The sequence below is a fragment of the Lithobates pipiens genome, unplaced genomic scaffold, assembly GCF_037356315.1.
Source record: "Lithobates pipiens isolate NorthernLeopardFrog02 unplaced genomic scaffold, aLitPip1_a1.2 Scaffold_8, whole genome shotgun sequence".
In the NCBI taxonomy this organism is placed as follows: domain Eukaryota; kingdom Metazoa; phylum Chordata; class Amphibia; order Anura; family Ranidae; genus Lithobates; species Lithobates pipiens.
The window spans coordinates 59182148-59442805 of record NW_027507903.1 but is presented as its reverse complement, the minus strand read 5'-3'; the positions used below and the strand labels follow the sequence as shown (position 1 = coordinate 59442805).

General features: G+C 44.6%; 2 protein-coding genes across 12 annotated transcripts; one reads left to right on the top strand and one right to left on the bottom strand.

Annotated features, from left to right (window-relative positions):
* Positions 1–33347: 33347 nt before the first annotated feature.
* On the bottom strand, positions 33348–111328 carry GABPB1 (GA binding protein transcription factor subunit beta 1). Of its 7 annotated transcripts, none has more exons than XM_077472447.1 (11): positions 111308–111328; positions 67297–67404; positions 65366–65533; positions 62097–62291; positions 61896–62007; positions 59453–59569; positions 49092–49142; positions 48209–48397; positions 47711–47826; positions 36758–36814; positions 33348–35061 (listed from the first exon to the last, which is right to left on the bottom strand). In XM_077472447.1, exons 2-11 carry the CDS (start codon positions 67402–67404, stop codon positions 34909–34911), a joined length of 1266 nt encoding a protein of 421 aa, XP_077328573.1. In that variant the 5' UTR covers positions 111308–111328; the 3' UTR covers positions 33348–34908. The 7 variants fall into 7 exon arrangements, with proteins under 7 accessions (XP_077328573.1, XP_077328572.1, XP_077328575.1 ...); XM_077472446.1 differs by lacking the exon at positions 111308–111328 and adding an exon at positions 110942–111276; XM_077472452.1 differs by lacking the exons at positions 33348–35061; positions 36758–36814; positions 111308–111328 and adding exons at positions 45104–45431; positions 47039–47123; positions 110942–111273.
* Positions 111329–137011: 25683 nt separating this feature from the next.
* USP8 (ubiquitin specific peptidase 8) lies at positions 137012–241718 on the top strand. Of its 5 annotated transcripts, none has more exons than XM_077470847.1 (20): positions 137012–137319; positions 170720–170896; positions 177639–177783; positions 185514–185599; positions 186102–186234; positions 192175–192226; positions 193170–193323; positions 198705–198867; positions 206323–206467; positions 210483–210748; positions 213713–214129; positions 217429–217506; positions 218725–218799; positions 218892–219139; positions 219234–219446; positions 223290–223500; positions 233631–233867; positions 238227–238369; positions 238467–238596; positions 241158–241718. In XM_077470847.1, the coding sequence occupies exons 2-20, from the start codon at positions 170793–170795 to the stop codon at positions 241341–241343; spliced, it is 3186 nt and encodes a 1061-aa protein (XP_077326973.1). In that variant the 5' UTR covers positions 137012–137319; positions 170720–170792; the 3' UTR covers positions 241344–241718. The 5 variants fall into 5 exon arrangements, with proteins under 5 accessions (XP_077326973.1, XP_077326972.1, XP_077326975.1 ...); XM_077470846.1 differs by lacking the exon at positions 137012–137319 and adding an exon at positions 154583–154746; XM_077470848.1 differs by lacking the exon at positions 137012–137319 and adding an exon at positions 154922–155038.
* Positions 241719–260658: the final 18940 nt, after the last annotated feature.

Here is a 260658-nt window from a genome sequence, read left to right as displayed (position 1 = left end):
ATCTGTTTGTAGTTCAGGGATTTGCTTTCACATTGGCTTGACTGAAAGAATGTATAACTGGAATTCAACTGTTTCAGTAAAGAGTTTCATAGTTAGGTTGAATAAAGACACCAGTCCATCCAGTTCAACCTGAGTCAGTGTCTACAATTGTCCCTATCCCTGTACATTGCACACTCACGTCGGTCCTTACCCTCAAGGAGCCCACAATCCAAGGTCCCCATTCATATACTAGGGCCAATTTTGGACAGAAGCCAATTAACCTACCTGGATGTCTTTGGAGTGTGGAAGGAAACCAGAGTACCCGGAGGAAACCCACGCAGGCACAGGGAGAACATGCAAACTCCAGGCAGGTAGTGTCGGTTGGGATTTGAACCAGTGACCTTCTTACTGCTAGGTGAGAGTGCTAACCACTACACCACTGTGCTGCCCTAAGTTAAACGACTTTTGTTGTGATGGGAACTAACAGGTGTCGAGTGAGACTGCTATTGGGGTCCTTTGCTGTAAGGCTTAAGAAATGTATGGAATGGGCTACTGGATGATGCAGGTCAGGCCAGGTTGGGCCCTCCCCAGGGTTTTTCGGTACTGGCCCTCGGGAAGAGCCTGTGTGCAAAGTACCTCAGTGAGCCTAAAGAGACCAACCTTTGCCAGGCAGGATGGGATTAAAGGCCTCACCATATGGTTGTGCACATTACTAGACCACAATACAACAATATAACCAATAATATACTGTGGTAGTGTGGTACCCCACCAGTGTATGGGTCCAGGATTCTCAACCAGGCAGGTTGAGGGGCTCCAGGGTATTTGCTTGCTTGAGAGGAAACTGACATTCAGTTTCCTAATTATTTAATAAAGTCTGTTTCGGGACCTGGAGCTCAGGGATTTCTTAGAGATCTGGGTGGGATGAAACTCCTAGTCCTGGTCTGGGGTTTGTGACTCACTGGCACACTGATTGTTCAGGTGTGTGTGGGCCTGATAGTAGAGTCAGGACCATGGTTCTGGGCTCCACCCTCCTAAGAAGTCAAGGCTTGCAAGGGAGAACCCAGTCAGGATATCCTTCAGAGGGAGAATAGAATCAGGCTGCAGTCATATGAGGATGTTACTGATTAAACTGACAAAAGGAAGTATGCAATGTATAGGAAACAAGTGACGACCAGTGTCTCCCCAATAACAGAGCCCCCACTTATCACTAAACCAGTGTTTAAAAATGTGGTTCCTTCTAAATTAAGAGAAAATGGGTGGTCCAGTGGAAACTGAGGGAGCACTTTATAACCTTAATGGTGTTGGACACTTAAAACTCAGAAATCAACCTCATGTGCAAAAAGGTACCAAGATTGGTAAAAGGACTGGTGCGGGCCCAAGAGAAGTGGGAAGACATCGTTTTTGGAAGTGCACTCGTAGAAAGGCATGGGAGTGTCTTTGTAGAGCCAGAGTAGATGTAGCAGGGGGACATGGAGAAAGTCACCTGATGGGACCAGATTTAACCCATGTGGTTGGTAGCGTGCATAATCATGCCAAGGTGAGGAGGTTGTATTGGTGTGCTCCGCCCTCTGGGTCGAAACGGGGGGGGGGGGATATGTGGTAGTGTGGTACCCCATCAGTGTATGGGTCCAGGATTCTCAACCAGGCAGATTGAGGGGCTCAAGAGTACTTGCTTGCTTGAGAGGAAACTGGCTTTTCAGTTTCCTAATTATTTAGTAAAGTCCGCTTTGGGACCTGGAGCCCAGTGATTTCTTAGAGATCCGGGTGGGATCAAATCCCTAGTCCTGGGTCCGGGTTTTGAGACTCAACAGCACACTGATTGTTCAGGTGTGTGTGGGCCTGACAGTAGAGTCAGGACCATGGTTCTGGGCTCCACCCTCCTGAGGAATCCAGGCTTGCAACGGAGAACCCAGAGATTGCAGGCTGCACTGTGAAAGCCAGAGACCCGAGTCCGAGGTCACTGACAGTAGGCAGGAGAGCTCCATGTGGGAGCCTGAGCAGTGGTGCATCTGCTGCTGAAGAGACCCAGGTGGCTCGGTATTTTTGTTTGCAATTCTGCATGTGTAAGCCAGGAGGCTGAATATCCTTTTAGTTAAAGCCCCTGTGAGGGAAACCACTTTTGTTTTCATTCCTGGAACTTTGTTTGTTTTTCTTTAATAAATGTTGGCCAACAAGCCCTGAAAAGGAAACATTTGTGTGGACTGTTCTCACTAGCGGGTGCTACACTTGAGCTACACTTGAGCTAAACAACCCCCCCAGTGGAGATCTACCTGAACAACATGGAAGAAGTCAAAGATCACCGGGCAAAGTGTCGCCTCCTCAGACCTGCCATACTACCGTGTCACAATTGCGTGCATTGCACGGCAATCATGGGTTTAAATCAGGTGGTGAGGAGGCAACATATCGCATCCTCACCACCTGTCAAATACACTGGGATCCCTTTTTTAAAGGAGCAGCAGTGAATGAGCCCTTTGTTGATTTCGGCAGCGGAACTCGTAGTGCTCATTCACATGTAGCAGCTAATAAAATATAAGATACCAGCCGATTGGTATTTTTAGGTATGCCTGGAATGGGGAGACCCAGCAAACAGTATAAGGGATCGATCGGGAGGGACACCCCCGTCACCTCCACCACCAACGCCCCCATCGCTATCCAGAAAGGCCTTATCAAAGGGCATTTCCAGAAAATATGAAACAGAGACCCAACGTCAAGTCCACATCGCCAACAGCATGGTGAGACTGAAGGATCGTATTTGTGGATGACATCGGGGGTCTTATACCAAAACATAAGGATTTTTATTGCCGTTTCCTTTTACGTGACACTCTTACAGGATTTAAAGGTAGAGGACTAAATCCTATCCCATGTCTGCAGGGAGATAGGTTTGTCCAACAACTGAGACCACCTACTCATATACAGATGTGCAAGTTCGTTTAGAGGAGTCGACTCATGGAGGATTCGGTGAACAGAGGAAATTAAATTAAAGCGGGAGTCCGCCGGGAGTGCGCGTTTTTTTTTTTTAAAAGCCAGCAGCTACAAATACTGCAGCTGCTGACTTTTAAAATAGTGACACTTACCTGTCCAGCGCGCCCGCGATGTCGGCACCCGAAGCCGATCTCTCGATCGTCTCTCGGGTGCTGCCGCCGCCATCTTGGGTATGGGAATCAGGAAGTGGAGCCTTTCGGCTTCATTTCCCGGTTCCCTACTGTGCATGCGCGAGTCGCGCTGCGCAATGAGGATGGACCCGCTGCCTCTGGGATCTGTGTGTTTCCCAGCAGGCAGCGGGGGACTTCCGGAAAGGGGCGTAATCTACGCCCCTTTCCGCAGAGAGCTATCCAGGAAGTGGGTGCAGATACCTGTACTGTACAGGTACCTGCACCCCCCTCCCCCCTGAAAGGTGCCAATTGTGGCGCTGGAGGGGGGGAGGATTCCAATGAGCGGAAGGTCCACTTTAGGGTGGACCTCCGCTTTAAGTTGATGGGGACCCTGTGCGCAGAGGTGCTCAAAGGCTGTAGGACTGTCAAGGATTAAAGTCGGAGATTTGGAGCTAAAGAAGTGTCTGACCTGTAGGTAGAAGTAAAACGAGTGTTTGGGAATGTCATATTTTTCCCGCAAGGTCTCAAAAGCATGAAGTCTGCGTGAAACAGGGTGTACCAGGTGTCTGAGTTGGAAAAGAGGGGGATCTAACCACGGGGAAATCCTACCCATAGACAAGCCATCAGGGATAGTAGGGTTAAATAGGACATTCGAGGGGTGGACAAGCCGAGGAGAGGGAGTACTTTTTGTTACACTTTTGCCACAAGTCTAAAGTGAAGGACATTGGGGCCGTACATTGCCGTCTAAGATTAGGGTGTAGTGGGGATGGAGCGCCCCAGATCAGGGAGCATGGGTGAACCGGATACAGGACCCCCTTCTCAATTGCAGCCCATCGATCCGTGGCATTAAGAGAGGACCAGGTAGCAATGATTCGTAAATGCGTAGCGTGATAATATTTCACAATATCCGGAGCTCCCAGTCCCCCCCGACCCCTAGGCGCAAACGCCACTGAGCTGGCAAAGCGATGGGACCTGTCAGCCCATATAAATTTTAGAAAACGTCGTCGGAGAAGTTTAAGCTGTGGGGTTGGGATGGCAACTGGCAGTGTCTCAAAATGGTAGAGCAGTCTGGGCAAGACTGATATTTTAAGGACGTTGATTCTGCCCAGTAGGGATAAAGGGTATTTAGACCAGGTCAGTAGTGAAGTATTTATATCCTGAAACAGGGCAGGAAAATTTGCACGGAACAGGTGGGAATAAGAAGGAGTCAGAGAAACCCCCAAGTATTTGAGTGAGTCACTGCACCATCTATAGGGATAAGATTCTTTTAGTCTAGAGAGATCTGTGGCGGGGATGTGTATGGGAAGGGCCTCAGTCTTGGAGGTGTTAACCTTGTACCCAGAAATACCCCCGAAGGATGTTAGTAGCTTGTGCAGTGAGGGGAGGGAAATCTGTGGGTTGGTAATAGTTAGCAAGATGTCGTCTGCAAAAAGTGATAATTTATACTCTCCCTGTCGCATCACCACCCCACGGATATCTGGATGAGAGCGTACGGCCTCGGCCAGGGGTTCCAGACATAAAATAAATAACAGCGGAGATAGAGGACACCCCTGCCGAGTACCATTTAATAGGGGGAAGCGAGGCGTATTTCTATTTTTAACATCAAGGTTACAACTTTGAAAAAAGATCCTCCCAAACCATATATTTTCTGAAAGCACAGGATTTATAGATAGAATTAAAAAAAACTGTTAATTATTATTCTATTTGTTTGGAATAAATAGTGCATGTTAGTTTTGGTCATGTGTACTGCTGTATGCACACTACAAATCCCATAGTCTATTGTCCCTAGTCCCCCTCAAGAGGCAGCATAGATTTTTTTTTTTTAAAGCAGATTTTGGTGTCACTTTAAAACAATATTGTTGATAAAAAACATTTTAAAAAAAATATATAATACATCCAAAGTTTCAAGGAGATTGGCAAACATAAGATTATTGTTCACTGATCTCCCACTCACCATTGTTAATTTACTAGATGCCAAGGAGACCAGCGATACATGCAGCTGGATGTGGTGCCAGAGCTCTTGTGAGTTGGGGAGCCTATTTTGAAAGTAATCAGGCAGCTTTGAGCTTGTTTTAACTCTTTCATTATCATTGCATGTAGCATTAGTCAATGGCTATGTATGTAGTACATACTTGGCGGTCAAAAGGGACTGAAATGACCGTAACAAGGACTGTAAACATTTGATTTTGATTTTTTAAGAATAATAAATATATTATATGTGTATGTCATACATACACATATCATACTTACCTGCTCTGTGGAATGGTTTTGCACAGAGCAGGTAAGTATGCTCTAGTCTACTGTCGGTGATCTTTGGCTCTGTTTTCCCTTTAAAAATAACAAACATGTTATACTTACCTGCTCTGTGTAGTGGTTTTGCTCAGAGCAGCCCAGACCCTCCTCTTCTCAAGTCCCTCACTGGCACTCCTGGCTCCTCCCTCCTGCCCAGTGCCCCCACAGCAGGCAGCTTGCTATGGGGCACTCAAGCAGGCATGCTTGCAAGCTTTTGCCCAATGCGTCTATTCAAACATGGCTTGGCCCCACCCCCTCTCCTCATTGGCTCACTGACTTTTACTGACAGCAACGAGTGCCAGTTGCGCTCGCTGCTGTCTCAGCCAATGAGGAGGGAGAGTCCCAGGACAGCCAAGGCTCTCGCGCACCTCGCTGGATCAAGATGGGGCAGGTAAGTATTACGGGGGCTGCTGCACACAGAAGGTTATTTATCTTAATGCATAGAATTAGAACCACTTTTGTTTACAAACTTTTTTATTAAAGTATATAAAATATACACTCTTGTGACTAGATACAACAAAGTAGATGTCACAAATATCATCTTGAATACAAAAACAAGGAACAATTCAGAAGCATACAGAAAAACCATTAGAAAATATGGATCAGTAACTGTAAAAAAAATATTTTAGGTGCATAAAGAATCAGAGATATACCTGAGAGCATTGATCTTACAGATCATGGCGACATAAACTGGTACTATATTAATTTAACAACTTAAGCCCCGGACCAATTTGCAGCCAAAGGACCAGGCCCCTTTTTGCGATTCAGCACTGCGTTGCTTTAACTGACAATTGTGCGGTCGTGCGATGTGGCTCCCAAACAAAATTGGCGTCCTTTTTTTCCCACAAATAGACCTTTCTTTTGGTGGTATTTGATCACCTCTGCGGCTTTTATTTTTTGTGCTATAAACAAAAATAGAGCGACAATTTTGAAAAAAATTGAATATTTTAAAATTTTTGCTATAATAAATATCCCCAAAAAATATATAAAAAACATTTTTTTCCTCAGTTTAGGCTGATACGTATTCTTCTACATATTTTTGTTAAAAAAAACACAATTGCCGATTATTGATTGATTTGCGCAAAAGTAATAGCGTTTACAAAATAGGGGATAGATTTATAGCATTTTTATTAATATTTTTTTTTTACTAGTAATGGCGGTGATCAGTGATTTTTATTGTGACTGTTACATTATGGCGGACACATTGGACATTTTTGACACATTTTTGGGATCATTGTCATTTATACAGCAATCAGTGCTATTTAACCACTTTCAGACGGACCATTTTGCTGGCTTAAGACCAGACCACTTTTTGCTATTCGGCTCTGCGTCACTTTAACTGACAATTACTCATGCATTTAGTCGTGCAACGTGGCTCCCAAACAAAATTGACGTCCTTTTTTTTCCCCACAAATAGGGCTTTCTTTTGGTGGTATTTGATCACCCCTGCAGTTTTTATTTTTCACGCTATAAATAAAAATAGAGCGACAATTTTGAAATAAACGCATTGTTTTTTACTTTTTGTTATAATAAATATCCCCCAAAAATATATATATAAAAAATGTTTCCTTCAGTTTAGGCCGAAACGTATTCTTCTACATATTTTTGGTAAAAAAATCGCAATAAGCGATTATTGATTGGTTTGCACAAAAGTTATAGCGTTTACAAAATAGGGGATAGTTTTATGGCATTTTTATTAATAGTTATTTTTTTCTAGTAATGGCGGTGATCAGCGATTTTTATTGTGACTGCGACATTATGGCAGACACATCGGACATTTTTGACAAATTTTTGGGACCATTGTCATTTATACAGCAATCAATGCTATACAAATGCATTGATTCCTGTGTAAATGACACTGGCAGTGAAGGGGTTAACCAGGGGGGGGGGGCAGTGTAGGGGTTAAGCGTTCCTAGGGGCGTGTTACTAACTGTGGGGGGCTGGGCTTTCTGTTAGTGAACACCGATCTCTGCTCCAATCACATGGAGCAGAGATCAGCATCACTTGTTGCTAGGCATCTCCCAGTTCAGCCGCCCCGTGAGACGATCGCGGTGGCGCGCGCACGTGATGGCAGGGCGGCATTTTAAAATGGACGTACCTTTACGCCAATATGCCTGCCCGTGCCATTCTGCCAATGTACATCGGCGTGCGACGGTCGGGAAGTGGTTAAATGCACTGATTCCTGTGTAAATAACACTGGCAGTGAAGGAGTTAACCACTAGGGGGCGGGGAGGGGTTAAGTGTGTGTGTTTTTTTTTATTTAACTGTAGGGGGGCGGGCTTGGTGTCTGATGTCACTGATCGTCTTTCCCTATAACAGGGAAGAGATGATCAGTGACAGGCTCAGTAGGAAGCATGTTCGTTCTTCAGCTCTGTGACCTGATCGCGGGACACCAGCGGCGATCGGGTCTGTTGGTCCCACGGCCACGGTCACAGAGCTCAGGACCGGGTCGGGAGCGTGCCACCAGCGGTGCGCTCGCGACCCACGGCTGGGCACTTAAAGAGCAATGTACAAGTACGTGCTTGAGCCCAGCCGTGCCATTCTGCCGACGTATATGTGCAGGAGGCGGTCCTTAAGCGGTTAAGATAGCAGAATATGTCTATGAGTTTTCCAAGGAATTAGAACCCCTTTAAATTCAGTCATTTTTTAATTTTTCATCTATTAAATCTTCTGCCCTTATTGTTTTAACTTTGGATAGTAACATTTTTTTTTTCTGACAGGAAATACCTTATACAGCCCACTTCCCATTTCTTATCCGGTTAAAAGCTCAGGCATATTACATCATGCACAACACTCTCTCTCACTCCTGTGAGAGTTTGCCAAGAAGGGAGGATGAGTCATAAGAGGACCAATGAGAGCTGCAGGGCTGGAGGTGTGCCTCTGTGTGTCTGTCTAAATACAGGAAGTGAACAGGCAGCAGCTTCAGCCGCCCACAGTTAAAATGGTTGCCGCCAGACTCAGTGGATGGAGATTTCTGCAGCATATTTGGCAAGTACAGAATCACAGTATATATAAAATAATATCCAAAAGTGTTTTTTATTACACATTATGTGAGCAGACTACAGTTCCTGAACCTTCAGCCTTTAGAACCACTTTAAAGGGTCATTACACCAAAACTTCAGGTTCAGGTTTTACAAGATGATACAGACTTATAACTCTAAAGATTTTTTTTTTTTTTTATCTTGGACTATCTCTAATTCATAAAATGAATGTTTTAGTGAAGTATTCCTTCGGAAGACCTGGTAAGTTTTGAATGGTCAGTTGAAAGAAAATGTATCAAATTGTTAAAGAAAACAACAAAAACAACAGTGTTAGCTCCTGGCAATTTGCATTATTCTTTTTAATTCAGTTATTTGCAATGTTTATAATGGTATAAAAGTTATTTAAATTGGGGACTGGGTCAGATCTAGTGACATTTGGAAAGCATGCTACAATTTCAACTGAATACAATTTACTGAAGCTTAGTGTTTACACAAAAAAACATGAATCTGTTTTTTGGCCATTTAGGTTGGTCATGGGAAAAAATCCAGATGACTTGGTATGTAATGAGCAGATAATGAAATCAAACAAAATACAGTGTTACTGCGAAATTTAAGTGTTTAAACATGTGTCACTTTGTACACAAAATAATATAAATTAGGTTTATGATCAGTCTCTGACGAAAATAAATGTCAAGCGTTTCTTTTGATTTGACGCCATCATCATCTTTTCATGACATTGGTCCCTGTTCAGCCTGGGGAGGACAATAGGGGCCATTTATTTCCTACTAGACCTTGACTAGAGAACCTAATTACTTCATATAACAGTCTCTTCCTCTTGTCCAGTCTTCCATCTTTCCCTTTCAGTGCACCTTTTCTTTCATGTGTAATCTGAACCTATTCAAGTCCTCAAGTTCCTCTGGCTTTCATACAATTTAGATACATCATATTCCTAAATCAAAAGCCATGCTACTGCCTAATATGTTTCAACCTAACATGGTATGAAACAACACAGAAGTACTGATTCACAAAGCTGCCTTGGTTACTTAAAAGTTTGTAACCCCCCCCCCCCCCCCCACCAAAAAAAGAAAAGAATCCTGTACCTTTAACCACTTCAGCCCTGGAAAAATTTACCCCCTTAACGACCAGGCCATTTTTTGTGATACAGCACTGCATTCGTTTAACTGACAATTGCACGGACATTGTACCCAAACAAAATTTATGTCCTTTTTTTCCCCACAAATAGAGCGTTCTTTTGGTGGTATTTGATCACCTCTGGGGTTTTTATTTTTTGTGGCAAAAAACAAAAAATAGAATATTTTTGAAAAAAAAATACAATATTTTTTACTTTGTGCTTTAATACATAGCCAATAAAAAAATGTAAAAAAACAAATGCCTTCAGTAGTTTAGGCCAATATGTATTCTTCTACATATTTTTGACTGACAGTCACTGCTCTATGCTCAGAGTAGACCTGAGAACTGAGCGTTCAGTAGGTTTAGATTGCTCAGATTTCAGATTGATTGCTTCGATTTCCTAGATCTAACTTCGATTCTCTCTCCTGTTGACAATGATTTATGACACAGCAAGTGAGGGTAACTCTCCAATAGCAACAAAGACAAGACATTAATATGCTTTTCTTTAGTAGAGTAAGGAAAGGCTAGAACCCTTGTTAAATTTTTATATATGTCTGTGTCCCTGTTGCAGATTTTCCCTCACTTCCTGTCTCACTTCTTGTCTGGTGAAATTGTTGCAGCAGGACAGAAAAAAAAATTGGCTCGGCATACACTTGCCGCCTGCCAGCCATCATATGACGAGAGAGAGAGAGGAGAACTCCCTAAGAGTGACCGGGCTGAAGATGATGGGAGTGACCAACAACTAGATGGAGCCTAGACCGGACAAAGAATCGCTATCTGCTGTATTTGAAACTGTGAAGCTCGCCCTCTTCAAGCTCCGGTTCCATTCTGCAACTCCGAAAAATAGCTCCACGAGGCATATCAATATCTGGAGGGCATTATTGGGAGATGGAAATCTGACCCACTTAAAAGGAGGATATCTTTTGACGGGATCCATCTATTATTCACAAACGCTCAAATTGCTTATTTTTCTGGTAAGCACATTCATTGTATGGTGACGGGCACTTTTAAGAGTTTTTGGATCGTGTTTAAATCACCGCGGTGTCACCGACTCTTATTTGGATTCACACATGAACTTTCTTTGAATGGACTTTGATTTATATTATTTTTTATATTGTTTTTTCACTTTACATATTGCTTTGTTTTTTATGCACTTAAGGTGTTTTTTTCATTGTGATAATTATTTAAAGTTAATATCTATTTATTTTGATATTACTTTTAGACATTTTTTATTATAGGGTTGGCGCAGTTTTTTATTTCTGCATCATATGACGGCCAGGTGGCGCGGCTCTCGTTCTGGGCAGGTGTCATATGATGTCTGCCCATTTAAACAGGGAATGCGTGTGATCGTGTGCGCGCATCCCTGTACCCTCGGTGACAGCGTGTCACAGAGACACGGCCCCCCCGAGGGGGGGTGAACAACCATTGGGCATGGCTGTTTACCACGTGATCAGCCGTGATGAAGTCACGGGCGATCACAGATGGTTCCACCCCACTATGCGCGGCGCATGTGTACGATCGCGCTACATGTGCACATCGGTGGCCACGTGTTCCTGGGAACATTGCTCGTCACTGACGCTGGCAAACAGTGACCGCCATCTGTCACCCATCAGTGACCGTCATCCGTCACCCATCAGTGACAGTCAGCTGTGCATCTGTCACCCATCAGTGACCGTGCCCTGTCACACATCACCCGTCACCCATCAGTGACCGTCAGCAGTGCACCCATGACCCATCAGTGACTGTCAGCCATCACTCATCACCCATCAGTGAAAGTCAGCCATCACCCGTCACCCATCAGTGACTGTCAGTGGTGCACCCATCAGTGACCGTGGCCTGTCACTCATCAATGACCATCACCCGTCACCGTCTGTGGTCTGTCAACTATCAGTGACAATTGCCTGTCACACCGTCATCACCTATCAGTGAACGTCACCTGCCACCCATCACATAGCCAATCATTGACCGCCACCTGTGAACTGTCACACAGCCATCAGCGTCATGTCCAAAAGATTTTATACTAGTGAGGAGGCATTCCAGATCCTCTCTATAACTGATGAGAGCAGTGGGGAGTTCTCATCATGTTCCAATTCGGATTCCGAAATCAAATTTGGCATTTGAACCGATTGAGAATAGTGAATCGGCAAATGATTCGGAGAAAGAATGGGTCCCTCCTAAAAGGGCAAGGCGCTCTGGAAACCAGACAGATGCCAGCAACCAGGATTATATTCTCAGGCCCAGAACCAGTGCTGTCACCAGCAATAGGCCCCAAGAACAAATTCCCAGGCCCAGTATCAGCGCTGCCACCAGCCATAGGCCTCAGGAACAAATGCCCAGTACCAGCACTGCCGCCAGTGATTGGCCCTAGGAACAAATTGCCCAGGCCCAGTACTAGTACTGCCACATCACGCCTGAGTACCACCACAGGAGATTCAAATCCCCCAACTACTGGAGCGCCACATCCCCCAGGAGCCAGGGCCTCTATATACATGCCAGATGGTCTTGCCAACCCAACATGGCTGCCTTCCGACTCAGGATCATCAATTATTCCCCTTTTCACAGCACAGCCAGGTGTGCAGGCCAATACCCAAAATTTCACAGCGATTGATTGTTTTTATCTGTTTGTGCCTGACACTTTGCTGCAATTCATTGTGGAACAGACAAAATTATAAGCCCAGCAGTATATTGCCAACAATTCCCAATCATCATATGCCCATCCGTTTTGAGTGGAGAGATCTGAATTTGGAGGCGTTCAAATTTTTTATGGGTCTCACCATAAACATGGGGATTACAAAAAAAAAAATTAAGGACATGCCTATTGGTCTACCAACCCCATTTATTCTGCCATAATGTCCAGATCCCGATACAAGATGATAATGCGCTTTCTTAATTTTAGTGACAACACCCAGTGCCCTCCCCACAATAATCCAAATTACGACAAGTTATATAAAATTCCCCCACTGATAAATTTCTTTTCCCAACAATTTGCAGAACTCTGTGTCCCCGAACAGAATATATGTGTCGATGAGTCCCTGGTACCCTTCAGGCCGGCTAGGAATAAAGCAATATATTCCTAGCAAAAGGGCCAGATATGGAGTAAAATTTTACAAGCTCTGTGAGAGAGCCACAGGATATCTGTATGTGCCTGGCCTACATGGGCACAACTGGAAAGATTGTATGGGACCTGGTATACCCACTTCTGAACAAAGGATATCACATATACCTTGACAACTTCTACACCAGCCTGCCCCTTTTCAAACACTTATACATCGCAAAAATACTGGCCTCTGGAACCTCCAGAAAGAATAGGAAGGGCTACATTTAGATGCAATGAAGTGCTGGCCTTGAGGTGGAAGGATAAATGGGACGTGCACATGATGTCCACCATTCATGAGAACACTACAAGAAGGTAGCAATTTATCTCATCCATTAGGCCATTTATAATTCATATGTAGTCTACACCAAAGCCACGGAAAGCCCTGCCCCTTCCTAAAATTCATAGAAGAGGTTGTCACGTCCCTCATCTATCAACAAGGACCCCCCCCCACAAGACCTTCTCTCTGATGCTGTTAGCCGACTTCATGAGCGCCACTTCCCCTTCAACATTCCACCATCTGAAGCAGGCCGAAGACAGCAAAAAAAATGTGTGTGGAGCAAAAGAGGATTTCAAAAAGATACCAGCTACTATTGTCCCCAGTGTCCCTCCCAACCTGGCCTTTACATTGGTGAATGCTTCCAACTTTATCATACATCCCTAAAATATTAGCCCATATTTTTAACCATTTCCCCATTTTCATCATCTGTGCTGACCATTTTTCATGCTTCCCCATATAACCATGCCACTGCCTTCCAGGTGAACTGACCCTGGCCTGTTTTTTGACTATGCCTCTGCCTACCGTTTGGACTGCTTCCACGTGAACTGACCCTGGCCGGTTTTATAAACTACGCTACTGCCTACCGCTTGGACTGCTTGCACGTGAACTGACTTTGCCCTGCTTTATGGACTATGCTTTTGCCTACCGCTTGGACTGATCTGTTGCCCTGTTACTGTAGTACACAGGGGTCTCACATGTGTGAGGGGCTCCAGAATTGTTTTCCCGGATGGAGAAGACAATTTTTTTTTCTCCGGGTTTTGGAATTTCCGGATTAGAGTCTGGAGTCCGGAGACTTCATAGAAAAATTGGGTGGGTCGAAGCCTCTACCCCTGTGCACAGGTCTTACCTGATTGCAGCCCCTCATGCCTTACTGCCATCATGCCTCTGCCTGCCGCATGAACGGACCACACCGCTACCTGGAATATGCAAATAATTAGCTGTAGCAAGAGGCAGTATGTTTATGAAGAGCCGGAGAGTGGTACAATAGTGTCCGCAGGTAACAGTGTACCAGGACTAATATTATGGCTGTGCTGGCTGTCTCTGCCTGGACAATTTCTGTGGATTGTGCTGTGCTGACAGTATCCTTGTGCGGACTATAGACAATATTCCTGCCTGCTGCCTGGATAATTACTATTGCTGTCGCTAAGCACATCCCTGCCTGCTGCCTAGACCAGGGCTCTTCTCTGTGGATACTACTAAAAGCACAGGTAATGCTTTTTTTTTTACCCTTTCCGCAATAGAATTTATTTTGGATTGTAATTCTTAGTATGTACATGCTATGTTAGAAATATGTAGGGCCTTCAAAAATGATAGGTTGCCAGGAAAATATATGTAATTTATGCTCTTAGAACACCTGATGGTGCTACTTGGATGTTGGACCTCTGTATGTGGCCAGGCTGTGTAAAAGGCTCACACATGTGGTGTTGCCATACTCAGGAGGAGTAGCAGAATGCATTTTGGGGTGTCATCTTTGCTATGTACATGCTATGTGTTGGAAATATCTGATAAATGGACAACTTTGTGTAAACAAAAAGGAGTTTTTATTTATACCACATTTTTCAAAAACTTCTGGAAACATTTAACCATTCAAAAGACTCATTATGCCTCATAGATTATACATTGTGGTGTTTGCTTTCCAAAATTGGGTCATTTTGGGGGCAATTTCCTTGTCCTGGTGCTCCAGGGCCTTCAAAAGTGTAATAGGTGGTTGAGAAATGAGATGTGACATTCATGCTCGTAGAACACCTGATGGTGCTACCTCAATGTTGGGCTGGTGTATGTGGCCAGGCTGTGTAAAAGTCTCACAGATGTGATATCGCCATACTCAGGAGGAGTAGCAGTCATATTTGCCATGTACATGCTATGTAAGGATGAGCCGAACATCTCCCTGTTCGGTTTGCACCAGAACCTGCGAACAGACCTAAACTTCGTGTGAACTTTAGAACCCTATTAAAGTCTATGTGACTCGACCGTTCACAATCTAAAGTGCTAATTTTAAAGGCTAATATGCAAGTTACTGTCCTAAAAAGTGTTCGAGGACCTGGGTCCTGCCCCAGGGGACATGGATCAATGCAAAAAAAAGTTTTAAAAATGGCAATTTTTTTCAGGAGCAGTGATTTTAATAATGATTAAAGTGAAACAATAAAAGTGTAATATTCCTTTAAATTTCGTACCTGGGGGGTGTCTATAGTATGCCTGTGATGGGGCGCATGTTTCCCGTGATTAGAACTGTCCCTGCACAAAGTGTCATTTCGCAAGCAAAAAAAGACTTTTAAAATAACTTTCAATTGTCGGCTCCCGTAACGAAGCACAATTCATTCATTGATTTAAAAAAAAAAAAAAGCGTGGGGGTTCCCCTAAATTTAATTACCAGGCCATTCAGGTCTGGTATGGATATTAAGGGGAACCCTGCATCAAATGTTAAAAAAAATTGACATGGGGGTCCCCCTAAATATCCATACCCTTTATCCGAGCATGCAACCTGGCAGGCCGCAGGATAAAGAGACGAGAGAGCGCCCCCTCCTGAACTGTACCAGGCCACCTGCCCTCAACATTGGGAGGATGCATTGGGGGTCTGTGATGGGGACAAGGGCCTCATCCCCACAACCCTGGCCGGTGGTTGTGGGGGTCTGCGGGCAGGGGGCTTATCAGAATCTGGAAGCCCCCTTTAACAAGGAGACCCCCAGATCTCGCCCCCCCCCCCCCGTTTGAAATGGTAAGGGGGTACAAAAGTACCCCTACCATTTCACAAAGAAAGTGTAAAAATGGTTAAATAAGACAAACACACGTTTGAAAAATTCCTGTTGAGGGCCTTTAGGTCCAGGACCGGACTGACCCCTTCCTTCTTTGGGACTACAAACAGATTGGAGTAGAATCCCTGAAACCTTTCCGGCATCAGTACAGGTACTATCACCCCGTGCAGCAGCAGGTCCTGTACTGCTCCAAACAGGGCCTCCCGATGAGCCGGAAGAAGATGTCGGTTGGAGGGAAAAAATCTGTTTGGCGGACAAGAAAGAAACTCCAGTGGGTTTGCAGACCCACTGGTCGGAAAGTAGGGAGGTCCACCGGGCTGCAAACTCCCAAAGATGATCCCCCACCCGAGAGTCAGGCAGGGGGCAAACCTTCATGCAGTAACAGATTTGCTCGCAGGCTTATTTGGCTTGCGAAACCAGGGACGCTTTTGTCCCTCAGCAGGCACCTTGTTGGACTGGGAACACTTACCTGCCAACACGGGCTCCTTCCCTTTTCTGGACTGTGGGAGTAACGCACTCTTACCCCCAGTAACATTCTTAATAATGTCATCCAACGAGGCTCCAAATAGCCTCTCTCCCTGGAAGGGCAAGTCCCCCAGTGCTTTCTTAGATGCCTGGTCTGCAGACCAGCATTTCAGCCAAATAAGGCGACATAGTACTACTGCTGATACTGAGGCTCTAGAGAGCAAGGGGCCGTATCTAAGGCTGCATCACAGACATACTTAAGGCCCTGCACCAACTGATCTGTCAGTTCCACACAGACTGGGGAAGCCTGTTGCTTCTCCAAGTCACGGTGCAACAATTTAGCCCATTCAGTAAGCTCCTGCAACACCAGGGCCGTGGCTAACACTGGCCACAACGCTGACCCCACCACGATAAAACATGGACCGGGCAACGAGCTCGGCCCTTCTGTCTGCAGGGTCCTTGAAAACAGGAGTCCCTTCCACCGGAATCGTGGTTACCTTATTTAACCTGGATAACGGGGGTAGTCAACAATCAGAGATGTCCATTTCTTCAGGAGACTCTCCTCAAAGAGGTAATGCACCACCATGCGTTTCGGGACTGAAAAGGCCCACTGCGGTTTTCCCCACTCCTTGTAAATAAACGTATCAAAATGAGTTGGGTAAGGAAACACCTTAGCCATGCAGGCCAGCTTGTGGGACCCAAAAGGCACCGACACCTGTGTAGATGCTCCCGCATTTTTAGGGTATCCCGCACTGCTGTAATAAGTGCTCCTACAAGCGCCTTTTCCTGAGCTGACCCAGACACGAAGTCATCCTCACTGTCCAAACAATCCTGGTCAGTGTCCTCTGATACATCAGAACAGGGGCCGCCTGTTACTGCGGGGCTAGAGTCTGGATCAGAGCTTTCCCCAGAAGATGGTGGGGGAGGGGGTGTTTTTTTCCCCCCCCTTGCACCCGCATGCCACTTCCACCCTGGCAACAAAGGCCTCCAGGACCACTAACAGAGCGTCCATAAGCAGCAAAGGTGCAGGGGAACCAGTTGCAATAACAGGGATGTCTGGGGAAGAAGCGCCAGCTTCTGATGCCATGCTGACCCACACTCGCCTGTCACCACTTAGTGACCTAAGGCAAGTCACACAAAAAGTCCACCCTCCTAGCTGCCACAGACTGAGGGGCCCCCCGCAGGACTCACCACCCTGACCCAGGTACTGCGCTGTGCTGCTGCTGTCCGCTCTCCCCTGTGCCATCCACAAGGTGTCTGTGGAATGCGCACTGTTCTAGAAGGAAACAAGCACCCTGCACTAGAGGCAAAACTATCTGAGGCTACTAGAAAATGGACGCCGGACGCCTCAGCAAAAGCGTCTGAGGGTGCCAAGATAAAGGCTGCTATTAGAAAATGGCTGAAAGGCAAAAAAAAAAAAAAAACTGTCCGCGGCCCCAGGAAAGTGGCCACAGAGCACGTGGCGGCCTCTCCGCATGTCTCACACAGCACAAACACCCCACCGTGGCCCAGAAACAGGGAAGAGGACGAGCGGACTCCCAAACACCCAGAGCCCCCTGCCAGGACCCAGGTACGTGCACCGCATCCCCATGTGACCAGTCAAACAGTGGCCCATAGCATGGGGAGGAGGGAAGGGACAGGGAGAGAAGAAAGGGAGAGTGAGAGACCCCCTAGTCGACCTCCCAGGGAATGCCCAGCTGCTCCATCTTGCCAAGAAACGTGAAACCATACTTACCCCTCCTACCGGGACTGCTGGACGCATTCCACAGACAGACCCATCACCCAAGCACGCCATGGCACACTGCGACACAGACAGCAGTAGCCCGGTCATATGTGTGCCCCGGAGCATATAGCTCACCAGCTGCCCCTGGATTAGACGGGGCATGTCGTGGCCGACCCAGCGTGTAGCTAGGGCCTGCTCACGCTTGATGGCCAGGTTGGGGAGACTACAAGGATCTATATTATCCAGCCTGTTACAAAGCCCGGCTGTTGATTGTAGATCACAGAATTCAAAAATGCAGAAAAAAGAAAATTCCCAGGACCAATGGTCCCACCGGGAGCCAGGTCCTTCTCCTACACACCTGAGCTGCTGGATGCAGTGTGAGGATTTTTAGCCAGTAGTGTGCAAGTGTTGCTGTTTTTAACACTTTCTGCCTAGTCCTCTCCTAAAGGGGCGATATAACCCTAAAGTCAAGAAGAACTGCTGTGTCAGTCAATGAACAAATAGAGGATTTATTGCATGCAGTGTACATACCAGAATTCAACTTGGTATTAGCCTTTTGCAGAGTTCTGACTAAGGCTAGGTTCACACTGCTGCGATGCGGGAACTCTGCGAATCTACTGCGGGTTCCCACGTCGCATGTCTCCCGGCGGCAGTTCACACTGCCCTATGCGAACTGCTGGGAGTGTCAGTTAAAAGTTAATAACACCCCAAAATCAGTTTGCATATCGCAGTGCGATCTGCAAACTCGGACAGGAATCGGATCGCATGGTGTGAACACCCATGCGATCAGATTCTGCTGCGGACCAAAAAAAAGGGTCCTGTACGAGTGTGGTCCAAATGCGATGCGAATTCAGCCATACTATCTGTGTGGCTGAAATCACATCGCACAGATATCGCATGTGATTTGCACTGCAGTGCTGTGCAAATCACATTCGATCCCGGACGTCGCAGCAGTGCGAACCTAGCCTTAGAGAGGGGCTATTTGCTATGTCCCATTGTGGAGATTCCTGTCCCATAGCCATTCCAGCAAATCTCTCAGATGTTAGAAAATCTATTTAGACAGTTGTCACTAGAACAGTTCCCATTGAAAGATTTCCCCTTTTTTCCTGTTCTGATGGCAACTCAATTTTATTTTTTTCACTTTCACAATAAAAAAATAGGATGGGATAATCTTTAGTATGTTCCCTGCTCCTGTCCCTGCCCATTACTTATGGATTTTTGCAGTGAAATGTGTCTTGCTATGTGTGGGGATCTACCAAACCCATATTTCTTAAACTAACTCTGATGGGTTTGAAACTGGTCTTAGGCTGGGGTTGCCAAATTTGCAGCAGTACTACCATGCAGTGCAGTTATCTCAGCTGACTGCATTTCACGCAGAACAGGAGATACATTTGTGGGTCAGATTACAAACTGCAGATTGTGCCCCCCCCGCTCCTCACCCTTGATATTTTATGGCTCAAGCCTTCAACTCACAGAGGGATAACAAATCCAATCACCCCTACAGTTGCTCATCCTATGGAATAAACTGAGACCTCACTATGAGTCGGCCTCTCCTCACTCCTCTGCCTCCTTAAAAATCCATCTATTTACCGGGTGTTTGTTGCACCTATGTCGGTTCATATTTGAACGAAATCATGGTTAACTCAGTCATAACTACATTCACTGCCCTGAAATCCTCCATTATCTTTAACTCAAACATTTCTTTGACTCAAAACCTAGCTAAATATGTACCAAACTACTATCCGTTGTGCTTTTACAGCTGTGCAGACCTAAGGACAGATCTGGTGAATGTTTCCCAAAGTCCAAAAATATTTGACTGAATTGTTTGTGATCTTATCCTCCCTCCTTAGTCACTATGACACCAGACCCACTGATAGCTTTATTAAATAAGAGCCCCGAAGCCATTACTTGTATTACTAACCATATGGCACTACTGTCCTTTGTGAGCTCTAGGTCTCTCTTTAATTACCCTTTCTCTTCTCTGCTCTAAGGTTTGTTCTCTTTCCCTATGGGGCAATTCTGTTAAAGAGGAAGTAAACCCTTCCAAACAACTTGGACCTATAGGTAAGCCTAGATTAAGGCTTACCTGTAGGTCCAAGCAATATCTCCTAAACCTATATGGTTTAGGAGATATTTGCCCGAAAATGGGCACCGCTGTCTACGGCGCAGGCGCCGTAGACAGCGGCGCGCAGGCGCACTAAATGCGGCAAATCCAAGAATGGATTTGCCTAATTTGTCGACTCCCGTGCACATGCGCGGGAGTGACGTCATCGCGGCTTCGCCGTATGGCAGCGGCGGAGCTGCGAGACGCGACTCCCGTGCGCATGCGCGGAAGTGACGTCATCGCGGTTGCGCCGCTGTGATTCGTCGGAGCTGCGAGACGCCACAAGCAACATGGATGCGGCGGACTACAGGGGACAGCGGCGACTTCGCTGGCTCCTGTGTCAGGTAAGTGACACATAATGAGCTACTATGCGATGCATAGTAGTCCATTATGCTTTACCTTTGCAGGGAAAAAAAGAGGAAGTAAACCCATCAGGGTTTACTTCCTCTTTAAGTAAGGCAATCCAACTTGTATATAACGGATCTCTCCTGAGAGCATCAGCTGTATTTTATAACCTCCTCTGACCCCTTAGAGCTGTAACCCTTTGTCATGTTCACTGTTTGTAACCTATTACGTGACTTTGCTAACCTGTACATTGGTTTGTTCGCTTTGTATTACATTTTGCTTCTTAAATCAATAAAAAATAATAATAATAATATTACACAAGGTGTGATGCATCATAAATGAGAGATTATGCTGCAATACAGTGTTTTGAAATACATAAAAAAAAAAAAAAAAAAAAGGCAACCTTGGGTCTCTCATTTTTCTCCCTCCAGCCTTTGACGCATATTTGCTTGAATTTTTATTGCAGATTAGTTATACCCAATGGAACCATGGTCCGTTTTTTTTCTCTGCTTTTGACCCCTGGGAATCCCTCTTAAGCCCCATACACACTATCAGATTATCTGCTGAGTTTTTCCTTCAGATTTACCAAAACCATGTAGTAGAAGGGCCTGCCTGATTGCATACACATTGAAACTCCTAAGGTTTGTCCTCATATTATACGGTTTTGGTAAATCTGAAGGAAAAACTCAGCAGATACTCTGATAGTGTGTATGGGGCTTTAGCTTCCCTTTTTCTCTACTCCTACCTTTTTTTTTTCCAACATAATCTTTATTCGACTCCAAACAGGGGGAGATGGTCCCCGGGATACAACATACAATGACAAAGTACAGAACAATCCAGAGAACCAAAACTCGGTACAGATAGAAAGTGCAACTTTAAAGACTGTCGTACATCAATCATACCCTGGCGAAATCTAGTGAGAATGCCGTGCCAGGGTTCGGGATCATATAAACCCAAGGTCCCCCCACCACCAGCCATCCCCATATATGGGAAGGGGGCCATCTATCCCACTTTTTCAAAAAGAACAAGTAACAGAGGGGAGGGGGAAAAAGAGAAAAGAAAAAAAAAAACAACAGGAAAAGAGAAAAGAAAGAAGAGAGAAGAAAAGAAAAGCCGTGATGGCAACCACTGCCCAAGGGGCCCCGTTAGGCCAATCCCGGACACTAAGGTGAGAGCAGGCGGCGTCCCTCCAGCGAGAATATAAAAACATTCCAGCCATCCCAAGTTTGTTTAAAGATCTCCTGTTTATCTTGTGCTGTAAGGATCAAGTCCTCCATCTTTTTAATTTCTTCTACTTTCCTGACCCAATGAATGATGGAGGGAGGGGAACTATTTGTTTCCAATAGAACGGAATACAGGACTTCGCAGAGTTTATCAAGCGTCTTAGAATGGATTTTCTATATTTTTTAATGGGGATCTGTGAGAGGTGTAGGAGAAAAAATGCCGCCTCTTCTGGAATTGGAATTTCCGTAAATTTCTGTGTTATGCGTCTGACCTCTCTCCAGAAGTCGATCAAACTGGGACAGGACCAGAATATGTGGAGCAACGTACCTTCTTCTCCGCAGCGCCAACATCTGTCAGAGTCGGAGGGGAAACATTTATGCAGTTTAGATGGTGTCAAGTACCACCTGGTGAGGAGTTTAAAGTTCGTCTCCTGCATCTTGGTGCACAGCGAGGACTTAAGAGCGAGAGTAATAATGCGTTGTTTTTGCTCCGGGGAAAACATGCAATTAAGGTCCCCTTCCCAACTGGTCAGACACGGTAAGTGGGGATGTTCCGGAGGTGTATTCAGAAGCGCATATGTCTGAGAAAGGATGTGGGCCAAAGGGCCTTCGCTCGTACATAGCCTCTCACAGTCCATCTGACGGCGGTCAAAGTCTTGGGGATTGGGAAGAGAATGGAGGAAGTGATGTAGTTGCACCGCTCTTCAAAAAGGCAGCTGGAAATTTTCCGATGGATCGGTCAGGGTTGAGATAGATGGCCATTTTCCGTCACTAACATATTTAGACGCATGGTCCAATTTAGCACATCTGACGGGTCATACTCTCGGGAGTAAATCTCCGGCGCAAAATTCAGGTGTCCAAGGATAGGGAATAGGGGGGAGGTCAGAGACGTAAGTACATTTTGGGTAGCAATCCGGTAATAGACTTTTAATGAAGCCCCTATGGTAGGGTGCGACTTCAAATCCTTAGGCAAATCTCTGTAGCACCACAGGGCGCTTTTCAATGGGATGTAGGAGTGAGACTGCTTTAATTGCACCCATAGCTTAGTAAGTTGATTACGGTTCCAGTCGAACACACGCCCCATGTGGTAGGCCTGGTAATAGCGTCGCAAGTCAGGAAGAGCCAACCCTCCCTGTTGTTTAGCTAGTGTCAGTTGTGATCGCTGAAGTCTGGGTTTTTGTGGGCCCATATAAATTGAGTAAGCAGGGACTGGACCTGTTTGAAAAATGAGACTGGGATCTGGATCGGGAGAGCCTGAAAAAGATATGTAAATTTAGGAAGGATATTCATTTTAATAAGATTGCATCTCCCGAACCATGAATGAAGACAGGAATGCAATTTTTTAAGGAGACAACGTGTCCTAGTAACAAGGGGGGGGAGGGGGGATTCAGCACAAACGTACTCGCTATGTCCGGCGGAATGTGTGTACCTAAATACTTTAGGGCCGTGCGAGTCCACTTAAATCGAAAATTAGACTGCAAATCTAGTAAGGTTTGTGGAGGGACAGCCACCCCCATGGCCTCTGACTTTGAGAAATTAATTTTTAGGTGAGAAAGCCCCCCGTAAATTTGGAACTCTCGAAGGAGGTTTGGCAGAGAAATTCTGGGGTTCGTTATCGAGAACAGCATATCGTCCGCATATGCAGAGATCTTACACTCAGTGCTGCCCATGTGAAGTCCCATTATATCTGGATTTTGTCGAATGGTAGAAAGGAAAGGTTCCAAGGACAGTGTGAATAGTAGGGGCGACAAGGGGCACCCCTGTCTGGTTCCATTCCCTATGTCGAGAGGGGCCGAAATCACCCCATTCGCTTTTACCTGAGCCAAGGGACGGGAGTATATTTTACTTATCCAAGACAACATAAACGTCCAATTAACCCGATCAAAGGCCTTTTCGGCATCTGTACTCACAAAAAGACAGGGAGTCCCAGATGATTTAGCTTTATGCACTAGGTTAAGTACTTTAATGGTGTTGTCCCGGGCTTCCCTGGAGGGGATGAAGCCTACTTGGTCAATATGAATGAGGGATTGCAGATGCTGCGCCAAACGCGTGGTGAGGATTTTGGAGAATAGCTTCAAATCCAAGTTTAAAAGAGAGATGGCTCTGTAGCTCCCACAAAGGCCCGGATCCTTGCCCTCCTTGAAAATCAAGGAAATATGGGCTCTAAGAGTATCCCTTGGAAAGTCCCCCCCTCCCCCAGAGCGTTAAAAAACTGCACCAAGCACGGGCCGAGGGCAGGGAGGAAGATCTTATAGTATTGCGCAGTGTATCCGTCTGGGCCCGGGGCCTTACCCACCTTCAAAGAGCCCACCACCGCTGTACCTCCTCCACCGTAATCGGGTTTTCCAGACATTCCCACGACTCCAACGAAAGAGTGGACAGTCCCGAACAGGCCACATAGCTATCTATTTCTTCCTGACTGGATCCAGAGGGGGGCAGATTGTAGAGATCATGGTAAAATTTCCCAAAAACATTGGCTGAGTTGGGGTAGAGGCCCATTGACGATTCCCATCCAACAACTGCGGTATATAGGAGGAAGACTTCAACTCCTTAACAGACCTTTACCTAATGATATTCTCTTTGCACTGTTCAACATGATTCTGAAAAATAAAAATATTGAACGAGACGGCATCTGTGTACCCGTTTGCCCAGAGTTCAACTTTAGGTTGACCACCAGCCAGGAAAAGCAGCAGCACCACCAGCACCAGCACCAACCAACCCCCCCCCCCCCCCCATGCTAAAATGCTAAATGCCCTACTAGGGAGAAAAAAAAAAAAAATAATAATCTAAATTTCCAAACAAATTACCCAAGTCTATGGTAACGTGCCCACCTTGGAGTTTTCTCACATCTAGACTGCAGAGTTTGAAGGTTGTTTTTTGCACATCCACATAACTGCCTGGCATGGATAATTCCCATTGGACCCATAGGCAGTATGGTGACATCAAGAAAAAGGGTGGCGACAAGACTGGCTGCATCAGGCATAGGCTGAAGCAGTGAATCACCACATTCTATTTGAATACGCCAGGTGTAAAATGGATCACAACGTATTTTAATGGAGTACAATGCACAGGCAATAGATGTGGAGGAAAGAAAATGTATGTATGTCGACGCCTGCTATGAAATCAAAACTCTACACATCATTTTTAGATTGTAAGCTCTAACGAGCAGGGCCCTCTGATTCCTCTTGTACCAAATTGTAATTCAAATGTAATGTCTACCCTCATGTTGTAAAGCGCTGAGCAAACTGTTGGCACTATATAAAACCATAATAATAATAATAATAAGCATTGGGAAAAATGCCCATCACTGTAAAATAATGTGTTAAAAGATGTTAACACTCATCACTCATGTTCACTTAGTGCATGCTAAATGCAACAAAAGTTGCTGTGAGTAGAGTCTGCACACAGTGTGAACCCAGCCTAAAGTGGTAATAAACCCCTAACCAAAAGTCACTGTCAGTGATAGTTTGTTGCACAACAGACGTAACGGGCAGATCACCAAGTTAAAAATAAAGGAATGAAAAAAAAAAAAAAAAAAAAATGCAGCCATCAATGCTTTGCTTTCGTGTTGCTTTTGTGTTTAATACCACATTAGATAGTAGGCATGCATGTCAGAGGCTTCCTGAGGGTCTTATGGTTTGAAACCATGCGATCAGCTTAACCTGTCTGAATACCGGGCACTTTCCCCTTTCCTGCCCAGGCCATTTTTCAGGTTTCAGCGCTTTCGCGGTCAGGCAACAATGTACCCAAACAAAATTTTTAACATTTTGTTCCCACAAATAGAGTTTTCTTTTGGTAGCATTTGATAATCACTGGGGTTTTTATTTTTTTGCTAAATAAAAAAATATACCAAAAATTCTGAAACAAATAAAAAAAATTGGATTTTTGTACCGTAAAATCCTTTTCTCTGAAGTTCATTGATGGACACAGCTCCTTTATTTCTTGACCTTAGGGTTATCACACCACTTCGGGAAACGACTAAGCAGAACATGTAAAAGCAGCAAGACTGCAGAGCAGTCCCTTTGGCTATAACCCCTCACCCTGCTTCTTGCAGCTCAGTTCGTCTAAAATCAGTACAAACAAATAGGAGGGGTGGGTGCTGTGTCCGTAAATGAACTTCAGAGAAAAGTATTTTAGGGCGAGTACAAAAATCCCATTTTCTCTTTCATTCATTGATGGATACAGCTCCTTTAATTCTTGACCTTAGGGATGTCCCCAAGCAGTGTCAAAAAACGAGGGGTGTAAACAGCAAAACATAACTTCACTCACAACAAAGGGAACACCTCAACAGTGCAGTCCCTCTTAAACGGCTGCCATCAAAACCAGTGGCCAACTTGTTTTACAACAAACTAGTAACTTAAAGTGTAATTGCAACCTTACACAGCAGCCTGCAAAACCTTGTGGCCTGAACAACAATCTGTCTGATCCACCGAGAAATGGTGGACAACGAGACCCCCAGACCTTTTTTCAGACCAGCCACCGAGACATACAGAGTCTGACTTCCGGAAGAGGGTCGTAGCAGACAGATACACCCATAAAACCCGCACCACATTCAGGGAATGTAAGGCAACCTCTTTTGGATGTGTTGGCTTAGGACATAAGGAAGGCAACATCTGATATCTGTCCCCTTGAGGCTGATATCTGTCCTAATTTAGATGGGATGCCAAAACCACCTTTGGAAGGAAAGCGCACTGCAGACATAGCACCATCCTTGTGGATGACCAGGTAGGGAGACTTGCATGGCAAGGCCACCAACTCAGAAACCCTCCTGGCAGATGTAATAGCCACTAGAAAAACTACTTTCTGAGAGAGTGTTAACAAGGGAATCCCTCTAATGTTCTCAAACGACGGTTTCTGACGCACCGATAGCACCAGATTCAGATCCCACGGAGGTAGCGGTAGCCGAACCGGAGGGACTACGTGCCAAACCCCTTGCACAAAAGGTACTCACTAATGAGCGAGTCGCCAAGGGGCGTTGGAAAAAGACAGCCAAGGCTGATATCTGTCCCTTGATGGTGCTTAAGATAAGTTTCTGATCCACTCCTTGCTGCAAAAACAGCAGGATCCTGGAAACTAAGTGCGGGGACGCCACCCCTTCTGCCCACACATGCAGATGTAAGCCTTCCATGTACGATGGTAAATATTCAGAGAAGAAGACTTCTGTGCCCTCAGCATAGTGGAAATTACAAAGTCTGACAGACCTCAGTCTTTTAGCACCTGGTTTTCAGCAGCCATGCCGTTAAAACCAGCGATGGTAAAGCTGACCGCTCTTCCTACATCAAGGGAATGTAGCAACCTCTCTTCCCTAGATTGTGGCTCTGGGAAGAATGAAGGAAGACCAATATCTTGGTTTAAGTGAAAACCTGTTACTACCTTTGGCAGGAATTCAGCATGAGGGCGTAAAACCACCTTATCCTTATGCATAATCCGATATGGCTCCTTACAAGATAGAGGCTCTAGTTCAGAAACTCTTCTAGCAGAAGAAAATGGCAACCAGAAAGACTATCTTTCTAGTCAACAGAACCAAGGGAAATTTCCCATAAGGGTTCAAAAGGTTGCATTTGCAAAGCTGACAGGACCAAATTCAAATCCCAAGGATTTAGGTGTGTCCTGATCGGAGGACTGATCCGTGTTATCCCCTGCACAAAGCTACGCACTAAAGAGTGAGAAGCTAAAGGCCACTGAAGGAACACTGACAAGGCCAAGATCTGGCCCTTGATGGTATTCAAGGCCAGATTCATCTCTAATCCCATCTGTAGGAAATCAAGGATTCTACCTATAACTTATTTCCTGGGGTGCCAACCTCTGGCTCTGCACCAGGCAACATATGCTTTCCAGACTTTATAGTAGATGATCCTGGAAGCTGGCTTCCTGGCATTAATCAAGGTGGATATAACTGAAGGAGACAACCCACGATCCCTTAGGATGCGGGTCTCAATAGACAGACCGTCAAATTTAGCGTCTGTAAGGTAGGATGGAATACCGGACCCTGCGAGAGAAGATCCGGCCGTAATGGCAGAGTCCAGCGAACTCCTACTGCCATCTTTATGATCTCAGTGAACCAAGGCCTTGTGGGCCACAAGAATCGCCTCTTTTTTGTTCCTGCCTGATCCTGCGAAGAAGATGTGGAAGTAGCAGAACTGGAGTAAATGCATAGATCAGAGAAAACTGATCCCATTGGAAGACTAATGCGTCTGTTCCGCAAGCTAGTGGATCCCATGTCCTTGACACAGAGTTGTCGACTTTGTTGTTTAATCTGGACGCGAACAGGTCCACGTCCGGAGTACCCCATCTCTGACATATCGCAAGAAAGATGTCAGGGTGAAGAGACCACTCTCCTGGAAACAATTGTTGGCGGCTCAAGTAATCCGCCTTCCGATTCTCTATCCCGGGAATGAAAATTGCCGAAAGGCAAGGGACGTTGTGTTCTGCCCAAGACAGAACGCAATTCACCTCTCTCTGGGCTGCACAACTCCTCTTGCCCCCCTGGTGATTGATGTAAGCCACTGCTGTGGCGTTGTCAGACTGAATCCTGACAGGACAGCCCTTCAGTCTGACCGTCCAGGCTCTTAGAGCCAGACAAATTGCCCAAATTACCAAAATATTGATAGGAAAGGTTCTTTCCAACCTAGACCACTTTCCCTGGACAGAATCCTCTTCCAGAACCACTCCTCAGCCTAAAAGACTGGCATCCGTAGTTACAACCTTCCAGGTGGCAGGTAGAAACGACCTTCCTTTTTGAAGGTTGCTGGAGATCATCCACCAATTTAGGCTCTGACATACGTCGGGAACAAGCCGAATTGGAAAATCCAAGGCCTGAACCCCCATGTTCCAGGCTGACAGGATTGCGCTTTGTAGCAATCTTGAATGAAACTGTGCGTAAGGGATGGCCTCGAAAGGAGGCCACCATCTTTCCCAACAGTCTCATGCACATCCGAATGGAAGGCTTTTTCTTTGCCTTGATGAGATGGATTAGTTCCACAATGGAACTGATTCTCTTTGGAGGTAGAAATAACTTTCCCTGCCTGGTATCTAGGATTAGTCCCAGGTACTGTACTCTCCTTGATGGCCTCAAGGAGGATTTTTCTAGGTTGAGAACCCAGCCTAGAGATTCCAGGTAGTTTACCATTGTTACCAGATCGTGATCTAACCCAGAAACCAAATGATCTACTAAGAGTAGATCGTCCAAGTAGGCTAGGACCATTATGCCCTGAGCCCTTAATCTGGCTAAAGCAGGAGCCAGAATCTTTGAGAACACTCGAGGAGCTGTGGCTAGACCGAATGGCAGAGCTACAAACTGAAAATGACGGTTTTCTACTTCGAAGCGCAGAAACCTCTGGTGAGCGGGAAATATTGGCACACGAAGATAGGCATCCTTGATATCGATTGAAGCCAAAAAATTCCCCTCCTTGGAGGATGGCTACAACCACGATTCAGCGTGTACAAATCCCTTGAGGCATGTGGAGCATTTTTAAGCTTGTATGACACATTTGCTGTATGGTATTTTGTGTCCACCATTTCTGGTAAGAGTACCTACCTTTTTCTGTGAAAAATGCTGGTTGATGGTTGTAGGCTTTCTACGGTTCGGGTCAACAGAACATCTCAATCTATTTTGTCTACTACTTTCACTGTTGGACATTCTAGAATCATTGGTTCAAAGACTGACTGCTACTTTATTTTTTTTTAATATAAAATAATTTCCTTTTTTCACTTATTTTTGATATTGGGCAGCATGACATATATTGTGCATGCCGTCATCGAGTAGTTCTCTTAATTACTAGCCTTATTGGGCTAACGAATCACTCAAACGAATCACTCATCATTAGTCACTTCACATTTATGTTTTTCTAGCGCTGCATTTTTGGTTATACATAGTTATTTGACTTGGTTTGTTTGTATGTCAGCTGCTGGTTTGTGTCATTCACTGATATTATTATACTGTAAGTTTGTTAGGTAGCGCGGTGTTCCCCCCCCCCCCCCCCCCTTTTCTATTCACTGACATTGCTCCTGCCATATCTTTGAAAATTGCAGAAGCCTTCCCCCCCACCCAAGCAAGCGGGGGTGCCTCTTCATGAGGAGGCTTTAGTACTCTGCTTGGTGGGCTTCTTTCCCTGAGATCTTTTCTGACCTTGGTGCTGTCCCTGGGGTTTTCCCCTTGAACCTGATGGCTGAGGCCGTTGAGGCTGATGTCCCTGATACAGGAGAAGAGGCCCGCTTAAAGCGGGGTTCCATCCTAAAGTGGAGCTTCCGCTCATTGGAACCCTCCCCCCCTCCGGCACCACAATTGGCACCTTTCAGGGGGGAGGGGGTGCAGGTACCTGTACAGTACAGGTATCTGCACCCACTTCCGGCATAGATATTCCCCATTCCTTGCAGATGAACTTATCACAATACATCAAATATGGAAAGACCTTAGGCGTATGGGCCAGTTTGCAGAACCCAAAAAGGTTCCTGCTGCATCCTGTATTTTCAAAGTATCCCGCACCGCAGTGATAAGTGCTCCCACTACTGCTTTTTCCTGTGCTAACCCGGACACAGAGTCATTCTCACTGTCCGAACAGTCTTGGTCCGGATCCTCTGACACGTCAGAACAGGGGCCACCAGTCACCACGGGACCCGAGTCTGAATCAGAGTTCTCCCCAGAAGAGGGGGGGGGCGGGGTTTGCGTTTTTACCCTCCTTGCGCCTGCGCGCCTTTTCCACCCCAGCAACAAAGGTCTCCAGGACCACGACAAAGCGTCCATAGGCACCACATTGTTTGCAGGCGAGGCAGTTGCAATTGCAGGGAGGTCTGGAGAAGAGGCCCCAGCTTCTAACGCCATGCTGACCCTCACTCACCTGCCACAACTTAGGGACTTAAGGCAAGTTGCACAAATCCCACCCTCCTAGCTGCTCACAGACTGAGGGGCCTCTCCGCAGGACTTACCACCCTGACCAAGTGCTGTGCTGTGCTGCCACTGACCTCTCTGCCCTGCTTCAGTCACAAAGTGCTCAGAGTGAAAACCACGCTGTTCTGAGGTACACAGACCCAGCACTAGAGGTAAAAAAAAAAAAAAAAACGTGCTGAGGCTACAAGAAAATGGCCACCGGCCATCCTTAGTACAAAAACCACCAAGAAAATGGCTAACAGCCATACACTGCATAAGACTACAGGAAAATGGCCACGGCCTCAGCAAAATGACGGCGGCCTCTGAGGTAAATTTATTCAGGCACCTCACAGCACAGTAAAAAAGGAGCAGAAAATCAAAAAAACGGACCCCAACAGCCAGAGCAGCCCTGCCAAAGCTCGGAGGCCCCCCCCCCCCCAGGTACATACACCACACCTCATGCCCATTCACACAGCAGCCCCAGCAGGGGGAGGAGGGAATGAGGCAGAGAGGAAAAGGAGAGTGGGAGACCCCCTAGTCGACCTCAGAGGGAATGCCCAGCTGCTCTATTCTGCCGAGGCAGGGAGAGCCATACTTACCCTTCCTGTTGGGATTGCTGGACACATTCCACCACAGACCCATCACCCGAGCAGTAGAGGGTGGCTGCTGGCCACTGCACACTGACACAGACAGCAGTAGCCCGGTCATATGTGTGCCCCAGAGCATATAGCTCCCCGGCCGTCCCTGGAGCAGAAGGAGCATGTCGTGGCCGACCCAGCGCATAGCTAGAGTCTGCTCACACTTGATGACCAGGCGGGGGAGACTACAAGGATCTATATTATCCAGCTTGTCACCAAGCCAGCTATTAGTAGATCACAGATCAAATTTTTTTTTTTTTTTTTTTTAGAAAAAAAAATGAAAAAAAAGTCCCAGGACCAATGGTCCCCTCAAGTCCTTCTCCTACACTAGGCAGAAAAAAAAACTGAGCTGCAGGAAGCAGGGTGAGGAGTTAAAGCCAGAGGGACCGACCGCCCCCCTGGGTGGTGCTGTGAAGTCTTGCTGTTTTTACATGTGTTATATGTTCTGCCTAGTCCACTCCTGAAGTGGCGTGATAACCCGAAGGTTAAGAATTAAAAGGAGCCGTGTCCATCAATGAACAAAAGAGAAAAAAAAAGTTGTTTCTGTTATAATATTTTGTAAATGGGTACATTTTCTCCTTCACTGATGAGGCTACACTGATGGGCACTGATGACATGGCACTAATGATGGATCACTAATATGCAGCACTGAAAGGCCGCAGCGATGGGCACTTAGAGGTGGCTCTAATAGGCTGCGCTGATGAGGCACTGGCAGGCATTACTGATGGGCACCTCTATTGGGCACCGATTGGCAACCCTGGTGGTCATGGGTGGGCATCCTTGGGGGCAGTGCTGCACTGAGAATCAATCAGCACAGATCCCTGATCAGGAGAGCAGCAGATCGGCACACCCTACTAGTACCTGTCAGTGGGAGTGGAGGAAAAGCCAATAAACGGCTCTTCCTGTTTGCGCTGTGATTTGACACATCTGATCACATGGTAAAGAGCCTACGTCAGAGGCTCTTTACCAAGATCGATGATGCAATGTCAGACTGACACACCACACCAACGATCGTGGCTTATATGACCTCCACTTAGGATAATTTAACCACTTTGCGCACGGCATTCTGCTATATGGCAGGCGAGAAGTGGTTAAAGTAGAACTCCAGGCAAGCAAAGTAACTAACATTTTGCTGACAACATATTTGTTTTTGTGATTTACACATCTCCAACACACTGTACACTCGCAATACTCACTATTCCGTTAACATTTTGGCTTGACTTCTTCCCTTATCAATTCCTGCTCTTTTAAAAAGAGGCGATGATGAAGACTAATGCTGGGTAGACACGGGAGTTATTTTTGTTCAAACCACCAGCTGAACAAAAAGAAACAGAGAGGTCACTGTACTAACGATGCAAAGTTAGTGCCGTGACCTCCCCCACTAAATTATGGTGTTCTAATAGGGCAACTTTGAGCTTTCAGAGTTTAAAAAGACCCACCAAACCATGCATTTTTCTAGAATTATAGGACAAATAGAAAGAAAAAAAAAAAAAAAAAAAAAGAATGTGCTCTATGATACTTGCACAAATGTTTGTAAAAATATTTTCACTGAAAATACACTAAAATGACTTGATTTAAAGCAAAACTTACAGTGTTTGTGGGGACTCTGTGCTGTGGGGGTCACACTATATTATATTGCAGTGCCATGGGGATGGGGGAGAATATTTTTGGAAATTCTGATATCCCCTGAGGCTCCCTTGCAGTAACCTGGGAAGTGTGTGGGCCGCTCAGGCTTGATAGGGAGGGGGTAGGTAGACAGTGCATCCGCAGCTGCTGCTAGAGTGTTGACAGGAGATGGAGCCCATCCTGGCTCTTGCAAAGGTTCAAGAAAGGAAGGATGAACTCCTGCTGTAGTGAATGGAAACCTCAGCTTGGATTCAGACCACTAGATTTGGGGGGGGGGGGGGGGTTAAAGCCAAAAAACACTGATAACTGCCTGTGTGTGCATGGACACAAAGGATAACATGATGGGGAGTTTGACTGTAGAAAAAAAAAAAAAAAAAAAAAACATCTGAAGCCAAATACAGCTGCTGAAAAAATATCCAGTGTGCATAAGGCCTAAAAAGGGGAAAAAGGCCTCAAAACAGTTGTACAGCAGTAAAAAGCAGTTTTTCATTTTTTTTTTTACTTATCTTAAATTGTTTCCTTAAAGGTAAATCTGTAAAAACAGAATGTGGGCTGCCACTGCTAACCTTTGCTTCCAAAAACACAAAATGCCCGACTGCCATACCAATCAATGGTTTCAGTACTACGAGTCTTAATTCTGACAAAGATCCAGTAATCTATTGCTTTCACTTTCTGCACAATTATTCATCATCTGTGACTGAAGGAACTGAAACCACAAACCGCCAGCCAACAAGCATTTTAAGAAAGAGGCCAGCTGAAATAAGCAGGTTTCCTTTATTGTAAAATGCACAGATCATCAAATCTGCTCTTGTTATAACCACCTGCTTCATTTTTAAGGTATTGGTGTAAAAACAATAACAAGCACACAACTAGCAATACGTGAGAATCCCTTATACTGGAGTTCTTTAATAATTCTCTTAGACTTAATGAAAACTGAGCTATAAACAATTGAATGGTGTATTTCTGTAAACAATTCTATATAAAAACATCTTGATTATTTAATGCAAAATAGCGGCAGATCTCTGAATTTCCTGAGAGATTACCTTTCTTTTTACATATTTGGTCTATTTAAGCATACAGACAGACACCCTGTACTCCATACATGAGTGTTCGCCTGCTCGAGACAGCCTGCTGCACCATGCAAGAATGATCTGTTCCAGGTTTGCCCATCAGCAAAATGTAAGGTCATGTTTTTCTGATGTTATGCAATCGCCATAGCAAAATAAGAATAGTAGAACAATCCAGAATATTGGGAAATAAGAGCAATGATTCAATGTTTAAGTTTAACAGAAAGATAATTATATTGTACGGTTACAGTTCACTTTCTATTAAACAATATATATCAGTTATTTGATTTGACACTCCAGTTCCTTGGAATGAAGTCTTGAAAATGTCGAAGGCTTGATAAAATTTGGTTTGTAGTTTGTGCATAGAACAGATGTGCTAGTAAATGGGGGGGGGGGGGGGGATACTAAAGAATGTATGACTAAGCAAACACAATAGCAAAGGTCCATTTTTTCCAAGGATTCCCTCTGTTATTCACAGAGTTAGGTATGGGAAAAAGGGAGTATGCCATCAACAGAAAAACCTATATAGCTGTCATTTTTCAAAATATAGGTTATCTATGTAAAGAGAATCATCCATTCTGAAAGAAACCAAAAAACATGATATGTGCAGGGGGGAATAAAAAAAAAAAAAAAGCCACATGCAGTATAATATGTACAAAAGTCTTTTAAAAAATATTTTAGCTTCATATACATGCAAGTCTACCTGCAGTTTCAAATTTTAACATATAAAACATTTTGCTTAGTAGAAAAAAAAAAAAAAAAAAAAGTTTAAAATAAAAAGGCAAAAAACAAAAGCTGTACAAACATTTCCACAAGGAAATGGTAACCTTAAAAAGGCCTCATTGATCTGTTTGTAGAACAATGCAGATCTGAGTATTTGTAGGCAATGTATGATGAAGACGGGGTGCTCTCCATGAACCCCTTATCTTACATACATCTTGCCATGTTTGCTCACAAGGGAATCTCTGCATACTTCCAGGAAAAAAAAAAAAAATCTGTATCAACTTCTTTGCAGTTAGGAAAAAAAAAAAAAAAACTATATACAGTATTTCATTTAAATACTTTTCATAAGGATTGACCTTTTAAGACCAGCACTTGTATGAAACAGGTCCTTGTTGAAGATCAGTTCTCTTGCAGAACATTTATTTGAAGGTCCAATTGTGGCAGGTTACAGTACACAGGTCTGTATTTTGGGGGCAAAAAAATAAAATAAAATTAAAAAAAAAAGAAGTTCGCTCAACAATGGCTTTTAAGCCACTTCTTTATTAGTCTGCAGCCTGGTCATAGCTTCCAGCTTTTGTCTGTATGCCTCTGCCTCCTGTTCTTTTCTAAGAAGCTGCTGGCGATATTTCTGGGCTTCTCGGTTGGCGTCATCAAGTTGCTTCTGAAGACATTCTCTTTCCTGCAAAGAAATAAAAAAAAAAAAAAAAAAAGAAGAAGAGTATGGTTTTACAGCAATACATCAAATGCTCAGCCCATAATTTCCCAACAACTACTAAAGTATTGGTAAAGTGGACCGGTCAACAGCACACAGAGCCTGAATAGGATTTTTTTATGTTAAAGAAAAATAAAATATATGAATGAATATCAAAAATTAACCATTTCAAAAGTTCTCCACAAATAAATGCCCTTTACAATATATTTCTGATGCCAGCAACTGCAAGAAAAGAAATAAAGCAGTTGCACAAAATGTGTGTGTGAAAAGTCTTAGGCTAGCGTTTTGGATACAAAGACAACAGATCCACTTTCCAATAAAGAAAAATATGCACCTAAATACACAGCACTGAGAGTTCTCTGGCAAACAGAAAAAATAAAAAATAAAATAAAAGAAAATGCAAAACAGGTAAAGAATATTTATGTAGAATTCTACAAAATGCAATCAGAGTGTTTATTGGAAGTATCTGCATGTCCCCCATGCCTCAGTGTACAGAAAGCACTGCTCCAATACTAAAAGAACAGCCAAAGAAAAGTATCTGAACATAGCTGCCAAGCAAAAAACTATTTAAAGTAGAACTATTAGGTAAAAAAAAAAAATTAAATTATATTATATTATATTATTATATATATTTAGGATAGAATGGAGGGTAATACCTTTTCACCATCTCCCATTGTGGAGATTTGTCTTTGCTCCGTGTCCCATATCCAAACAGGAAGGAAAAAGGAGATCCCTGCCAATTAAGGGATTTCATTGGGGACCCCCAGGTCACTAGAACTAGTGTCTTCATTGGAAGATTTCCCCTCTTACTTTTCCCGGGGACAGCCCAAAATGTTGGATTTTCACATTCAATGATAATGGTAAACAGGACAAAAAAGAGGGTGAATCTCCCTAGCGGGGCCAAAAGGAGGCAATAAAAATTGACAGGCTTACAAATCCCTCTCCACTCTGCATGATGAGATGTCCATCTGTAACTGCTATGCTGTGTACAAAACGAAGCATGAAATGCAGCAACCATTCCCTAGCCCACAGACCAAAATTGGAAACTATGACCAGGCTGCAGACTAATAAAGATGTGATTTGAATGTCATTGTTGAACAGACATTATATAATTTGCCCCAAAATGACATTTGGCTACAAAGTCACTGGAAAATATTTTCGCAGCATATTAAAATGTGGTCAAAAGACACCAGCTAATGACAGGTACTGGTCTGTGCGTTCAGTCATCTTACCACACAAACAAACCTTAAAGAGCCACAAGATCCCTCTGATCACCTGAGAAGTCAGCGAGATCTTTTCTAAATGTAGCCACGGGTAAGAAAAATAATGTGAGCATATTTATCATAAGTCGCACTATCATTGTTTACCAGTTTAGGAATTAGTAAAGAAAAAGTTTGCAGCCCAAATTATGTAACAGCAGATACATCCACCAACAATAGGAATACAGGAATTAAAAATAAAACAGGGTGTTTGTTAACAGGCCGATTAAAATAAATAAAGAAAAATACCACACGATTTTCATGCATGAAAAAAAATGTCAGGCAGTAGCAAAACATGGTTTTCACCAATAGGAAAATGAAAAAACAAAACCCACACAATGGAATAAAAACCATTTAGAGAGTCTCTCAGAAACCTATAATAAAGTCTTAATATATAGCAATACCTGAGAGAACTCTTGAGTATTCACAATATAGATTTCTGAACCAGAAGTTTCTGGAATCTATCAGATCAAAGAGAAGTTAAAAAGAAACAAAAAGCAGTGTTTAAAAAAAAAAAAAAGCCTATAGGAGGAAAAAGCAGGTAGCCAACATGAAAGTTAGATGAAAATGCCTCCATATTATTACAAGTGTATTATTGATAGAATATTTGACAAAACACAAGCACTAGCATACAAGGCAAATGTCATCTGAGGCTAAAGTCTGCATTGAAGATTAGGACATGTTATTTGAGGCATATGCCAACACTAATCTGTAATGTGCTAAATAATCCAAAAGATTTAAAGACTATGCAGAGGTCACCTTGCAAATATGCACCAAAAAAAGGAAAAAACCCTAGTCCCCATAAACCGCATTAAAACGTTTAACAACTCCTTTGTTCGCCAATGCCTTTATGATCTCACCAGATTTCAGTTTTGAATTTTGTATTTTTCACATAATTTATAAAATAACTTCACCTTAAATATGTTGGTTAGCAACTGTATTTTAGCACCCAACTGTGCCTAATTCTACCACTCTGTGGTGCTCCCTTGGGTCGTGGGCTGCATATGTGATCATAACTGCCATAATAGGGATTACACACCCCAGCCTAGAGTGATAGAAATTAAATACTACAGCCTCTACTGCCCACTGACAGGTATTTATAAGTGGCGATAATTAGCAATAGAAGGGTCTGGAGCTTAAATCTAAATTTAGGGTAACACTCGCATACAGCATAGGTATAATGGGGCTCCAGATAAAATTGATTTACAGACTAAAACTGGTACTTAAGAGGCAACACAAGGTCCCTGCACATCAGCACTTCTGCTACCTTAGGAACATTTAAAGTGTTAACTAAAGCTAAAAATATGTTGTTTTTTTTTTACCCCAATGCATTTCTTGCATTAAGGTAAAAAACTGTTTTCAGTGTCCCTGTGCCCCCCTTCCCCTGTGTGAAGGGGAAGAGAGGGGAGAAGAGATCTGCGCTGTACATGGCTGCATCTTTTCTACCCTCTTTTCCTCTTTACACTGCATTTGAGCAGAAGCCATTGGCTCTTGCTGCTGTCATTGAGGAGGAAGTGGAGGTGGGCCTAAGTCCCACTGTGCAGACACACAGGTCAGGAGCACTGGGAATACCTCTCCCCATAGCCAGCGGCTGCCTATGCCAGTTCCAAGAAGAGAAGAGGAGGAGCTGAGATAATTTTTATCATCATTTTACCCAACCAGTGCTACTCTATTATAAAGCTTATAAGGCATTATACTCATCACCTCCTAAACCAACCAAAAGAAACCGTAAGTAAAAACCTGAACCACATTTATGGTATCAAAGTTTTTTTTAAATGCAAGACGTTTTTAGTGGAAAATAAGACCACCTTGTGTTTAGCACATGAGAACACCTTGTATTTATTGAAAAAATTGAGTTTTCGTACTTACTGTAAAAACCTGTTCATTGACAGATACAGCACTTAAATCTTGACCTTAGGGTTATATCGCCATCTTCAGGAGAGGACTAGGTAGAACACAAAAAAAAAAAAAAAAAAAACAGCACCGCCTGGGGGTGGTCCTACTGGCTATAACCCCTAACTCTGCTTCCAGCAGCTCAGTTTGTCAAAAAGCAGTACAAAAACATAAATAGGAGGGGGTGAGTGCTGGGTATGTCAATGAACATCAGAGAAAAGGATTTTACGGTAAGTACAAAAATCCTATTTTCTTTGGTTCATTGACAGACACAGCACTTAAACTTTGACTTTAGGGACATCCCCAAGCAATGTCAGAAACGAGGGGTGGGAACAGAAAGAAAATAAACTCCACCCATAACAAAAAGAACTCCTCCTCAGAGGAGTTGCAACCTCAAACAGCCATCTGCAAAACCTTGCGGCCGAAACACGCATCCGAAGATGCGCCTACATCAACCTTGTAAAATTTGGTGAAGGTATGAACGGACGACCAGGTTGCCGCCTTACACACCTGGGAAAGGGACGCTTGATGTTGAAAGCCCAAGAGGCACTAAAATGCCCTCGTAGAATGTGCCATGACAGGAAAGGGTGGTGCCCGCCCCCTTATGGCACAAGTCTGAACCACGATCCGTCTGATCCGCCGAGAAGTGGCGGCCGATGAGACCGCCAGGCCCTCCTGTCTTCATGTCCTCATTTAGATGAAAAGCCGAACCAACCTTCGGAAGAAAAGAAGACTGCGGACACAGCACCACCTTATCCTTGTGAAGTACCAAGTAGGGAGATTTGCACAACAAGGCTGCCAACTCAGAAACCCACTTGAACATGTAATAGCCACTAGAAAGACTACTTTCTGAGAGAGTGTCAATAAGGGGATCTCCCTAATGTTTTCAAACGGCGGTTTCTGAAGCACCGAGAGCACCAGATTCAAATCCCATGGGGGCAGTGGTCATACTGAAGGAGCCACATGCCGAACCCCCTGAACAAATGTACGCACCAATGAGTGAGTTGCCAACGGTCGCTGAAAAAAGACAGCCAAAGCAATCCCAAAAACAAATCCCCTTGATGAAGTGCAGCAACCACAGAACAAACCGATTCTTTTCTGAACCTTCACAAAGCAATTGAGGGCCTTGAGATCCAGGGCCGGACAGACCCCTTCCTTCTTCAGGACTACAGATTGGAGTAGAATCCCTGAAATTTTCCGATGTCGGTACAGGTACTATCATTCCATGCACTAGTAAGTCCTGTACTGCCCCAAACAGGGCCTCCCGACGAGCCGGAAGATGAAGGTTGGAGGAAAAAAATAAATAATAATACTATCTTGTAGCCTGATGAAACCAGTTCACAGACCCACTGGTCGGAAAGCAGAGATGTCCACCGGACTGAAAATGCCCGAAGGTGACCCACCCCACCCGAGAGTCGGGCGGGGGCGAACCTTCACGTGGCAACAGATTTGCTTGCATGTTTTGCTCAGCTTGCGAAACCAGGGACACTTTTGTCCCTCAATGGGGCACCTTGTTGGAATGGGAACGCTTACCTGCCGACCCGGGTGAACAAAATGGCCGCTTCTGACGGAAAAAGGAGGGCCCCTGCCTACGCCGTGGCTCCTTACCCTTTCTGGACTGTGGAAGTAAAGTACCCTTTCCCCCAGTAACATTCTTAATGTCATCCAGCGAGGCCTTGGAAAGGCAAATCCACCAGCGCTTTCTTAGATGCCTGGTCCGCAGACCAGCATTTAGGCCAAATCAAGCGATGCAGCACCACCGCCGATACTGTGTCTCTAGAAAGCAAAGGGGCTGTATCCAGGGCTGCATCATAGACATAAAAGTGGTCAGCCTTCGCGCCGCTAAGTGGTAATAAGTGACTAAAGTGGAACAAAATCCAAAATCAGATATAATGAAACACAGATGCTGTGAAAAAGAGCCTGAGTGATATAAAGTGCAAATGCTAACTAAAAAATGCAGCAGGACAAAATAGTGAGCACAAACTATCAAATAATGAATATAAAGGGGTGGGTCCTGCGCAAATCGTGCCACTCAAATAAAATACACAAATTCAAAATAATATAAATATGTGCATACATACAATGCCGTGAAAAAAAATATAGTCCAAAAAACAGCACGCATAAAAATATATAAAAAATATATAAAAAAATGGAAAAAAGGTTTAATGATAGAACAATAATAAAATGTCCGCTACTCAAGGCTCCCAGAACTCTCACCTTTAAACGAAGTGAATAAGCAAATCAAACAAACTCCAGGATTCTCTTATTTCATTCATAAATAATAAATAATAGCCATCAGGAAATCCAAAGGAGGGATGCAATGATACAATTCCGCCACTAGAGGGCCAGTCCCAGCTTCCAGAACAGGTGAAATGGATCTTCACTTCTATTTCACAGTGTATGGCTCAAAATAAGAGAGAGGAGGGGGAGAGAGAGAAACAGGAGACTTCCATAGTGTAGTAGTTTAAAAAACGGCAGGTAGATTTATTAAAAAGCAGTAAAGACTCTCACATTTTAATTGCAAAAACAAGCACAATCAGGAAGAGGGTATAATGACAACTTCCTCCCGCCTTACTCTACTTCCGGTTCGTCCTCTGGCCAATCCCTACGCGTTACGTCATGTGACTTCTTCATGGGGCCATACACAATCCCCATGAAGAAGTCACATGACGTAACGCGTAGGGATTGGCCAGAGGACGAACCGGAAGTAGAGTAAGGCGGGAGGAAGTTGTCATTATACCCTCTTCCTGATTGTGCTTGTTTTTGCAATTAAAATGTGAGAGTCTTTACTGCTTTTTAATAAATCTACCTGCCGTTTTTTAAACTACTACACTATGGAAGTCTCCTGTTTCTCTCTCTCCCCCTCCTCTCTCTTATTTTGAGCCATACACTGTGAAATAGAAGTGAAGATCCATTTCACCTGTTCTGGAAGCTGGGACTGGCCCTCTAGTGGCGGAATTGTATCATTGCATCCCTCCTTTGGATTTCCTGATGGCTATTATTTATTATTTATGAATGAAATAAGAGAATCCTGGAGTTTGTTTGATTTGCTTATTCACTTCGTTTAAAGGTGAGAGTTCTGGGAGCCTTGAGTAGCGGACATTTTATTATTGTTCTATCATTAAACCTTTTTTCCATTTTTTTATATATTTTTTATATATTTTTATGCGTGCTGTTTTTTGGACTATATTTTTTTTCACGGCATTGTATGTATGCACATATTTATATTATTTTGAATTTGTGTATTTTATTTGAGTGGCACGATTTGCGCAGGACCCACCCCTTTATATGCATCATAGACATACTTAAGGCCGTGCACCAACTGGTCTGCCAGTTCCACGCAGACTGGGGAAACCTGTTCCTTCCCAAACTCGTGGTGCAACAACTTAGCCCATTCAGTAAGCGTTTGACACCAGGGCTGTGGCTAACCCCGGCCGCAATGCTGACCCCACCACCGTAAACATGGACCGGCAACCGCATCGGTCCTTCTGCTGGCAGGGTCCTTGAAAGCAGGGGACCCTTCCACCCAAATCATGGTTACCTTATTCAACCTAGATACCGGGGGTCAACAACCAGAGAAGATGTCCATTTTTTCAGGAAACTCTCCTCAAAAGGTTAATGCACCGCCATTCTTCTCGGGACTGAAAAGGCCCGCTGTGGGCTTCCCCGCTTCTTGTAAATAAGCTTATCAAAATGAGTTAAATACGGAAACACCTTAGCAGTGCGGGCCGGCTTGTGGGACCCAAAGAGGACTGACACCTCCACAGATGCCCCCGCCATATCCTCCATCTTTAAGGAATCCCACACCGCTGTGATAAGTGCTCCTACTAGCACTTTCTCCTGCGCTAAACCAGATGCGGAGTCTTCCCCACTGTCCGAATAGTTCTGGTCCGCGTCCTCTGAAAAATCAGAACAGGGGCCACCTGCCACAGCGGGACCCGAGTTTGAATCAGAGCTCTCCCCATAAGACGAGGGGGTGTTTACCCCCCTTGAACCTGCACGCCGCTTCCACCCTGGCAACAAATGATTCCAGGACTGCTGACAGAGCATCCATAGGCACCGCAGGTGCAGGGGAACCAGCTGCTAAAACAGGGGTGCCTGGAGAAGCGCAAGCTTCTGACGCCATACTGACCCACGCTCGCCTGTCACTCTTAGGCACCTAAGACAAGCAATAGCAAATGTCCACCCTTGTAGCTGCCACAGACTGAAGGGGCCCCCGCAGGACTCACTACCCTGACCCAGGTGCTGCGCTGTGCTGCTGCCATTCACTCTCCTCTCTGGCTGCCACGAGGTGTCCGGTGTACGTTTTTTGTGCTGTACCAGTCTAAACCAGCCACCCAGCGCTAGAGCACAACCCTGAGGCTACCAGAAAATGGCCGCCTCAGCAAAAAGCATCTGAAAACGCAGGGAAAATGGCCACGGTTTCCGCGGCGGCCAGTCCCTCCACATTCGGGCAGATATCCCAAAAAGGGGGGTGACGAGCGGACCACCAACCGCCCGGCGCAGCCCCCAGAGGACCCCCGCACCCCCTAAGCATGGGGGTGGGGGAGAGAGAGAGAGAGAGACCCTAATCAACCTCCCAGGGAATGCCCAGCTGCTCCATCCTGCCTAAACAGGTGGAGACATACTTATCCCTCCTGCAGGGACTGCTGGACGCACTCCACAGACAGACCCATCACCCAATCAGTATAGGGTGGCTGTCGGCCACGGCATACTGTGACTCGGACAACAAATAGCCCGGTCATATGTGAGCCCTGGAGAATATAGCTCACTGGCTGCCCCTGGACCAGAACGGGGCACGTCGCGCTCGACCCAGTGCATAGCTAAGGTCTGCACACCCTCGATGGTCAGGCTGGGGAGACTACCAGGATCTATATTATCCAGCTGGTCAATCAGCCAGGTTGTTGATTATAGATCACAGGAACCAAAAACAGCAAAAAAGAAAAAATTCCAAGGACCATTGGTCCCCATAGGGAGCCAGGCCCTTCTAGACTAGGCAGAAAAAAAACCTGAGCTGCTGGAAGCAGAGTGAGGGGTTATAGCCAGTAGGAGCGCCTCTGGGCGGTGCTGTGTTTGTAAGTTCTGCCTAGTCCTCTCGTGAAGGTGGCGATATAACCCAAAGTCAAGATTTAAGTGAGAGAAATACAAGGCTTTCTGTGAATGACAAGTGTGTCCAGTGAGCCGTGTGAAAGCGGACGTTACTGCCTGACAGCAACAAAGGCATAGTGCAGAATATTACATGGCATGTCAGTAATGAGGAAAAAGACCAGCTTCAGGAAGACCATGGGCAATACTGGTTACTAGTCCTTTCTCTTTTACCTGTTCTTTTTGGCATAGCTTTTTGAGTTAAATTTCTCTTTAAAGCTTGTCAAGCCAAAAAAATGTTTCTTCTAGTTTTGCATAAAATGGGGAAGGGTTAGCATCCTTGTCAGATTTTTACTTCTATACCTGGCACCATTTGAGAGATTTTCCCCAACTTCCTGTCCTGCAGACAATGCTGTACCAGAGAGGAAGGAAGGTCGGCCATACACAAAAATTAGGTAAAATGCTTACCCCAGTGTTGTCAAACAATTACGTTTTTTTTACCCATTCCACTACACCAGAAAACTAAATATCAAACATCTGTAAAACACTGAAGTGTTTTTTAGAGTGAACTCATTTTTGAGTAAACATTTTTTTTAGAACACCATGCACTGGCTCATAAACTATTGTCTCACATTCTGTTGAGAAAAGTAAAAGCTCAATACATTTTCTCCACATTGTTGTGAAAGAGGGGTGTTGTGACCAGTCACAACAAAGTGGGGTGGTATGTAGCTTAGTTTGAATGGGGTAGAAAAAAGCCAACACATAAAAATATCACCCAACATTGTGTAATCCACATTTTACTTGCAGGGCAGAGTCTAGCTTTGCTAGAACAGCTTCCAAAAAAGAAGCTACAGAGAAGTATAGTGATGCTGCCATGGATAATGTATTAGAAGACACAATGTTTTCATGGAAGAGGAGGGGGAAGGAGGAGAGGGGAGAAGGAGGAGGCAGGAGGGAGGAGTTCATCTAGGTACTCTAGGGTTATGGCACCTCAGGAACAAAAAAAACGAAATGACAAAGGGTTGTTCATGTTCAGCACATGAATATGAAGAAAGCCTGTAAAAGGCATTAATAATGTGTCACTGACAGAGAACATCTAGGCCAGGGGTGCCTAACTGCATGTGGCCTGCGGCACCCTCTGATGTGGCCCACTACGTCCTGCTCTGGGATGGCGGGTCGGCAAGCCCAGATCGCGGGTTCCCGACACACCATCCCCGAGCATCAGTGTGAAGAACAGAGCTGGCACAAGAAGAAGCAGAGGGCTTAACATGAATGGTCCCGATCGGGGTCTTTCTGTTTTTCAGGTGGACTCAGATAGACTCTCCATTCACCTCTATAGAGCGGCGGATGTAAACGGACTTGTGTCCGTTTACACCTGCCTATCTCCAATCCGATCACAAAAACAGAAGGAGATCTGTCTATCTGGGCAGATTGGAGGGCCCTTAGGGTAGAGCAGGCTGTGTCAGTGTCTGTTCTACATATGCAGGATGGACACAGAACTGACCTCTGCCTGCTATGCTCACTGTGGCCCGCGACTGGTTACCAAGTCGCTAAAGTGGCCCTCGCTCCTCAAAAAGGTTGGGCACAATAATTCACAATAATTTTCTTAAACATAAAAAAAAAAAAAAAAAAAAAAACATGGACAAGAAAATTAAACCCAGATGCTTTTGCCACTATATTAACACTAATGCCGCTTAAGATAATTCATAATTACATAAAAATAAAATCAAAAAGGTAGTGTAATATAGTAACTTCAAGGAAGGAATACCTGATGATTTCTACTGTAAAAAACGTTTATTTGTAATCAGATTTCATGTCTTAAAAAATAAAAAAATAGAACATCTGTGCAACTTTATTTACAGCATTCTGTAAACACTGACTTGTGTGACTAATAAACATAAAATGAATAGTCTATTCACATCATAGAAAAATAAACATATTTCAACATTTTTATAGACATAAATATCTTTAAGTATATCACCACTTTCACTCAATAAGGTTGAAATATCAGCACCCTCAGTGCAGAACCGCAAGTTATGAAGGCAAAATCATCCAGTATATACGCTTCTCCAATGGAACAGAACTCACATCCACATCACTCTATGAAAAACAAAATGAAAATACTAATTTCACCACCTCTGCCCAAAGCTCTTCGTCATCTCAAGGTAGTCAGCAGCTTTTGACAAAGGATGATGAAATGAAGGAGAGGGAGATATCACTACACTACAGTCATTTGATTTGTTTATGAATGCATGTTTTATAGTGACAAGGGCAATTTCATATATAGGGCGGTGACCAGCGTTTTTCCACGACTGCTGGGACACAGAGAAAACAATTGTTTTCTCCGTGTCCTATTCACACTGCAATGAGGCCCAGAGCTGTGGTGCAGTGGTCTGGGATAAAGTGCACCACTCTGCTGTACAGTGATATAAATGAAGTGTCAAGTTTAAGCAACAGCAAACAAAGTAGAGTAGAAAACATAAAGGGGGGGGTGGGGAGAATTAGGGGAAGTAATGCACCGAAACCAACATGACGCCACTGCCTACTGCTGGCTCGCCACAGCCAAAACAGGCAGCTGACACACAGTAAAGCCCTGCAGTTTTCTGTGCAGCAGCTGTTTGTTTATGTGTGGGCCCTAACAGTGTTTGCAGTTTCTAAAAAGGACTATTAGTTTTTTTTTTTTTTTTTTTTTTTAAATATGTCATACTTGCCCTACTCTGTGCAGTGGTTTTGCACCCCGATCCTCCTCTTTGTGTCCCCTGTTGGTGCTCCTGCCCCCACAGCAAGCAGTTTTCTATTGGGGGCATCCAAGCAGGCTTGCTCCTAAACAGCTGCCCTGTCTGCCTATTCAGACACAGAGCGTGGCTCTGCCCCACCTCATTGGCTCACTGGCTGTGATTGACAGTAGCGAGAGCTAATGGCTTCCGGTGCCGCCTCAGCCAATGAAGGACAGACCTCGGAAAGCCGCTGCTCTCGTGCACATTGCTGGATCCTGATGGGGCTCAGGCAAGCATTTGCTGTCTGCTGCACGAAGGTAAAAAACCTTGAGCCTGTACAACCACTCAAGGCCTTTTCATGCAATCTTGGTAATGGTAGCAATATTTTTCTATCTTTATAACTAGGTTTTGTACTGAGGGTTACTCCCACCATAACTGAGCTATTGTGATATTACACTTGAAGATTAAATATATATAATATATCTTTATCTTGGCTACTGGGGATCATTATTTACTAAATGCTTATCAAGGGGTCCAATAAGGAATCCAATGTAAGGAGCCTTGATTTTAATGATCATAAAATGTTTGATTTGGGCAATTGTATTTTAATATGATTTACAAAACATACAAAGTTTGAGATCTCCAGAGGCCTCTTAAAACGTGACATAATTTATGGAAACATTTTAGGAGTACAACACACTTGATTAAGAATAAAAGTACATTTAGATGACCTTGCCGAATGAACTACATACAAAATTTGACAGAATTGCACCATTTACTCCCAGAGTGGCATACAGAAGTCCTCAAAACAAAACACCAGGAAGCGAGTGTTCTAGCTTTCTTTAAAACTGCAATAAATTAGCAGCCACTATAGTAAGAAAATGGGAAGACTATAAGACAGGTAGGTGTAACAGAACAATCCAATAAAAGTTGGTGGAAGTACTGGAAAGTGACACCCATAAGTGCTCTTAATTTGTAGGAACCGCACACCTTTGACAGCTGAAGACACTTTCACATCGTGTATATGGTAAAATCAGAGATACTGTATATTCATAACGTATCTTCCTTCCACAGACTGCACAACAGAGAGGAACAAATTATCAAGCATTAAAATGGGTATCAAGAACATATAATGCACTAAACATGAGCATTCACTTACATGAAAGCCCACAAAACGGGCAGACTAATTTGCTTGATGTACAGCATCTATGCAGAAAATTATATATATATATATATATATATATATATATATATATATATATATATATATATATATATATATATATATATATATATATATATATATATTTTTTTTTTTTTTTTTTCCCCCGGGAAAAAAAAAAGTTCTCATAGTACAATTACTATAATTAGTGTATGCCAGACAACTTTAATTTGGGCAGAGAATGCACTAGGCCAATCAAGGATTTCCAATGCCATGTCATCCATATTATTTAGCAGTAAGCAAAAAGGTGAAAAATGATCACTAGAAAAAGATCAATTGAAGAGTGTATGTTGTCAAACCAATTTAGAGTGTGTACTTCTCTACATCAGGTCCACTGTATTATATTTTCATAGACCCCATTATAAAGTTCATAAATTAACATCTCAGCACAGCAAAAAGTTTTATGGTGCTTTGTACATGTATCAGACTGCTAATAATACCTCTATCTCTGCAGAGTCCACACGATTTTCAATGATTTCGATGCACTGTCTTTTAGAAGGCGGCTCTTCACTAATCACAGTTTCTTCTGCAATATCAGTTGCTGGTACTGTCAACACTACAAAAAGAATAAAAGGTTTAAACTATTTGTACACCCACCTCCACAGTTTAACAAAAGTGCTCTTACCATTGCAGAAGGTATTCCATATTCATATCATACATGCAGACAAACTAAAATCTAATGTATGGCTAGTTACAAAAATTGAATGGATTCTGGGAGGGGGGGGGGGGGGGGGGGGATTCTAAATGGCTAGTGAATAATTTGTGGAGTTGGAATCTGCACTCACTACATTTATGTTAACTTACAAAATGATGTGATGGGAATGTGATGTGGTGCTAAAACTTACCTTACTTATTTGCCCTTTGGGATGCTATAGGATTATACAGTAAACATAGCTTTCAAATACTATAACAAAAGCACTCTATATAGGATAACCTACCCTGTTGGCCATCTGGCATTGTGACAATAATTGGCTGATTTATGCCAGCGGATGAAAGGCCAGACTGGAGATTACCAAGGTGGATGCCATCCGTCACTATCGTAATGACTTGCTGTCCGCCAGAGCTAACAACCTGCTGAATAGCACCATCCACAGACTCGGCAGTTACCACTTCTTCTGTAGCCACCACTATAAAGAAAAACACATGTAGTTTACAATAACCACTTTAGTAAGTGCCAGCAATTTAAGTATTCCTATTTTTCCCCCCCCTTTACTTAAGGTGGAAGTCCAGTCAAAAATGTTTTTTCCCCTTATTAATAGCATTTTAAATATCATTATTTTTGATATTCATTTTCTGGCTAGCTGATTGTTTATCTTAGAAAGGCTTATCAAAGCCAGACAATCAGGTTCTTCCAGCTTTTCACCAATGCCATATCCCTTTATCTGTCTTGAGCTGTCTTTCACTTCCTGAAAACAGTGTTACATGTTAAATGGGTTGTAAACCCTCGTGTTTTTTCACCTTAATACATCCTATCCTACCCATTTTACTCACCTGAGCCCTCCGTTCCCTCAGCAGAGACTCACTCTAGCTCTTTGTCCAGGGTTCTCGGCTCCTGATTGGACAGATTGACAGCAGCCATTGGCTCCAAATCCAATGACGCGGCCGCCGGGGGGCAGAGTCCGGCATTCTGTGTCTAGACGGAAATGCTGGACTCGGGAGGTTTATGGATGCGAGGAGCCACAAGAGGGGGGACCCAAGAAGACGATGATTGGGTCCACACTGTGCAAAATTAACTGCACAGTGGAGGTAAGAAAGTATGATATGTTTGTGATGGAAAAAAAAAAAAAAAAATTATGAGGGTTTACAAACCCTTTAACTCACTTTTTCCAGGAATCTTCCAGTACGGCTTACAGAAAGATAGGCTCCTCCCACCTAGCACAGGAAACACATGATCCACATTATAAAAGTGCAACCATAGGCAGTAGCCCCTCAGTATTAAATTTACCAAAGGCTCAGAACAAGCAATATTAAACACTTTCATTAGCGTATCCTCATTTATGTCTACATAGTCGACATAAAATATGGAGGGAACGGACGCTCTCCTGGAAGATTCCTGGAAAAAGTGAGTTAACAGGTAATAACACTGTTTTTCCGAGTCATCTTCCAAGACGGCTTACAGAGGACAAAATAGGACTACCTGATCAGGGTGGGACCACAGTCTGCAGCACTTTTCGGCCAAAGGACTGGTCTTGAGTGGCAAGCAGATCCAGCCTGTAATGTTTTACAACTGTCTGGAACCTGGACCAGGTTGCAGCCTTGCATATCTGGAGGGGAGATGCTCCGGTCTTTTCAGCCCAAGATGTGGATAGCGCTCTTGTGAAATGAGCATTTATTTTTGAAGGTTGTGTCAAGGATGCGGTTTTGTATGCTTCTGTGATGGCTGACTTCATCCGCCTTGTGATGGTATTTTTAGATGCTTTTTTACCTTTGTTTGGACCTGCAAAACAGGCTTGCGGAGGATCGCCATTCCTTTGTGCGCGATCAAGCATCTCCTGACATCTATTTTATTGAATCCAGCCTCTATAGTTTTTAGGGTCTCCGCAAAATGAAGGAAGGGATTACTATTTCTTCCAATCTATGGAAGTTAGAAGGTACTTTGGGGAGACAGGCAGGGTCAACAGAGGGCAATTTTGTCTTGTGAAATGATGCAGAAGCCATTGAGAGGGCCTGGATTTCACTAACCCTTCTAGCAGAGACCACTGCCACAAATAGGTTAAAAGCTTTATGGGTAGATCCTCTAGTGGCTCGAACAGTACTTTACAAAGACTTTGCAACACCGTGGATAAGTACCAGGAAGGAAACCTTGACTTGGGGGCCCTTTTACTATTTATGTAAGGATTCTCTTCTACTAGCCTCCAATTTAGAAAGCTAGATAGTGCTGATACCTGTACCTTGAGGGTACTGACTGATAGATCCAAGTCTGCTCCAGCTTGGAGGAAATCTCAGACTGACGGGATCATAGCGCCTGAAACTCTATTAAGCATGCGCCAGGCCCTGAACGTCTTCCAGATTATATTGTATATAGTGCTAGTGGACGGTTTCCGGCTACTAAGAATAGTGTCGATTACTCTTGCCGACAGCCCTTTTTGTTCTAACAGCTCCCTCTCAGTAGCCAGGCTATCAGAGAAAGAGTTCACCTCCGGATGATTCACCGCCCCTTGATGTATGAGGTCTGTCCTGTAGGGCAGTCTCCAAGGATCCAAGATGCTGAGTTTTAGTAGACCTGAGAACGAAGACCTCCTTGGTTAGAAAGGAGTGATTAGGATATTCGGATTAGAACTTTTGCCCTCAAGGATTTTATCTTCCAAAGGATTTTCGGTCCAAGGGCAAACACTGGAAATGCGTACACCAGATTTGCTTCCCAGGGTTGGGATAGGGCATATAGGCCCAAACAGAAGTGGTCTCTGTGGAGGCCAAAAAATTGGTCTACTTGTCTGGTCTCTCGCATAGTGAAGAGACCTATCCGGGGGGGGGGCCTCCACTTCATGATCTGCTCTGTTCGATTTAAACACCATTCGGTTTGAGACAAAATCTCCCTGCTTAGGGCATCCGTCAGAGTTTAATACCCCTTTCAAGTGAATCAAAGATAGGGATAGCAAATTTGCTTCTGCTCACTGTAGGATTTCTTCTGATATACTCAGAAGGCCTGCCACTTTTGTACCTACCCGTTTGTTGATGTAGGTTACAGCAACAACATTGTCCGAAAAGACTTGTACTTGTCTTCCCCTCAGAGCCGGGCCAAAGGCTATTAAGGGCTTTTGAACTGCTTTCAGGTCTCTCGCATTGGAAGACAGGCAGGCTACCTGATAGTTCCAGACTCCCTAGGCTATCTAAAAAAATATATATATGCTGCTAACACATAAAAACACCCGTGCCACACCTCAGTGACTGAAGTAAATTAGTGCAATGAGAGCAGCTGCTGTTACACCTAGTGAATAGTAAGGTGACAGACAGCACTGGATAAATTCCGTGATTAACAGTGCTTGTTAAATAAAGTGACAACGTGCAGACAGTATGGAATACAGTACAATACAACTGGCCTTGCCTCCTATGCATCGGCGTCATCATTGGATGCCCTGCTCAGTGCAGTAACATGCCTGAGAATAGAGCAGATTCCCTCTTTCCATCTAGTTGGGGCTGGGGCTTGCTGGGTTCCGCAACAGATGTGCATGTCGCTGACGGAGCCAAAGCTTGTCGCCATTTACCGCCTCATTGGCAGAACTTGCGACATTGGTGAGGACCCCCCCCCCCCCCCCCTTACTGGGCATATTTAGCTGCTCGGGCTGGCCAGCTGACCATTTCACATGGGCCATTCACACAAACGGGATTTCAGGCATGCATACAGCCATAGAATCATACACAAGGTAATTGAGTTGCACTCATAACTACGCACAAACACTTTGGGTTCACTTCAGTTTCACAATTCACCACCATATGGTTTGTTTGGTTTTGGATTCATCTGTTGCTGTCATATGTATACACATTTTCCCTGGCTGTAGTCCCCTTGGCCAGTTCACTCCATATCACTGCAGTAATTACACACCATCCATCACTTCCACTCATTCACAGGCAGGAGGTTCATTCCATTAATAGTATATTCATTTCACATGGTTTCATCTCCATATCCTTGCAGAGCAGTTTCGACTGTTAAGCATACACCAGATTCACATGGTCACCGGGTCTTCACCCGGCTGCAGTATCTGGTCTGGATGGGATTGCTCATCTCACCCCCAGGGGAGATATCATCCCTGTCCCCTGCCTTCCCTTGGACATAGGCTGGGCGTCACTACTGGGCCACATTGTAAGTTAGACTTTTTTTGAGAGATTGTTCTCCATTTAAAGGGTATCCTATATTTATAGATATCACAGATTTACTTTCAGAGCATTTTACTCCTGAGTCGCATGAGCCATAAAACGTGCATCGAGCATACATCGAACTGATGCCCAGACAAGTTTGTCTCACTATGAGCAATTTCTTATGTTTATTGAACCATTGTGAATGGATGAGTGTTTCTATGTAACTGTACTGCCAATCATGTTGTATTTTATTTTGTATAATAACTGTATATTCATTCAAGTGTATCATAGTATATTGTGTTCTTTATCACAGATTGACACTTTCCATAACGTGATCTGTAATAAACAATTCAATGAATAATATGAATAAAGGTATCCATTCATGCCCCACACAAAGCCCCATTCCAAAGTCCCATTCCTTTATATTTTCCGTCATTCAACATATCAGGGATGGAGGCATGCCACTGTTATAACCAGGTTGTGTCAGGTCGCATTACTATAGTGGAAAAAACGGTTAATCCCTTATGCGTGATACAAACAGTAAAGCTGAAACAAAAGTGATTGTAATATAGTACATGTATCAAATAATGCAATCTGTATTCCTGCTGATCTAACAGGTACAGGTGTAAACTTGACTGCATACACCTCTCAATATTCAAAAGTTGCGTGGCACATTCCTTCCTACAGGTAAAGACAGACAAAGATGAGATATAGGTCCCTAGATGTCGTTGACCCTCTCTGTCTTACGACAGGAGTCAAAATGGGCTTATATGGTCATCATGACCAATTGTAGATTTCCAGCCGGGACTCCCGTCCACTCTAGCACTGTCGGACGGAGGGGACGGGAGTCCCGGCTGGAAATCTTTTTCCCCCCATCGGCCGATCTTTGTAGTACAGACTAAATCTTTACCAAAAGAGAAAATCTCCTGAGAAGGGGAGGGAGAAGAACTTGGTTTTTGACACTGTCTTCTCCCCAGGACTGCAGCCAGCTAGCCCTCCTGGCCTCATTAAGGCTGTAGACCTGGCCAAGAACCTTACTAATTTGGGGAAGCATCCGCTATATAAGCCACCACTTGAGTGTTGGTAGTGCCTCTACAATCTTCTTTGGGAGTGTCCGACTCCAGAAGAGTACTGAGCTGCTTCAGCCACAAATCAAGGGTACAAGCCACGCAAGTAGTGGCTAGGGCCGGTTTAAAGTTAATGGAGCAGGCTTACCACGCTTTCTTTAAGTATCCCTCAGCCTTCCTATCCATCAGCTTTTAGGGAACATGCATCTTCGAACGAAAGCTCTGATCTTTGAGACTTTTGAAAGGGAAGCGTAACCTGGCACACTTTTCCCACAGATTTGAATCTTCTTTCTTGAAGGGCAATTGTCTTGATTTTATTTATTTATTTTTAGGAAAGAAGACTTTTTTCTGTATCTTTCCAATCTTTGAGCACCGTTTCTTTAAAAGACGCAAGAACCGGAAAGGTTTTGGTCTGTTTCGATTGAAGGCCTGCGTATAAAAAAGGTCATGTACCGACAATTCTTTGTTTTCTGGCTCTTCTAGCTCCCGCATATCATATATAGCTTTCAAGAATTCCTCTGTCTCCTCTGAAGGAAACAGAAATCTCTGGATTTTGCTTGGCTTATCCACCTTGAGCTCCCCTTCCCTAGAAATCTGAGCTCTCTTCCAATTCCTCCAGTAGCCCCTGATCCTGGGTTACCCAATGCGTGAACAGGGGCTGTTGGCTTAGACTTTAAAGTCTGTTTCATTTCTATTTTCATTGAATACCGAAAGCTTTGAGAACAGGCCCCATTTCCCTGTTGATGAGATTATCAATACAATCTTGGCATACATTCTTCTTCCAACCAGAAGGCATTTTCTTGGTGCACACTGGGCACCTTTTTCTGGGTGTCTCTACCTTGCTGTCTTTCGGCTTAGGGACTTTGTCCTGAAATGAATCAGAGGACAGACCCCCCTCCACATTACTTCCACTTAAGCATGTACCATATATGCAACACTCGGTGGATAACACAATTCTAGTCTAAGAATTTTAAGTACCCACCACCAGAGCCTATCCTGTAATGCGAGACACTTGTCCACTAAGAAAAAAAAACAAAAAAAAACAAACACACACACACGCTACCACAGGCACCTGCTTCCATGCCCCTATTTTCTTACCTTAGGGCCAGATTCTAGTGATGGCCCCCGGTTCTTCCATGCTGCCACATACTGGAAGTCCTACACATGCCATCCTCTGTCCAGACCCCTTATTTAAGGTGGTGTGGAGGATCCGGGGCATGGATCTACACCACCATCCAGGATAGCGTGTATGCCATCCCCTCCTGACTGCAGTCCTGATCTTCAAACAGCTCTTTTCCCCCCACATTTGGGTGTACCAAGATGGCCGCCGGAAATGCATTTCCGGTGGCGGCATCACTTCCTGCCACAAGAGCATGAGTCCGACACCCAGGCGGCCACAAGCTTCACTGAATGAGGGAGAGGTTTCTCCCCCCTGTAGCGGTTTGATGAGATGAGGGGTGAACAAGCCAGCTGATGCCACACTACCTTCCTTGACGGGATCCAATGGGCCACCTCCACAACACCAGGGAGAAGTCCTTTACGTTTATCAAGACACCGGTTTTGAACTGGCTAAAGCCGTCGGCATTCGATGAGGATGAACGTGAATAGCACATCACTGAAGTTAGAGGAACTGCAGTCTGCTCACATAATTTGTCATAAAAACATCTTTGCCATTCTGAAGCTTCCATCCAACCACTTTGCATATTATTTTATATATACTGTGATTCTGTACTTGCCAAATATGCTGCAGAAAGCTCCCTCCAGAGAATACCTCTATTACTCCTTCTTAAGGTTTTTTTTTTTTTTTTTTTTTTTTAATACCCTCCTTCCACCCTGTAGTAACTACTGTAAAAAACTGCATGCATCAACTAAGACCAATATCTTGGAACACAGGGGTTCCCCATTTACTATACAACTGTAAGTTATGCACATTACTACCTCCCCTCCTGAGTCCATTTAGTGACTGCCTCCTTTCATCTATCCCCATTTTTTTTGTATTTTCAATTATTTTTGATTGTTCATTAGATCAAGCCCATATTTTATGGATATGATTTCAAGGGGCTTATTTACAATCCTGATCTGGGGTGATTTGAAATGATTCCTTAGTTTTAGTGCCCTACATACAATACTATGGTCATATTTGTGAGTATGCAACCTCTGTATTTCAATGTTTTTTTGATTATATTTACATTGTCTGCTTACGTGAATATACAATGTCATGTGCATAATCAACGTACTAACTGTAATATCAGGGTTTCCTGGATGAAGCAACGTAATGGCGAAATGCATTGAGCCCTATGATCATGGTCCTGCAATTTGGCCATTTGCTATATGAGGTTATAATCTGGTCTATATTTGCATCTTCTACTCTTAAGTGTTAAGGCCAAGCAGGACCGGTGCTCCTATTTAAGGATTAGCAATATGTATATATCTTGATTTTATTATATATATTTATATATGCAGGTTGTGTGGCGACTCTCGTTTGAGTTATTTTTCTTTTGCTTTAAATGTTCTAATTGGATGAGGTTCTATTTTGAGCACACTATGTCCCCAATGTTATATTGAAGGCGAGTATAGTAACAAGCCTCTGTGCACAAGTAGAAAAAAGGACCTGCAAAGCTTTTTGGGCAACCCAGTGTACAACGCATAGATGTGGTCCCTTTGTTTATAAAGCACCTGTAGGGGTGTTATTCTTAGAGTGGAGATATTTCAAGAAAAAGTTTCTTTCGCTCTCACACACAAAAAACATTTGCATTTTAATTATTTTCAATAATATAGAGTCCTTCAAGACTTGTCATTTTTACCCAAGGCATTCAAGATTAATATGTCCAAGTCTGTCATGTTCAAATGTCAATGATCTGGTTGTTTTTGGCTTTAATATTTTCAATGAGCCGGAACAAGAATGTAGGTTTGTACATACTTGTTCTAGGTCAGCAACTAAAAGTACAAAAGCCAAAAAAAAATAAAAAAATAAAAATAAAAGCCACAAGAACCAGACAATTGACATTTTTAATAAGAAAAATTCAGCAAAGGCAGGCTCCATATTTGACTCATTATCGCTTCCTTTAATAGAGGGTGGAGCAGAAACAGTAAAAAGCAGCAATTCACATTCAGATTAAATATTTTTAATGAGATTATTATTAGCACTTGAAGCAAAGAAGACCTAAAATGAACACTAATTTTTTTCTTTTTAAATGCAAAATTTACCAGTTTATTTTCATTAATCTTATGATGTGATATTATCTAATAAGTGTAAAGTTTATGTAAACCCCAACAATGAACTTCTTACTTGCTCCCTCTTTCAGTCAACTAGTAAACTATAGAGAAAAGGTTTTAGATCGTTTCCATAAGTGCAAAATAAATAGAGGTAATACTGACAGAAATCCAGTCTATTCTATGCACTTTGCAGTCTTATTTCAAACATGGTCATAAGGTAATTAGGAGGTTTTCTCCTAACACAATTCATGTGCTAGGATGACACACTACTCTATAAAATACAGTACAGTGAAGGGTTTTCATCCTAGGACAGGAAGTAGGTTACTGGCAGAAACATTAGATGAAAATAAATGGAAACAAAAGAAACATAAAAAAAAAATGCAAGTCAGTCACCACATCTAAGGACTTGGTAAGCTGCAATATTACATTTTTTTTTTTTTAAAGAACAAAAACAAACCACACACACACACACACACACACACACCTGAAAATGTATTTTACCAACCACTTGCTGACCGCCTACCACAGATATACTGCGTCAGGCCTGTTCTATTGCGCCAAACTACTTACCTGTATGTCAATTTTAATTCGTGCAACAGACACTGGGGGCGCCAATCGGCAGATCCGATGTCCGCCGGCAAACCGCAATCGCTCCCCAGAGGCGCAGAACGGTGATTGCGATTCTAACAGGGAAGAATATAGAGATCTTTTGTTCCTACTAAGCAGGAACACGGATCTCTCTCTTCATTCAGTCAGACCATCTGCCATACAGTTAGCAAGCACCAACTAGGGACACACTTAAGCCATTGATCTCCCCTGATGTTGACACCTTCCCTGCCAATGTCATTTGTACAGTAACAGTGCATATTTTAGCACTGATCACTGTAATAATGTCACTGGTTCCTCAAAAAAGTGTCAAAGTGTCAGTTAAGTGTCCGATTTGTCCACCGCAATCCCGCTAGAAATCTCTGCCATTACAGGTAAAATAAATAAAAATGCCATAAAAATATTCCATAGTTCGTAGACGCTACAACTTTTGCGCAAACCAATCACTATACATTTATTGGGATTTTTCTTACCAAACATATGTAGCAGAATATATATTGGCCTTAATTGATGAAGAAATTCGATTTTCTTTATTGGATATGTTTTATAGCAGAAAGTTAAATATCTATTTGTTGCTTTTTTTTTATATAACGCAAAAAATAAAAACCACAGAGGAAATCAAATACCACCAAAAGAAAGCTCTATTTGTAGTGCCGTATTGCAAAAAAAGGCCTGGTCATTAAGAGGGTAAAAACCTCCCAAGGCTGCAGTGGTTAACTGCTTCCCGCCCACCTCATGCAGATATACTGCAGCAGAAGGGCGCATACAGGCAGATTAACGTACCTGTACATTGCCCTTTAAGAGACGGCTTGCGGGCGCACCCACCGGGAGCTCTGTGAGTGTGATCGTGGATCCTGCGGACTCTATGTCCACAGGGATACGCTAATGTAAACAAGCATCTCCCCGTTCTGCCTAATGACACAGACACTGATCAATGTCGTGTCACACACAGCCCCTCCCCCCCACAGTTAGAATCACTCCCTAGGACACTTAACCCCTACAGCGCCACCTAGTCATTAACCCCTTCACTGCCAGTCACATTTGCACAGCAATCAATGCATTTTTAATTGTACTGATAGCTGTATGATAGCTGTGTGTGTGAATGGTTCCAAAATCGCTCCAAGTGTCCGCATAATGTCGCAGTCCTGATAAAAATTGCTGATCGCTGCCATTACTAGTAAAAAATAAATAAAATGCCATAAAACTATCCCAAATTTTGTAAACGCTATAACTTTTGCGCAAACCAAACGATTGCGTTTTTTTTTTACCAAAAATATGCAGAAGAAGAATACGTATCGGCCTAAACTGAGGGGAAAAAAAATGTTTTAATATATTTTTGGGGGATATTATAGCAAAAAGTAGAAATAATACGTCTTTTCAAAATGGTTGCTTTTTTTTTGTTTATGGCACAAAAAAAATAAATAAATAAATAAATAAACGCAGGAAGTGATCAAATAGCACCAAAAGAAAGCTATTTGGGGGGAAATAAGCATGTCAATTTTGTTTGGGAGCCACGTCACACGACAGTTAAAGTGATGCAGTGCAGAATCGCAAAAAAACACTCTAGTCTTTGGCAAGCCAAATAGTCCGGGACTTAAGTGGTTAAATAAATGAGAACTATATATATATATATATATATATATATATATATATATATATATATAAAAACACACGCTTTAGGCAAATACTTTGCTGTGTCTGTTACATCTAAATTTCAGAATGAAATACAGACAAGCAGTTTCTCCTGACTAACTGAAAGCCAACAGTCAAATTATGTTGCAATTATCTGAAACAAAGACTGGCTACTCAAACATCCACCGATGTTCTCTTTGATTTGGTTTATATTCCTAGCACACAGCAAGAAGCTTTTCGGTTACAGAGTAAATCTGAAGCCTTTACTTTGACTTTACTTTGACGTCACAGCTCGACTCTGAGATCAGATATATTCCTACTATGATTCAAGCTTTCATCTCTACAATTAATTGTGCCATTAGGTTTCAAAGACCATAATCCTTGCCATGAAGGGTCTTTCAATCTGCAAGCATGAAGCATAACTGCATTATATGGCAACTGTATTTTACTGCACAAGTTCAAAATGTATTGGACTAAAACAATATGAAAAGTGTACTGCTTTTTGTCAGGCAACATTTTAACTCTTATTATAACTACAGGATGAGTCAATATAAAGAAATACATGAATTTCAGAAGGAGAAGAGCTCTTGAACGCGATTTTAGGGCACTCAGACAAAGGCCCATAAACTCCCCTGCTGATAAACTGCTAAAAATGTCCATGTGTGCATGGACACATAGGGAGTTTAAGCGCAGTTAAAAAACTGCCCAAACTCACAAAAATGTGAGTTTAACAGCAGCAGTGTGCATGAGGCCTTATGTTTCACATGGTAAATATTCAATGGCTACAGACTACAGCTGTGTAGTGTGTAAGCGGTTTTTCAGGCAATAAAAAGGCAACTCGAAAGTGTTCAGAGAGATACACACCTGGTGTTTCTGAAGAATTAGATAACGGAGCAGATGCTTCTGCTAAAGCTGCCAATGTAGCCAGCACAGATGTTGACGAATTACTAAACTGTACTGTAGAGGCTATTCCATTCTCATCTGGAAAAGAAAAGAAAAAAAGTGCAGTCTGTAAGAGTAACAAGTTACAGGCATAAACCAAGTTAACGCATTTGCTTCCTTTCCCCTCTGCTGTCACATTTGGCACTTTTCTTGGGGGGGGGGGGGGGGGGGGGAATGCCAATGCAGTAACTGTCAAAACATTAGAGCATCAACAAGACAAAATATAGAAAGAGGCTTAATCTTTTTTTTTTTATATAGAAGTAGGTCCTCAAACTGCAGTATTGTTGGTAAGTCTAAGGTAGATGATTGTTCAATTTTAACAGCTTAGAAAAGGTTAATTTTAAACCATTTAATGGAATACCTGAGCCTACACACTTGCCATACATGTCACTCTCAAAAGGCCGTTTATTTTACATACTAATGACAATGCAATAGAAGTGAAAAACACTAGGCTGGGTGAAGATATCAGGGAGACTAAACTATATAACTCAAGGCTTGACAAATTTGTTTTTAATCTAGGAGCCAGCTAAAAACTTAGATTTCAGTTTTAACCACTTGCCTACTGGGCATTTTCACTCCCTTCCTCCCCAGGCCAATTTTCAGCTTTCAGCGCTCTCGCACTTTAAAATGACAATTGCACAGTCATGCAACACTGTTGAAAAACACAAAATACCTTTTTCTTCAATTCCCTTTTTGCAAAGAAGCCAATTTTTTCTTCTTCATGGATGTGCACTGATGAGGCTGCACTGATGTGTTCACTGATAGGGTGGCATTGATGGCCACTGATGATTAATGCCCCAATTAGCACTGTAAATGTTCCCTTTACACTGGCAGATAGCCGGTTATCGGCTTTCCATATGCTGCGACAACGCTGAGGAAAGTAAATGATGATAACCGGCATTTGTTTACTTGTGATCAGCTGTAATTGGACACAGCTGATCATGTGGTAAAGGGCCGCTGTGATTGGCCCTTTACCGCGATCTGTGAGAAGCTGTCATCCAAAGGAGGACCCCGGAGATGCGCAGGTGGTGTGGTGTTGGGGGGTTCTGGGAGGACATCAATAGACACCCTTCCAGAACTGAACTACCACAATGTAGCTGTCTTTTGGCAATGGCGCAGATGGCAAATGGGAGATGGATGTGGACTACTGACAAAAGCCCAGGAGCCAGGACGCAATGTCTAATTGCCCTGGCGAACTGCCGCCTAGGATTTGTCAAGCCGTGACATAACTGAAACATCAATATTGATTAGGACTGGTCCTTTAACAGAAAAGTGCTTCAACTGCTGAGTTGCATTATCTTAGTGCAGGAATGGTAACAATGTTACATGTGTGAAAGGACCAGAAAAAGCCCCACGGTCTTCCACAAAGAGGTTGTGCAGCAGTCAATTCATGGATTTTCAAAACGAAAAAATAAATAAATTAAAAAATGGAAAGTAAAACACTGGCATGTGAATTCTGGTTGTCGCTGCTGACCTATTAAAAAAAGTTATTTGGTTTTATGGTTGTCATACTAATCCAGTGATCCAATGACAAGCTTTCAGCTTTTCTGACCCAGGCCAAGCATGCAGTGCGTAAAGTCAAAGTGAAATAAGAACTCAGAATTATTAAAGGGGCTGTAAAGTGTGTGTGGTGTGTGTGTGTGTGTGTGTGTGGGGTGTGTGTGTGTGTGTGGGGGGTGTGTGTGTGTGTGTGTGTGTGGGGGTGTGTGTGTGTGTGGGGGGGGGGGGGGTGTGTGTTTTATTTAAAACAGGTTTATACTTGCCTCCTCTGTAGAGTAGCCCTAAACCTCCTCTTCTTGGATCTCTCAAGCACTCTTAGCTCCACCCCTCCAGCGAGTACCCCAGAGCCTCGCTGCCTGCATCTATTGACACAGACGGCAAGATTCTGCCTCACCCCCAGTGGCTTTGATTGACAGCAGCTGAAGCCAATGGCTCCCGCTGCCTCAGCAATGGCAGCGAGACCAGGACGTGAGGGGAGAGAAGAGCTGCAGACGTGCAGAGCGCTGGATCAAATGAGGGCTCATTTAAGCAGCAAGTCAGTTGATTTTATGTTTTTACAGTATGATAGATGCTGTAGAACGTTACTGGGTACAAATACCCCAGAGCCTGTTAGCAAAATATTTACAATATGGGTAAAGTAACTGCTAGCAGAAAACTACTAAATGACCATATATGACCGAGTACAGTTCGATATATATGGAAAAAAAAAAAACCTATAAATTTTATATATTAAAAAAAAAAAAAAAAAAAAAAAAAAAAAAACACAGAAACAATGCACCGGATTATGGATTATGAAGCTCGCTGACACTGTATTCAGAAATCTGCAATTTGTAATATGCATTCTAAAATCAAGCAATTTTCTCACCTGTTAAATTTACCACACCTCCAGGTCCAATGAAAAACTGTGGTGTAGCCGTGTGTATCGTTACAGTTTCTGGGCTTTCAGGATTTGTGTTAATTTGGTTTTGCATTGCAATCTAAGTCAAAAAAGAAAATACAGACTTCTGTTAAAGAAAATATTTAAGGTAAAAGAACAAAAACCATACTAAAAACTACTGAAAAATACCTGTAGTATTTCTGCAATATCCTCATTGCCATTGTCCGCAGAGATATCAAATGCTGTTTTACAGAACTTGCTCTGACTATGAACATCTGCTCCATATTTTACCAAAAGCTCTACAACTTCCTGATGGTTGTGTTCCGTTGCCCAGTGAAGAGCTGTCATCTTCAGCATGTCTTTGGCATTGATGTCAGCACCGTGCTACAAATACAAAATCTGTTACTACAGAGGACACACTTTGGCTGCATGCAGAGATGCACATTACAGAGCACTATGAGCAATTAAATTTAGCCGGCCCTACCTGATATTGGCTATTAAAACAAAAGTAAACCTTTAAAAATTCAAAAGCATACACTTCTATTTTTACAAATTATGGCAGTATTCACTTACCCTTTAGGGCCCTTTCACACAGGCAAACCAATCGGGTCCACCTGTCAGCTTTTCAGGCGGACGCAGTCGCACTATCCATTGCCCTCTATGGAGCGGCGGGTGCCACCACCGACATACGATCCAATCCTGTCTGCCATCTGTTCCCTGATCAAATAGCAGTTGGGTGTAAACAGACAGGTGGTCAGTTTACATCTGACCACCTATAGAGGAAAGCAGGCGGTGGCTGCTTTGCGTAAGTGGAGTAGACACGGACCAGCCATCCGCCTGATCAGAGGGGAGCAGCGGACAGACTCAAGCAAAGCTTGCCCCATGTGAAAGGGGCCTTAGTCTTCTTCAGTGATTTTAAACCATTAACTCTCGCTGCCAGCGACATTTTTGCAGACATTACAAAGAAAAAAAAATTTTAGACTTGAAGAAAAAAAAAAACATTATATATATATATATTTTATATTATATATACACACACACACTAAAATACATTTTAGGGCACGCAAACAAACTATATTACACAATTATTGCATAAAGTACAATTCATGTGGTTGCGCAAAGCAAATAGATATTAAACATGTAAAGCCTTGACCCAACCAGGGCGACGCTTAGTGTTGGTAGTGGCACGGCGTAGATTCTTCCAGGCTGAGCGCTGGTCTCCGGTCCAGCCTCTCTGGGCGAATCCCAGCTTGCCTCACTTTCATTCTATACCAGATCCTCAGGTGTGGGCGAGATTTGGCATCAAGACACTGAGGGATATTATGTTTATGGAAGTTTTACTGAGATTCTCCCAATTAACTCGGACTTACAATTTACCTGGCTGGATGTACTTCCGCTATACTCAACTTAGACATGCTGCTAGTGCCCAATTTCCTACACCACCACACCTTCAACTAGACCCGGTGGAGGATCTCTTGTCTTGTAGGGACCTGTTAAAACCCCTATCCGCTCTATATAATACTTTGCTTCCCGATGACTCCAGTAAAATGGATAGGCTCTGGGAACTATGGGGGACAGATATACCAGCCCTGGAAAGGAAGGACTGGGAGGATTGCTTGGAGCGGGGCCCCAAGCTGGTTGTCTCCGCAGGAAAAGAGCTCATACAAACCAAATGTCTTCACAGAGTTTATTTCACCCCGGTACACTTGTCCAGAATGTATCCTGACAGAGACCCGCAATGCCCATGGTGTTGGATGACTCTGCGCACTTTTATACACATGTTCTGGACGTGCCCTGCTCTAGCATCCTTTTGGTCAAAGATATTTGAGCAACTTAATGTCCGACTTGAGCTCTCTGTTCCCATGACGCCCCAGCTGGCTCTGCTGGGTGTCATGGGTGAGCAGAGGTCTCACCATAGTAAATTGTGGATCTCATATCTTCTGTTCTACGCCAAAAAATAAATATTATGTAGGTGGACCTCCTCTGATCCCCCCCCCTCTGTGTCCTCCTGGACAAACAAAATCAATGCTGCCTTACCTCTCTACAAATTGACGTATTATTAGTTGTAGATGTCCCTGGAAATATGAAAAAATATGGTCATGGACAACATGCTAATTTTCTGGTTGTGACTACTGTGGTCCCTCCCCGCCCCCCCCCCCCCCCCCCCATCCCCACTTCCCTTCTTACCCCCTCCATATCCCCCGTCTCTCATAAGATCCAAAATGACCAGGATCATTCTTCCCTCTTTCTTTCCTTTGGTTATATTTCCACTTGAGCCGATATGTTGGTTATACTGCTGACCTACCGTTGTGTGCATTTCATGTCTTGCATTAATTTGATATAACATGCAATGTTGCATGACAAATATCTGTATTGCAGATATAATGTACTGTACTATATCCTTCAATAAAGCACTCCTGATTGTTAAAACTGTACGCACATGTGAAATCGCGTACAGTACTTTAATGCCCAAAACTTTCCATAGATGTTTTGAAAGCTCCTAGATGGCATCAGTTTAGAGTGGACTGTGAATAATGGCCCTGGAATTATATCTCTCTTACTCCAGCATGCAGTGACATGTAACGTGTAGCAAAATCAGTTTTTGTTTGAAGGCGTTCTCGATGTGCGTTTATATTCATATGAATGGGGGAGGGGGGGGGGGGGGGAGTTGGCAGGCAAGTAACACTTTTTTTTTTTACATTTTTCACTTTAAAATTTTCAATCGCCTGGTTTCCACTGAAGCTAAGGAGAACAGAATATGCTCCATTAGCTTCTTCTCCAGCTACAGTGGCCAGGGAAACGGATAGCCAAACCCAAAAGTAATGCACACCACATCAGTGTTTATTCATCAGCAAACAGATGCACTACAGGGGCACTACTGGGAATCCATAGGAGTACCTCTTCCAACTGTCAGCTGACTTGTGAGATTTACATGCCCTCCCAGCAACCATAGTAGCCACGAGACAGTGTGTAACCCCCCCCCCCCCCCCCCACCCTGCTACCAATGCAACCTACCTTGGTGGCAGTGAAAGGGGTTAATGAGCACTTTTAATACTGTAAACAAACATTTATTTTCTGAACATAGGTGTAAACTGTAGGTTTATGGATAAATTAACAATACCATTGAAGTACAATTACTTCTAAAGTCCTCTGTCACGACCCCCATACCCTCCAGGAGCCCCTAAAGGCAATTTTTTGCATAAGTTCAGGCACTCAACCCACCTGAAAGACTTCAGGCCTGGAATATAGCGCTGGATCATGTGATAGTATCTCTTCTCCTAGAAGAATGTTGGGTATTCATGAAGTCTTTGGAATAACTGGTTCAGGAGTTTTTTTACAACACATCCACAAATCCCCACTCATTGCCACCTACCAGCACTTAGCTCATAATGATATTTTAATCAAATCACATTTTCATTTTAAAATGTATTAAAAACAAAATAACCCTGGAGACTCACCTTGATTAATACCTCTACTATGTTTGCATGTCCTTCTGAGGCCGCCATATGCAAGGGAGTTCTGTCAACCTTAGTGCGTGCATCTCTGCTGACTCCTGCCCTAAGTAATACTTCTGTGGTGGAATAATGTCCATACTGAGCTGCAAGGTGGAGAGGAGATGTTCCCAGCTGTAAACCAAAAAAAATAAAAAAATTATGGAGAAACAAAAAAAACAAAAAAAAAAAAAAAACAACAACACATGTAGTAGCCAATATACATTTCTTATTTCTGTTCAAAAGCAGAAAAAGTCCAGAAACGTATGTCCTTTTACAGTGAGCGGTTGGTAATTCAGGACATTTTGTATCAAACTTCCAGGTGTCTTGTCATGAACAATAGACTGAAAAGGACATTGCCATTAGGGAACAGATGAATGTTTAAAAAGGTCCATTTCAGACAGGTGTTCTAATCAGGTCCGCCGGTCAGCTTTTCGGGCAGACCTAATCGGAAAGGCCCATTCACACCTATAGAAAAGGTGCCCACTTACACCTACCTATCTCTAGGTCTGATCAAACCCACAAGCCCCCAGTTTAAAAAAAAAAAAAAAAAAAAAAAAAAACACACACCACAGGAGACTCAACCCTCTTCTAGCCAGATGTAAAATAACAGTGGAGTCTGTTTACTCTCAGCCATCTATAGAGCAGCTGCTGATCACCACAGAATCCACCCCCTGTGAAAGGGGCCTAATATGGATGTTCAAAAATCCAAATTCCACCCAGTAGTCTTAGGCTTTATGCACACTAATAAATACAGCTTTTACAGGTCTTCTGTGTTTTTCTTTTTCCGCCTTTAAAAGCATCTCTGTGTTAGCATAAGGCACAGGGGGGGGGGGGGGGGGAACCACACACACACACACACACGATTAATAATAATTATAATAAATAACACAAAAAACAACAACTTGACACTCCTAAGAAGCTAGATGCATTTAGGTGTTTGAGTGTCAATGTATTTCTAAGGCCAGAATAAATGAATATTCTGCCCAATGGAAGCCAATAACACTCAAACACTTGACACACCTAAATGCTTGTGCAATGAGCTTGAGCAAATGGCAATTTTAAAGGAGGGTGGCTAGATTACATGTGACTGTAAAGGCTGGATTTAAACTGCAGACAGTAAAATGTTGTGTTTTAGTTTACAAGCAAACATTTTCTTTTTAAAACACCCTTCACACTTTTTGCTGGATTTTTCCACGTGTAGTAAAATTAAAAAACACACCAAAACACAATACACGTTAAAATGCAACAGTTCAGTGTGAATCCAGCCAAAAGGAATGGTGGGATAACGAAGGGCTTAGTCACACTTATTCCCTGAGGGGCACATCAAATGATACCACATTTTTGTCTTAAAAATAGTTACACAGCATGCAGGCGTGGTCTCAACCAGGCATGAAGGTTTTACAATCGAGAGCTTGCGAGGAACTTACTACCAATGTCTTAGTCTGGCCATAGACAGAGCGGAAAGATAAAAACGCTTGATTCCTCCATCAACACAGGCAGTGTTAATGTGGGAATCCCTCCCGCAGAGCCATTATGTTCAACATAGTGAATTTTGGAAATAGCTAATCGCATGTAAAATGCGACAGGTTGGCTGTACCCAAGTTGAGCAATCGACCAACTTGGGTACATTCAGCCTGCCCATACATGGTTCAAATTTTGTCTGGTTCCTGCTGAACCGGCCAAAATTGGAACAATGGCCAGCTTTATGCTCCACACAGCCCACGGTACTTGTTATTGGATGCATGTTTCTAGGTACTGCTTTATGATGGCTTTGGAGAAATCACCTAGCCAGGTCTTCCCCTGCTGTTGCAAAAGAATGGAGTTTGTACCACATATGTGTACTTTTGAAATATGAAAATAAAAGGAAAAAAAAAATTATATATAAATATAGTTACCCAGTCTGTGGTAAAAGGTGCCCCGTTTGCCATTAGAATACGAACTTCATCATCTTGACCAGCCCGAGCAGCTTCTAGAAGCTTCTTTCCCAAGTCTACCAAGGACATCTTAACAAAAAAAAAAAGAAAACATACATGTTTCTCAAATACATCATGTAAACATCAAGTAAGGGCCGGTTCACACTGCGGCGCGAGGCGAGGCGACACGGCTCGCCTCGCCTCGCTCCCGCAAGTTGTCCCCATTGAGTACAATGGAACCGTTCTGAGAGGAGCGACTCGAGTCGCTCCGACTCAGAAAAAAGGTTCCTGTACTACTTCGGGGCGACTTCGGGGGCGACTTGCATTGACTTCTATGCAGAAGTCCTCTGCAAGTCGCCGCTGACCCCCCCTGCAAGTCGCGGCGAGGAAGTCGGAGACGCCTCGCCGCGGCTCGCAGTGTGAACCGGCCCTTAAGGTTTTATATTTTGTCAAACAATATTGTGAGGAATTCCAGCAATATAAATTTGTAAAACAGCATTCAATACCCTCTTGTTCTGTTACAACTGAAGGCTTTAAAATTCATATCAATGGTGATCACTTAGATAACCAGGAGACCCTGGGAATGATGTCCAGAGTGCCACACAATAGCTTTGTTTTTTTTAAACTTATTATACACCATTACAACACATCCCCAAAAAAAAAAAAAACTGTTTGTGTAAATCATAGCAGCTGCATGTGACTCTACTGTTGAGGATGCAGGGACCAAAACCTGTCAGATATAAAAGGGAAAGCACTGCATCAGCTCTACCCTAGACACCAAACCAAGGGGAAGGGAGGGTGGTTGGGGTATCATCACTTAAAGGGTACCCCTACAACCACAAGCGATATGCAAAGTGGCAGTGAAGTCCTGTGGAAGTGAACACTGTACATTAATGCTGAGGAGGTAAATTAAACTAATTGATAAACGTATTGATATTGTTGTCCAGGTACTGACCACCAATGCTGATGAAGGAGAGGGGGATGTACTTTTTACAGTTATCACCAAGGCGTCTTTAAGGCAGGGCAAAAGGGGCAGCTGCCCTGGGCCCTGTCATTGTTGTGGGGCCCAAAGTAGCTGCCTCATACTTGCAAACTATCCCAGTTTACATTCCCTTGTCCCTTGAGGTTTTAGTCCTGTTGTTGTGTACAGTCGACTCACCTGCAGACCCTGTGTTTACATGTAAATAACCAGCATTCATATGTAAATAGCAGTAACATGCATATGTAAATAGCTGAGGCCAACGGCATTGATATGTAAATAAGGCAGCATTCATATGTATATCATGCCCAATGCAGTGAGGAGATGATGTGCTGTAACCTACAGCAACCAGTGAGCAGTATTACTGTACAGTAATCTCTAACAGCCAATCAACAAGCTGAAATCATGTGCTGTAACCTCTAGCAACTAATCAGTGATCCTTAAGGAGTGCTGTAACCTCTGGCAACCAATCGCAATCGCTGCCTGATCTAATACAGTAAACTGATTTCAAGTCTAGCTGCTATTTATTTTATGTCTCAGAGAAGGTGGAGAGCGAAATTGCATGGGGGGAGGGGGCCCTAAGCAAATTTTTGCCCAGGGCCCAATATTAAAGACGGCCCTGGTTATCGCAACCAATTCTGGTAGGTTAAAGCTACTACCATGGACCATTAATAAAAATGTAGAATATTGCTGCCACCAATGCTGAGGGTTAGGTTACATTCACACCAGCGATTTAGGTGGATGTCAATTACCTGCGGTGATTGCGGCACACACGGCAGCGAATAGCTGCAGCTGTCGCGGACCTGTCATCGTGAACAGGGTCGGTGGACACACCTAAGCTCCATATACACTATCTGTTTTTCTGCTGAGTTTTTCCTTCAGATTTACCAAAACCATATAATATGAGGTCAAACCTTAGGATTTTCAATGTGTATGCAATCAGACAGGCCCTTCTACTACATGGTTTTGGTAAACCTGAAGGAAACACTCAGCAAAAAAAAACTGATAGTGTGTATGGGGCTCTAGACATTCAGAGCTGCAGCAGGAATCGGATTCCTGCCACTACAATTTGCACCGGACTAAATCACTGGTGTGACTTTTGGTTTACTATTACTGCAAGGGACACCAATAATGGTTGTTTTAGTGAGGGAGTAAAATAAGCCCCCATTTTACTGGCTGTGCCACACCTCCAGGTGTTTAATGGGTAACTGAAAAAAAGAAGAGATGGGAGTCCATATGTAATCCAGTGTTTGATTATTAAAAAAAATCAAATGGGCTGTAAAGCAGAAATCTGTATATACTGTAGGTTTTCTGCTGTATACATCATTTATTTTTAATAAACAAACTGCAGATTATGTATAGAATCTGGCACTGTTTTTTTTTTTTTCTCGTTTTAAAGTACTAAGTCTAAGGGGCTGACATGTGCCCAGCTGGGAGACCAACACCTGTTGTATGATAACAGCCAGGGGGTAGAGCCAAGCTTATTTGTTTAGCAAGACTGTTCAGCAGGGAACGCACATAGTGATCAGATATGGGTACCAGATATGCTAGGTACGCCGCTGCCTGTGGACCCAGTGCAGCATCAAATCTAAATCTGTTCTCCAATTTATTCCCCCTCTCCTCCCTCTACAATTGATTGACAGTGGAACAGAGAGAGGAGTTACATGCTGCGAATTATCCTATCAAATGTTTCACAGTACAATCACAGGTGCATTATGGGCCAAGTTTTCATTGTACTATGTGGTAGGTTTGATCAATGGGCCCTGTCAAGTAGGCTGTAGAGGCCCCATTTTTTAATGTCACTGATGTTTCAATATAACATTTTACTACAGTGCATTTGAATCTGGTACTATTAAATGAAACATTTAGTTTAGCTGCTGCTGTAAAAAAAAAAAAAAAAAAAGAAGAAAAGAAAAAAAAAAAAGATACCTTTATCCAAATAGAGTATTCTTCATATAGTACTTACACTTCTTACAGGAGATAATTGAACATGCATATGTCCTACATAAACATGCATGCTCATATCTTACAAGCATATACCCATGCATGAATTGCAGTCACTTTACAAATGTTTTCTCTAAAGAAGGAAGCGGCCGACATTCAGACCTCATGTACAGCTGTCCCCTCCAACAGATGCCAGTCTAAGGACCAGCTTTTGTAGAAGGGACATTCTGGAAAACCAGCACCTGATCAGCGTTCGCAGTCCCCCTGTCAGGACACACAGGCACAGCAGGAGAGATCGCTGCACTAGCATTGCTTAATTAGTACAGCATGGCCCAAACAAACTATTTAAAGTAATAGTATTCCTGGTGAAAAGTTGGCCATACATGGTAGAGCAAGGACGGGGTGAATTTCGATCCATGTATGGGCAGACTGATTGTACCCAACCAGCCTGGTGGGAAATGCACAAGCTATAGCTGGCAATGATTGATGTATTCTGACAGCAGGGAAATCTCTACAGGGTATATGATTCCCCCACATTCACATCGAGTGTGTGGATGGGGAGGTGAAGCGAGTCTTTGTTCAAGCCACTGGGGGTTTTCACATTCCCAGTGCCTGTCAGAAGCATTTGGGCAGCTTCGCTAGTTTCCATACACCTCCGGTGACGGAGTGCCATGTATGGGAGCAGCATAGCAGGTGCCGAAAGGTAGAGGGGAGAGAGAAGAGCCGTCACACCTCCGCTCTCCTCCCCTCCTTGTTGCTGACCCAGGAAGCAACGAGTTTGACGTCACGTCCGGATCAGCTTCCCAGTATTGGTTTCAATAAAGTATAATATTTTTCTTTACCCCTGGTGTCACTATAAGGTTACTGTGGGGATCTGCTTTCCTTCAAAGAGACCACACCTGATGTAATCAGTAGGCGTAGGGATTAAAGAGTGGGCATAGTTCCATGTATTTTTTTTTTAATTATACATGATTTATATAGCGCCAACTGTTTACGCAGCGCTTTACAATGTATATGGGGGGGGACACAACACAATTACAGTACAGTGCAATACAAAAAAAAAAAAAAAAAAAAAGTACAGGTATTTGGTGATCCTCCATTTCAATAAATGGCTACTGCAGTGGTGATTTGTATTGCTTTATTATATTCTCAGTATCCTCGGCCAACTTGGCCAAAAAAGAATGTATTGCAATGTTATCTGCATTAAAGTGGACTGGTAACCAATAAATCATCACATAGGGAACTTTGCTCCCATTTGTGTTTTTTTTTTTTTTTTTTTTTTTTTAATAGTAAACAAATTAAAGTTACACCCAAGCACAATATATCCCACCCAATTTATTTAATTTTTTTTAATGAGGACCCCCCACCTCAATAAATACTAAACACATGAACATAAACGCAAGAGTCAAGGGCGCCTACACGCCGGACTGAGAGCAATAGTTCTACCACCAGACCTCCGCTGTAACACTATACTGATGACCTACAGGGGGCTTTTTAAAGTTTCACCTATGGAAAATATAGGGTACTGAAGTTTGTTGACCTTTTCATGGCAGCATGCAAATTTAAAGGGGTTGTACTTACCTGAGCCCTTTCTTCTAGTCAGCGGGGACGCACTGTCCCGGCTATTGATTGGATAGATTGATAGCAGTGCAGCCATCGACTCCCGCTGCTGTCAAACAAATCCAATGACACAGGCGCCAGGGGCAGGTCCGAGTCCGGCATTCATGACTGTGGACGCAAATGCTGGACTCGGGCGTGCGCCCACAAGGTAAGCCCCTCGGAAGTGCGTTTCTCCTAGGGGGTTATCTGATGCAGGGAGGAGCTGCGAGAGCCACCGGGGGGACCCCAGAAGAGGATGTTTGGGGCTACACTGTGCTGCACAGTGGAGGAAAGTATAACATGCTTGTTATTAAAAAAACAAAAAAAAAAAAAACCATGATCCTTTACAATCACTTTAAGGTTTGACATGTTGGGCTGAAATGTGAGTGGGGGGCAAAGTTGCAGTGGCTGCAATGTAAATTGGGGGGAGAGAGCTATGGGGGTAGAGTTACAGGGGCTGTAACGCGAATGGGAGGGGCAGAGCTGCGATGTAAATTGCGAGGACAGAGCTGTAAGGCATACCTCCCGACTTTTGAACTTCGGAACGAGGGACACTTGAGGAAGGAAGTAACCTTGTATTGCGCAGTGGCAAATGCGTGGTCAGACTTCTGACAGTGGGAGGAGCTTAAGGGCCATCATTAAAACAAAACGAGTGCTTCCGTGTACCTATAAAATATGCTTTTATTATTGTTCCACAAGTAAGAGTCTCATGGATGCATACAACCCCCAGCACATTCATAAAATAAATCATAAGATAAAAGCAAACAGTGTTTGTAGTGCGTTACGTACAGATTGCAGGGTTCTGAGATACAGCCGTCATGGTCAGTAGGGGTGTCAGTGGTGGTCAGCATAATGGGAGGGGTGGCAGTGGAGGTCAGCATAATAGGAGGGGTGGCAGTGGAGGGCAGGGGGCAATATAATGTAAAAGGGAGGGGTGGCAGTATGAAGGGAGGGGGGGGGTAGTGGAAGGCAGTGTGGCTGGACAGCATGACTGGAGGAGGGCAGTGTATGGGAGCGAGCAGAGTGACCATGAGCGTCCTCAGGGCACTGCAAGGAGCATTTCTCATACCTTTCTTCCAGCAGCAGGAACAGCCTTCAGGGAAGACCCAGAGTGGGGGGGGTGGGGGGTATGTTGGAGGTGGAGAGGAAGAGGAATCCTTTGGCTCGCTCTGAATGCTTGGGCTCCACTCCTCGTCGTGACGTCACTAGTTCCTAGACACCATGTGGGCAGTGTCTAGCAACCAGTTTGGGCAGTGAGCCAGGCAGCATCTGGGGGTGAAATATAAAGCGGGTCTCGGTCAGAAGTACAGTGGGCAGTGAGGGACTGCGGTGATGCGGCGGCATTTTTTAATGAGGCATATCTGCTAAGGGGGCAATTTCCGAGACATTGCATTGTCCCGGAATGAAGGTGCCCGGGGTGTGGGACAAACCTCCCACAGTGGGACTTTCATGGGCCATCCGGGACGGTTGAGAGGTATGCTGTGAGGGGAAAGTAATGTGAAGGGGGGGGGGGGGGGAGCAGAACTGCAATATGAATGAGAAGACAGAGCACATTGCTGTTGGGGGATGCTGTAAAGGAGGGCAGAGGACACCACTGTGGGGGTGGGGGGGGGGGGGGGGTGATGTGAAGGGGCAGAGGATACTGACATAAGAAAAAAAAAGGGGGGGGGGGGCTGAGATCTGAAGGACCCGAGTTGTTGCACAAACTTGCAGTTTGGACCTCTGAAGCTTCCCCCCCCAACCACCCACACACACACACACACACAGTGATTCTGTACTTGCCAAACATGCTGCAGAAATCGCCCTCTACCAAGTCTGGCTGCAGCCATTTTAACTGTGGCCTACTGTGGGTGGTGAACTTAGTAGATGTATTGGGTGTCATATTTTGTCCCCGATATTACCAGAGGGCTGAACATTTTAGTCAGTATATAATGTGACAGAGGACTTTCAGAGACTGCAAATTTACAGGAGATGAGAAAAACTGCAGAAATGCTATAGGCATGGTTTCAAGAGTTGGAACATATTGCAAGAGACTGATTGTGATCCCTACAGCCATAGCCATTGCTCCCCAAACTGATTCTACCAGCAAGGTTCATTTTGAAAAAGAATAAATAAAAATTTTATAAAAAATAAAAAAAGTGTGAAAAAAAAAAAATCAATTCCAGGAATTCAGGTCCTTTGTTAAAAAAAAAAAAAAAAAAAAAAAAAATAAAGAAAGAAGGGGGAGCTAAAAGAGAAGTGTGGGATTAACAAAAAAATTACTCTTATACTCACCTAGGTGGATGCAGCATCAATTTGATACTGCATCTGTACCCCACTGGCTCTGCACTGAGAACCGAGAGATCAATCACCGCTGATCGCTCAGTTCTCCCCTCTGCTCAGATTGGTGAATGTCAGTCACTGGGCTGGCTCTCTGCTCTGCCCCTCCATGCTCACTGGAGCACAGAACTGTGGCGGGGAGGAAGTGGCTCGCTCAGTCTCACAGCACCCCTGCTAGTCCAGGCATCTGGGTGGATCCCGACAGTAAAGTCGAGATTTTTCCTGAACCTGGACCGGCTGAGTGATGTTAGCTGACAGTTTACTTTAGACTGTTGACAGCTGAAAATGGGTCACAGGTCAGAATGAACTGCACTCCTGTAATCCATACAAGTATAGCCAAAAAAGCTTAGCCCATACTTCTTTAAGTCCGGGGATGTGCACGACACCTCCACCTCTATTTATACCTACAGCTTTATAGTATTCCTGGCAGACAGCTATCGCTGTAGTTTTGGGAGAGCGCCACTGATCTTTCTGAGCTATGCATCTTGAACAGGAGAGTTGCTGCAGCTGCTGTCTGCACCTCACCTACTCTGCCAAGTCACAGAAGCCTTTGTATTATGTGAACACATGCACAAAATACAAAGGCTTCTCTAAAGCAGCAAATGGCAGGTGACACTGGCCCCTATGAGGTCAAGGTGGTGGCGGTGTTCTGTTGGGGAGGGGGCTTTCGTGCGGGTCACTGTTCATTATGATTTACTATAGATTTATATTGGGGGACAGGTTTAATTTCTTTTTTAATAAAACTTATCAAAACTTTTTTGTGTGTTTTTATTTACCTTTGACATTACCCCATACGCATTCAAATTGGGGGGTGGGCAGGGTTCCGATAAGGTGCACCCCGGCACCCCCACAACGACCGATCCAGGGTTGTGGTGAGAAGCCCCTTGTCCTCATCAACGGTTTCTATTTTTCTGTGAATAGGACATGGAAACAAGACCAAGGGACTCAACTATACACAAACATAGGAACCGGGATGCAGAAGAATGGCAGCAAGTGCTTTGAACTGAGGAGTCAAAATGTAAAACGTTTGGTTGAAGCAAAAGGCAGTTTGCTAGCAAAGAGCTGGAGAGCAGTGCAAGAGTGAGTGTATGCAGGCAACAGTGAAGCATGGTGGAGGTTCCTTGCAAATTTGGGGCTGCATTTCTGCAAATGGAGTTGGAGATTTGGTCAGGATAAGTGGTGTTTTCAATGCTGAGAAATACAGGCATCCATCATGCCATACCATCAGGGAGGTGGTGTGTGATTGGTCCCAAATGTATTCTGCACCAGGAAAGCAGAATATAAAATGGCATGCGATCATTCGGTCATCTGTCTGAAAATTGAAATTAAAGTTAGTCTTGCAAGCCTGTGACCCATTTTCAACAGTCAACTTAAGGCCGCTGTCAGATGAGGTCACAGACACGGTCCAGGCTCTAAAAAGATTCTGATCATTCAGTCAGAACCTGCCCAGAAACCTGGACTGGCAGCTGGATCAGGCTTTCAGCAAGCTGCCCCCCCCACCCCCCCCAACACTGCAGCGAGCACTAGAGGGGCAGAGCCGGTGATGGACAGTTGCCAGCTCTCTGCAAACTTAGGACTGAAAGCAGGAGCGATCATGGGCATTTCATCGCTCAGTTCTCAGTCTTAGGCCGCGTACACACGCGCGGACTGTTTGCCCAACCTTGTTCGTCAAACACTTTCGGCAAACAGTCCGCTCAAAATTTGCATGAGCGGACTTGCCCACACACGAGCGGACTGTTTCAACGAACTGTTTGCCAAACAGTCCGCTCAACTTTTGAAATGAACGGACTCGCCCACGTAAGGCGGAGGCAAATCCGCCCATTTCGAGCGCGTGTACAGGTAGGCGGGGCCCGCGAAGGAGACGTCGCGGGCTCCGCCGCCTGGAATGGGCTTAAAGGGGAAGCCCAACGCCGAAAAAAATCGGCGTGGGGGTTCCCCCAAAGTCCACACCGGACCCTTGTCCGAGCACGCTACCCGGCCGGCCAGGAAAGGGGGGCGAGCGAGCGCGCCCCCCCTCCTGAGCCGTACCAGGCCGCGTGCCCTCAACATGGGGGGGTGCCTTGGGGAAGGGGGGGCCGCGCGGCCCCCCCACCCCAAAGCACCTTGTCCCCATGTTGATGAGGACAAGGGCCTCTTCCCGACAACCCTGGCCGTTGGTTGTCGGGGTCTGCGGGCGGGGGGCTTATCGGAATCCGGGAGCCCCCTTTAAGAAGGGGGCCCCCGGATACCGGCCCCCCACCCTATGTGAATGAGTATGGGGTACAATGTACCCCTACCCATTCACCTGTGAAATAAAGTACAAAAAAAAACACAACACAGGGGAAAAAATATTTTATTGCACAGCTCCGGGGGTCTTCCGTCTTCGGGGGTCTTCTCGCCGGACTCCTCCGCTATGTGTGTGTAGCTCTTTTACTAGCGGAGGAGTCCGGCTTTCTTCCTCCCCGCCGCCGGCCTCTTCTCCCGACTTCGGGGGTCTTGTCCCCCTCTTCGGTTCTTCTGCCGGGCCACCGCGCCTTCTTCTAGCTCTTTTACAGGCGGTGGCCCGGTCTTCTGTCGCCGCTGCCTTCCGTTCTTCTGTCGCCGCCTTCGGTTCTTCTGCCGGGCCACCGCGCCTTCTTGTAGCTCTTTTACAGGCGGTGGCCCGGTCTTCTGTCGCCGCTGTCGCTGTCGCCGCCTTCCGTTCTTGTTCTTCTTCTTGTTCTTCTTCTTCTCCAGGCGATGTTGACACGTCGCTCCCTCCGGCCGGAATGCCAGAGCCGCGCTGTGCGGTCACTTATATAGTGACAATGGGGCGGGGTCACATGGTATATGTCACATGGGTTGGTCACATGGGTTGATGTCACATGGGGACTATGACATCGTAAGGGGCGGGGTCACCATGTGACCAACCCATGTGACATATACCATGTGACACCGCCCCATTGTCACTATATAAGTGGCAGCGGAGCGTGTCCCTGGCATTCCGGCCGGAGGGAGCGACGTGTCAACATCGCCTGGAGAAGAAGAAGAAGAACAAGAAGAAGAACAAGAACGGAAGGCGGCGACAGAAGACCGGGCCACCGCCTGTAAAAGAGCTACAAGAAGGCGCGGTGGCCCGGCAGAAGAACCGAAGGCGGCGACAGAAGAACGGAAGGCAGCGGCGACAGAAGACCGGGCCACCGCCTGTAAAAGAGCTAGAAGAAGGCGCGGTGGCCCGGCAGAAGAACCGAAGAGGGGGACAAGACCCCCGAAGTCGGGAGAAGAGGCCGGCGGCGGGGAGGAAGAAAGCCGGACTCCTCCGCTAGTAAAAGAGCTACACACACATAGCGGAGGAGTCCGGCGAGAAGACCCCCGAAGACGGAAGACCCCCGGAGCTGTGCAATAAAATATTTTTTCCCCTGTGTTGTGTTTTTTTTTGTACTTTATTTCACAGGTGAATGGGTAGGGGTACATTGTACCCCATACTCATTCACATAGGGTGGGGGGCCGGTATCCGGGGGCCCCCTTCTTAAAGGGGGCTCCCGGATTCCGATAAGCCCCCCGCCCGCAGACCCCGACAACCAACGGCCAGGGTTGTCGGGAAGAGGCCCTTGTCCTCATCAACATGGGGACAAGGTGCTTTGGGGTGGGGGGGCCGCGCGGACCCCCCTTCCCCAAGGCACCCCCCCATGTTGAGGGCACGCGGCCTGGTACGGCTCAGGAGGGGGGGCGCGCTCGCTCGCCCCCCTTTCCTGGCCGGCCGGGTAGCGTGCTCGGACAAGGGTCTGGTGTGGACTTTGGGGGAACCCCCACGCCGATTTTTTTCGGCGTTGGGCTTCCCCTTTAAGCCCATTCCAGGCGGCGGAGCCCGCGACGTCTCCTTCGCGGGCCCCGCCTACCTGTACACGCGCTCGAAATGGGCGGACTTTCCGAGCGGGAACAGTCCGCTCATTTCGAAAGTACAGCGGACAGGCCCACACACGGGCGGACTGTTCGCTCAAACACAGTTTCAGCGGACAGTTTTTCGGAATTTCCGAAAGACTTTGTCCGTCCAACTGTCCGCTGAAACTGTCCGCTGAAAGCCCACACACGAGCGGACTGTCCGCCCAAACACTGTTCAGCGGACAAGGTTGGGCGAACAGTCCGCCCGTGTGTACGCGGCCTTAGAGTCAGTGAGGGACATCTGCAGCTGGGATAGGTTTGGCAGCCATCAAGGAGAGTATGATTACTATTTTTTTTTTTTAAGATTTGCATACTTCTTTTAAATCACACCAAGATGTGTTGCGTGGGTTTGAAATGGGCAGTTCCTGTGAGGAAAAAGAGGAATTTTTGTACTCATCATAAAATTATTTTCTCTGTAGTTCACCGACTGACAGAGCTCCTTTCTTATACCATCGGGCTGTTATGCCACCTTCAGGAGAGGACAAGGCAGAACATGTTATAACAAAAGTAGAACTTTAGTTCCACCCAAGGGGCGGTCCCTTAGGTGCAACCCCCCAGCCTGCTCCTGCAGCCTCAGTACGTCAACGAGCAGTACAACGTAAAAAATAGGAGGGGAGGGTGCTGCGTCAGTCAGTGAACTACAGAAAAAAGTATTTTACGGTGAGTACAAAAAAAAAAAAACATATTTTCTCTTACGTTCACCAACTGACACAGCTCCTTTCTTATACCATCAGGACGTCCCCAAGCAGTGCCAAAGTGAGGGGTGGGAAAACCGCATAAAAACTTCACCCACAATGGCATGTGGGAACCAGTATAAAACTTCACCTACAAAAAAACAGTGTGGGAATAGCAAAGTACTTTTATACCCATAAAAAATAAAATCATACACAGAGTGCTCCTCAATCTGGGAGTCACTACCTACAAACTGCGTCAAAACTTGCGGTAACAAATGCAACAGTGTATTAACTTAAAAGTGCTGCGTTTTTTTGTTTTTGTTTTTTACAAAAAGAAAAAAAAAAAAAAATGTAAGAGCAATTGCAATTACACGGCCACCTGCAAAACTCTGCAGCCAAAAACAGGCATAAGCCAATGCGCCGACAGCAGGATCCTGGATATAGAGAAGGAGCGTGGACGCCATCCTTCCTTCTCACATATGGAGATGTAGGCCTTCCAGGTACGATGATATATCTTCCAAGAAGAAGATTTCCGTGCTCTCAGCATAGTTGGAATCACAGAGTCCAAAAGACCCCGGTTTCTCAATAGCCATGCCGTTAAAACCAGCGATGGTAAAGCAGGATGGAGAATCGGACCTTGGAGACAGAAGGTCTTCTCGTAACGGCAGTCACCATGGGGCGCCCGCGTACCAGGGACGCTGGGGCAATCAGTATTACTGGAATCACCTCAGCCTCCACTCTGCGGAGCAGACGTGGTAACAGTTTCAGAGGAGGAAAGGCATAGATCAGCCAGTACTGATCCCACGGAGCCACCAGCGCGTCTGATGCGTCTGCCCAAGGATCTCTTGTCCTGGACACGAATCTCAGCACCTTCCGATTGAGACTGGAGGCCATAAAATCCACGTCTGGAGCGCCCCATCGCAGGCACAGTAGCCTGAACACTTCCGGATGCAACGCCCATTCTCCTGGGTCCAGCATCTGGCGACTTAGGTAGTCGTCAGCCTGTCAGTTCTCCAATCCCAGGATGTAAATGGCGGACAGGGCCGGTACATGTCCCTCTGCCCACTGAAGGATGTGAGTGACCTCCTGTGCGCCGGCTGAGCTTCTTGTTCCTCCTTGGTGATTGACATATGCCACTCCCGTAGCGTTGTCTGACTGAATCCTGATCGGAGCCCTCAACATCATATCGACCATGTGGAGAGGCATAGCTCGAGCACATTGATCAGCAACTTGGATTCCTCCTCCGACCAGAGGCCCTGGGTTGACTGAACTCCCATTACTCCACCCCAGCCAGTAAGGCTGGCGTCCATTGTGATCACTGTCCAACGTAGCGGTAGGAACGACTTCCCGGACCTAAGTGCCGGGGACCTCAGCCACCAGAGCAGGGAGTCCCTGACTAACTGACTCACTTGAATCTGCCGATCCAGGAATAACAGAGATTTGTCCTATTTTGTCAAGATCTCCTTTTGCAGGACTCTGGTGTGAAACTGGGTATATGGTATTGCCTCCAAGGAGGCCACCATGAGTCCCAGGACTCGCATGCAGAAGCATAGCGATGACTACCTGCGGTTCATCAGCAGTTTTACCACGGCTCTGAGAGTCTGCAGCTTGTCTGAAGGGAGAAAAACTTTTGCTTCCATGGAGTCCAGTAGTAAGCCTAGGTACTCAAAACACTGAGTCGGTACAATCACTGACTTTTTTTAGGTTCAGCCACCCAAATTCCTGCAGGGTTTGCATGGTGATCGCCACATCCTTCTCCAATTCTGAGGCGGAAGATGCTATGAGGAGATAGTCTAGGTAACCTACGATCACGATCCCGTGTTGTCGAAGCAACGCCAAAATAGGAGCCAATACCTTGGTAAAGACTGATGCCAAGCCAAAAGGGGAGAGCCACAAACTGCTAGTGGGCTTCCCCAACTGCAAATCGCCGAAATTTTTGATGCCGAAGGCATATGCGTATGTGCATGTGCATGTATGCATCCTGGATGTCCAAAGATGCCAGGGAGTCCCCTTTATGGGGTGCAGTGACTACTGAGCGAACCGATTCCATTCTGAACCTCTACTTTTACACAGTAATTGAGGGCTTTTAGGTCCAATATTGGACTTACCCCTTCTATTTTGGAGACTACAAACAGATTGGAGTAGAAAACCTGGAAACGTTACGACTACGCAACAGGTACTATCACCCCGTGACTCAGCAGGTCCCTTACCGTCCCCATTAGGGCCTCCCGGCGAGCCGGGAGTATGGGTATGCTGGAGGGGAAGAATCTGTTTGGTGGCCAAGAGAGGAACTCCATCTTGTAGCCGGAGGAAATCAGATTGCAGACCCATCGGTCGGCCAGCCGAGAGGTCCACTGGGCTGCAAACTCCTGAAGATGACCCCCGACCAGAGTTGTGGGCGGGGGCAAACCTTCATGCGGTAGTACTTTTGCTCGCAGGCTTGCGGTTCCAGGGATGTTTTTGTCCTTCAGAGGTCGTCCTGTCGGGCTGGGGATGCTTAGCCAAAGCCCCGGGCGGACGAAAAAGCCATTTGTGAGCGGAGAAAGAGGGCCCTTGCCTACGGCGTGGCTCCTTAGCCTTCCTGGCCTGTGGGAGTAGTGTACTCTTGCCACATGTGGCATTTTTAATAATGTCATCTAATGAAGCTCCAAAGAGCTGCTCGCCAAGGAAGGGTAAATCAGTCAGGACTTTTTTTTTTTTTAGATGCCTGGTCAGCCGACCAGCATTTTAGCCAAATTAGGCACCTCAGCACCACTGCTGACACGGAAGCCCTGGATAAAAAAAGGGAAGGTATGCAGGGCCACGTCACAAATGTACTTAAGGCCTTGTACTAACTGGTCTGCTAGTTCCACGCAGACAGGGGAAGCCTGTTGCTCCCCCAATTCATGGTGCAAACGTTTTGCCCACTCAGTGTCTGTGACACAAGTGCTGATGCCAGTACTGGTTGCATTGCTGACCGCACTACCATAAACAAAGAACGAGCCACTGCCTCGCCCTTCCTGTCCATGGGGTCCTTAAAAAGGCAGGAGTCCCCTCTACCGGGATCGTGGTTACTTTGTTTAACCTGGATATTGGGGGGGGGGGGGGGGGGTCCACAACCGGAAAAGCAGACCACTTTTTGAGAAGGCTCTCCTCAAAAGGGGTAATGCACCGCCATGTATTTCGGGACCGAAAAGGTCTGTTGCGGTCGACCCCATTCCTTGTATATGAACTTCTTGAAATAAGTCAGATACGCAAACACCTTAGGTGTACAGGTTGGCTTACGGGACCCAAAAGGGACCACTACATCAGCAGAGAGATCTGATGTAACCTGAATTTTTAGGGTATCACACGCAGCTGTGATAAATGCTCCACTTTATCGCGCACGGACCCAGACAGGGATTCATCCTCACTGTCCTGGTCAGCGTCATTTGAAATGACAGAACAGGGGTCATCAGCCTCAGTGGGGCCAGAGTCTGCGTCAGAGCTCTCCCCGTTTTCCACCATTGCGCCCACGCACTGCCTTCATCTTGGCAACAAACGTATTAAGGACAGCTGACAAAGCGTCCAGAGGCACTGCACTGTCTGCAGGCGAATCGGTTGCAATTGCGGGGGAAGTAACACCAGTTTCTGAAGCCATGCTGACCCTACCCTGTCTGCCACTTGTTGGGGACTTAAGACAGTAATGGTCCCACCCTCCTAACTGCTGCAGTCTGAGGGGCCCCCACCGCAGGACTCACCACCCTGACTGAGTTCTGTGCCGTCCAAATAGGTGTGTCTGTGTCAGCTCCCAGATGCGCAAGACAAAACCGCGCTGTGCCGAGCTCCACTGTACAGGCTTCAACAAAATGGCCAGTGAGTGTCCAGTATAAAGAACATAATCACAGGGAAAATGGATGCCTTACTACAGTAAAATGGAGTCAGAGCATGCTGCTCCCTGGTCACACCAAAAATGGCCGAACAGAACGCTGTATGCAATGAAGGACAGTGAAAAACAGGCAGAGAAATGGCGGTAAACAGCGCTACAGCGATCAGCAAACACAGCCTCCAGACACCCAGGGGAGAGACCTGCAGACATCCAGGGCACAGCTACCCAGCGCAGTCCCCACCCAAGGTGAAAGCCCCCCCATGGCACACACACCGCTCAACAGGCCATGCAGCATCCCCCACAGGGGAGGGAAGACAAGGAGAGGGAGAGAAGAGAGGGAGGTGAGGGGCCTCTGAATTGACCTCCCAGGGAATGACCAGCTGCTCCGCCCCACCGAGCCAGGGAGAGCTATATTTACCAGTCCTGACAAGCTGGGAGACATTCCATCAACGACCCACCCTTCCGATCAGTACGGGGTGGCTGCTGGCCCGGGACACTGTGATGCAGACATCAGTAGCCCAGTCATGTGTGTGCCTCCGGGGCATTACACCCACCGACCGCCCCTGGAGCTGTGGGGCATGTTGTGGCCGACCCAGCGTGGAGCTCTGGTCTGCACACACTCGCTGGCCAGGCTGGGGAGACTACAAGGCTAAGGGTATCCAGCCTGTCACCCAGCCAGCTGTTGATAGCAGATCACTGGATCTTAAATCTTGTGCCTAAGGAACCGCCCCTTGGGCGTAACTAGAAAGTTCTAGTTTTGTTATAACATATTAACATGTTCTGCCTAGTCCTCTCCTGAAGGTGGCGTAACAACCCGATGGTATAAGAGAGGAGCTCTGTCAGTTGGTGAACGTAAGAGAAATCACAAATATCTTGCAAATTAAAACATTTTGTATAGAGGAGCGACCAAAAACTTTAAAGACTGATGTGAGGTTATACCAAACGCCTAAAATGTAATTTCTGCTACAAAACAAGAATTGTATTTACCTGTATGAACTGCTTGAATGAAGAACATTTGTCTGTTAAAAATGCTAAAAGCCAACAATTTCTATGGGGGTTGCTTAGTTTTGTCACACGGCTGAAAAAACTATGCCCCACTTTCACTCAATCCAGACATAACCTTGTGTGCGATTTAAAACAATTATTACTTTTCCAATAAAGCCCAGCTTTGTGGGGAACAAGGTGCCTGCACATACCTGTAGCTTTCAGCATCTTCTGTTTCACCAGAACGATATAGTAGTTTCTCATAGTGCCAAAGTTTGCCAGCCTGTCCTGACTTGAATATTTTTATTGGCCAGTGAGGCAGATCATCGTAGTGGTCAAAAGAAATGTGTTTTCAAGTAAAGGGTATACGGAAAGCTGTGAAGCTCTGAGCGCCTGCATTTTATACCTCTCATCAGTTTTGAGGATAGTAGGGAGTGAATACTTCAAACAACCAAGACTTTTCTGTTTATTTGTAAATAAATTTAGAAAAAAGGTCAAACTTGTTTGCGTAGACCAGTTATATAAAAAGTGCTTTAATTTCATACTGAAACACTACAAAGTGTGGATAAGTGCAAGTGAGAACGTATGCAAAATACTGCATATCACCGCAAGAATTTCCTCTAGGAAATCCTGTTGTACAAGAGCCAATACATACTACTATTTTACAAGGCGATGTAGAATCATGCATATTTATGTCGCAAACACTTCCAACATATCATGGTCAGGAAATCAATGACCGCTTATTTACACTGCTCTATTCATGGCATGCAAATGACAGGCGCACTTGTTTAACAGATTATTTGGGGGAAAGAAACCGATTTAATGGGGAATAATCACAGTATGCCCCTGTTTAGATCAGAAGATCACAGGCCATCCATCCAGGGGACACTACTACATTATCTTTTAACATGCATTTCCTACATTAAACACCAATGAACCACACGGCATGTGTGTGGGGGTCCTCAGCAGCAGGCACGGGGCTCTGAAGGTCCAGCACGGTATGCCAAACCCTCAGAACACATGCGCTGGTGATGTCACTGGCTGTATCCAGTGTGAATATCTCCTAAACACAGCAAGTTTAGTAGATATTCACTGTACCTACAGGTTATAGGCTTACCTGTAGGTACATGGAAAAAATAAAATAAAAAAATTATAATTTTTAATCACTTTACTAACACTTTAATGCATGCTTTTTTCCCAATCCTAATGGGGAATTTGTATTGACATACTACAACGTAACTGTAAGCTTTGGCTCATGGTTAAAGCGCAGTCTCATTGACCTTAATATGGGTGAGTTTGACCGGCAATCATACATGTCAAACTCTTACCAAAGTATTTCTGGCTTTTTTTTTTTTTTTTTTTTTTAAACACAATTAATCCAAGTACACTTGTATGATTATAGCCCTTTATTAGGGTCAAGCCCACCCATGTATTTTCACTTAAGACCCAATCCCACCATTAAAGCCTGGTGCATTGCATCTGTCATGAATTAAGTTGAATGGGCTGCCTAAAACACCATACTGCACAAAAAAGGTGTAGGCAACATTTTTAGCAAGCAATGCAGAGCACAATGCACATGTGTTAGGATGCCATTCAGAACGAATGGCAGTGCACAAAACGCACATAAAACATGCATTACTTCAATGCAGTCATGTGCAATCCACCCTAAGTGCTCATGCACACGGACGTTTTAAAAAACTGGCTGCAAAGCTAGCTCAGACGCCTGGAAAAAAAAATCGGCGTTAAAAACGCGATTTTTACCGCGTTTTGCATTGGCGTTTAGTAGCGTTTTTAAAGAAACACATCTCTTGGCTATAGCACTCAGAAAACAAAGAAAATATGTTGCGTGTTTATGCGCGTTTTCCTGCGATTCGCGTTTTTACAGCTCTAGCTCCGCGCTACGGAACGCACTGGTCCTGGGTTTTTTTTACAGCTTAAAAACGCCTATGCCATTTGCAGCTCAAAAACGCCTAGGTGGGCATGAAGCCATAGACTAACATGGACAGGCGTTTTTAAGCTGCAAAAAGCACTCAAAAAAGCGGCTGTAAAAACGTACGTGTGCATAAGGCCTTAAAAAAAAGAAGAGCAGTAAGCAGCAACAGTGTAAATACTACTGCCCACCCATAGAAACAAGGTTTAAAAGTTGTAAAGTTAAAATGTAACCCTAATTACTCTTGAAAATACTCCCTCCCCCATCCAACACTCATTCTGGCTACCCTGCATAAGAAAGGTTCTCCATATCCATTTTCGGGCTGCTTTGGTCTGATCAGCTACTCTGTGTCAGCCAGCACCGGCTGCAGGGGAGAGGAGGGAGCAGCACCTACAAATGGTCCATAGTAACCCTATGGGTGCCGTCATTGCTCCAGGCTTTACCAGCCATGGTAAAGTGCTTTCTCTAAGATCATGTGAGCAAACTGCAGGGGCCTCAAAATAGAAAGGTATACAGATCTTTTCTTACACAGGTCAGTCAAAATAGGGGAGAAGGGAGGAGGTGTATTTTTAAGAGTAGTTGGGGTTTGACTGGAATTCTACTTTAAATATTAGCAGACATTGATAAGAATCGCAATAACATATACCTAAAGTTTCACCAATGCCGATGCTAAGCATTTGCACAAGTATAGACACCTGCACAAATGCTCTGATACCTGATACATTCAGGCTTGGTTCTTTCAGCCGTCTGACAAATGAATTGTAAAAAAAAAAAAAAAAAAAAAATCTATGTACAGATCAAAAGGGATGAATTTCAATCTGCAGATGAAGTCAGTTTAAACCCTTCCCAACCAGCCGCGGCAGTTTCCCTGCAGCAGGTTGGCTCCCCTGGGCAAAATGACATTACCTTACATCACTTTGCCTTTTGGCCACTAGGGGGCGAGTATCTGGCGGGCACAATGACTGCTGGGCACCCGCGATCACTCGTGACAGAGCGAGAATTGGGATCTGTGTGTTCTCTCAGGGGAGAGGAGACAGATGTGTGTTCATACTATGTATGAACACCGATCTCTGTCTCCTCCTAGACAGTTCCACCCCCCCAGTTAGAACACACACACTAGGGAACACAATTAACCCTTTGATTGCCCCTTAGTATTAACCCCTTACCTGCCAGTGACATTTACACAGTGTTTTATATAGCACTGATTGCTGTAGAATGGTCACTGGTCCCAAAAATTTGTCAGAAATGTCCGCAATAACAGTCCCGATAAAACAAATATGGGATATTTATTATAGCAAAAAGTAAAAAGATATTGCATTTTTTTCAAATTTGTTGGTCTTCTTTTGTTTATAGAGCAAAAAATAACAGCAGAGGGGATCAAATATCACCAAAAGAAAGCTCTATTTGTGGGAAACAAATTACATCAATTTTGTTTGGCTGTAGTGTTGCATGATTCGGCAATTGTCAGTTACAGCGATGCAGTGCCGTATCGCAAAAAATGTCCAGGTCATTGAACAGCCAAATCTTCCAGGACTGAAGTGGTTATAAAAACCTGTCAAGTTTTTTTTTTTTTTATTTTATATATATTCCTTTAACCCCCAACCAATAATTTACTCTAATCAGCCTTAACCACTTACAGACCGGATCATTTTGCTGGTCAAAGACCAGACCACTTTTTGCGATTCGGCACTGCATCACTTTAACTGACAATTGCGCGGTCGTGCGACGTGGCTCCCAAACAAAATTGACGTCCTTTTTTTCCCACAAATAGAGCTTTATTTTGGTGGTATTTGATCACCCCTGCGGTTTTTATTTTTTGCGCTATAAACAAAAATAGAGCGACAATTTTTAAAAAAAAAAAAACGCATTATTTTTTACTTTATGTTATAATAAATATCCCCCAAAAATATATAAAAAAAATTTTTTTCCCTCAGTTTAGGTCGATACGTATTCTACATATTTTTGGTAAAAAAAAAATCTCAATAAGCGGTTATTGATTGGTTTGCGCAAAAGTTATAGCGTTTACAAAATAAGGGATAGTTTCATGGCATTTTTATTAATATTTTTTTTTTTTACTAGTAATGTCGGCGATCAGCGATTTTTATTGTGACTGCGACATTATGGCGGACATATCGGACATTTTTGGGACCACTGTCATTTATACTGCAATCACTGCTATATAAATGCAGTGATTCCTGTGTAAATGACACTGGCAGTGAAGGGGTTAACCAGTGGGTGGCAGTGTAGGGGTTAAGTGTTCCTAGGGGTGTGTTACTAACTGTTGAGGGCTGGGCTTTAATTTAGTGAACACTGATCTCTGCTCCAATCACATGGAGCAGAGATCAGCGTCACTAGTTGCTAGGCAGAATGGAGAAATGCTGTTTACAACAGCATTTCTTCATTCGGCCGATCCGTGAGACGATCGCGGGTATGCCCGCGGCGATCGAGTCCCGCGACCGGACTCACGGGGGTCCCGACCAGCGCGGGAGCGCGCCGCCGCCGGCGCGCTACCGATGGCAGGGCGGCAAATTTAAAGGAACGTACAGGTACGCCCATTTGCCTGCCCGTGCCATTCTGCCAACGTACATCGGCGTGCGCTGGTCGGGAACTGGTTAATTAACCAATTATTCTCCATTATTTTCTTCATTTCTATTTTCTAAACTGTAATTAAACTTTTTTCTTTGCTTTGTTAGTTAATATTTTTACACCTTTAACAGATTTATAGGTCTCACATGTTTAAAAAAAAAAAAAAAAAAAAAAAAAAGCGCAAAACATAAAAATAGGATTTTTTTGTACTCACCATAAAATCCTTTTCTCTGTAATGCACCAACTGACACAGCTGCTCTCTTTAGGCCATTGAGTTGTTACGCCACCTTTAGGAGAGGACTAGGCATAACATGTTAACATGTAATGAAAAAACTCAGAACTTCTAGTTCTGCCAAAAAGGCGGTCCCTTAGGCAACGACCCCTCAGCCTGCCACGAAGCACTCAGTACATCAAACAAGCAGTATAACAAAGAAAAATAGGAGGGGAATAGGTGGATGAAGTTTTATGCTGTTTTCCCACCCCTCGTTTGGACACCGCTTGGGGACGTCCCAATGGTCTAAAGAGAGGAGCTGTGTCAGTCGGTGAATTACAGAGAAAAGGATTTTACAGTACAAAAAATCCTATTTTCTCTTATGTTCACCGACTGACACAGCTCCTCTCTTTAGACCATTGGGACGTCCCCAAGCAGTGTCAAAACGAGGGGTGGGAAAAACAGCATAAAACGTCATCCACCATGGCATGTGGGAACTAGCACAAACTTTACCCACAAAAAAAAAAAAAAAAAAAACATAACACAGGGTGCTCCTCAACAGAGAGGCACTACCCTCAAACCACACCAGAACTGCGGTAACGAATGCAACCGTGCATTTACTTAAAAGTAGTTTTTACCCCCCCAAAAAAATAAAATTAAATGTATGTGCAATTGCTATTATACAGCTGCCTGCAAAACTTTGCGGCCAAAACAGGCATCAGTCGATGCACTGACATCTACCTTGTAGAATTTTCTAAAAGTGTGAACAGACGACCAAGTCGCCGCTTTACACACTTAAGCGACAGACGCTTGACGTCAGAAGGCCCAAGACGTTTCCGATTGCCCCTGTGAAGTAGGCCGTGACCAGAAAGGGGGGCACCTGTCCCTTCAAGGCATAGGCCTGCATTACAATCTGTCTGATCCACCTGGAAATGGTGGCCGACGAGACTGCCATGCCTTTTTTCGGACCAGCCACCGAAACAAACAGGGAGTCTGACTTCCGAAATGGAGCCGTGGCAGACAAATACACCCTCAGTGCCTGAACCCGCGTCTAGGGCATGAAGGGCCACCTCCTTAGGATGTGTCGGCTTAGGACACAGAGATGGTAGCACAAGGTCTTCATTGATGTGGAATGCCGAAACCACCATCGGCAGAAAAGAAGGGCGACTTGCAAAACAAGGCCGCCAGTTCCGAAACCCTCCTGACCGATGTAATGGCCACTAGAAAGACCACTTTCTGGGAAAGTCAGAGAAATCTCTCTGATATTTTCAATGGCTGTTTCTGAAGCGCAGATAACACCAGGTTCAGATCCCATGGGGGTAACGGTGGACACACCGGAGGAACTACATGTCGGACCCCTTGAACAAAAGCGCTCACAAGAGCCAGGTGTCGCTGGGAAAAAAAAAAAAAAAAAAAAAAAAGGGACAGCCAAAGCCGATTTGTCCTTTAATGGTGCTTAAAGCCAATTTCTGGTCTACTCCTTGCTGTAGAAACAGCAGGATCCTAGATATAGAAAAGGAGCGCAGACGCCACCCTTTCTCTTCACACATGGAGATGTATGCCTTCCAGGTACAATGGTATATCTTCCGATAAGAAGAAGATTTCCATGCTCTCAGCATAGTTGACGAAGACCGAAAGTCCAAAAAGACCCGGTTCCTCAACACCTGCCTCTCAATAGCCATGCCGTTAAAACCAGCGATGGTAAAGCAGGATGGAGAATCGGACCTAGAGACAGAAGGTCTTCTCATAAAAGCAATCACCAAGGGGTGTCTGCCACCAGGCACACTAGGTCTGCGTAGCAGGGATGCTGGGGCAAATCTGGGGCAATCAGTATTACTGGAATCCCCTCGGCCTCCACTCTGCAGAGCAGACATGGTAACAATTTCAGTGGAGGGAAGGCATAGATCAGCCGGTACTGATGTCATAGCCACCAGCGTGTTGGATGCATCTGCCCAAGGATCTCTTGTTCTGGACACGAATTTTGGCACCTTCCGATTGAGTCGGGAGGCCAGAAGATCCACATCTGGTGTGGCCCATCGCAGGCACAGTAACCTGAACACCTCTGGATGCAATGCCCATTCTCCTGGGTCCAGCACCTGGCGACTTAGGTAGTCCACCTGCCAGTTATCCACTCCCGGGATGTAAATGGCAGACAGGGCTGGTACATGTCGCTCTGCCCACTGAAGGATGTGATTGATCTCCTGTGTGGCTGATCGGACACCCTCGAAGTCTTATCGACCATGCGGAGATGCATAGCCTGATTGCTCTCAGTTCGAGCAGGTTGATCAGGAACTTGGATTCCTCCACCGACCAGAGGCCCTGGGTCGACTGAACTCCCATTACTCCACCCCAGCGGTTCATCAACAGTTTTACCGCGGCTCCGAGAGTCTGCAGCTTCCATGGAGTCCAGTAGTAAGCCTAGGTACTCCAGGCGCTGAGTTGGTACAATCACTGACTTTTTTTAGGTTCAGCCACCCAAATTCCTGCAGGGTCTGCATGGTGATCGCCACATCCTCCTCTAACTCTGAGATAGACGATCTCCTCCTGAGAGCATCTTCCAGGTATCCCACGATTGCGTTCCGACGCTGCCGCAGCAACCCCTGGAAACGTTCCGATTCCGGAACCGGTACTATCACCCCGCGACTCAGCAGGTCCCTTACCGCCCCCAAAAGGGCCTCCCGGCGAGCCAGGAGTACAGGTAGGCTGGAGGGGAAGAATCTGTTTGGTGGCCAAGAGAGGAAGTCCATCTTGTAGCCGGAGGAAATCAGATCGCAGACCCATTGGTCGGCCAGCCGAGAGGTCCACTGGGCTGCAAACTCCCGAAGATGACCCCCGACCAGAGTTGCGGGCGGGGGCAAACCTTCATGCGACTGCAGGAGCCGACCATTTTCTGAGAAGGCTCTCCTCAAAAGGGGTAACGCACCACCATGTATTTGGGGACCAAAAAGGTCCGTTGCAGTCGATCCCATTCCTTGTAAATTAACTTATTTCAATAAGTCAGATACGGGAACACCTTAGGTGAACGGGCTAGCTTACGGGAACCAAAAGGGACTGCTACATTAGCAGAGGGATCTGCTGGCTCCTGAATCTTCAGGGTATAAAGCACAGCTGTGATAAGTGCTCCAACAAGTGCTTTGCCGTGCAAAGACACGGACTCATTCTCGTTGTTCAAACGGTCCTGGTCAGAGTCATCTGAAATGAGAGCAGGGGTCACCAGCCTCAGCAGGACCCGAGTCTGTGTCAGAGCTCTCCCTGGAGGACGGGGGGGGAGGACGGGGGGGTGCAGGGGCCGCCTTTTAGCATCCACACACCGCCTCCATCTTGGCAACAAACGAATTCAGGACAGCTGACAAATCGTCCAGACGCACTGCACAGTCTGCAACCGGTTGCAATTGCCTGGATTTCGGGGGAAAGAAACAGTTTCAAAAGCCATGCTGACACTACCCTGTCAACCAACTGATGAGGACTTAGGACAGTGATGGTCCCACCGTCCTAACTGCTGCTGGATGAGAGGCTCTTTCCCGCATGACTCGCCACCCTGACTGGTTCTGCGCTATCCAGCTAGTAGTGTCTGTGTCAGCTCCCAGGTGCATAGGAGAACCCACTGCGCTGTCCAGAGCTGCTGCAAATGGCGCTGAAACTGATCAAAAACATGCTCAGGCTTCAAGAAAATGGCCTCCGAGCGTCCAGTATAAAATGACATAAACACTGGGAGAATGGCCACTGAGCTACAGCAAAACATGCTGATCCTTGAAACTGACCAAAAACGTGTTCAGGCTTCAAAAAAAATAAAAAATAAAATAAAAAATGTCCGCCGAGCATCCAGTATAAAAGGACATAAACACAGGGAAGATGGCCGCTGAGCTACAGGAAAGCATGCTGCTCCTTGCCCCACCAAAGATGGTTGCCGAACACTGTATACCATGAGGGACAGTGAAACAAACAGGCAAGAATGGCTGTGAACAGCGCTACAGCCTCCAGACACCCCCAGGGAGATCCACACACATCCAGGGCACAGCCAGCCAGTGCAGTCCCCTCCCCCCCCCCCAGATGAGAGCCCCTGCATATAACACACATCGCTCAGCAGCCTCATGCAGCATCCCCCACAGGGAGGGGGAGGGAAAATAGGGACACGGAGAGAAGACGGGGAGGTGAGGGACCCCCGAATCGACCTCCCAAGGAATACCCAGCTGCTCAGCCCCACTGACACAGACATCAGTAGCCCGGTCACATGTGTGCCCTGGAGCATAACCGCTCACCGACCACCTCTGGAGCTGAGGCCTGTCGTGGCTGACCCAGCGCGTAGCTCTGGTCTGCACACACTCGCTGGCCAGGCTAAGGAGACTACAAGGATAAGGTTATCCAGCCTGTCACCCAGCCCGCTGTTGATGGCAGATCACAGGATCTTTAATCATGAGCAAAAGGCAAAGCTTCTGCAAAAAAAACATGGACCGATGGGTCCATCAGGGTTCCCAGGTCCTTCTCCTTCACAAGGCAAAGGGAAACTGAAGCTGTATGACAGGCCGAGGGGTTGTTGCCTAAGGGACCGCCCCTTGGGCAGAACTAGAAGTTCTGCATTTTTTCATTACACGTTAACATGTTATGCCTAGTCCTCTCCTAAAGGTGGCGTAACAACCCAATGGTCTAAAGAGAGGAGCTGTGTCAGTTGGTGAATATAAGAGAAATAAATGTATTTAATTTGTAAATAACTTTGTAGCACTGCTGACAGCTGAAGTGCAAACAGTTGCGGAAGGCATCGGTAACTGGTATTGGCGAGTACAAAAAAAAAAAAAAGTATCAGTACATCCCTAACATACTCAAATTATAGTAAACTACATATTGCTTCACTTTAATTTACTGCTAAAATTGGACAGTGTATGTGCAGTATCTGACTTTGTGTTTACATTCACTCCAACAAATTACAGCCTAGTCACTTGCATCATTTTTATTTTATATAAAAAATTCAAGTTTAGAGAAAACAGGAAATTCTTAGAGATTATCTGTTCTAGATGGAGAATGGATATTTGTATGATCAGCTTGATATTTCTCATCCCAAGGAGCAAGGCACTTGACACACTGGGGATTTTGTGGCAATGATTTGCAGTAGCTATAGAATCACAATTAGAAATCAATGAAAGGTCTGTATCACTGAAACTCCACATTATTTGTAGCTCAATCACCGAGCAGAAAAGAGCAATGAACTTTCTGCAACACTTGCAGCAAAAGCCAATGTTGCTAATCACAGCACACTATAGATTGGAAGCTGCATAGAGAACACCTACAAAGCGCCAAGGAAAAGATACAATTGTAGCTGCTACAAATCTGTGCAAATTTGTGAGTGTGACAAAATCAAAGAATACTAATGTTACACAAATGTTGATCACAAACTTGTACCAGAATGTATACAAATCAAAATGTAACCTCTTCACGCTGACCTTATGCAAATATGCAGGCTCGGCTTGAAGGGGTTGTACCATATGGTCGACCGATATGGGTTTTTCTCTGGCCGATGCCGATATTTAGAAATTGCAGCGGCCAATGGCCGATATATGATGCCGATTCTTTTGGCCCAATATGTTAGGCCGATTTTTATTTCCCCCCCCCCCCCTTCATCTCATAAAATCTAAGTTGGACACCTTTCACACTGGGGCGTTTTTGGGCTAAAATAGTGCCTGTAAATTGCCTTCAAAACTGCTCCCCTGAGGAGATGCGCTGGCAGGACGTAAAATTTAAAAAAAAAAAAAAAAATATTAAAAAAATCCTGCAAGCAGCATCTTTGGAGCAGTGTAAACCGCTCCTCCACCACTCCTGCCCATTGAAATGAATGGGCAACACTGCTGAAGCGCACGCAATGCAATTTTGCAGCAGCGCTTCACTGACCCGCTAGCAGCCTAAAACGACGGTAAATCGCTGCTAAAACTAGCAGTGTTTTACCGTCAACGCCTGCCTGCTCTAGTGTGAAAGCAGCCTTAATAAGTGATGCAGAAATTTCTTACACATTTATTAAACAAAACAAACCTCCAATCAGTTCACTTGTATGTATAATTTAGATTTAAAAAAAAAAAACTATATATTAAATACACAAAAACAGGTACTCAAAACTTTTGGACGAAAAAAAAATAAGGGCTAACTTTACTGTTTTTTTATTTATTTTTTTAATCTGTGTATTTTTTCCAAAATAATTGCGTTCGAAAGACCTCTGCACAAATACGCGTCACATAAAATATTGCAACAACAGCTATTTTATTCCCTAGGGTCTCTGCTAAAAAAATATATATAATTTTTGGGGGTTCTGAGTGATTTTCTAGCAGAAAATACAGGATTTTTACTTGTAAGCAACAAGTGTCAGAAAAGATTTAGTCTTTAAACGGTTAAACTGAGAACTTCTACACAGGGAGTTCAGTCCATTGAAGAAGAAACATTGTATCTCTTTGATCTTTTCTTGGCAGCCTGCCCAGAGAGGAGGAAAGTCCTTCACTGATGTCTTCAGGCAACTTGCATTGGCTTCTATTACAGAAGTCTTTTGCAAGTTGTGCTGAACATGTAATTGGCTTTTTTATCAGCACAATCAGCCGATGCCGATTAATTAAAAAATGCCAAATATCGGTCGACCTCTACATAGTAATGCATGTATCACCGCGGTACCGTTTTTTTTTTTTAGAGCAAGTGATCAGCTTTCTTGGGAGAATAAACGATGTGGCTAAGAAGCAGCACGGCTGTTATCCCAAGCAGGGGAAGGGGGACGTCCCTCACACCACCTTCTTCAGCTTTCCCGGGCTCTCCCGTTCCACCTGGAGGACCGAGCAAGCAGCCAGCATGTCCACCGGCTGGCCGGAGACACAAAGCTGGAATTATAGCATTCAAAACAGCCAAACTTGGCGTTTTGAATGCTTTTAAGGGCAAAAAGGAGCCCCCTAGATCTCTCCAAAAAGGAGTACCTGTCACTAGGGATGTTTACATATACACACACATACAGTATCTCACAAAAGTGAGTACATAGTTAGTCAGGTTGAAAAAAGACAAGTTCATCCAGTTCAACCACAAAAAAAAAAAAAATTATTATATCATACAATCCCATATACCCACAGTGGATCCAGAGGAAGGCAAAAAAAAACGCAGCAGAGCATGATCCAATTTGCTAAAGCAGGGGAAAAAATTACTTCCTGATCCCCCGAGAGGCAATCGGATTTTCTCCGGATCAACTTTCCCTATAAATGTCAGTACCCAGTTATATTGTGTACACTTAGGAAATAATCCAGGCCTTTCTTAAAGCAATCTAGTCTACTGAGTTGGCCAGAACCACCTCTGCAGGGAGTCTATTCCACATTTTCACAGCTCTTACTGTTAAGAAACCTTTCCGTATTTGGAGATGAAATCTCTTTTCCTCTAGACGTAAAGAGTGCCCCCTTGTCCTCTTTGTTGACTGTAAAGTGAATAACTCAACACCAAGTTCACTATATTGACCCCTTATATATTTGTACATGTTGATCTCCTCTTAATCTCCTCTTATCAAGAGAGAATAAGTAAATTCAGTTACTCTAATCTTTCCTCATAGCTGAGTTCCTCCATGCCTCTTATCAGTTTGGTTGCCCTTCTCTGCACTTTCTCCAGTTCCCTGATATCCTTTTTGAGAACTGGTGCCCAAAACTGAATTGCATATTCCAGATGAGGTCTTACTAATGATTTGAACAGGGGCAAAATGATATCTCTCTCTCTGGAGTACATACCTCTCTTAATACAGGAAAGGACTTTGCTTGCTTTGGAAACCGCAGCTTGGCATTGCATGCTATTATTGAGCTTATGTAGATCATTCTCCACTATGGATTCCCCCAGTTGTACTCCCCCTAGAATGTATGATGCATATTCTTAGCCCCCAAGTGCACAACTTTACATTTCTCAACCTTAAACCACATCTGCCACATAGTCGCCCACTTAGACAGAGCGTTGAGGTCGGCTTCTAAATTGGAGACATCCTGTAAGGACGTTATTCCACTGCATAGCTTGGTGTCATCTGCACGGAAATGTTACTTTTGATCCCAGACCCAATATCATTTATAAAAGGTATTAAAAAGTAAAAAGGTCCATACTCGAGCCCCTCCTCTCGGGTCAAGACCCCTTTTGCCCTTTCCACTCCGCTATCAGTGCAAAATGGCACCAGGCAGGGATGCCCGCTCTCGGCCCTCCTCTTCGCACTGTCGAACCCCTGGCAGCCACCATCCGGATATCAAAAGGCATAATGGTATGGGATAGGGAGTTTAAAATCTCCCTATTTGCAGACTATATAATTCTCTCATTAACCCAGCCCAGAACCTCCCTACCAATTCTCTACAAGGAACTAGAATGCTATGGTGCCCCATCGTGATATAAGATAAACACCTCCAAGTCAGAGGCCCTTCCACTCAAAACCTCAGAAGGGGAGATAGCACACCTAAAAGCCAATTTCCCCTATAGCTGGAAAACTAGCGCCCTAAAGTACCTAGGGATCAATATCACCCCAAAGTACTCTACCAGGAAAACTTCCCCCCTCTTTTCCACAACATTAGGACCCTTCTACAACAGTGGAAAAAAATGCCATATCTCCCTACTAGGACGGATCGCATTAGTGAAGATGATGATTCTCCAGAAACTACTCTTCTATCTCTTCCAAACCCTACCCATCCCGGTCCCCTATGGCCAATTAAAACACTTACAAGCCAATTTATTGCAACACACCTGGAACTACAGGAGGCACAGGATCCCACGCTCGGTATCACAGGCGGCACGACAGGACAGAGAACTAGCCTTCCCCAACCTCATTAAGTATTACCAGGGAGCGCAACTGAGGGCGATAACCTCTTGGTTCACGCTTCGCTCCTATAATAAATGGACCAAAATGGAGAAACTATGGTTAGCCCCAATACATCCAAACACTCTACTATGGAACGCAAATGCAGAGGTAGATCCCGCACGATTGCTGGGCCCGATGACACAGTTCAGGAGGTTGTGGCGTAAACTGACACAACATAAATTGTCCTCAGACAGCTCACTCCTGACTTCATATGCTTGCAACCCCAAAACGGCAGATAGTCTAACCCACCAGATGTCCTCCCCCTGGACCACAAGAAACCTGGTGGATCCTTGTACTCCCAAACTGTGACCTTTCGCAGAACTGCAGTCCAAATTTGACCTACCAAAGCAGGCTCTCTACGGACATCTTCAAATCCGCCACTATGCCTTAACACTTGCAAATATTTTCTCCCCCAACCCCCTTTTGGACCTCAGGACTGGCACGGTGTCCATCAAAAAAATTAGAATCGTGATTTTATAATATTATATATATATATATATATATATATATATATATATATATATATATATATATATATATATATATATATATTTTTTTTTTTTTTTTCACCGATTTGTTTTGAATTTAGGAGCCAGTTTTATTTATTTTTTTGAGTGGTATGGATTGTCAGCTCCCGGGGTAAGGCCACTCATTTTCACCCCCTATCCCTAACTCACGATGGAGCACCCAGTCAATAACTCCATTGAAACGCTGTTACATCAGGGTTATGGGCTGACCAGAAAGAGTAAGGCTGGCAACAGATGGAACTGGCTGGCACTGGCAGACACGTGGAACTGCCAGATGGCACCGGCAGGTGGCACTGGTTTTGAACTGGCAGGTGGCACTGGTTTTGAACTGGCAGGTGGCACTGGTTTTGAACTGGCAGGTGGCACTGGTTTTGAACTGGCAGGTGGCACTGGTTGGCGGTGGCAGGTAGCACTTTTGGCACTGGCAGGTGGCCCTGATTGGCAGGTGGCACTGGTCACTGGCAGATGGCACTGATTGGCGGTGGCACTGGTTGGCGGTAGCACTAGTTGGCACTGATTGGCGGTGGCAGGTGGCACTGGTAGGTTGCACTGGTAGGTTGCACTGATTGGCGGTGGCAGGTGGCACTGGTTGGCGGTGGCAGATGGCACTGGCAGTGGCACTGATTGATGGTGACACTGGTTGGCATTGGCAGGTGGCACTGGCAGGTTTCACACGGAGCACTCTGTTACTGAAATGTAACAGAGGAGCTGTCAGAATTGAACTTAATGTCGGAATGGGCGGGACCCAGCCAGGGTGTGAAACTGACAAGTAACAGAGAGGCGGATATGTCAGATTTGAGCTTGATGTCGAGGTGGACGGGACCCGGCCGGGGTGGGCGGGGCTCGGCAGCTATCAAACACCAGCCAACGATTGGGCTGCTTAAGAAAAGGGGCGGGGCCACATACATGTAGCGGGCCGCCCAGATCCCATTGGCTGGTGTTTGATAGCTGCTGGGTCCCGCCCACCCTGGCTGGGTCCCGCCCACCCCGACATCAAGCTGAAATCTGACAGATTCTCCTCTCTGTTGCTTGTCAGTTTCACACACTTAGCGCGGTGCCGCTGAGTGTGGACGAGGGAGGAGGACGGCAGTCAGTGTTAATGCTGCTGCATGTCTGGGGCATCAATAGTAAGTGGGCTGATGGCAGCTTAGGCGCCAGGTTGTGATTTCTGGTCGCATTGGCCACCTGGAGTTTGTCGAGCCCTGGTCTAAGCACTGACAGGCTGAACCCCCCCCCCCCCCACCCCTTCAACCTCTGTAGCAATGCTGGCAGCACTCAAACGTCTATTTCACAAAGACAACCTCTGGATATGATGCTGAGCTCGTGCACTCAACTCCTTTGGTCAACTACAGTGAGGCCTGTTCTGAGTGGAACCTGTCCTCTTAAACCGCTGTATGGTCTGAGCCAGCATGCTGCAGCTCAGTTTCAGGGTCTTGGCAATCTTCTTATAGCCTAGGCCAGTGATGGCGAACCTTGGCACCCCAGATGTTTTGGAACTACATTTCCCATGATGCTCATGCACTCTGCAGTGTAGTAGAGCATCATGGGAAATTTAGTTCCAAAACATCTGGAGTGCCAAGGTTCGCCATCACTGGCCTAGGCCATCTTTATGTAGAGCAACATTTATTTAAATAATAAAAAAATAAATAATCTCTCTCTCTCTTTTAATACATACACACACACAGTTACCAGTCAGTGTTCCTGATCACTGCCAGACCAGTTATATGACAATACTGGTGAAAGTATGAAAAAAAGTTAATTTTTTTTTTCTTTTTCCAAAAACCTGGCAAAAATATGACAGCTTCACCATGCCTCTTCCTAAATACCTTGGGCAGTCTACCTTCCAAAAAGGGGTAATTTTTTGATATTTGTACTGTCCTGACATTTTTGGGCCTCAAGAAATTAGATGGTTAGTACTTGAGGATTGACCAATTTTTTTTTTTTTTTTTTTTAACCACAGACCGGACCACTTTGCTGGCTTAAGACCAGACCACTTTTCGTGATTTGGCACTGCGTCGCTTTAACTGACAATCGTGCAGTCATGCAAAGTGGCTCCCAAACAAGCTTTCTTTTGGTGGCATTTGTTCATCCCTGCGGTTTTTATTTTTTGCGTTATAAACAAAAATAGAGCGACAATTTTGGGGGAAAAAAAGGATAATTTTTTACTTTTTGTTATAATAAATATTCCCTAAAAATTATATATATATATATATTATAAAAAAAAAAATAAACATTTTTCTCCCTCAGTTTAGGCCGATATATAAAATTCTACATATTTTTGGTAAAATAAAATAAAAAAAATAAAATAAATGGCAATAAGCTATTGATTGGTTTGCGCAAAAGTTATAGCGTTTACAAAATAGGGGGATCGTTTTAATATTTTTTTTTTTTTTTTTTTACTAGTAATGGCGGCGATCAGCAATTTTTATTGTGACTGCGGCATTGTGGCGGACACATCGGACATTTTTGGGACCATTGTCATTTATACAGCAATCAATGCTATACAAATGCATTGATTCCTGTGTAAATTACACTGGCAGTGAAGGGGTTAACCAGGGGGTGGCAGTGTAGGGGTTAAGTGTTCCTAGGGGCGTGTTACTAACTGTGGGGGGCTGGGCTTTGTGTTAGTGAACACTGATCTCTGCTCCAATCACATGGAGCAGAGATCAGTGTCACTTGTTGCTAGGCAGAACGGGGAGATGCTGTTTACATCGGCATCTCACTGTTCAGCCACCCCGTAAGACGATCGCGGATATCTCCATGGCGATCGAGTCCGTGGGACCCACGACCGGACTCACGGGGGTCCCAACCGGCACGTGATGGCAGGGCGGTATTTAAAAATGGACGTACTTGTACGCCATTCTGCCGACGTACATCGGCATGCGCCAGTCGGGAAGTGGTTAATATATTTTTTTATATATACACAGACACTCTAGAGTGGCACGATTAAGCGTTAAGAATCGTTATTGGAACCCCCCCCACGATCTTGAAAATTTATTTTCCCGATTCTTTCTATGCAGAGAATTTATTCTGCTCTGCTGAAGCTGTCAAAAGTAAAGAAAAAAGAAAACCGGGCAGTTGGCCAAGTATCACAACATTCTTTAGCAGTGGAACCAATTATAAACATTGTAACAATAGTTCTACAGTTGCAATAAAATACAAAAAAAAAAAGTGTATGTGAACACCTTTTGGATTGATATGGATTTCTGCACAAATTGGTCATAAAATGTGATCTGATCTTCATCTAAGTCACAATAGACAATCACAATCTGTTTAAATAACAAAGAATTAAATGTTACTGTTTTTATTGAACACACCATGTAAACATTCACAGTGCGGGTGGAAAAAGTATGTGAACCTTTGGGGTTTAATCACCGGTTGAACCTCCTTTGGCAGCAATAACTTCAACCAAACGTTTCCTGTAGTTGCAGATTAGACGTGCACAAAGGTCAGGAGTAATTCTTGACCCATTCCTAGTTACATAACTGTTTCAGTTCAGCAATATTCTTGGGATGTCTGGTGTGAATCACTTTCTTGAGGTCATGCCACAGCATCTCAGTCTGGTTGAGGTCAGGACTCTGACTGGGCCACTCCAGAAGGCTTATTTTCTTCTGTTTAAGCCATTCTGTTGAGTTACTTCTATGCTTTGGGTCGTTGTCCTGTTGCAACACCCATCTTCTGTTGAGCTTCAGCTGGTGGACAGATGGCCTTAAGTTCTCCTGAAAAATGTCTTGCTAAACTTGGGAATTCATTTTTCCTTTGATGATAGCAATCCATCCAGGCCCCAAACCATGATGCCCCCACCACCATACTTCACAGTTGGGATGAGGTTTTTATGTTGGTGTGCCGTGCCTCTTTATCCACATAGTGTTGTGTTTTTTCTTCCAAACAACTCAACTTTGGTTTCATCTGTCTACAGAATATTTCGCCAGTACAGCTGTGGAACATTCAGGTGCTCTTGTGCAAACTGTCAACGTGCAGCAATGTTTTTTTGGACAGCAGCGACTTCCTCTGTGGTATCCTCCCATGAAATCCATTCTTGTTTAGTGTTTTACATATCGTAGATTCGTTAACAGGGATGTTAGCATATGCCAGAGCCTTTTGTAAGTCTTTAGCTGACACTCTAGGATTCTTCTTCACCTCATTGAGCAGTCTGCACTGTGCTCTTGCAGTCATCTTTACAGGATGCCCACTCCTAGGGAGAGTAGCAGCAGTGCTGAACTTTCTCCATTTATAGACAATTTGTGTTACCGTGGACTGATGAACAGCAAGGCTTTTGGGGATACTTTTATAACCCTTTCCAGCTTTATGCAAGTCAAAAATTCTTAAATCGTAGGTCTTCTGAGAGCTCTTTTGTACAAGGCATCATTCACATCAGGCAATGCTGCTTGTGAAAAGCAAACCCAGAACTGGTGCGTTTTTTTATAGGGTTGGTCAGCTGTAAACAACCATTGATTGGACTCCAGTTGGCTGACACCTCACTCCAATTAGCTCTTGGCGATCTCATTAGTCTAGAGGTTCACATACTTTTTCCACCTGCACTGTGAATGTTTACATGGTGTGTTCAATAAAAACGTGGTAACATTTAATTCTTTGTGTGTTATTAGTTTAAGCAGACTGTGATTGTCTATTGTTGCTACTTAGATTTAGATCACATCACATTTTATGACCAATTTGTGCAGAAATCCATAACATTCAAAAAGGGTTCAAATACTTTTAATTGCAACTGCATGTTCCAAGCCTTTGTCTGGTTTTATCACAGGCCCCGTATCAAATTTCAACTTCTTCGAGTGGAATGGGCCTCCCTGATTTGAAAGCCTACTACAGGGCGACACATCTCACTACACTGGTGGATTGGGACTGCCACGCAGAGGCTAAACAATGGGTGGCCATGGAAATAGAAGACTCCGCGGGCACAGCTAAGAGTTGGCCGTGGATTACTCTCTCTGCCAAGAACGCTCACAGATCACCCCACCTTAGCTAGCAAATATTTGAATGCTAGGGACACCTTTCGACATTCCTCAGTGTCACCATCGCCCTCAACTATGGTACCAATTAGAGATCGACCAATATATCGGCCGGCTGATATTTGCCGTTTAATTAATTAGCATCGGCCGATTGAGCTGATAAAAAGGCAGATTTAGAACTACAGCGTGACTTGGAAATGACTTCTGTAATAGAAGTCAGTGCAAGTCGCCTGAGTCTTCATAGAAGCACTTGTTTCCTCTCTGGGCAGTCTGCCAAGAAAAGAGCAAAAAGATACAATGTTTACTTACACCTGAATGAATGAACTCAACTCTGTGTGTAGAGTTCTCAGTTTAACCATTTAAAGACAAAATCTTTTCTGACACTTGTTGCTTACAAGTAAAAGTCCTGTATTTTCTGCCAGAAAATCACTTCGACCCCCCCAAAAAAAAAAAAAAAAAAAAAAAAAAAAAAAAAAAAAAAAAAAAATATATATATATATATATATATATATATATATATATATATATATATATATATATATATATATATATATATATATATATATATATATATATATATATATATATATATATATATATATATATATATATATATATATATATATATATATATATATATATATATATATATATATATATATATATATATATATATATATATATATATATATATATATATATATATATATATATATATATATATATATTTTGTTTTTGTTTTTTTGTTTTTTTTAGCAGAGATCCTAGGGAATAAAATAACGCTTGTTGCAATATTTTATGTCACACGGCATTTGCACAGATGTCTTTCAAATGCATTTTTGGGGGGGGGGGGGGGGGACAACAGTAAAGTTAGCCTATTTTTTTTCGTCCTAAAGTTTTGACTACCTGTTTTTATTTTATAGGCTGCTTTCACACTGGAGCGGGCAGGCGTTGATGGTAAAATGCTGCTAGTTTTAGCAGCGCTTTACCATCATTTTACCAGTGCTATTCGGCTGCTAGTGGGGCGCATATAACCCAGCTAGCGGCCGAAGAGGTTAAATGCGCCCGTGAAGCACCGCTGCCAAATCACATTGCATGCGCTTCGGCAGTGGTGCCCATTAATATAAATCGGCAGAAGTGGTAGAGGAGCGGTATACACTACTCCAAACGTGCTGCTTGCAGGACTCTTTTTTTAACATCCTGCCAGCGCATCGCCTCAGTGCGAAAGCACTCTGTCTTTCACACAGACTGCAGGGGAGACGTTTTGCAGGCACTTTACAGGCGCTATTTTTTAGCCCAAAAATGCCTAAAAAAATGCCCCAGTGGGAAAGGTGTCTGTTAGGTTTTATGAGATGAAGGGGGATAAAAAAAATAAAAAATAAAACCGGCCTAACATAACTGGCAAAAAAAAAAAAAAAAAAAAAAAAAAAAAAATCGGCATCATATATTGGCCATCGGCCGCCATGATTTCTAAATATCGGCATCGGCCAGAGAAAAACCCATATCGGTTGACCTCTAGTACCAATTCTGGGCAATCCGGAATTTGAACTTGGCCTTCAGAACCCTCACTTCCAGCATCTACCGGCGAGTGGCCATGTTCATCTCTGATTTCTTGGGTTCGGAAAGCCAACTCTCTTAATCTGCCAGGGTGTCTGCCACAGATCCCCCATTGGATTTTTGGAGTGGTCTTCAGCTGCGTACTTTTCTACGCAGGTGTTCATGGATCCTGGGCATATCTCGTCAGCTCACGGAATAGGAAAACATTTGTCACAGGGGGGAGCCAGTACGCCATAGTCTTTTGACAATCTATACCTTACCGATTTGACCAGCAGAAGGTTTTGTGCCGCTATTCCTTTCCAAGTAGGAATCGGACCTGGATACTAATTTATTCTGACTCCCAGGAGAAGATCCTTCATTTCGCCCAGAAGTCCTCTATAGCTACCCAAGAGATCTGTTACAAAATTCTGACCCAATGGTACAGAGTGCCCACCATCCTGCATAATTTCTATCCTCAAGTTCCTAATCCATGTTGGTGATGTGGCAATGCAGAGGAAACTATGTTACACATATTCTGGGACTGTCCCAGGCTCGGACTATTCTGGCAGGAGGTGACCGGCACGATCATACATCGATCTACAGGGAAATCCCGCGACTTGTCTTCTACCTCTCACCACGACAGATCAAGAAATACAAGCCCTCCCTTACAATGTAGTTGCTGAATGCATTGAAGGCATGCACCCTCCTCTGTTGGAGATCGGAGGCCCTGCCATCCAAAGTCTTATGTTTCTCTAAAGTAAACGAACCAAGAGATATGGAAGATCTCAACGCCACCCTACATAACCGGGAAGAGACCTTTTGTGAGACCTGGAGACCCTGGCACCACTTTGTATATACCGACGCATAGCTCCAGGAGGCCTCGCAATTTAGCTGACCTCTTGGGCTTAGTTCTACCTCACCTGGGCAAGAGGTACTGACTGCCTACTACCTGTTTACTATCTGCCTATCCCCCTTTTTTCAAATTCGTTCTTTTCTCACATTAGGGACTCCTGCTCCTCCACTCCAACCTCCCTGAGGTCTCGCCCCCTCATATTTCCTTGCTTTTTTTGGATCATTAGTATAGTGTGGGGTAATACTCTCTGAAAGTAGTATATATCAATGTCCACCCCATCTTATCTTCAGGTAGTATCCTGCTCCAACCGACCATAGGGAAGCTCAGCATCGCAATACTGTACAAACCTCATTCTACAGCACAGCTTGACTTTTATGTTTCTATGCTCGGGTCCTCTTCATAGTACTCATGTACTCATCTGTACAGTGTATTGCGGGGCTGGTTGATATGCACATTTGTTTATGTGACCCATTTCTTTCTGTCATTTGATTTTATCATATGTTCTAAGTCATCAACTTGGATTGTAAACTGAGCCTTTTTTGATAAAGGAAAAAAAATTTTTTTTAACGATTTGTCCTTTAGATCAAAGGAATAAACTTTGGTGTGTAAATGAGGGACGTTTAACCACTTAAACACTAAACCTTTTTCTGACATTTGTAGGTTTCAAGATAAAATAATTGTTTTTTTGCTAGAGAATTACTTAGAACCCCCAAACATTATAATTTTTTTTATGCACAAATGGTAAACGTAAACAGGGTCACTTCTCCAGAGCTCAAGATGATAGAATATATTGGACTATGTAGCTGCTATATAAAAATATAACACTTAAAAAGAAGGCAAAAAAGTTCCAAGAGAGTAGGTTCTTTCTAGCTTAAGCAGCGCTCAAAAAAAACTAGAATAAAATGGTGGTTGTTCCAATTTTTTATGTCACATTGTATTTGTGCAGTGGTCTTTCAAATGCAATTTTTTGGGGGAAAAAAAAAAATACACTTAAAGGGGTTGTAAAGGTTTCCTTTAAGCTAGTGCATTGTTGGTTCACTTATCTTTTCCTTCGATTTCCCTTATAAATGTTTTTTTTTTCTTTGTTTTCTTTGTCTGAATTTCTCACTTCCTGTTCCTCCTCAGTAAGCCGTTCTGGCTGACTAAACACCGATCAGATGATGGTGAGAAGTTTACTGAGGAGAAACAGGAAGTGAGATATTCAGACAAAGAAGGGAAATCGAAGGAAAAGGTAAGTGAGCCAACAATGCACTAGCTTAGAGGAACCTATGTAGAAAATAAAAAACAAACCTTTACAACCCCTTTAATGAATTAAAAAAAAAAAAAAAAAAAAAAAAACCTAACCGGTAAAGTTAGGAAAATGTTTGCGATTCCTAAACCTGCAACACATCCCACACTAGTGTGAACCAAGTCTAGAACAGGGGGTCAGGAAGCAACCTACTGCCAATTAAGCACCCTCTGAAAAACGGTGCACTGCAAATTGCTTTTCGGAGGGACAGAAAGTCTGCAGTCTTAGAGAGCGAGCCTATAAGCTATGATGACTCTACCACCTCCTTTAGATCTACTATCAAATTTATAGTGCAAGGTCCTGCCTGATTTGATACAAATTGAACAGATTGTGCAGGCTGTCCCCTCCTACTACATAGTATTGCTAAATCTAAGAGATTGTACAAATCAAATCAGACTGTATAAACATATGGCCAGCCCAAAGAAGACTGTACAATTGGATTGCATAGTGTATGGCCACCATAAGGGCCATACACTATGCAAGTACATGTACTACAGCATCTAAACTTGAGTTTAGGTGCTTTTGGCGTTTTTTACCTAAGCTCCACTTCATAAAGGCCTATGTGTCCATGCACACATAGGCTTAGAAGCTTCAAACTCCCAAGCCTAAAACGCAAAAAACAAAACAAAAAAAAACACATTCAGGATAGGAACATTTGACCACGGTCAACCTAGTATATGTGTACATGAGCCATAAGGCTTTTTATTAGTGCAGCAAATTTGCCACGCTTCTGAAAAGTAATCCATGTTCTGAATAGGTTGTGCTCTTTGGCGGTACTGCCTGCTGATTGTTACAAGGAAGATCATTTTTTGCCACCACCACATAGCAATGCACTGCATCATGTAAACACCCCCCTTCTTTGCAGCTTAAAGCGGACCTTCAGTATATTTTTTTCAACTTTCCAGCTATTAAATTTTCTGCCCTTGTTTTAACTTTGGATAGAAATTTTTTTTTTTATCTGCCAGAAAATACCTTATACAGCCCACTTCCTGTTTCTTGTCTGGTAAAAAGCCTAGGCTTCTGACATCATGCACAGCGCGCGCTCACTCTCTCTAGCTGCCCACAGTTAGAATGGATGCCGCCAGACTCAGTGGAGGGAGATTTCTGCAGCATATTTGGCAAGTACAGAATCACAGTATATATAAAATAATATGCAAAGTGGTTGGAAGGAAGCTTCAGAATGGCAAAGATGTTTTATTACAAATTATGTGAGCAGACTGCAGTTCCTTTTTAACCACTTGCTTACTGGGCACTTAAACCCCCCTCAGTCCCAGACCAATTTTCAGCTTTCAGCGCTGATGCACTTTGAGTGACAATTACGCGGTCATACAACACTGTACCCAAATGAAATTTTTATCATTTTTTTCCCACAAATAGAGCTTTCTTTTGGTGGTATTTAGTTACAGCTCGGAGTTTTATTTTTTGCTAAACAAACAAAAAAAGATGCAAAAAAAAAAAATCATGTTTTAATAGTTTGTTATAAAATTTTGCAAACGGGTCATTTTTCTCCTTCATTGAAGTGCGCTGATTAGGCGGCACTGATGGGCTGCACCGGTGGGCACTGATGGGCTGCACCGGTGGGCACTGATGGGCTGCACCGGTGGGCACTGATAGGCATAGTTAAGGCGGCACTAATAGGCACAGATAAGGCGGCACCGATGGGCACAGATAAGGCGGCACTGATGGGCAAAGATGGGCACAGATAAGATGGCACGGATGGGTGGCACGGATGGGCACTGATAGGTACCACAGATAGATGGGACTGATGGGCACTGATAGGTGGCTCTGATAGGTGGCACTGCTGGGCGGCACTGGGGTGCAGCACCTTTGAGGCAGATTTTGGGTGGCACTGTGGGTGGCACTGTGGGCACTTACTTTATTTCAGGATGGCACTGCGGGTGGCAGGTGGGCACTGGCAGGGGGCAGGTGTCCGCTTGAATTGCTGGCCGTGATCGGGACTGATGTCCCGAACACGGCCGCCGGCGATCGGCTTTTTTTTTTCTCCTCGCGCTGTCAGCGCGAGGAGGAATACTAGCCGATTACCGGCTCCGTTTTATCACATGATCAGCTGTCATTGGCTGACAGCTGATCACGTGATAAGGGGTCGGGATCGACCCCTTACACGGATCGGTGATCAGGCGAGTCTCACGGACTCGCCGATCACAGGGCGCGCAGGCCGCTCGTAACCGGGACTACGTCAATAGACGTAGTCCCGGCAATCTAGGTCCGCGCTAATGCCGTCATTCGGCAATAGCGCGGATCCCAAGTGGTTAAAGGAGGAAAAGGTAAAAATGTGGCTCAACCATGTGTTTTTATTGTTCCCACAAGTGTAAAAGACCAACAAAGGATATTGTACAATCAGGCTGTATAGTTTGTCACCATCAAGCAGGTTGTACAATCAAATTTTTAAAGTGTATTGCCACCATAAGGCTACGTTTATATGTGCAGCAAGTTTGCTGCGCCTCTAAAAAGTGACCAGTGTTCAGATAGTGTCACTGCCTGCGAATTACTGTAAGGAGGATCATTTTTCAAAGAGCCAGAAAGCATCACAGCCAATACATGCAAAACCCCAGACACTGCTTTTGAGGATTACCATGGCAATAAAAATGTAGCTCAAATGTGTTTTATTAGCCCTGCAAGTTAGCTCTAAGGAGACTGTACAATAGGATTGAATGGCCGGCATAAAGGAGACTGTATAGTGTATGACCACTGTACGGCTAGGTTTATATATTTAGGAAGGCTTGCTGCACTTCCAAAAAGCAATTTTGTTCAGAACGGGTTGCACTCAGCAGTGCCACTGTGCAGCCACCAGAAAACATTATGGCTGTGACATGTAAACACCCCCATCAAAAAAAAAAAAAAAAAAAAAAAAAAATCACAGCCCAACCACATGCTTTTACTGCCCCTGCAAGAGTAAACAAGGCCTTAAACGTGTGAATGCAAATGCAATGGGTACAGCACAACCTTCTATTAAAAACGCCCCACACCCTGCCTTGCAGTACACACACAGATGCTAATGTATTGGGGGGGGGGCACGCATGCCTCCATGTCACTGCTAGAGAGATACACTTCTATGCAAGACGGCTGCACATGTGGTTATGCATGGGTCTCCAATCAGCACATACATCAAATTTGCCAAAAGGTCGTGCAATCGGACTGTATAACGTATGGTCCTCCATAAAGAAGATTGTACAATCTCCTTTAAGGAGGACTATACATTATACGGTCTGATTGCACGATCAAACTGTATAATGTATGGTCGCCATAATGGAGATTGTACGGACTGTATAATATACGGTAGTAGTTGCCAAACTGCAGCCCTTTGCTTCCTTTTACTTGGCGCTCCGTTTTATCCACCAATACCAACAATAAGACATAAACCCCCCCCCCCCCCCCCACACCATTAAACGGGACACAATTCCTCCCACTGACACCAAAGAGGAAGCATTGCGCCCCACCCCCCCCCCCCCCCCCAGATGTTGGGATCTTTTCTTCCCCCGCTGACCACAATCCGGCCCTCGGAGAGTCCGAAGGACAGTAACCTGGCCTTTTAGGGGTTATTTACTAACAGAAAATCCACTTTGCACTGCAAGTGCACTTGGAAGTGAAGTCGCTGTAGATCCGAGGGGGAGAGGCAAGGAAAATAAACAGCATTTTATCTTGCACATGATTGAACGATAAAATCAGCAGAGCTTCCACTTATTTCAGATCTACCCCTTAGATTTAGAGTGACTGCACTAAATACCCCCCCCCCCCCATTTTTAAAACATTTGGAGCCCCTGATGTATATTATACAGTCTGATTGTATGATCCCTTTTATGGTGACTGGACATGGGGGGGGGGGTCTCCAAACTTTCTAAACAAAGGGTTCGTTTACTGTCTTTCTCGGAGGGACGGGTTGCATTTGGCAGGGGAAGAAAAGATCCCAACATGGGGGGGGGGGGGCGCAATGCTTCATCCTTGGTGGCAGAATGGTGTCCCATTGTTAGGGTTAATGGGGGGGGGGGGGGTTATGCCTCACTGTGGCTAAACCGGGCCCTCCCCAAGGGTCAGGTAAAAGAAAGCAGAGGGCCACATCTGGCACCCGGGCCGCCGTTTGGAGGTAAAGGAGAGATTGCACAGTGCATGGCGATCAATCAGATTGTATAGTGGTGATCGGTGTGTGTCCTCCATGTATGATGGGGGGGACTGATCTGTGATAATGGAGTCCTATGGAGGACAGTGCTGACCCCCCTTATAAATGGGGGGGGGGGTGGTACAATGGGCCACGAATACTACCCCCCCACACACCGGGGGTACAATGCCCGGCGGATAATACCCCCATATGGTGCCCCCGGCCCCCCTGTGCCCTCTGCCCGTTGTTGGTCGGAGGATTTCCCGCCTGGGCGGCCTCCTCTCCCGCCATCCGCCCTCCATAGCCGGGCCCCTTCCCCGGATTCCCCCCCGCCTCGGCCGGGCCCCGGGTCCCCGGAAACCCGCAGACTTTAACGCAATAAACAGGAAATCGCTCGGATGATCCGGGTTCCGGGGGAAGTTGAATTATTTTTTACCACAGAAGAGATCAACTTCCACATCCGGTGAGGGCCCGACACCCAACACTGACCTGGAAAAGATTCGGTAACCTGGCAGAAATCACCGCACCTCCCCTCCGCTTACCGTGCCCCGGAGTGCTGTGCCGCCCGTCCCCGCTCCTGACTCGCTCGGCCCTCCAGATGACGGACTCCGCGCTCCGCCGACTCCGGTTTTACCTCAATGCCGTCTCATCGGCGCCGAAAATCCCCGAAGAAAAGTCCCCCCGCCGTGTGCGCGGATGTGTACAGCGCTGTGTGTGAAGGAGACGCATCACCGCCGGGCGCGCGGACCCACATACCGCATCACCCTCCGCCCAAGGAGGGACTGTCGGCGCTTTATTCACTAATATGATATTCTATACACACAAGGGAAGCTTTATATCAACTTTTACCACTGCCACGGGGGTTTATTTTTAAGTTTTGGCAATGCAAGAGGGCGGCGGAGGGATACCTGTTGTTGGTGATTGTGAGGAGATGGCTGTGGCGCATGCGCACAAAGACCCCTTCACACACAGGCGGAAGAGCTGAGATAGGGGGAGGGGAGGTCTGTGTGTGTGAGAGGATTGCCATGCCTGGGAGTCAGTTTGTGGTCTACCACAGAAAAACACACTACTCCATACAAGTATTAAAGTTCACCTTACTAGGGACTTTAACCACTTGTTTACTGGTCTTCATATTTTCCACACACATATAAAAATCTGCATTTTGGCCATAAAATTACTTTCAACTCCAAGAATGTATCGTTTAGGAAAGAAGAGGCCCTGGGGAATAAAAAGATAGTGCTTGCAACTTTTTATGTTGCATGATATTTGTGTAACTATTTATCGAACGTATGTTTTCAGGGGAAAATATACAATAAAATGAGATTGAGTGAACACAAACACGTTATATCCCCCATGAATTGGGGGTGAGAGTTGTAGAGGGCTTCATTTCCGAGAATGATGAAGTGCTCAAATTATACATCCAATTAATTTAGAATCTGCTCAGATTTATTTTAACCAACAACATTTTTTTTGTTCGGTGGCTCCCACTACCTCCAGATACAGGGGGTAGCTATGAGGACCACGTGTGCCCCCCTCCTACGCCAACCTGTATCTGGGGGGTGGGAGCGTACCAATTTGGAGGCGCTTCATTGATGACATCATTTTCAGACATCCAGATATTTGTCAGTGAGGATGGAAGTAATCAAACAACTCTTTTCCGCAAACCTTCTGCGGGGAATTCTTTGCTTCATGCAGCTAGTTCCCATCCCGCCTCTCTCGTAGCTAGTGCGCCTTATGGGCAATACTTGAGATTGGGGCGTGATTGCAGTGAAAACCATCATTTTGAAAAGGAAGCCAAAGAGCCACAGTTGCGTTTCAAATTATGTGGCTACAGCAACAAATGCCTTAAAGCAGGAGTTCCACCGTTTTTTGTTTTTAAAAGTCAGCAGCTACAAATACTGCAGCTGCTGACTTTTAAAATATGGACACTTACCCGCCCAGCACGCCCGCAATGTCGGCACCCAAAGCCGATCTCTCGATCGGCTCTTGGGTGCTGCCGCCACCATCTTCGATATGGGAATCCGGAAGTGAAGCCTTGCGGCTTCACTTCCCGGGTTCCCTACTGCGCGAGTCGCGCTGCGCAATAAGGATGGTCCCCGCTGTCTCTGGGATCCATGTGTTTCCCAGCAGACAGCGGGGGCCCCGCAGGAAGTGGCGTAAATACCCGCAGAATCTGCGGCTATCTATGCCGGAAGTGGGTGCAAATACCTGTATTATACAGGTATCTGCACCCTCCTCCCCCCTGAAAGGTGCCAATTGTGGCACCGGGGGAGAGGGTTCCAATGAGCGGAAGTTCCACTTTAGGGTGGAGCTCCACTTTAAAAAGGCTTACATTAGGGCTAAAAGTAAAAATCGTTCCTCCCTAATACTTGATTCCAAATCTGTTAAAGCAAATCCAGGGGTTAGGGTAATCACTCGCTTCTCCGGCCAGCACTGCCAGGTGCCTGACATCCTACATAAACATTGGTTTCTCTTAATAGGATATGAAAATGTTTCTAAACGTCTCAAAAAATACCCTGAGATTACCTTTAGGAGATCTCGATCTCTCCGTGATAGTTTTGTACACAGTCACTATATCTCCCAATCAGATATCTCCAACAATGACAAAGGTCATGCCATAAATGGAACTTCTGTCGGTATATCTATGCCGCCCACAGCATTACCCTTCCTAATGGGCGTTTACATAAACCCAAATTTATGGCAACATGACAGTCGGTTGGAGTGGTTTATATAATGTTATGTGTGTGCCATGCTTTATACGTGGGCAAAACCAAGCGACCATGTTTCCCTGGGGTCTCAAAAAAACGAATGGAAACACCAATAAGGCACCACATGGGTTTGTTACACAATTTTGATTGCTCTAAAATGCATTTCTTTGCCTTAGAGCACATTCCTCTAGGGAAGGGATATGCAATTAGCGGACCTCCAGCTGTTGCAGAACTACAAGTCCCATGAGGCATAGCAAGACTCTGACAGCCACAAGCATGACACGCAGAAGCATGATGGGACTTGAAGTTTTGCAACAGCTGGAGGTCCGCTAATTGCATATCCCTGCAGGGATAGAGGTAGTGACTATGACAAAATGCTTCTACAGCGTGAGGCACGATGGATACACAAACTGTCTGCCCTAAAGTACCCTGGTTTGAATGACGCCTACAGCTTTAAACCTTTTCTTTTATTATTTTATTTATTTTTTCACACCATAAAGTTTCCTAATTATTCCTTGGTCATTCTTTCTTCCCCTTCCTTTCCTCTCTTTATTTTTTTCCTTTTTTTTTTCTATTATTTAATTTATACAATATTATTATCACAGTATGTCATTTTTGAATCAACATTTATCATGATCTCTGATGTCATGTACATATGTAATTCTTTATTGTGTATTGTATTTCACAGGCGGGTGGTTCGCGGGCCCCTACCTAGATGCCATGGAGAGCTTATAATGCTTAAACCGATTTTTTGAGTACATAACATTTCAAATATCTAATACATTAGTAATTAGCCGTATGAACTGATTTGTTTACTCAAATCATCTTTATCTGTACAATCGTTCCCATTTGGACAGCACTCATCTGTTTAGTCTGTTTTTTTTTAGTGATCATACAGACGCCCCGGGCACTAATGTAGTCTATGTTTGAATCGGTCATTCTGCACTTTAGAGCCATAGAGTAGTAAGTCCCATTATCCAGATGCCTTTGAATCCCTTACTTATACACTTCTAGTATTACACTGCTTATTGATATGCTCTGGCACCTAACGGTTGCCATGATATTCAATATATGCAGCGTTGAATCCTTCTTGGGATTAAATTAGTTTCTATTAAGGGTTTTCCTCAACTAAAATGGTGCTGCAAATCGGGACGTCTTTGGAGTCATACTCTGCAAGCCCTTTTCAATTCTGGTACATGCGCACTGTGGTTGGTGACGCGATTGACGTCACTCCACCTGTGCCCTGTTGTCTAACTACACACCTGCGTACGGGCATTCTCGTTATGCGTCCGTCTCCCACCTGTGACGCTGCCGAGATGGGGAGGTCCATTAGAATGCGGCTACTTGTCGCGACCTTCTGTCAGAGGCCGCCACAGAGAGGAAGAGTGAACATCTCTTCAATGGTTCTCTGTATCCCTTATGTTCTTTTCAAATTGGTAAGTCCCCTGTTTGCTGTATAGTAAGCAGCTTCAGTCATTTACCCTCTTATTGATCATAGTTTGTCCTTCTGTTTTACCATTACAGATTTTGCTTTTTGCAAGTATACATCTTCAACTCCACATCATATTAATATCAAGTTAATTCAGCTATGCATGTTTTCTTTCATGCCCTAGTCTGATTTTTTTCTTGCTTTGTATCCAGCCTTGTGTTGGTTCTATTTTTGAACCCAGTTGGTCACTCATTGATTCCCATTTTGGTATTAGTCCCCTTTCAGACGGTGGTGCTTTGAACCTATATGGGACGCATAATTTCTTTATTATCGAATCAGGTTTATACTTAGCTCTTTTTGGAAACCTAGGTGAGATTTGCTTCCTTCCCGGTTGTATATGCTTTTGTATTTGTAGGTTTATCTACATGACCCTTTATATGTATTGACTATAAATACTGGCAACCTGTGGCAAATGTACCTACCCTATATTGAACAACTCTGTTTATTTTATTCAAACAAATTTTAACGTGAGAACTCATCCTTTTCCTTTGTTATTCTCAGCATTACTTACTTCTTACCAGAAATTCCTGAAGAAGCTGCAAAAGTGAAACATGTTGTGGTATCTTTTGTATGTATGCTATCAAGTGGAACTTATAACCCTGACATAGATGATTCAATTTCCTCATGTTTTTTTAATTGTTTAATAAAAATCAATTATATTATATTGATGCTAATGTGTCTTGTCCTCCGACTGAACACTGTTAAAGTCCCGAGGCTTGTTACCCCCTCTTCCCTTCCTTTTATCACATATGTTTATTGGGATATGGTGTTCTTTCTGATTTTTTTTTGCCATTATTTTTTCATTATAGCAGTATTTACAACTGCCAGGCCGGACGTGACGTCATAATGTCACCCCCAGGCCTCCGAAGATCAGACTGCTGGGGCCCATGTTGTCACCGATATCTTTTATGGTTATCTTCCGCCGCCAGCGGATTCCTTCTCCGTCTCGCCATAAGCGACGCTTTGGATGCCTTTTATAGGTTACCTGTTTAGAGTTACAGAGGAGGTCTAGCGCTAGAATTTTGGCTCTTGCTTTAATGTTCACAGCAATACCTCACACATGTGGTGTGAACACCATTTACATGTGCATGCGTGACTTACGTATGCATTCGCTTTGCGCATTAACACGGATGGGGACGCTTTACATTTTTGTTATTCTTATTTATTTATTTTTATTTTTTTAATAACTTTTTTATTCCTGTATGTAAACATTACTTGTAATAGAAATAAGAATGACCGGTCCTCTTTATGGAGAGATCTGGGGTCAAAAAAGATTCCCAATCTCTTCTTTAAAAGCAAAAGATAAAAACAAAATGTTTTTTTGCTTTAAAAAAGAAAAAAAAACTTGTTTAATTTCACCCTGGACCAGAAGTAGCATCATGACGTTGCTCCGGTCCTCCAATGCCATTGAGACGATCAAAGCATATCTACTCCTAGATCACCTGTGTGGGGGCACCATTGGCTCGTTTCTCAGGTGAACCGGTGGAAACAGTAAGCCCAAGAAACACCGGCGGGAGCGGGGGAGGCATCCCCTGCCTCCACTTCAGACAGCATTCCAGCTCCTGAGCTGTTCCAAGCTCCTGAGCCGCTCGGACCGCTTTCATGAGAAAGCCAGCCACTGGCTGTAAAAAACAATACTGGGATTATGGCTGATAGCATCAGCCATAATCCCGGTAAACCACTTGCAAACTGCAACATCTATACGTATTGCGGGCACAAGTGGTAAAGCTGAGGCTATGTAGACCAAATAGATAACAAAGATATCAAGTCCTAAAGATTAGGTTACCCCAGCACTTCATCTTCCTGATATGTGGCTGCTGTAACATGTACTTGTATGAGAAAATCTCTTGTCCTCTTTGTATTGCTTCCCTTGTGTGAAATCCCTGACCACAACAAGCATTAGAACTCACCTTTCAAAGGGTGGTCAGTTTTCTGGCTGTGCTTGTGCTGCCATGCCCCCCCCCCCCCCCTTGCACAGGCGTTCACTAGGAAGTCCAAGGTACTGCTGTTTCTCCAGCCCCACCTCTAATAAATCAGTTATGCAGCTGAGAACACAGGTTATGTGATCACTTATAAAAAACAATGGGGGTTATTTACGAAAGGCAAAGCCACTTGAAAAATTGCACTGAAAGTGCGGTCACTGTAGATCTGAGGGGGACATGCAAGGAAAATAAAAAACAGAATTTTAGCTTTCACATGATTGGATAATAAAATCAACAGAACTTCCCCTCATTTCAGATCTTCCTCCAAGATCTACAGCGACTTCACTTCCAAGTGCACTTTCAGTGCAATTTCAAGTGAACTTTGTAGCGCAAAATGGATTTGCCTTTAGTAATTAACCCCCCCCCCCCCATTGACTTTTTTTTTTTATATCTATACACAACTGTTTTGTCTTTCATTTCCCTTTTATATTAAAATAAGTTGTTTTATAAGGTGAAGGTTCAGGTATACTTTAAAAATACATCCGCCCATGATATTGGTAACAACTACAGTACCCAAAAATCTTTATATAAGATTCATTTTACTATTCATCAATTTAGAGGTTTATTGCTCTCAATCCAACATTCACAGCAATACCTCACAAGGGTGGTGCAATTGTGGTTTACATATAACGGCACGCCCTGTGCATGCATTTGTGGGTGTGTACAGGGGGGGGGGAGGGGATTTTTTATTTCTTTCTTTTTTAATACATTTTATATTTACTTCTTAAGGTGATTGTAAATTAAAACATTTGATTTAAAAGAAAGAAAATAAATAATAAACGTTATACTTACCTGCCCTGTGCAGTGGTTTGATCAGCCTGGATCCTACTCTTCTTGGGTCCCGAATGCATGAAGGTAAAAACCTTTAGCCTTTTACAACCACTTTTCATTTACTTTTATTGCTACCAAAAAGGGTTAACAAACCCCCATGTAATAGCATTTGGCAGGGGACAGGTACTCTTTATGGAGACATTGGGGGTCTAATAGAGCCCAGAGTCTCTCCTGCCTTCTAAAGCAGTATCAGCCAGGGAATGACAGCTCTGAAGATGTCTAAATCATTGTCGCTCCCGGATTCTTTCACTGCAGAGAAGATTGAAAAATGGATGTTCCTCAGTCTCCTACCACTCAGCCTTGTAGCACCCCAGTGCTACAAGGCAGAAGTGCTATATCTAATTGTGTTACAGGGGGGTTGGATAGGAAACATTTCTAAGGTTAAGGCCCACCTTAAACAGCCATATAACAGATGTATCTTGGTAAATGTATAGCATGATGTCTGACATCTGTTCATACTTAGGTTGTCCAGCAGTCAGCATTAGCAACTGCTGGCCATTTACAAGCAATACAATGCAACTGATGGTGTTTCTCAGATTGCTTCAGGATATCTACATCTTGTAATCACAAAGCCCAACTAGGAAACGCTTCCTCTGTGCTCTTATCCTGCTAAAGATGTAGATAACACAAGGGGAGCTGAATAACAACATGAGTTGTGTAGCATTTCCTCTTGTCAGATAAATTCTCAATACTAAACCGTATTCAATTATTCATCCAAAGCAGCGCTCTTGTCAAAAAATAAAAATTGAGTAGCTACCAAATGTCCAACAACATAAGTGTATTTCAGGGCTTGACAAATTTGCTTGGAATCTAGGAGCCAGCTAAAAAAGTTAGGAGCCAGGTCAGTAACGGCAATCCAGACCTGTCCCTGGCCTGACATGGAGACGAGTGAGGGGAGGATAGCGCGGCCCCCCCACCTGTCTCCATGTCATTGCCCATAGCTCTTAGAGGGACATTTTTTTTTTTTTTTTCAAATGACAATTTTTTTTTTTTTTTATTGCATTTTAGTGTAAATTTGAGATCTGAGGTCTCTCTGACCCCAGATCTCATATATTTAAGAGGACCTGTCCTGTTTTTTTCAATTACAAGGGATTTTTACATTCCTTGTAATAGGAATAAAAGTGACAATTTTTTTTTTTTTAAAAGCACCGTGAAAAAATAAAAAGTTAAAATAAGAAAAAAAAAAATGTTTTAAATGCGCCCTGTCCTGCCAAGCTTGCGTGCAGAAGCGAACGCATACGTGAGTAGCGCCCGCATAGGAAAGCGGTGTTCAAACCACACATGAGGTATCGCTGCGTTCGGTAGAGCGAGAGCAATAATTCTAGCCCTAGACCTCCTCTGTAACCCAAAACGTGCAACCTGTAGAATTTTTTAAACGTCGCCTATGGAGATTTTAAAGGCTAAAAGTTTGTCGCCATTCCATGAGCGGACGCAATTTTGAAGCGTGACATGTTGGGTATCAATTTATTCGGTGTAACATTATTTTTCACAATATAAAAAAATTGGGCCAACTTTACTGTTATATTTAATTAAAAAAATAAGACTTTTTCCCCGAAAATGCGCTTGTAAGTCCGCTGCACAAATACGGTGTGACAGACAGTATTGCAACGACCACCATTTTATTCTCTAGGTTGTTAGAACTCCTAAACACACATATATATATATATATATATATATATATATATACACACACACACATTTTTTTTTTTTTATTATTCTAAGTAAAGGTGAGATGGGTGGGCAGTGAAAGCTTCATTAGCATCGCTGGCTGTCATACCAACAGCCACCACTAGATGGCGCCAGATTACAGAACTAAACATAGGACCACAGAAGGCCTCAAAGCCGCGGCCTCAATTACCGGCCGGCGGCGGCGCGGCCCGACACGATCACGCCAGGGGGGGGTGGAAGGAGACAGGATACCCCCGCTGTGCTGCCCCAGGCGCCAGATCACAAATTCTAGTCGCCAATGCGATCTGGCGCCCGGGGTTTGTCGAGCCCTGGTGTATTTAGAGAAAACAACAAAGGTAGCAGATGGTGATGAGAACAGAAAGTCCAAAACACACACAGCTGGAAATCTTAAGCCCCGTACACACGAGAGGACTTATGTCCGACAGACTTCCGAAGGAGTTCCGTCGGAGTTCCGACCGAGTTCTGACGGACTTTTCGGCTGAGCGGACTTGGCCACACACAATCACACTAAACTCCGACGGATTCGAACGTGATGACGTACGACTGGATTCGAATAAGGAAGTTCATAGCCAGTAGCCAATAGCTGCCCTAGCGTCGGTTTTAGTCTGTCGGAATAGCATACACACGAGCAAATTTTTCGAAGGGACCGGGTCCGGCGGAGTTCCTTCGGAAAAATTTGAAGCATGTTCCATATTCTAAAGTCCTTCGGACTTTGGCGAGTCAAAAGTCCGTTGCAGCCCACACACGATCGAATAGTCTGACGGACTCAGTCCGTCGGACTTTGGATGTTGAAAAGTCCGCTCGTGTGTACGGGGCTTCAGTGTTATCTGTAAAACGTGCACCTTCCACCAGATTCCTCTAACTCGTGTATCACACACCCCTCTGGGGTTTGAACTCACCAGACCTCTGTAATAATCAAGCCTTAGCCGATATCCAGGGTTAGAAGGCTAGTAGGCTCCCATGATTCTACTTCCATAAAATGCAAAGGAGAGAAGTTGTGATTTTAGTGCATGTATTCCAAACTTTGAAGATACGTTTCCTGAAAGGCTCCATGGCAGCATACGTGTGGGTAGCCCCGCCTCCACGATTACCCAATAGGACCCAACTCCCATAAATCTTTGCTCCTGGCCACTATCAGTGTTCCTTTTTTGTCCTCCCCAGTAGGACCAGATGGTTTCTTTCCTGGAAATAAAACTTCACGACGATCGATTGGCTGATTGACTGAGAAATTTTCCTCCGATAGGCCCTGACTGTTAAGCAGGGTATGGAGAGTATTTGCAGAGTAGCGCTGAAGAAAGGATTTCCTACCTGAGTGCGCACGGTCTGTGTCCCGTTGCTATGGGTGACCATTATCTGCTGGAGGTATGGCGTGTGTGTTCCAGTCCATTCGGCCAGGTGATCGTTGGTGGAGTGGTGAGCCTTTTATCTATCCATGGCAGCATTGTATTTGTGTGTATTTCTTTTGTTTGTCTTGCGGTCTCCTCCATGCCGTTTGCGTTCGCTTCCGCGTTCCAGCAAACCTCTCTCCTACTTCCGGGTTATGCAGGCGTTCTGCGCATGTGCGAACCCGGTATGAGACCGAGGCTTGGTTCCCGCGCATGCGCGCGAGCGCCTCGCGTCTGACGTCGGCGATGACGTCACGGGCGCCAAATTTAAAAGGCTTTGGAAGCTGTCAGAACCCTGGGAATGTTTGCAGTGGTCGCAGCGACTTCCCGGGGCTGTCAGCGCGGCGGTTTAAGGTAAGAGCATGTCCCTTAGGCTGGGGAAATGCTTTTAAAAAAAAAAAAAAAAAAAATGTGTGTTTTATTTTTCTCTTTGGTTGCAGTGTTTCTTAAACTGTGGGTTTATTGTGAATATGGACGCCTTACTGCCTCCTAGTGGCCAGCCCGCTCATGTTAGGTAGGTCTTTAGTATTTATGCTTTTTATATATTGGAGAGAGTGTTTGGCATAGGTAGGATTGACTGTTTATCATTTTCTCTCTCTGTCTGTTTTACCCTTACAGCCCTTCTGGGTCTGATCCACAACCTATCACTTCTAGACGCAGTGGATCATCAAGATCACACCGCCATAAATCCTCCTCAAGATTTAGCCAGCATAGGTCAAGATCTGAACAGCATAATAAGAATTATTCTCACCCCCCTGCTGCTCACTCCAGCAAGCGTACGGAAAAATCATGCTGGGGGTGCAGGATGCCTGTTCCTTCGGACGTATCCTTATGCGATCATTGCTTCTCCAAAGCTGCAGATGAAAGGGATGATGCAGACCAGCGTTTGGAGTCAATAGTAAGACGGGTTGTGAAGGAGTCTCTGCAGGAGAGGGATGCTCTACAGCTGTGTGAATCCCCGTCAGAATTATTGGCTCCTCCACCTGGAGAGAACCCATTGCAGGAGACATGGGAATCCTCTCAGCCAAGCCGCCTATCTGCTCCCATCTCAGATAGTGAATCTGACTGTGAGGATCCTGGTTTAGGTTTTGACTATGGACTGGTGCCTTCATTGGTCAAAGCAGTGAGAGAGGCTCTGAAGTGGGAAGACCCTATTACTTCCCCACCAAAGCAGAGAAAGTTCTTTAAACAGCTCAATAAGGAGCGACAATTTTTTCCCTTCCTTTCAGAGTTGGGTGACATTATTACCGAGGAATGGAGCAAGGTGGATAAAAAGGGTTCCATGCAGTCAAAAATCCTGAAATTATATCCCTTTAAAGAAGAGGATGTGAAGCACCTGGAGTCAGCACCACTGGTGGATGCAGCACTCATGCGTTTGGTGAGATATGTAACCCTACCCTTAGAGGATACGGTATCCTTTAAAGATCCTTTGGAAAGGCGGATCGATTCAGACCTTAAGAGGATATATCTGACTTCTGGAATGGCTTGCAAACCAGTGCTTGCAATGGCAGCGGTATCCAAGGCCATAGAATCATGGGCTGACTCTGTAGAGGAATTCCTGAGGGGTATTTCTATTGAGTCAGCAAAAGACTCCCCTATTCAAGAAATCAGGATGGCGTCTGCCTTTTTGGGGGAGGCATCTATTGATGTTATCTGCCTGATATCTCGGGATATGTTAGCAGCAGTCTCAGCTCGCCGTGCGTTATGGCTCCGTCCATGGCTGGCGGATCCAGCATCCAAACAGGCCTGGTGCCGTATTCCCTTTGAGGGGTCATCTTTGTTTGGTAACAAGCTGGATACTGCCATATCCCGGGCTACAGGTGGGAAATCTGGGTTTCTTCCCCAGGACAGACGTCTTCAAAATCAAAGGCGTCCATTTCCTAGAAGACAAGGCCCTGATCGTGCCAGGGAGGCGCGGAGCTATAGACCTGGTCGAGAATTCTCAAGGTCATGGAGATCCAGGCAATCTTCTTTCAAAAATACCTCAAAAGGGGGTGCGTCCGGCAAGCAGGATTCCGCGAAATCCTTTTGAAATTGGGCCCGCTCAAACTTGTCAGGTGGGGGCTTGTCTTCTCCACTTCAGGCATGTTTGGGCGGCCTCAATTCGGGATTTTTGGACTGTAAAAACAATTTCCTCAGGTCACAAGTGGGGTTTTATCAGTACCCCAAAGCTAAGATTTATTCCCACAAATCTTCCAGAATCAAAAGAGAAGAAACAAGTCCTATTGACCTACGTGAACTCTTTACTGGATCAAGGCGCAGCCGTTCCCGTTCCAGAAGAAGAACGTGGAGAGGGCATGTATTCCCCTTTGTTTCTGGTTCAAAAGAAAAACGGCACATGGAGGCCGGTAATAGATTTGACCCATCTCAATTCCTTCATTCGCAAAGAGAAGTTCAAGATGGAATCTCTGCTTACCATCCAGCAGTCCGTGTATCTGGGGGACTGGATGATATCAGTCGATTTGAAGGACGCTTACTTCCATGTTCCCGTGACAAAGGAGTTTCAACAATACCTCCGCTTTGCAGTAGGCATTCAACATCTTCAATTTACATGTCTTCCCTTTGGGTTAACAACGTCCCCACGGGTCTTCTCCAAAATTCTTTTGGCAGTTGTGGCCTTTCTCAGAGTCAAAGGTGTTCGTCTCCATCACTATCTCGACGACCTTCTTCTGCTATCCCAGAACAAAGATCAGCTCTTGGAGCACAAAGACCTAGTCATCTCCACTCTACAGGAGTTCGGGTGGCTTCTGAACTTAGAAAAGAGTCACCTAGATCCAACTCAGTCTCTTGTTTTCCTAGGGGCGCAGTTCAACACAGCAGAAGGTACTATCGCCCTTCCAGAAGAGAAGGTTGGAGTCATACGAGACAGGATTCATGCAGCCCTTGCAGCATCCCATCTCTCGGCTCTCCAATGTCTGAGGGTGATTGGCACAATGTCAGCCACCATTCCCATGGTAAAGTGGGCCCAGTGGCACACTCGTCCCTTTCAGAAGGGGTTTCTACAACAGTGGGACTTATCCAGCCAGACACAGCGCATATTCCTCACTCCAGCCATGAGGACGTCTCTTCTTTGGTGGCTACAGGGGAAGAACCTGCGCAACCACCATTCAATCATTCCCATCTCATGGGTCACGGTAACTTCAGATGCCAGCAACCGAGGATGGGGCGCTCACTGCCTTTCGGAGGTCGCTCAGGGCAGGTGGGCGTTTCCATCACAGAGAGTCGTCTCCAATGTTCTGGAGCTAAGAGCGGCCTTCCAGGCGCTTCGGTCATTCCATCATCTGACAGCGAATGCCTCGGTCATGCTAAGGTTGGACAACACAACCGCGGTGGCTTACGTAAAGAAGCAAGGGGGAACTCGCAGCTGGTCCCTGTTACAGGAGACGGAGCCAATAATGAATTGGGCTCAGAAGAATTTGTCCAACCTTTCTGCAGTCTACATCCCAGGGGTGCAGAATGTTCAGGCGGACTTCCTATCGCGTGTCGAGTTGGACAACAACGAGTGGTCTCTACACCGGGAAGTATTCGATTGGCTCCTGACCTTAGGATTGTCCCTGGAAGTCGACTTGTTCGCTTCCCCGTGGAATCGGAAGCTTCCGAAATATTACTCAAGGTTCAGGGATCCCCAGGCATATGGGATAGATGCCCTCACAGAACTTTGGAAGTTTCAGACAGCTTACGCCTTCCCTCCAGTTCCGGTGATCCTGCAATTCCTTCGGAGACTCAGGTCAGAGAAGGCGGAGATTCTCGCAGTGATTCCTTTCTGGCCCAACAGACCTTGGTTCCCTCTACTGCTGCTCCTCAGTTTTCAAGAGCCAGTTCCCCTGCCTCTCAGGTCGGATTTGCTATCTCAAGGCACAAGGTTACATCCATGCCCATCATGTCTGAACCTCAAGGTATGGTTTTTGAGAGGGAAAGGCTAGAAGCTCTTGGTTGTCCGGAAGAGGTCATCCCAACCCTTCTCAATTCCAGACGCGGGAGTACTAATAGGGTATATGAGCGTATATGGTCCAAGTTTTCGGGCCATATGTCCACCAGAGAAAATTCTTGCAGTTCTCCAACAATACAAGACATACTAAGCTTTCTTCAAACAGGCCTTGATTTACCTCTAGCTATCAGTTCATTGAGAGTCCAAGTATCGGCTATTTCAGCCTTTACGGGTATTTCCTGGGCAAACCATGCACTGGTACAACAATTCTTCAAGGGAGCTACCAGGCTCAGACCCCAAAGAAAACCAAGGTTTCCTAAATGGGACCTCCCTTTAGTGCTGGATTTTCTCTCAAACCTTGGAAAGGATTCTACGGAGCCTCTGTCCATAAGGGATCTCACTCTCAAGACCATCTTCTTGGTAGCTATAACCTCAGCCAAGAGAGTTTCTGAGATTAGGAATCTAGGTTCGGAAGAACCCTTTCTGACTTTCTTTCCAGATAGGGCAGTATTGATTCCCATGTTGGGATCGCATCCCAAAGTAACCTCGGTCTTCCATGAGAATCAGGAAGTTGTGCTTCCCACTTTCAAAAACTCAGAGAGTCAGGATGTTCATCCTCTGGACGTAGGACACGCGCTTAAACAATATTTGGAAGTCACAGCTCCCTTTAGACAAACGAAATTTCTTTTTGTTCTCCCTCATGGCAAGAATAAAGGATTGCGAGCTTCGGCTAGATCTATCTCTACCTGGATCGTTCAGATCATTCAGAGGGCGTACAGAGCAAAGGGCTTGGCTCCTCCTGAGGCATTAACGGCTCATTCAACACGGAGTATTTCAACATCGTGGGCAGCTTCTCGCCATGTGGCGTCTGAAGTTATTTGCAGAGCGGCCTCTTGGTCTTCTATTAATACCTTTGTTTCTCATTACTGTGTAGAGCCAGCGGCTCTGTCTTCTGTTAATTTTGGTTTGCAAGTTTTGTCGGTTGACAATGCTAAATAAACTTTTGTTCTTTGCTCGACATTTTGCCCACCCGGGTGTGTTTGGCGAGTTATTTCCCACACGTATGCTGCCATGGAGCCTTTCAGGAAAACGGAAAATTTATATCAAATACTTACCGTAATTTTCCTTTCCTGATAGGCTCCATGGCAGCAGGAGTTCCCTCCCAAATGTCTGGAGTCGGCTAGTTACGGAACACTGATAGTGGCCAGGAGCAAAGATTTATGGGAGTTGGGTCCTATTGGGTAATCGTGGAGGCGGGGCTACCCACACGTATGCTGCCATGGAGCCTATCAGGAAAGGAAAATTACGGTAAGTATTTGATATAAATTTTCCGGTTTTTTTCAGAATGCCTATAGCTACAGAGGTGAATGAGGGCTTGTACCTTTACTGCTTGTACAGAATATGTGAAACATAGAGTGCATAGTCTGGGAACATGTTTACTTTAAAATGTCCTGTCCCTTTTTTTTACATGTAAGAAATTGGTTGTCCATCTGAACCCCAGACAAAAAATGAATGGGCGTGCGTTCACTTTGATGAATTACTCTACAGTACTTACAGCTGCATAAGTAAACACAGGACTGTTTTAAAGCTCTTTTACAACTTTTCAAGAATACTGTATGTAAATACTTTAATACACAGGTGCACTTTAAGAATAGCGCAGAAAATGTGAACATTTGCTGGATCAACATGCAGTCTAGATATGTACAGCACATATGAAATATTCAATATTTACCTGGAAAAAGTACATTTTCTTATTTAATTTTTCAGATCTAAACATGATATAAAAAGAAAATGTGTGAAAAACAAACGATATATCAACTTTCACCGACAGACCAATTTTTTGTTATTGTGTAAAAATATATATTTTTGGCTTTCATTTTTTACTGAAGAACCTGAATCAAATTTTTTTTCTCCAAGCAAAGAACCTTTGGAATAGAAATATGGCAGTTTCATGCACAGAACTTTATCAAACCTACATAATGTCAGTAAAAAGTACACTGAAATTAACTGTACTGCACAAACACACTATAATCTCCAAAACATTTGTAAAATATAAAAGATGATTGTGCCACTTAAATAAATAAAATGTATATGAAGCCTAATTGCATGTGTACATGCAAAACTACGACACCCAAATTTGTACATTGTCAACACATTAGGAACCTTTACAACTCATCAGTTTAGAACAGGGGTAGGAAACCTTTTGAGCACAGTGTGCCGAAAAATGTTTTCAAAGAAATTGATCATGCCGATTTTATAACAAAAAAAATGTCAACTTCACACTCTGTCACGCAAAGGATTCAGATCACTGTCCCCCCTGCACATCTGTCCCTCCACTGTAACCCCCTGCTAATCTGCCCCACCACTGTAACCCCCTGCCCATCTGCCCCACCACTGTACCCCCCTGCTCCTCTGCCCCACCACTGTACCACCCTGCTCTTCTTTCCCACCACTGTAACCCCCTTGCTCATCTGTCCCACCAATGTTCCCCCTTCCTCATCTGCCCCAACACTGTACCTCCCTGCACATATGCTCCACCGCTGTACCCTCATGCTCTTCTGTCTCACTGCTGAACCATCTTCTCATCTGTCCTAACACTGAACTTATCTGCCCCACCACTGTAACCCCCTTTCTCATCTGATTCACCACTGTACCCCCTTCTCTTCTGCCCCAGCACTGTAACCCCCTGCTCATGTGTTCCACGATGTACCTACTTTCTCCTTTGCACATCTGCCCCACCTCTGTACCCCCTGCTCCTCTGCCCCACCTCTGTAACCCCCTTCTCATCTGTCCCACCAATGTACCTCCTTTCTCCTCTGCCCCAACACTGAACTCCCTCACTCATCTTTCTCACCACTGTAACCCCCTTCTCATCTAGCCTAACACTGAACTCCCCCACCGCTCATCTGCCCCATCACTGTATGGCCTGCTTTTCTGTCCCACTGCTGAACCCCCTTCTCATCCCTCCCACCACTGTAACCCCTTGTTCTGCTGTGTCACAACTAAGCCGAACACCCCCCTGTTCGGTTCGCACCAGAACCTGCGAACAGACCTAAACTTCGTGTGAACTTTAGAACCCTATTAAAGTCTATGGGACTCGAACGTTCAAAATCTAAAGTGATCATTTTAAAGGCTAATATGCAAGTTACTGTCCTAAAAAGTGTTTGGGGACCTGGGTCTTGCCCCAGGGGACATGTATCAATGCAAAAAAAAGTTTTAAAAACGGCCGTTTTTCGGGAGCAGTGATTTTAATAATGATTAAAGTGAAACAATAAAAGTGTAATATTCCTTTAATTTTCGTACCTGGGGGTGTCTATAGTATGCCTGTGAAGGGGCGCATGTTTCCTGTGCTTAGAACTGTAGCTGCACAAAGTGTCATTTCTGCAGGAAAAAAAGTCATTTAAAATCACTCGCGGCTATAATGAATTGTCGGCTCCCGTAACACTCATTGAAAGTCATTGATAAAAAAAAAAGCGTGGGGTTCCCCCAAATTCAATTACCAGGCCCTTCAGTTCTGGTATGGATATTAAGGGGAAACCCGTGTCAAATAATAAAAAAAAAAATTGATGTGGGGTTCCCCCTAAATATCCATACCAGACCTGAATGGTCTGGTATGGATATTTAAGGGGAACCCCACGGTTCGCACCAGAACCTGCTAACAGACCTAAACTTTGTGTGAACTTTAGAACCCTATTAAAGTCTATGGGACTCGAACGTTAAAAATCTAAAGGCTAAAAATTTTAAAGGCTAATATGCAAGTTACTGTCCTAAAAAGTATTTGGGGACCTGGGTCCTGCCCCAGGGGACATGTCATTTAAAATCACTCGCGGCTATAATGAATTGTCGGCTCCCTAATACAGAGAACGCTCATTGAAAGTCATTGATAAAAAAAAAGTGTGGGGTTCCACCAAATTCAATTACCAGGCCCTTCAGGTCTGGTATGGATATTAAGGGGAACCCCGCGTCAAAAAAAAAAAAATTGACGTGGGGTTCCCCCTAAATATTCATACCAGACCCTTCAGCTCTGGTATGTATATTAAAGGGAACCCCGCATCAAATTAAAAAAAAAATTGACGTGGGGTTCCCCCTAAAATCCATACCAGACCCTTTATCCGAGCACACAACCTGGCAGGCTGCAGGAAAAGAGGGGGGGACGAGAGAGCGCCCCCCCTCCTGAACCGTACCAGGCCACATGCCCTCAACATGTTGATGGGGACAAGGGCCTCATCCCCACAACCCTTGCCGATGGTTGTGGGGATCTGCGGGCGGTGTTCTTATCAGAATCTGAAAGCCCCCTTTAACAAGGGGACCCCCAGATGCCACCCCCCCTGTTTGAAATGGTAAGGGGGTACAAAATTACCCCTACCATTTCACAAAGAAAGTGTAAAAAATAGTTAAATAAGACAAACACACTTTTGAAAAAGTCCTTTATTAAAAATAAAAAAAGATTCCAGCAGTGGTAATCCACTCTTGCTATCCAGCGACGGATGATCATCTCTCCGGGGTCCAGCGATGGCTGATCTGATCCAGCGACGGGTGATCTCTCAGTCCAGCGCAGTGCAGTCCATCCTTCCTCTATCTCCACTGTCGGAGACACTGCGGGATCCCGGCGGCCTAACGTTTCTTATATATAGGCCACCTATCACCTGACCCCGCCCCCTCTGACGCAAGTGGGGAAGCCAGACTTCCCCAATGACGTGTGGGTGACCCCGCCCCCCTCTGATGTAATGGAAACCTGCTTTTTTGGGGGGGGAGGGGGATACTGGAGCTCCTCTTTAAGGGAGGCAGTAAAACTGCAGCTCAAATACCTGTTTTTGCTGCTCTTGAAACCCACACCAGGCCATACCATGCCCATAGTCATCTCCCTGCTCCTGCCTATGGAATAAGCTGGCCCAATGTAACTATGCTATCAAGTCCATAACTGGAAATTAGTTTTGAAAGGAAAAAAAATGTTGGGCTGCCAGCCTGCCAAGAGCTATTAAATTCTGAAGTTACATAATGAAATCATTCCTGTGAGCACTGTTTATGGCAGGCCTGGACAAATCTTCCCAAAATCTAGGACCCAACGACTTGGCAGCTTGAAACTGATATACGCAGCTCCAAGCCGAGGACTACTCGGGTGGTTTTTCATCTTATGGAAATGCTACTGTGGGAAATCGCTGGGTGATTATTGAGAGATTATTCTCACAGTGTACTTCAGTGGGACACAGTGTACCTCAGCAACTGTTGAGAGATTAATCTCCTGCACCTAATCCAAAAAAGAGAATAGAGGAGAAGAATCACTAATAGCTGTTGGTGTAATATGATTAAATTGCAGCCTTGTGCAATTGTGGGAATTCAATTGCTCAATGATACTGAAAATCTGTTATATCACATTACTTTTAATATAAAATGCTCAAACAAAGAGATTGATCTCATGAGACTTAAGTAGTTCAAATGAGCTACATGAACTGTCTGTGTAGTCCTGGGTTTACTTCCTAACACACTAAGCAGTGCCCACCAATACAATTCTCATCTCACCTACCAAGAAGGTATAACCCCTACCACTAGTGGGTGTTGTTGTTGGTATAAATTTATCATTGCTTACAAAGCTTTATCTTCTCTCCGATGGGTGATTGGTAAATTGCCAGGAAATGGCACCTGCTTTCTCTTGCATTCTGCATCGTGTTAGCCATAAATCACACAAAACATAGTCAAGGCCGTGTCTATTGTCAAGGTCATATGAGAAGTGGGCCAATGAAGCGGAGCTTATATTTTATTAACAATGCTATGCCTCACTTTTTGTAAATCATAGCAATAATAATTTTCATGAAAAATTAAAAGGTCTACTAAAGCCAAATATCCTGGACAGTCACATGTTCAGAACCCAGTGCATGTAGAGGCTGTGATACCCCATGCTGCCAGCGTGGTGGTCTATACACCAAAACAAACAGTCCCGGAGTGATTATCCATCATAGTCCTCGCAATGACGAGCTCTTGTCAATGTGACCTCATGACTGTGCTGACCAATGAGAAGCGCTTCTGGGAAACCTTACCTGAAGAAGCCTCAGATGAACTTCTCATTGGTCAGCATGTGGCTGCATTGACCAATGAGAAAGGGTGGTCAGGATATTCAGAGTTCACTTACCTTTTTAATTTTTTTAAAAACGTGAACCTACCTTTGCTGTCACTGACATACAGTATAGAAAATGTTCAAAGTAGGCAGGGGGATACCCACATGCACAATGTGTGTACCGTAAATAGGACAAGACAACTGTTGGCTGGAAGATGGAAGCAATTGCATCTATGCACCCCTGGTACAGTCGGCAATCCCTCCCATCTATTTGCTGATCTTCCCTACATAGTAACAACTCTGTGTATTTTGTTACTTCTGGGTTCTGCTATCACTTTCCCCGGCTGTTGTGGCCAATTTGTATTCCATTAGCTTTAATGGAGGACAGGTGAGACATCAGCGATCTAAAAGACGCTGACCCTGTCTCATCAAAGAGAACCCCTAACAAAAAATAGTATCACATAGGGGGTTTTTGGTCCCCTATGTTATATAAAAAGTAAAGTTCAGTGAAAAAAATGTAAACAATAAACTTACACCCGCCCCCACTTACAAGCACATCTGAACGTAAACCGAGGCGTCAGGGGCACCTATGTACAAAAATGTTGACTGCACTACACACGTTACATATCATCACACATATCATCACACACACTGGAGTTAGAACAATAACTCTAGGCCAGATATATATAGGGGCTCCTGCGCTGTATATAGAAATGAAATGATGATTAATCTAACTAGCTGGATGCTGCGAACACTTTATGAGTTTCACTCTCATATAAAATAAAATAAGTAGTAAAATAGTGCTACGCTCCCACAAATAAAGTGAAACAATGGGGAAACAAGAAATATCCCGCAAAAATATGACCTTATTGCAATTGGTGTAACCAGAAAAAGGGACTAATCCCAGAATAAGGTGCTGAAGTGCATGTATGTAAAATCAAATAAATATGATATAAATATAAATAAATCACTAAAAACGGTCACAAATTCCTAAAGATACACTTCAAAATCTTGCAGAAAGCCTTTCCTAGAAGACTGGAAGCTGTCATAGATGCAAAAGACTTTAACCAGCCCTGGTATATGGGAAACACTACCACTCTTTCAATGAAACCAAGGACACCATTTAAACTTTTGTTGGTTGTGTACATCGTAGAAATTTAATTTATGTAGCGTTCAGTCGCACAGGAGCCCACAGTTCAAGGTCCCTAAGGTCTTTTCCCATAGTTGCAGCCACAGCCAGGCACATAGTCACAGCCCCTCCTTTGGCTCAATGAACAGTCTAGGGCAGTGGTTCTCAACCTCAGTCCTCAAGTAACTCCAACAAGCCATGTTTTGGGAACTTCCCCTAGATTAAATAGCTCTCCTCAATACCATGTCATTGATATTGATTTAAAGCAGCTGTCCAAAGTAAAGGAAAACCTGAAAACATGGCATGTTGGGGGTACTTAAGGATTCAGGTTGAGAACCACTGGTCTAGGGGTATGCTTTTCTGATGTTTTATTGTACAACTTGGAAAGGAGTATGGAAACTGTGGGATACTTGAGTAACTTTAGCAGCAACTTGAGGACACTAATCTTCCTCTTAATATGCTGAGCAGAGTCTTTACACATGCAATTAGTGGAATGAGTTATACCAGGACACAGGCACAATGTCCCCTTTGAGCAATACTGATTTTAGCACTTGCGGAATGGCAGCTGCACACAGTCTCAGGCCAGGTTCACATCTGATTGAACTGAATGCGGGTTTCCCCCCATTAAATTCGTATTTAAGTGTGACCGGTTCAATTTAGCTGATCACACAGGTCCGTGTTGGCCATGGTCCGCATGCCAAAAGGGTCCTGTGGGTGTTTGGGTCCAGTTCAGGTACAAATTCAGGCAAATATTTGGACCTGATTCGCTTAACAGGAACGCACCATACTCTATGCTAGGAACCGCGGCCACACATTTGTAAACCCGGCCTCAAGGATCTCTCACTCCAGCCTGTACTCACTAATGTCCTTGGATATTTGGATGCCTCCTTCCATTATCTTCCAAATGCCTCTCCAGCGATACCAGACCAGATCCCCAAGCAAACGTCTCTCAATCAGCTCCAGCAACTCCCAGCAGAATAGGCTCCCCTGCTAGCCTAGCTGGGACCTCAATGCACAGCAGCCACATTGCAAGCCTGCTAGGGAGGGCTCCCAGTCTCCCCCAGAGTACTTAGGCTCCCTCCTAGCAACCATCTGGGCACCCCCAGGGCCGTCTTTAATATTGATTGGACCCTGGGCAAAACTTTTCTTGGGCATGCAGTTTTGCTCTCCATCTGCTCTGAGACATACAATAAATAGCAGCTAGACCCAAAATCCCTTTACTGAATCAAATCAGGCAGCAATTGCGATTGGTTGCCAGAGGTTACAGTGCATCATTACCGCTCACTAACTGGTTGCTAGAGGTTACAGCACACATTATGGCTCACTGATTAGTTGCTAGAGGTTACAGCACATGATTTCTGCTTGTTGATTGGTTGCTAGAGATTACTGTGGATATGGCCTCAGGGGGGCATGATATACATATCAATGCTGCTGTCTGCCCCTATTTACATATGAATGCCGGTCATTTACATGTAAACACACGGTCTAATGGTGAGTCATCTGTACACAATAGGGCAGAGCTGGGCAGCATTAGTAGCAGCACTTCACACTGAGATATTGGGGCACAGCACAGGACTAAAACCTCAAGGGATGAGGGAATTAAAACCAGGATAGTTGACAAGCATGAAGCAGCTGCTTTGGGCCCCACAACAATGACAGGGCCCAGGGCAGCTGCCCCTTTTGCCCTGCCTTAAAAACGGCCCTGGGCACCTCTCCTCAGGGATTGGCCAGGACTGCATAAATAGCTGCTGATTTGACTCTCCCAGCCCCCTATCATCTAGAACCTTTCCAGACAGACAGGGGGAAGCAGTCAACCCTGCAGCCAGCGAGCTCGGGTTCACAATGTAGCAAACACAGACATTGCATTTGATTCGCACCTGCACCGCTGTGCCGATCACATGTCATGTCTGTGCAATGCGACTTCAGCCATATAGTTTATATGGCTGAATTCGCATTGGATTCGCACAAAAAAGGTGCAAGGACTCCCCCCCCCCCCCACAGTGGATTAGGATCGCATGGGTGTTCTCACCCATTCGATCTGATTCTTGCCCGAATCCACAGTTCACACTGCGATCTGTGAACCAATCTAGGGGTGTCATTAGCATTGTATTGACACCCGCAGTGGTTTGCAGAAGGCAGTGTGAACTGCCTGCAGGAGAGATGCAATGAGGGAACCGGCGCTGGAATCGTGCCAATTCCTGCATCGCTACAGTGTGGGCCCAGGCTGAAAGACAGAAAAGACAAAAAAAAATCATATGCAGCTCAACTGATTATAGTGTCCTATAACAGTGATGGCGAACCTTGGCACCCCAGATGTTTTGGAACTACATTTCCCATGATGCTCATGCACTCTGCAGTGTAGTGGAGCATTATGGGAAATGTAGTTCCAAAACACCTGGAGTGCCAAGGTTCGCCATCACTGTCCTATAATGTACTGCATATATCAGGTGCTTGTGAGGACTGAAGGAGGGGGCTGTACATTTTTAGGCTTCTTTCAGTGCTAGAGACTTGTTCCAGTTTGCACAGCACAGGAGGGCTCAAGCTTACAGTATAACAAAACAAAAACTTATTCACACCATGGCCTCTGAGCCACATTCTAAATCATTTACTGGCACTAAAAATGAATGATCCTCAGCAGTTCTCTACTTTTTATATAGTCACCCAAATGATTATCTCTATCACTTATTTAGCTATAACATCACCCCTCCATGTGTCCTTTCACACTTGCGGCCAGGGGGGGGGTGATAAAAACAGGTGGTTGACACAGACCCCCAACTGCCCACCTACAAGCAGACATGGTGCCACTCAGATGGGTGAGCATTGTTGTACAGCAATTTCAGTGATACCTGCCAAGTTTGACGGGTTGCACCACCTGTCAAACTTTACCATGTAAGTGAGGTTTGCAGTTGCAGTATGTGCCCACAATGCATAATTGCTGTTTGCCAATAAAAAACAAAAACAAAAAACAGACATCAAGAGGTGGCAACATCACCTCCTGAACACCCGCATATTCCCCTTCACTGTCCTCTGAAAAACAACCCACTGTAAATCGATTTTCAGGGGGACACTAAACTGGTTAAAAAAAATAAAAGTATTCAAGTATGTGCACTGCTCATTGCAAACAAACACAATTGAGGGGGAAGAGGAAAGGTTCGGGAGCTTAAAGTGGAAGTTACAAGGAGGCAGAAAAACACAACAAGAAACAATTTCTTTCAGAGCCATTAAAGTGGTTGTAAACCCTTTCAAACCAATTTGACCTACAGGTAAGCCTAGATTAAGGCTTACCTGTAGGTCCAAGAAATTTCTCCTAAACCTACATGGTTTAGGAGATATTTGCCGAAAGACAGCGGCGCGCAGGCGCACTGAGCGTGGCACCGTCACTGACGAAGATGCCGCGCGTGTTGGCTCCCGTGCGCATGCGCGGGAGTGACGTCATCGCGGCTTCGCCGAATGACAGCGGCGGAGCAGCGAGACCCCACCGAGAAGATGGATGCGCCAGACTACAGGGGACAGTGGTGACATCGCTGGCTCCTGTGTCAGGTAAGTGACACATAATGGACTACTATGCGATGCATAGTAGTCCATTATGCTTTACCTTTGCAGGGAATGAAAGAGGAAGTAAACCCATCAGGGTTTACTTCCTCTTTAAGTAGTGGATGTATGTTGATTATTTTTATAGAATAAGGACATTGTTTAGTATCACTTTAGCATTTTTTTAAGCTCAAGACACCTTTAGAATTACAGTCATCAAACACGGGCCTCTTCTTATAGCGGACTCTGCTGCCACACTCCCAAGGAATCGCCTTCAAATACACAACTTGGATAGATTAACTAAAACTGGTGCACAGAATTTGATGCAGCTGTGCATAGGAACTAATCAGCTTCTAACTTCAGCTCGTTCAGTTAAGCTTTGACAATAAGCCCCTGTTCACATCAGTGCAATTTGGCATGTGAAATCATAGCCTATTGCTGGCCCAATCGGTGTGATTCGACTTTGTGGCACTGCATTGATTTCCAAAAGTAGTTCCTGCACTACTTTTGGCAACTTCGGGGGCGATTTTTCAATAGACATCTGTGCATGAATGTACAGATGTCTTTTAAATCGCCCCCGAACTCGCACTGAAATGAGGGTTTGAATTTGATTTCAAAACCACATTCAGTGTGAACGAGGGCTAAAACCTAGAAGCTGATTGGTTACAATGCACAACTGCACCACATTCTGTGTGCTCCAGTTTTTAGTGAATTTTCCCCAGTGTCTTAGGCCCCTTTCACTCGCTGATCCCCACTGAGCAGTTGGATAACAGGTCTGTCTACACTCACTGTGCAGAGCGGACATGGACACAGTCCCGCTGTCCTCTACGGGGGAACTGGGTGAAAATGGACCTCCTGTTCATTTTGATTGGATCATTTTCGATCTGCCAGACGGATGGAAAATAGGACCACCATCTGGCTGGATTTGGCAGACAAGATGGGATCAGATAGCAGCAGGTGTCAGCGGACATGTCACCGCTTACATCCGCCACCCCATAGAGGAGACTGGAGAGTCCAATCAGGTCTGCCTGAAAAACTGGCAGATGGACTTGATCGGACAGCCCGTGTGAAAAGGCCCTTATGCCACACGATCAGAAATTCGCCAGCATAAGACAGATGAGAGCTTTTGGTCGGAAAATGTGTATGCTCCATCGAGTTTCGGCCAGCAAAAGATTGAGAGCATGTTATCAATTTTTCACTGACCCGCAATAAATATTACAAAATGTCACAAGTCCATCACTATATACTTGTTCTGAGTCAATTGATGCAAGACGGTCAGCATGACAGCCAGTCAACTAGCATTTGCATGCCTTTCAAGATTTCAGTGCTAAAAAAGTGCAAGTGTAAGGACTGCCCTGCACGCAACAAATGAGGCCAGGTAACTCACATATTTTTTTAAGCTCTGAGTATTTTACCCATGTATTTATCAGCGTCTTTCTTGCTGCCTTTGGGGTGTCATTAACAATTAACCTTTTGCGCACATTGTAAGATTACTGTACTTGGACTGTAGCCCAAGGTATTCATGCAAAAAACACATGTTGCACTTGCTTTGCCACTTATTGTTAATGGAACCCTAAATGTGTCAAAGCAAACAACGAATTTGCACATAAAAAAACGCACTGCTAAAAATGATACTAGAGCTTCTTTGCTGTGTTTAGCACAGCCCATTAAAACAGACTGCCTCATGTGATAAAAAAGACAAAGAGGCACATACACATGACACACTAAACAGTGATTTGCACATCATTGCACACAGCACAACCGGGTAAACACCTCTACTACTTCCTAGATCACTTCCTTGTTCATGCCACAGAGGTGAAGGTGTAGATTTATTTGCATAGAGACCAGCCTGGAGGAGGAAGAGGTGATACAGGAAGAGGATTAGTAAACTGGGAAACAGGTCGAATGAAGAACCTGGCTGTACAACATTACAGATTATTTGGCATGTACAGTATCTCACAAAAGTGAGTACACCCCTGACATTTTTGTAAATATTATATATTATAATATCAGTGGACTCTTCACAAACAGCTGCAAACTTTGTGGATGTATCCTGAGGATATGACGAAACGCGCAAATTGGTGACCTCCACGGCGACCAGAAGTGACGTTTGCGCACCATGGCTAGCTGAAGACAATCAGGAAGAAACAGCAAGGCTGTGTGATCCACACTGACGCTCTCCTGTGCGGCGGACTGGTGACTATGCTTTACAGTTATATGCTCTATTGCTTTTAACAGTTTGTACATGTTCTGTATGGGGGTCGGGTTTTGTTACAATAAATGTGTGAAACAGGATTACACTATTTTGTTATTTTCATTCCATGATTTTATATGACTGGAGTGATTCACATTTTCTAACCTGGCCCGCATTGCTGAGGACTCTCCTTTAAAGTGATATAAGGATTATCTTTGAGGCCTGTGATATCCTCAGCTCTGGTGAGTGTAACCCCATAGGGGAGTACGCCTCACATGGTGAAGATCTGGGTGAGAAGTATATATTTGTTGGCCAGAAATTCTATGGACTGACACAAGTGCTGTTATAACATGGGATTTATACAGTGATTGGACTGGACTTTCTTATGTTATTGCATTTTATTATATTATATGTTTTCATGTGACAACAAAAATGTGAGGAGTGTACTCACTTTTGTGAGATACTGTATATGCAGCTAAAGAATAAGCACTGCAGATATCAGCAGTACTCATGTAACACCTTGATATGTTTCACACTGTAGTGATTAATGAGAAGTTTCTATGATCACTGCCGATGTTTGTTGTTAATTCTTCATAAATCTCCCTGCTCCTTGCACCATTCACACAGATTTTCTACCAGGCAAGACTATGTTGTCGGCAATGTATTGAAAGGTGGATGTCAGCCCGAGACCCTAGAATAGTGCTGGCAAACCTAAGGCATGCGTGCCACAGCTGGCATGCAGAGCCCTCTCTGTGGGCACGCAAGCTTACGGTGCCAACGCCATCAGTATGGGGGGGGGATCCCCCAGCCAGGTAGTCACTTGCACTGGTGGTGCAGGCACAGAGGAGCCGGCTCCCTTCCTTGCATCAGTGAGATTGGGCAGAGGGAAGGCTGATTGTGTGTATGCACCGAGGGTAGCCCAGTGGAAAGGACTTACACAGAGTGTCTGCTACTGCAAGCAGTGCTGCGTTGCCTCTGGAAACCAAGTTTGAGAAGAGAGACTCCTCCCTTCCTGGACTTTGAGAGCCAGTAAGAGAGTGACTGCCTGTGCAGGGCCTCGGGCGCAGAAGCATGTGGAGGACTGTGTACATACACAGGTAGGTCACTGCTATAGGGGAAGGGGGGGGGGACGGGTATGTGAAGGGGGCAGAGGATACTGCTTTGAGAAGGGTTAACCCCATAGCAGTGTCCTCTACTGGCCTTCACATCACCCCCTCTGAACCCTGCATTCTGAGCACAACAAATTCCTGAACCAACGCATTCCTGAACCCTGTATTCTGAGCACAACGCATTTCTGATCCCTGCATTCTGAGCACAACGCATTCCTGAATCCTACATTCTGAGCACAACACATTCCTGAACCCTGTATTCTGAGCACAACCATTCCTGAACCCTGTATTCTGCACACAACACATTCCTAAACCCTGTATTTTGAGCACAACGCATTGCTGATCCCTGCATTCTGAGCACAACACAATCCTGAACACTGCATTCTGAGCATAATTCCATGTGACACTTTGAAATAAATAAGTTGGATTTGTGTCGCTGTTTGGGCACTCTGGCTCAAAAAGGTTCGCCATCACTGCCCTAGGACATTCTATCTCAACAACATTAAGGGTCACCACACACGTTACAATCTTAACATAAAAATGTTGTATAATCAAATTAGGATTTACCAAAACTATGCAATATCAATACCTACCTAATCTATCCAATCAATTTATATGCAATCAGGCAAGCCTTTGTACTGCATAGTTATTGGTAGACCTAAAGGAGTACAATCAGATTGTAACGTCAGTATTAGCTTAAAGCATTTGTAACCTTAAAAAAAAATAAAAAATAAAAAAATAAAAAAAGGATCCTGTTCCTGTAAAGCATGTTATACAGCACAGTGCTTGTGCTATGTAATGTGGTCCCTTGTATCATATAAAATACCTGGCTGATCATCCCTGGTTCTGCCCTCCCCCCTGTAATCTGATCACAGTTTATCATGGCTGCTGAGCACTGGCACTGTGGTCAGTTTATGTGCCTCCATCATCTGCAGCTATCTTGTCTGCTCTCCCCCTTCTGTCTGTGCCAGTGCCTGCCCCTCCCCTCCTGCTTCTGAAATAACATTTAAAATCTCATATAATCCTGTGTTTGCTAATGCTGTGTGCTTCTGTCTCTGTGATTTATAAAAGAAAATGCAGTATATACCATATTTCAGAGCACCGCTCACGTGACTGGCTGGCTCTCTCCTCCCGACTGACGTCAGTGGTAGAATCTTGGCCCCCAGCCGCAGCAGCTGTCATGTGAGCGCCGCCCTGAAAATTCAAGTTAGACTTACCAGTAAATTGTTTTCCAGGAGTCTTTCAGGACAGCACCTGAGAAAGTGGCTCCTCCCACTTGCCAACAGAAAACACTGAACTTTAAAAGGAAGCTACTTTCCACATGTTGCAAGTAATAGTAGAAAACCTCCGGCCCCAAGCTGGAACACTTAATCATAATATGGTTAGTCACAGTATACAAAAAAAACAATAGGCGCGGGTTGTTGCTGTCCTGAAAGACTCCTGGAAAACAAGTTACCGGTAATTCCAACTTGAATTTTCCCTAAAAGCGTTTCAGAACAGCACCTGAGAGGATAAAAGAGATTTACACCCTAGGGAGGGAAAATCCAGTCTGTAATGAGGGGCAAAACGTAAAGTAACCTGACCAAGTAGCTGCCTTACAAATTTGATCTGGGGTGGCGCCAGCTTTTTCTGCCCATGTAATGGCTTGAGTCCTGGTATAGTGAACACTAATTCCCAGCAGGGGGGGCGGTGGAGTAGACCCATCTAAGTGTAGGCTACCAAAATAGCTAATTTAAGCTATCTAGCAATTGACCTCTTCGCTGCTTGTTGGCCTTTTTTGTTTCCAGAAAAAAGAACAAAAATCTTTTGTTACTTCCAAGTAATGTAATAGAGTTCGTCTCACATCCAGGTTGTGAAACTGACCTTCCTTTTCTCCTGAAGGGTTTGAGCAAAAGGTTGGCAGGATGATCTCCTGCGACCGGTTCTGAAACATTGCTACTTTTGGCAAAAAGCCTGGATCTGTCTTAAAGTGATTGTAATGCCACGTACACACAATCAGATTATCCAGCGGACCAGTGCGTGGGCTCCGGCGGACTTTTTGTTCCCAAGAACTGAAGAGCGGGACAAGACTCCCAAAGTCGGAAGAAGACCCCCCAAATTGGAAGAAGACCTCCGGACGGCGGCAGCGACGAAGGGGAAAGCCTGGCTCCTCCGCTAGTAAGAGAGCTAGCAAAAGAGCAGAAGATAGGGGAGGAGTCCGGCGAGAAGACCCTGAAGACGGAAGAAGACCCCCGGAGCTGTTTAATAAAGTACTTTAAAAACCAGTGTTTGTTTATGTACACTTTTCCCCAGGTGAATGGGTAGGGGTTCATCGTACCCCATACTCCTTCACATAAGGTAGGGGCCGGAATCTGGGGGCCCCGTTATTAAAGGGGGCTCCTGGATTCTGATAAGCCCCCCACCCGCAGACCCCGACAACCAACGGCCAGGGTTGTCGGGATGAGGCCCTTGTCTTCATCAACATGGGGACAAGGTGCTTTGGGGTGGGGGGGCCACAGGGTCCCTCCTGCTATGGACTTTGGGGGACCCCCACACCGTTTTTTTTGGCGTAGGGGTTCCCCTTAAATCCATACCAGGTGACAGGGCTCGAGAGGTGTCAATCTCACCAATGGAGGCAGCGACATTGACTTCCTTCGCTAGTTCCGTCTACTTGGAGGCACGTTCAAAATAAACAGACTTTACTCCGCATGGGGGCAAGTCCATACATTTTAAAAGTCAGGCGGACTCCCGCCATAGTCCAGCGGACTGTCCACTGGACCTAGTCCACTGGAAAAGTACAGTCATGTGTAGGCAAGTCCGCTCGTTTGGAAAGTCGGCAGATAGTCTGATCGTGTGTACACGACATGAGGGTTTATTTTTATTTTTAAATAACAAAAATATCATACTTACCTCCACTGTGCAGCTCGTTTTGCACAGAGTGTCCCAGAATCTCGTCTTCTGGGGTCCCCCAGCGGCTCCTCCCCACATCAGATAACACCCTAGGAGAAGCGCTCTCCCAAGTGGGCTATCTTGCTGGAGCGCTCCCGAGTCCAGCATTCGCGTCCACAGCTGCTGAATGTATGACTCAGCCAAGCCCCCCGTGTCATTGGATTTGATTGACAGCAGTCACTGCCGGGTGTTTTCTCACCTTAATGCATAGGATGCATTAAGGTGAAGAAACACAAAGGTTTACAACCCCTTTAAGTACAATCCTATCTGGATAAATGAACAAAAAAGGTTCTTTAAGGCCCCTTTCACACTGGGGCGGTTTTCTGGCGCTACAGCACTAAAAATAGCACCTGAAAAAACAGGACCCTTTCACTCCAGTGTGAAAGCCGGATGGCTTTCACACTGGAACGGTGCGCTAGCAGGATGGTAAAAAAGTCCTGCTAGCTACATCTTTGGAGCGGTGAAGGAGCGCTGTATTCACCGCTCCTAATCTGTTCCTACCCATTGAAATCAATGGGACAGCGCGGCTATACCGCCGGCAAAGCGCCGCTGCATTGGCGCTTTGCAGTCGGTTTTAATCCTTTTTTCGGCCGCTAGCGGGTGTTAAAACCACCCCACTAGCGCCCGCAGACATAAAAATAGCGGCCCTTTACCGCCGACAGCCGCACCACCCCAGTGTGAAAGGGGCCTAACTGATAGCGCATGCAGTTCACTGATTCTTCTTGCAGATGTGATTGCAACTAGAAATACAGTTTTGAAAGTCAAATTCTTTAGAGAGACTGCTTGTTGTGGTTCAAATGGTTCCTTTGTGAGGGCTTGCAGAACCACTGAGAGATCCCATTTGGGAAAATGCTTAGCTGGAGCTGGTCTGGATCTGGTAAGTGCCTTGCAAAAACCTTGCAACCAAAGTTTCTGAAAAAATTTATCTCTCAAGAAAAAACCCAATGTGGCCACTTGCACTTTAAGAGTGCTGACTGCAAGACCCTTGTCTACACCCTTTTGTAAGGATTATAACATTGAGACAATGGGGATTATTTAAAAAAGGCAAATTCATTTTGCATTACAAGTGCAAAGTGCACTTGAAATTGCACTGAAAGTGCACTTGGAAGTGCAGTCGCTGTGGATCCAAGGGGGACGTCCAAGGAAAATAAAAAACAGCATTTTAGCTAGCACATTATTGGATGAGTAAATCAGCAGAGCTTCCCCTCATTTCATATCACACACGGATACCCAAACAGTCCGTCGAAAGCTTGCGCGATGACGTGTACAGCACGTACGACGGGACTAGAAATAGGAAGTCCAATACACAGCAATATAACCTTTCGCCGTGTAAATCCTTTCTGAGCATGCGCCATACTTAGTCCGTCGAACTAGCCTACTCACGAGCGGATTGTCCGCTGAAACCAAAGTCTGACGGACAATATTACGGAAATTCCGAAATACTTAGTCCGCCAGACTGCACGCTGAAAAAGTCCGCTGAAGCCCACACACGAACGGACTGTCCGCTGAAATGTGTTTCGATGGACTATGTTGGCCAGACAGTCCGCCCGTGTGTACGCGGCTTTAGTCTACAAGAAATGTAGACCTTCCACACCTTGGTATAAATAGCTCTAGTTACTTTCTTCCTACTGGAAAGTAAAGTGGTTAGTAAAGGTTCTGACAAACCCTTGTTCCTTAGCACAGGGGTGTCCAAACTTTTTTCAAAGAGGGCCGGATTTGATGAAGTGAACATGCGCGAGGGCCGACCATTTTGCCTGACATTCTTTGAATCGTTAAAATTCGGTCTAAGTGTGTTCGTTCGAGCTCTAATACACTGCCCAACAAGAATTCTCTTGCCTTTGTGGCTGTGTGTGGGAAGAAATGAGCTTGGGTGTATTTGTACATACTGTATTAATTGGCGTATAACACACACCTTCACTTTAAGAGGGAAGTTTCAGGAAAAAAAATGTTTAAATAAAGAACTGAAGCAAAATAATGGTCAGTGCCCACCAATGCAGCCTAATCAGTGCACATCTGCAGACCCACCTTTGCCAGGAACACACCCACCACAGCCAGGAATGCACTCACCATAGCCAAGAATGCCCCCACCATAGCAAGGAATGCCCCACCATAGCCAGGAATGCCCCCACCATAGCCAGGAATGCCCCCCCCATAGCAAGGAATGCCCCCACCATAGCAAGGAATGCCCCCACCATAGCCAGGAATGCCCCCACCATAGCCAGGAATTCCCCCACCATAGCCAGGGACGCAGCACCATTGCCAGGGACGCAGCACCATTGCCAGGGACGCAGCACCATTGCCAGGAATGCCTCCCCAAATGCCTCACCATTGCCAGGAATGCCTCCCCAAATGCCTCACCATTGCCAGGAATGCAGCACCATTGCCAGGAATGACTCACCATTGCCAGGGACGCAGCACCATTGCCAGGGACGCAGCACCATTGCCTGGGACGCAGCACCATTGCCAGGAATGCCTCCCCAAATGCCTCACCATTGCCAGGAATGCAGCACCATTGCCAGGAACGCAGCACCATTGCCAGGAACGCAGCACCATTGCCAGGAATGCACTGACGAGCGCCAAAGGAGAATCTCCCGTTTACACGGCGGCTTCTTTAATAGAAAGTCCCGCCTCCTTTGATGGACAGAACAGTCGTCCAATGGCAGTGCAGGAGAAGGACTTCCTATTACAGAGGCCGCCCGTAAACAGGAAATTCTCCTGTGTACGGTGCTCGGTCCTGTCCTCCCGAAGCATATATATCTTTTGTGGCCCCGGCGCTGGGAGATTGTCGGGGCCACAAAAGATATGTATGTCCAAATAACCAGGTGGGCCGTTCAAAACCGGGCCGCGGGCCGCACTTTGGACATGCCTGCCTTAGCATCTGCTCCTCAGATATCAGGCAATGAGGCTTAACTTGGCTACATTCGGGTGATGCACTGGGCCCTGCACAAGAAAATCCTGTCTCAGAGGAAGCTACCAAAATGGTTTGACTGGCATTTGCAAAATGGTGGAAAACCAAGCTCTCTTTGACCAGAATGGAGTAATCAGAATTAGCGACACTCTTTCCTTCTGTACTTTTCTCAATACCAGTGGAATCAGCTGGAATGGGGGAAAGGTGTACCCCAGGTGAAAATTCCAAGGGTGCGCCAAGGCGTCTATCCCCTGAGAACTGTCGTCTCTGTGAAGGGAAAAGAATTGCGTCAGCTGTGTGTTTTGCCTTGATGCAAACAGGTCTACTTGTGGATGGCCCCAGGTCCTGGTGATCAATGCAAAAACCTCTGGATTCAGGCTCCCCTCTGCCTCCTGAATTTTCTGCCTTTGAGATGGCCTGCAGATAAGGACACTAAACGGTTTTCCGCCCACTCCAGAATTTCCTCTGACAGCAACTGAAGAGTTTTGCTTCTCGTACCTCCCTGCTTGTTCAAGTAGGTTACGGTAGTGGTGTTGTCCGAATCTGGACATGGAATCCTAGGAGGTGTGGAGAGAAGGCAGCCAACGCTAAGGTGAATGCTTTTGGCTCCCTTGAATTTGAGGATTTTTCTGCTTCGGTCTGGGACCATGCTCCCTGTGACAAATCCTGACCCATGTGGGCCCCCCATCCCCACATATTGGTGTCGATCGTCACAATTTTTTTAGATTGGGAAGGACCAGAGTAGGCCTTTTTCCAACACTGACTGATTTCTCCACCACCAAAGTGTTTGATGCTGGTGGGGATCTTTACCCTTGTGTCTAGAGTCTTTGTCCTGTGGTTCCATACCTTTAGAAGGAACCTCTGGAGTGGCCTGAAATCTAGCCTTGCCCATTGGATGGCTGACATAGTCGAGGTTAAAGTTCCCACGGTTGACATAACCTTTCTGACCGACATCTCCCAATTAGTTTGTAGCATAGTTACTACATTCTGGACCTTGATTTTTTTCTCTTCCGGACGCAAAAAAATTCTCTGTTCCACTGAATTTATTCTGTACCCCAGAAATTGTACTCGCTGAGCCGGATTGAAGTTTGATTTCTGAATGTTCACTATCCAACTCAGGGATTCCAAATGACTGCGGGCCTTGCCTGGATCTTCTTTCAGTTTCTCCCTAGATGGGACAAAGAAGAGGAGATCTTCCAGATACGGGATTACCACAATCCCCTGAAGGCGAAGAGGGGCGAGGGCTTCCGCCATAACCTTTGTAAAGACTCACGGAGCAGATGTTATGGCCGAATGGAAGGGCCTTGAATTGCAGATGTAGTACCTCCTTCCCCATATTGACAGAAATTTTTGGGCCTGAGGGGCTATAGGAATATGTAGGTAAGCATCTCTCAAGTCGATTGATGTCATAAAGCATTCCTTGGTCAGCAGATTCCTGACCGTGAAGATCGAGTCCATAAAATTTTCTTGTATAGGACTGACTTGTTCAATGGTTCCAAGTTGAGAAGCAAACAGAATATGCGAGAATAGAATCCCTGATAACGTTTCTCTGGCAATACATGCATCACAATACTTTCATGCATCAGATCCTTTAACTAACAGGTTCTTCATAGCTAGGGCCTTTGTTGTATCCCTTGGTAGGTTTGTTACAAAGTATCTTTCTAAAGGAAGATCCAAAAAAATCTATTTTGTAACCTTGGGACAGCATGCACAGAATATATTGGTTTTCTGTCACACTGGCTTAATGAGGGAGGAAATTCTGAAGCCTTCCTCCCACTGGCAGTGACTAGTCATTGCGTTTTGTTGGTTGACGCAGGAGGATGAAAAAGGACATTTCCTTTGCTCTTTCCCTTCTGCGATGACCAATTTCTTCTCTTCTCCTGGGGTTTGGTACTTTGTTCTTGAGTCCTTTGAAATTGAAAAAAAATGCTTAACCGGTTGCTTTTTCTTGTTAACGGGAATGACTTCTTTTTATCTGCTGTCCTATCTAGGACCGAATCTAAGTCAGGTTCAAATAGTAAATCTCCCAAGAACGGCACCCCACAAAGCTTGTTTTTGGATGCCGAATCCCCTGGCCAGGTCTTTAGCCACAGCTCCGTCCTGGCCATGTTAGTTAGGGCTGCAGAGCTTGGGGTCATTCTAATAGACTCTGCTGAAGCATCTGAAATAAAGGCTACAGCAGCTGACAAAGTCGAGAAAGAATACATAATTTCTTGCTTTGGCGAGTCTGCTATAATATGGGCTTTCAGCTGATTCACCCAATATTCCATATTCCCGGAGACACAAGTAGTCGCCACGGCTAGTTTGAGATTGCCCACGATGGATTGCCAAGGCCTTTTAGGTTGTTGATCCATCCTTTTCTCCATGGGATCTCTTAACACACCCATATTCTCCAATGCCAGGTCAGTTGATCTTGAAACCTGGGAAAAGGCTGCATCGAGTTTTGGGATTTTATCCCAAAGTGCCGCTGGGTCTTCATCAAATGGAAAGCGCCTTTTAAGGGCCTTAGGGAAAAAAGGCTTTCTTTTTGGTTCTGCCCATTCCTTCTTAATAGCCTCAGAAATTACTAAGTGCACAGGAAAAGTATGATTTTTAGGCTCACTGAGACCTGTGTACATCCTGTCATGCAGAGGCAATTCTTTTCTCTCCTCTTCTAGGCCCAGAATAGTATACATTTCTTTTAACAGGCCATCTACTTGTTCTAAAGACAGCTTGTATTTAGAAGGTGCATTCTCCATTAATTTCTCCTCCTCATCCGATTCTTCCTTAGAACGAGAGGGCAAAAGTCCCACTTAGGTAGGAGAACCTGCTTCAGTCTCCACCACCGGGACTAACAGTGAGTCCTGAGAGAATTGTGAGGTAGCTGGCTGACTTAGGGATGATTTGCTAGTGAAGAGTGAAACGATGGAATGGTGGCATCTAGTTCTTTTTTAAGTGATGCAATCAAATCGCTGTGTGCGGAAGAAGCTTCCTCTTTGACATAAGGTCTTCTTCCAGCCATCAGGTAGTTTTGCTTTGAAAGGACACTTCCGTTTAGCCACTGGATCAGAGCTCTTGGCCTGCCGTAACACAAAAAAGGGACACAAGAAAAAACCATTCCAGAGAGACAACCTAACCTTTCAAAAAGGCTCACCACAGGTGCACAGTGAGAAACAACAGTCACCTCATGTGCCCAGACAGGCCCCTGCCACCGGGGAAGTAGAAAGAGAGAAACCTCATAGCAAAAACAGGGAAGTATCACATCTGCTCCTTACCTGGGCCTTGCTGGTGCCTGTCCCACTCGCTGCAGCCATTGCGGTGCACTTTGTGTCTGTGTGTGGCTAGGACACCAGTTCCAGACTCCAATAGCACTGCTGCGTCAGTCGGACTGGAACCGGCAAATATGCACCAGCCCCGTTCCTCTCTTCTCCCCCTGTGCCTTCCAGTGGAAATGATGCCCTGCACCTGCTCTGTGGACACCGCCCCCCTTCTGGATACCTCACTTCCAGCAGATGCAGTCACTGACTGCCATTTCCAACATGACAGCTCCGTTTTTAGAGAAGGCAGGCGGTTGAAAAGAAAAAAAAATTGTGTCCGCCTCCACCTCCCCGCCACCCAGGAGTGGCACCCGCAGCAGTACCGGCTCTCCATGAGCACTTTATAGAGGGGGAAGGAGCCCATCCAACAGCACTCTGTAAAATGGGAGGAACAAGCTCTCTGAGGTAAAACAAAAAACATGGAGCAGGAAGCCTGGACTCTCAGGACAGCAACTAAAGCTTGGTACACACGATCAGATTGTTGGCCAACAAAACCGTGGACTTGTCTGAAGGGTGTTGGCCCAAACTTGTCTTGCATACAAACGGCAAGGAATTGTCGGGCAACAAATACGAACGTAGTGACATACTATGTTGTTTTTCAGCTCATTAGCGCCACTCTTTGGGCTCCTTCTCCTACTTTTGTGTTAGTAGAAGTTTGGCGAGTGTTGATTCGTGCTTTTCAGTTTGTTTCTGAACGGGCGTCCGTCAACCAGCCATGTTTCGGAATCGGAGGAGATAACATGTTATTTATTATTGGCCTTGGAGTTATTGCTTTGACCCAAGTCCAGTCCAGGAACAGGAGGAGGAGGAGGAGTTCTTGGACCAAAAATTGGTTGCTTTATTAATCGTGGCCAATTATGTCATATGCCTTTGCTGCGGGAGCTCAAGGAGAACAATCCAGATGTTTTTCTGAATTATCTACAGATGACGGACCCCTGCTTTCACAAATTCGTCGCATTGTTGACCCCCAAGATTAAGAGGCAGTACACATACATGTTGGAGTTTGCATGTTCTCCCTGTCCCTGCATGGGTTTAATCCGGGTACTCCGGTTTCCTCCCACAATCCAAAGACATGCAGGTAGGTTAATTGGTCTCTGTCCAAAATTGGCCCTAGTATATAAATGGGGACCTTGGATTGTGGGGACTGATGTGAGTGTGCAATGTATAGGGATAGGGACAATTGTAGACACTCACTCAGGTTGAACTGGATGGACTGGTGTCTTTATTCAACCTAACTAACTATGAAACTATGAAACATGAGGCTTTTTTTTTTTTGGTTGAATAATGATTTGATTTGTTCTATTGGCAGATAGCGTGTCTAATTGTATTTGTTTTCTTTTTTTAATGCACAATAAAAAAAATTTGGAGAATACTTGGCTATGTGTTTTACTTCAAATGACAGTTTGGGAATAGCAGTTACATTAAAAAAAATACAATGTAAAATTGACAAGGGACACCAACATAGTTGTATCTTTGATCTTAAAAATTACAGGATAATGGTGTTATGGTAACTTGTCCAAATAAAAAAAAAGCATAATAATATTATTCTTGATATCATTAGAAAAAAAAAAAAAAAAAAAGCCTTTTAAAATTAGTTTGCAATAACTCCATCAGTATCACCAGCAAAGCAGCTTCATTATTATCCCATTAAAGAAGAGAATGTGCGCTGCATTTCGAGATTTTATAATTTGCCACATCACAAGCGTTAATTCTCCATTACGAACGCTAGTTTACGAGACCGACCGCTTCTGGCTCGTCCTTGCTTCCAAGCATGTGTGTTTGTACTTTTGTCCGTGGAAAATTTTTAAACCTGCTATCCAACATTTGTCTGCGGAAAATCCTTTAAAGTTCCTGACTCCCTCCTGGAGGAAACACAAAAACTGGCAACATGTGGGAAGGAGCCTCCTTTTAAAGTTTGTGGATGTGTTTCCTGTTGGCAAGTGGGAGGAACCACTCTCTCAGGTGCTGTCCTGAAAGACGTTTAGGGATATACGGTATATACTGCTTTTTTTTTTTTGTCTTTTTTAATCACAGAGACAGGAGCACACGTATTCGCAAACACACATTCGAGGTGGATGGGGGAATCCTCCCGCTGTGGTATTGCATTTTGTGAGAAAAACTTTCACACCATAAAATACGCTGATCAGGCTGCAGACTAAACCCTGTGGCACTGATCGAGAGGAAATTTTCCAGCAAGGCAGTTGTACAGAAATTGATCAGTAGATTGACTTATGTACAATCATGGTGCACATATATGGATTGAAATGTGGCCGATCTCTGCTGAACTTCGATCCATCTGTGGACAGCTTAACACAGAGGAACACTTGAAATAACATCCAGGTCTTAGTGAATGCCTGCTAATGATTTATTTATCTACACAGGATTTTATCAAAAACAATAGGTTAAGAAAGAAAAAAAAAAAACAATTAGGGGTGAGGTATAGCTAGTTTACTTTACACCAAGGGCAGCTCTACATGACAAACATATTTTCAGTAATAATGATGAAATTAAACAAGTATTCATAAAATAATAAGGGCCATCTCAGTAGAGAAAGTGTAACACAGTATGGATGGGGAAATCTCAACAGGGAGGGGGTATCTCAGTAAGAAAGGGGCTCTTGGCAGGAAAGGGGAGTTTCAGTAGCAAAGGATATCTAGAAAAGGGGTGTCTTAGCATGGAAGTTATATCTTGAAGGGGAAGGAAGCCTCAGTAGGGAAGGGGTTACTTGGTAAGGGAATAGATATATTTCAGCATGGAAGGTATATCTCAATGGGGAGTGATGTCTCGGTAGGGAAGGTGTTATTTAGCAGTGAAGGGTACCTTAGTAGGGAAGGGGTATCTAGGTAGAGGAGGGGCATCTCAGTGTGGAAGGGATATCTCGGTAGAGGAGTGGCATCTCGGTGTGGAAAGGATATCTCGGTAGAGGAGGGGCATCTCGGTGTGGAAGTGATATCTCGGTAGAGGAGGTGCATCTCGGTTTGGAAGTGATATCTCGGTAGAGGAGGTGCATCTCGGTGTGGAAGTGATATCTCGGTAGAGGAGGTGCATCTCGGTGTGGAAGGGATATCTCGGTAGAGGAGGGGCATCTCGGTGTGGAAGGGATATCTCGGTAGAGGAGGGGCATCTCGGTGTGGAAGGGATATCTCGGTAGAGGAGGGGCATTTTAGTGTGGAAGGGATATCTTGGTAGAGGAGGGGAATCTCGGTGTGGAAGGGATATCTTGGTAGAGGAGGGGCTTCTCGGTGTGGAAGGGATATCTTGGTAGAGGAGGGGCATCTCGGTAGGTAAGGGAAGGGATATTTCAGTAGAGCAGTGTCTTTGTAGGTGAGGGAAAGGGATATCCCACTAAAGTAGTGTCTCGGTAGGTGAGGGAAGGGATATCCCGTACAGCAGTGACTCGGTAGGTGAGGGAAGGGATATCCCAGTAAAGCAGTGTCTCGGTAGGTGATATCCCGGTAAAGTAGTGTCTCAGTAGGTGAGGGAAGGGATATCCTGGTAAAGTAGTGTCTCAGTAGGTGATATCCCCGTAAAGTAGTGTCTCAGTAGGTGATATCCCCATAAAGTAGTGTCTCAGTAGGTGATATTCCCTTAAAGTAGTGTCTCAGTAGGTGAGGGAAGGGATATCCTGGTAAAGTAGTGTCTCAGTAGGTGATATCCCCGTAAAGTAGTGTCTCAGTAGGTGATATCCCCATAAAGTAGTGTCTCAGTAGGTGATATCCCCATAAAGTAGTGTCTCAGTAGGTGATATTCCCTTAAAGTAGTGTCTCAGTAGGTGAGGGAAGGGATATCCTGGTAAAGTAGTGTCTCAGTAGGTGATATCCCCGTAAAGTAGTGTCTCAGTAGGTGATATCCCCGTAAAGTAGTGTCTCAGTAGGTGATATCCCCATAAAGTAGTGTCTCAGTAGGTGATATCCCCATAAAGTAGTGTCTCAGTAGGTGATATTCCCTTAAAGTAGTGTCTCAGTAGGTGAGGGAAGGGATATCCTGGTAAAGTAGTGTCTCAGTAGGTGATATCCCCATAAAGTAGTGTCTCAGTAGGTGATATCCCCATAAAGTAGTGTCTCAGTAGGTGATATTCCCTTAAAGTAGTGTCTTAGTAGGTGATATTCCCTTAAAGTAGTGTCTCAGTAGGTGAGGGAAGGGATATCCTGGTAAAGTAGTGTCTCAGTAGGTGATATCCCCGTAAAGTAGTGTCTCAGTAGGTGATATCCCCATAAAGTAGTGTCTCAGTAGGTGATATTCCCTTAAAGTAGTGTCTCAGTAGGTGAGGGAAGGGATATCCTGGTAAAGTAGTGTCTCAGTAGGTGATATCCCCGTAAAGTAATGTCTCAGTAGGTGATATCCTGGTAAAGTAGTGTCTCAGTAGGTGATATCCCCATAAAGTAGTGTCTCAGTAGGTGATATTCCCTTAAAGTAGTGTCTCAGTAGGTGAGGGAAGGGATATCCTGGTAAAGTAGTGTCTCAGTAGGTGATATTCCCTTAAAGTAGTGTCTCAGTAGGTGAGGAAAGGGATATCCCAGTAAAGTAGTGTCTCGGTAGGTGAGGTAAGGGATATCCCGTACAGCAGTGACTCGGTAGGTGAGGGAAGGGATATCCCAGTAAAGCAGTGTCTCGGTAGGTGATATCCCGGTAAAGTAGTGTCTCAGTAGGTGAGGGAAGGGATATCCTGGTAAAGTAGTGTCTCAGTAGGTGATATCCCCGTAAAGTAGTGTCTCAGTAGGTGATATCCCCATAAAGTAGTGTCTCAGTAGGTGATATTCCCTTAAAGTAGTGTCTCAGTAGGTGAGGGAAGGGATATCCTGGTAAAGTAGTGTCTCAGTAGGTGATATCCCCGTAAAGTAGTGTCTCAGTAGGTGATATCCCCATAAAGTAGTGTCTCAGTAGGTGATATCCCCATAAAGTAGTGTCTCAGTAGGTGATATTCCCTTAAAGTAGTGTCTCAGTAGGTGAGGGAAGGGATATCCTGGTAAAGTAGTGTCTCAGTAGGTGATATCCCCGTAAAGTAGTGTCTCAGTAGGTGATATCCCCGTAAAGTAGTGTCTCAGTAGGTGATATCCCCATAAAGTAGTGTCTCAGTAGGTGATATCCCCATAAAGTAGTGTCTCAGTAGGTGATATTCCCTTAAAGTAGTGTCTCAGTAGGTGAGGGAAGGGATATCCTGGTAAAGTAGTGTCTCAGTAGGTGATATCCCCATAAAGTAGTGTCTCAGTAGGTGATATCCCCATAAAGTAGTGTCTCAGTAGGTGATATTCCCTTAAAGTAGTGTCTTAGTAGGTGATATTCCCTTAAAGTAGTGTCTCAGTAGGTGAGGGAAGGGATATCCTGGTAAAGTAGTGTCTCAGTAGGTGATATCCCCGTAAAGTAGTGTCTCAGTAGGTGATATCCCCATAAAGTAGTGTCTCAGTAGGTGATATTCCCTTAAAGTAGTGTCTCAGTAGGTGAGGGAAGGGATATCCTGGTAAAGTAGTGTCTCAGTAGGTGATATCCCCGTAAAGTAATGTCTCAGTAGGTGATATCCTGGTAAAGTAGTGTCTCAGTAGGTGATATCCCCATAAAGTAGTGTCTCAGTAGGTGATATTCCCTTAAAGTAGTGTCTCAGTAGGTGAGGGAAGGGATATCCTGGTAAAGTAGTGTCTCAGTAGGTGATATTCCCTTAAAGTAGTGTCTCAGTAGGTGAGGAAAGGGATATCCCAGTAAAGTAGTGTCTCGGTAGGTGAGGTAAGGGATATCCCGTACAGCAGTGACTCGGTAGGTGAGGGAAGGGATATCCCAGTAAAGCAGTGTCTCGGTAGGTGATATCCCGGTAAAGTAGTGTCTCAGTAGGTGATATCCCCATAAAGTAGTGTATCAGTAGGTGATATTCCCTTAAAGTAGTGTCTCAGTAGGTGAGGGAAGGGATATCCTGGTAAAGTAGTGTCTCAGTAGGTGATATCCCCGTAAAGTAGTGTCTCAGTAGGTGATATTCCCTTAAAGTAGTGTCTCAGTAGGTGAGGAAAGGGATATCTCGGTAAAGCAGTGTCTTGGTAGGTGAGGGAAGGGATATCCTGGTAAAGTAGTGTCTCAGTAGGTGATATCCCAGTAAAGTAGTGTCTCGGTAGGTGATATCCCGGTAAAGTAGTGTCTCGGTAGGTGATATCCCGGTAAAGTAGTGTCTCGGTAGGTGATATCCCGGTAAAGTAGTGTCTCGGTAGGTGATATCCCGGTAAAGTAGTGTCTCGGTAGGTGATATCCTGGTAAAGTAGTGTCTCGGTAGGTGATATCCCGGTAAAGTAGTGTCTCGGTAGGTGATATCCCGGTAAAGTAGTGTCTCGGTAGGTGATATCCCGGTAAAGTAGTGTCTCGGTAGGTGATATCCCGGTAAAGTAGTGTCTCTGTAGGTGATATCCCGGTAAATTAGTGTCTCGGTAGGTGATATCCCGGTAAAGTAGTGTTTCGGTAGGTGATATCCTGGTAAAGTAGTGTTTCGGTAGGTGATATCCCGGTAAAGTAGTGTCTCGGTAGGTGAGGGAGGGGATATGCTGGTAAAGCAGTGTCTAGGTAGGTGAGGGAATGGGTATCCTGGTAAAGTGTCTCAGTAGGTGAGGGAAGGGATATTCGGATAAAGTAGTGTCTTGGTAGGTGAGGGAGGGGATATCCCGTAGAGCAGTGACTCGGTAGGTGAGGGAAGGGATATCCCGGTAAAGCAGTGTCTCGGTAGGTGATATCCCCATAAAGTAGTGTCTCGGTAGGTGAGTGAAGGGATATCCCGTAGAGCAGTGACTCGGTAGGTGAGGGAAGGGATATCCCAGTAAAGTAGTGTCTCGGTAGGTGATATCCCAGTAAAGTAGTGTCTCGGTAGGTGATATCCCGGTAGAGTAGTGTCTCGGTAGGTGAGGGAAGGGATATCCCGGTATAGTAGTGTCACGGTAGGTGAGGGAGGGGATACCCGATAAAGTAGTGTCTCGGTAGGTGAGTGAAGGGCTATCCCGTAGTGTCGGTAGGAAAACGATATCCCGGTAAGGAAAAGGTTTGAATATAGCGACTCGGTGAGCTGTGTGTGGCTCCGCCTCCCGGTGATGTCATCACGCCGTCCGCCCTCTGTCATCTCACGGAAAAACATTGTGAAGCCATTTTGGTGTGTCAGTGTCCGCTGTGTGATGAGCGGAGCCCCGGGGCGGAGGAAGAGGACGGGGGACCGGGATGAGATCGGTAAGCTCGTAGAGATCGTACAGGTGGGGGCTGCTGTGGGTGTGCCGGTGCTGGGAGCGATCCCCGGAGTCTACAGTCATCACTCTGGAGGGTCATGTGACCAAGTCCTGCAGTACCGAGGTGTCAGGCGGACACTCTTCATACCGGACACGTGACACCAGCACCGGCCTCCTGCTGAGCGGTCATTGGATGATAGGAGGGAGAGGGCCGCTGTGTGTACGTTGTAGATGATATGCTGTGTATGGGGGTGTTGTGTGGAGATGTCAGGCTTCTCATGTCATTCATATAATGGGTAAGTTCACCTTTATGAAAATACTGCAGGACATAAAGCCAGAGTGTGCAGCTCTGACTAGTTGGATAAAGAATTCCTTGCTGTAGGCTGAGGCCATTCATGTACCTCCTGGAGCCTGACTGGAAAACTTCCAGGAAGTTGCTGAGGCCGAGCTGTTCCCGCTCTTCTCCTCCATCACAGGAAAGATCTTTCTCTGATTTATGGTGGCAGCCCACTCATTAGGGGTGCCGCCCCCTTAATCCATGCACCCGGACCCTCATCGACACGATTTATATTTTTAGAAGCATGTGATTAGAGCCTAAGGCTCTAATTGGCTTCAAAAAGGGTGGGCTTGGGCGGGAGCAGAGCCCTGAAACCCACCCAGTTGTGTGACAATAGCGAATGAATATTCACTATTGTCTTCCTGCTTCTCCTCTCCGCCAATCAGGAAGCAGGTCTTAAGACCCAATTGGCCAGAAGGAGAAGCGACTGTCCGGTCTCCAGAACGTCCTCTGCTCCGGTGACTGGTCGGGCTCGGTGTCACCGCCCCCCAACCAGCTTCTATCTGGGCGTCTCCTACCTGTCCCTTCCTCCGGGGGAACCGAGTCCAGCAACCAGACAGACACTGAGCTGAGACCGGGGAGCAGAACGACGACCCCGCTGTCTTTCCCCCGAGCTAAGCTATCTCACATCCTGCAGATCCTCCGCCAAGGTGTGGGCTGTATTCATCGGAGGATGGTACCACCATCCCGAGGACAGTCCGTTCAGTACCATCCATCGCCTGGATCTCTGGGCCTTCCTGCTGTTCTTACTCTTTGGTGAGTTCAGTGTGTGCTGGACACATGACATGTGTGTAGTATTAATACCTGCATGATGCCAGCTCATCTATCAGTGTTAGCTGATTGTCCTTCTGTCCCTCTGACCATTAGGATTGGAACTTCACTGGCTGCATACTCGTGGGGGTCGGGTGGTTTGTTTGCAACCTCAAAATATGGAGCACCAGCTGCCACTGCTGATTCATACCCTCTAACATGCCCTTTCTCTCCCTGGTGCAGTAGCTCAGCATTGGAGAGCTCACCTCTGTGATGGAGGAGGTGAGGAAGAATATCTATAGCAACGTCCCCGGAGTTTTCTAGTCAGGCTTCAGGAGGCACATAAATAGCCTCCACCTATAGCAAGAGCATTATCCAACTTTAGTCAGAGATGCACAGTTTTTATCTACAGATGTCCCTTTTCTGCATAGGCAGATTTTTAGTAAAAGTGAACTGCGCCTTTAATGCATTCCGAGCAGTACAGGGGCAACAGTCGTCTGGGCAAAGAATAAAAAAAAAAGTCAGCAGCTACAAATACTGTAGCTGCTGACTGTTCAAATAAGGGCACTTTCCTGTCCAGGGATCCAGTAATGTCCTCACTCGAGTTGTTTCTTCAGTCATCTTCGGGTGGAGGCCCCTGGCATCTTCACTAAGGGAAATTGTCAGTGAAGTCTTGTGGCCTGTGACCTGTGTGTCCCAGAAGGCAGTGGGTGAAACGAGGAGGGACTGGATATACTTGGAGATCGTTGCGTTGATCTTACCTGGAAGTGGGAGCGGGTACCTGTCAAAACCAGGTACCCCCTCCACCCAAAAAATTGCCAAATATGGCGGGGGGAGGGGAGAGTGCGAACAAGTGGAGCTTCTCCTTTTGGGGGGTGTTCCACTTTAAGATGTGAAATTTCCAACTATTTGTGTGTCCCCCCCCCCCCCCCAAACACTTACCTGACTTACCTGACTTACAGACGCAGGCAGTGCTGGTGACCATAGGCTCCTGCCGCTGTCAGTCAAATCCTGTGAGGAAGGAGTGGGTCAGGGCCGAGCCATGCTATGGATTCACACAGCCCGGATTGGGAGCATGCCTGCATAGATACCCCCTCAGCACATAGGTTGCTATCTGCTGCTTCTTCCTCAGGGAGCCTCCATATTTCCAGCAAGGGGACCACCTAAGAAAAGTTAAGGGACCACTCTGTACGATACCATTGCACAGAGCAGGTAAGTATAACTCTTTTTTTTTTGATTTTCATAAAAAAAAAAAATTGTCTTTAATATCACTTTAAGGTGTAATGCTAACCTCCTCCCCCGATGCAGCTGGGTCCCTCCAGCAGTGTGATCGCTCCAGCAAAGCTTCCTCTCTAAGAAGCTTGCAGCCGTGGTCGCACTCTTGCCTTCTCCATGTGCAGCGCTGGGTTAAGAAATGATCACTTCTCATTGATTAGTACAGTCCCCAGTGAGTGCTCGGCCTTGTGAGCATTGTGATGGCTTCTCACTTGGGGGGCTGTGCATTGTGGTGTATGGACCGCTACACTGAAAGCACTGGGCATCAGTGGCCCGGATATTTGGGGTTAGCTCACCTTTTAGTTTTTTGTGAATAGCTCAACTTACCGTTTGTGCAGCATTTCTTACTGACGCTCAAATTAATTAGACTTTAAAGCGGGACTGTACTGGGGGAAAAAAATATTAAAAGCCAGCAGCTATAAATACTACAGCTGCTGACTTTTAATAAATGGACACTCACCTGTCCCGGGGTCCAGCGATGCCGAGGCCGATCGATCTCTCGGCTGCTGCCACCACCATTCTAGGTGAGGGAATCAGGAAGTGAAGCGAATCGGCTTCACTTCCCGGTTCCCTACTGCGCGAGTCGCGTAGCGCAACAGGAATTGTCTGCGCTTTCTCTGGGACCCGTGTGTGTCCCAGCAGACAGCGCGGCAGGACAGGAAGAGGCATAGACTCCCACGGGAGTCTATGCCCGGAAGTGGGTGTAAATACCTGTCTTTGACAGGTATCTCCACCCCCTCTGCCCTGAAAGGTGCCAATTGTGACACCGGAGGGGGGGAGGGTTCCGATCAGCGGAAGTTCCACTTTAGGGTGGAACCCCGCTTTAAAAGCCAAAGGCAGCCCACATTTTATAAACCAGCTAAAATCTTTTATAAATCTAAATAGACTAAATGGAAAGAATTCACCCAAAGGTTTTTTTCGCAGTTCTAGATGGAGTCTGGTGAGCTGACTCGTCCACTAGCTTTGTATATTTTTTGGGACTCTAGCAGTGAGATCTTACCTTGGATCCTGCACACCTCGTGGTGTAAGCCCTTGTACACACTGTTGGACATTCCGACGGAAAATGTCCGATTGGACTGTGTTGTTGGATAATCCGACCGTGTGTGGGCTACATCGGACTTTTTCCGTCGGAATGTCCGACCAACAAAGTTTGAGAGCTGGATATAAAATTTTCCGACAACATGATCCGATCGGACTTTGTCCAATGGTTTGTAGAGAAATCCGATCGGACAAAGTGCCACGCATGCTCAGATCAAATTGCGAGACCAAAGCTATTGGCTACTAGCCGCAACGTAGTCCCGTCGCAATGAACGAACGTCATCACGTTATGAACGATCGGATTTTCCAACAACTTTGTCCAACCGTGTGTATGCAACACCAGTTTCGGACAAAATCCGTCGCAAAAAATCAGACATATTTTGTTGTCGGAATGTCCGACCGTGTGTACAAGGGCTTAGGAGTTTCTCATTCCTTCTGTTGCATTCTCCAATCTATAGAATATATTAGTGGTCTCCAAAATGATTTGTGGGCCAGATGTGGCCCTTTGCTTGCCTTTATTCAGCCCTTGGGAGAGACTTCCTCCCTTTTAAGAATGATGGGGCACTATTCCTCCCACTGATGCCAGCGATGGGGCACTATTCCTCCCACTGATTTTTTATTTTTTTTTCCTTGGTGTTCTCAGGAGGATCACAGAAATGGAAGGCCTAAAAAGCTCTTATGTAACCTTTAGACCTGGTAAGAAGCGAAAATTACCATTACAGTAACAAAACCACCAATATTTATCCATTTCCCAAAAATACACCCTTTACAGTATCTTGAAAAAGTATTCACACCCCTTGAAATTTTCCACATTTTGTCATGTTACAACCAAAAACTTAAATGTATTTTATTGGGATTTTATGTGATAGACCAACAAAAAGTGGCACATAATTGTGAAGTGGAAGGAAATGATAAATGGTTTTCACATTTTTTTTTTTTTTTTTTTTTTTTTTACAAATAAATATGTGAAAAGTGGGGTGTGCATTTGTATTCAGCCCCCCTGAGTCAATACTTTTGAACCGCCTTTCACTACAATTACAGCTGCGAGTCTTTTGGGGATGTCTCTACCAGCTTTGCACATCTAGAGAGTGACATTTTTGCCCATTTGTCTGCAGAATAGTTTAAGCTCTGTTAGATTGGATGGAGAGCATCTGTAAACAGCAATTTTCAAGTCTTGCCACAGATTCTCAATTGGATTTAGGTCTGGACTTTTACTGGGCCATTCTAACACATGAATATGCTTTGATCTAAACCATTCCATTGTAGCTCTGGCTGTTTATTTAGGGTTGTTGTCCTGCTGGAAGGTTGAACCCATGCCCAGTCTGAAGTCTTTTGCAGACTCAACAGGTTTTCTTCTAATATTGATATGTATTTGGCTCCATCCAGCTTCCCTGTCCCTGCTGAAGAAAAGCATCCCCACAACATGATGATGCCACCACCGTGTTTCATAGTGGGGATACTGTGTTCAGGGTGATGTGCAGTGTTAGTTTTCCGCCACACACAGTGCTTTGCTTTTAGGTCAGAAAGTTCAAATTTGGTCTCTTCCGACCAGAAGCCCCTTCTTTTTAATGTTTGCTGTGTCCCCCCACATGGCTTTTTACAAACTGCAAATGGGACATCTTAGGGCTTTTTTCTTGCCACTCTTCCATAAAGGCCAGATTTGTGGAGTGCACGACTAATAGTTGTCCTGTGGACAGATTCTCCCACCTCAGCTGTGGATCTCTGCAGTGCCTCCAGAGTTACCATGGGCCTCTTGGCTACTTCTCTGATTAATGCTATCCTTGCCCGGCCTGTCAGTTTAGGTGGATGGCCATGTCTTGGTAGGTTTGCAATTGTCCATTTTCAATTTATGGATTGAACATTGCTCCTTGAGATGTTCAATAGGGATGGGCCAAACGGACACCTGTTCGGTTTTCACCAGAAGTTTTGGACACCGCGAAAGTTCAGACCCAAATAACGAACCCCTTGAAGTCAGTGGGACCCAGATGTCAAAAATCAAAAGTGCCCATTTTGAAGGCTTATATGCAAGTAATTGGGCATACAATGGTTATAGGGGTCCGGATCTTGTCCGGGGGACATGTATCAATAAAAAAAAAAGTTTGTGAAAAACATAATTTTTAAATGAGCAGTGATTTTTTTATTTTTAATTTTTTTTAAATTTTTTTATTTTTAAAGTGAAAGCATAAAAATTAAAAATTCCTTCCAATATAATACCTGTGGGGTCCCCTTAGTCTACCTGTAAAGTAGCAGATCTGTACCATCTACTAGAATCTGCTGCAGCAATAATTGAATTAATAAAGCAAAAAAAAAAAGACATTTTACCTGCAAGCTGTCTTTATTTTGCTCAGCAACAGCTGGGGAGCCAGTGGTATGATGAGGCCACAACGTAGTGCACTGGGAACAAGATTAGAGATTTTTTGTATACATTCTGGTGTCACTTTGACTTTGGATAGAAGTAACGGGTGCGTAAAAATTTTATCTTTGGGTGTTGGAGGCACCCTCCCACTGTAACCCTATAAGAGGTACTCTTGATGAAAGCAAGATTTGGCCTTGCTGTAAAAAATTCCAATGATATGCACCTGTCAAACGGGTGCTGAAACATTGGTCTCTGAGTGTTAATTGTGTCCATGTGACCTATACCAAAAACATAAGAATTCTTCCAGATGAAATGATTGAAAACCCTCAAAGCTAGGCAGCCTCAAAGTCCCGCAGAGATTCCACATCCCAGAAAGACTTAATTAGTGACATCGGCATCAGGGGCTTCATAGCTGGTAATCAAGGACTGAGTCATTTTTAAACGGTCAACGGAGTATGTGGACAGATGCGTTTTATGATCAGTAACGAAACCTTCTGCAGCACTGAATGCCCGTTCTAAAAGCATGCTGGATGCAGGGCAGTCCAACAACTCAGTAGCATACTGGGCAAGTTCTGGCAAATGGTCTATTCTCATGACCCAGTAAGTCAGTGGATCGTCAGCTGGAAAGCTCTCCATCTCTGTTTTGGCCCTGAGGTAATCGTTCACCATGTGATGCAGATGTTGCCGATGGGTTGTGGAAGCTGACAGCCCTGGGCGGCGAGAACTAAAAAAATTTTGAAATGCCTCACTTAGGTGGGCGCCTTCTCCAACGCTCCTCTCTTGACCAACCGAAGACTCAAAACTACGTTTTCCACGACACTGTAACCTACTGAAGTCAGGAAAAACGTTCAATAAAATCCTCTTTAACGTGTCCTCAAGAGATTTTATCTTCTGCTCTCTCTGTGGGGATGGGATGAGTTCTGAGACCTTCCCCTTATAGCCGTGGTCAAGGAGGATTGCCAACCAGTAATCATGCTTCTCCATTATGAGCAGCATTGCCAAAGTCAAAGTCCTGCTGAATTTCAGCCAACTGAGCACTGGCTGTGTATGACCGTGTGAAATTACTACAGACTCTTCTGGCTTGCTTTAGTACATCTTGCAACCCTGGGTATGTACTTAGGAAATGCTGCACCACCAAATTGAGCACATGTGCCAGGCATGTTACGTGTGTCAGCTTTCCCTGTCTAAGGACGGACAGGAGACTTGAGCCATTATCGCACACCACCATTCCTGGCTCCAGCTGGCGTGGTGTGACCCACCTCTGGGCCTGTTCCTGCATAGCTGCAAGAATCTCTGCTCTGGTGTGGTTCCTGTCCCCTAAACACACCAGCTGAAGCACTGCATGGCATCTTTTAGCCTGACTCTGGGAATAGCCCTTTGAACACTTAGGGGGTACCTGATGTTCATAGGACAATTCTGCAGAGGAGGGCATGGAGGCGGCGGAGGAGGGGGTAGAACTCGTAGGTCTGGCATCCTCACCACCAGCTGTATGGAGACGTGGGGGGGACAACAAGCTGCAGCACTGAGCCCGGTCCTGCATCCTTACGAGTTGCAAGCAGCATTACCCAGTGTGCTGTGAATGAAATATCGTCCCTGTCCATGCTTGCTCGACCATGTGTCGGCAGTAAGGTGGATTTTACGGCTGACTGCCTTGCCCAACAATGCTGGAACACTCCCTCCCACGGGATGATAGAGAGATGTAATGGGCCTATGTAAAAAGTAGTATTGACTGGGAACCTGCCATTGTGGTACAGCACATTGTGCGAATTCACTGAAGGGGGCAGAATCCATCAGGCTGAAAGGCAGAAGTTGGAGAGCCAACAGCTTTGACAAGCTTGCATTCAGACTCTGGGCATATGGGTGGCAGGGACTGTATTTTTATTTTTTTCCGCTGCAGCAGATGGGGCAGAGAAATTTGCCGGCTACAGTCTACAGCTGGTGGTGTGCTGATAGGACCTGGGACACCCTGTGCTATACCATCATCTCTGTCAGTGGAGACTGCTGAGAGGTAATGACTTGGTAACACAGGGGCAGACTGCAGTGGGTAAGGAGGAGGAGGGACTGATTTGTGCCCCTTTTGTGTGGCTTTTTGGTGCTCTTGCCAACGGGCTGAGTGGTTGGACGTTAAATACCTCGTTAAGCATGTGGTACCCAAATGGTTGGTGTTTTTGTCAGGTTTTATGTGCCTGAGACACAGTTTGCAGATAGCAACAGTGCGATCTCCTGCAGATGTGCTGAAAAAAGCCCCGACAGCTGAGCTTTGGGGAGTGGGCCGGGAGATAATAGCTGCAGAATGTTATGGAATAGGGTGGCTGCTCTTTACTCTTTCTTGATGTCGGCCTCCTTGGGGTTGGGCCGCCTCACCTTCAGCTTCCTCCTCTGCTCTATCTGGCACCCAAGTCGCACTAGTGACCTCATCATCATCTCCTCCATCTTCCTCATTACCACTGGAGACCACTTGGCAACACGCTGCGGCTTGGGGAACATGAATGTCAATTTGTCTATCGGTGTTCCTTCCTCTCTGGGCTCATGTTACTGTCATGCTCAACCTCAGAACCAACATCTGAATCAAGTAATGGCTGGGCATCGTCAAAGAGCAAGTGGCTAATGCTGTGGTCAAATAACTCAGCTGACTCCTCAATGGCTGATGTTGGGGCTATCTGGGGCTATGGCAGGATAGATGTGGAAAGGAGACAGGTTTATCCACTCTGGCAACTGCTGGGGACTGCACACTTGTCTCTTCTTGCGTGGAGGAGGATGAGAATGGTTTAGTAAGCCAGTCCACCACTTCTGCATGCTGTGTCTGGATAGCACGGGCAAACTTACTAAACAGGAAATGATTCCCTGCCTGAGGACTGACCACCACGTCCACCTTTGCTTCTGGCCACATTTCTTACTGGCCCCCTTACAGTGTTGCTGTGCTCAGTCTTACCATGGTGTATGACCTGTGACATGAAACTGTCTCCCACAACCTGTCCTTTAGTAGCAGAGTTTGGCTGTGTAAGTAATGATGCTGGTTTGAAGCCAAAGGATAGTCACACCAAATTTTGATTTCGATTTTTCTTTTGGTTTGAATTTTGTAAATTGATAAAAAAAAAAAGAAATAAAATTAAACAATTTAATAAAAAAATATAATATACAATTTTTTTGCAAATCATTCTTGATTTATAGGATTTGTATACCTTTTCATGTGACAACACTGAAGAAATGACACTTTTCTACAATGTAAAGTAGTGAGTGTACAGCTTGTATAACAGTGTAAATTTGCTGTCCTCTCAAAATAACTCAACACACAGCCAATAATGTCTAAACCGCTGGCAACAAAAGTGAGTACACCCCTATGTGAAAATGTCCAAATTGGGCCCAGTATCAATCTTTTGTGTGGCCACCATTATTTCCCAGCACTGACTTAACCCTGTTGAGCATGGAGTTCACCAGAGCTTCACAGGTTGCCACTGGAGTCCTCTTCCCCTCCTCCATGACTAGAGGTCGACCGATATATCGGCCGATATTTGCAGTTTTTTAATTAATCGGCATCGGCCGATTGAGCTGATAAAAAGGCTGATTTAGAACTACAGCGCAACTTGGAAATGACTTATGTAATAGAAGTCAGTAAGTTGCCTGTGTCTTCATAGAAGCGACTTGTCTCCTCGCTGGGCAGTCTGCCAAGAAAAGAGCAAAAAGATACAATGTTTACACTTGAATGAATGAACTCATCTCCATGTGTAGAGTTCTCAGTTTAACCATTTTAAAGACTAAATCTTTTCTGACACTTGTCGCTTACAAGTAAAAGTCCTGTATTTTCTGCCAGAAAATCACTTGGACCCCCCAAAAAAAAAAAAAAAAAAAAATATATATATATATATATATATATATATATATATATATATATATATATATATATATTTTTTTAGCAGAGATCCTAGGGAATAAAATAGCGGTTGTTGCAATATTTTATGTCACACGGCATTTGCGCAGAGGTCTTTCAAATGCAATTTTTTTGGGGAAATAAAATACACTAAATGATTTAAAAAAAAAACAGTAAAGTTAGCCCCTTTTTTTTTCGTCCAACAGTTTTGACTACCTGTTTTTATTTTATAGGCTGCTTTCACACTGGAGCAGGCAGGCGTTGATGGTAAAATGCTGCTAGTTTTAGCAGCGCTTTACCATCATTTTAGCGGCGCTATTCGGCTGCTAGTGGGGCGCATATAACCCAGCTAGCGGCCGAGGAAGAGGTTAAATGCGCCCGTGAAGCACCGCTGCCAAATCGCATTGCATGAGCTTCGGCAGTGGTGCCCATTAATATCAATGAGCAGGAGTGGTGGAGGAGCGGTATACACCACTCCAAACGTGCTGCTTGCAGGACTTTTTTTTTAACATCCTGCCAGCGCATCGCCTCTGTCTTTCACACAGACTGCAGGGGAGCCATTTTGCAGGCACTTTACAGGCGCTATTTTTAGCCCAAAAGCGCCTAAAAAAAAAAAACCGCCCCAGTGGGAAAGGTGCCTGTTAGGTTTTATGTGATGAAGGGCATAAAAAATAAGTGAATAAAAAATCGGCCTAACATATCGGCCCAAAAAAATCGGCATCATATATCGGCCATCGGCCGCCATGATTTGTACATATCGGCATCGGCCAGAGAAAAGCCCATATCGGTCGACCTCTATCCATGATGACATCATGGAGCAGGTGGATGTTAGAGACCTTGCACTCCTCCACCTTCCGTTTTTGAAGATGCCCACAAATGCTCAATAGGGTTTAGGTCTGGAGACAAGCTTGGCCAGTCCATCACTTTTAACCTTAGGTTCTTTAGCAAGGCAGTGGTCGTCATGGAGGTGTGTTTGGGGTCATTATCATGTTAGCATACTGCCCTGCGGCCCAGTCTCCAAATGGAGGGGATCATGCTCTGCTTCAGTATGTCACAGTACATGTTGACATTCATGGTTCCCTCAATGAACTGTAGCTCCCAGTGCCGGCAGCACTCATGCAACCCCAGACCATGACACTCCCACCAACATGCTTGACTGTAGACAGGACACACTTGTCTTTGTACTTCTCACCTGGTTGCTGCCACACACGCTTGGCACCCTCTGAACCAAATAAGTTTATCTTGGCCTCATCAGACCACAGAACATGGTTCCAGTAATCCATGTCCTTAGTCTGCTTCTCTTCAGCAAACTGTTTGTGGGCTTTCTTGTGCATCATCTTTAGAAGCAGCTTCCTTCTGGGACAACAGTCTTACACACCAATTTGATGCAGTGTGCGGCGTATGGTCTGTGCACTGACAGACTGACCCCCCACCCCTCCCCCGCCCCACCCCTTCAACCTTGGCAGCACTCATACGTCTATTTCCCAAAGACCACCTCTGGATATGACGCTGAGCATGGGCGCTTAACTTCCTTGGTCGACCATGAGGAGGCCTGTTCTGGGTGGAACCGGTCCTGTTAAACTGCTATATGGCCTTGCCACTGTGCTGCAGCTCAGTTTTAAAGTCTGTGCAATCTTCTTATAGCCTACTTTTATGTAGAGCAACAATTCCTTCTTTTTTTTTTTTTTTTTTTTTTTTTTTTAACTTACAGTGACTAGTATGAGAGAGTGTGAGCGATAACACCAAATTTAACACACCTGCTCCCCATTTGCGCTGGAGACCTTGCAACACTAATAATCACATGACAGCGGGGAGGAAAAATGGCTAATTGGGCCCAGTTTGGAAATTTTTACTTAGGAGCGTACTCACTTTTGTTGCCAGCTGTTTAGACCTTAATGGCTGTGTTGAGTTAGTTTGAGGGGACGGCAAATTTGCACTGTTATACAAGCTGTACACTCGCTACTGTACATTGTAGAAAAGTGTCATTTCTTCTGTGTTGTCACATGAAAATATATAATAAAATATTTACAAAAATGTGAGGGGTGTACTCACTTTTGTGAGATAGAGTGTGTGTGTGTGTGTGTGTATATATATATGTATATATATATATATATATATGTATATATATATATATATATATATATATATATATATATATATATATATATATATATATATATATATATATATATATATATATATATATATATATATATATATATATATACATGATTTATATAGCGCCGACAGTTTGCTCAGCGCTTTATAACATTGGGGTAGACATTACAATTCAAGACAAGGGGAATCAGAGGGCCCTGCTCGTTAGAGCTTACAATCTAGGAGGGAGGATCAAGTTATACTAGTTTAGAGATGTTTCGGAGGTTGAGGCGGCAAGCTTTGGAAAGTGATTGGTTGTGGGGCCGAAAGGAGAGTTCAGAGTCCAGGATAACACCTAGCACCCTGACATGTGGGGATGGGTGGATGGTTGTGCCATTACTCTTGACAGAGAAGTCAGGGAAGAGACGCGTGGGGGAGGAAATATAAGTTCGGTTTTGGACAAGTTGAGTTTGAGGAAGTGTTGTGACATCCATACAGATATGTCTGTTAGTAAGTTGGTCATGCGTGAGGAGATTGAGTGAGTTGAGGGGTGGAGAGATAGATTTGTGTGTCGTCAGCGTAGAAATGATATTGAAAGCCATGAGAGGCTATCAGCTGACCCAGGGAAGAGGTGTAGATTGAAAATAAGAGGTCCAAGAACAGAACCTTGGGGGACTCCAACAGAGAAGGGAAGAGGAGTGGAGGAAGTAGAATTGTAAGTGACACTGAAGGTGCATTGGGATAGGTAGGATGCGAGCCACTGAAGAGCACAGTCACGGAGACCAAAGGAGTAAAGTTTTTTTCCATCAGGCCTTGCATCCATCAGGCCTAGGGGAGTGAGTCCAGTGAAGGCCACCCTGGGAGAGGGAAGCAGGAGAAGGATTATCAGATTTGTGAAGCCAGGTTTCTGTGAGAGCAAGTAGATTAAAGGAATTGGTGACAAAGAGGTCATGAACAGCGGTGAGTTTGTTGCAGACAGAGCGAGCGTTCCAGAGGGCGCAGGAGAGGAGGAAGCTGGTGTTGGGAAGAAGAGGAAGCGAGACTAAATTGCGTAGATTGTGACTGCCAGAGGGTGTAGGGTGATGGGTGTGTTGGGTACAGTTAAATAAGGGAGGCCCAGGGTTAGGGGAAATATCTCCAGCGGTTAGGAGAAGTAGAAAAGTAAGCGAGGTAATATGAGAGTAGGATTTGTATGAGGGGACATGCTTCAGTATTCTGGGGTGTTTGTTAACAAGTGGGCTTAGAGTTAGACAGGTGATGAGTGCAGTAGTAAGGAGGGGGGAGAAGTGATGGCGATATGTACAAATTGTGGGGTGGAGCAGGGGGGTGAAGAAAAGGGAGTTTGAGGAGAGAGGCAATTGTGAAAAGGAGGAGAAGTAAAGAGTGCATGTTTCAGAGAGGAAGGTGAGATAATTTGGAAATGAGGTCACCTGCAGTTTGCTTTGTGCAAATCGCTGAAGTGCAAGAGCAGAAGTGCCACTTATTTAAAGAACCCCACTTCTTTGTATGTGTTCCCCCATAAAGAAGAAGGCCTTGTGTTTATACTGTGTTGGGTGTGGGTTGAATCTGGCAATTAATCAATCAGGAGGTAATATTGGGCACACAGCTAGCAGAGCAAATCTTTTCACATCACATTCAAATTGAAAGAGGACCATAAGGCCAAAATTGTAAAGATAAGAGAAGCCATAATTTAGGTAAGACTTAGGCCCCTTTCACACTAACGTCCCGTTCAGGCCCGCCTGTCAGTTTTTCAGGCGGACCTGAACGGGTGCTCCATAGAGCTCTATGGAGCGTCGGATGTCAGCGGTGACATGTCCGCTGACATCCGACCCGCTCCGATCCGAAAAAGTGTGACGGAGGAAAAAGCTATTTTTCCATCCGTCTGCGGATCGGATCGGATGACGACGGGCACTGCGGTCCGTCGTCATCCGATCTCCCATAGGGGAGAGCGGCGCTGTGACAGGTCCGTCCCTGCACAGTGTGCGGAGACAGACCTGTCATCTCCCTGCTCAGCGGGGATCGGCGGAGTGATCCCCGCTGAGCAAACGGACATCCACGGGGCGGATCAGAACTGATCCGCCCCGTGTGAAAGGACCCTTAATAGCTAAATAAACATTGAAATAATGTGAGCATGCCTACAGATTGAGATCGAAACAGCAGTGACAAACAGATTTACCAAAGAAGCATGTGAGCAGTAAAAGTCAGTGTTCCGTTTGAAGTAGATGGGGGGTATAAACGCAGATTTACCTGTGAAGAGAGAACAAAATGTTCAGATGGATCTTGCAAGAGCAGAAGTGCCACTTATTTAACCACTTAAGGACCAGGCCTCTTTTTCAGACTTGGTGTTTACATGTTTAAAACAGTTTTTTTTTGCTAGAAAATTACTTAGAACCCCCAAACATTTTATATTGTTTTTTTTCTAACACCCTAGAGAATAAAATGGCGGTCATTGAAATACTTTTTTTCACACCATATTTGCACAGCGGTCTTACAAGCGCACTTTTTTTTGGAAAAAATTCACTTTTTTGAAAAAAAAAATAAGACAACAGTAAAATTAGCCCAAAATATCGTGAAAGATAATGGTATGCCGAGTAAATTGATACTCAACATGTCACGCTTCAAAATTGCGCCCGTGGAATGGTGTCAAACTTTTAGCCTTAAAAATCTCCATAAGCGATATTTAAAAAATTCTACAGGTTGCATTTTTTGCGTTACAGTGGAGGTCTAGGGCTAGAATTATTGCTCTCACTCTACTGATCGTGGCGATACCTCACATGTGTGGTTTGACCACCGTTTTCATATGCGGGTGCTACTCACGTATGCGCTCGCTTCTGTGCGCAAGCTCGTCGTGACGGGGTGTTTTTAAACTTTTTTTTTTTTTTTTTTTTCTTATTTATTTTAATTGATTTTATTTATTTTTACACTGTTTTTAAAAAAAATAAATAAATGGATCTCTTTTATTCCTATTACAAGGAATGTAAACATCCCTTGTAATAGAAAAAAGCATGACAGGTCCTCTTAAATATGAGATCGGGGGTCAAAAAGTCCTCAGATCTCATATTTGGGCTAAAATGTAAAAAAAAAAAAAGAAGAAAAAAATGACATTTAAAAAAAATATACCTTTAAGAGGTATGGGCGGAAGTGAAGTTTTGACGTCGCTTCCGCCCTCCTATGGTATAGAGACGAGTGGGGGCCATCTTAGCCTCCCTTGTCTCTATGCCCAGCTAGGAAGAGGACCCAATCGCCCCCGCCGCTACCGACGGCTTCGGTAAGCGGCGGAAGGTGTGGGAGGGCGGCGGGAGGGGGGTGGCACCTCTCCCGCCGCCGATAGTGGTGATCTTGCGGGAAATCCGCCGCGGAGACCACCGTTATCGTACAGCCGACCGCCGCCTGAAGAGATGGATATCTCGGTTGTGGCAGCAGCTGCTGCCGTTACCGAGATATCCCTCTTCAAAAATAGGACGTACATCGGCGTGCGCCGGTCGGCAAGTGGGTTAAAGAACCCCACTTCCTTGGAAGAACCCCCTGTATTTGCAGCCCCCTCAATATATTATATGTGTGTGTGTGTGTGTGTGTATGTATATGTATATATATATATATATATATATATATATATATATATATATATATATATATATATATATATAATTACACACAGACACTCCAAATGATGGATATGATAGGAGGTAACGTTGCGATTGTTAGAGCGAGAGCAATAATTCTAGCACAGGACTGCCTTTTTGACTGTAAACCGGTAACCTGTAAAACATTTTTTAGTTTATTTTTATGTTTTTTGAAAAGCGTGTGCAATTTTAAAGCGTGTTCGGTATATTATTTAAATTACATAAAATATTGCAATGACCGCTTTTTTATTTTTTTTTGTCTCTAGGGTCTCTGCTAAAATATATAATATTTGGTGGTTCTAATGTAAATTTCTAGTAAAAAATGATTTTTACTTGTAAACAAATGGCAGAAAAAGGCCTGGTTTTAAAGTGGATAATGTATGTCGGGATCATTCCTATATCATACATTCATGTTTGGTCAGGGTTATGGGGAGTTTGTTTAGTGCACTTTAGCTCTGCTTAAATAATGTGTTGGATTCCTTGCCCAAGGCTGACCAGTTTTCTCTTACGAATTTATTTTTTGACTTGTATTACCCACACAGAGTTTTTTTTGTAATGAGTGACAAACATATGATTACGTCAGTATTTGTATCAGTTATTACCTTGAATCTTACTGTGTAACTTTATTGTTAGATATAAATGATGACTAGGATGATCAGACAATCCAGCCTTTGTTGATGTAAAGAACAGCAACTCCCAGTCCAAGATGCCTACCGTGTCAACACTTCCCAAAGAGCTCTATCTTTCCACTTCCTTGTCTGAACTGAATAAGAAAGCTGAAGTTAAAGCCGACTCGACTAGTACAAAGAGGTATATTCTTTTCTGTTCTATTTACTGTCCACACTTTGGGCGTAGCGGAAAGCCGAGCAGAAACGAGTTTCTGCAAAAATATGTGACACTCTTGCAGTGCCGCTATTGGTTAATAGCATCCCAAATGCGGGTAGCAGCCATGCGTTTTGCCAGGCATTTCCACGCAACAAAACGCGCAATGCAAAATACATGTGGCTCGTCCAGAATTTGATACATGAGCTTCTTCGGCACATTTTTGGAGCTGCGGAAAGCCCATTCAAATGATAGTGCTCCAAAAACACTCCAGAAAAAGACACAAAAATGCAACACCATAGGTGTCGCTCAAGTGTGAATAAGAATGCTAAATTTCCATTAAAGCTAATATAAATTAAAACAAAAAAATAAATTATATATTTATTAAAATGTGATGGACTATCTTGGTACTGATAACAAACAATATAGATAATATAAAAAAAAGTTTCTTTATTGCATATATAAAAAAGACATACATTGTATACATAAAAACAGCAATTCTACAAAATAATTAATATTTCAAGGAACAAATACTTGGGGTTCCCCCAAACAGTATCTGTTAATGAAGTAATTCTCGGAAGTGACTTTTCCTCTACTAGTTTTGTGGTGTTGTTACTGCTGCTTCAGGAGGAATTATCTATAAAATAGATATAGTTGAGTAAAGCACAAGTCAAAAGCATTACATGCAAAGGTAATAAACAATTGTAATTCAGCAAGTGATATGAAAGGATAATGATCAGGTTGCTCACCAGGCTGGACAGTGACTATATGTGAGGCCATGGACCCGAACTGGAAATCCATTTAATATATACTTTAAAGGGTAAGTTCACCTTTTCACAAACCGTTTCCTGGCCATCCTGCACATAGCAGCCATGGATGTCCCGTGCTGCCGCTGTAACAGTTTGCACACTGCGATACACACAACAGAGTGAATATCCATTTTAATACGCTTGTTGATCAGTTTGACCATGCTGATCAATAAGAAGTGCTTATTTTCTTTTGAGATACCTTACCGGAAGAAGAAACCAGAGATGGGCTTCTTATTGGTAAGCATGGTCACGTGGCTGCACTGACCAATGAGCACTTGCATTCATGAACATTATGTATACTCACTCCAGGGCTGTGTATTGGGTGTACGGGCCTCTGCTTCAGCATCACGGCTGCAGTGTGCATCGGGGTCCGGAGGGGTGCCCTGGATATTTGGATTACCTTCACCTTTTTTTTTTTTTTTTCCTGTGCCTTGAAAAATGATTCGTACCCCTTGAAATTTTCCACATTTTGTCATGTTACAACCAAAAACGTAAATGTATTTTATTGGGATTTTATGTGATAAACCAACACAAAATAGCACATAATAGCACAAAAGTGAAAGGAAATGATAAATGGTTTTCCAAATTTTTTACAAATACGTGAAAAGTGTGGCGTACATTTGTATTGCCCCCCCGTGAGTCAATACTTTGTAGAACTACCTTTCACTGCAATTACCCAAAAAGACTTGCAGCTGTATTTCTCTACCAGATTTTCACATCCTAGACTTGGAGATTAAAATGTTTGCCTATTCTTTGCAAAATATCTCAAGCTCTGTCAGATTGGATGGAGAGCATCTTTGAACAGCAATTTTAAAGTCAGATTGTCAATTGGAGTTAGGTCTGGACTTTGACTGGGCCATTCCAACACATGGATATGCTTTGATCTTAACCAGTGGTTCTCAACTACTGTCCTCGGGACCCACTAACTGGACAGATTTTAAGTATTACCTTGGGGAGATGCAGACTGCAATCACTGAGCAGCAAATGATATCACCTGTAATGTATTTTCGTTATCTTGCAAACCTGGCCTGGTAGTGGGTCCTGAGGACAGGAGTTGAAAACCACTGATCTAAACTATTCCATTGTAGCCCTGGCTGTATATTTAGGGTCATTGTCCTGCTGGAAGGTGAACCTCCGTCCCAGTCTCAAGTCTTGCCGACTTTAACAGGTTTTCTTCTAAGATTGCCCTGGCTCCATCTATCTTCGCATCAACTCTGACCAGCTTCCCCGTTCCAACTGAAGAAAAGCATCCCCACATGTGCCACCACCATGTTTCACGGTGGGGATGATGTGTTTAGGGTGACGTGCAGTGTTGGTTTTCCACCACACACAGCGTTTTGCTTTTAGGCCAAGAAGTTCCGTTTTGGTCTTGTCTGATCAGAGCACCTTCTTCCACATTTTTGCTGTTTCCCCCACATGGCTTTCAACTATGGCTTTCTTCTCGCCACTCTTCCATAAAGGCCAGATTTGTGGATTGCACAATTAATAGTTGTCCTGTGAACAGATTCTCCCACCTGAGCTGTGGATCTCTGCAAAGGGGCGGAATACAACACTTTTCAGATATTTATTTTGTAAAAAATTTGGAAAACCATTTATCATTTTCCTTCCACTTTAAAATTATGTGTCACTTTTTGTTGGTCTAGCACATAAAATCCCAGTACAATACATTTACGTTTTTGTTTGTAACATGACAAAATGTGGAAAATTTCAAGGGGTATGAATACTTTTTTCAAGGTTTTTTTTAAGAGTTCACCAAGATCTGTCATCATAAACCAAGATCTGTGGTCATAAACCTCACATACAGGTGATACTCGAAAAATTAGAATGTCGCACAAAAGTTTATTTCACTAATGCAACTTAAAAGGTGAAACTAACATGTGAGATAGACTCATTACATGCAAAGCAAGATGGTTCAAGCCGTAATTTGTCATAATTGTGATGATTATGACTTATAGCGCATGAAAACCCCAAATCCACAATCTCAAAAAATTACAATATTACATGCAATTAATAAAACAAGGATTGTACATAGAAAAATATCGGACCTCTGAAAAGTATAAGCATGCATATGTACTCGGTTTAGGCCCCTTTTGCAGTAATTACTGCCTCCATGGAAGCTATCAGCCTGTGGCACTGCTGAGGTGTTATGGAAGACCAGGATGCTTCAATAGCGGCCTTCAGCTCTTCTGCATTGTTCGGTCTCGTGTCTCTCATCTTTCTCTTGGCAATGCTCCATAGATTCTCTATGGGGTTCAGGTCAGGCGCGTTTGCTGGCCAATCAAGCACAGTAATCCCATGGTTATTGAACCAGGTTTTGGTGCTTTTGGCAGTGTGGGCAGGTGCCAAGTGGAAAATGAAGTCAGCATCCACATAGAGCTCGTCTAAGGAAGGAAGCACAAAGTGCTCCAAAATCTCCTGGTAGATGGCTGCGTTGACCATGGACTTAATGAAGCACAGTGGACCAACACCAGAAGATGACATAACTCCCTAAATCAACACAGACTGTGGAAATTTCACACTGGACTTGAACCATCTTGCAGTGTGTGCCTCTCTATTCTTCCTCCATACTCTGGGTCCTTGGTTTCCAAATGAGATGCAAAATTTGCTCTTGTCAGAAAAGAGGACTTTGGACCACTGAGCAACAGACCAGGTCTGTTTTTCTTTAGCCCAGGTAAGACGATTCTGACATGGTTTGTTGTTCAGTAGTGGCTTGACAAGAGGAATACGACATTTGAAGCCCATGTCCAGGATCCGTCTGTGTGTGGTGGCTCTTGACTCCAGCCTCAGTCCACTCCTTGTGAATGTCCCCAACACTTTTGAATGGCCTTTTCCTGACAATCCTCTTCATGCTGCGGTCATCCCTGCTGCTTTTGCACCTTTTTTCTTCCACGTAACTTTCTATTAATGTGCTTTGATACAGCACTTTGGGAACTTCCAACTTCTTTTGCAATTACTTTCTGAGGCTTTTTCTCCTTATGGAGGGTGCCAATGATGGTTTTCTGCACAACTGCCAGGCCAGCAGTCTTTCCAATGATTGTGATTCCTACTGAACAAGACTGAGAGACCATTTAAGGCTCAGGAACCGTTTGCAGGTGTTATGGCTTAATTGGCTGATTAGAGTGGGGCACTTTGAGCCTAGAATATTGCACCTTTTCACAATATTCCAATTTTCTGAGATTGTGGATTTGGGGTTTTCATGAGCTGTAAGCCATAATCATCACTAAAATGACAAATCACAGCTCGAACCATGTTGCGTTTGCATGTAATGTGTTTATCTCATCTCATATATTTCACCTTTTAAGTCGCATTAGTGAAATAAATGAACTTTTGCTCAATATTCAAAATTTTCAAGTATCACCTGTATAAAATGAGAACAAATCCTATATTGTGTACTTGTCTCAACTAAGAGCACTAAGTGTAATTTCTGTCTGCTGTCTCCTTCCTCTGCTATCAGCATGAATCGCTTCTGACAAGTTTTCCTGACACCAAGAGATACATGGTGACGGGAGGGAACTCAAGTGGATTGACAGCCTTAGCTCTGTTCCAATGTGCTGTGTAAAGGGGGTGTATCCCTTCCCTCCAATCAACTCTCAGAGCTCTCCTTACTGAGCTCTGCAGTGTAATTTCAGCTCTGCAGTAATTGTCTCCGCCCCCCCCCTTTTTTTTTTTTTTTTTTTTGATGGTAGAGACAAGCTTTATAAATTCTGGACTTTGAATGGATGCAGAGAAGAGAATACTGCAGATAAACTTACAGCTTTATATAGAAGAATTTTGTTACACAAAGATGAATCACCTGAGGCCAGTCACTTCACTGGGTATATGGAAAGCTTTACAATTACTTTAAAACATATGTAAGCCCCAAAATAAATAAAAAAATAAAGTAGAAGGTAAATCCAGCTAAATCTTGCTCCCCTTTAGCTCTGATCTCTGATTTTCTATGAGGTCACATGACTGCAAAGCTATGGTTCTTTGCCTTCTTCTGCAGATGTTGGATGGGAATTCTTTCCACCTAAAAACACTTGACAACCCTGGGAGCTGTGGATGCCGGTGGCTCCTTGAAATTCTGCACTGTTGTTGGACCCACCTCTGTACTGAGAGCACTGCAGATTTGCGGTCCTGCAGCCTTAAAGAAAAAATTCAGAAGACTTTTTTTTTTTTTTTCCAAAATTATATACAGAACAGATCCGTGCTAATTGGAGACATTCTTTTAACGGGTCAGTTATTGTGATGTCTTTCTTTCTCCTTTAATACAGTGCAGCCTAACAATCATTAGATGGTGTGTCTGTATTAGTTTTCCCTTTTTCAGTCTTTTTTTTTTTTTGCTAGATTTTCACCTGGTATTGCAGATAAAACACATTTGTCTCTGGGTGGTTACCCTCACTCCTCCACTGCATCTTTGGTGAGGTGGGTCATGGGTTCCACATAGGCAGAAAGTGACAAGGACATGACATTTCTGGCAAGATCAGGTATATTTTGTACTTGTTATAAAAAGGTTCTTAGCCTGGAAAATGAAAACTTGCAAAACCATCACATATGAGAACTAGTAAGCTGAAGTCTAATACATTTTTTGAGGTTTAGATATAATTCAACGGCTTGGCCCCATTGTTAATTTTCTTGTAATTAATACTAGTTTTGCCTTTCCATGAACCCGCATCAGAAGGTTTAGCAATCGTTGTTATCTAAATCACAGATTTCCTGTGGGTGGTTTATTTTGTGATGGCTGTTCTTGTGTTGCAATTCTGTTCTCTATAATTTAGTGGTGCTGAATGAGTGTTATGAAAGAGTCATTTTAGGTGCTTCAAGGTTAAAAAAATAAAAATAAAAAATAAAAGTAGTTAAATTTGGTTTACCAGACTTGATAACCTGAACAGTAGGGCTGCAACTAATGATTATTTTCCTAATCGATTAGTTGGCCAATTATTGTTTCGATTTAATCGGTTAACCACTTGCTGACCGCCTCACGCCAATATACGTCGGCAGAAGGGCTCGTACAGGCAATCTAACGTACCTGTACATTGCCCTTAAGAGGTGGCCAGCCAATGGCAAGCTCCGTGAGCCGAGTCATGGGTCCCGCGGACTCGATCGCCGCAGGGATACCCACAGTTGCCTCATGGGGAGGAAGAATGGGGAGATGCTAATGTAAACAAGCATCTCCTCATTCTGCCTAGTGACACTGTCGCTGATCACTGCTCCCTGTGATCGGACCAGAGATCAGTGGTGTGTCACATGTAGCCATGCCCCCCACAGTTAGAAACACTCCCCAGGGCACACTTAACCCATACACTGCCCCCTAATGGTTAACCCCTTCACTGCCAGTGTCATTTACACAGGAATCTGCATTTGTATAGCACTGATTGCTGTATAAATGACAATGGTCCCAAAAATGCGTCCAATGTGTCTGCCATAATGTTGCAGTCATGATAAAAATTGCTGATCCCACCATTACTAGTAAAAAAAATAAAAAGAAATATAAAATAAAATGAATAATGCCATAAAACTATCCCCTATTTTGTAAACGCTAGAACTTTTGTGCATACCAATCAATACTCGCTTATTGTGATTTTTTTTTTTTTTTTTTTTAATTTTTTTTTTTTTACCAAAAATATGTAGAATACGTATCGGCCTAAACTGAGGAAAAAAAATGTTTTTTTTATATATTTTTGGGGGATATTTATTATAGCAAAATGTAAAAAAAAAATGCGTTTTTAATTTTTTTTATAAAATTGTCACTTTTTTTATTGTTTATAACACCAAGAATAAAAACCGCAAAGGTGATCAAATACCACCAAAAGAAAGCGCTCTCTCTTCTATATAATTGGTGTGTGTATTTATTTATATTTGTTCCTATAGTAAGTGTTTGTGTGTGTATGTGTGTAATATATATTTTTATATATGTATTTATAAATTATTTATATTTTTAGCTATGTCAACAGTGCTTCCAAATTAATTCAGAAAGCAGAAGAGTGTCGGCTTGATGGAGATGAGGAAAAAGCTTATGTTCTCTACATGAAATTTTTATTTGTATTTGAACTAATTAAAAAGAGGTCAGATTTCAAGCAAAACCAGGTATGATGCTCATTTTTAGATTTTTCATTTTTTTTATACAAGTTATTAAAGTTAATTTTGTATTTCTAACATTAATCTGTGGCTTTAGGGTTTAGGCATTCTCATATTTATTTCTGTTTTGTATTGGTATGACACAAAAAATGCCAAGAATAGACTGGACAAAATTGTAAGGAATCATTGCAATCTCAAGCTTACAAGTCCATCACCAGAGATGTTCCTGTGTCCACTGTGCGCAACAGTGTCAAGAAGTTTCCAGCCCATGGCACTGTAGCTAATCTCCCTGGATGTGGACAAAAGAGAAAAATTGATCAGAGATTGCAACAAACAATTGTTGGAATGATGGATAAAGAACCTTGATCAACTTCCAGACAAATTCAAGCTGACCTTCAGACATTGAGTACTACTGTGTCAGCTCGCACTGTATGTCACTATCTGAATGAAAAGGGATGCTATCGTAGGAGACCCAGGAGGACCCAATTGCTGCCACAAACATAAAAAAAACAAATTGGCATTAGCCAAAACTTATCTGAGGAAGCAAAAATAATTTTGGGAGAATGTGCTGTGGACAGACAAAATTGCAGCTTTTTGGTAAAGCCCATCATTCTACTGTTTTTCAGGAAAAAAAATAAATAGGCCTTTTAAAGATAAGAGCACAGTCCCTACATTTGCACATGGTGGAGGGTCACTGATGTTTTGAGGTTACTTTGCTGTTTCAGACACTGGATGTCTTGACCGTGTGTGTGGCATTATGAAATATGAAGATTACTAAAGAATATTGGGAGTGCAATGTAGTGCCCAGTGTCAGAAAGTTGGGTCTCCATCAGAGGTCATGGGACTTTCAGCTGGACAATGACCCAAAGCACACGTCAAAAAGCCCCCAGAATTGGTTTAGGACAAAAACACTGGTGAGTACTGAACTGGCCAGAAAATGGGAACAGCAGTTGGGAAAAGGAACCCTTCAAATCTGAGAGACCTGGAGCAGTTGGTGAAAGAGTGCTCCAAAGTTCCAGTAGAGAGGTGTAAGAAATGCATTGATGGTTACAGGAAGTGATTGATTAGTTTTTCTTTTCTTATATCAGGGGACACAGAGCCATAGTAGTTTCTATGTGGGTTATATGGGCCACTGATTGGTGATGGTCACTGGCACGCCCCTAAGGCAAGAAGTGTACTCCCTATATAACCCTTCCCACTACTGGGAGTCCTCCATTTTTTTTCGCCAGTGTCTAAGGAGTTGGTCACGAGTATAGATGTGCTTTGCTGAGCTCCACTGGAAGCTTCCCTGCTGGGGCTAGTCATGCTGACCGGATCCGTTCTGATGTCCCTTTATGGGCTCAATGGATGGCACCTGGGCCTCGTGTCTGAAGAAACAAAGTTTTGCTTGTGAACGCTTCTCTTTTTAGAGAGCTGGACCCTGGGATCCAGTACTTTTTGGTAGTAAGGCCATAAAGTTTTTACTGGCAGGGTGCTGTCGCAGGTCCAGGATTGTGGGTAACCTGAGGTTCCCCTGTTCCTGAAGGTTTCCTAAAAGGTCTCGGAGCCCACCGTGAAGGGTGAAGACTGGATCTTATCTCAGATAAACCCTGCTGTGAGGAAAACGTAAGGGAGGTTTTCTCAGGAATTTCTCCTTCTATGTATAATGTTGTCATGCCTATGTATCACCACTGGGGGCTGTATTGAGCACTCACCGCTTGATGCTAGAAACGGCACAGAAGCCTTAATTTCTCCTCTTCTACGGCTACAACAGATCCTCCAGTAAGAAGGGGGGTCTGGTCCTCCTCCTGTGCCCCCAATATTGTTGTAAAATTCTGCCTGATGAGCAGGCCCAGCAATGGGCTTTGATATCAGACGCGCTGTGTTTCTATCATTCAAGCCTCAAAGCTTGTGCTTGGACTAGTGCATTCTCACAGAGTTCTATGGCTGAAAAGTTGGTCAGCCGAAGCACCGTGCAAAAAGCTCTTAGCCAGTTTCCCTTTTCATGGGGGAACGGTTATTTGGAGACAACTTGGATAAATGCCTCCAAAAGATCTCTAATGGGAAAAGCTCTTTTACCAGTAAAGAAGAGGTTCAATCATTTCTCCTTTTAAGCGTGCTTCCTCAACCGTGCTTCCTCAACCGTGCTTCCTCACCGTCGGGTTCAAGGGGAAGACCCCAAGGGCAGCACCAGGGTCAGAAAAAATTTGGGGCAGAAAGCCCACAAAACAGAATGCTAAAGCCTCCTTATGAAGGGCCGCCCTCACTCACTCGGGTGGGGGGAAGGCTCCTGCAATTCTCAAGGATCTGGCAGGAACAATGTCAAGACAGATGGGTGGCTTCCACTGTTTCTCTAGGTTACAAACTAGAGTTCCGAGATTTTCCATCTCCTCGTTTTCTAAGGTCAAATTTTCCCAAGGACCCAGAGAAAAAGAAGGCTCTCCTTCTAGCACTGGATCATCTATTATCCCAGTCGGTGATATCAGAGGCCCCCTTAGTGGAACAGGGCACAGGTTTTTATTCAAACCTTTTCATGGTTCCAAAACCAAACGGTGAAGTAGGACATATTCTAGATCTCAAAGATCTGAATCGGCACTTGAACATCCGATCCTTTCGCATGGAGTCAATCTGATCGGTTGTTGCCACCCTGCAAGGAGGGGAATTTTTGGCTTCTATCGATATCAAAGATGCATATCTCCATGTGCCAATATTTTCCGCTCGCCAGAAATGTCTGCGCTTCCAAATAGAAAATCATCCTGCCATTCGGTGTAGCCACAGCACCACGGGTGTTCTCAAAAATTCTGGCACCTCCTTTAGCCAGATTAAGGGCTCAAGGCATAATGGTCCTAGCCGATTTTAGACGATCTGCTTTTAATAGATCATTCAGTTTCACGTCTAAACCAGAGTCTGGACACATCTGTAAACTACCTGGAATCTCTAGGTTGGATTCTCAACGTAGAAAACCCCCCCTTAAAACATCAAGGAGATTGCAGTACTTGGGTCTGGTCTTAGATACCATACAGAAAAAGGTATTCCTACCCCAGACAAGAATCTGTTCCATTATAGAACTAATTCAACTCATCAAAGCAAAGAAAAATCCTTCCATTCGGTTGTGTATGAGATTGTTGGGGAAAATGGTGGCCTCCTTCGAGGCCGTCCCTTACGCGCAGTTTCATTCAAGATTGCTACAAAACACAATCCTGGCAGCCTGGAACAAAAAAGTTCAGGCCTTGGATTTTCCAATACGCTTAGCTCCCAACGTACGTCAGAGCCTAAATTGGTGGTTGGCATCCAGCAACCTCCAAAAGGGAAAATCGTATCCTGGAAAGTGGTAACAGATGCCAGCCTTCTAGGCTGGGGGGCGGTCCTGGAAGAAGATTCCGTCCAGGGTATATGGTCCACGTTGGAGAGGACCTTTCCTATCAACATTTTAGAGATTCTGGCAATTCATCTGGCTCTAAAGTCTTGGACGGTCAGACTAAAGGATTGTCCTATCAGGATTCAGTCCGACAATGCCACGGGTGTGGCTTACATCAATCACCAGGGGGGCACGAGAAGTCGTGCAGCCCAAAAAGAAGTGAATCCTGTTCTAGCTTGGGCAGAACACAACATTCCTTGCCTATCGGCAATATTAATTCCAGGAATACAGAATTGGCAGGCGGACTACTTGAGGCGCCAACAATTATTTCCGGGGGAATGGTTTCTTCACCCGACCTCTTCCTAGTGATATGTCAGGCTTACCTGTAAAATCCTTTTCTTTGATGTACATCAGGTGACACAGAGGTCCCTCCCTTCTTGGTGTACGCTTGTATTGCTTGGCTACAAAACCTGAGGACTCCCAGTAGTGGGAGGGGTTGTATACGCAGTACACGTCTTGCCTTAGGGGCGTGCCAGTGTCCATCACCTATCAGTGGCCCATATAACCCACATAGTAACTACTATGGCTCTGTGTCCCTTGATGTACATCAAAAAAAGGATTTTACAGGTAAGCTGTTTTAAAAATCCTGTTTTTTTTTTTTTTTTTTCCCCCAAGAGGTATGCTGCCAAATATTTAAATTTGAGGCTGCCAATAATTGTCCAGTACATTTTTGGAGTTTTGTGTGCAATGTGTCAGATTTGGCTTTTTGTTTAGCCACTTTTGTTTGTCTTCCCAATACAAACAGAAGAGAATAAACATAAGCATGCCTAAACATTTGTAATTGCAACAATTTTGTGGGCGAAGTAGTGCATTATCTGACAGAAATGTAGGGGTGCCAAAATGTTTGACCATGATTGTATAAGTAACATTGCAGTAAATAAAATATGCAGAAAATATGTTTTTCTTTTTCATACATCATGGGACTCCGAGTCAGGCTAATATTCCTTATCTGCCGGGTTATGCTTCATCATTAGGTGAGTGGACACTGGTAGACCAAAGGTCTTCAGACAGGAAGTGATCCCCTATATAACCCCTCCCATACAGGAAGTACTTTCGTTTTTTCCAGTGTCTGCAAGGTGGATGACATGGTTTGTTTGAGCTCTCTAGTCCCACAAACGCTTTCAAAAATAAACCAAGGGATTGACCAATCGGGTCCATTTGACACAGGCTTTTATGCTTGGATAAATGGTACCCGAGCCTTGCAAAGAAGACTCAAGATCCTGCAAGGTTTTGCCTGTAACGTGGCCTCCGGGCGCTGGACCCTACAAAGTGGAAATCCTGGACACTACAGTGCTAAGGCATTTCCTGCAGGGTGCTGTACAGGTCCAAGGGAGTGGACCCTAATCATGAAAGGGTACCCAGTCCTTGAAGGTCCAAGTGACAGGAACCCGCCGTGAAAGGGTAAGTTCTGGGCTAGCTGTGGTTGTTTGCAAAGTGTACCTTTTTTGCTTGTCTGCCTGTTTTTTACCTGTATGATGGCACACGACGGTGTGCCATTTCTCCTTGGTTCGCAATGGCGCACGTGCGTTTTCAAGGGCGCTGCTGGGCTCAGCAGTTTGTGTGCTTGGTGGCCATGGCGCAGGCGGCTTCGCAGCACATGCGCTGTAGCCTTTATCTGGGTGCACGAAGATTAGTGTTGTACGCGCATACAGTCACGCCCGCTCACCGGGTTCGCGCACATGTGTGTGCACACATGCATAGAACGTATCAACACACACCCAGCTTATTTAAGCTGTGTAGGCCAGGCATGCTGTGCTTCCAGAAGGCAGCTGTGGGACACAGTGCAGGCTTTGAACAGACCCTTCCAGTGGTTCATTTTTCCTTACCTGGGTCACATGAGTCACCAGGTGTTGCTTGGCAAGCTAAAGGTGCTTAGCAGTATTGTTGCACAGGGCCTTGGTGAGCCCTATTAAAGGATCTCCCTTCTGAGGTGTTTTAACTACACCCAAGTACTCTTTGTTTACGACATTGAATATCTTCCAAAAAGAGTGGGACTAACACCATAGGGAAGGTCACACCCATGTCATCAGTAGTTCCTGATGAATCTAGTCGTATCCCTAGGGTTGTATCCCTTGAAAGACCGGAGGCTCCCGGGCAATCTGAGCCACTAAGCCTATCTGGTATTAGGCCTACAGTCAACGCTGCTGCTTCACCCTTTATCACTAAAGATGAACTGTCCTCAGCCCTAGCCATGTTGGAGTACAGGATTGCCAGCATGATTACCTCCATCCCGTAGGATGGCAAGAAGCCTCCCTCACCGGAATCTCCTAGTCTGATTGGGAACATTCTGGCAGAACTTTTATGTTTTACTGTTGATTCTTTTAAAGCATTCAATAAAGCAAGTTTCTCGTTTGGCTCTCTTGTCTGTACTTATGTGCAGACTTTTATGGCTTAAGAACTGGTCAACCGAGCTTCCTTGTTAAGTTATTGGCAGGTTTCCTGTTTCACAGGGAACGTTTATTTGGTGATCACTTGGACAAATATATCCAAAAGATTTCCGGAGGGAAGAGTTCTCTACTTCCTGTGAAGAAAAGCACCAAACGTCCCTTGTTTAAAAACCCAGGGACTGCTTCCTCAAATATCTCAGCATCAGGGCAGGTACCGCCACCAACAGAGCTCCAGGGGCAAGCCACAGGGCCAGAAAAGGCCCTGGGTCCAAAATTCTTCTAAACTCAGCACCAAGCCCTCCTTTTGAGGGGGCGCCCCCACTCCATTGGGAGGGGGGAATGCTGCTGTACTTTGCGGACATTTGGTAAACAACAACAATTCGGGACGAGTGGGTCACCTCGAGTTGCAGGGGGTTCCCCCTCCAGACATTTCTAAGATCCAGCGTTTCCTCTGCATCCCCCCCTCCAAAAAAACGTATTGTTTCAGGCACTACATCTAGTGCATCAAGGAGTGATTGTAGAGGTTCCTGTATTCAAAAGGGGCAAAGGGTTTTACTCAAACCTGTTTATGTTTTAACTAAGTCTTAAGGCGGGGGGTTGGTCAGACTTGCTGATCACGTGACCTCTGTGGCTGTCACAATGGTCACATGATCATGATAACTGGAGACCAAGAGCTGTTTGTGGGAGGCCTCAGTTGACAGACGCATGTGTGGGTATTAACCCCTTCCCACCGAGCGTACGCAGATCTGCGTACTCTGCTTCCGGGGGGTATACCGGGATGATGGCCGCACCTGCAGGCATCATCCCGGTAGCGTTTTTTACAGCGGGCGATTGGCTATCCAGCCATAACAACCGAAGCGGCTAAAAGCGGCTGTTATGCCGGAGGAGCGGGAGGGGACGTCCCCGCCTCCCGCCGCTGTTACCGATGCTCCCTCTCAATTGGGAGCACCGATTCAAGCTCCGATGCCTCCGGCTGCTGGGGAGAAACTGGAACGAAGCCGTAATCGTAAGCCTAATTGTAAGCCTAATTGTAAGCACGGAAGCAATGTCATGACGTCCCTTCCCATTTACTCGGCTGCCAATGGCGCCGGTTTAAAAAAAAATATATACAGTATTCAGAATCGCAGTTTTCGGCGATCTGAATACATTGAAGTGTAAAGGAGGGATCGGGGGTCTTTTAGACCCCCGATTCCCTCCATAAAGAGTACCTGTCACCACCTATTACTGTCACAAGGGATGTTTACATTTCTTGTGACAGCAATAAAAGTGATCAAATTTTTTTTTTGTTCGCGAAGCAAAGAAAACGCATACGGAAGTCGCGCCCGCATATGTAAACGGTGTTCAAATCACACATGTGAGGTATCGCCGCGATCATCAGAGCGAGAGCAATAATTCTAGCACTAGACCTCCTCTGTAACGCTAACCTGGTAACTGTCACACTGAGATTTTTAGGTACCGTACTTTGTCGTCAATCCACGAGTGCGTGCAATTATAAAGTGTGACATGTTTGGTATCTATTTACTCGGCGTATCATTTTATTTCACATTATGCAAAAAAAATTGGGCCAATTTTACTGTTTCGTTTTTTTTTTTTAATTCATGAAAGTGTCCCTTTTCCCAAAAAGTTGCGTTTAAAACACCGCTGCGCAAATACCGTGTGACATAAAATATTGTAACAATCGCCGTTTTATTCTCTAGAGTCTCTGCTAAAAAAAATATATATATGTTTGGGTGTTCCAAGTAATTTTCTAGCAAAAAATATGGATTTTAACTTGTAAACACCAAATGCCAAAAATAGGCTTAGTCATGAAAGGGTTAAGGCCCATCACTGCACTTGTTGCGTTGCAGGGTAAGCAAGAGTATATTGTGCTTAGAACTCGGATGGGTGTGTATGTACAGTATATACATTATTTTATATTCTTTATAAGAAATTGTTAATTTTGTGCTTGTTTTAAGGATTACTTCAAAGACTTGATTGGTCCTAATACAATAGTAAAGGCGATTGAAGAAGCTGAAAAACTTTCAAAAAGCCTTAAAAATAGGTCAGTACAAGTTTACATTTCTCTATTTTTTCCTTATTATGAAGAAAGGTAACGGAGAGGGTAGCCATTTCATTGATGAATTGATGGCAATACTGTCTTTTTATCATGAGTAATTATATTTTATAATGAATGGTAAAGGCTTTCTAATTTTGAAGTGTAGCTTTACCAGTGTCAGATGTGGGCTTGCCTCTCCTCTCTTTCCAGTACTTGCCTGAGGTGTCATTGATTACCCAGACAGTGGGCAGCTCTCACCCAATAGTGACCAGACTAAGACAGACCCCACTCATTTCTCTCTAGCTTGATCCATGGCATTGGAGTGTGACAGTTGTGTAGTGTAACCGTACTGCTATTGGGTGGGCAGGCAGTATCAGTGTCTTGCTGTATTTTTTTGTATTTTTTTTTTTTTTTTTTTCAACCAAGATGTTATCGTTTTTATTAAATAATAATAAAAGGATACAGTTAAACTAGTCTTTTTGTGTGCTTACTTTTGCTTTTCCATCAGGTATGAGGAAGCTGAAGTGCGAAAGAGACTTGAAGAACTAGACCGGGAAGAAGAGCAGAAGAGGAAGGATGCAAAGCTCTTACCAAAGGAAACTCCGGGGAATATTTCTCAGCATAGCGATAAAAGTTTATTGGTAAAGTTTCCCATGCATGTAATCAAAAAATAATAAATTAGAATCATTCTAACTATTCAAATAATGGGCTTCACGCCAAAGTCTTCATCTCCAGCCAAGATTTATTGCAATGAAAGCAGACTGCTCACTACTACCCAAAGCCAATAGCATGGCTTAATCATGGGGATGGGCACATATGTGCTACTTCATGCTGTCTCTCTTTTTTGGATGCTGTGCAGTCAGTATAGTCAGTCAAATAGAAAATGACCTTTCATTTCTAGACATCTGCTGTCTCTTACAAGTGTGACCATGGTCCCTTGAAGTTCTTTCTTAAAATAATTTCAATTCAACATGTAGTGATTATTGTTACAAGATTATGCATAATAAAGTAGAACCTGCAGTCTCCATATTAACATTTGGGGTGGCTTTTACTGTTGCATCTAGAGCAGGGGTCTCCAAACTTTCTAAACAAATGGCCAGTTTACTGTCCTTTTGGACCTAACGGGGGGCAGACTGTGGCCATTGGGTGTTGAAATTTTCCTGGCATCAGTGGGCGCAAACAATGATGCATCTTTGATGATATGGGGAGGAATAGCACCCCATCTGTGTCCAGTGGGAGGGATAGTGCCCCATCCCTGTACTTAGTGGGGGGAGTAGTGCCCCGTGCTGCTATCAGTGAGAGGATTAATGTCCCATCATTGGTATCAGTGTCCCATTATTGGTGATAGTAGGAGGAATAGTGTCCAATCATTGGTTTCGGTAGGAGGAATAGTGTCCAATCATTGGTTTCGGTAGGAGGAATAGTGTCCAATCATTGGTTTCGGTAGGAGGAATAGTGTCCAATCATTGGTTTCGGTAGGAGGAATAGTGTCCAATCATTGGTTTCGGTAGGAGGAATAGTGTCCAATCATTGGTTTCGGTAGGAGGAATAGTGTCCAATCATTGGTTTCGGTAGGAGGAATAGTGTCCAATCATTGGTTTCGGTAGGAGGAATAGTGTCCAATCATTGGTTTCGGTAGGAGGAATAGTGTCCAATCATTGGTTTCGGTAGGAGGAATAGTGTCCGATCATTGGTTTCGGTAGGAGGAATAGTGTCCGATCATTGGTTTCGGTAGGAGGAATAGTGTCCGATCATTGGTTTCGGTAGGAGGAATAGTGTCCGATCATTGGTTTCGGTAGGAGGAATAGTGTCCGATCATTGGTTTCGGTAGGAGGAATAGTGTCCGATCATTGGTTTCGGTAGGAGGAATAGTGTCCGATCATTGGTTTCGGTAGGAGGAATAGTGTCCGATCATTGGTTTCGGTAGGAGGAATAGTGTCCGATCATTGGTTTCGGTAGGAGGAATAGTGTCCGATCATTGGTTTCGGTAGGAGGAATAGTGTCCGATCATTGGTTTCGGTAGGAGGAATAGTGTCCGATCATTGGTTTCGGTAGGAGGAATAGTGTCCGCTCATTGGTTTCGGTAGGAGGAATAGTGTCCGATCATTGGTTTCGGTAGGAGGAATAGTGTCCGATCATTGGTTTCGGTAGGAGGAATAGTGTCCGATCATTGGTTTCGGTAGGAGGAATAGTGTCCGATCATTGGTTTCGGTAGGAGGAATAGTGTCCGATCATTGGTTTCGGTAGGAGGAATAGTGTCCGATCATTGGTTTCGGTAGGAGGAATAGTGTCCGATCATTGGTTTCGGTAGGAGGAATAGTGTCCGATCATTGGTTTCGGTAGGAGGAATAGTGTCCGATCATTGGTTTCGGTAGGAGGAATAGTGTCCGATCATTGGTTTCGGTAGGAGGAATAGTGTCCGATCATTGGTTTCGGTAGGAGGAATAGTGTCCGATCATTGGTTTCGGTAGGAGGAATAGTGTCCGATCATTGGTTTCGGTAGGAGGAATAGTGTCCGATCATTGGTTTCGGTAGGAGGAATAGTGTCCGATCATTGGTTTCGGTAGGAGGAATAGTGTCCGATCATTGGTTTCGGTAGGAGGAATAGTGTCCGATCATTGGTTTCGGTAGGAGGAATAGTGTCCGATCATTGGTTTCGGTAGGAGGAATAGTGTCCGATCATTGGTTTCGGTAGGAGGAATAGTGTCCGATCATTGGTTTCGGTAGGAGGAATAGTGTCCGATCATTGGTTTCGGTAGGAGGAATAGTGTCCGATCATTGGTTTCGGTAGGAGGAATAGTGTCCGATCATTGGTTTCGGTAGGAGGAATAGTGTCCGATCATTGGTTTCGGTAGGAGGAATAGTGTCCGATCATTGGTTTCGGTAGGAGGAATAGTGTCCGATCATTGGTTTCGGTAGGAGGAATAGTGTCCGATCATTGGTTTCGGTAGGAGGAATAGTGTCCGATCATTGGTTTCGGTAGGAGGAATAGTGTCCGATCATTGGTTTCGGTAGGAGGAATAGTGTCCGATCATTGGTTTCGGTAGGAGGAATAGTGTCCGATCATTGGTTTCGGTAGGAGGAATAGTGTCCGATCATTGGTTTCGGTAGGAGGAATAGTGTCCGATCATTGGTTTCGGTAGGAGGAATAGTGTCCGATCATTGGTTTCGGTAGGAGGAATAGTGTCCGATCATTGGTTTCGGTAGGAGGAATAGTGTCCGATCATTGGTTTCGGTAGGAGGAATAGTGTCCGATCATTGGTTTCGGTAGGAGGAATAGTGTCCGATCATTGGTTTCGGTAGGAGGAATAGTGTCCGATCATTGGTTTCGGTAGGAGGAATAGTGTCCGATCATTGGTTTCGGTAGGAGGAATAGTGTCCGATCATTGGTTTCGGTAGGAGGAATAGTGTCCGATCATTGGTTTCGGTAGGAGGAATAGTGTCCGATCATTGGTTTCGGTAGGAGGAATAGTGTCCGATCATTGGTTTCGGTAGGAGGAATAGTGTCCGATCATTGGTTTCGGTAGGAGGAATAGTGTCCGATCATTGGTTTCGGTAGGAGGAATAGTGTCCGATCATTGGTTTCGGTAGGAGGAATAGTGTCCGATCATTGGTTTCGGTAGGAGGAATAGTGTCCGCTCATTGGTGTCGGTAGGAGGAATAGTGTCCGATCATTGGTGTCGGTAGGAGGAATAGTGTCCGATCATTGGTGTCGGTAGGAGGAATAGTGTCCGATCATTGGTGTCGGTAGGAGGAATAGTGTCCGATCATTGGTGTCAGTGGGAGGCGTAGTGACCCATCATTGGTATCAGTAGAAGGAATTGTTCCCTATCATTGGTGTCAGTTTAAGGAATTGTTCCCCACTGTTGATCCCCCAAGGGCTGGATAAAGGCAAACAGAGGCCCCCGGGTCACAGTTTGGAGACCACTGATCTAGAGTTTGTCATACACCAACTATCTTTTACATAACCCTCCTAACTGCATTATTTGCAGCTCTTCTGTATATCTCTAATTTTAGAGGGTAAACGTTCAGACCAAGGGACAATCAAAATAAATCTAGTAGATGTCTCCATCCACACTTAACAGTGTCAATGAAAGAATCTCCCTTGCAGGCTGTTGTACTCAGCAACTGGTAGGACCCAAACAGTGCTTGCATGTGATCTAAAAAAATCAAAAAGGCCACCCACAGCCCAGATGTTGGCCAATTCTGCACTCCAATGCCACGTACACACGATTGGACCTATCGGACTATCCGGCGGATAATCCACAGGACTTTGCAGCGGAGGTTCGCCGGACTTTCTGAATGAGCGGACTTGCCCACACACGGCCGGACTTTTCCGGCAGACTAGGTCCGCCGGACTATGGCGGGGGTCCGCTGGACTTTTGAAATGAATGGACTTGCCCACACACGGAGTAAAGTCTGTTCATTTTGAACTTTACTCCAGGTAGCGGGGACTAGTGAAGGAAGTCAATGTCGCCACCTCCATCGGCGAGATTGACACCTCGCGAGCCCGTCACATGGTATGGATTTAAAGGGGAAACCCTATGTCGAAAAAAAAAAACGGTGTGGAGGTCCCCCCAAAGTCCATAGCAGACCCTTATCCGAGCACGCAGCCCGGCTGGTCAGGAAAGAGCCATACCAGGCCGCATGCCCTCAACATGGGGTGTGCTTTGGGGAAGGGGGGGCCCCCCAAAGCACCTTGTCCCCATGTTGTTGAGGACAAGGGCCTCTTCCTGACAACCCTGGCCGTTGGTTGTCGGGGTCTGCGGGGGGGCTTATCAGAGTCCGGGAGATCCCGACCCCCCCCACCCTATGTGAATGAGTATGGGGTATGATGTACCCCTACCCATTCACCTAGGGAAAAAGAATGTTAATAAAAAAACACAACACCGCTCCGGGGTCTTATTCCGTCTTCGGGGGCCTTTTTCGCTGGACTCCTCTGCTATCTTCTTCTCTTTTACCGCTAGCTCTTGTACTAGCGGAGGAGCCCAGCTTTCTCCTTTGCCGCCGTCCGGGGGTCTTCTTCTGACTTCGGGGGTCTTGTTACGCTCTTCGGTTCTTCTTGCCGGGCCTCCGCTATATTCTTGCAGCTCTTTTAATTGCGTTGGCCCAGTGCTATTGCCTCCTCCTCCTTCAGAAGAAGACCAGGCCAACGCTAGTAAAAGAGCTGCAAGAAAAACTGGAGAGCGTGAGAAGACCCCTGGGCGGTGACTAAGGAGAAGCCGGGCTCCTCCGCTAGTAAAAGAGCAGAAGATATCGGAGGAGTCTGGCGAGAAGACCCCTGGAGCTGTCTAATAATGTATTTTAAAAACCTGTCTTGTGTTTTATTTTTTTATTAACATTGTTTTTTTTTTTTCCCCCCCAGGTGAATGGGTAGGGGTACATCGTACCCCATACTCATTCACATAGGGTGGGGGCCCCCTTATTAAAGGGGGCTCCCGGATTCCGATAAGCCCCCACGCCCACAGACACCCCGACATCCAACGGCCAGGGTTGTCGGGAAGAGGTCCTTGTCCTCATCAACATGGGGACAAGGTGGTTTCCTGATCGGCCGGGCTGCGTGCTCAGATAAGGGTCTGCTATGGACTTTGGGAGGACCCCCACGCCGTTTTTCGGCGTAGAGGTTCCCCTTTAAATCTATACCAGGCTATGGGCTCGCAAGGTGTCAATCTCGCCAATGGAGGCGGTGACATTGACTTCCTTCGCTAGTCCTGGCTACCTGGAGTCGCATTCAAAATGAACGGACTTTACTCTGTGTGTGGGCAAGTCCGTTCATTTCGGGCGGATTGTCCAGCGGACAATTTTGAGTCAAGACTTCTTTCTATGTCCGCTGGACTTTTGGGAACAAAAAGTCCGCCGGAGCCCACACACGGGCGGATTGTCCGGTAGAATCCAATCGTGTGTATGCGGCATAATGGGTTTAATGGTTTTGCGTTTGTATGAGTCGGTTCCTTCTCAGAAAGTTGTCTTACCTTTTTATCAGAACTGAAATCTTTTTGTATTTCAAATGATTTTACAGCTTCTATCTGTAACCAGATCCTGTTATGTGAATAGCATCAGTGAAGCTGGCATGTCTTGCTAGTTAAAATTTTGACGGTTGTACTGCTAATTCTCTGTGCATGCGCAACAACATCATCCTTCTCATCAATAACCAGGGATTATTAGTGTACTTTATATTGATGTATACTTTTTGAAGGGTAACGCTTAGCCATACACGTTCAGCCTGGGGACCAAACAAGAGAAACCTAGTAGATGCCCCCATCAACACTAAAAAGTTTCAATGAAGAAATCTCCCTTGCAGGCTGTTGTATTCAGCAGCTGGCGGGATCCAAACAGTGACTGCATCTGATTCAAAATGATTTATTAAAGGACAACAGAAGGAACATTATTAATGTTCAAAGTGAATGAACATTGATACCCCAGTTTGAGTCAGATCTGTTAACTCCATTTCTAATCTAGTGCCACAAGCTGCTACATTGTCCACATTGGCACTACTTTTTACACTGTCTGGATTCTGAATTAGGCCTGATATGTATTTGCTTGTTTTAAATTCTGAAATTTAATTTCTTTCTCTGTTTTAGGCAAACGGTGATAAGAAAGATTTAATACCCAAGAAGGAAACCTCTTCAGATGGTATGAATTTAAACAGTCCAGGTTTCTGTTCAGTGAAAGATCCGGGCCCCACTGCACATGCTATTGCCATCTGATATCTGTGGCTAAATAAGATTGACTATAAGCTGGCCATAGACCTAATTCATATCCATGATGAGACTTACACACTGCACATCAGCAGTTGGTTTATGTGGCTGGAGCCATCAGGTGCTGCGTTAAGGGAGGCTATGTAAGTCTATGAAGACACAGCCACTCGTCCTAATTTGACAAGTGTGCAGGTGTGGGTGAGTGGCTCTGACTTCACATTGTCTGTCTGTTTTCAGGAACCCGGGACCTTTTATTCTTGGTCTACAGGCTTCAGCACTCATACACAGAGTGAATTGAAGCCATGGCTGGCCCTGTCGGCTTCCTCCCGTCTGACATCCTAGGGAAAAAAGGGGCTGGGTGGAATTTATTTTTCCAATCAGATGCAGCCACTGTTCAGGTATTGTGACAGTTGCTGACACAATACGTTAGCTGCCAGGTGAGATTCCTGCATCCACACTTTTCACCATGGATGGGGGAATCAGAAATATCTTGGGCTGAACAAGAGAAATCTTATAGTATATGGCCACCTTTTAGATATCTAGTTGGTGATAATCTTGTATACAAGCAAAAAGCAGAATATAGTCAGGTCTCCACTGTGCATCCCACATATATGGTTAGTTAAGCTTTAGATATCCAGTTGCTGCTCATATTTTATACCTTTTCTTTAAGATAAGTTTACTCATACACTTTATAAGGTGATTGAAAGCAAATCAATTACAGATACTAATATTCCCCAGAGTACAGTACTAATATGTCAGAGAAGAAGTCCAGCTTCTAGAAGGGTAGTAGCTCAGTTCAGTTTTGCTACAGTGTGCTTTAATGAGTGCAATTGGTTGGTGTCAATCTTTTATGTTTGTTTCCTTGTTTCTTTTTATAGTGCCTCAAGGATCCATTACCCCAGAGAAATTATTTGCAATGATGAAGGACCCCGAAATTAATGTCATCATAATGGATGCTCGAAAAGCAAATGATTTTGATGAATCTCACATTCAGCATTCTGTTAGTGTGCCTGAAGAGGCCATATCTCCTGGGTATCAACATTAACCTAATTATGATTTTTTTATTTATTTATTTATTTTTGGCTTGATTGCTACTTATGATTACCATGTATTATGACAATTTGTTTTTTTTAAAGGTGGTTCACACATAGGGGAAAAAAAGGGGGCATATCTTGCCAGTGCATAGGTAAATAGATTTCACTTGCTTATTTTCTTACACTAGACTCTATAGTCTATAGACTATAGACTATTGAATCCACTGAGCTGTTAGGTGGTAAGCCTTTCCCTATTTTATATACCTTAAAGATCAATGTCATCCAGCCAGAAATAGATCTGGTGATTAGTCAATTTACAGTGGCAAGAACAGTTAACTGGTTTACTGCAGTAATTTGCCATAAACTGTAACCGGATCCTCATCCAATTCACAGCAATAGACAAAGATAATTTGATTAATCACTTTAGGACCGCCGCATGCAATTATACATCGGCACAATGGCATGGACAGGCACGTACCCGTACGTGCCTGTCTTCCAGCGGGTGGGGGTCAGATCGGACCCCCTCCCGCTGGCTGCGGCGGTCCGTTTCGCTTCAGGAGCGATCCGGGATGAGAGGATGGCCGTTGGTTTCTGGCCATCCCCTCTCGTTCGCTTCTGGCGAATGAGAAGCTTCCCCTGCCTGTGTAGTGTAAACACAGGCAGGAGGAAGTGATGTCACTCTCCTCGGGGCGGTCTTTTTTACTGGACGGCGAGGAGAGAAGACATCCTAGTAAGTGCACCAACACTACACTGACATGTAGGTACACATAGGCACACTTTAACCTCCAGTCACCCCTTGATCACCCCCCCGATCACCCCCCACCCAGTGTCACTGATTGCAGTGATCATTTATTTACTGATCACTGTATTTAGTGTCAGTTGTAACTGTAAAAATTGTTAGGGCAGTTAGTGTTAGGTCCAGGGTAGCCCCCTACCCCTCCCCAATAAAGGTTTAACCCCCTGATTGCCCCCCAGGTAACCCTTTCACCCCCTTTTGCCAGTGTCACTAAGTGATCGTTTTTCTGTTCGCTGCATTAGTGTCACTGGTGCCGCTAGGTAGCTAGTTATTTTTTAGGTTCCCCGTCAGGTTTTTATGTAGCGTCAGGGACCCCCATATACTACCTAATAAAGGTTTTAACCCCCTGATTGCCCCTAGTTAACCCTTTCACCAGTGATCAACGCATAAGTGTTACGGGTGACGCTGGTTAGTTTGCTTTTTATAGCATCAGGGCACCCACCATTTATTACCCAATAAAGGTTTAACCCCCTGATCACCCGGCGGGTGATATCAATTAGGTTTTAGGGTCAGATAGGGTCTGCGTCACCCCAGGCAGCGCTAGGTTAGTGCCAGTACCGCTAACACCCATGCGCAAAGCATACACCTCATGTAGTGGTATAGTATCTGAACAGATCAGTATCTGATCAGATCTATACTAGCGTCCCCAGCAGTTTAGGTTTCCAAAAAAACGCATTGTTAGCGGGATCAGCCCAGATACCTGCTAGCACCTGCGTTTTGCTCCTCCGCCCAGCCCACGCAAGTGCAGTATCGATCGATCACTGTCACTTACAAAACACTAAGCACATGACTGCTGCGATCGCAGAGTCAGGCCTGATCCCTAACAGTTTTTTTTTGTTTTTTTTTGGTAGCGTTTTTATATTTAAATCCTGAAGGCAGTACTTGGTTTTCGGGGTCCCGTACGCAGCTAGGCTCCCAAAAAGTCCCCCACATGTGGTATCCCCGTACTCGGGAGAAGCAGCAGAATGTATCTTGGGGTATCATTTCACATATGCCCATAGCATGTGTGAGCAATATATCATTTAGTGACAACTTTATGCAAAAAAAAAAAGTTTGTAATATTCCCGCAACTTGTGGCAAAATATAAAATTCCATGGATTCAACATGCCTCTCAGTAAATAGCTTGGGGTGTCTACTTTCCAAAATGGGGTCATTTGGGGGGTTTTTGTGTTATTTTGGCATTTTATGGCCTTTAAACTTTGATAGGTAGTGAGGAGTGAAATTAAAAATTTACACCCTTAGAAATCCTGAAGGCAGTGATTGGTTTTTGGGGTGCCGTATGCGGCTAGACTCCTAAAAAGTCCCACACGTGTTGTATCCCCGTACTCAGGAGAAGCAGCAGAATATATTTTGGGGTGCAATTCCACTTATAACTATGGTATGTGTGAGCAATATATCACTGAGTGACAACTTTTTGTAAACCTTTTTTTTTTTGTCATTATTCAATGACTTGGGACAAAAAAAATATTCAATGGGCTCAACATGCCTCTCGGCAATTTTCTTGGGGTGTCTACTTTCCAAAATGGGGTCATTTGGGGGGTTTTGTACTGCCCTGCTATTTTAGCACCTCGAGAAATGAGATAGGCAGTCATAAATTAAAAGCTGTGTAAATTCCAGAAAATGTACTCTAGTTTGTAGACGCTATAACTTTTGCGCAAACCAATAAATATATACGCTTATTGACATTTTTCTTTACTAAAGACATGTGGCTGAATACATTTTGGCCTAAATGTATGACTAAAATTGAGTTTATTCGATTTTTTATTATAACAAAAAGTCTTTTTATTTGTAGCGTAAAAAATAAACAAGCCAGTGGTGATCAAAAACCACCAAAAGAAAGCTCTATTTGTGGGGGTGGGGGTCGGGGATGGAAAAATTATATATGGGTAAAGGGTCGCATGACCTCGCAATTGTCATTAAAAGTGCGACAGTGCTGAAAGCTGAAAAGTGACCTGGGCAGGAAGGGGGTAAAAGTGCCCTGTATTGAAGTGGTTAATAACGGGTCCCCCGGCAGCCTTAAGCCATAATGTACTAGCATGTACTGCATACTAATACATTATGACAGACTTGCCTAAAATGCAGCCCTGCAGTCTTGCACTCTCTCCGCTCTCCCTTCTCCCCGGCATCGTTCATGTTCACCCGGTCTGTCTTCCGGGTTTGCGATCTTCAGCCACAGAAATCAATCAATCAACTTGGGTACAGTCAGCCTTCCCATACATGGTTCGAATCTCGGCCGCTCCCTGCTGAACAGTCTATAACTGGCTTTAGTGAACACTTGTAGTTAAAGCCAGTCCAACCTCCTTTGGCATTAGTGACTTCAAGCAACCGCTTTCAGTAGCTCTCAATCAGACTTGCACAATGTTCATGAGGAATAATTGACCGTTCCTCCTTTACAAAACTTCCTCAGCTCAGACACCATTGTAGGATGTCTGTTTTGCACCGCTCTCTTGAGGCCTTTCCACAGCATCTCTTTGGGGTTATATCCTGTTCCCACTACTGCACTGCGTTGACCTGTGTTGTGTACAAACGCATGCATGTTAAATGTTAATGCAAGGCAGGTCAACACAACATTGTAGTTTAAAAAAAAAAGTTTTTAGTGTATTTCATTCAATGTGTCTATGCCAGGGGTCTCAAAGTACCATTTATGGCCCGCAGACCGGTTACAAACAGCTCACAGGACTGGTCCACCAGGATCAGGGCTGAACTGGCCTACCGAGTTCCTGGGAAATTTCCCTAGGGCCGCTTTGAGCTGTGGCTGCAGTGGCAAGGCCGATCCACAGAGTGCACCGTGCCCAGGTGCTGCAAGCTGAGGTGGGGTAGAGCCAGAGTGCTCCCCTTCCTCCTTGGGGATCTCCCGCTGTATCACAGACGGGTCTGAATTGTTCAGCAGCGAATCAGTGTAACGTGTATCATAGTGGCCGAGACTTTGTAACAGTGGCCGCCCGGCAATTAAAATCCAAGCTCCATGACACAGTGGGAGATCGCCGCTGTGTGTGATCCAGGCACTGGTAAGCTGCATTTGATGGGCACATCAACTAATACTTCTTAGGTTGGTCATAGGAAAATCTTCTTTCCTGTCAATATAAGATTACTTTCATTGTTTCACAATATAAATGAACCTCTTATAGTAGTGATTATCTGCTGTATAAAGGACTCTTTATTTATTTTTTGTTTTTTAGCACCGTCATGACAGGTGATACAAAAAGTGTGCTGCTGCTGCTACTAAATGTCTTAGGCCAGTCATAGACGGTGATTTTCTTTCCGGCAACAACCAGTCAGTGTAGATGGGGGGGGGGGATCTCTACAGAGCCATTGTGTTCTCTCAGGGAGGGAGTGGGGGAAGCCATCTACCGGGAGAACACAGTGATCATTGCTAGCAGCTACAACAGCTGCTAGCAATAAACGTATTTAACCACTTTCCGGCTAGCTGCCGTTGTTATACGGCAGAAAGGTCGGCTCTCCTGCACAAATCGCAGTAGCTGTATGGCAGCTCGCACAGGCGTAGTTGCAGGCGCCCGCTACATGCTGCGGGAGCATGTCCCTGGGCCGGGCAGATTCGATGTCCGCCAGTGACCTGCTATCGCCTAGTACAGAGGCATGTGCAAGTGAGGAAAATACTGCGCTAAACCATAAAAAATTACAACAAATATGTGTGAATAAAAATGTGTGAAATAGCACAGTAAAGCTGCTAACACTCGAAATCCAAACAAGAAAATAAAAATTGAAGTATAGCGCTAAAAATAAAGTGACAACAAAGTGATAAGTCCTTGGCAGTGTCAAAAGGGCAAAAGCAGTAACCATAGGTTAAAAGATGGATGTCCACCTGTAAGAGTCCACTCAAGAAACTGTGTCTTAAATCCCCAGATTACAATCCAAATAACCTCTACTTGAAGGGCTAATGTACACAGATAAGAGAATAAATACTCTTACCATAACTGGTGGAAACCTACACCATACGGCAATGCATCATACAGGCTTTGAAGGGGCTCAATAGCCAATGATGGTCGGTACCCGGCTTGAAGATAACGCCCAGACTGAGGCACGAATCCACGTCCACTTCAATAGGATTCACAGCAGATAGCTCCAATCTGGATAGACTGCCAGAATTGGTCCCTCAAGTGTTGATCCAGAGGTATCCATCAGATGCCGAGCATATAGGGGGGAAAAAGATATGGTGACTCTCCACATAGCATAGATCAACCAATGAAGGTTTATTGAGGTTAAAATACCATACAGGAAAAATGGTACGCATAAAAATCACGTGATATTAAAAAGCAATATGGGAAGCAGAAAGTGCTGGCCCTACACCTTTTTGACTGCTAAGTCTTCTACTGCCCCAGTAGAAGACTTAGCGGTTGAAACGTGTAGGGACAGCACTTTCTGCTTCCCATATTGCTTTTTAATATCGCGTGATTTTTATGCCTACCATTTGCCATCGCCGGTGGCAGGGCTGGAGTAGCATGTAGCAGCAGTCACTTCTGCAGGCTGTGTACAAGTGTGGGTCCTAGTGGTTGTGTAAATAGTACAGTAGTACTAATAAAGATGTAAAATTGTTTTTGAGATCTTCCCTTTTTTGTCCTCAGATTTACAGCATCCAAAATTGAAAGTAAACTTCCAGAGGAATCAAAAGCTGTATGGGATGGAAGGGGTCATGCTGATTACATTGTGCTTCTTGACTGGTTCAGCTCGGTGACTGATTTAAAGCTTGGAACAACACTTCAAAGTTTAAAAGATGCACTCTATAAGGTAAGGCCATAAGAAGCAAGCTATGCACAATTATATAGGAACTTTCTCCCTCGTTGTGTTTCTGAGATAAAATTTTGCATTGCAGATGTGAACTTCTTGCTCCTTTTTATTATCATAATAAAGCCAGAAAGGAAATGATCTGTTCTCCAGTCAGATTCCAATTGCTACATGTAAATGCAGATTAGAAACAGACATTTATGGCTGATCTCTAGGCAGTTATAAAAAGAAACATTCTGTATACTTATCAATTCATAAAAAAAAAAATACCAGCATTAACACAAAAAATCTTGTATTATAATTGCATTCAGCTAATGTACATAATGATCATATCCTTTTTAATAATAGATTTTTTTTTGTAATACAGTGCCTTGAAAAAGTATTCACACCCCTTGAAATTTTCCACCTTTTGTCATGTTACAACCACAAATGTAAATGTATTTTATTGGGATTTTATGTAATAGACCAACACAAAGTGGCACATAATTGTTAAATGGTTTTCAATTCTTTTTTTTTTACAAATGTGTGAAAAGTATGGTGTGCATTTGTATTCAGCCCCTTTGAGTCAATACTTTGTAGAACTAACTTTCGCTGCAATTACAGCTGCAAGTCTTTTTGGGGATGTCTCTACCAGCTTTGCACATCTAGAGTGAAATTTTTGCCCATTCTTCTTTGCAAAATAGCTCAAGCTCTGGCCGATTTGTATGGAGTGCGTCTCTGAACAGCAATTTTCAAGTCTTGCCACAGATTTTCAATTGGATTTAGGTCTGGGCTTTGACTGGGCCATTCTAACACATATGAAGATGCTTTGATCTAAACCATTCTATTGTAGCTCCGGATATATGTTTAGGGTAGTTGTCCTGGAAGGTGAACCTCAGCCCCAGTCAGGTCTTTTTTTGGACTGACAGGTTTTCTTCTAAGATTGCCCTGTATTTGGCTCCATCCATTTTCCCATCAACTCTGACCAGCTTCCCTGTCCCTGCTGAAGAAAAGCATCCCCACAACATGATGCTGCAACAACCATGTTTCATGGCGGGGATGTGTGTTCAGGGTGATGTGCAGTGTTTGTTAGTTTCCCGCCACACACAGCGTTTTGCTTTTAGGTTAAAAAGTTCAGTTTTGGTCTCCTCTGACCAGAGCACCTTCTTCCACATATTTGCTGTGTCCCCCACATGGCTTCTCTCAAACTGCAAACAGGACTTCTTATGGCTTTCTTTCAACAATGGCTTTCTTCTTGCCACTCTTCCATAAAGGCCAAATTTGTGGAGTGCACAACTAATAATTGTCCTGTGGACATATTCTCCCTGTAGCTGTTCTCCCTGTAGCTTCTGACAGGCCTCTTATAAGTATATTAACCCTGCGGCTCCTATTTTCCATATCATCAAGTTGATCTGGTAGGGAGTCTATGCGTTGGTCTTGCGTTGTGCAGCATGTTTGAAGGGCCTGTAAGGGGGACTGTATGTCCTCCACTGTGGCTTCCAGGGTCTCCACTGTACCCCCAATATGGGCAGTATCAGCCTGCAGGTCCTCAATATCTTTTCTGAAGGCCTTCTCCATCCAGGCCATGAAGCCCTCTAAATCAGCCCATGTAGGGAGGGCCAAGATGTGGGACCTTAGATCCCCATCCCCAAGGGCCATCTGTTATCCCTTGTGCTTAGAGAGCGTGGCTGGGGGGCTCTGGGGGTTACAGGGAGGCTGAATGGCGGCCTGTGGGGAGAATGTTCATGGTTCTCCCAGTCACCCTGGTGGCTTGGACTGCTGAAGGGGCTCCCCCCGGGAGTCCGGAGAGGAGAGTGGGGGCAGAGATGGAGGTGGATGTCGCTGTGAGGGAATTGGGGATGCCCTGTGTGCGGCCTGTGAGCACTCACCCAGCGCCATCTTGAATACGGCCTCTCTGTGTCTGCTCCCGCCGGTGAAATAAGCATCTAGCGTGCTGGAGCGGAGGTGAGGGGTTCTCCGAGGCTGTGGGGATGGCTTGCTCCGCCCTGGCATTTTGGGAGGTACACGTCCCCGGGGCTGGATGCTGCTGTGTGCGGAGCTGTGTGGAGCGGATCAGACGGAGCTTAGCTCACACACGTCTGCTCACTTCCATGTCTTGGCCACGCCCCGGCTGCTTCTCTGATTTAATGCTCTCCTTGCCCGGCCTGTCAGTTTAGGTGGATGCCATGTCGTGGTAGGTTTGCAGTTGTGCCATAGTCTTTCCATTTTCGAATGATGGATTGAATAGTGTTCCGTGAGATGTATAAAGCGTGAAATATTTTTTTATAAACTAACTCTGCTTTAAACTTCTCCACAACGTTACCCCTGACCTGTCTGATGTGTTTCTTGGCCTTCGTGATGCTATTTGTTCACTAAGGTTCTCTAACAAACGTCTGAGGGCTTCACAGAACAGCTATATTTATACTGAGATTAAATTATACACAGATGGACTCTATTTACTAATTTGGTGACTTCTGAAGGCAATTTGGTTCCACTAGATTTTAGTTAGGGGTATCGGAGTAAAGGGGGGTGAATAAAAAATGTACGCCACGCTTTTCAGATATTTATTTGTAAAAAAAAATTGAAAGCCATTTAACATTTTCCTTCCACTTCTGCCATTTTGTGTTGGTCTATCTCATAAAATCTCAAAGAAATACATTTACGTTGTTGCAACGTTTTGGTTGTAACGTGATAAAATGTGCAACATTTCAAGGGGTATGAATAATTTTTCAAGGCACTGTATAATAATGAAAACTTTTTTTTCTTTATCGTACATCATAGGACACAGGGCCTTAAAGAGGAAGTAAACCCTTCCAAACAACTTGGACCTATAGGTAAGCCTAGATTAAGGCTTACCTGTAGGTCCAAGCAATATCTCCTAAACCTATATGGTTTAGGAGATATTTGCCCGAAAATGGGCACCGCTGTCTACGGCGCATGCGCCGTAGACAGCGGCGCGCAGGCGCACTAAATGCGGCAAATCCAAGAATGGATTTGCCAAATTTGTCGACTCCCGTGCGCATGCGCGGGAGTGACGGCTTCGCCGTATGACAGCAACGGAGCTGCGAGGCGCGACTCCCGTGCGCATGCGCGGGAGTGACGTCATCGCGGTTGCGCCGCTGTCATTGGTCGGAGCTGCGAGACGCCACCAGCAAGATGGACGCGGCGGACTACAGGGATCAGCGGCGACTTCGCTGGCTCCTGTGTCAGGTAAGTGACACATAATGAGCTACTATGCGATGCATAGTAGTCCATTATGCTTTACCTTTGCAGGGAAAAAAAGAGGAAGTAAACCCATCAGGGTTTACTTCCTCTTTAAGTATTTACTTAGTGAGTTATAGCTACCTTCAGGTGTGCACACCCAATACAGCCTCCACAACCGGATCCATCCCGCCACTGCTGCTCCAGGTTGGTACCCGGTTCTCGTATGGAAGAACAAGGTTTTGCCAGTAATTCTCCTCTTTGAGGGCTGGACCCCAGTCTTTGAAGGATTGTCCTGCCTTCTTTTTTTTTTTTTTTTTTCCCAAAACCATGTTCCAGTGAAGAAAAGTCATTACAATGTTTTGATGTAGTGAGAGCAGTGAAAATCTATTTAAAGAAAACTTCTCAGATTCGTAAGACTGATGTCTTATTTATTCTGCCATAAGGTCCTAAAAAAGGACAGACAGCGTTGAAATCCACTGTTGCAAAGTGGATTCGGTAAGTTATAATTCAAACATATAATTTAAGGGGCAAGATTCCCCCTATTCAAGTTAAGGCGCACTCTACCAGAGGGGTTAGTGCTTCTTGGGCGGTGCGTCATCAGCCCTCCATGGCTCAGATCTGCAAGGTTGCACCTTGGTCTTCAGTCCATGCATTCACAAAATTTTACCAAGTTGGATGTAAGAAGGAATGAGAATATCACCTTCAGTTGCAGTGTGCTGCAGGCACTCAAGGTCTGGGGGTGCCGTATGGGTTGTGTCTCCCTCCCCTCAAGTAGCATTGCTATGGGACTTCCCACTAAGTAAATACTTAAGGCACTGTGTCCTATGATGTACGATAAAGAAAATAGGATTTTTATAACGGCTTACCTGTAAAATCCTTTTCTTGGAGTACATCATAGGAAACAGAGGTCCTGCTCCTCTTCTTTTATGGGGTTTAAGTATATTGCTTGGCTACAAAAACTGAGGTACTCCTGGAAGGGGTTATATTGGGGCGTCAATTTCCTGTATTGGGTGTGCCAGTGTCAACACCTGAAGGCTGCTATAACCCACTAAGTAAATACTTAAGGCTCTGTGTCCTATGATGTACTCCAAGAAAAGGATTTTACAGGTAAGCTGTTATAAAAATCCTATATTATTTTTTCCCATGGATCTGTTTTCTTTTGGTTTGATTGCATTGTAATTGATAGGGTATATATTTTTTAGTTTTGGTAAATCTAAATAAGGCTGTATAAGGATTATAGCTGTAGCATGTATGGTGAGCTTTACACTAGTAATGCAAATGATGTGCTCGCCAAAAAGAAAACCCAATGGGTGGAGGAGCTATTGATACTTTTCTGGCAGCATGTTCCTTTAAAATGACCCGCATTAGGTTCACAAATCCCCACTGCCAGTTTTTGTAGCTTTACAGGCACATATAACAGATTTGCATCATTTTTAATAGCGCCACTGTCACAAAATGGTACTAATACTACAAAAATCAGCATTTCAAATTTTATAGATGGCAAAACAAGGTAATTTAAAACCATTTACAAGCTTGGTGTACAAAACCAAGAAGGGCGCCTGTCTCTGTATATGGCTAGCAGAGCAGCTTGTTTGCTGTTGCTACCCCTTCCCCTCCCTACCGACGGCCTCCTAGCAACCAGTGATCAACCAGAAAAAAACTGATAGAAAATCTCCAACACATACAGACATGCCAATAGTATCCTGGTTGTGTTTCCGACCAAGGACCCCCTTGCTGCAAGGCATAAGTTAACCGCCAAGCCACTTTTTTTCTTTCTTTTTTTTTTTTTTTTACAGCATTTATATGGCAAGTAGAAGGAAACCCCAGAGAATTAGGCAAGCCATTCCGGTGAGAGTTTACAGTCTCACATAATAAGAGTATGTGGGGAAAAAACAAAAACTTCTTAAGCTGGTGTAAGCTACAGGGATTTGTTTCCAAAAGAACCTTTCAGATTCCCTGGCTTTGTTTGGGGGTGGTCCATCTATTTTACAAAACTTGAATGTAAATTAGAAGAATATGTGTATATACAGTATCTCACAAAAGTGATTACACTCCTCACATTTTGATAAATATTTTATTATATCTTTTCATGTGACAACACTGAGGGAATGACACTTTGCCACGATGTAAAGTAGTGAGTGTACAGCTTGTATAACAGTGTAATTTGCTTCCCCTCAAAATAACTGGACAGATGGCCTTTAAAGTGATTGCAAGCCTTAGTTTTTTTCATTTTATTAAAAATAACAAACATGTCATACTTACCTCTCACTGTGCAGCTAGTTTTGCAGAGTGGCCACGATCGTCCTCTTCTGGGGTCCCTCTGGGGCTCTCGCGGCTCCTCCCCACATCAGATAACCTCCTAGGAGACGCACTCTCCCAGGGTGTTGTCTTGCATGGTTTTAGTGTGAAACGCATCAGCAATTTTGTTCTATATTTTTCCCTTTTGCTGTGGTGATTCATGTGATGTGAGGTTTTTCATTTTGAAGAAATAAAGGCACGTTTTACTTTTCATTCGATCCGGAGTGCAGCTGTCCAGAGTTTGTTTGTTTTCCATTCATTCGGCATTCATAGACATGAACCCCGCCCCCAGTGCCCGTGTCATTGGATTTGAGTGACAGCAGTGGGAGCCAATGACTGCGCTGCGATCAGTCTATCCAATCAAGAGCCGGAACCCCGTGCAGAAAGGGACAGCATGTCTCCTTTGAGGGAAATGCAGGGCTCGGGTGAATAAAACAGAGGTGCTGGGAGGGCCGTCACTGCCATACATTTTTTCACCCTAATGCATAGGATACATTAAGGGGAAAAAACACAAGCGTTTACAACCCCTTTTAATGTCTAAACTGCTGGCAACAAAAGTAAGTAAGCCCCTAAGTGAAAATGTCTAAAATGGACCCAATTAGCCATTTTCCCTCCCTGTGATCATGTGATTCATTAGTGTTACAAGGTCGCAGGTGTGTTCAATTTGGTGTTATGCTCTCTCTCTCTCTCTCTCTCTCTCTCTCTCTCTCTCTCATACTGGTCACTGGAAGTTCAACATGCCACCTCATGGCAAAGAACTCTCTGAAGATCTGAAAAAAAAATTGTTGCTCTACATATAGATGGTTTAGGCTATAAGAAGATTTCCAAGACCCTGAAACTGAGCTGCAGCACGGTGGCCAAGAGACATACAGCAGTTTAATAAGACAGGTTCCACTCGGAACAGGTCTCGCCATGGTCGACCAAAGAAGTTGAGTGCAGGTGCTCAGCGTCATTTTCAGATGTCTTTGGGAAATAGACATATGTCAGAATTCAGACCATACGCTGCACACTGCATCAAATTGGTCTGCATGGCTGTCGTCCCAGAAGGAAGCCATTTCTAAAGATGATGCGCAAGAAAGCCCGTAAACAGTTTGCTGAAGATAAGCAGACTAAGGACATGTCCTGTGATTTGATGAGACCAAGATGAACTTATTTGATTCAGATGGTGTCAAGCATGTGTAACGGCAACCAGGCGAGGTGTACAAAGACAAGTGTGTCTTGCCTACAGTCAAGCATGGTGGTGGGAGTGTCATGGTCTGGGGCTGCATGAGTTCTGCAGGCACTGGGGGTTACAGCTCATTAAGAAAACCATAAATGCCAACATGTACTGTGACATACTGAAGCAGATCATGATCCCCTCCCTTTAGAGACTGGGCCGCAGGGCAGCATTCCAACATAGCGACCCCAAACACACCTCCAAGACGGCCACTGCCTTGCTAAAGAAGCTGAGGGTAAAGGTGATGGATTGGCTTAGGATGTCTCCAGATCTAAACATTATTGAGCATCTGTTGGGCATCCTCAAGAGGAAGGTGGAGGAGCGCAAGGACTCTAACATCCACCAGCTCCGTGATGTCATCATGGAGGAGTGGAAGAGGACTCCAGTGGCAACCTGTGAAGCTCTGGTGAACTACATGCCCAAGAGGGTTAAGGCAGTGCTGGAAAATGATGGAGGCCACACAAAATATTGAAACTCTTGGCCCAATTTGGCCATTTTCACTTAGGGGTGTACTGTCTTTTGTTTCCAGCCCTTTAGACATCAATTGCTGTGTGTTGAGTTATTTTGAGGGGACAGCAAATTTACACTGTTATACAAGCTGTACACTCGCTACTTTACATTGTAGCAAAGTGTCATTTCCTCAGTGTTGTCACATGAAAAGATATAATAAAATATTTACAAAAATGTGAAGGGTGTACGTACTTTTGTGAGATACTGTACATGTGAAGCAATATCTTAAAATGTTTTTGTTTTGCTTCTAGTGGGAAACTAAAACCATTCTCAAAAGTGAACCTTTCATATTGGATGGCGGGTATGAGAATTGGCTACTTTGTTATCCAATGTTTACCACAAATGGGAAGGTATCTGTACCAAGGCGAAGCCAAGCTGAAAACACGCTGTTGTCCTGTAAGTTCACAGCTAATCCAGTTTTTATGCTTTGTACTCCGCTTGTTAGTATTATAATATTGTTTGACACACTACATTCCTTGGAAACTTTGGGCACCTAATGAGTCCTATTGCCTGTCTCAAATATACTGTCATGGGCAGTGTGTGTGTGGTTGTGTGTTGTTTTTTTTTTTTTCCATCCCTTTTCTTATTAACCCTTTTGCTGCCAGGCCCTGTGCTCCATTTTGTACACTCGGGTGGCCAGACCATTTATTTTTCATTTATAACTTAGTTTGTGAAAGACACCCCCATCCCCCCCACCCAAACCATATATGTTTTCTGAAAGCACATGATCAGTAGAATAAAACAAAGGTGCTTTTTTTTTTTTTTTTTTTTTTTTAAGACCCCCGCTGTATTTGCGCAAATGTTTATCAAACTAATGTATTTCCAAAAAATACACTAAAACCATTATTGGTAGATAAAAACACAGCTAATTTAACACAATTCTTGCCTACTAAATATAAAAGCTTAATCTCTATGGAGTTAATAAAAAAACAAATATTGGTACATTTTAAATTGCGCCTTTTTGCAAAATGGTGCAAATCGAACGTACCCAAAAATTTCTCTAAAAATCGGGAAGTTTTCATTTTTCACTTACAGCCTTCAGAATTTGAAAAGACCTCTCAAACTAGACATTTTCTAAAAGCACATGGCCCGTTGAATAAAAAAAAGTGCTACTGATTTTTTTTTTTTTTGGGCCCTGCAATATTTGCGCAAATGTTCATCATACCGCTATTTTCACTAAAATCATTAATATTGCACATGAACGCAAAGTAACTTACAAAATTCCTGATAAATTAGTACTAAAGCCTCGCTCATATGTGGCAAACTAAAGTGTATGCCCATGGAGGGCCATGTTTACCTGCACAGGGATGCACAGGTGTTCCATGCATTCCCGTACAGGCAGTCACATTTTATGTCAATTGGGATGCAGTGGTTGCGTAGGCATAGCTGCTATTCCCAATCTGCCATCCGTGTGGGTGTGGGTGTATGACCCCCAAACACACAGTGGGAGCAATTGCTCGGTTTGTGCAGTTGCTACATCCCAAATGACATCAATGGCACTGCCTGCACAGAGATACAGGGAACACCCGTGCGTCCCGTAAACATACACTGTGTATGACCATTGTGAACAAGACTTTAGGCCCCTTTCACACAAGCACACTGATCGGATCTGCCTGTCTGTTTTTCAGGTGGACCCAATCAAACCGCCAATTGTGCTCTATGGAGAGGCTGATGTAATTGCACATATGTCCGTTTACACCTGCCTGCATCTGATCCAGTCCGCTAAAAACTGAGGGATAGGGATTCCATTCCCCATCCATCTAGCAGATCGCATGGCGTCTGATAGAAATGGACAGGCAGTCTGTTTCCTTCCAACCATCCCATAAAGAATATGGAGGTATGTCCATGTCCGCTCTGCATCAGCGGAGCGGACACCGACCTGTCATCTGCCTACTCAGCAGGGATCAGCAGACAGATCTCCTGCTGAGCAGGCAGATCTGCTTGACAGTCCGCTCCATGTGAAAGGAGTCTTACCAGGAGCGGCTGGTCCATTAGGGGTGCAAGGGTGCCGCCCCCTTCAGGGTGCCCAACTCATCCGTTTTGTATGTTGTGTTTTTTTCTTTTTTGAGGTATCAAGTCTCTTTTTTTTTTTTTTTTTTTGAGACAGAGAAAGGGTTTGAAGTCCCTTGCACTGTATCATCTGTCTAGAGATTCCATTGATTCAAAAAATGACAGACTTATACATTGTATCACTCGTGGTTACAATAATATCAGCTGTCGGTCAGTGTGCATATTGCAGTGATAATTTTGCGACTAAAACATTTTAGTCCAATAAATTAATAATATTTTAGTCGATTTAAAATACAACTAAAACTAAAATGGCATTTTAGTCAAAAGACCAAGTCTAAAACGAAATTAAAATTTGACTTCAAAATAAACATTGGTCTGTAGTACATGTTACCTAAATACCATAATAAAATTCGATTTTTCACTCCAGCAGTATATAATGAGTTTGGAAATTGTAATGAAATGTTTAATTACACCTATTATATTTTAGACGACTAAAATGTACTGGCGATTTTAGTCGACTAAATACGACTAAAACAATTGCAGAAGACTAAAATGGGACTAAAACTAAAATGGCATTTTAGTCCTAAGACTAAACCTAAATTGAAATTTCCTTCCAAAATTAACACTGGTGATCAGTAGTGAACGCTGCATGTGCCCCCTCTCCTACTGGGGGGATCATAGTAAACATGTTTACTAAGCCCCCCAAGCCCCAACTTCACCCCCACCTGCACTGCTCCCCCCCATGATCCCCAGCATGACAGATCACAGAGATCTGTGCTGGGAGAAGATGCAGGCGGAGGGAAGAGAAGGAGAGATGCCGCTTGGAGTGACCATGAATCGGGGGTGTGGGGGCAATTGGGGGGCGATCGGACTGGTGGGGGGACACATCTGGACCCCCAAGCCCCATGCAGCACCTGAAGCCGGCAAAAGTGGAAGAGAAGGGAAGCCGGCTAATGATGGTGGCTGTGGGGAACGGGTTTGCATGGTATGGGGTTGAACCGGGTGGAAGGGGGTAATTAGTGCTGGGAATGAAGAAGGGGGGGTAAAGGGGATAGGAGAGGACAGTGGGGAGGGTGGCAGTTTCAGATGTAAGGGTGCAGCACGGGTGGAGAGGCAGGGAACCGGGAAGCGGCGGGAGGGGTCACATTGGGGTTAATAACTCTCACTCTGATCAGCGGTTGTTGCTGATCAGAACATGTTTGTTATTTTAATTTTAAACAAAATTGACTTTAGTAACACTTTTTTAAGCTGCTGCTCAGCATATTGCAGCTAGTATATATACCCAAACCTGTTCGTATAGTGCATTTTAATGCTATACGTAACCGTTTTTTTTTGTTTTTTTTTCATAAAGTGTATTGGCCTGGATCCACATTTGCATCACTCTTCAGAGAGCATTTGACAGGCAGCGAGGAGGCATTGTATCGCCTCCTCACTTCCTATTTTAACCCCTTGCTTTCCACACTAATGAGCCATAAATGCATTCATTGCATGCTCAGTGATAAATCGGGAATATCGAGGTCTAGGATCACCTTAATTTGGGCTTTTTCTAGCTGGACGTATTTAATTCATTTTTAATATTCAAAAACTAAACTCCCCACCCGTCTATCTCCATGTTTTATTCTACTGAGAAATTACTTTAAAAACATGATGAAATGTAAAAAAAAAAAAGCGGAAATACTCTTAAGACATGCAGATGTCTTTCCTACTGGGTGTAGTTGGGAGGTATTTAGGTATTTGCCCATGTGTGTGTCCAGCCTGTTGTGGACCCCGGATGATTTTAAATACAATTAAGATAATTTAAAACAGTTCCTCAATTTTACTATCAAGACGACCTGAACTTGATTACATGACCAAAAATAATTGCCGCTGATTGTAGGTTTAGGTAGGCGAGACTTCTGTTAGCGTCCCTGTTTCTCAATGGTTGCTCCGAGTTCAGAGCAGAACCTGGGAATATCTAGGTAGAAATTAGTACGTTGTTGCAACTGGTTCTGACCAAGCCAGGATTTTCCATTACCCCACTAACAACCCATGCATGTTACATTTTTAATTTTTTTTTATCTACAAAGCTCTGCTCTATTCCCTGCATTGTGGTGTTGTCCACTGTCTGCAGAAGACTTGCATCTCCAAACATGTTGGTGATCTGCTACTCCTCTTATGTGGAATATCATTATGGCATATATAAAAGATACAGGGGCCTAAACCTCAGACTAGTGTAAATTTAAGGATTGCTCTAACCTCTCTAAATCTTGATCTACTGACAAAGGCAATTCCTCTCTTCATAAATTTAACCTGTAAACTTTGTTTGGGATGGCCTGTCCCATGTGTGGCACAGTGCAGTGATGTGTATAGTGTCTCTCTGGTACCCTGTACTCCTATGAAGTATTTTTTTCTTTTGTTGCAGTGAATTTCAGCTACCCATCTCTGGAGGAGCCTCCACAACTGCCAGTTCCTGCTCCTTCCATACTAGTTAAACCAAATCCACCACCCGCCACCCAAGCTGAACCTACTCCTGAACAAGCACCAGCTGCCCAGCTACCTGAAGCCAGTAAAGGAGAAAAGATAAAAACGATTAAGTTGGATAAAATTGAAGAACCTGTCACTGTAAAACAGAAGCCAGAGCCTGCTCCCCAAGTCCATCCCTCAGATTCTGCAAAGCCTATACCACATGTAAGCATGTATACTGTATGTGAATATATAGCGTGTGAACAGATTCTCTTACAATGTGTGAATTACTTATCAGTTCAGTCTTTTGATTAAAAAAAAGTTACAGCTTTATTGTATAAATTTGAGGTATTGTTTTCTGATTTCCAGTTTTGTAAATTAGGCCTTAAAGGAGAAGTACAACCAAAGCTCATTTGGCTGTACTTCTCTTGTGGATTATAGGAATGCAGTTTGTTCTGCACTCCTGTGACCCGTTTTTGGGTCCCACTGTCGGCTGACCTCACAAAGTAGTCCATGCTGGGGAAAGATCATACCCATATGGTCAGGATCCACCCAGAAGCCTAGATCGGCACCTGGCTCAGCCTCTCAGTGAGCATCTGAGAGCCTGAGCCAGCGGCTCCCACCACCTCCGCAGCCTGTCCCTCCAGTGAGTGCTGGAGGGGCAGAGCAGAGAGTCGGTGACTGACGGCCACCAGATCTCTGCTCACAGTGCTCTGAGAACCGACTGATCAGTGGTCTTTGATCGCTCACTTCTCAGTCTTGGAGCCGGCAGAGAACTGATGCTGCATCCACCGAGGTAAGTATGATTTAGAAAAAAAAAATTCTCTTCTAAGTGTTTTACTTCCTTTTTTCCTTAAGAAGTTGAATTTGGCCCAAAAACTTGATATTTGCATATAAATGTAAAATGGACAGAGAGAGCAGGACTCGGGACCGAGCACGCACTAGTGCCTGCATAGCAAGCGGCTTGCTATGGAGGCACTCGGCATGGGGGAGGGGCCCAGAGTGCCAGCAGGGGACTGGAGAAGAGGAGGATTGGGGCTGCTCTGTGCAAAACCATCACACAGAGCAGGCAAGTATGGCATGTTTCTTAATATAACCCCCAAAAATTGTCTTTACAAACACTTTAAAGTAATGCGTGTTAATGCACTGTGTGTATAAAGTTGTCCTTAGTTTAGCAAAATCTCTTTCCAAATGTGTGTCCTAGAACCCCAATACAGCCCTTCAAGATATACAAGGTTCATACAAATTTATTTAACTCTAATTTTAAAGTGTAACCAAACTCAAATACAGTATTTATCGGTGTATAACAAGCACTTTCCCCCCCCTTTTAAAATCGTGAGGAAATCGTGGGTGAGTGTTATACACTGATCCCTGCTGTCTCTGAGGGAAGGGGAGCGAGCCCCACTGAATTACATAGAGCCGCGATCTCCTGTGTACCCAGCGCTCCGTCACGCACAGCCCTGCATTGGACCACTGTTCTGTCTATCATATGAGCAGGGCCAGGAGGCGTGGCTGTGAGCGACGGAGCGCTGGGTACACAGGAGATCGCGGCTCTGTGTAATTCAGCAGCGCTCGCTCCTCCTCTTCCCTCGGAGACAGCAGGGATAATCCAAAGGTGAGGCTGCAGATGGGCACTGAACAGGCTGCATTGTTGGTCAATTTATAGACTGCAGATGGGCACTGAACAGGCTGTATTTTTGGGCAATTTAATGGCTGCAGATGGGCACTGAGCAGGGTACATTGATGAGCTGTGACCCTAATTTTGCTTCAAAGTTCTTTATTTAAAATGTAAGTTTTTTTTTTCCTATTAAACTTCCCTCCTAAAATTGGGGTGTGTTTTTTATACGCCGATAAATATGATGCCTTCTTTTCACCCTGAAAATGTAGCTGTGCAAGGTTTTTTTTGTTTTTTTTTCAATGCTTCTGAGTATTTAATCGTTGAGACCCAGACTGGAACTATTTTAAGTGTTACTATAACTATCACATTTGCTGGATAGCTTGGCCTGGAAAAATGATAGCTGGCTGTACAGGTAAAAAACAGGGTGAGGCCGTTATACACTGTCATATAATGTAACGCTATTGACAGTCTGTCAGAAATAGGGTAATATTCTATCTTAAATGTACAGAACACAGGCTGAGTATTCATAGACCCTGTGTTATAGGCCGATACGTTAAAGTGGAGGGCCACCCAAAAAAAAAGCAATAAAAAAAAAATTCACTTACCAGAAACACTGTTGCTAGGCAGTCTTCCTAATCTGCCTCTTCCTATTCCGTGGCTCTTCCTCCTCTTCAGTCAGCGGCCCCATTGCCTTTTGGGACGTGTGTGTGTCCCAGAAAACAATGGGGCCATTCACAAAGCGCCACGCGACTCACGCATGTGCAGTAGGAAATGGGCAGTGAGGCCGCAAGGCTCCACTGCCTGTTTCCCTTTGTTATGATGGAGGCGCTGGCACCCGATCTGATGGACGGATTGGCCTCGGGGCGGCCGACATTGCACAATCGTTGGACAGGTAAATGTCCTTATTAAAAGTCAGTAGCTACAGTGTTTGTAGCTGCTGACTTCCCAATAACCCTATACCATTCTTTCAGTCCACTATTTTTTGCTAGTGTCTTAGGCTGGATTCACACCTCTGCATTTTTAGTGCATTTTGCAGATTTGCACTACAGAACATGTTCCATAGGAAACCATGTTAAATGGACTAGTGCAAACCTGCAAAATGCAAAAAGCACTAAAAATTCATAGGTGTGAATCCAGCCTTAAGGTGATGGGCCTCTCTTCCCTTATAACAAAATCATTCTTGGGTTAATTGGTTTATTTTATGTTTGGATTCTTCAATCAACTCTTCACTTTCTTTGAATGCCACAATAGAGTTGGTGCACCCGGATCGCTGCAAGCTCAGGATTGATACCTGGACCCCACAATGTTGGGACAACCTGTATTGTTTCTTTCGGCAGAGGATCGCGGTGTGTTGCACTGTTGTGCAGTGACATGCAATGCCTTCTTGTGCTTTGCGTAAAATGCTACATGTCTACATGTTACCCCAGCTCACTGCATCACACCTCTGGGCTGCGATGCAATGTGAACAAGTGATTAGCATTTAGTCAGTGTGCAGAGTCGCCACACTGAATGATCCCTTACACTTTCACTAAAATAATGTTTGTTCTAATCGTTTTTCTTTTGTGATGTAGATCGACCGCACAAAGAAACCTTCTGTGGTGGTTAGCGAAAGCCCCAAAAAAATGAAGACTGAAGTCAAAGACAATAAAGCAATAATAAATGGTAAAGTTATCCCTGATCGTTCCACAAAGCCAGCGTTGAACAACAAACCCTCCAAAGTAGACGTAGATAAAAAAACTCCAGAGAAGAAAGAGCAGACGGAGAGGCCTGTGGAAGACCTCACAGACAGTGCACCAGAAGAAAAAGAAAACATTAAGAACAGTATTGGTGAGCCTGACCAGGAATCCCCTCAAAAGAAACCAGAACAGGAGATAAAAAAGCAGACAGTGACTGAGAAAGAAAAGAAGGATATAAAAAGCACAGGGGCAGATCAAAGTGTTTCTGATGAAAGAAATAAAGAAGTGACCATATCACCCATTCTAAAGAAGGTGAGACTGTGGGTCCAGAGTTATTCATACTATGCATATACACAACTGCCATCACTTTCAGGTGGGCTTTTCTTTTTTTTACTAGATGGTCCTGAGCCCAGAACACCCAGTGTTCACATAGGAAAGACTAATGCAGTCATGTGTTATGATTAAAGTACTGGGCCTCTTGAACTCAGGCGCCTGAATCCCTGCAATATAAATGTCCATTCACTATACTCATGTGTACATGTGCACCAGAATATACCCTGGTACAGCATACACAACTAGAGCTGGCTGTATACAGTACCTGTGATTTCCAGGCACATTCACTAGAATTTACACTGCATAGGCTTGTGCAAGAGGCCCTTTTTGTTTTTTTGTTAACACAACAGTGTAAGTGCTTACATTTGATATGTATCGGCCCCCTTTAATCACTTCTACAGCAGCACCCTTGCAAATGTGCTAACAAGAAACCAGCTTGACAGTAAGAGAGAGCAAAGTATTGAGTTATCATACTGCTGCTTCTTTATTATCCACTGACAGGATGGGGGCAGGGAGGGTACTATGTGCAGGAACCGTTCTTTGCTTTCTGACAGGTTAGCCCAACTTAAAGTAGAAGTACAGCCAAAGCTTGTTTGGCCATACTTCTCCTGTGGATCAGTTCTGCACTCCTGTGACAGTCAGCAGCTCTCTGTGAGAATCGAGAGATCGGCAGTGTTCGATCGCTTGGTTCTTGGTGTTAGAGGTATCGGGGACAGATGCAGCAAGATCCAAGTAAGTATGATTCTTAGAACAAAAAAAACAAAAACAAACATACTTTTCTTTTAATGTCTGTAATCTTCAGAGGCTTACTTTCATTTGGCAGAAATTGAATAGTTTATTTTTTCTTACTGCCATCTCTATTCTTGAGGAGGGACATGCTTGTGGCTCTGCCCCATTTCACCAACACTGACATTTCCTATAGTCCAGTGAATGCACAGATACACCGAAGGGCTCTGCCTGGCTTTCGGGGCTGGGCAGAAGAACCCTGCAGCACATTTTGTTCTTAGCCGAGCTATGCTCATGCATGCACGGAAAAAGAGCGTTCCAAATCTGTCAGATTTCAAGGGCTTTGCCTGTGCGTAGCCCTCTTCAGGTCTCCCCCCAAATTTTTAATTGGATTCAGGTCCGAGCTCTGGCTAAGCCATTCCAAAACGTTGATCTTCTTTTGGTGAAGCTCTTTTGTCGATTCTGAAGTTAGGCTTTGGGTCATTGTGTTTTAAATGGTGAAATGTCTCTTCATCGTCAGCTTTTTAGCAGAGGCCTGAATGTTTTGTGCCAAAATTGACTGATATTTGGCTCTGTTCATAATTTTCTCCACTTTGATTAAAGCCCCAGTTCCAGCTGCAAAAAAATATCCATAAAGTATAATGCTGCCACCACCATGCTTTACTGTGGGTATTAGAGCCGGAAGTTCACCCGCAGTCTTCTGGGACACACCACAAGTCCCAGAAGACTGCGGAACCATTCACAAGACACAATGTGCGTATGCACAGTAGGAAACAGGCTGTGAAGCCACAAGCCTTCACTTCCCTTTTCCATTACTAGAGATGCCGGTGCCTGAACCCAATGCTAATTGAAGAATTGGTTTGAGTGAGGACACTGGATCCCTGGACAGGTAATTGTCCTTCTAATAAAAGTCAGCTGACTTATTTTTTGTGGGGAGCCTGGAGCTCCTTTTTAACAGTGCCGACCAGCTGCCGTCATGATACTGAGGCAGGTTGGCACAATCCCGCGAAGCATCATAGCTGTACGTCAGTCCCTTTAAGGGGGATAGCAGGCACGCACACGTGTGCGGTTCTATATCATTATATATATATATATATATATATATATACACACACACTGTATAGTTCTATATAAATACATTGTGCTGTAATGTTAATAGGTCCACCTCTATTCATATGCCATCTATACAGATCACATCCCCTCCACCTGATGAGTATTCATTAAGTTCTGGCTGGAGCAGATGATACTTTGGCGTGAATAGTAGCTAGAAAACTGGCTGGCAGGAATACCCTCACCATCAGTATAGGACCGCTGATAAGCCAGTACAACTGGTCTTGTTGTACTGGGTCCAGGCCCCATCAGCTAAACAGGGGGGCCCAGGCAGATTTGGGGGCATGTGCACATAAAGTCCGTTCCACATGTCCCGCTGCACAATCAGTTCAGGTGGGCTGCCCTCCCTGGCAGAGTGTTTCTTTGTACAGCCACTCCTTTAATAAGCGCCAAGGAGGTGCGAGGGAGAGGTTGATGTGAGGTAGCTGAGAGGGCGCAAGTCTGAAATCCCAGCAGTGGGTGATGGTGCACAGTGACACTGACACAGCAAAACTACTCTGGAAAAATTGTATTGTCCCCAGGCTCCCCACTTTGTGCTTATGATCATCATCAATTTCTTATGGCTGTGCGTTACAGATTGTAGCACAGTACAGTCATAACCAGGTCAGCACCCAACAGCCATCGACACAGTGACAGAGCCATAGAGCACCTGCTGTGATCATCATCATGACCATAAGCACAGTGTTTAGTGGGCAGTAAAAACAAATGGCTCCACTCCCTGGACATTTTCATCCAAGCTTTTCATTTAGGTCCACCTGTCAGTTTTTCATGCAGTCCTAATTGAAAGCTCCATGTAGGTTTACAGGTGGCCCAATGTAAACAGACTAGTGTCCCTTACACCCGCCTACCTTCAAGTCTGTTTGAATCCAGAAAGAAAAATGAAAAAGGGCTGTATCCTTTATTTTTTTCCAGAGCTACTGTAAATGTGATGGATCAGAGGTAGCCTGAGGTAAGTGGACACAAGCCCATTTACATCTAACCCCTAGAGCAGGTCCAAGTCCACTCCTGTCTGCTGTACAGATAATGACATCTGTGCCGTTCAGCTCCAGTTCAAAAGGGAATCCACTCATGGATCCCAACCATCCCTTGGGGGGGGGGGGGGGGGGGGTGGGTGGGTTGGTGGGCCCTATGATTTCTAACTGCCAGCCAGTCTGTTAGCTGTACAATCCGCTCAACTGCTCCAGGGAGAGATCTACACAGAGATAATGGGGCTGTGATCAGGAGAAAAATTCTAGAAACTATTAATTCATAGTTTAAATGATTTAAGGCTCTTAAAACCGTATATGCAATTTATTTAATTTTATTGCTTTAATGATTTTTCCTATTATGGGTGTAAGTGGGGCCTCATATCTAAGTTTTGCCTAAGGCCTCACAAAGCCTAGATTGGGTGTATAAGCAGATGTTTGTTTATTTTCTACTTATGCTTTTAAATAACTTTACAGACTGAAGCAAAGAAAAACACTCATGATGATAAAGCCAATGTTATTACAAAAGAAATAAATGAAGATGGAAAGCCTAAAGTGAGTATCATTTTTAGAAATTTTGTTCTTTTTTTCCCATTATATTCATATCTATATAAAGTGACTCTGTCACTGTAAACATTTAAATGGAATGCTGCCAGCAGCAGATATACAATGTAATCACCTAGCGGGGCCTGCACATATCTGCAGCAGCCCTCTTCTTTCTCTGCAATGGATTAGTGTTGGCTCTTCTGAATGAGCAAAGCTAAAATTTCATTGTATAATTGGAACTTGCCGACTACTGTGTCTCCCCCCCTCACATTTCTATTGGCCCATTATGATGGATTCCTTCCTTGGCCAATCAAAATGTGAGTAGAAAGAAGGTAGGCAAACATTTAGGGCTCGTACACACAATCTGACTTTCCGCTTACAAAACCGTGGATTTTTGTTCGAAGGTTGTTGGCTCAAACTTGTCTTGCATACACACGGGCACACAAATGTTGGCCAACAATTACGAACATAGTGATGTACTACGTGTTTTTTCAGCTCTTTAGCACCACCCTTTGGGCTCCTCCTGCTAATTTCGTGTTAGTAGAAGTTTGAGTGGTGATTCGTGCTTTTCTTTTTTGCGTTTTTTTTATTTTTTTTATTTTGCATTATTATTATTATTATTATTATTATTATTCTTGATATCACTTGAAAAAAAAAAAAACCTTTGAAAATTAGTTTGCAATAACTCCAGCAGTATCGCCAGCAAAGCAGCTTCATTATTATCCCATTAAAGAAGAAGAGAATTGTGTGCTGCATTTGAAGATTTCCAAATTTGCCACATCACAACTGTTAATGCTCCGTTACGAATGCTAGTTTACAAGACCGGCCGCTTCTGCTTCGGAGCATGCATGGACTTTTGTGCGACGGACTTGTGTACACACGATCGGACTTTCCGACAACAGTGTTTTGTTGGCGGAAAATTTGAGAACCTGCTAGCAAACATTTGTTGGCGGAAAGTCCAACAGCAAATGTTCGATGGAGCATACCCACAGTCGGACTTTCCGACAACAAGCTCACATCCAACATTTCCTGTCGGAATATCCGACCGCGTGTACACGGCATTAGAACCACTGGCATTTGACCATAGCAGAGGGTTGATGCTAGCTGTTGCCTGTATGTACACTTCAAGGCCTTTATAGGAAGCTGCACTTCTAAGTGTTGAGCTAATTTCAGTTGATAACCAAACCAGCAAATGTAATTGAAACTTACAAATGTTTTTTGATTTAGAGGGAGCCTTTGATGCGAGCTCGAAGTGAAGAGATGGGTAGAACTGTACCTGGAATGCCAGAAGGTTGGGTCAAGGTAATACATCTGTATTTATGTGCATGTAGATAACATGTCTGTTATGTGGTTTGTGTAGGTAGTTACTAATGCAAGTTTGCCATCCTTTACAGTTTCTTGAACCTGTAACTGGTACTTACCGATATTATCATTCTCCAACTCACACGGTTCACATGTATCCGCCTGAAATGGCTCCCACTTCTACGTCCACTCCAGTCCAGAAAGTCAAGCCTCAGATGCATTCAGATGTAGACAAAGAGCAAACCAAATTAAAGAGATCTTACTCTTCACCAGACTTAACCCAGGCTATAAAGGATGAGGAAAAGAGGAAGCAAACTCCTATAATTAACCGTGAAAATAAGTAAGTATTTATATATTATAAATCTGCATGCCTGCATAAATTGTGTCTGAAGATTAATACAAATGTGAATATTGTATTTTTTTTTTTGTTAAAGGCCAACAGCTCACACTAAAACTGAAATCACAAAACTGTCAGCATATAAGATCCGCAGCCTGAATCCTGTGTTTGGAGGTGCTGGCCCAGCTCTCACCGGCCTGCGGAATCTTGGCAATACTTGTTATATGAATTCCATCTTACAATGTTTGTGCAACACTCCACACTTAACAGAGTACTTCCACAAGAACTGTTACCAGGCAGACATAAACAGGTAATCTATAAAAAGTATGTATAAAAAACAATTGCACAATGAAAACATTTATTTTTAATTTTGCATCCTAAATAAATTTCAGTAACGGTATAGTGATTGTTCAAGCTTTCCTTTAGTGTGTCCATGCTGTAAAAGAACAGGTTATCACTATACATGGCTCTTCCCATATTGGCTTTAGTGAATTAAGCAAGTATTACATTTAAAGAGGAAATTAACCCTGAAAAAAATAAAAATAAACCCTGCAAGGCAAAAGGCATAATCAGCTAGTATGTATATAGCATAGATGGAAGCCGTTCAAGCGGTCATGGTTATTTATCTCCGCCGCTGCCATGTATCCCAGGGTGACTTCCGGGTCTCGCAGCTCCGGCCAATCACAGCGATCCGGCAGTCACTCCGGCACATGCGCGCTGGAGCCGTCATTGACGGCATGTTCGCCTTCACTTGAGGTGCGCCTGCACCCTTGCGCGCCGTAGACAGCGGTGCCCTTTTTTTTGTAAAATATCTCCTTAACCGTGTAGGTTGAGATATTTCTTGGACCTACAGGTGAGCCTTAATCTAGGCTTACTTGTAGGTCAAAGTGGTCTGTAAGGGTTTACAACCACTTTAAGGTTTACTCTAGTCCTGTGTGTCTTCCTGGAGGTTAGGTCTCATTTACAATGGGATATTTTGGCACTGTTAAATGCATGTGAGACTGCAGTGGACTTGTGTCTGCTGACACCTGCTGGCATCCGGTTTGGTCCCCTAAGTTCTGTGGACAGATCCCTCGCTGAGCAGGACGGATCCACTTGGCGGAGTCATTCCCGTCTGCAAGGGGCCTAACTTACAAATATGATAAAGGCACTGTTGCTGGCTGGTTGTCTTGATCAGTTTGGTTGTTTTAAAAGAGAAGTAATTATTCTTTTTTTTTTTTTTCTTTTATGTTTTTTTTCTTTTTTTTTTCTATTTATACTTGCCTAGGTGGATGCAGCATGGGTCCGATGCTGAGTCCGTTTCCCGGCGCCTCTGCACTGAGAACCGAGCAATCGAACACCGCTGATCGTTCGGTTTTCAGAGCTCCGTGAGCAGAGAGCTGCAGACTGTCAGTCACAGCTCTCTGCTCTTCTCCCTCCTTGCTCATTGGAGCGCTAAGCTGTGAAGGGGCAGGGGTGGCTGTCTCAGGCTCTCAGTGGTTCGCTGAGAGGCTGAGACGGGTGTCAGTCTGGGCACCTGGTGGATCCAGACTCCCACTGTCGGGATGACGCGGTGCTAGGACTGATTTCTGTCTCATCGGCATAGAGCGGACTTCAGCCCACTCTCTGCTGAAAACGGGTCACAAAATTGCAAAATGAATTGCACTCCTGTGATCCTTAGGAAAAGTACAGCCAAATGAGCTTTGGCTTACTTCTCCTTTTAAAAATCTAGATGAAGGTGATTGCAGTTGTTTGTGTAGGGCCAGGTTTATATCATCTTGCCTCTAAATTGTGACCAATGGCAAAGCAACTGGCATCTTAAAATACCCCTTAGCCAGGGATCAGCAGTTTCATCTGTTTGGAAGTCAGAACCCAAGCAAGCCTCTTGTGAACAAAACCCCTATTAAGGTAACCACTGTAACCTAAGTTCACATGTGCATTCATTTTTATTGGCATCACAGTTCAGCACAATTTAGAGAAAAGAAGGTCAGGGACTTCTTAAATTAATGGACTGTTGTACCTATGATGTGTACACGCAAACAAATGCATGAAGGCTCTGAAATGGAGCCTTGGTGTTTGCATCAGCTAACTGGAGCTCAACTGGTGTCCCTTCTTCTTCGTAGTAAATATTGGGTGCACCCCCTTCCCATATCACATAATATAATGTCCATTGCCCAAGTAATCTCACAGCATTGTCAGTTTAGAGACAGGAGACACAGCATAGCTACACAGATACAGAATTTGCATTGTCGGCAGCTGTCAGACTACCCAAACAGTGGCTGCATTTATTCAGCTGACAATTTGGCACCCGGCTTCTCCATATTTTCAGACAAAGATTGTCTGGAGGGAGAGTGCTGAGTGGTCCACCCAGGGAGCAAATTGATTGGGAACCGGCTGAAATTCACTCAGGGATTGGCCATCTTTAATGTGGTAGTTTATCTAATCACTTTACTATTGTCTTTACAATTTTTGCCAGGTTCACGTTTTATTATTTTATTTGCAAAATACCCTAAAACGTTCATTAATAGAGTCTCTATTCTGCCAGGGTAAAGAGGGAAATAAGAATAAAAAGATTGCTGCTCACTTGACCAATAGATGTAGTTGCCACAATAGAGAAATTAAAGAAAAAAATTCTTATTAAAAAAACTATCATTTGAAATTTAAAGAACTATAGGCAAAACTATAGCCAAACAGGAAGTGAGAGGAAATCCCTGCAAATTTAGGGAATTCTTTGGGGACCCCCCAGGTCACCCGAACTAGTGTGCCCATTGGAATATTTCCCCTCTATTACTTTTTCTGGGGACAACCCAAAAATTGGGATTTTCTTTTACATCCACTTTCAGTGATAATGGCAAACAGGACAAATAGAGAGGGTGAATCTCCCTAACAGGGGCACAGACAGCAAACAAAACTGACAAGCATTCTAATTCCTCTCCACTCTATCCAAAATTTAAAAAAAAGTTTTGCCTTTAGTTATCCTTTTAAGTTTTGAGTTCTTTTTTTGACCTTTGTGCCCTTTGTTCTGTGTATAGGCAGTTGTATTGGGGCACCTTGCAGTTTCACACGCAAGAAAACCTGGGCATTTTTTCAATGCATTTGGATGCCATTAGGAATGAATGGCACCCCTGCACATAAGCTAAAGAGCAGCACATTTCTGTCATATTGTCTGCTCTTAACAAAATGAACAAACTAGCAAAACCTGCATAATAAAACTGTCCTATAAATGCAGATGTAGCAGCATAGATTCTGTATGCACGTATTCTTGCTGGAAATGACACAAAGCAGGGTAGAGGTAGGTAGGTAGAGCCGATCTTCAATATCTTCCTGCTTTCTCTGTCAATTATTTTATATACTACATGTACTCATTTAAAGGTAAGTCTTGTTATCCCCTGAAAAAAATGCTAGATTTCGAATGGAAAGGAACCTAGATCTAGATTTTTTGTATGACACATTGTAGGAAGATTGATGGTTAAAATTGTCCAAATCTATGTAGTCTTTCAGAATGTCAGCCAAGACAAAAAAAAAAATACATGCAAGCTTTTTTCGTTTACAGAGAGCCAAAATTTGATTGGATTTAAATTTTTGTTTGCTATAAAGTTTATCTAGTATTAAAAAAGAGAAAAAAAAAAAACTGAAGCCCTGGTTCACATTGATGGGGGATTGAAATTGTGCGAGTTTAGCTGAACTTGCACGATTTTTTTCCCCGCATGTCCAACGATTTCAGAGACATCTGTGTGGTTTCCTGCACAGATGTCTATTGAAATCGCACCAGAAATCGGCAGAAGTAGTACAGAAACTACTTTTGGGAATCAGTGCGGCGCTGCAACGTCGGTGTCGCACCAATTCAGATGGTTCCGACTTGGCATGCGATTTGACAGGGGCGGGTTCTGTAGATTTCTGTAATTCAGCCCATGGGGCTGAACAAGAGAAATCTGAGATTTTGTAGCAAGCCTTGCAGAACATCTCCTCCTATCTGAACAGAGCAGGAGATACTTAAATATCCGCCACTTAAAAGGCACCTGTGCCCCTGGATGCAAGTGTGCCGCTACTGATCACTGTCGGGTATAATGATTAACATACATATTTACTAGACTCCAGGTGGTAACCAGTTCTTACTTAACTTTTTATGTATTGGGTCTTCAGAGTTATTTACATAAGAAATATTCTTGTACAGATCAAATCTTCTGGGTCATAAAGGGGAAGTAGCAGAAGAATTTGGAATTATAATGAAAGCTCTCTGGAATGGTCAGTACAAGTATATAAGCCCCAGAGATTTTAAAGTGACGATTGGGAAGATCAATGATCAGTTTGCTGGATACAGCCAGCAAGACTCACAGGAATTGCTTCTCTTCTTAATGGATGGACTCCATGAGGATCTCAATAAGGTACTGCTCTGAATACATTTAATTGAAAATAGTATCAAGATTTTAACGTGTCTGAAATAAGTATTATAGTATAGTAAATATGTAACGAGTGGTGTACCGCAACCGCATGGGGTGGGTCTTTTATGTCAAATTCCCCCCAAAATGCAGATTACTATAACCCACTAATTTATGTGTAAATGATCTCCAGACAGTTATTTATTTGGTTACGTGACATTTGGATCTGTTTGTTTTATGAGATATTAGTTAATACAATTGTAAATGGTTTGTATAAATTATAAGGCCTCATTTACATGGGTAGAAAGAAACATAGAAAAGCGATGGCAGAAAGTGAAAGAGTAGTCCACTGAGTTGGCCCGTTTTGTTTGTCATTAACTTTTGTGTCTTAGTATAGATCTAGGTTTGTCCCAAGCATGTTTGAAGCCATTTACTGTTGACTGTCTCACTACCTCTGCTGGAAGTTTTTTCCAAGCATTAACTACCCTTTCAGTAAAATAATACTTTCTAGAGAGGTCCATACACTGTGCATTGGATGTCCAAATAAAGACAAGCGGCTGTGTGGGGGCGAGCGTCTCAAACGCACGCGGTTTGCATTTGGGCCAAAGCTGTGTGCAGGCAGCACCTCGCAAGTCCAACTGCATAAACAAATAACTGAAATAACTGTGTATGAGGCCTCAGCCCCCCCGTGTGAATAAGGCTTTACAAGGAAAAGAACTCCTTGAATAAGTCAGAAGTACATCCTTGGAGCATAGCTAGCACTGGTTGGGAACCTGAGCTTTACATCACATGTGCATGCTTCTAGGCCAGTGAAATAACAGGCCTACAAATTTTATATTGTGTATCACAAATCCTCATCTGGTTGCTCAGTCATTTTTTATTTTTTTTCTGAAGTTTATTTAAAAGTATTAAAATAAAATATGAACTGCGTAAACTGAATGGGGGGATCCAGTAGCTGTGCTGATTTACAGAAATGGTGAGTAGCTAGTCACATTCCAGCTATAGTTTTCCTAGAATGGGTTATAAAATAAAAGCTGACTTGGCTGTTTCCTCCTAACCTCCACCATATCATGTCCAGTAATTGTTTTTATGGTAAGTGACAGTATGTAAATTGCCTGTACAGCACAACTTAAATTCTTAAATTTTGTTTCTACTTTCCATTTTATGTGTCCTTTGATGACCCTTTTAGAGAGTAAGTAAGCAAAGTCATTGGTCTATGTTCAAAAAAACAAAAAACAAACCCCATTTGTCTTGTTTTTTACTATATAGGTGTGGTTTTATGTCATGTAACTAGAATGAGTGCAGCTGTGTTGTTGACCGTAGATGGGTATGTGTATAACATTTGTGTGTAGTTTCCTGTGCTGTATAGACTATCCTCTCATTGTTACCATTATTAGTGTTTGTCTTGGTTATACATTGTATATCTGTTATGCATACTGCACTAAACTCCTTAAATCAATGATGTTGCACTCAGTCCACCCCTTTCCCACCCACAACCTCCCGGGATACACATGGCACATCCAGGAGGCCTCACAACAGTCCTTCCCCCTAGTTGGTGGGCCTTTCCCGTTCCCGGGGGTGGTGGGGTGAAGGAATCGGCTTTGAGTGATCAGAAAGTCACAGCCAGCCCCCAAAAACACTGGCGATTACTAGTAGCTCTTGACCTTTAATTTTTGGATAGCCAGGGGGAGTTTATTTTCCTAATTAAAAAGGGGCTACTGGGATCATAATCTCTTACAGGCTGATAAATGCCTGATGAACCTTTAGCAGACACTGGATTCTTCTTCTTCCAGTGGGCTAAATAAGACAACTGACAGATCACTGTACTAGCACAAGCGATGTTACCAAAGTGATCTCTCCTGCTGTACTATTGTTTTCTGACAGGGGGACCCCTCCCCCCCCCCTGTCAGAACACACCAGACAGCGCTCACAACCATTGGTTGTGAGCACTGATCAGATGCTGGTTTTCTAGCTCGCCGTTCAACAGAGGTGGGTCTTTAGACTGGCTTTTGTCAGACAAGAAGCTGTAGAGATGGCCCGACATTCCTTTTTCCTTTTAGTTTTTTTTTTAGGGGTTACAACCACATAAACATTAAAGGCAAAGCTTTTTTTCTTGGTTTTGTGTAGAGTGGGGTAGGGGTAGACTCTCTATTGGTTTTGTCTGCAGTCTGTGGCCCCTAAGATTTCCCAGAACCAAAATTGCTAGCAGGACAGGAATTGAGGCTAAATCATCCACAATAGAACAAAATGGCTATAAGTTGGCTTTTTCAATTGCTGATTCTGTCCCCGTTGTAGATTTTTGATCACTTCCTACCCTGGTAAGAAGATTTTCACCCATACAAGAAGTGTGCAGAAAATCTTCCCAAAGGAATCCTGGGAATATCCAGTTGCCTCTCGGGGGATGAGGAAGGAATTATTTTCCCCTGCTGGATCAAATTGTGTCATGCTTTATTGGGGTTTTAATTTTTATTTTGTTTGCCTTCCTCTGGATCAATTGTGAGTACAGGATTGTGTATATGGTGTGTGTGTGTGTGTTTTTTCTGTTTGTTGAACTGGATGGACTTTTTCAACCAGACTAACTATGTAACAACATGGCCTATATTACCACCCTCTCCATGCTCCCTAAAATACCGTATATACTCGAGTATAGGCCGACCCGAATATAAGCCGAGGCCCCCAATTTACCCCCAAAAAACTGGAAAACTTATTGACTCGTGTATAAGCCGAGGGTGAGACATGGCTGTCCATCCCTGTGTGTCCGTCCATCCCTGTGTGTGTGTCCGTCCATCCATCCCTGTGTGTGTGTCCATCCATCCATCCATCCATCCCTGTGTGTGTGTCCGTCCATCCATCCCTGTGTGTGTATCCATCCATCCATCCATCCCTGTGTGTGTGTGTGTGTGTGTGTGTGTGTGTGTATTCATCCATCCATCCATCCCTGTGTGTGTGTGTGTGTGTGTGTATCCATCCATCCATCCATCCATCCCTGTGTGTGTGTGTGTGTGTGTGTGTGTGTGTCCGTGCAGCCTTGTGTGTGTGTGTCCAGCCTACCTGTGTCCCAAGCCTCCGTCCCGAGCCGCCGTCGTCCCGAGCCTCCTCTGTCCCGTGCCTCCTCTGTCCCGTGCCTCCTCTGTCCCGTGCCTCCTCTGTCCCGTGCCTCCTCTGTCCCATGCCTCCTCCGTCCCGTGCCTCCTCCGTCCCGTGTCGTGCCGATGGATCGCCGCTCCAGGATCGCCGCTCTTCTCGGCGGCCATTCTACAATTCAAAAGCCGCGCCTCCGTCCTCCGCCTGTGATAGGCGGAACACTCAATTTCCCAGCAGCCTGTGTTCCGCCTATCACGGACATCCTCTCATACTCGTCCGTAGTATGAGAATGAACGGATGTCCGTGATAGGCGGAACACTGACTGCTGGGAAATTCAGTGTTCCGCCTATCACAGGCGGAGGCGGAGAAGGAGGCGTGGCTTTTGAATTTTAATGTCCGCCGTCTGTCTGCTCGATACGCTGATCGAGCAGTCAGACAGCGATGACTCGAGTATAAGCCGAGGGGGCACTTTCAGCCTCAAAAAAGAGGCTGAAAATCTCGGCTTATACTCGAGTATATACGGTATGCAATTTCTCACTGACCTTACAGGCATTATTACTAGATGACAGATGTAGCCGGTGAGCAAAGTAGGGTGGTGGTTTAGGCCACTGTGCAAAAGTACAGTTCCTTGAAATGTTGTCATATTACAACCAAAAACACATATTTTATTGGGATTTTATGTGATAGACCAACACAAAGTGCCAAAAATGGTTTTCACATTTTTTTTTTATTTTTTTTTTTTAAATATCTGAAAAGTGTGGCATGCATTTGTAGTCAGCTAACATTGTGTAGAATAATACTTGGCTATGTGTTTACTTCAAATGACAGTTTTGGAGTAGGCAGTTACATTTAAAAAAATAAAATGTAAAATTGACAAGGGACGCCAACATAGTTGTATCTTTGATCTTAAAAACTGTGGGATAATGGTGTTGCGGTAACTTGCCCAAAAAAAAACAAAAAATAAATAAAATATATACATATATTTATAAATAATAATATACTTGATATCACTAGAAAAAAAAGCCTTAGAAAATGTGTTTGCAATAACTCCATCAGTATCACCAGCAAAGCAGCTTCATTATTATCCCATTAACCACTTCCCGACCGCCGCATGACGATGTACGTCGACAGAATGGCACGGGCAGGCATAAGGGCTTACATGTACGTCCTTGCCTTCCCGCGGGTCGGGGGCCCGATCGGGCCCCCGCCCGGTGCCTGCGTTATTCGTGCCTACGGTATTCGTTCGAGAGCGATCCGGGATGAGGGGGCGGCCATTCATTCATGGCCACCCCCTCGCGAATAGAAATCCTTCGTCACATCACTTCCTCTCCTGTAATGTAAACACAGGAGAGGAAGTGATGTAATCTCTCCTCCGTGTCGGTATTTTTCGTTCCGACACCGAGGAGAGAGGATCGGTGAGTTGCACCAACACGACACTACACAGTAGAACATGCCAGGCACACTCACACCCCCCCGATCACCCCCCCGATCACCCCCCCAATTACCCCTGCCCCCCAGTCACAGTGACACCAATGTCATTTTTTTTTTTTTTGCATTGGTGTCATTTGTGACTGTAATAACTGTTAGGGCAGTTAGGGTTAGCCCCCTTTAGTTCTAATGTACCCCCCTAACCCCCCCAATAAAGGTTTAACCCCGTGATCACCCCCCGTCGCCAGTGTCACTAAGGCTGGGTTCACATTGCAGCGGTTTATGAGAACGAATGTGATTCGCACCGCACTGCAGTGCAAATCACATCCGATCTCTGTGCGATTCGAGTTCAGCCATACAGATAGTATGGCTGAATTCGCATCGCACCCGCCGCGAATTCGCACGGGACCCTTTTTTTGGCCCGCAGCAGAATCGGATCGCATGGGTGTTCACACCATGCGATCCGAGTTTGCAGATCGCACTGCGATATGCGAACTGATCTGGGGGTGTCATTAACATTTCACTGACACTCCCAGCAGTTCGCATAGGGCAGTGTGAACTGCCGCCGGGAGGCATGCGATGCGGGAACCCGCCGCGAATTCGTGGCGTTCCCGCATCGCTCCAGTGTGAACCCAGCCTAATAAGCGATCGTTTTTCTGATCGCTGTATTAGTGTCACAGGTGACGCTAGTTAGGCAGGTAGGTATTTAGGTTCGCTGCAGCTTTTTATAGCGCCAGGGACCCCCATATACTACCACATAAAGCCCCCTGATTGCCCCCTAGTTAACCCTTTCACCAGTGATCACCATATAACTGTTACAGGTGACGCTGGTTGGTTAGTTATTTTTTTATAGTTTCAGGGGTCATTTGGGGGGGGTTTGTGCCATCTTGGCATTTTATGGCCTTCAAAACTGTAACGCCCTTAGAAAACCTGAAGGCGGTTCTTGGTTTTCGGGGCCCCGTACGCGGCTAGGCTCCCAAAAAGTCCCACATATGTGGTATCCCCGTACTCAGGAGAAGCAGCAGAATTTATTTTGGGGTGTCATTTCACATATGCCCATAGCATGTGTGAGCAATATATCATTTAGTGACAACTTTGTGTAAAAAAAAATAATAATTTTTTTTTGTCATTATTCAATCGCTTGAGGCAAAAAAAAAAATATTCAATGGGCTCAACATGCCACTTATCAATTTCCTTAGGGGGTCTACTTTCCAAAATGGGGTCATTTGGGGGGTTTTGTACTGCCCTGCCATTTTAGCACCTCAAGAAATGAGATAGGCAGTCGTAAACTAAAAGCTGCGTAAATTCCAGAAAACGTACCTTAGTTTGTAGATGTGACAACTTTTGCGCAAACCAATAAATATACAATTATTGACTTTTTTTTTTACCAAAGACATGTGGCTGAATACATTTTGGCCTAAATGTATGACTAAAATTGAGTTTATTGGATTTTTCTAATAACAAAAAGTAGAAAATATCATTTTTTTCAAAATTTGCGGTCTTTTTACGTTTATATCGCAAAAAATAAAAATCGCAGAGGCAATCAAATACCATCAAAAGAAAGCTCTATTTGTGGGAAGAAAAGGACGCAAATTTTGTTTGGGTACAACATTGCATGACCGCGCAATTACCAGTTAAAGCAGCGCAGTGCCAAAGTGTAAAAAGACCTCTGGTCATTTACCAGCAAAATGGTCCGGTCTGAAAGTGGTTAAAGAAGAAGAGAATGTGCGCTGCATTTGAAGATATCATCATCTTTTTCCGCGTCACGAATGTTAATTCTCATTACGAACGCTAGTTTACAAGACCGACCGCTTTTGGCTCGTCCTTGCTTCCGAGCATGCGTATTTGGTTCCATCCGTCTTTCCATCAACTCTGACCAATTATGTGCCACTTTGTGCCACTTTGTGTTGGTCTATCACATAAAATCCCAATAAAATACATTTACGTTTTTGGTTGTAACATGACAATGTGAAAAATTTCAAGTGGTATGAATACTTTTACAAGGCACTGTACTTCTAGGGAACCTTTCTAAAGCGGCACTATACTCTTAACACTGCCCTACTGCTGCTTTAAAGATATACTTTGGCACATTTATAAAGCACACCGGTGTGTTCCCTTTTCTTCGGAGACTCAAAAGCCCAATTCAGTTTAATGTGTCAGGTGGAGGGTAACATGTACATATGACCTATCAGTCACGTGATCAAGCTCTCCTATCACAAAAAGTTCACTGCAGCATTATGCAGACAGCGCTTTGATAGACTCTGCAGCTTCCATATTATACTTAAATACTGACTACAATATGGCACTGCATTATTTTAACTGACAATTGCTATACACAAAAAAGACAGACAATTTTGAAAAATAAAAACCCAATATATTTTACTTTCTGCTATGAAACATATTCAATAAGGAAATTGAAAAAAATCTAATTTCTTCATAAATTTAGGCCAATGTGTATTCTGCTACGCGTTTTTCATTAAAAAAAAATCCCAATAAGCCAATATTGATTGGCTTGCACAAAAATGATTGCGTCTACGAGCTATAGGATATATTGATATCATTTTTTACTAGTTATTGTGGGGTTCAATGCATTATAATGGGGCTGCGATATTGCAATGGGCTTTCTGACACTTATGCTTCTTGGGAACCAGTGACGCTAATACAGTGATCAGTGCTGAAAAAATATGCATTGTCGCTGTACTAATGTCACTGGCTGGGAAGGGGTTAACATCAGGGGCAAGCAAAGGGTTTTTTGTGTGCCTAACCAGTGTTTTACTATACTGTGTGAGGTGTTTTTACTAGGGGAAGAGATGAAATGTATTCTCTGCTTCACAGGGACACAAATTGAATCTCTTCCCTCCTGTTAGAACGGTGATCTACCTTTGTTTTCAAACTTCATGATAGGCAGGTGCCGGTGTCTTGTCAAATAGCGTCCTCCATCAGATAGTGTCCCCTGCGTACTGCGCATGTGCAGTACACAGGAACACAGATTCCGAAAATTGCCGAGGATGAACGGCGCCTGCGCCGTGAGTCCAGGTTCTATCCCCACTATCCAAGTGGACATAGAGCTAGAATAAAAAAGAGCCAAGCGGAGCGAGGCCGAGCCCGAAGCGTGGCGAGCGAGGCTCGCCCGCGAGGGGCCCTCTAAAATTCACAACCCTATGTCCGCTTGGATGGTGGGGTTACCACCTCCACTCATGGCGCAGGCGCTGTTCAGCTTCGGAGATTTTCCGAAGCTTCGTCTGCTCCGTACTGCGCATGCGCAGTACGGAGCGGACACCATTTGATGGGCGGACTCTATTAGGCAGAACACCGGCAGACATCGTGTCCGCGGTACCTGGTACTCGGTTCCCGCTGTGTGCGAGTGAACCACCATATCGCGTGTATGACCTCATCTACACTGCTGCTGGTAAAGGGACATTTAGAGGCAGTTGGCTGCTTTTTTCAGCTTCCACTGAACGCATCCAAGGTTATCTTATGTGTACATGTACACAGGTTCGTTTAATATCGTTTTTAGGCAGTTGAGTTTAAAGGCCATTTTTGGAAAGCAAAAAGTTCAGAGTTCAGGTGCTGAGTTTAGAGGCATTTCAAGCGCTACACTAAGCCTAAATATACATGATCTGACGTAGAGGTGCTGCCCTACAACAGTAAAACATGTAAAGACGAAGTTCCTCAAAAAATGAGACTTTGGAGGACCATGAACACTTAAAGCAGTAGAATTTTTTTTTATATAAAATGATACAAATTTATGACAAAGAGTAAATACGTTTTTTTTTAGATACAAAATAGATACATAAAAGATACAGTCCACAAATAGATGGAAGAGTGAGGTAAAGGTCTTCTTCAGGGAGAGGAATGGGCTGAGGTCTTCCAGATGAATACAAACAATCTCATGTATTATGTGTTTCAAACAATGGAGCTCATAAGCTCAACACAAAAGAGGAAAAAGACGCCTGAATGGTGTCAAGCAAGCCAGAGCAGGAAGGAAATAAATCATGTCCAGGTGGGACCCTCCCATATCTGAGAACTACCTCCCAAAAGGGGGGCCAGAGCAGTTACAGGATGACAGACCAGCACGGATCTATCGCTTTGAAGTTTGTAGATTGAATTTTGCAGTGCCAAAATTCTTTCACAGACCCGCATCACCTAACAGTGTGTTGAAATAAGGCTCTGCCGCAGATGTAACCAAAGAGACATCCCATATTTGAAGGTTGGGGAACTGGTCAGCAGTGAACCTAGAGGGTGTCACAGGTGCAGCGATGTCCTGTCTCCGGAATGAAGCTAACAGTAAAACTGCTATAGGGTAGACCTTAAATGGTTAAATAAAGGCAAAAACATTTTTTAGTTGTGGAGAAGGATTAGAACCCCTGTCACGTTTGTATTGCTGTCTGTGCCCCTACTAGGGAGATTCGTTCTCTTTCCACTGAGAGTGTAATAAAATGTCACCAGAACAGGAACAGAGGGGAGATCTTTCAATGGGGACACTAGTTCTGGTGGCAACTCAGCAATTTACTTTAACTTCTTTTGTGGCTATTAAACTGGAAAGTGAAGAGAAATGTCTTCAATGGGGCACAGAGTCTGGGGAAAAAAAAATAAACCGGGTTTATAACTCTACTGAAAAACAAAGTTTTGCCTTTATTTTTACTTTAACCTCCCTGGTGGTATGATTAGTTCTGGTTTTAGGTGCTGAAAGCAGTACAATTATTTTGCATGGAAATTTGGCGTTTTATATTGTAGTCCTGTAATTCTTAGGAATAACTCTCTTAAATCTGTTCAAACCAGAGTCTAGAAGACATCTCAGGTATGATAAAGTTTATAATATAATAATAAAAATTATTCAATAATGTAATCAAATCCAAAAACACTGAAATTTGCTCATTTGCAGAATTGTCGCTGTCATTAGATTTAGTGTTTGATGACGAATTTCCCCACAAATCGCTATCACTCAATTCTGCAAGTGATTATAATTTATTATCGCTGTTTTCTAGTTGGTCTAAAATCACTTTGGACATAAAGGGACAGTTTTTGGTTGCTATGGGCAATCTCCAAATTTCAGGCAGAAAAAAACAGTATTTATAATATAAAAGTGCATGCAGGGCACTGCACAGACCACTAGGGACAAAGGGGGTGTGTCTTTTTTTTTTTTTTTATACATTACAGTACTGTGTGTGTGTTGTGTGTTTTTATTTTTTGCATTTGCCGCCGATCTCCGCTCCCGTGCGCCGTAACGTCGCAGGGAACGGAGCTCGGCGGCACTCGGGCACTGTGTGAATTCGAGCGGAGGACAGCGCAAAGGACATCGCTGGATCCAGGGGACAAGGTAAGTAACTTCTCCCTGTGTCCTCCCTGTATCCAGCGATGCAATCCCGAGTCTGACTCGGGGTTACCGCTTATGATACTAAAATCCCAACCCGAGCCAGACTCGGGATCATCGCCAGGGAGGTTAAAGACTGTCTCTGTGGTAACAGAACATACACAGTGATGGTAAACTGTAGGTTTTCATGTCGATGTTCTTGTTGTGCTGTCAATAAGTAATCATAGCTGATATTTACTTACAAAGTATGATGCAGTTTTTGTAGAATAAATGCAGAGATTATTTGTGGAATGACACGTCTTAATTGCAGGCAGATAACCGGAAGAGACACAGAGAAGAAGACAACGACCATTTAAATGATATTCAGGCTGCAGATTCAGCTTGGATCAAACACAAGCAACTTAACGAATCAATCATTGTGGCGCTTTTCCAGGGTCAGTTCAAGTCCACTGTCCAATGTCTAACCTGCCACAAAAGATCTAGAACATTTGAAGCTTTTATGTACCTGTCATTGCCACTTCCATCCTCCAGCAAATGTTCCCTTCAGGTACTTCTCTAATGCAAATCATTCTTTATTTCTTTGTGTTTAGTGTCATCTGGTACTGCCAGCTGTATCCATATCTAGATCACCTCTACTTTTATATATTTTTAACATTTTTCATTTATGTTTGTAACCCATGGTTTAGCCATATTATATTTTGACCTTTTACCTAAACTGAAAACCCAATTCTTTCTGCATTCCAAAGTTAGTAAGTTAATTGTGTGCCGGTTTGGTTCTCGTATAAAGTGGTTGTAAAGGTTTCTGTGCATTAAAACGCCTTCTGTGTGCAGCAGCCCCTCTTATATTTATCTGAGCCCCATTTAGATCCAGCAATGTTGCAGGAGTGTTTCGGTGGCCCGTGACTCACCTCCTCATTGGCTGAGACAGCAGCATGGCGCCATTGGGTCCCGCTGCTGTCAATCAAAGTCAGCCAGTGAGGAGCAAAAGGGGTGGGGCCGGGTCGTGGCTCCGTGTCTGAATGGACACGGAGCTGTGGCTTGGGTGCCCCTATAGCAAGATATTTGCTGTGGGGGCACTCAACAGAAGGGAGGGGTTTAGGCACACCGAAGAGGGACCTGAGAAGAGAAGGATTCTGGGCTGCTTTGTGCAAAACCAACTGCTCAGAGCAGGTAAGTATAACATGTTTATGTTTAACCACTTCAGCCCCGGAAGATTTTACCCCCTTCCTGACCAGAGCACTTTTTACAATTTGGCACTGCATCGCTTTGACTGACAATTGCATGGTCATGCAATGCTATACCTAAACAAAATTGTCCTTTTTTTTTCCCCCACAAATGAAATGTTCTTTTGGTGGTATTTGATCACCTCTGCAGTTTTTATTTTTTGCGCTATAAACAAAAAAAGCAACAATTTAGAAAATATTTTTTTTTTTTTTTTTTTTACTTTTTTACACTTTGCTACAATAAAAATGCCCGATTTAAAAAAAAAAAAAAATTTTCATCAGTTTAGGCCAATATATATTCTTCTACATATATTTTGGTAAAAAAAAATTGCAATAAGTCTATATTGATTGGTTTGCGCAAAAGTTATAGCGTCTACATTTGGCATTTTTTTTTTTTTTTTTACTAGTAATGGTGGTGATCTGCTAAAAATCGCAGAACTGTGACATTGCGGACAGATCTGACACTTTTGACAAATTTTTTGGACCATTGACATTTATACAGCGATCAGTGCTATAAAAATGCACTGATTACTGTGTAAATGCAATAAAGTGGGGGGTTGGGACTTTAGATGAGGCTTGATTGATAACTGTGTAAATGTCACTGACAGAGACCGAGTTAACACTAGGGGGCGATCAAGGGGTTAAATGTGTGGTCCCTCAGCGTGTTCTAACAGTATGGGGATGTGACTTAGTATGGGGATGTGACTTACTAGGGGAGGAGACATATCGTTGTTCCTACTTAGTAGGAACAAACGATATGTCTCCTCTGCCCTGGCAGCCCAGGGATTTGTGTGTTTACACACACAATCCCTGTGCTGGCTCTCGTGCACGTGATCACGCGTGACCGGTGGCGATCGTGCCTGCCGGCCACAGGCATCAGGTCCCCTGCTGTGCAGCGACCACTAAGGGGAAGGACGTATTCATACGGGATTTTGCCCAGGAGAGCCATTGTGCCGCAGTATATCTGCGTGAGCCGGTTGGGAACCAGTTAGCCTAAAAAAAAAAGAGAGACTTTCGTATCACTTTAAGGGCTCGTTCATATGTGTGTCTGTTTTAGGCCTTGTTTATATGCCATGCTTTTAGAAACCTTGGAGTGCCGAGCCCCAAATTAGTCTGAACAAATGCTACTCATTCAGATCAATAGGAATGCGCCACAACCGCATATAATGCATGTGTTGCAGCATGACGGGCTGTTACTTGGGTTAAAAAAAAGCATACAGGAGGTGGCATATCTACCCTGAGCTGCCTCTGAAAAGCAATTTATTATGGTTCACTATTCAGAGAGGCATTAAGCAATGCTGATCATGTAAATGAGCCTTTAATCACAGCCCACTGTGCCGTAACTACATACATTACACATTATTGTGAGGTGGTCCTTTCACTTGAATAGGTTGCATGTGGCTGTCATACGGTCTGTCATGTGTGACTGGTTGTATACATTTCACCATACCGCAACCACAGAGAAGTGTACAAAAATAGCCATTGTCCCTGTTAACTTGCAAATCTGCTGTTGGGATGGTAAAACCATCTCTCGGCTCCTTGTTTTTACCAGCCCTCAGCCAACACATGTGAATGAGGCCACTGTGATGAGAGGATTTTCACCCAGACCGGTGATTGCAGTCATATTGGGAAATGACTGAATGGCTATGATTTTTGCAAAACACCACATGACTAACCAATGTAAGGGGAAGAATACATTGGCTGAGATGGATCGTCCCAAATGATTGTTCTTTTCGAATGAAGACAATCCTAGGATTGTCTTCTTGGAGCATAAATATCCTCACACAAATTATATTCCTTATTTGGTCACCAAGGCTATGGATATCTTTATATGATCTATACTCAGAGTAGTCACAGTACTTCCTTAGGAATGTTAAAAGTTGCTTTATCCCAATAGAAATCCGTAGGTACAGCATTAACCTGCATATTACCATGATTGGCTACATTTTCTTCAGCAATTTAAAGGATATGTTCACCTTTGTTAAAAAACAAACAAATTTAAAGAACATTGTGATAAATGGAAAATGAATAAACATCAAATAGAGCTGCAGTTACTGGAATAAATAAATGTACAAATTGATCAGTGTGCAAAATGGTAAATGCTCCAAAACTATATTACTAAAATTTATAAATGGGTAACCAAATGCTAAAATCTGTTAACGAATGCGTTTCTATGTGCAAAATACAGCGTGTGTGTGAAAAGGAAATCAAAATTGTATCTCTATCTCAAAGTGCCAAGAACATATAATATATGTATATCCTCAAAAATGTATGGATGTGAAAAGTAGTTCATATATAATGCCACAATGTGCAGTACGTGCCCTCACACGCCTTGTTATCATCTGCCAAATACTATGTGGAAAGAAAAAAAAAAAAGCACGCAAAAAGTGAATAAAAAGAAACCAAATGAAAGATGAATTGAAACAATGTAGTCCAAATAGGTTATTCCGTGATTCCCTTCAAGCATATCCCATACTCGCCCAACAGCAAGTCCTCAATCTAAAAATAAATGCATGATTTAACAGATTTTTGGCATTTGGTCACCTATTTTGCATGCCACGTTTTTGACATGAATATGTCTAACCATTGAGTACACAGATCAGTTAGATTGGGAGAGTTTACTATTTCACATGAATTATTAGGTTGACATAGTGCTGTTACACACAGATTAGTTTGTAAGCTAAAAAAACAAAAGCCCATCTTTTTGCAGTTAACAAATGTGCATATATATATATATATATATATATATATTTTTTTTTTTTTACTAGTAGCCTGCAAAGCATTGCACCCACAGTCAGCAGATTGGGGCGCTGTGCAGGGCTCTTGCAGACACTATGAGCTGTCTGCCCATACCTCATATGAGCAGACAGTTGCACACTGACAGGAAGCATCAATTAACTACCTAGATAACAGTGCCCTGGTAGTTCATTGAGAACTACAAGCTGACAGAATACAGGTGTAACATGTTACAAAACGTGAACTTATCCTCTAAATATGAGCATTCTAGCAGAGAACTAGGTGGACATTCACTGAGCGCTACAGGTCATCAGCAACTGAATGGGAACCAATCAGCATGGTTCCTGTGATCACAGGTGTTTTTGTCAAGCTAGAACTATCGGTACCTAGTAATGTGAACTTTTCCGTACTACGAGTTTGCTACCTGGAGTTCCCCAAGTCTCCAGGTAGTGATTGAAAAATTTAAACTTGCATGTTTTTTGATCTTGTCACCATGACAGTCAATTAAGGTAATCGTAAGAGCTTGTTTGTTCACAAACCTCCCAGCTAAGATGGTCAGTGCGGCTGTAACTATTTTGTTTTTCTGTGCTTTTCATTAAGCACAAATACAATGTTAGAAGATATTATAGTGTTTGATAATTGGCATAAAATGCCAGGTTTGGTTTCTGACCAGATCCATAAATGTAGTCATTTAAAAAAAAATCTGAGGTAAGACTATCAGAAATAAGCCATAGCAAGACTATCAGAAACAAGCCATGGCAACCAGTTAGATTTTTTTTTTTTTACTTTATTTTCCACCAGATTTTTGACTTTATTTTCACACACACCAACCACAACCACAACACATGCAGCACTATTCTGCATGACCTATACAGTTTGTATATTCTTGCATTTGTCTGGCCTTCTGACCACCAGAAGTAGCTTCTAATTCATGTTGTTTTTTTCAGGATTGCCTTAAGTCATTTTCCAAAGAAGAGAAGCTCACGGACAATAATAGATTCTACTGTAGCAATTGCAAAACTCGAAGAGATTCCACAAAGAAAATTGAAATATGGAAACTCCCTCCCGTTCTCCTCGTGCACTTAAAGAGGTAATTTTCTTATCTTCACCATAATAGTTTTGTGGGGGGGAGGAGCAATGAGAAATAAAACTGTTTTATTCATTTGCATTTCTGTGTACGGTTCTAGATTTTCTTATGAGGGCCGATGGAAGCAAAAACTTCAGACAGGTGTGGATTTTCCCTTGGATAACCTTGATCTGTCACAGTATGTCATAGGACCCAAGACATTTAAGAAGTACAGTTTATTTGGAGTTTCTGTAAGTAATTTTGCTTGGAAGACTTGAATGTAGTAATAGAGCTACACTTTCTTTTCTCATCATCAAACAATTTTCTATGGCTTAGAAAATGAATATCAATGTCGGGGATTTAAAAATAATCTGTCCTTTTTTCCTACAACATGTACGGTGTCTACCGTGACAAAACTGCAGTGCAAGCATTTTAATTGGTGGAAATTGCCAGTAGGTTGCTGTGTGTATGGCCAGCTTAAGTTTGGACCACCTTTTGGTTCTGGGTGGGGTGGTGAAACTACAATCAACTAGTACTTCCAGACTCACTGTCCCAGTAACAGCAAGTAACTGACTCTTACTGATGATGCCCTCATTTAGTTATGGTCCAATTGTCTCCAAACCTGCCTGCATGGAAAACTTTGCAGCTTTGACACATTACATAACATTCTAGGCCAGGAGTCTCCAAACTTTGTTGCTGCAAACAATCCTCGCTTGCTCCAAATGAGTCAGGTAAAAAAATTACCAGACAAATGTGGGGCTTACCACAGAATGATGACGACCCAAAATGCAAGTAAGTTCTGCTATGTGCCCCCCCCCCCCCCCCCCCCCCCCAACACGTTTTAACTTGAATATAAGGCAGGACAGTAACCAGAGCTGAGATACTGGTAGAAAACTTAAACTACATATATTCGATAATATGATCGCTCTGCCAGCCACCCAGTGCGTTGTGTGGATGCAAGACAACATGGTCTCTGATCTTTGTCATTGGGTGTCCAAACTTTCTAAAGAAAGGGCCAGTTTACTGTCCTTTAGACTTTGGGGGGGGCAGGACTGTAGCCATTGGGAATAGAAAAGGTCCTGACGTCAGTGGGAAAAAACAATGCCCCATCGTCTGTGTCAGTGGAAGGAATTGTGCCCCTTCATTTGTGCCATTGGGAGAAATTGTGCGCCATTGTTGGTGTCATTGGGAGAAATTTTCCCCCATCATTGATGTCACTGGGTCCAATTGTTGGTGTCATTGGTAGGAATTGTGCCCCAATGATTACGTTGATTACGTCACTGCAGTTGTGCCCCCCTTCATTGCTGTCAGTGGGGGGGGGGGGGGGGGGGTGTCCCATTGTTGGGATCAGTGGATGAAATAGTGCCCCAAGGGCTGGATAATAGCAAGCAAATGGCCACATCTTTCCCCCAGGCCGCAGTTCGGAAACCACTGGTCTGGGTATTGTGTAATATGATTGTACAGATAAAATGAGAGATTCTGCTTAAATCAACAACACAAGGGAAGTCCGTTTTAATCCGAAGTGTCCCTAGTGCTGGTACCAGCTGTAATCCAAAGTCCTCGGTCTCCCCCTCCTATACCCCACTGCTGTAATTTTTGGTACTAGTGCTGGACCTGTGACAGGTGCCCATTGAATGTGCAGACTAAGCTACCCCCTCCTTTATTTTAGAGAAACTACTATAAGTTCAATTTATGGAGGAGGGGAGGGGGGGTCACAGGTCCAGCACATGTATTAACTCCTGCAGCACCGGATGGTCACAGCTGTAGGGTATGGGAGGGGGACAGAGGACTTTGGATTTCCACAAATACAGCCGGCAGAGGCACAAGACACACTTTGGATTAAATCTTAAATGTAAGTAAGCAATGTCGATGATCCTTTTTTTATTTTTTTATTATATAACCTTTTTTTTTTTTTCCCTACTTTTTATTTAAAAGCATCCCAGCCCAGGCCTATTCTGGCACTCCTCTCCTACATGTAAATATAATTTTTTTGCTAAAAAATTACTAGCAAAACCCCCAAATATTTTATATATATTTTGTTTATCAGAGACCCTAGGGAATAAAATGGCAGTCATTGCAGTTTTTTGTCATGAGGTATTTGCGCCATAAAAGGCTTGTACTAAAATTATTGCTTTCACTATAACATTCACGTGGATACCTCACATGTATGATTTGAACGCCGTTTACATATGCGGGCGTGACCTACGCGCCTTCTGCGTGCCCTAATGAGCTTTCCAAGAAAAAAATTGCAGCGTTTACACCTGTTGGTGCCGGAAGTGACGTAATGGCATCACTTCTGACCTCTGGCGGCCATAGAGATGACTGGAGACCATCTGGTCCGCAGTCAGCTCTATGGCAAACTGCTGCTGCCGGCTGTTTCATTCTCCAGCTTGTAGATTGAACTGGTGAGCCTGGAGAACATCCCCTCCCCTGCCTGTAAAAGCAATCAAACGGCTAAGTAGCAGCTAGGATTGCTTTTACATTGCAGGGAATTGCCTTCTGAAAAACAAAAAAATGCAGGCAGCATTCAGATAACTTCAACCTAAGGATGTTGCATGACATCCACTTAAGGTTCCGTAGTTGAACAACATTTTGCAGCCCAGCACCTCAGTAAAACTGGCATGTAGTCCCTGATTTAAGAAATAATAATTGCATTTTCAAAGGAGCCCCTTAGCTAAGGGTCTATCGGGGAGTGGGAGTGTTCTTGAGGAATCCATTGTGCACGTTTTTTTTTACATTATGCCAAAATGTGTGTTGGTTGCATAGCTGTGAAACAAACTTGTGTTGATGGCATATCATTGTTTTTCACCAGAATCACTATGGAGGGTTGGATGGAGGACACTACACAGCGTTCTGTAAAAACGCATTGAAACACAAGTGGTATAAATTCGATGACCACGAAGTATCGGACATCTCAGTGTCTTCTGTAAAGACATCTGCTGCGTATATCCTATTCTACACATCACTGGATCTTCGAGTCTCAGAGCTGACTTCATAGAGGACAATCTGCAAATCTATTCCTTGATTGGATGGCCAGTCATTGCTAATGGCCACAGAGAGGAAAGAACACTTGTTATTCCTTTTCCTGGTCCAAAAGTGAGGATTCCAATGCAGAAATAGTAATTATAAGAGGGAATCAGCATTGTAAATGATCCTATAGCCTCATCGGTTTTAAAAAAAAGGTAGATTTGCCTTGAAAATGTCCTTATTGAACCCATTTCTATTTGTCGTGGCCTTCTCTTCCCTGTTGCGTATGCTTCTCTACTATGACATAGAAAAATGGTCCAAGCTTAATTGGAATGTATTTGAATCGAGACTGCATACTTGCACATCATTGCTGTGTATATAACTATTAAAATTTCCTTTTGTCAGATATTCTATTTATATAAAGGCGTTACTCTTCAGCTCTGACATGTCTATTATCCCAGGATGTCTGGTCTTATGAAGAGGTTTAGAAATATAGAATTATATGAAATCCCTGTACTTGTCTGAACTGACAAATCTGAATTATAATTTGCTAAATTGTACCTGTCATTTTCACAAGCAGCTAGAGTGTACTAAATCAGACTTTTATAGAAAGCTCCCCTGATCTGACTGGGGGGTGGTTGTATGTCTGTAGGCCCTACTCGATGCCAGAAACCCCTGCCCAAACCTTGGGGGGAGAGCCAGCTTGAAGGCAGATGAAACTGGAACTAGATTGTCTATAAAGCCCTTCCCAGCGCCCCAGTGAATCTTTTTGGGTTCTGGGGTCAGCAACTATTTGTGACATAATAGCACTGGGATCCAAATCATTCAAAATACCCTCACTTACACCAGTGGAAAGGACTTCTGCACCTCTGAATTTTTTTTTGTGGTTGGATTGCTTTTCAGTCATGTCTGACAGGTGTTTGAGAAGGTGATATGTTGCCTCCTCATCACCTGTTTATTTCCCTAAATGCAACACTACCGAACCTCATCCATATGCATTGCGTGTGGTTGTGGGACACTTGCAGCGTGGCTCTATTCACTTGACTAGGTTGTGTTTGGCAGGCAGTAGTACCCGTCGAATGTGATGGGGTTTAATTCCTGCTGCTACTCCAGCCTGTGTAAAACCCCAAGAAGATAAAAAAAAAGAACAAGAGGCGCCTCTGGGTGTAGACTGTATAAAACTTTCTTTAATGTAGATAGTAATAGTAAAACTCGCATTGTAGTGATAAAAATCAGGCGGTGTATAGGTCCCATGCAACGGAGGGGGAGAGAAGCCTCAGTATAGTAATTCCCGGAAGCTGTAACGTCCTGACAGGTTGTTCCCCAGCTAGTCACGGCAGAGCTGGTGTCTATTCCGGCTGGCAGCAGAGAGGAGCGTCCATCCGAGGCATGGAACGCAAACAAGGCTTCAGGCGAGGGGAGATGTGGTCACCGGGCATGCAACGCGTTTCCTGAGCTAGCAGAGCCGTGGATAGAGAGGCGGCTGCACTCCTTTGTCAAGCTAACCATTCGAGACCATAGTGAAAGAATAAATAGCGGGGGCGGAAGGAGGGGCCAGCGGGGAGGGGAATAAAACCCCAGCTGCTGCCTTTGCACCTTAAGTGGGATCAGTTGAGGGGCAATAAAAATGCAGCCCATGTGGTGTTTTCACCCAAACCCCCTTAACCACAAGTGTAAATGGGCCCTTAGGCACTCCATTAGCAGAAATATAAAAGGCACTGACTCCTTGTTAACATTCAGCTTTCTCACAAATATTGGTTCAGCCAATTAAACTGCTGAAAAGCAGAGCATGCAAGTAGAAAATAGTGGACCCTTTGCACAGTGTTGCATTTATTCTCATCTACCTATTAAAGAGTGTTCAGTCAGTGCACTGATTACAGAAAGAAAAGGTGCCATCTCTATTATCCATGGGTAATTGTAAGTAAATGTATAAAATATAAAAGTGAAGGTTTTCAGCAATAATGCTGTGCATGCAGAAGGTATTTTCCAGAAATGTAACTGTTTTAAAGTGGAACTAAACGCCTCCAAAACTTTTGCTTTAACGGTCTAACGCCCACTTTCCAGCACTGGCATCTTCTCCTGGACTTCTGGGTGTCAGCCTTCAGCCAATTAAATTTATAGGTGCAGGATGACATCACTCCCATGCATGCACAAGAACATGGTAATTCCAGCACACATACACAGTGCCGGAATTTAAGCTGATCTCCACGTGAGCAGGTTAGTGTACATTCTACAGAAAACTATGAACAAGTGGGCAGATTGTTAATTGCAGGGGGGACATTGCATGTCTCTTCTGTAATAGGCCACCTGCTCACAGATTTTTAATTCTAGACTTTGGTTTCACTTTTAGGTACTATTCGTCAAAGAGTGCTGGGGGAAGTGTATATATGTTGGCTATTCTGCTCTAAATAATACAATGAATAAGGGCAGGAAAAAAACTCACTGAATGAAAGAAAGTATCCTGCCTGCAGTGTCTCTTAAGGCTCATACACACGATACGAAAATCTGAAGTAAATTTTTGTCCGACGAACCATCTGCCGATTTTCGGATCATTAGTATGGTGCTTTCGACAGCCAATTACGGTTTTTCGTCTGACAAAAGCTGGATGTGCAGACTATAACATTTTTGCCGGATGTGAACTCAACATTCGATCTTCGTTTCATTAGTACGGTTTTCGTACGAAAAAAAAACTGGAAGAGCAAGACTATGCATGCTCAGAAACGAAAGAACACATATAAATCCATTCAACATATTACGTGATATTCTGTCGTATGAAAACTTTGGTATGGTTAGTAACCACTTCACTTTGGACATGAGACTAGCATGCCACAAACAGACATTCGGTCGTCCAAATCTAAGCTTTAGAGTGATGGGGTGGTTTGCATAAGGCCTGCTAACAGCTCACTTTCAGACAAATTTTAATTGTGAATGAATGGGCTGCTAAATCTCACCAAACGGGAACGCGCAGGAATCTGGGGTGAACCGACCCTTTTAAATTGCTTTCACTACTTGTTCAAGATATGTAGATACTTTGGTTTGCATAGTCTGGGCACAGGTGCAGTTTTAAAGGGTTTGTTCCCCTTTTTACACTTCTTTTTATCACCTTCACCACTTTACAAAGCATTGTTCAGATTTCAAAAAGCTGCCCTTTTCCCATTACACAGTTCATTGTTCTATATGGCCTGTCTGCAAAAAATCTAGGTGGTCACCTACCCCCCTTTTCACTGTTAAACTGCAGGGTGGCTGTATATAGCATTGAGCACCCCGCAGCCATTCCACGCTTGTTCAAATTTTGGTCATGTGCATTGTGCTTTCTCCCTCTAGCAGAAGTCACCGAGCATGGGCAAAGTGAATTGGCTGGGAATGGCCGCTGGGAGTGTACTCCTGTCTTTCAACCCGTTTTCTTGGTTACCCAAGATAGGTGATCAAACACCTAGAGCATTTTGCAGGTCGGCTGTGAAGAACACTGAGGTATGTAATGGGAAAATGGATAGCTTTTTTAAAATCTGAACATCTGAATGATGCCCAATATCCATTAGGCACCATAACTACAATCAACTACAAAGCTGGACTGGTCCTAGATTCAATAACGGAATGACAGAGGTGTGATGTCAATACCCATACCCCTGGATTTCACGTAGGTGTAAACTGCACCTTAACCTGAATTCAACTGATCCATTTGCCAACTAAAGAACACTGCCTGGTTTTTAGAGATTTTTTTTTTTCTACACTTCTATGCACTCCCTGTTGTGTAGACTAGATTAGTCCCATTCTTCCTTTTTCGGTACTGTATTCAATGCAACATTCTGCTTTTTCATAAAGTGTCATGTGTTTGGCATCCTACTCTGTACACTAAAAAGGTATGATTGGAATGTGTGTTGCGGTCAGCTCACCCAGAGCCGATATTGCAGTTGTTTGAAGATACTACAGATTAAAGCCACTGGTTTCTTTTGTTTCCTATGGACTCTTATGGTGAGATCTCTGCTTGTTTCCAGGACTGTACAACTGCAGCCATTATGAGGAGGGGTCCTATTTTCCTTGTTGGATTTGTCATTTACTTTATATGGCGTAATGCAGAGATGGATTATATACACATGTCAAGATGGCAATAAACTTTAGCCATTCGAAAATGGGCAAAGAGCACCATAATTCGGTCTGAAATCACCAAAGTCACGTCTGAGTAGACATACCTTTTAGGTGTATTTCAAGTTAAAATGCAAATGTGTGAACGAGGTACAAGAGTCTGGCCTTATTGTCTCTTATATTGATATCACAACTGTGAATGGGTAAAATTTCACTGAGCTCATCTTGGTCTTATATGAGCCTAATAAACTATGAGAAGACATATTTGAATTTCCTAGACCACTTTCAGATGCAATGAAATGTTCCATTCCAATAATTTCACGCTGAACTGTATAATTCTATTATTTTGCTAAAAAGTGTGCACTTAATTTTCTCTAGAAATGCATTTTATGAAATAAAGAACTATTTAATTGAATAATGATCTAGATATTTGTAGCCTGCAAATATTTTCTTTTGAAGGCTCCAGGAAGATCAGCTTACCAGGTTTATTTTAGTAATGAGATTCCCTCTGTGTTTGAAAAATAAGAACCTGCAGGTTAGTATTGCCAAGTACATACTTTGCTGACAGTTGTGTTTGCAATGGTTAATGCTCCACTTCATATGAGAAAATATTTGAAAATGGCAACAGTAGGAAAAGTGAAGCAGACTAAGGACCCCCATTATAATGGAGATCATATAACAGTTATTACATCACATTCCAGCTGCATTTTAACCACTTCACACTCTTGGCGTGTACCTGTATGTTCTAAGGTGGAAGTGGTTATACTGGGATTGTGGTTGCAGCTGCAGGCATAATTACAGCATTGATATTTGCAGCTGGCAATGGGCAGCTCTACAGCTACCCGATCACTTCTACAGGGCCTGGAAGAAGCCCCCCCCCCCCCCCCATATCTGTTCCTGGACTCCTGGTGCAATCGGGTAGCCTGGGACCACTGCATTCTGTCCAGCCAACTGAACATTAAGTATCTGTACCCACCCATACTCTGAATGAAACCAGAAGAAACTTCCTGTTTTTCACTTTAGTTTGATAAGATGCTTTACAAGCCAGAACAATCTCAATTTGATCAGATGCTTTTGAGGGCAGAGGAGAGATCTGGGGTCTATTAGACTCGGTAAAGAGCATCTTTTATTGACCATTTTGTCATACGGGATGCTGTACCTTTCTTGTGATGGCAATAAAGTTGCTTAAAAAAAAAAAAATTGGAGGTGGTGCAAAAATATAAATATGTAGATAATAACAAAAAGTTTAAAGTACCCCCATGTTCATGTGCAAATGCAAACAAATCATCATCAGTCACATGTGATTTATGCAACCATGAGTGAGAGCAGTAATTCTTGTGCCAAACCTCCTGTTTACCTCTAAATTGATAATCTGTAAAGTCCTTTTAATGTGTTGCCCATTAATAAGTTTAATGTTTGTAGCCATTCTATGGGTGTGCTCAGTTTTAAAGTGGTAGTAAAGCCTGCTTTGTGATTCTTACCTACAGGTAAAAGGTAAAGAATGCCTCTAGTAAGGCTTATCTGTAGGTAAAATGAATATCTCCTAAACATGCACCATTTCAGAGATATTCATCCTGGATTCAGCTGGTTACATCACCGGTAGGGATGAGCCGAACACCCCCTGGTTCGGTTTGCACCAGAACTTTCGAACGGACTGAAAATTCGTACGAACTTTAAAACCCCATTGAAGTCTATGGGGCTCGAACGTTCGAAATAAAAAGTGCTAATTTTAATGGCTAATATGCAAGATATTGTCCTAAAAGGGTTTGGGGACCTGGCTCCTGCCCCAGGGGACATGGGTCAATGCCTAAAATGTTTTTAAAAACGGCTGTTTTTCCGGGAGCACTGATTTTAATGACGAGTGAAATATTCCTTTAAATATCGTGCCTGGGGGGTGTCTATAGTATGCCTGTGAAGTGGCACATGTTTCCCATGTTTAGAACAGTCCCTGCACAAAATAACATTTAACGGGGGAAAAAAGTCATTTAAAACTGCTTGCTGTTTTAGTGTAATATCTGGTTCCGGCAATATGGATGAAAATCATTGAGAAAATGGCATGGGTAGGCCCCCCCTGCCCATTACCAGCCTCTTTGGGTCTTGTACGGATATTAAGGGGAACCCTATACCCATATTAAAAAAAGGAAAGACGTGGGGCCCCCAGGCCCTATATACTCCGAACAGCAGCATACAGGCGGTGCAAACAAGACAGGGACTGTGTAGGTTTGTTGTGTTAAGTAGAATCTGTTTGTAATTTTGAACTGGTACATTTTTAAAGTGTAGCTCCAGTCAAAAAATCTTTTTAAGCTTTTTGGAAAACCTAGGGAGGGGTTATCACTAGAGGATAGGGTGGGGTTATCACTAGAGGATTTTCGGTGGGAAAGGTGTCCAAGTCTGACCTTGCCCCTAGCTATTCCTGCACCATGTAAATCAGACGCTGGCAATGGTTGCTGGAACCGATCATACCTTGGGGCTGCGGACTTAAAAATTTCTGAACGCATCAGTCAGACGGCCACCTTCTCCACTGCTCCTTCTGACCGAAGCCTCAGCAACACGTCCAGGACCAGGAGTTTGTAAGCGCCCAGTCTCTGGGAACGTGTTGCACAGACCTTTCTGCAAGGCCTCCCGGAGATGTCTCATCCTCTGCTCCCTCTGCCACGGCAAGATAAGGCCCACAAGCTTACTCTTGTACCATGGATCAAGGATAGTGGCCAGCCAGTAATGGTCCCTCCCCTTGATCCGAAGAATACGAGGATCCTTCCGCAGGCTTTGCAGGATCAGGGAGGCCATGCAGCGTAGGTTAGCTGAGGCGTTCGCTCCGGAGTCCTCTGGGTCACTAAGGACAACATGATCTGCAGCCACCTCCTCCCAGCCACGTAGAAGTCCACTGGTTTCTTGGGACTGTAAATCATCCCTACAAGACTGCTGATGCTGAGTGCCAGCCTCCACCTCCATGCTGACACAATCATCCTCCTCCTCCTCTTCCTGTGTGATGGGTGGGACAGCAGGAACACTGTCTGGATAAAGGGGGCCTTGAGAGGCAAGGAAGCCCCCCCCCCTCTTCCTGCCTCTGTTCTGCCTCAAGTGCCCTGTCCATTATTCCACTCAGCGTATGCTCCAACAGGTGGACAAGAGGTACAGTGTCACTGATGCATGCACTGTCACTGCTCACCATCCTTGTGGCCTCCTCAAACGGTGACAGGACACTGCATGCATCCCTGATCATGCCCCACTGGCGTGGTGAGAAAAAAACTGAGCTCCCCTGACCCTGTCCTGGTGCTGTAGTCGCACAGGTACTCATTGATGGCCCTCTGCTGCGTGTGCAGCTGTTGCAGCAGGGCCAACGTTGAGTTCCACCTGGTGGGCATGTCACATATAAGGTGGTTCTTGGGCAGGTTCAACTCCTTTTGGAGCTCAGCCAGCCGAGCACAGGCATTAAATGATTGGCAGAAATGCACACAGACTTTCCTGGCCTGCTTCAGGACATCCTGTAACCCCGGGTACCTGCCCAAGAACCGCTGCACCACCAGGTTAAGGACGTGAGCCACACAGGGCACATGGGTCAGTTATCCCTGTGGGAGGGCGGAGAGGAGGTTGATGCCATTGTCTCAAACCACCAATCCTGGCTTAAGCTGGCGTGGTGTCAACCACCTCTCGGCCTGCCTCTGCAGAGCTGACAAAATATCTGCCCCAGTATGGCTCCTGTCCCCCAAACAAACCAGCGCAAGCACGGCATGGCATCTTTTAGCCTGCGTACTTGCGTAGCCCCTTGAACGCCTACGGAGCACCGCTGGTTCTGAGGACAGAGCACTGGAAGAGGCCATGGAGGAAGAAGAGGAGGGGGTGGAGGAGAGAGGTGTGTCACAACCAGTAGTAGCATTTTGGAGGCGTGGTGGCGGGAAAAACCTCCACCACTACTGCACCTTGTTCTGAATCCTTCCCAGCTGCCAGAAGAGTGACCCAATGGGCCGTGAAAGACAGGTAATGTCCCTGTCCATGCCTGCTGAACCATGAGTCAGTGGTAATATGCACCTTACTACTGACCGCCCTGTCCAGCGAGGCAAGTGACGTTTGGAGAACCTGCCACTGAGGAACTGTACATTGCACAAACTCAGGGAGGGGGGCCGAGTCTACCAACTGAAAAGGCAGCAGTTGAAGTGTTAGCAATTTAGCCAAGCTAGCATTCAACCGCTGGGCATGTGGATGGTTGGGAGTGAACTTCTTTCTAAGGCCCAGCAGCTGGGGCAGGGAAATTTGCCTGCTAGAATCGGATGTGGGTGTACTGCTAGCAGAGTGTCCGCATGCACTTGGCTGTGACACACCTAATTCTTCACCTTCATTCCTCTCAGTGCAGGTTTGAGAGAAGACTGAAGGTCTAGTGGGGTTGGAGATCCCAGCTGATGAGGAGCAAGGATAGGTCCGCTTTGTTCTTTGGTGTGCGTCTTTAAGGTACGCTTGCCAACACGATGCATGGCAGGTCAACATATGTCTGGTCAAGCATGTGGCGCCCAAGCGGCTGATGTTTTGGGCACGCGAGTTACCCTTGAGACATATGTTGCAAACAGCAGTGGTGCAATCTGATGCATTCATCTCAAAAAAGGCCCACACCAAAGAACTTTTGGAATAACGTGCAGAGGCAGTGCCCTGCACAGGAGGAGCTCTGCGGTGTGATTCAGGCGGTGTGCTGCCCCTAAGCTGGCCCCCAGAGGGCGTCCTGCCTCATTGGAGATGCTCCGCCTCCTCCTCTCCTACCAGGCACCCACATGGAGTCAGTGACCTCATCATCCCCTCTCTCTTCATCACTGGAGCAAACCTGGCAGTATGCTGCAGCTTGTGGAACATAACTGCCAGATTGCTGTCCTTGAGCATCCCCTCTCTCTGCATTCACGCTACTGCCTTCCTCTAGCTGAGTATCATCATCAGAGCCTTCAAAACAGTGGGCATCCTCCTGGAGCATGTACCCAACACTGTGCTCAAACAGTTCGGGGGACTCCTCAGCAGGACAGGGTGGGTCTAGGGAAGGAGTGACTGATGATGACGACATTGAGACGAGGGAAGAGGATGCATTGGCAGCTACTTTGCTAGTACCCTGAGCCTGGGTGAGAGAGGATGAAGAGGGCTTGGTCATCCCCTCTACAAAGTCTTCAGCATGATGCGGCTTAACACGTCCAACTGCCGAAAATAAGGACAAGCGTGTCCCATGGCCACGTGCTGATGACGATGCACTGCGTCCACGACCAGCACTGTTGTCTCTAGACACAGAGCCTGCTTGCCCTCTTTTATTGGCTCGTGCCTGTCTGACTCTCCTTGCTGGCCTTCCAGACATGGTACTGGCCTGCAGGGAGATGGGAAAACCAGCAATTGGGTAGTGTATATTGTTATGGAGTCACACAACACCCACTAACTCCTGCAGATGCCTTTATTATAGAACACCAGCAATAAAGGGTAGATACAAGTGTATGCTGTGCTGGACGCACACAACCCCCACTAACTACTGCAGATGCCTTTATTATAGAACACCAGCAATAAAGGGTAAATACAGGTGTATATTGTGCTGTGCTGGAGGCACACAACACCCACTAACTCCTGCAGATGCCTTTATTATAGAACACCAGCAATAAAGGGTAGATGCAGGTGTATACTGCGCTGGCAGCACACAACACCCACTAACTCCTGCAAATGGCTCTATTGGAGAACAGCAATAAAGGCAGATACAGGTGTATACTGCTCTGGAAGCACACAACACCCACTAACTCCTGCAGATGGCTCTATTGGAGAACAGCAATAAAGGCAGATACAGGTGTATACTGCGCTGGAGGCACACAACACCCACTAACTCCTGCAGATAGCTCAATTAGAGAACAGCAATAAAGCTTAGATACAGGTGTATATTGCTCTGAAGACACGCAACACCCACTAACTCCTGCAGACGCCGGAACACTACACAAGGCTGCCACGCTGGCGGCCTTATATAGTGTGGGGAGTGTACTAAACAGCCTGAGCTATAATTGGCATCCTCCCTGTGGCCAATTATGGCTCTCCTCGCTGCCGGCGCTGTGATTGGCCAAGCAGGCGGGGTCACAGTGCATGCTTGGCCAATCATGAGCCAGCAATGCACTGCGATGGCGCAGCGCATTGTGGGCCGTGAGCGCCACACGAATTTGGCGCGAACAGCCCACAGAGTTCTGGCTTCGCCGAACGGGCGAACAGCTGGTGTTCGAGTCGAACATGCGTTCGACATGGATATTGTGCAACATGAAAAATTGCAACAAACCTCATTTAATTTGCTGGGGCCTCTAGTTTCAAACAATATATATTGTTTGGAGGTTCTGAGTAATTTTCTAGCAAAAAAATAATAATAATGCAGATTTTAAAATGTGCAGTATGTGAGAACCGTCATAATTGGTCCAGGTAAGAAATAGTATTTAAAAAAAATGCAGAGGGGGCGTGGCTAGGCTTAGTATGTGAGAGGATGTGCTCTCCTGAGCTCCTGCTGATGCCCAGCTATATACCAGAAAAAGAGGCATCTCCAGCCACTCTCCTACCCTGCAATCATCCTCCTCCGGAGCGGCTCCTTAGTGACACTGACACTGCATAGTCTCCCGCTCACCAGGGTGATGGCTAAATGATCTTGGAGCGATACTGGACCCAGGTCTGGGACAGTGGACACAGAGACCGCTGGCTGATACATCACAGAAGGGAATGAGGGGAGATGACATGGTGGAATGGCCGGAGGTTGGGGGAGGGGTGGAGAGGAATGAGCCTGCTCTCGGTCAGCTCTCCCTGCCTGGACCTACTGAGGATCCTACCCTCAAAGATGTGTTCATGGCCATGCAAAATTGTAACCACACACTAGCCTCCCTGACTACTCAGTTCCATCATCTAAGAGAGGATGTCCCTATTATGGCACAATATGCATAAACCGCGGGAGCACACATCTGCTCTGGCGGGGGACGGGTGAGCAATATAGAGGATGAGATGGGCCCCTTCCAGCGTGATCTAAAAGCAGTAGGTTTACAAAATAACCACCACACTGATCACATTGATGACTTCGAAAATAGGCTCAGGAGAAATAACGAGCGCATTCTGGGCCTTCCTGAGAGCATGAAAGGCAGGAACCCCACTGAGTATTGAAAAATGGTTGCTGGATGTATTTGATAAGCAAAACTTCACTCCCTTCTTTGCGGTGGACAGAGCACACAGGATCCCTGCAAGACCCCTGGCTCCGAGTAATGTATCGCGTCTGTTTATCTTAAAAATGCTTCACTACACAGACAAGATCCTCTCCCTAGCCTGTACTAGGGGTAATATTGATGTGAACGGATCCAGAATCTCCTTTTCTCTTATATTCCCCGACTGACACAGCTTCTTCTCTTTAGATCATTGGGTTGTTATGCCACCTCCAGGAGAGGACTAGGCATTACATGTTAACATGTGATAATAAAACTAGAACTTTCTAGTTCCGCCCTAGGGGCGGTCCGTTAGGTAACAACCCCTCAGAATGCTACTGCAGCCTCAGTTTTATTTTTCCTAGTAAAGGAGACGGACCTAGGAACCCTGACGTGCCCATCGGTCCGTCTTTTTTTTTTTTCTGCAGAAGCTTGGCTTTTTGCACAAGATGATAGATCCTGTGTTCTGCTATCGACAGCTGGCTGGGTGACAGGCTGGATACCCTTATCCTTGTAGTCTCCCCAGCCTGGCCATCGAGCATGTGCAGACCAGAGCTCCGCACTGGGTCGGCCACGACGAAACCTCAACTCCAGAGGTGGTCGGTGAGCTTTTATGCTCCTAGACCAGGAGCATATATAGACCAGGCTACTGATGTCTGCGTCACAGTGTGCCGAGGCCAGCAGCCACCCTGTACTTATCAGAGAGTGGGTCTGTAATGGAATGTCTCCCAGCTCTTCAAGATTGGTAAGTACAGCTCTCCCTGCCTCCGGCATTCCCTGGGAGGTCGATTGGGGGGTCCCTCACCTCCCTCTCTTCTCTCCCTGTCCCTATCTTCCCTCCCCCCCCTCCCTGTGGGGGATGCTGCATGTGGCTGCTGAGTGGTGTGTTTGTGTGCCTGTACAAGGGCTCTCACCTGTGGGGAGGCTGCGCTGGCTGACTGTGTCCTGTTTCTCCTGTCCCTGGAGGTGCCTGTGAGGCTGTGCCTGTGTCCCTTGCAGCGTTGATCACTGCCATTTGTTCAGCTCTGTCCCTCATGGTTTCAGCATCAGCGGCCATCTTAGGTGTGGGCAAGGGAAAGCATGTTCTCCTGTGCTTGGCGGCCATTTTCCCTGTGATTTGTCCTTATACTGGATGCCGGTGGCCATTTTCTAGAAGCCTGAACATGTTTTTCAGCTTTCTATAGTGGCAGCATGTGTCCCTGTGCTCTGGCAGCCATTTTCCCAGTGTTTTATATCCTTATACTGGACGCTGGGCGGCCATTTCCTTTGAGCCTGAGCACATTGCAGAGCGCTTTCAGCACCATTAGCAGCAGCTTCCACTGACACAGAGCAGATCCCTCTGCACCTGGGAGCCAACAGAGACCACAGGCACTACTTGCTGGATAGCGCAGAACCCTTCCGGGTGGTGAGTCCTGCGGGAAAGAGCCCCTCAGCCAGCAACAGTAAGGAGGGTGGGACTGTCACTGTCCTAAGTCCCCTTCGGGTGGCAGACAGGGTAGGGTCAACATGGCTTCAGAAACTGGTGTTTCTTCCCCTGAGGTCCAGGCAATTGCAACCGGTTCGCCTGTGGAATGCGCAGTGCCCTTGGACGCCTTGTCAGCGGTCCTCAATTCGTTCGTTGCCAAGATGGAGGAGGTGCGTGGGCGCAAGGTGCTAAAAAGCGCCCCCCCCCCCCCCGTCCTCTGGGGAGAGCTCTGACGCAGACTCGGGCCCTGCTGAGGCTGGTGACCCCAGTTCTGTCGTTTCAGATGACGCTGACCAGGACCGTTCACACAGTGAGGATGAGACGCCGTCCGGGTCCATGCGCGACAAAGCGCTTGTTGGAGCACTGCTGCGCGTGATACCCGGAAGATTCAGGAGCCAGCAGATCCCTCTACTGATGTAGCGGTCCCTTTTGGGTCCCATAAGCCAGCCATTCACCTAAGGTGTTCCCGTATCTGACTTATTTTGACAAATTCATTTACAAGGAATGGGGTTGACCGCAAGGAGGAGAGCCTTCTCAAAAAGTGGTCGGCTCCTCCAGTCGCGGACCCCCCGTTATCCAGGTTAAACAAAGTAACCACGATCCTGGTAGAGGGGACTCCTGCATTTAAGGATCCCACAGACAGGAAGGCCGAGGCAGTGGCTCGTTCCTTGTTTACGGTCGTGGGTTCAACCATGTGACCAGTACTGGCATCCGCACTTGTGTCGCAGACACTGACTGAGTGGGCAAAACTGTTGCACCACGAATTGGGAGAACAGTAGGCTTCTCCTGTCTGCGTGGAACTAGCAGACCAACTTGTGCATGGCCTTCAGTACGTTTGTGACGTGGCCCTGGATACCCTCCCCCTGTTATCCAGGGCTTCAGTGTCAGTAGTGGTGCTGAAGCACCTGATTTGGTTGAAATGCTGGTCTGCTGACCAGGCATCCAAAAAAAGCCCTTACGAATCTTCCCTTCCTTGGCAACCGGCTCTTTGGCGCCTGTTTGGATGACATTATTAAGAATGCCACAGGTGGTAAGAGTACTCTACTCCCACAGGCCAGGAAGGCTAAGGAGCCACTCCGTAGGCAAGGGCCCTCTTTTTCCGCTCACAAACGTCTTTTTCGTCCGCCCGGAGCTTCTGCTAAACGTCCCCAGCCCGACAGGACGACCACGGAAGGGCAGAAACGTCCCTGGAACCACAAGCCTGCGAACAAAAGTGCTACCACATGAAGGTTTGCCCCCACCCATGGTGGGGGGTCGCCTTCGGGAGTTTGCAGCCCGGTGGTCCTCTCGAATGTAAGACCAATGGGTCTGCGATCTGATTTCCTACGGCTACAAGATAGATTTCCTCTCTTGGCCGCAAAAGAGATTCTTCCCCTCCAGCATACTCGTTCTCCCGGATTTCCAGGAGGCCCTCTTGGGGGCAGTAGGGGTCCTGCTGAATCACGGAGTGATTGTACCTGTTCCGGAATCGGAATGTTTCCAGAGGTTATACTCAAATCTGTTTGGATGTACCCCTTTCCTTCTTGGGAACTACAATCTTGGATCTAAAAGCCCTCAATCACTTTTTGAAAGGACAGAGGTTCAGAATGGAATCAGTTCGCTTAGTAGTCGCTGCACTCCATCAAGGGGACTCCCTGGCGTCCTAAGACATCCAGGATGCATACCTGCACATACCCATATGCCTCCGACATCAAAAGTTTCTGCGATTGCAGTCGGGGAAGCCCACTACCAGTTTGTGGCTCTCCCTTTTGGTTTAGTATCAGCCCCCCCGAGTCTTTACCAAATTATTGGCTCCTGTGTTGGCGTTGCTACGGCAACGCGGGAGCGCGATCGTGGGTTACCTAGACGATCTCCTCCTGAGAGCTTCTTCCGCCTCAGAGTTAGAAGAGGATGTGGCGATCACCATGCAGATCCTGCAAGAATTTGGGTGGCTGCTGAACCTAAAAAAAGTTGGTGATAGTACCGACTCGGTGTTTGGAGTACCTAGGCTTGCTGCTGGACTCCAGGGAAGTGAGAGTGTTTCTCCCTTCAGACAAGCTGTAGACTCAGAGCTGCGGTAAAACTGCTGATGAACCGCAAGTGGTCATCGCTGTGCTTCTGCATGTGAATCCTGGGGCTCATGGTGGCCTCCTTCGAGGCAGTACCATATGCCCAGTTCCACACCAGAGTCCAGCAGAAGGAGATCTTGACAAAGTGGGACAGATCTCCGTTGTCTCTCAGATCCAGGTAAGCTAGTTAGTCAGGGGTTCCCTGATCTGGTGACAGAGGTCCCCGGTGCTTCAGTCCGGGAAGTCGTTCCTACCTCTGAAATGGACGGTGTTCGCAACGGATGCCAGCCTATTCAGCAGGGGTGGAGTAATGGGAGTTCAGTCAACTCAGGGCCTCTGGTCGACGGAGGAATCCAAGTTGCCGATCAATCTGCTCGAACTGAGAGAGATCAGGCTATGCCTCTCTACATGATCAATGAGACTGCAAGGGCGTCCGATCAGGATCCAGTCAGACAATGCCACTGCTGTGGCATACATCAATCGCCAAGGAGGAACAAGATGCTGGGCCACCGCACGGGAGGTCACTCACATACTTTGGTGGGCAGAGCCACATTTACCGGCCCTGTCGGACATTTACATCCCGGGTGTGGAGAACTGGCAGGCGGACTATCTAAGTCGTCGGATGCTGGACCCAGGAGAATGGGCGTTGCATTCAGAGGCTACTGTGCCTGTGGTGGGACACACCAGACGTGGATCTTCTGGCCTCCCGTCTCAATCGGAAGGTGGCGAGATTTGTGTCCAGGACAAGAGATCCATGGGCAGATGCGTCAGACGCGCTGGTGGCTCTGTGGGATCAGGACCAGCTGATCTACACCTTTCCTCCACTGAAACTGTTACCACATCTGCTTAGCAGAGTGGAAGTCGAGGGGATCCCAGTAATACTGGTTGCCCCAGATTGGCCTCAGCGTCCTTGGTATGCAGACCTAGTGCGCCTGGTGGCAGACGCTCCCTGGCGACTGTCGTTGCAAGAGGACCTTCTGTCTCAAGGTCTGATTCTCCATTCTGCTTTACCATCGCTGGCTTTAACGGCATGGCTATTGAGAGCCAGGTGTTGAGGAACCGGGGTCTGTTGGACTCGGTGATCCCAACTATGTTGAGAACACGGAAATCTTCTTCTCAGAAGATATATCTTCGTACCTGGAAGGCCTGCATCTCCATGTGTGAGGAGAAAGGGTGGCATCCGTGCTCCTTTTCTAGCTCCTGCTGTTTCTTCAGCAAAGGGTGGACCAGAAATTGACGTTAAGCACCATTAAAGGACAAATATCAGCTTTGGCTGTCCTTTTTCAGCGACCCCTGGCATCTCACTCTATAGTGAGTACTTTTGCTCAAGGGGTGCGACATGTAGTCCCTCCGGTGCGTCCACCGTAACCACCGTGGGCTCTGAACCTGGTATTATCTGCACTTCAGAAACCGCCTTTTGAAAATATCAGAGAGTTTCCCCTGTTGACTGTTTCCCAGAAAGTGGTCTTTCTAGTGGCCATTACATCAGCCAGGAGGGTTTCGGAACTGGCGGCCTTGTCCTGCAAGTCGCCCTATCTGGTTATCCACAAGAATAAGGTGGTTTTGCGTCCCCAACCGTCTTTCCTGCCGAAGGTAGTCTCGGCATTTTACATCAATGAGGACATTGTGTTACCATCTGTGTGTCCTAAGCCGACACTTCCTAAGGAGGTGGCCCTTCATGCTCTGGACGTGGTTCAGGCTCTGAAGGTGTATTTGTCTGCCATGGTTCCCTTCCGGAAGTCAGACTCACTGTTTGTTTTGGTGGCTGGTCCACAGAAAGGCATGGCTGGCTCGTTGGCCACCAGTTCCAGGTGGATTAGATTGTAGTACAAGCCTACTCCTTGAACAGGCAGGTGCCCCCCTTTCCGATCACGGCCCACTCCAGGAGGGCAATCGGAATGTCTTGGATCTTCCAACATCAAACATCTGTCGCTCAAGCAGCTACCTGGTCATCTGTCCACACGTTTACAAAGTTATACAAAGTAGATGTCAGTGCATCGGGTGATGCATGTTTTGGCCGCAAAGTTTTGCATGCGGCTGTATAGTTGCAATTGCATATGCAATTTTTTCCTTTTTTCCTGTTTTTTTGGGGTAAAAACGCAGTACCTTTAAGTTAATGCACTGTTGCATTTGTTACCACAGTTTTTGATGTGGTTTGAGGGTAGTGCTTCTCCGTTGAGGAGCACCCTGTTTTTTTGTGGTGGTTTTTCCACACACTGTAGTTTTTTTGTGGGTAAAGTTTTACTAGCTCCCACATGCCATGGTGGATGAAGTTTTATGCTGTTTACCCACCCCTCATTTTGGCACTGCTTGGGGACGTCCCAATGGTCTAAAGAGAAGAAGCTGTGTCAGTCGGTGAATATAAGAGAAAATTGTATTTTTTTTGTATTCACCGTAAAGTCCTTTTCTCTTTAATTCACCGACTGACACAGCACCCGCCCCTCATATTTTTCTTTACGTTATACTGCTTGTTGACGTACTGAGGCTGCAGTAGCATGCTGAGGGGTTGTTACCTAAGGGACCACCCCCTGGGCGGAATTAGAAAGTTCTAGTTTTATTATCACATGTTAACATGTAATGCCTGGTCTTCGCCTGAAGGTGGCATAACAACCCAATGGTCTAAAGAGAAGACGCTGTGTCAGTCGGTGAATTACAGAGAAAAGGATTTTACGGTGAGTACAAAAAAAATCCTATTTTTCCCCAGATTATTCTGTTGAAGTCCAAAAGCTAAGAGCTCAGTGTGAGGATGTTAAGACGCCTCCTCAATCTTCAGATCCAATACGCCATGCAGTACCCCTTAGCTTGGGATTGTTGCAAGTGGAGAAATGATACTCTTCACGAATTCTAAGGCGGCTGCCATATGGCTCAACAGAACCTAGCAACACCTACCCCTTTGTCCTTGCACCAGTAATTCCTTGTGATTCTTCCTGGAATATGGATATTTCCTATTCATTTGATGATCTATAGATCGGAGATGCCTTCTTTATCACACCTAGCGAAAGCAGTTGCTTTAAGGTTGACAACCTCAAAACCTGTATGATTTCAGTTGAAACCCTTTTGCACTGATAAGATCCATGTAAGCCTGGAGTTCTGGGATGCAAGTTTGGCTGGGTTTGTTCTTAATTTTGTTTTCTTTGTTCTCCTTACTGTTTTTTTTTTCTTTACTCGCATGCTGTTTCATCTTGGGACTTCCGCATGGCCTGATATGTTCCTGGCATTATTTGACTCGACCTATACTACTAAGAGCAAGATCGGAGGGCATCGTGCTATGCATACTAGCTCATTATGCCTTTTTCTTGCAGGGTTTTTTTTTCTCTTTTTTTTTCCTCATGTTGTTTTTTTTTTCTTGTGTTTTTTTTTTCTCTCTTTTTTTTTTAAGAGGGTTTACTTCCTCTTTAACCACTTAAGGACCGCCTCATGCTGATGTACGTCGGCAGAATGGCACGGCTAGGTACAGGTACATTCTCCTTCAAGAGCCCAGCCACGGGTCGTGCACGGGCCACCGGCGGCACACTAGTGACCCGGTCCTGAGCTCCGTGATCGTGGCCGCGGGACCCGATCACCGCCGGTGTCCCACGATCGGGTCACAGAGCTGAAGAACGAGGAGGAGTAAGTGTAAACAAACCTCTCCTCGTGCTTCCTAGTGTGGCTGTCACTGATCGTCTGTTCCCTGTTATAGGGAAAGACGATCAGTGATGTCACATGCCAAGCCACGCCCCCCCTACAGTAAAAAAAAACTACTCACACTTCTACTCTGCCCCCTAGCGGTTAACCCCTTCACTGCCAGTGACATTTTTACAGTAATCCGTGCACCCAGCGGATCCTCAGAAGGAAGGTGGCCTTTGGATTTTGGGGGACTGTACGTAGCTAGGCAGCCACCAAGTCTCACATGTGGTAAAAAAAAAAAAAGACATGATGGGTCACAGATAATCACGTCAAATCTACATCATAGGCTCTTTACCGAGATCAGAGATGCAGTGTGTCAGACGACATACCACACCACTAGCTTATCCTGCTGCACGTCATATGACACCCAGTCAGCATAGCGGATTCCCCTGCCCGGCCATTTACTGGGGTGCAGAGCCCCCCCCTTTAAAAAAAAAAAAAAAAAAAAAAAAAAGAAGAAATTTCCTAGCAAGCCCCCAAATTAAAAGATGTCATGAAGAAAACCTAGAAAAATCTACTAAAATGAATGTCACTTTAAATTAAGTAGCATGTAGGGCAGGGACATGCAATTAGCGGACCTCCAGCTGTTGCAAAACTACAAGTCCCATGATGCCTCTGCCTCTGGGTGTAATGTTTGTGGCTGTCAGTGTGTTGCTATGCCTCATGGGATTTATAGTTCTGCAACAACTGGAGGTCCGCTAATTGCATATCCCTGATGTAGGGCAGTGTACAGAGGTCAGGAGGGCAAGGTATAGGGGGGTCAGAGGGGCATGGTGCAGAGGGTCAGGAGAGCGCAGTACTGAAAGGTCAGGTACAGTGGGATCAGGACATCTGGGCATGGTGCTGGGGCATTAGAAAGGCTGGAGTGTCAGGAGGGCATGGTGCTGGGCATCAGGATGACTGGGTGTCAGGAGGGCT

Bases quoted from the DNA above. Each gene is read 5' to 3' on its own strand.
- GABPB1 (XM_077472447.1), bottom strand. From the start codon at position 67,404: ATGTCCTTGGTAGACTTGGGAAAGAAGCTTCTAGAAGCTGCTCGGGCT. The intron at 47,827-48,208 runs GTAGGTTATCCT...TTCTTTTTGTAG, and splicing joins AATGCCAGATGGCCAACAGG to TGTTGACAGTACCAGCAACT. The intron at 36,815-47,710 runs GTATTATTAGCA...TTGATCTGATAG, and splicing joins TGGACTCTGCAGAGATAGAG to ATTCCAGAAACTTCTGGTTC.
- USP8 (XM_077470847.1), top strand. From the start codon at position 170,793: ATGCCTACCGTGTCAACACTTCCCAAAGAGCTCTATCTTTCCACTTCC. The intron at 177,784-185,513 runs GTATGATGCTCA...GCTTGTTTTAAG, and splicing joins CAGATTTCAAGCAAAACCAG to GATTACTTCAAAGACTTGAT. The intron at 206,468-210,482 runs GTAAGTTCACAG...CTTTTGTTGCAG, and splicing joins TGAAAACACGCTGTTGTCCT to TGAATTTCAGCTACCCATCT.